General features: G+C 40.5%; 4 protein-coding genes across 9 annotated transcripts; 1 reads left to right on the top strand and 3 right to left on the bottom strand.

The window, feature by feature from the left end:
* Window positions 1-568: 568 nt before the first annotated feature.
* rcor3 (REST corepressor 3) lies at window positions 569-10970 on the bottom strand. 2 transcript variants are annotated; one of them, XM_088933679.1, is made up of 12 exons: window positions 10515-10970; window positions 10343-10399; window positions 9528-9605; window positions 9309-9361; window positions 8604-8765; window positions 7842-7966; window positions 7650-7728; window positions 6634-6852; window positions 5867-5944; window positions 5342-5399; window positions 4734-4801; window positions 569-3613 (listed from the first exon to the last, which is right to left on the bottom strand). In XM_088933679.1, exons 1-12 carry the CDS (start codon window positions 10636-10638, stop codon window positions 3275-3277), a joined length of 1440 nt encoding a protein of 479 aa, XP_088789805.1. In that variant the 5' UTR covers window positions 10639-10970; the 3' UTR covers window positions 569-3274. The 2 variants fall into 2 exon arrangements, with proteins under 2 accessions (XP_088789805.1, XP_088789806.1); XM_088933680.1 differs by having other exon boundaries at window positions 577-3613; window positions 4557-4801; window positions 10515-10759.
* A 6709-nt stretch (window positions 10971-17679) lies between these two features.
* On the top strand, window positions 17680-122478 carry LOC148819925 (voltage-gated delayed rectifier potassium channel KCNH1). Of its 5 annotated transcripts, none has more exons than XM_088933897.1 (13): window positions 17680-17752; window positions 20563-20589; window positions 23483-23606; window positions 26405-26511; window positions 27525-27653; window positions 28492-28625; window positions 31130-31522; window positions 38278-38304; window positions 42215-42644; window positions 62455-62654; window positions 64120-64372; window positions 77811-78007; window positions 117539-122478. In XM_088933897.1, the coding sequence occupies exons 1-13, from the start codon at window positions 17680-17682 to the stop codon at window positions 118388-118390; spliced, it is 2946 nt and encodes a 981-aa protein (XP_088790023.1). In that variant the 3' UTR covers window positions 118391-122478. The 5 variants fall into 5 exon arrangements, with proteins under 5 accessions (XP_088790023.1, XP_088790024.1, XP_088790026.1 ...); XM_088933898.1 differs by having other exon boundaries at window positions 28492-28610; XM_088933900.1 differs by lacking the exon at window positions 38278-38304 and having other exon boundaries at window positions 28492-28610.
* A 4529-nt stretch (window positions 122479-127007) lies between these two features.
* hhat (hedgehog acyltransferase) lies at window positions 127008-218770 on the bottom strand. The gene is made up of 12 exons (XM_088933681.1): window positions 218510-218770; window positions 217581-217733; window positions 211936-212003; window positions 211264-211377; window positions 210527-210721; window positions 207328-207540; window positions 203740-203911; window positions 196359-196509; window positions 180160-180195; window positions 162173-162374; window positions 160825-160969; window positions 127008-127295 (listed from the first exon to the last, which is right to left on the bottom strand). The coding sequence occupies exons 2-12, from the start codon at window positions 217720-217722 to the stop codon at window positions 127210-127212; spliced, it is 1524 nt and encodes a 507-aa protein (XP_088789807.1). The 5' UTR covers window positions 217723-217733; window positions 218510-218770; the 3' UTR covers window positions 127008-127209.
* An 11172-nt stretch (window positions 218771-229942) lies between these two features.
* pex6 (peroxisomal biogenesis factor 6) lies at window positions 229943-246238 on the bottom strand. Its single transcript, XM_088933935.1, has 17 exons — window positions 245020-246238; window positions 244549-244718; window positions 244053-244136; window positions 243548-243659; window positions 242642-242778; window positions 242106-242217; window positions 241208-241416; window positions 239552-239744; window positions 238896-238972; window positions 238374-238506; window positions 237626-237831; window positions 237008-237069; window positions 236708-236816; window positions 235952-236068; window positions 235487-235564; window positions 234237-234376; window positions 229943-231340 (listed from the first exon to the last, which is right to left on the bottom strand). The coding sequence occupies exons 1-17, from the start codon at window positions 246232-246234 to the stop codon at window positions 231204-231206; spliced, it is 3291 nt and encodes a 1096-aa protein (XP_088790061.1). The 5' UTR covers window positions 246235-246238; the 3' UTR covers window positions 229943-231203.
* Window positions 246239-249093: the final 2855 nt, after the last annotated feature.

The following is a 249093-nucleotide window of genomic DNA, read 5'->3' on the forward strand; positions in this document are numbered from 1 at the left end:
GGTGCCGTGGCAGTTAATACTGCCGCCTCCCAGCTTCCGCGTTCCCGGGATTGATTCCGGACTGGAGGAACCCTCTGTGTGGAGTCTGCATGGATCTCGCAGCATATCCATGGGCTTTCCCTAGGAGTCCGGGTTTCTCCCACCTCCCAGAGACAGGCTGGTGACATTAGCTGGCCTCTCTCGACTGTCCCCCCATGAGTGTGAGCAGCCCACACCACACTCCGGTCGGTGTGGACGCTGCAAGGTGTAGTTTCACCCAGTGCTACCAGGAAAGGCTCCAGGGATGGCGTCCGTCCTGCACGGCTTATTCACACACTAGTACTGCCGTTAACACAGAGCATGAACGCCTGTGACCGAACATGCCCAGTCAGTGCTCTCCGTCAGCTCTGCAGTACCATATACTCCCAATACACCTCTTCCCAGCACTGCACAGATCCCGTTCTGCACCTGTCATATTAGATTGCTTTCTTCCGTCAAATTTCAGTCATTTTATGGGGGATTTTTTGTAAAAAGTGCACTTGCTAAAAGGAATACATTAACAAAAAAAAATCAATTAAAAAAACAACAGTGCAAAGACTACTTAGTTTAATGCATTGTTATAACATCTAGCATGTAATGGATGTAACCATCAAATAGCAGTAAACCATGACAGTTTATACATGCACAGACATACATACAATTTAAGTACTTTTTTTAATGCCTTTCACCTTGCAAAGTACATTAACTATAAACAGAGAGTACTTCCACTATATACAAACAGATAACCTATATTGCAGTTACATTTTGAGGTTTTCAAAAATTGTGTGCTGTTTATTCTAAGTACAGTACAGGGACCTTTATTTTAAATTTTAAGTAGCACTTAAAACAGAGTTACAAAGTACGGAAAAGTAATGACATAAAAGATTTTTTTCCCCGCAGTCTCTTTCCCTAAGGACAGAGAGGTAGTTACATAACCACAGTGTAGCAAACTAGCTTAATATTACTATGTTCAAGTCTTGTTAAGATTCCAAGATCTATACTATGAAATGCTACACACCGTAACAATTGAATACAGAAACTGAGCCAGGCCTACCGACTAATCTAAGGTTCAGTAACGGTCCAGAGACAACCGTCTTTGGAGCATGTTAGTTACAGAAAGTAAGAAGCTCATAGCTAAAATACGTGGTAAAGACCAGGAATGTCATTGAGGCCGCTTTATGGTACAGTCCGACAGGTAAATTCAAGCCTGGGACATCAGTTAATCAAAAGCTTTAGTGTCATAAAACCATAAAAGCACTTCAGTCCTGCATTTCAACAACTTTTAAAAGTTATTTTTCATGGAAATACATTTTAAAATGACATTCTCGCTTCACAAAGCCAAAGCTGAAAGGGCAATCTGGATCAAGATTAGGTTCTGTATTCCAACCTGCATGAGAACTGGAAGTCCAAGTACTTCTCTGTTTTTTTTTTTAGAGTAACCTTTGATGGGGTCGACACAATAATTCGATGGTATTGCCACCCGTTCCTCTAACGCTTTCGACAGAAAAAAAAAAAGAACTGGGATAAAAATTAACAGTGGAATTTCAATCAAAAGCAAAAGCAAAAAGTCATTCCAGAAATTAATTTTAAATTAAAAAAATATCAAAAACCTAAAAAAATAACCAAAAGAATGAAAATGCTACTCTCTAATTAACAAAAGGAATGATTTACAAGACATTGATCTGAAAAACAAGCACAATATTTTTAAGATGCATTCTGAAAGAACATTAGTAAAAAAAAGTCCAAAGAGGGTCTTGATTGAAATTGAAGCAGAAACATTAAGGCAAATTAATCAGCAATGGAGTACCAGAAAAACTGCCTACAGCCATGAAGAAACAGTGGCAAACAAGAACAGCTTAATGATCGTGAAAGAAATGTCTGACTGAAGTATTCATCTTACAGTCATTCATGTTCATTTCCATATTTTGTTTTCCTCCAATGCTCATTATTAAAATGTGTTTTTTTTGCACTTGGTAACCTGTGAAGCCTTTTCAGGAATTAAAAATGAACACTTAACCAGATAGTAAGTTACCAACAGCAGCTTTTCACAACAATCTCCCGCCTGCATCATTCCTTTCACACAAACTTGCACGATAGTTAAAAAATGCTTTCCAAGCACTAAGAGCGTAAGGTAGCAGTGATGACTCTGCAAGTTCAAGTGAGCTCCGATCCTTTAGCATGTACTCTATTTTCCATAGCTTACTGAAAGAAAAGGAAAGCATTTGTTCCGATGCCAGCCAAGTTTCAACATTAAAAAGAGGGAAAGACACTAAATGCCATTTAATGAAACAATAAGGTTCAACAAAGAAATATTCTTGTTTACGAAAAGACAACCCACTGAAATACAAACACCTCAAAATGGAATGCAACGCTTTTAAAACATTAGGGTTTTTTTTTCCCTTCTCGGCAATTATTAAAATAAATAAATAATTAGAAAAAAATCTTTCAATATCTGCTCCCAAACGTCAGTCCTCAATTACCCGAGTGTACAGGCAAGGCAGACGCATTCGGTTTCCAGTTTCGAGATCTAGTTGGGCACTGCTCACCTCACTCTATGCTAGAAAAGAGAATTACAACTTTAAAACAAAAAAAAATACTTCTGTGTACTTAAGAGCACTTTTATGGTGATAATTATTCTGCGCATATGCAAAATTAGTCAGGAGTCCATAGCACCAAGTAGAAAAATAAATAACTGCTTATATACACAAGACCAATAACTATTAGTTCTATATTAAAGAAATCAGCATTTTGATACAGTAAATAACTGAGCTATTAAAAAAAAAGAAAATCCAGCACATATCCATTATTTGTTTTACGCTCGTAACGTAAAATACATCTCCCCCAAAACGCTGCCTCTTACTTGATGCAGTACATGTTAATGTCTTATTCCTGCTTTGTAGTGTTTTTATTTTGTTGCTCAAACCAAATGGAGAAAAAACCTTTTTAAAAAAAAAAACGTTTCTGGTAGCTGGTTTCAGCAGAACGGGTTGGTCGATACGTGATGCTTAGATTTTCCAGGAAAATAAAAAAAGGTACTTTACTGATAACATGAAAACACTCCCCCCCCCCCCCGATGACGGGCTTATTTTTGAGACAAAAACTCTTCGGACCGGCAATGCAACATACTGCGGCTCTCACCCTTTTGCAGTTTTGCACACTGTACTCTGCTCCATCAGCATGAACTCTACTCGTAGGAAATGAAAGGGAACGTTTTCAGCAGTGCTGCTCCCGTGAGGGCAGTCGACACCGCGCCAGTTCAGTGAAAGGAGGACGACGGGGTCTCGGCCTGGATCCCGATCAGCGTGGGCAGCTGCTGGCCGCCGACCGCGGGGAGGACCGGCCGCGGGTTGAGGCGGGGAGGCATGGGGCTGGCCGGGCGGATGAGGGGCGGGGGCTGGTTGAGCGCGGGCCTGGGCTGCAGGAAGCGGGCCGGCTGCTGGAGCGGCGGGGGCTGCCGGTGCAGAGCAGGGGTGGCCGGCAGAGACGGCCGCAGCAGAGGCGGCGGCTGGTGCAGGGGGGCCGCGGGGAGCGCCGGGGGCTGGGCGGGCGAGGCCTGGGCGGCGGGGGACGGGCCCGACGCCGGGGCCACCTGGGCCTGCGGGCGAGAGGATTAGTTCCGATTTGCATTTCAGTCACCACACGTCAGAAACTCAAACCTGTCACTTTCCTACACTGATGCGATGCTCGATTAAAAGTTGTTAAAGTTTCACATGCAGTCGGTCGCACACAAACGCACGTTTATCACAGTAACTCCATCAGTACAAAGATCTCATCGACAGCACAAATACTCAATTGAGCACAAAGCAGCAGCACATAGTACTGTGACCGAAATGCAGACTAGACCCTTATGAGTCAAACTCCCATATAAGTACATTTACTTCTATAAATCAATTTCTTGACAGATGTGCACGCTCTTAAATACAGCACTTGCCCAGTATTTTCAATCATGTTCGACTTTCACAAATTTCGTGAAGCAAACTATTGCACAGAAAACAGAGTAAAAAGGCAAGTAGCTTGAACATGCATTTAAACTGCATTTTAATTTTCCACCATTATAATGGCCTTTTGAAAACTAGCGTTTACCTGGTAAATTTGATCAGTTTGGCTAGACTTTTGATTTGTACAGGCGTGCTTCCAATTTGGCTGTTCGGAGATAAGTGTCTAGCTAATCTAACGGTATCCATCCTTCACCAAAGCAGCTCAAGGGACTAACAGACCCCTTAGATGTCACAGGTTTAACAACCTCCCGAGTGCAACATTTGCACATCTGCCCATCCTGCTCCGGTACAACTCCAGATATCGGAAGGGAGTGTGCTAGCGTCCGGAATTGTTAAGAGCATTTTTCTTCCCTGCACAATTTGAGCCAGGAAACCTGGACACTCTCGTCCGTCTGCCATGATGAAAACCGTCAAGGCAGCACGGGGTTTTGTGGGCGTACAGTGCTCATGGGCTTTAGGGGGTGCTGTCAAAGACAAGGGCGTTTCTCGCCTGGGGGGGGGGGCTCGGTTTTGGGAAAGTCAAGTAGAAAGCGCCACCACCTCCTCCTCCTCCTCGTCGGTACTCTTCCCTGACGGAGTGTTGGAACTGTTCTTCCCCTCCTCCCCCGAGGTGGCTGTGTCTCCGTTGGGGGCCCGCGTCCCCTGTTCTGCCTCCCACTCCTGCAGCACCTCCTCCAAGTTAAATCGACGACGGTAGTTCACAAAGAAGTTTTTTACCTGCCCTACGGTCTTATTACCGATAACGTCGGCAATAGCCTGGAAGTCTTTTCCATACTTCCGGACACCTACGGAGAGACAAACGCCACGTTCAGTGTTCCCCCGGCGGGAATTCAGCCATGCTGTGGTACCGGCTTGCACACAAACGGTATGGTAAGGACTGAAAGTAACATTTCAATGAAGAAATACAGTGTTATAATTCTTGGAGTTAATCTAGGAAAAGACACTTGGTTTCCCCCCCCCAAATTCAAGTTTTTAAATTTTTGCTTAACCTGTTAAAAGTATACCGGACTACCTCTAGCAAACATAACATTTTACGAGCGGCAGAATATTTTCCACAGTTGCCCATAACGGTCCTACAACATTAACAAATGATCAAAAGCCTGCACCTGTATCTAATGGTTTTCCTTTAGAATGCAAGAAATTTTAAAGTCCTCACCCAGATTACACCACCTACTGTGCTTAACTAAAAGTATTCTTACTTTTTGTTAAGCTCAGTAAGAAGGTAGTTTATTCTTAAAAACAGCATTTCAGTGACTGTTAGAACCGGTAATAAAAAGTGAATACTTAATAAACTGTATTTAAGAATTAAACAACCGAAAATGTACCTTGAACTGCAAGAAGCTGCTCATCTGTTGTCCAGCGAGCATTTACTTTCTGGGTGCACTACAAGAGAGAGACAGTTGTGAAGTTATATTTTTTTATTTCCCCATGTGCATCCTCAATAGAAGCATTAATTGTCTGTAAGGACAATCTGACATTTTATTAGCTGGGAGTAACATCAATGAGTACTGCTAAAAATATATTTTCCGTTTAATAATATTGTTTTACTTTTCCTAAACTTTTTCTCTTATCTAGGCCATGTCTTACCCTATGTCTTTATTCCAGAGGAAATTCAGTTCTAGCCTCATAAAACACAAGCATGCATGAGAAACTTTTTTTTACCTCATTCACAAGTACTCATCTTGGGGGAAAAAAATGAGCTTAGTACACTTTGACAGATGTGTCTTAAAATATGAAAACAGAAAATTACTTGCATACAAAGCACAAAATTAAAAAACTTCCATAAATTGCACTATATCGGGGTATGTTCACTGCTTTTACAATCGGAAACATCAACCTTTGTTATTTACCTCAGGAAGCCTGCAGTCATCAATACCTGCTTCCAGCTTCTGTTTTAGACCACTGTTAACCTGTTTAGCATTTTGAACCTTAAAGACAGTAAAACCAGACAGCATCCTGAATAAACACGGTAATAGAATTTACAAATACCTGCGCACAAAAAAATCTCACCAGTACAGCTGAAAACAAATCAATGCAACACTGCACATTCACATTTCATACTTGCTTCCAACGTCATTGATAATTTACAGATATACCAAACATTCAGCTATATATACAAGCAGTCTATAACAGCAGTTCCAAACCCTGGTCCTGGCAGTCCAGACGCTTCTAGAAAGAGCTCTTCTCTTTCAGCAGAGGTCCAGGCAACACACCTGCATTATGGGAGGTCTTTGTAGACCTTAGGTTCCGTTGGGTTGATGCCAGTTACAAATCCTATTCACTTCTTATAGCTACAGGAAAACTGAACATTTCCCTCACGTGGAAAACCGAAATCGAAGAGGCTGATTCAGAATCCCGCTGGAGCAAAAGCCAGGAGAGGAAGGGAGGTCCCCCAGGAACAGGGTGGGGAACCGCTGGCCACTGAGACAAAGAGCCCCTTCTATCCCGTCGGGCAAGACTGCTGCTTCAGGCAGTGTGGCCCAGGATCCGCAATGCTGCACGCCATTTTTATCACAGCAGGTCATCAAAACACACACACAGGAGTATTCAAAACGTATGCCCGCCCCCCCCGATCAGACAAGACCAACGTGCACGGCAGAAGATGGAATTGCAATACCTGTCTTTTCAGAGACACCAGCTCCATGTCCAGTTGCCGAAGGATCGTGTTGGCTGCGCTCGGGCTACAGGAAACGGCCACCACATCGTCCTGAGTCAGGTACATGCCTTTGGGCGGGCGGCACTTGGACCTCTGGGAGTGGTGTCGGTGTTGCAGGTTCTGGTGCTCCCGCCGGCCCAACCCAATCTTGCTAGTCTGGGTGGGCGGCTCGGAGTGACTCTGGAGGGGGAATGAAAATTTACAGCTTTATACATCCATGCATCCACTTTCTAACTGCCTCATCCAATTCAGGGGTGCGTGGGAGCCAGAGCCTATCCCAGCAAGCAGCTGGCACAAGGCAGGATACACCCTGGACAGGACGCCAGTCCGTCACAGGGCGGACACAGACACGCTCACACTCGCACCAGTGCCGGTTTTCCCAGAACTCAATGAACCTGCTGTACCAGTATGTCCCCGATCTGTGGGAAGAATCCGGAGCGCCCAGAGGAAACCCACAGGAACACGGGAACGACACGCAAACTGCATGCAGATAGCAGCCCGGCTCTGGAACTGAACCCAGGGCCCCCCTGCTACAAGGCAGCAGAGCTAACCACTGCACCACCAGGCCACCCTGCTCCACCACAGCATAACAAGAGGAAGAGACAAAACCCACACAGCTGGGGGTCATGGTCAGGGCACACGTGAACTATTGGAAGAGAGCCTTTAAACATTATAAACGGTAGCTGTTTACAGGTAGCACTGAAGAACTGCAGAAGTTTCTAAGACATTGTTATACCCTAGGACACCTTCAGAAACAGCATATAGAGTTTAAATCTTAAATCTATGAAGTACTTTAACATTTTGACACAATATAATGCTAACTTATATGTAATTTAGCAAAATACAGCTTCAGGGACAGAGGCAGGTTTTTGTCACTGTGTTTTAATTTTTAAAGCATGTTTCCAAGCTGCCAGTGCCATGTACGTCTGTTTTCCTTGCTCATGAGAAAGTGGTCAGCTGTATAAACAAACAGTTACCTCTTTTTTAGCCTCCTTAGTTGGGTCATAATCGCTGTCATTTCCTTCATTAGGATTGGCTTCTTCCATCTCTTCGTCACTAAGGTCAGAACAGTAAAAGCGTTTCCCGTGTCATTACACCTTAAAATCGCACAAACACAAGGCTCATTCGTGGTAAAAAAACCAACAACAACAACAACGCTCCGACGTCACCTTTCATCTTGATTGTTCCTGTTTGCCAGTTTTCTCGCCTGGCGATCCATCAGGCTGGTCCTGGAACGAGTTTTTTTCCAAGAATAGTAGTACTTTACCAAACTAGAAATGGATTTATCTGGTAGCTAAACGGAAAAAAGAAATTGTGAGAAACCAGAACATTTATTTTCCATAACCTCCTAAAATCTTAGCTCTAGTCTGAAATTTTACCATTTTGCATAAACTTTTGACTGTCTAGTTTGCTGAGGTGTTACCGATTATTGCCATTTTCTAGAGATCGGAAGGTTCAAGTCAGCTAAGATTAAAGAGCCCCATCCACCCATCCACTCATTCATTTTCTAACTGTGTTTCCCAGTACAGGGCTGAGGGGAGCCAGAGTCTATCCCAGCAAGTATCTGGCCCATTAGTCCACACTAGTCCATCGCAGGACATACGCACACCAGGGCCAGTTCTCCCTGATGACAAACAACCTGGGTAGAAACCAAAGTAGCCCCATGAGAAAACAGGGAGAACACACACATGCTCAACACAGATAGTGCCCCAGGAACTGAACCCAGGACCCCAGCGCTGTGAGGCAGCAATGCTAACCGCTGTGCCACCTGAAGCACCCAAAGCTCTTATGTAACCTGCATCACTATAAAATGGGTATTTACTGTATTCTGCACGATAACTATGAGCTACTCAAATACTGAAACCTTTATTACTAAACAAAAAATCCTGACAGTCATGCAGTGAGACAGCAGTGTTGGAAAGAAAATTCACCATTTGCTGAATCCTGTGAAAGCTTTTCCCATGAAAACTGAAGGCTTGTTCAAACAGCACTTTGTCTTCCACAGTCCACTCATCAGGAAAGGGTGTGAAGTTCGGAAGGTCAGCAAGCGACTTCTCAATATTGTGCTTGTGCCAAAATAGCATGCCCAGCGCCTGCAGAAGCAGCAAAATGTGCACACCGAGACTTAATCCTCTGCCAGAGATAAGGTCTTGTCAAATGTTATAGGTATTCCATAAATGCTCTGCCGAACTTCGATACTGAAACCTCAGATCAGTTTTTCTACAAGCAAAGAATCAGCTATATCCACACATACGCATGTATTTTAAGCCATCTACTTTCCTTCTGATCCTCATGAGTTCATGGTCTTGAAACAAGGAGCGCACACTTTCAAGACTAGAAATGGCTCCAGGCAACGATGCTATTCAACCAATTTTGCCTTCTGTTCGTTAATTCAATCATGCCAGGACTGTCCCCCTCATCAACATTGAAGTCAACCTTTCATGTCCATCATTCAACCTCAGCATTCATGTCGAGAACGCGGAGTCCACCCACGGCGACTCAGCATTCAGCACATGACTTGGAAAACTACTCCGGACCCCCACAGCCCTGTGGAGAGCCGTCACCCCCCTCTGTCCGTGCTCCCAAGTCCAGCTGCAGGGCTTGCTTGTCTAAGAAACCCGCCGGGAGAACTGTACCTGCTCGACATTGTAGCCGTGTTTTTCCTTGGCAATGGCAATGTACTCATCCACTGTGGGGGAGAGAGAAAAACAAAACAAGGGGAAAGTTACTTTTTTCAAAGTAAAACCAACGGGATGCCATTTATTTTGGAATGTGCGTCTTTACCTATATCTACGTTAAGACACAAAGAAATATTTCCTTATAAAAATAACCGATATCTGTACTGCACTACTTACATTTCGTATCCGCTATCGCATGGTATGGAGACCAGACCAACATGCCGCCGCTGTCTTTATCACTGTACTTCGTAGCACCTTCAGAAATGTAATCAGCAAACGAGCACATTAGTGTTTTCAGCTACACCCGAGTTACATGACCCCCCCCGCATACTGAAAAGCCTGAAAAGTTTCATGCAACTAACGGCCCTCCATCAGAAAGTGGAAGCGGTGTTCAGCCGCACACTGGTTTGACTAGGTTTACCGCTGACAGCAGCACCAGCGCAAACCGCGGAGTGGGAATTAATGGAACCGGAGGAAATAAATGCTGAATAAAAAAAAAGTGGGTTTTTTTTTATTTATGTTGTCTCGATGTCTTCTTTGATATTGTTTTCAACATCTTTTTAATTTTATTTGGTGGAGAGGGCGGGGCTACAGGAGCTCCAGCAAAACTAATTCGTTACCCAGCAGCAGAACAGCAACTATACGTACGCACACCAACAGTCAACATTCACTCGTTTAGATATCGACCGTACCCAAGAGTATATTAATAACAACGCCACGCAAAACGTGCTTTCACGCTGCCTACAATGTCTCTCGATAGGGAAGCTTACGGACACCAATTGTTTGCACAATATTGTATAAAACGCTAACCGCTCGGATAAACTTGTTCAATAAACGGAGGCCAAATGGCTCAATCACTTTTTGATAATCGATTAGCTATTCCATTTTTTTCCCCTAGGCTTTCAACAGGGGCTTGAACCCCTTAACCGAGGCTATCTCCGCTCTGGTCAGGTACCGTACGGTAGTAAAATTTCACGATATAAATATCCTACCAGGATCGAAATCGGGAATACTCGCTTGATACTCCGTTCCCACTCGCATCCCCACATCTAGGAAGAAGCAATGAACACATATGAGCTACGGTTTTATTGATATGCATACACAATGGTGCTGGAAATGTCAAACGTCTTGCAGGCTGTTAAAGAGCCGTGTTCGAGGCTATACCGTGCTCGTCGTCGCTGGCGCTCTCGTCAGAAAAATGTCCATTCGAGGCGTTAGAGGGGCTTTTCGTCCCGTTTGACCGTCCTTTTCCCATATACTCCGACCCCTTCTCCATCATCCCAGGCATGGCTAAATATGTATTTGCTTTTCCCCCTTGCTAAATTAAAATTATACGGCATGCAACATACTAGCGCAGCCGAGCACAGCGTTTTTTTCCCTTCTTTTAAACAACTCCCCTTTCTTTCTACGCAGCAGCGTCGCTGTGCAAATGTCAGATATTAATCCACCTCGCTATTTATTATTATGACCGCCTATCGGGTTGAAAGGAGGAAAGAGGCCGCGACGTCTGTCGAGTAGCGTGATTTTTATTTTTGCAGCAGCAGCAGCAGCAGCAGCAGCGTGAAAGTGTAATTTCGCCTTCCCGGAGGCCAGCTGTTTTGTCTGTATTTTTTTTTTGCTGGGGGTGTAAACAACAACTGCAACAATAGGAGGCAGACGGACCTACTTCCTGCAGCGGAAGGAATTGCGCTGTGCTTGGCCGCAGTGAAGGCGAGCTGTGGCGTGAGCGTGTGCCGGCCGGAATGGAGCGGGCGAGCGAGCGCTGTGTGCTCTGCTGGAAGGGGTTTCGATTGTTACTGAGTATTCTCTCAAAACAAACACCGTCCCTTTCAACGCGCTATCGTCTCGCCAAAATTCACGTTCTTCTCTAGCAGGGAACCCGCGAACGAGGCAGCTATCTTAGCGCAAGTGTTGTATTTTCGGTATTTATCGCTTTCGAGGTGGAAAACGCCGCTGTCGCTTAGGTCGATCTACAGTAGGTGTGGGAGACGTGCATTCAGCTGTACTGACTTAATAGAATCCGATTTTAGAAAGATCCTTTTTACACTGGGAACCCGACTGTTAAAGTGAACGAGATTGGCTTGCCTTCGGGAGGAAAAAAAAAGCTTTGCAAAAATGATTTCTTCGTAATACAACCGAGCCTATAGCTTCAAAACATGAATGAGCATTTTATGCGCAAGTCGATATTGAAGTATACTGGATACCTCTTTCATATACGTTTCGTTACGTTTTTCAAAGTCATTCATGCATCAGAAATTCAAATCTGCTTTTTTTAATTACCCGATACAGAGTCTTTTAAGCGTCTAAAACTGCTTATATTTAAGAAAAAAACCCCGAGCAACTAAACATACATAAATTGGGGTCATGTTTTCATACAAAAGTGCAATGTCACGCTACAAACAACTTGCAGTGCAGGTCTCAGGACTAGAACTCAACAGGACATCTCAGAGCACTCATCTTGTGCTTGTAACTTTGACTCTCCAGGAAAGCCTCTTTGATAAGCTACATTTAGTAAAGAAATTAATAAACTGATGTGCATTATTATTGAGTTTAAAGTTTGAATCCAACATGATACAATCATGAGGTCAAAGACTTGCTTCAATATGGTTTTAGTTGAGAACCTCTCGTTTTGGCAAATGCTTAAACGTTTTAACAGCAACATGACCAGCTCTGCCGTCAACATGGCAGCCTGATCTCAGAAGTTAGTCAAGCCGGGGTCTGGGCAGTCCAGTACTAGATTGGGAAATCTCCTGGAAAGCCAGGTCACTGCTGTAAGTGATGGTACAAGACCAGCAGTAGGTGGCTCTGTTCTCTGTAGACAGAATTTCCAAACCAGCACCCCAGTATGGTAACCTGGGACACTGTGTTGTAGGAGGCACCATTCTTTTTTGTTGATAATTCCATGTCCTTGTCTATCCAGAAGCTCAGCAGATGTGAGCCTGGTCAGTACCTGGATGGGAGCCCTCCTGGGAAAAACTAAGGCTGCTGCTGGAAGAGGTGTTAGTGGGGCCAGCAGGGGGCGCTCACCCTGCAGTCTGTGTGGGTCCTAATGCCCCAGTATAGTGACGGGGACACTATACTGTAAACAGGCGCCGTCCTTCAGATGAGACGTAAACCCGAGGTCCTGACTCTCTGTGGTCATTAAAAATCCCCAGGCATTTCCTGAAAAGAGTAGGGGTGTTACCCCAGAGTCCTGGCCAACTTTGGCCTCCCAATACTGCACATCTCTGAACTGGCTTCATCACTCTGCTCTCCTCCCCACTGAGAGCTGGTGTGTGGGGAGCGTACTGGTGCACTATGGCTGCAGTTGCATCATCCAGGTGGGGCTGCACACTGCTGGTGGTGGAGGGGATCCCCATTACCTGTAAAGCACTTTGAGTGGAGTGTCCAGAATAGCGCTATATAAGTGTAAGCAATTATTATTAATCAAGATCCCATAGAACAGTTTGTAATTTATTTTCACCTCATTTGCTGTACAGTGTGGCTGTTGCTTGCTGATGGACACTCTGCACTACAATATTATTTCTATCATACTTGCATTATCATAATGCTGGGATTGCTCATTTGTATGTACGAAATATCCCAATCGTTGTTTGTTTTCCAATTGGTCACCATTTCTCATATTCTTTGCTCCTTAAAAATGTTTTTTTTTCTGGTTGGACAACAGATGGCGCTCAAAGACTGATACAGTATTTTCAAACTCCCCCTATGGTAAGCATTAAGATAACATTATTCTTAAATTTCGATGTTCAGTTGTTTGTAGATCAAAATGTTCACATATATTATTAAACAAACGTCTTTTTCAAGTAGGGGTAGAATAAATTTGTAAATTCTAACGTGATGTGGACTCATATAATAATAGTAATAATGTGCATTTGCATGAAATTTTTAATTCCCAAAGGATCTCATCTTTACAAGCCAAGTGGAATTAAGCAAGAACACTAGCCTTAATTCCACGATTCTTTTGATAAGTGACATTCAGCCCTTATTTTTTATTGTAAGCAATATATTTGATTTTGTGTTCATTTTAGCCAGTCAGATCCCCAGTTTCATGTCGCATTCAAATGAAGGAGCCTCCTATAGCAAAATGTTTCCAGTCACCATACTGGGGGCTAAGTTTGGAATCCCTGATCTAGAGGACTGAGCGCCACCTACTGGTCTATCAAAACCACTGACAGCAACAACCTGTTTTTTTCCCCTGGAAGACACCTATCCCAATACTGATCAGGTCCATTGTAAGCTATGTTGTAAGCCATAAAACTAGGAAAACTGTCTGTAAAGAAACCTATAAAAATAGGTCCATCGTTTTGTGTTGCACTTGTTTCGTGAATGGCTGGAGAGACTCGCTAGCTATGTCTGCTGTAAATGATCAATGAAGTTCCAGTCTTCGAGAACTGGTTTGCCGCCTGTGTTGGAGAGCTAAACGATTAATGTGGTGAATGAAGATGAAGTGTGTGGGGATCAGGTCACTTTCCATAATGCAGTGAAGGAAGCTTTGGGTATCAGGTAACTTTCCACAGTGCATTTAAAAAAAGAAAACTGCATACTTGGAACACCTTGTCCATTGAGACTTAAGATATTTGAATTGTATTCTGTTTGTTGATGCATCTGTATTTTTGTATGCATCTGGGTGCGACTGACAGGATAAATCCCCTTGGTTTTAGAGAGTATTCTCTCATCATAACTCAGGATACAGCAGGCTGCACAGCAATATCCCATGTTAACCCAAAATCCAACATCAATCTTTTGAATATGAATAATAATTTAATAATGGAAGGGAGGCACTACCTCATCAGCTCCGATGTAGCAACTAAAATACGGAAATGGTGTGAAAGATCAAAGGGAGGGATTTGTGGCAGAAAAGGAGCAGGATAAGATCATGGATGCAGGCCCACAAATAGTCACCCCACTGTGGGCTCCTCTGTGCATCACTTGGCCCATTACAAACCCTTCTTGTTATTGTCTGCACATCTGTGTATTGACAACTCAGCTATAGGGAATATTTACTCAATGTGCTAAAGAAGGGCTCCTCTACCTTCAGCCTCCAAATCCATTCCACCGCGGTACTTTGATGCAACCAGCATTTTACCTTTTGTACTGATGTTGCTCCTTATTGATTAATGAACTGAGGAGCAGGTATTAGCAAAACTCTGGAGTGGATCAGAAGGACTGCAAGGCATGGTGAACATGAAGAAAGCCATCCGCCCCAAGCTGTCACAGACACAATCAAGGATGTTATCAAGAACTGAGGAAAACCAAAATGAAGGTAAGAGGATGATTGAAAGAGCAACAAATAAAAAAAAGATTTGTTAAGAACAGGAACACAAATAGTATTCTCAAATCTTCCTGCTGATCAGTAGGTCTTATCTTGCTTTCACGATACAATGTCTGTGGCCTGTCTTTGTCAAAGTTCCTTCAACGGCAGTGTGTTCTGTTATTTACTATGATGGAGGCTAGGGTATCAGTAAACCTAACATCAGTGCCTTTAGTTCCAGAATCAAGATTATTTCTGTCACCAAGACCACATTTTAATCCTTTTTCCTATTCATTCAATTGAATTCACTGCTTTTTTCTGCCACAAAGGTGGGTGCTTATCTGTATTACACAACACGTCTCCATTACTGATGCCGAAGGACTCTGCTTTCTGATTGCTCTTGTCACGAGACAACTAAAATAGTATGATTGCCACCTCTTGTGAAATTAGTGTCTGTTCTAAGTGCTTCATTGAGACCAGTGGCGCTGGAGATAAACAGAAATGTCTGGGACCTGTCTTTTCTTCCATTTACTTAATCGATCTGGCTACTGAACAGCACTGTAACGATTAAGGATTCATTGAAAGAAAAGTCATGGAAGGTTTGGAAATTTCTAAATTGTTATTTGTGCAGCAAGATGACACTTACCGGACCAGCAATTGATTTTTGAGAATAAGAATTGGTATGTCTACTGCTTCTGTAGAGTCTGCTTGCCAAAAAATAGGGGAAAATGCATAAAGTGTCCTAGTTATTGTTTTCATTCCAATAACAGAACTTTGTTCATAAAATGCTGAAGCATAATTTAGGATGATACCAGCCTTCTTTAAACTTTGTTCATCATAATTAATGAAGAAAACAGAAGCTGCTATTTGAGCTGACTCATATGTCATCATCAGCTGGGCTGAGAAGGTGACACCGCATGAATAAGGGTGTCTTCAGCATTATGTCTTTGAAGCAATAGCAGAACATAAATCCTCATGCCAAGAAGTTGGCAGCGCTAGATTGATCAATGGCAATCCTTCCCGATGGCATTGATTCCAGCCACAGTGCTGTATAACTGGCCCAATGAGATGACTTGTAGTGGGAAGGAATTAATCAATTGCAGCAACGGGGGTTTTTCTACACAGAAACGTAGAAGTGTCTGCCTATAAAAAAGAAAAGGCTATGATCACTCAAAAATGTTTTTTACTGGAGCAACTCCCTCCCCGCATACATACACAAAATTATTCTGTAAACTAAATTCCATTCCAACATTTCTGAAGGCATCGTTCACTCCATACACCTGCTCATTGATGAAAGCATAATGTAGTGAAGTCCTACAAAGTAGTTGCACAGAACCAGACATCTTACTAGACACTGCGTGAAAAAGGAGATACTGGTTAGCACTCGTCCTTTTACTCTGGGGTTATTGGGGTAATAAGGGGATTAAGATAAGATCAGATCACTTAATTAGCCATATACAATTTCTTGCATTAGGAATTCATCTTTTCACATACCCCAGCTTGCTCTCTATGAGACACAGACAGGGAGAGAAGCTTGGGGTCAGAGCACAGGGTCAGCCATTGGATAGTGCCCCTGGAGCAGTTGGGGTTAAGGGCCTTGCTCAGGGGCTCAACAGAGTAGGATACCTCTGCTGGCTGTGGGATTTGAACCGGCAACCTTCCAGCCACAGGCGCAGATCCTGAGCCACAGAGCCACCACTCCGCCCCTAATTAATTCAGTCTCCCTGCACAAGTTTGTCTCCTGTTCTCATTTTCTTTCAAAGGAAAATTTCCAAAACTGCAAAGCCCAAAATCTGTTATGCCAGAGAAATAAAGCCTGAGCTGAAGCCTTTGTTTTGAACTGGATTCACAAAACCGAGAAGTTAAATCCTGACACTTAAAGAGTTTTCCTCAATTAGAGGACATGGCATCCTGGTCTATCTGAGGGACAAATCTATTTTTTAATTTGTCACGATGGCTTTATGGAGTTAAATTCATAGTTTTGTTAAAGGAAAAGTGTTGTTCACTCATGTTGGTAGTTTACTTAAGACGTAGCACAAGTGTACTTCCAAAGTGTCGTTGCAAGAATCTGTAACACATTAAATTATTAAAATAGTAATAGAATAATCCATCCATCCATTTTCTAACTGTGTTATCCAACTCAGAGCTGTGGGGGATCCAGAGTCTATCCCAGTGAACAACAGGCACAAGGCAGGATACACCCTGGACGGGACGTCAGTCCATCACAGGGAGGAAACCAGAGCATAACAGAACAGTGATGGTTTTAAAAGATATTGTTATGGAAACATTGGGTTAATCTGTGCTATTGCTCAGGCCTGTTTCTGTACTTCCTATTTCCATGCACAAGTGGAGGTACCCAATAAGAACACGCCCATATCAGCTCAGGTCAGATGTTGCCGTTTGTCTCTGTTTCTGAGAAGCACACTAGACCCTTATGGGACCCCTGCATCAGGTGCCCACGAAAGAGGCTCAGCTGGGCTTTGCCCTTGCAGGAACATGGAAGAGAGATCTTTCAGATGGGTCTGCGCTGAAGTGACTTTCCAATTCCCAGTGACCATAACTGTTCACAAATAACGCAAACTCTGTTCCTTACAGTATATCGTTGTTAACGTCTTCCTTTAGATGTATGTACCATTTATGAGCGCATCGGATAAGTTACACAGGAGGAAAAGCTCATGAGTAACCAACATTATAGTCCCAGCGGCTGTGGCACTGTCAAGATTCCAACACGTCAGTTCAGCTGCAGTTCCCTTTTTTGCCAGTAGGTGGAAACAATGCTTTGTGGAATTGGAAACGGGGTCCCAAGCGCTGTTTCAATCTGCAGCCAAGTAACAGACCGGGGATTTAATTTTTTTTTCCCATTCGCTTGCACATTTGCTACCCTCCTTGTTCGGCAGGGGGAGCTGGGTCGAAGCACCAGCGGGCCATCAGGAGGAGAGCCCTGTACCACAAGCTCAGTCGGAGCGGATACCATGAAGACATCGGACTGCAAGTACACTCTGGCGGATAGTACTATACGAGCATCCCAGGGCGCTGAACCGTTTCCACCCGTAGCGGACTGAATGACGAGTCGGGATGGCAGGGGGAAGGAGAGGACTCGTGGCCCCTCAAAACACTTTCCTGGAAAATATAGTCAGAAGGTCTAACGGTAATAACCGCTTTAATAATAATAATATGGAGGATCTAATAGAAAACTGTTTTGCAAATAGTTATTTCAAATAGGGATGAAAGGAAATGTTTGGGGACCTTTGAGCGCAGCTCAGCAGAAGAATGTTCCGCGGCAGACAGTCAGTGCAGAGGGAAGGGTCCGATTCCAGTCAGACCTTGAACTTGAGCGATAGGCTGTGAGCTCTGGGTCCCAGCGAGAAGTGTGTTGGACGCCGGCTACCGTGCTGCTTGTTAGGGGATGAGGCGATTTCCCTTCTCGCTCTCAACACCCAGAACACCGAGAGACCAAGCTCTGAGGGGCAAAGTTCGGGGGAATTAAAGTGCCAAATATTTCTGTCTCGTTTACACATCACACCACTGTACAGGTTTATCATGTGTGGGAGATTTCAAACGTTTTCATGTTAGAAAAGCGCAATGCCAAACACGAACATTTCCATGCCTTTTGGAGAAATCATTTTCTTCACATCGCAGTCAGGAATATTGATTTATGAAGATCCCAAAGCCTGCGCTGGGGACGGTGGATACATTGTATTCCATCAATGTCATTTATAATATATTTTAAAATAGCCTGGTTAGCGTGGAATAAGCTATTCTCCTCCAAAATACTATTTTTTTGTGACAAAGCTTAGGCTTACCCTCGGCTTTTGACTATGAAATTGAAGAATGCATTTTATAAAAAGCTTAATATACAATCAAAGCCAGTTTATTCATCGCTAAGACCTGCGTTCTGGGGGAAAGGGGCTTCTTTATAATGATCAGAATGAGATGAGGTTGATATGCACGTGTCAATGCCCATAATACGGCTGGTGACAAATTTAAAAAAAAATAATAGCGGAAAACAATTATGTATAATTGTGGATTCTTCTGTATTTAGCGATACAGTTGTCGTGGAGGACTCGCAGCAACTTGACTTGACTTAACTTACAGTTTAAAAAAAGAGTAAAACATTCTGTACTTTATGGTATCTTGATACCTTTACAACTTGATAGAAAATTGCAGGAGCGCCGGACAATTCTAGCATCAAATTAGGAGAGAAACACCGGGAAAGAGCTTTGAAGCCGAAAAGGTGCTATAGTCGAGTAATGTGGAAACAGTGCTTTCTGCAAAGGTTAAGCATATGGAGGTTGAAAAGATGCTGAAACCGAGCAGAACTGCAGACAAAGCTGTAAAAATCCGCAGACCTTGAGCGTTCGTGTGGTTCCTTCCCCCGAATGCTTCCAAATAGTCTCGTTTCATTCCTCTACACGAGGATTTGCTCGCTCATGAGCGACGAGAGATTTGAAAAAATATCGTCCAGTTTGATTTACAGTTCACGCCAGCTGGGGGGTTAAAAAAGTAAATTCAGTGTCAGCTCCTCGAGTCCTTTCATCTCCCAAATACGCTTTCACGTCACGTGCAATCCAGGTGAAAATCTTTAGCTATTCAAGTAGGTTTTAATTCGTTAGAGGGGGGGTTTATCGGGTCAGTATTCAGGAAATTGTTCTGATTGTTTTATTTTGTCAAGCAGCTTTAAAATCGTTTTGGGTTGACAGTCTGTTGCCAGTTTGAGCTTTATGAAGGTGAGCCTGGTTTGGCGTTCCCTTTCCTGTCTGCGCTGTGAAAGTTTTATCCTTTCATGTAATAAACTTATATTTGTTTTGGTATACATTCACAGTATTTAACAAAAGGCGTGTGCATATGTATGTTTTCTTTCTTAACGTAAACAAAATTAGCCTTGATTTAAAAACAAAGCTTTCGTATTGTATCTGCATTTGTGCCGAAAACCTGTTTTTGCGTGTCTGTACGGTATTAGATGGCGCTATAGTTATTAATAAGATTGATTTCTTTGAACCACTTAAAGATATCTAAAAGAGGGTTTGATTTGTCACGTTCGCGTATAGACTTGTCACTTATAACCAAAAGACAAGTAACAATATCGTGAAAGAATTTGCGGCTTAGTACAGAGAAGTTTTGCCAACGCGAATTCCTAGACTTTTGGGTGTGTTGTTTAAACATTTTCAACACTGTTGATACAAACAATCTCAACGTTAAACACAACGCTGCTATATGCTGTGCTTGTCAGCTCAGAATGTTATTTATTATTCTTTTTGACCCTTAATGTTTTGTATTTAAACTTCCCCATGAAACTCTTCTAAAACACATGCAACCTAAATAACGTTAGATGTCTGTAACTGGCTACATCGTTGTATCTGAACCTGTAACATAACCAAACCAGAATCACGTGAAAACGTGAGAACGTTTAAAAATTCTTTCATTGAAGACATAATGTCATATGAAATGCCACATAATGCAGTTCATTGCACAATACTCCTGCAATCTTTTATAGCTGTTTTATCGTTAAGGAATTTGAGTCCTGCAGAATGCAGTTAACATGGTAAGTAAATCGCGCTGTTATTCTGCTGTAACAGGCGCTCGAGTCACTGCCCTGCTGCACACTTACAATTTTCTTTCATTGTCCTGCTCAGTTTCTTTGTGCAGATATGCTGTGGGGGATTGTCAGAGTAATCGCTCTGCAGGTACAGACCAATTCAGCTGGAGTGAGCAAGGGACTGCAGCTTTCCAGCTCTGGCTTGCTTTTAGAAGATAATTTTGTGCAGTTACTGGATATCTCTGCCGTGAATAGACACAGTTTGAGTCTGAAACTTGGGGGAATATGTCGTTGTGTATTGCTGTTGCGGACCCCTGTAACGGGATAGCAGTTGAAAGCTGCTGTGTGAAACAGCAGACGGTGTTTTGAATAGTATTGTGTTTCCCTTGCTTTAACATTTTTTTTTCTTTTTAACTTTTCAGTTTGGACGTTGTCACATAGGCAGACAGGTATATAAAAACGTCCTGAACCAGTGTTCTGTTCTGACTAATTCCTTTCTTCAACTCTGTTATTATACCAATGTTCTATACCAATTTCTGTTAATTTACAATCTTTTTTTTCTCTGAAAAAGTGCTCAAATTATTCTTCTGGGGAGTTTGAAACTCTTCTTATTTTTCCTTTCCCATTCTTCTTGCTTTCTCTCTTGAGTACTGTTAAAAAAATAAACAGTAAAAATCCAAACTTGAGATTTCAAATCTTAGTGTATAATGCTATTCACCAGCAAAAGCTAGTATCTTACCCTTGTAAAATAACAAATGTTGGCATGGAACGTTCAGCTACCATACTGTTTGTGCTTGTCTCAGTAGTATTAGTAACTGCTTGTCCACGTTTAGAATTCCCTGTAATCTTGCGTTTTGCTTGTTAGGTAAGTTGTTCTTTGTAATTCCTCAAGTTGCCACCCATTTCCTTTGATTTCATTCATTTAAAATGTATACCGTGGATGTGTCTTAAAGTACTAACATGTCAGTCTTCAGTGCTGTATGTCTAGTTTTCAAGCCATCAGTTTGCCTTTTACTTGACATGTGGTGCCAGTGTGTTTTCAGACTATAGATGACATCAGGCAAGCTTCAGTGGCATTTTGAAGAAAAAAGACACAAAGCATGAATACTGTACATCAGTTTGTGTTTAGGCCATTCTAGTTGTGTTATCTCTAGTGTGAGCAAATGGGGCAAGCTAATAGTTTTTTCACTGGATTTTACACATTTTACTAACTTAATGCAGCATAATATGCATTAAATTAAAAAGGCTTGTTCTGGGAACAAACAAGAACAGTTCCATAGTGTGTAAGAAAATTATTGTGGTATCCGAAAGAGTCTTTGCAATGATGTATCACTGGTGTTCATTTATTTCTTTAACAGCAAGTGCTTACTAAATACATAGTCTGATATCCATAATCTCCTTATGATTTCATTTTCTCCCAGCTTTGACATATCTCCACCTCACAGGAGCCAGTTTCTCACCCATTAACTGTATCTTGAATGCACAGACTGCAATGCCTGTATTTTTTGGCCAATGAAGGGTTTGTAGATCTGGCTATGGGGTTTAAACCAGACTTCCAGATCTGAGGTAGCATGCAAAATACAAAGTAAAGTTTCCTTTCGAGGTGTCTTCCTTCGAGGCTGAATTGTCTCGGAAATCAAAATGATTTACTCACGTGCTGATTGGACTGTGGTCAAAATAACCGGCAATTTGTAACCGTGTAAAAATGCAGTGCCTAGGCTCAGACCCCACTAAGTAAGAATGGTCATTTGGAAGGCTGTTTCAGAATTATTTTTCTGTTTTAGAGAAAATTTAGAGCTACCGACACAGCTGTAAATCATCTCCTTTAACATCATTAGATGTTAGCAGTAAATGAGTTCAGGCAGTTGCAGAAGACGAGGTTCGGCAGAGTTTAAATGTTCAAGTCTTGGCAAGCTTAATGTGAGAATGTTTATGCGGTAGTATTTGCACCTTCTTCCAGTGATGCTACTTGGTACAGCATTGAAGCATATTTGTGAAAGCTCTTTTAAGTACCATATCTTAAACGGCCAAGGCGAGTCACCTGTATTTTTATGTGCAAGTCATTGAGCTGTGCTGTGTGTACAGTAGTCTCCCTGGAGGAAGTCCATTAGCGGTCTGTTGGAGAGTGTGAAGTGACAGCCTGCCCTCTGCAGTCCCAGTGCCCGTCTCTAATTGATATGAGGTAGATTCAGCTGACAGATCAGGAGCACAGCTGTCTTAAGCAGCTTTGGGACTGTAATGGAGAGGACATTACACTGCTTATAAAGGACAAGACAGGGGATTCGTAACTGATTTTCCATTCTTTACAACTTATGCCTTCTTCATAGGGCTACAGAGATTCTTTTATATTACATCTCCTTTGCAGCAGCACCTGTGCAGCTTTCTTATGTTATCACACATAACTAGGAATGTCTACTGTATGACACGCACCAGACGGTTTGTTTTATACAGATAGCTAGTTTTAGAAATATATATGAGTGACATTAATAGCGGCTTTTTGAGGGAATTTTTTAAAAAACTAAAAGAATTACAAACATGTTAAAAGTGATGTACATCACTAAAATTAATTATTAGTACATTATAGAGCTAATAATGCTAGTGTTTTTAGAAAAACTATTTTAATATCCAAATAATAACCTTATGAGGTCCCAGTGATCAGAAGGAACGCAAAAACTATTGCATATAGGTTATGAACACAGGCAGAAACAGTTAATAGAAACAAAGCCTCAGGCGAAAAGGATTGCTTTTTATGAGTCTTAGACATGTCTGTGTCTGTTAGCTGGATCATAAACAATTATTATTTTATTTTGCTTATGCAGAATGCCTCCTGGAGCCTTTCCTGCTCTTCAAAAAAGACTACATTAAAACCATTACAATTTTTTTTCAGCCTAACTAAATATTAGCCCCCTGCCAGGATGACTTGAATAACAAAAATGGTATCACTTATGTCAGTGATATTACTAAACCGCAAGCTTGAAAATCTGTGCCAAAAACAAAAAAGTCACAGGATTGGTCAAATGTGTGAGAAGAACTAGAAACTCCTGCTTCATTTTGAACCACAGCCATTAATGCTGTCTTTTCCATATGTAATCTCAACAATGTGTAATACTTTCCATTAACAAAGTCTACTCACCTGGTGTGTCTTAACATTCAAGAGCTGGCTCTCCAGTAAATATTTTGGGAGTGTTGCTGTCTTTCCTCTACTGCTTTCCATGTTGTAGCTTACATTGCTTAGAAACCATACTGCCATGTGACATTCTACTGTGCCCAACACTAAATTGAGTTTTAATGACACACCTGGTTCCTTGTTGTGTTCTGTTTGTTTTCTTGTCTTTTTAACAGATACCAATTTTGTTCTGGGCAATGCCCAGATTGTGGACTGGCCCATCGTGTACAGCAACGATGGATTCTGCAAGCTCTCAGGCTACCACCGAGCAGAGGTTATGCAAAAGAGCAGCACGTGCAGGTAACCTGCCTTTCTTTACTTCTTAAAGCTTGAAGCCTGGGCCCCAGAGACCTGTTTGATGTGGTAAGATTGGGGTGAATGCTATGGTCAGTGCGTGTACTGAAAGTAAGACACAAGACCCCAAATCTATGTAGGTTACAGCCTTTGTTAAACATTGGATATTTTGTAGAGCACTTGGCATGCAAGCTTTTGTGCTTTTAAAAGTGTTGTACTTTCAGTCTCACCTCAGCTCCTGAAATCACTGAGTTCCTTAGCAGGGCAAGAGAGGCCATCATAGTGGGTCATGATGGACACATCCAGTCTATTGATCACCTGAAACAGACATACCATTGCTAAAAGAAAGTGTTAATATTGGTCCCAGAGAGGTACAGTGGATGAAATTCTCTTTCATCTTTAACTTAAAAACTGAAAATAGAAGTCACACTGGTATTATATGTGCATAAAAAATAGTGTAATGAACTGCAATTCTGTAATCCCTGTTCTATTGTTTCAGTAATTGCCACTGAAACACTGGCCATTCTGTTTGGTACTGTGTTTAACCTAGGACAGAAGTAGTAATGGGATAAGATTGTCAGTCTCTGGGATAAAACTCCCAATGATGAAACTAATTTGGCACACAGTGTGATAAGTATTTATAATTATGTAGTTCTGAGTCATGATCAGTCATTTCAAAAGCATCAAAGCAAAAATGAAACAGTGTTTTCTTACCTAGAAAGAGGCAATATTAAAGTAGATATAACAGTATAAAGGAGATTTATCTTACAGTGCTGTCCTGCGCTCATTTCTTCCTCATCAGTGTGCTTTTTATTTAGAATTACAAGTTCGATTTTTCTGATTCTGAACAGATTTGTAGCCTGTAAAAGCAAGACATTAAGACAATATCAAATGTCAAAATTAGATGGTACACTCTTTGTTTAGAAGGTTTGATTTCTTGTTGTGCTTTTGCAGTTCAAACAATTCTAGAGACCTTTTAAAATTTTGTCTGTGGCCTTCAGTTAAATAAATTTCCTCCTTCAAAATAATTTGTACCTATAGGAAGGGTAGTAGCAACATCTGGAACAAGTGGTGTGAAGAGGGAAAACAGATAGTAATACTGAATTACAGGGTTTTACATTTCACACTTCAACAAGTGTCTTTCCCTAAACCTCTCTCTCGACGTTCTTTAACATGCCTGAAGCTAAAGATGCAGAACAGATACAAATGGGTTAATTGTGGGGTGACGCTTGCTGACAGGTGACTGTAAATAATATACAATTAATAAGACGATCTAGTGAATGTATATAGGGTTACATTGAACACAGCTGAGAATTTGGTTAACAGGAGCTCAGAAAGTTATGTCTTACACAGAGAACCTGTTGCTGCCCTTGATAAATATCCCTTTCATTGCACAACAACAAAACACATTAAATAAAGAGAGATTGAACACCTTGTTGGACAGAACTTTATCGTTGAATATTGGTAAACTGACCAGTTATGTTTGATACTGTGTCCAAGATAGGACAAAAGAATAGTGTGACAGAATTCTGTCTGTCTGGGATGAATCTCACATTTTATTTTTTAGCATGAAGGGAACTCTAAATGCAGACAGGAGAAAATGCAGGGACAAACTCAGGTAGATTTGACCCAAGAAAGGATTATGTAATCAGAAAACATCTTAAGAATGTCTGATTTACTTCATAGTTAGCAGAATGGCTGTATTTGGTAAAGTTAAGTCATTTTCAAATAGTTCTCACCTCTGGTTTTCAACAGCACCCATCCCTTTTCTCTGAATCTGTGCAAAATTCAGATAGGATTACCACTGCTGGCCATAAAAACAAAAACAAATAACAGAACATAAAAAAATGACATGCTGTATCCAAAAGCATCCAATCTGGGTTCCCTTTCATCACTGTGCATAATAAATAGCTTTTAATGGCTGGTAGCTTTTAATCATGTGCATTACTCTCAATGAAAAATCCACTTGACAGGCTGGTAAGGTTAGTGTCTTACAAACGATGCAGACGGGGGCTCACGGATACATCAGTGCTCTCACCGGGAGAGCACTCATTGCTGTCATCTCAGAACTCGATGGGGGTCTGGGGAATCATCTGACTGGCCTTGTGCCGTAAAGTTATATTTGCTGTACATCTGCACTGCCATTTAGTTGGGCTTCTGGGCCTTTTTTACCTCCCCACAGTCTTCTTGGCTATTCACTGTGCAAAAGCAAGCAAGTGAGACACACACAAAAATAAACGACTTAAGAAAATGGTTGGAGTGTTGTGCTTAAGTGTGCTGCACTTGAACAAGTGGGAGGGGAGTTGTGCTTAAGTGTGCTGTAATTGGCTGGACCTGAGCAAGTGGGAGGGGAGTTGTGCTTAAGTGTGCTGTAATTGGCTGGACCTGAGCAAGTGGGAGGGGAGTTGTGCTTAAGTGTGCTGTAATTGGCTGGACCTGAGCAAGTGGGAGGGGAGTTGTGCTTAAGTGTGCTGTAATTGGCTGGACCTGAGCAAGTGGGAGGGGAGTTGTGCTTAAGTGTGCTGTAACTGGCTGGACCTGAGCAGTTTGGAGGAGGGTATGTTTAGGTGTGCTATAATTGGCTGAACCAGAGCAAGCATTGTTGTGTTTAAATGTGTGTCAGTGTCTTGTCTTAATTACTGGGATGATCCAAGATGATTTATATGAGCTGTGTATGTGTTTGCAAACCATCATCAGGTGTTTCATTCCCAGTCTGCACAATATGTTGAAACCCCAGCTGGCTGTGCATGAGACCTGCAGTACAGCCTACATATGGACACCGTTTTGTGTTCGGTGTCTTTCAGCTTCATGTACGGGGAGCTAACGGACAAGGAAACCTGTGAGAAAGTGCGGCAGACCTTTGAGAACTATGAGATGAACTCATTTGAAATACTCATGTACAAGAAGAACCGTAAGTAATGGGTAGGCGTAGCGACTACTATGTTATTATAGATCCAAGGTACTCTTTGTGACAGTGGAGGTGTTAAGGAGTCCTGGATCAACTCTGCTTTGCTTTTGTGTAGTCTTGCTTCCCTAAACATCCCCCTTAATTCAATTGTTGAAGCAGTTTCTCACTCCTTCCCCTGTCTGCTGTGCAGTGGGTTTCCTGGCTCATACTGGCTGCTGTGTGTCACTCAGTAGGGAGCTGCCATTCAGAGGTAGATAAAGTGTATTCCCTCCTATGTGCTAAATGCTTTGGGCCCCACTGACATAAAAAAACATATACAAATGCAAGGACCTATGATGGTAATACATATTCATTACCATTCCTCCTTCATTTCTATCATTTCTCTCATCTGACACCACAGTGGCATGTGCACTATATAAAATTTAGTGCAACCCAGTTATCTCCCTGCCTGACAATCTTAATCATGATTAAGGTGCAAGGGAGATTGAGCGTGCCTAAGACTGGTGACTACACATAACGGGTCTCCATGGTGCAGTCAGTCTCTTCAATTCCTTCTTAATCCTTTGGAGTGCTGGTAACAATTTTAAACTCCCTGCACAAGGTAATAAATATGTTAATAGGAAGTGCCATTACAAAGAGACAATGCCTGATGTCAATAGCATACTATATGATAAACAAGCTAGATGCTCACAATTTCATTATCTTGATGTTGTACCCTTAAAAATCTCCTTTAATCTTTCTGTTGAACTTGAAGTATCCCCACATCTCTGCATAGAACCATATTCCCAGTTCAAACCTGGCTCTTAACTCAAGACTAAAATAATGAATATTCATATCCTCCTGGAGAGTTACTGTGTAGTACCTTCCTCCTGTCTGTTGTGATTTTTTTGTGCTAATATGTCACAAACTGCATTGTCTTATAAACTGATGGGAAATATTAAAAGTCCTTTGGGGCCAATTAGCTTGGTTTTCATCCTCTCCACTCATGGAGTTAACGCCAGTTTTGCTTGTTTCAGGCACTCCTGTGTGGTTCTTCGTCAAAATTGCTCCCATCCGGAATGAACAGGATAAGGTGGTACTCTTCCTGTGTACTTTTAGTGACATCACAGCATTCAAGCAGCCCATCGAAGACGATTCGTCTAAAGGTTGGTTCGGTTATGAGTGTTCCACGCACCGAGGAAGACTGTAATGAATCAGGTGTTTCATTTAGCCACACAGGGAAGGAAATTGTGTGTTATGAGTATAGTACTTTCTGTTTTGATAGGATTGCCACGTTTTGACTTGACTTGCAGTTCAGTTGACCAATTTACAACTGTGTTGGTGAACACTGTAAAAACAGCCTTTTATTCAGATCCCTGGAAAGCTTGTGAGTCCCGATCCCAGGTGCAACACTGCTGTTGTGCACTGTATTGAGGAGGGTGGGCAGGTGGGAGTGCTGTCGAGTCGGTGTCGACTCATGATGACCCTATGGACAGCACCCCCGTCACTATCCAGAGTTTTCATGGCAAGATACGGAAGTAGATTGCCGGGCCTTTCTTCCGCACAGATAGTGCTGGTGTTGTTGCCGTTGTCACGGAAATGTGATCCTCCGCCAACGACACCGCCCCCCCACACTGCTGCTGCCCAGTATGGGTTATTGGAGAACCTTGCACCCGATGTGGGACACGACCCCACTACCCTGAGATTATGAGTCTCGTGCTCTACCAACAGAGCTCGTCGATCGAGGAGAGTACTTCACCCAAATTACTCCAGTAAAATACCCTGGATATAAATGAGTGCAAAGCTACGTCTCTGAATAAAAGTGTCAGCCAGCTCAATAAGCAGCAGTAAAATCGGTCTGTTTATTGCATTGAGTGTGAACTTCCTTACAGCAGATACAGTATACACAACTCACCCAACCATTATTGTAATTGTGAAGGCATATTGTAGTGTATACTGTATTATAATTCCTCTTAGGAGTTAACACACTCTCTCTTCCAAAAGGCTGGGGTAAATTTGCCCGTCTAACAAGAGCTCTCACAAGCAGCCGAGGAGTACTACAGCAGCTGGCACCAACTGTTCACAAAGGAGAAAACGTTCTCAAGCATTCGCGCTTAGCTGAGGTATGTAGGATACGAGTGACTGGTTGTGAATGTTTTTTCCCCACTAGGAGCAAAAATACAGACTTATCTAGCTAGCCATGTAAAAACTTTTCAGATAAGCAACATTTAATAGGAAAATAAATAACTCATCTGTAAGATAGAAGCCGAAGAACAAGATTTCACATCTGAAAAGTTAAGTAGCACCAAACAGTGAAGACTCTCTGCAGACAAATCACCTTTTACAGCAGCGTGCTGTGAGGTGAATACAGCAATTCCTACTGGACAAACATTGAATATCTTGAGAGTAATAAAAGATATATAAAGTAGGGGTAACTAATGATATAGTCGTTTCTTCTCACTCAGGCCTCTGAATTATTAAATGACATGGCTTCACTCAACAGAATATTCTAATAAGGATTTCCTGTTCTCTACCTAAATCACATGTATTTCAGTGGTTCAAGATGGGACGAGGATTATGTTGTTTGCAAATCCCGCTTGCTTCTTTTACTTCTGTATTATTAGAAACATCTTTCTAATCAGAACATTTGTTAAATTAAGTTATTACCCTCAAGTAGAGGACTATAATAGTGAATGCATGAATCTCTGAATTACTACAATTTTGCGGTTTTCTTTGAGAAAATTTGTTTCTGTCTCAGTCATGATATTCTAGTACAATTATCTTCAACGTTATACTTCACATATATTTCAAGCCTAGTTTCTAACATTCACATTCCCCATTCCTAATGAAATACTACACCTAGCATGGCAATGTAGGGTCTCATAAAACTTATCTGTCACATTATTAAGACTTAAAAGACCTAGGCTATGTATTGTAAATTAATGTAATTAATGTAAAACTAGAAACTAATGCTGTCTTGAAAATGAAGGAGAACGCTCACAGTCCTGTGCTTATTGTTGTGGTTTTGAGCTTTATAATTAAAATGACTTCACTATTAAGATAAAACCTACCGTAAAATCATTCCATTATTTATGAGCTCTAAAACTACTTTTCAGTGGACAGGTATGAATTTTTTCTGTAATTTCCATTCTCATAGCAAATCTGCATTTGTTAAGACTCACAGAATTAGAGAGAAATCAGATTATCAGTCAGTTCACTGCATAATTTCACACTGAAGAACAGGTACTTGCATAAAGAGCTTGTTCTAGATATTTTCTTTCAACAAGAAAATCTATTTTTACCCTTTTTTTTCTCAAGTAAAAAATGTCTTTTTTTTAATCTTTTCCAGGGCTAAAGTATATTGTACATCACAGGTTATGACCATACATGTGGCCACAGTGTTTAAATCTGAACCACATGTTTTGCAGTTCTGCCTTTTATAACGTCTTATCAGCTAGAATCCAGTCTATTCATTTAATAGTCGGGAGATAAGGAATGAGTGGTTTTCTGATAATGAATGGATGGTTGTGCGATAACTTGGTTTTGGAGATCAGATGGTCTTGTGCCAGACAATTGGACCAGATCCTAATTGACCTTCTTCAAAGATTATGAAATGACTGGATTTTATGTCAGACATATCAACCAAATAACACAGAAGTGAAGCAATTCCTGAAAAGGGCCTGAAATAGCCTTTTAGAATTGTTAAGCTAGAGGAAGCTTCTCCGTGATATCATTTATCATATTATGATAGTGTTTCTTAAGAATTCATTTGCGGTGCTGCACACATCTCCTCTGATTTACAGACTTTGCTTCTTTTGGAAATGCAAGATCACCAGTATTAATTGACTCATTAACTTTACTCAATTGGGCTGCTGAGGCAGCAAATTGCTGTTTAAATGGGTTGAGAAGGAACTCAACACTTCCCATCCAGCTGCTTGCAAAAGGCCTTCAGTGACTTCTCTCAGCACTTTTACTTCATAGTAATAACCTTTCCATCTTGATTTGTGAGGCCGTCCTTATAGTGGAAAGTTGGAACAAAGGGAAAATAAACTGTTTCTGGTCTCCAACAGTTGTCTTATTCAATGTGCAATAACTCTGATTTATGTGCTTTGCACTTTGCCAAAGAAAACAAACACACAAACATTTACGTTCTGGATAACTGTCGAGGTTCATAAGCGTTTTAGGAACAAGCAAAGTATCCTCAAATCCTCAAATTCTGTAAGTTGCACAGTACAAGAAATAAAAAGTATGAAATCTATCCTTCTAAACTTAAGGATAGCATTGGCTTTGCAATGATTTAACTACATAATTACTAATTCATGGAATGCATTTTTGGCAAGTACTGCATGTAATTAGCTCATTGCGAGGACATCATTAATCAATTTTTCTCTTCTTCTTTTTCCACACCTGGAGATCCTTGAATACAATTGCTTTAATTGTGGAAGCGTGTTTGTTAGCTGTTTTGTGTTGGTGAAGATCTTGTGCAGATCGCAATGTTGCTCCTGGGTTTAATATGCTAAAATACAAAAAAATGCAGGTCATGCAGGCCTTTTTTTATTTTTTAATATTTTTAAAAATCCACAAATTTAAAAAATGGCCTTTGAAGTAGCTGTGCCAAGTTCTTTCTTCTTACCACTTCCAGGTGTTGCAGCTGGGATCTGAGATTCTTCCACAGTACAAGCAGGAGACACCAAAGACCCCCCCTCACATCATTCTACACTACTGCACCTTCAAAACCACCTGGGACTGGGTCATCTTGATCCTGACCTTCTACACTGCCATCATGGTGCCCTATAATGTGTCTTTCAAAACCAAGCAGAACAATGTCACGTGGCTGGTGGTGGACAGCATTGTGGATGTAATCTTCCTGGTGGACATCGTGCTCAACTTCCACACCACCTTTGTCGGGCCTGCGGGGGAGGTGATCTCTGACCCCAAGCTCATCCGCATGAACTATCTGAAGACCTGGTTCGTGATTGACCTCCTCTCCTGCCTGCCTTACGATGTCATCAACGCCTTCGAAAACGTGGACGAGGTGAGTGCCTGCTGCTGGTCGATTACACGCTTAGCGGAGAACCTGACATCCACAAAAGCCCACGGTCTTCCTTGAGGCTTTGTATGGATGTGTTCAAAACCGCCAGCCTGCAGTACATGTAGTGTAACTCCTTTATTACAGTAAGAGTTGCCGGCTTCGATCACAAGATTCAAATACAGTAATAGTTCTCTTCTAGGATTTCCATTCGTTTTCAGTATATTTCAAAGATGGATGAATCATTTGAACATGCTAGAAAATGTCCAAATTGTAAACGGAACTAGGGATTTGATCAAGTCCACCCCCCTATTACTTGTTTTCAACTCTTGAGTTAAGCACTTTCACTTTGTTCTGCATTGGAATTCAATGCCGTTTAAGCCCAGTTATTCTGTTTTATGCCCCTTTTGCCTCTAAATGTTTGGATTTGAATGAGTTAAAATGCAATTGCAATTTTATCTTGTTATTGTTTTTCTGCTTTCAACAACTGTATACAAGGTTTAATTATAGTATAAGCAATACTTTATTTGGTGAGAACATTTAATCAAGAATTAGATTATGCAAATTAAGTTGACATTATCTGTCTGTTAGCATGCATGGATTCCATTAAAAATTGATCGGTGAACCTTATTCTTATATATTCTTGTGCTGTCTCATTTTAAGTGCTTATCTGGAGTTCCCGAATTGTGTAGATTCCACAGACTACTGGTCGAGCAGAAACTCAGTTCTTCTAGACTTGATTTGTATGTCTGCTTCAGTCTCCTAGGTCTTCTTTGTGGGATTGCACTCGTAGTAGGGCACAAAGATGAGTGTGGCACCGATCAAGCTCAGGCAACTGTACTGTAGAGGCAAAAGAATGAGTCTTCTGCAATGCATTTGTATCCTGGGATCTCTGTCTCTCATAATGATAAATTGACCTGTAAACTAAAACAGAGGTTGACACCCAGTTAGATACATTTGAGGACGTTGAGTGAGTATTTAGGTGTAGTGAGTCTTGCCTTAACCTGCTTTGCAGAGGGTCAGCCCCTGGATGCAGGACGAGGAGGCTGGGACCCCCATGCAGAGTGAGGAGTGAACTGAGGGGGAGCTGCTAAAGTAGAGGTGGGGTGGAGGAGGGATACAGGAGACTAGATGTGAAAAGAGAAGGGTTTTCAAGTGTTAAGTATACAGCTTCTAGAATTGGCCTTGGGGGTGATCATGATCTAGAACAGTTGGGGGTAAAAGGTCTGTCACGATCTCTCTTGAACTTCAGTTAAGTTAATTTCCATGAAGATGCTGTTCGTGGTGGTGGTGGTGGGGCGGTGCGGTGGCTCTGTGGCTAAGGATCTGTGCCTGTGTATCCCACGGCCGGCAGAGGAATCCTCCTCTGTTGGGCCCCTGAGCGAGGCCCTTAACCCCGACTGCTCCAGGGGTGCTGTACAATGGCTGACCCTGTGCTCTGGCCCCAAGATTCTCTCCCTGTCTGTGTGTCTCATGGAGAGCAAGCTGGGGTATGCAAAAAGACAAATTCCTAATGCAAGAAATTGTATATGGCCAATAAAGTGATCTTATCTTATCTTCATGGATGCTCTTGAAACCTGATGCCGATTCCTTCACTTTGCAGTAGATACCAGTTGTCTTGAGTGTGATGCATTTGATTTCGCCCCCTGTTCCTCATCAGACAGAACTAGGCCCCACAGAGGCCCACTAGGCTGTTTTCTTGTGCAGAAAAGAAAGCATGGAGAGAGAAACATTCTCCACTGTTTCGCTTGCGATGATGTTTTGTCTGGGTAAAGCAACATCTGGTCTAATTATGGACTAAGGGAGTCGTAGTTCCCTACCAATTAAATGAGCTCTCTGTGGACCCTCACTGCGTTTAAGCGAGAATAGGCCTGGAATTCCCAGCGGCTGCAGCAGCTGTTTCCTTTTCAGATGCCGCTGGACGTTTCCTTTTGAAGCCTCCTTTCGCGTGCTTTTAGTTTCTTTTGTTTTCCTTAATAACACCCATTCTCGTGCTTCCCTCCTGGCGTGACCCCGAACCCCAGCGGGGCACCGAGGTCAGGACTCTAAATGGGTTCTGTGAGACGGAGGTGTGAGTAAGTGGTTTTCTAACACAGCTTGGACACGGCAGCTATGACACAGCGTGAGGTACAGTATGTCTGCTCCAGGGTGAACCGCAGGTCCAGCTCCACTGCTCCTCTTTTTCCAGACAGGTAGATTTGAAACACGCGCTGCTCTGAATCATCGGCCGTTTGAAATAGGAGCGTTAAATGATCACGACGAAAGTCACCGGCTGATTGAGTGCCGGTGGTTTTCTGCTCATCCTAAGGACTGCAGCTGCGAGTGTAAAGTGCTGAAGGAGAAGAAGTATAAGTTGAGTGTGGAGCAGTCTAGCCCAGTGACGGTGTGCACAGTGCAGTTTTCATTTGCCATTAATCCAGACGTGAATGGATTTTAGTCAATATACGTATAAACATTTTTACTCCTGCCTCAACAGTTTTGATTGTTGTTGCTTCATCTCCCTTCTGTGGGAAGTACTTACAGGCTTCAGAGCTTCCTTGTTTGAGTCGGGAGATGCAGAGTATTAATAGAAGCTTAATGAGCGCATTCAGGCACTGCTATTCAAAAAGTGTCTGATTTCATCCTTTTAGACTTTTTAGATGTTTTTTTAGGCATTCATTCTTATGTATTTTTGTTGTTTGAAATGTTATCATCTTCTTCCGTCAACCAGACCGATAAACCCATTAAAGATGGGGCTCACTTTTTTATGGTGTTGGTTATAATCAATTGCATTGTGACTCAGGATCAATTTCAAGCTATTGAGTGGTCCCAAAATATTCTGTAGTTATGGCTGTGCTATTTAGAGCTACTACATCATTTTCATACACAGTACAGTAGATGTAGAAAACCAATATTTATCCTCAATAGTTCCTTTTAATCTATCAGAACATATCCATATCTGTATTGCATTATTCTGATATAAATGAGTTAGAACAAACAGCTACAGTTGTTAACTCTGATTTCATCAGGCAGTGCCAGAGAAGAGTTTGAAGGCATTGTGTAATTGTGCAGAATTTGGCCTGTTTTCTATGCTGCATTTTCCTTTTGCAATTTACCCCAAGTTCACTCACTGCTGAAGTTCCGTGTTGAATCAATTCCTTAGGCCCACAGTAATAAAAAAGTTGTCCCATTGTACCTTGAGTGGAACTGGTTTTCACTTAAAAAGGAAAATTAGCAGCAGTTCCAAACACAACTAGAACCTGATCAGTCTTGTTGTCTCTTTTCCATTCCTTGCACCTTGTAATGTCTTGTAAGGTGAAGGACAAGATTACTAGATTTTTGTTTTGTTTAAATGCAGAATCAACAGTTAATGGTTTTTTCATACCTCTCCAACTTTATTTATTTATTCAAATTGTCTTAACATTACTAGCTTTGCAGCAGCAGAGGAGAGATGAAGATGATGTACATTGCAAAACATGTGCTTGTATCTTGTTTAGTCTATGCCTACGGTGGCAGCAAAGGAGACAGGACATCTAGGCATGGGCAGATTAAAGATGGCCCTGCCAGTTCACAAGCCCCTGTGTAGACACAGGGTCAGTGCTGCCATGGGTGGAGGAAGACCCACTGGCACACTTGTACCCTCCCAGCACTCACAGTGCTCGGCCAGTTCTGTGCTGCCAGTTTTAGCCAGTGGTGCCCAGATTGCAGGACGCTGATGATACGCTGTACAGGGAGGTTTCTGACCAAATTAACTCTTGGAGTATCTTCCCCTTCATGTCTGTCCACAAAGTAGAAACCCTAACATGTTTTCAGAGGTTCCTGGGAGTGTTATTAGTTTGTGGGCATCAGAGTGGAGCAGTGGTTAGGACTCTGGACTGCAGACTGTGGAACTGTTTAAGTTACAAAAATCAGTGATTTTCTGTGCCTCTTGGTTATCACATATTTTTAATGCTGTCTAGTTGTGAGAAATACCACAAGGACAGTGAATGGGGAAGATGACAACTTGCAGTATGCACAGCCTGACCCACACATGCAGTGTAGAAGGCAAAAAAGATCTTATGGGATATTTTGACTCTGCTCAAAGGAATATTTAAATACATGAAATTTAGTGTAGCTTTTTGCTTTAGTGGGGGGAAAAAAAGAAATATAACGAATTGGTAAATAAAGTTAAGGTTTTTTTCCACTGCAGGTCTTTTCTGGAGAAGAGCAGGACAAAAGTCTAAGAAAGCAGACATCCAGTACTGTAGACAGGCTTAACTGTATCAGAAGACCTCCTACAGTACTTCAGATACTTCATGGTTTGGAATAGAAGGAAGGAAATGCCAAAGGGTACTTTTTAGGGAAATGCCATGTGATTTGCTGGCCAGTAAAATGAGTTAGTCACAATAATCTTCCTTATTAGTAGGAGCTCCATCTGTCCCACCATCCCTGGACTATTACCTAATGGTGAATTGCCGCTGGCCAACTTGTAGAGTTGCTCTTTTACTTTTAATTACCAGGGCAAAGGAAAAACAAGGTATTTAAATGGAACCCATTCTTCTGGGAGACAATAGGCAATGTGTTTTTCCACAGTCTGCTGAAAGCAGGACTCCTCGTTTGGGAGGGACACTCAGGCACTTCTTTAATAAAAAGGAGTGACATTTACTTTTCAGCCCCACAGTAAGCTGAGCATGCTCTAGCCATACAGCAAGCCTTTCTGTGTCACTGAGTCAGCCTGGCTGCAAAAAGGAAAAAGCTTACAATATGCAACAGAAATATGCTTTTTATCTTACAGTGCACACAAACCTCTTCTTCTGGGACCAGGTCTTTCTCCAGGCTTGCCAGTACCTATTTAAGTGTAATGAACTCTGACACGCTGGCTCAATGGGGTGTAGCAAGAGAAGGCCCCGTCACCCCCAGAGTGTAAATGAGCTTGGGGGACTTATAGACCAGACCAGAGTCAGACAAATGAAGGTTGTCAGGTGGGGAGTAGAGCGATAATAAGTCCAATAGGCACTGCGGTTCCAAGCCAAGTAGAGCCTTTTAGGTGAGCATGAGCATTTTGAAGTCGACACAAAACCTGAAAGGCAGCCAGTACAAGGACTCCAGGACAGGAGTAATGCAAACTTTTGCACTTGACCTGGTCAGGATTCTGGCTCCCAAATTCTTAACATTTTGAGTTTGTTCAGTGTGAATTTAGATACTCCAAAGAAAAGGGTGTTGCAGTAATCAATTCTAGAAAAGATAAATGTGTTGACCAGATTTTCTGCCGCTGTCAAAGACAACATTGGCCCTAGTCTGGTGATATTTCTGGGATGGAAGAATGATGTTTTTACAATATTCTGGACACGAGAGTCAAATGTTAAGCCAGGATCAAATATAACCACTAGTTTCTTTAATTTTGATTAAAATTCAAACATACTGCTGTCCATAGATAGGGTTACTGGCTTTATGCAGGAGATGGGAGGGGCCAAGAAGCATGACCTCTGTCTTCAAACAATTTGAGTGGAGAAAATTTGAGTCAGTTAGGTTTTTATATCGGAGATGCAATTAGAAAGTGCAGAAACAGCTACTTCAGCAACAGGTGACATCCTCAATTTGCTGGAAAACGGTATTATTTGAGGCAGTGATTTATTTGCATAAATCATTTAAGAGCTCAGGTGAAATGAAAACCAAAAACCCTGTGCCTCTTTGTACCCAAGAGTATCAATGGCTGGTATAAACCATTTCAGAAACACAAGATCCTTGTTTTTTGTATCTAGCATTGATGCATCTGTGTACCAGGTATGGACAATGTCAGCCCAATGCTGGCTAACAGTAAGGCTGTAATTTTGTAACATTGCTCAGTGGTATTTAATTGGCACAATAACAACAGCCCAGTGTTATCAAACACATGCTGTTCAGTGTTGATCCAGCACATACCACCACCTTACAATTCATGAAGGTAAGTTTTACCCACACGAAGGCACATGAAGGACTTGGCTTTGGGTCTTAGCAACTGGTCTTTTGCTAAAAGCAACAGCTTAACACACACCATACAAGTTCCTAACCAGTTCTGTATCTTTGATCACTTGCAACTAAGGAATTATGTCTTTTATATGAAATTTCATTTTTTGTTCTCATTGTATTTGCCTTTTGATATTCATTCTTCATGACAGCACTATATTTGTCAGTGCTGGCTTCTGTGCTTGTTCTGCATTCACAGGTGTCACTAGTTGTTAAGTATTTTACCTCTGAATCCCTCAGAAACTATTTTATTGAAAAGCCTTGCTACCCCTGTGAATCGCAGGGAGCTCAGAAAATCTGTAAGGTCCCTGCTGTGGCATTATGTGTTTAGCGACAACATGCTGGCTTAGTTCTCAAGTATAAAGAGAAAACACATTTACTTCAGAAAGAAAGACACCCACTCACGTTCTGAAAATAGGTTTCTGGTGGACATATTTAAAAAAAACACAGGTGGAGTGCTCCACATTTCTCCGACTACAACCTTAAATTAAGATTTTCAGGGTGAAATATTAACAAAGATATAAATGTCTTGGATTTTTAGTGTGAGAATAATTTCAAAGCTAGATGTTGGAGAACGTTCTTTTTATTATTCCCTTAGCAGCGTCCCTAGATTCTCAATTTCCACCATGTTTCATTCTGTTAGGAACCGCATGGCTTTGAATTTTCATTTCACTGTTTGAGTATTTCCGTCTTCTCTTTTGTTTGACCATCTATACTTTTTGTTTTGTTTTTTCCTTTCGAACTCTGTTCTGGTTGCATGGCTTCTGCTCCTTCTGTTTGTCTGTCGGACTGAGAAGAATTGGAACCACCGAGCTGTCACTCAAGTAGGCTTCACCGTTTTATTTTCCAATCCTATCGATAGCTAGAGACAAGTAGAGTCGGGTGTTTTACGGTAGCTTCCTGCTGGGGAAAATGCCATTTCTGCAAGTGTGCTCTGAAATAGTGTGTAGGAAAAGATTGGAGACATTTAAGTTATTTTGGTAGGTTGCCTTTAGACATTAATACTTCTTTGGAGAGGGTGGAGTCAGGTCACTGCTGTTAATGTGACAGCAATAAAAAGTAGTGCATTACTAGTTTGGAGCCACTGTGCTTTTTGATGCAAAATTACGAAGAGCCCACGAGAGAGTGTGTCTGGTCCTGCCAATATTCAAAAAGGAAAGAGCCTTGTTCTCTGACTTTTATCACTGTAACATGTTAACTGAACACCATACTGCAGTGGCATTTAAAATGTACATTGATACTGTGCATTTGTGTTTTCTTTCGGCAATGAAAGATTACCACCTCGTCAATCTTTTTCTTTGAAAGATTTTAAGCAGCTCAGACAAATTATTGACTAGAAACAGCCAGTCCTTCCCTAAATCTTTCAATCTATAAAGGTAAGTGTTATCCTCTTCCATCTTCTTCCATTATGGGAGAAGTCTTTCTGAATGACTGCATTTCAAGATGATAAACAAGTCTTTGTATTTTCAGAAACTCTTCCTGGAACAGCAGTATCATTACTGTATTCTGCAGTTATGCCAAGAGTTATCAGAATTCAAGCATCCTAGTAAATGCTGTCTCTCTCTCTACAGTCTTCACCTTATTCCTTTCTGCAAAAAGTAGCTGCAAAATTGATGTTAAGACTGAGAGACACAAAGGAGGTGGACTAGGGTTGTCTATCAGGAACTGATGTGGAAACAACCTCTTTAAATGGTTGTTCACAAAAACTGCTGTGAGAGAAGGGAAGCTTTTAAAGATACAATAGATTATTTTTTAAAGGAGACAAGGAATTTCCCTGTAAGACATATCATAACATATATTTATAATTTGTTATTTAAAAAATATTACTTCTAAGACGAAAATAAACCAACAAAATAACATAAATCCAATAAAACATCTTAAAATGGCAACTCCCAAGAAAGACTTCAAAAGATAGTGGTAAGCAGAAGGTGTTAAAGACGAGATAAATTTGTTCTATATGAGAAAGTCTGAGAAATAGAGGTCTAGATTTATACAGCCCACTCATGCAGTCCATACTTAACCCCAGCTCCTTTCTGCACTTGAAAATTCAAAAGACCATGATTACAGTTTGAAGCAGAAATAATTATTCCACATTGATAGTTGGAATTCCAAATGGGATGAGTCTCAAAATGTTTATAGGATATGCTTTTTTTATTTTTATAAAAACTTGGAATCTAGGTGATGTTTATATTGTCCTGAGCTGTAAGGAAAGGTCATTTTTTTTTTTTTTGCTCCATAAATTCACTTTTGTGATTTGTCTGCGGCCAAAGAGTGCAGAAGGAACCTGCATGTCATAAAACGCGTCTCTAAAAGGAAGCTTCGTCCTAAATCATAACTCTAATTCTTCCCTTCAGCTGACGCCAAACCACCTTATCCTGAAACACAGCAGATGTGTTGGCTGCAGGTATGCAGCTACACCTGGAGGGTTTCTTAATTGAGCAAATGCATAATCCCACAGGTCATTCCTCTGCTAATTCCTCCTAAGTGAATGCTTTAGTGAATGTTGCCTAAAACGTTTGACTTTAGCACTGAAGGCTTCTGGCCGCAGCTAGAAGTTCTGGGATTCAGTCTCCCATAGCACTCATCCTTCATCAGTATATCAATAAAAAAAAACTTCAATCTTTATTAATTGTCAGAAAGATGTGGTGCCGCCCTACATAGATTCCCCCAGAATTACACTCGGAGAAGTCTCTCCAAAAACCATTTCTGCTAGGCTAGCACTCATCCATTAGCATTCAAACAGTATAACACAGGCCGAATAACGCAATACACAGAGCTGACATGCCACAAACACTGAAACAGATGATGCAAAAAATATTCCTTTGAAATTGGTAGCACAAGAGCACCAAAAGGTCAGGCTGTCTGGGAGAAGATCCAGCTTGGAACTGACAAGTCCTAGCAGAGCCAACAATATAAAAAAAACACAGAATTCAGACATACTTCCTTATTGTTCATTCCTATTGGATCATTTTCCTATCTGATAATTCTTAGAGTATTAGCAAAATGAATGCATTTTCTCACCTCCTTGCAAGGTTTCAAAAACATTTCCGCCTTTAATGTGCCATTTCACACTGCTATCTGGGCGCTAAGCCTTCTGTTGGAGCGGCACATTTCGGTGCCAGCTCTCCTCAGTGCCATTGTGCTGTGACTGCAGCTATGGGGGTGTCTTGGAAATCTCGGCAGTTCAGGTGACCTACACACACGGCTCTGGTGTCCTGGACGTGGCTGATGAGATTGAAGCAGAGGGGGATTTATCGGGCTTCATGAATGCCATGATGAACTCATTTGGATTTTCCACACTTCAGTCTCGCGTCTCAGTCTTAGTCGAGAGTTAATACCTGCTCTCTTTCTAGACACCGGAGATGGCTGTCACTGCTGCCTGTCTCTGTTAGTCTTAATAGAGCAGCTTTGCTGGTTTCTCAGTAAAACGCAGGGAGTTGAATAGTGAAGGCCCTTACATTGTGTTTGGCTTTAGTGTAGATTTTAATGTTGGTTTTTAGGATCTGCCTTATTTCAACTTCTGCTTTTCAAAGCATAGGTTGTAGGTGTCAAGGAATATATTGCTGCAGAAGCATGCTTCAAGGATAAGTTTGCAGAGTTTGTCAGAGAGGCTAAAGGAGCATTTCAACCTTTTTCACCTTTATTATGTTTTATTATGAATTATTTTCTTTTTTGTATTCCTTAAGGCAAAAGAAATCATGTAGTCACTCTTACAATTGCCTAGTATATTAATATACTAAGCTGAAAAACATTATTAGAAATACATATTTATTTTTAAAATAAGAATACGGTGCAGCTTAATTCCATTTTTTATTGAAAGGAAATTGGAATTCACGCATCCTGCAATCCTATCTACCTCTGTTGTAGATTGAAACTGAAACAATTTTGTGCTTCAGGAAAAAAAAGGTAGAATTCACTAGGAAGAAGGCACTTTCTTCCACAAAAATGGATTTCAGATGCAATCCCAGATAATCACAGTGGATGCGTGTTTCTAGCAAGAACTGCGGAACCTCAGACTAAAAATTCTTTCAGGATATGAATAAAAGAAAAGCAAACATAGGCTGAAGTGGTTTTACTTAAATGTTTTCACTGGCAGGTGAAAAAGTCCTTGGAAGAGAGAGGACAGTGAAAATCGGTGTATGTCCTTTATTGGTATTCACAGTGACCAGGAATGCGAATGCTGTTATTTATGGAGTTGAAAATTTCCTGCAATACTAATGTTCTCCTAACCCTTTTCAGTATTTTGAAAGATAGTGTCAGAATTGTACGGACAGCGTTCGTATTAAGTAACTGGCACTTTCCGTCTGCCACTGTGGGCCCAGATGAAAAAGAAATGCAGATGAAAGAAAGCATTATTTGTAGTGAGATATTGCAAAAATGGGGGGGGGGGGGAATGTTGGAAAACGTTAGAACGTAAAGAGAAGTATTTGACTAACATTCTTTAGTCTGCGCACAACACACAACCTTTCTATTACTCTTAAGGATTGATTTGGCTGATCTGGCCTTAAAACGCAATGAAAGTTGCCTGAATCGAACATGTGTGCTCGGGGAATTGACCTCGAAGGTCCTTGGTGCTAGCGTCCCGAGCGCTTGCAGAATGTTTGTCTGTAGCCATCTTTCGCTCCGGGATGTGCCAAGACCTGAAGCCTAGGAGTCAGCCACAGCTCAGCCTGCCTCCTTCCTGTAGAAAATTAATCGCCGCTCCTGTCTCCTCCCCCACCACTTCCCCCGCAGGGAATCAGCAGCCTGTTCAGCTCTCTGAAGGTGGTCCGGCTGCTCCGCCTGGGCCGGGTGGCTCGGAAGCTGGACCATTACATCGAGTACGGGGCGGCGGTGCTGGTCCTGCTGGTGTGCGTGTTCGGCCTGGCGGCCCACTGGCTGGCCTGCATCTGGTACAGCATCGGGGACTACGAGGTGATCAACGAGGACACCAACTTGGTGCGCAAGGACAGCTGGCTCTACATGCTGGGGGAGACCATTGGGACACCCTACAGGTTCAACGTCACTGGGTCGGGGAAGTGGGAAGGCGGCCCCAGCAAGGACTCGGTCTACATCACCTCCCTGTACTTCACCATGACCAGCCTCACCAGTATCGGATTTGGTAACATTGCCCCCACCACCGACGGGGAGAAGATCTTCGCGGTGGCCATGATGATGATTGGGTGTAAGTAGGCGTCTCCGGGGCCTTCATTCCTGTGTGCTGATGTCGCATTCTCTTGCATACCAATTCGGCGCGTTCGGCTGTAGGACCGAGTCCTCATGCTCCTCTTCTTCTTCCTGGGTCGTGAAACGAGATTGGCTTTTCCACGACGAGGAATGTTCAGCAGAAGTGCGCCACATGAAGAAGAGAGAGCTTCCTGTCTGTGCCCGGTTGTTAGGTGGGGTAAAGGCTTCATTGGGATATGAGGCTTTCCTGTGAATAATGAAAGGAGCTGCCAGCACAAGGCTTTCAGTTTTTTGAAAAGTGGAAAGCCCTGTGCAGTGAAATGGATTGTGGCATTGCAACCTTAATCCACGCAGATACGGCATACCGGCCAGTAGAATGAAAGCAGGATGTCTTTATAAGAGGTCAAGAGTTTAAAAAGTTTTAGCGACCCAAGTGGGCTACAGTAGGTGCTTCGAAACAGTTTTAAGTCGTGAACATTCATTTCATTTGGACAGGAAAACTTGTATTTGGGTTCAGCATTTGTGGGGAAAAAATATGTAGGATAGGAGGGTCTTTATTCTAGTTCAAAACGACATTACTGCACAATCCAGCCATCCATTTTCTTACTGCATTATCCGGTCACAGGGTCACAGGGGAGCCGGGGCCTATCCTGGCAAGCAAAGAGTGCAGTGCAGGACACGACATCCACTAGTGAAATATGTGTTTGCAGTTATTGCTGTCTTTGATCCCAGTACACAGCAATCTGAGTGAGTATGTTGTAGAAGCAGGACGGTGGATAAGATGTGTTGTAAAGAGGTAGAGAGATTGTCACATTATTATAGTGGAATACATGTTCAGGCAACAGTCTTCTGTTTCTCTAGCATCCTCTACATGGTAATGTTGCAGCACGTGGCTGTTGAATATTCTGCTCTTTGACATTGAGAGGTATTAAGCTCTTTAGAGGAGTCCTGGTTTTCTTGGCAGTGATCAGCATTTCTTATTTCTGGTGGTTTTTTTCACCTAGAAAAATGAGACGGTGGATCAGTGTCAGAATCAAAATGATTAATGATCTGACTCATCTTGGAATTGTCCTTAGGTTTTTAGACTGTCACAGTGACCTTTGGCAGTTTCCTGGAGGCCATGAGGGGGCAGAACATTGGATGTTGTTAAGCTGCGAAAATAAGGCTATTCCCTGTGGGCTTAATATTCACCTAGTGTGTCTCATGGTGTTCAGGCTGTGTCTTGCACAAAGAAATCCAGTAGCCTACTATGGAGACAGACCTGAAATAAATGAAAGTACTTTAACGCCTTCAAGAGGAACATCTATGGAAGACTTTCAATGACAAGACCCTGTGGTGAACTGAATTGGATTTTCTGATAACAAGACAGAGGTGTTAGAATGAAATGTTTGCTAATTTGCTAATCGATTTCAGCAGTTATCCATTCTTCAGATCTGCCTGCGTTTTTGATTGTTTTTGACTGTGGGAGGGTGTGGTTTTCTGAAAAGTCCTGTTTTGGATAAAAAAAATAACTTCTAACATTTTCATTACTTTGGTTGAAGGAACCTATAAGAAATCTGCAATGCATGCCTGCTCCTCCTCTTTAACTTCCTAGCCTGTTCTGCGTCTTACAGTGTACAGTACATGCATTTTTCATTATGCTATTGTGAGTCCGTTCTTTACTGTGATGAAGTGCAGGGAAATGTTTTGAGAATTGAAGACCAAATTCACAAGACTGTTCAAAGGTTCCTAAACTTGAAATGGCTTCTTGGTATGTATGCAAAGCAAATTCCTTAATCTAAGATTAATTCAAGAACAGATAAAATCCCTTTTTCCGACTTTACCTATAAAGCTCTTGAAGGTGTAAAAACTCAACTCTTTAGTACAGTTGAACAAACAAAGGTATCCAGGTGTTTCCTATACTGTGAAGTAGGGTGTTTAAAATTAAATTGGAACATCTTACGAACAAACTTAACCGTTAGATAATAACAAGTAACTGAAAATACCAAGGCTGGAGCCTATTTGTCTTTTTAACCAGTGAGTTGTTAAGGATAGAAGAAAGCTCTTGGTTATTACAGAGGGAGTAGTGGTGAGGTCCTGAGTTTGGAGCTAGAATGTGGGTTCCTGGGTGGGGTGCCACTGAGCAAGGTATTTCACTCAGATTACTTTGGTGAAAGGCCGAGCTTTCTTTGGGTCCAAATGTAAATCACTTTTGATAAAAGCATGACTCATACTTGGATAAAAATCACCCCATAAATAAGCATGTTAGGTTGAGGAGGGTAACCTTGACAGCTGCAGCTTGTGCTTTGCTTGTCCATGGTGAATTGACTTGTGAGCTTTTTCCCATGTTAATAAGAAAGCGCGTAGATTTAGTTATTGGAGTAGGGATATCTTCTGGAGCTGCTTTGGGGGGGCTGTACAGCTCAGAACGTACGGTGTCCATGAAATGTGCAGAAGCTGACATAAAAAACGCCCAGCTATACTCTGTTCGTACACTTGCAATCTATTTTTAGTCCATTACTTGCCCATGTAATGGCAGTCCAGCCCATAATGGAATTCTTTTAATTTTTAGCAGCTGAATTTCTGTACTTCGAAGCAAAATGCCAGAGAAACCCATTTTTTTTACAGCACTTAGATTACATGTAGTGTTAAGCCTCTTGTGTGGATGGATAATGTATTTATTGTCTTGTAATAGGAATTACTTATTTTAACCATCTTCTCTTTAATGGAGAATTGCTTTTCAATGTTTAAGTGCTTTTTGGAGGTTTGTGTGTCAATGATAGATGTGGGTGACATACCGTGAAATCAATAAACCCCTGGCTTCTGCGCTTTTCCCCCCAAACATGACTCAACTCTACTTTTGCCCTGGAGGATCCAAGCAATTTATATTCTCTCCCTTTTATTGATAATTCCCCACTGCAACATTGTAATAAATGCAGTCAAGTAACAGGTAGACCTGTGGATGATTGAATTACAGTATTCCACTGGGGGATTCAATTGTTTTTTATATATATATTTGCATTCTCATGTTTTTCTAACTAGAAGTGTGCCTGATTATGAATCAAGCTGTGCGCAAGCCATTTATCCTCTGCACAGGAAGAGTATCAATTTGTTGTGAGACTAGCTAGAAAATTATCTTTGAGCTCTTTAGGTTATTGTATGAAACATTTAAATAAGAAGAAATATTCCTGAAATTGGAGGGTAAATGCTAAATTAATTTAGCTTGCTCAATACAAAGGTCAAGACACCTTTATCCCTTCCGTCTGAGACTGAATCTGCTACAACACGGACTAGATAGCACTGGGCTGTGCTTTATTTGAACTGCTTCTCGTGGGTTCTGGGCAGGTAGAGCTGACTAAAGCTGATTTGCGCAGGACTAGAAATGAAGGTGTCTTCAGCTGTGTCAGAAATGAGAGGGTTCTGTCGCCCCCATTGTTTGTCCACATATGACAATGAGCCAGATTTTAAGCCATACTCTTTAACAGAGAAGACTAAAAGGGGACTCAACACAAGTAAACAAAAGAGAGAAGGCACTTCTTTTCCCAAAGGCTTGTGGGAATATGGAACAAGCTGACCAGCCATGTGGTTGAAGCCGGTACCCTGGCTGCATTCAAGACACGGCTGCTTCTTCAAAGAATGGAGTTACAGTTCGGTTGAGCTTTAGCTGCAGAAATGTTATGGTGATATTTTGAGAGATTCTTTATTTTGTCACTTTGTCTTGGGTTGGAATTAAAGCTAGTGTTCAACTAGTACTGACAGGAAGGTTAGGGTTTAGGTTTGCCTACAGTTTGGGTTAGAAGTACCTTTTAAACATCACCTTTGCTTATAGTTACATTTCATATGGCTTGATTTAAGATGGTATGAGGTGCGTTTTGTGACAGCAGTATGCAGAACTGTGCCCTGCCGTCCTTACATAAATCTCTAACTGTAGTATAAAAATCCAGAATGCATTTTAAGCATAATTCCAAGCAATTAAGCAAAGTTCTGTTCCTCGAATGCCAGTTTCTTGTTCCAATGCCTAATTCTGCTCCATGAGATTGGATAAGATCAGGAGCCCTAGGCAATGAGACTTCCGTATGGAAATTCTTTCCCTGGGGTTACCTTGATGCAGGGTGGCATGGGCTCTGAATTCCAACAGGGTGACTCCAACATCATGGTATCTGAGCAGGAATCTGGCATCTCTGACAGGGCCTGCAGGTTCTACAGGGATGCTGTTCAGAGGGCTCAGAATTCAGTCGGCCTTTTCTCACAGAGACGCTGCCTTTTTCACCTCATGATGCGACGCAGCTTCAATCCAGAGGCTGTGTCACTTCAGGTGAAGAGCTGGCTCGAGACTCCTACCCCCCTCTCTGCAGCAGTGCCTGCGGACATATTCAGAATAACAGTCATGACAATCAACGTCCAGTCTTGTTATCACTTTGGCACCACACTGTGTGATGTGCGTCTTGTCACCAAAGAGGCAGAATGCCTGTCTGCGTTTCTCACATCTGCCAGGAGCATGGGAACGGTGGGCCTGCCCCGGTTTTCTTCTGCTGGGCCCTTTTAAACAATTATATATTTATAAATCCCTTTGCTTCTCATTAGTTTCTCTTCAGGTAACAACAGCACACTGCATTTCACAGCAGGGGGATTGAGATGACAAGAAGTCTTCAAGAGATGGCTTGCGACCCTCATTCACGGATGTGCAGCTGTGAAGCTCAGATTGGCTTGGGGCTCATTGTGTCAGCGCCTTTTGCAAGAGGAAAGCAGTTCCTCTTCCAGTGCGGTGACACCTGTGGGGATGTCTGTGTCACCAGACCTATTGTAGCTTATCACTTTCCATTTAATCCTTTCAGCTCCCAAGATGCTGAGATCAGATCGAAAGATCTTCCATTTGACTTCATCTCTATGTGGGTGTCAAAATCGGATGGTGAGCATCTGTCACTGTTGAAAAGCCTAGGCTTGAACACGGACTCACTTATAGTGCTCATTTGCTTAACAGAGGTGCATCAGTCTGTTTTCTGGTTAGTTGTGCCACATTCTTATGTCCATAGGGGAGCCAAATGAATACATGGCCTGAAAAACTATTCATGCAGTCAGGCTCACAATATACTGTTTATGATCCATAAAGAAACACTTAACAAAACATTTTCAGAGTTAAAACACTTTGCAGAAGTAGCAGATTTCTGTACCTAAACAATGAGCGTCTTTCTTTGCTGTATGTATGTAGGGCTGAATTGCATTTAAAGCCCCTGAGTCATGACTCAGGCCTAGATGTCTTACTACACCTCTGCTTTCTGGTGTCTGTCAAACTTAATTGTTTCTTAATTAAGCTGATAGTTAAGAATAAATTAGATCAGTTTTTGATCTACTGCAGATTTTTGCCTTAAAGGGAGTTTCAAACTAAGGTTCGGGAGGAGGTCAGACTCTAATCTTGCCCACTTGTGCCTTCCTGGGTATAAATATGAATCTGTCTTAACCTTTTTCACATCCCTCACACCCCCCCCCCCCCCCTTGGTCAGGTTGTTGTTCTTCTCACTCAAGCACCTTTCATCAATAAAGCTAATCTTATCTTTCCTTATGTAAATAAATGTCTAACTAAGCCTGTTATTGTTTTGCTTAAGGGTTTAAATAAGCACAATAACTGAGAGTTCAGCTGGAACATCATCAAAGACTGATAAATCTGAGTTTTGATCTGTGGTTTAAAAGAATCTGATTAACAACCACCTTTATTTACCCTGTTATGAGGAAACAGATATTGGTTAATGGGAAGCCAGCACAGTGACGGTGTTTCAGATCCTGATGAAGTTTTTATGTGCACCTTAAAAAAACTCTCAAAGAGTTCTGCAAACTCCCTAGTTTTCACCCAAAACAGACAGCACAGAATTTTAGCTCAGAAGAGTGAGTTGTTTGTTTGTTTGTTTGTTTGTTTGTTTGTTTGTTTGTATGGCATTCTTACAGCTGCACCTTGGAATAGGTTCATTTAGTACTTTTATGACTCTAAATTGTAAGTGACAGATTTGAATCGGAATGTGAAAGGTGCCTACGGCACTTGTGACATGACGCAGTTTCCATCCCACTTCCCACTTGACAGCAACCTGGAGGTGCAGAAATACTACCAGCCCTAGTCATCACAACAGGAAATTCCTGTCAAACCAGAGGACAAAAAATGGAAGACAGCCTCTTAATAGGAGACCTTACATTACAATACATGAACTGGGAGTGGGAATCTGTTCCCATTTCAGCCCATCTGTGTTGCAGTTCTTGTTTGTATTCTGGTGCAGCTATGGTCATTTGTCATGAAAGTTTTAGATTATAGATGATTTATTTGTGACAGTTTTTTAATCACTTGTAGTCCTTAAATCTAAATCTTTTTCAAAACACCAGCAGGTGGATTTGGGAACGCTCCTTGCAGCAGGAGACCTAATATTGCAAGGGACAGTATGAACCCATTGTAGCTATGGCAACCCTACCACTGGGTCCTGAGCAGTTCTTTATTTGGGTTGCCAGACAGAAACCATATCTGGTTTTAATGAGGTGTGGCAGGCTTACCTCTTTCTATTGTTCCTTCTAATGCTGGGAAATGTCATATCTGATAAAACATGAAGAAAAAGCCCTACAATCATGACGATAAATTTGTCCTTTATGAGATTTCTAAGCTATACTGGGTCTTTTGTTTTTGAAATTTCAAACTGCTTTAGCCACTCTGCTTTGAGCACTCTGTCCCACCAGTTTTGCCCTGAAAAAAAAAAAAGATCATGTGACCATGAAGAGGTCCTTGCTGCTGTATGAAATTGGGAGGATGGTCACTAGGTCCTTGCAGCTGCATTAAGTTGGGGGTGGGGGGAAATCAGATTTCTATGGTCTCTGGGGAAATAAGGAAAGGAGAAGCTGTGACTGTATTTTGTGCCAGCATGGCCCTGTTTGTGTAGCAGTTTAAAAGACCTGCCGAGTTTGTAATCCCCTCTGAGGTGACACACACGGAGAGAGGCTGCCATCACGCACAGTTGTTGGTTCAAATGGATAAGAGACACTTGCCAAGGTCATTATGAAATGTTAGCTTACAAGGCAGATACTTACACTGCATTGAACACGGTGTGCTGGCAATTCTGGAATTTTTACTTATGGAATATGAATTCGGATCATGTAGCTAAAAATTGTCTGAATTAAAGGAACAGTTTAAAATTAAAAGACCAGCTGACAGACCAGTTAATAGTCACTCATCAGTCATCACCTTGCCCAGTTTTTGGGATAGGCCTACACTCCTATACTGCATGCTTTGAATGCTGTGAATCCTATGCAAGCAATATATTCCATATCTCTCCCTCTCTCACAGACAGGTCAAGTACTTAGGTAGTGGAAGAACCTACCTACTGTATATTTACCATTAAAATAGTCACTCCAGAAGTCTCACTGGAGAGGCAAAGTACTCAAAACTCTTCCTGAAAATAGTTTAGTTTTGGACTGCTGATGTGTCATGTGGTACTTTGTTCCACATAATAAAATTCAATTTTATTCATGAATGTCTTGCCAAGCAGGTAATAGAACACTTACCTTCAGCTGAAGGGTGAGATTCAAGCTAACAAAAGTTGATACATTTGATAAATGTTTCCAGACAAAATTTGACAGATGAGGTATAGAAAATGTTTATAAAATCTTGCAGTTTTTAAAAAGCTTTTCATACTTTGTTGGGATTTAAAAATGTTGGTGTTTAATTCATGTAAAATGATGCAGTGTTCTACTCTGGAAACGAATGAATTAATTAAAATATCTAGACTTCAGGTGTAGGCAACTGATCAATAATGTATAAATGCAAATAGATCTGAGGATAGATAGAAGTAATTCATTTCTTACTTTGATAAATTCTGTTATCCTGTTAAGGGCAAAAAAATATTGGTTTAAAATAAGCAAAGAAAAGTCTTGGGTCTCTGTGTGGATTGGCATATAGCATTTGGTTAAAAAATGTCATGGTAAGATTAAAAAAAACACATGCAGTTTTTAATGATGAGTTGTGGATACTTCCTTTCCCTCATTCACACACTCTAATTAGGAATTCAAGAGACATTTGAAAAGCACATTCAAAGCATTTTGGTCTCAACTTGTGCCACCTGGATCTGACTTCAAGCATGTTAGAATAACAGCTCTATGTTGTCAGAACGTCTGAACATTAAAACCTCTCAAATCTCTGAGGTTTTTTCAGGTATTATCAGTTGTTTCCGTCTAATGGGACATCCCCTGATTTCTTTACTGCTGATAACTGGAGAGGAAGAGAATTAAAAGGTAAATTATGCACATAATTTGTGCATTTGACAGTACAGTTCTGCTTTCCTGGGAGAGAATGAGCTTGAACAGCACTGCACAACTGGGTGAAAGACTTGACATTTAGGAATAATGTAGCTGCTAAGCTTGTTAAAGCTACATTTCACTTGCTGGAAACTTTTTTACTTGGAGCTGCAACAAATTCATCACCTGCTTGTAAGTTAAATGAGTTTTGATAGGAGATATTTGAGGATGGGAAAGACATTTATAGGCTATACAGCCAATAAAGAGTGATGCAGAAAATTTACTACCATTGTTTGTCAAGTAAAAAATAGATTTTGAAATCGAGAAATGAAGAAAATGGATACACACTCTCAAGAGAAAGATACCTTAACCAACATAAATGTTGTATTAGTATTAGATAAATAGTGCTGTTTTACTTACAATAAGAGTGGGCCGAGCTGGACATGATGGCAACAAGTTTGGTTTGAAGATCAAGAGAAGATACATGAAGGTTCTTCACAACTGGTTCAACATTCACAATAAGTTCTTTGATATTCATTCCTCAGCCTAAGTAAACAATCTCTGATTGAAAGGAGATCTGTCAGTACAGTTTAGAAAATCTAATTCCCCTTGCTAAAAGACAAACATCTCAGAATAATTGCTTGGTCTCACTGTTTGCAAAGAGTATAATGGTTCTCGCTTTCAATTATTTCCTGCATGTGTCTCATTTGATGGAACCTTTAAGCAGTGTTCTTCATTATAAATAATAATCGCAAAACCATTTCAAATCACTACCCCAGAGTAATTAGTCATTTTATGTAAGACATTATGTGTCATTTGTTTCCACTTTGTCTTCAAAATGCAAAGCTGATTAGGTACTGTATAGGGTTTCAATGTGTGGACCTTGAAGACCACAGTGTCTCACTTCAGGCTATTTCGAGTAGATGTATGATTTTTATATTACCCATATTTGATTTTTGACCTGTTTTAAACCAAGGACATTTTAAATGTGTCCGTCAAGTAAAAAGGTTTGCAGTCCACAGGGAATAATGGAGCTTAACACTTCTGAATGAGGAAGATGTTGATTCAATTTGTAGACATCAGAATTTGAATGGGCCTTTTTATTAATCTACCATTTTAACTCCTTTTAGATTAGCGTGTACTTTCTCAGCACGCTGACGGAAAGAAACCGTTTTCGAATGTTTTGTAATGATTTGTGTATCTCAGCCTGTCCCTCACTCTCATGACTCTCAGGAGTCTGTTTGATAACATTGCCCCCTGAGGCGCCAAATAATAACTCTGCAAATACTGTAACACCCAAATTTGTGGTGGGTTTCACCTGATTTAATACATAAACATGATGCAGACAGTAGTTTGCAAAGCGCTCTTTTGGAAGTCACTAATGGAATTGCTCGGAGATCTTTTAATAATGCCTCATTATTTTCAGCAGTCTGAAATGTCAGAGTTCAGTTTTCAAGAAACACTGTAAAAAATGTGATTGATGGGGAAATCATGCACATCTACTGAAATGTCTCCGGAATCTAAAAATGAAACTTTCTTAGCATCTTTTTATTTTTTTACTTTTGAATTGATTAGTTGCCCTTTCTCCTCTGGCAGTTATGGTTTATTTTCCAAGGTGTTGCATTTTTAAGGATTCAGTATAGTTTTCCATGAGATATAATTTAATATCCCATCTAATGATGATGTTTTCCCTCGGCTGCTGTCTTCTGTGGAAGTTTTCAGGCAATCTGTGGATTTTAAGGGACTGAAACAGAAGACTTTTCAAATCCCATCTAATAGGACCCATCAGAGCCCTGGGGAACATGAATGCTTTTACTTCAGAATGCAAATTAAAATAGCTGTGAGGCGTGAAGTGCTTTTTTTCCCGCATAACTAGGGAAACAAATCCTCATGGATTTCTTCAAATATCCTGTAGAAATCTTTCAGGAATCCCATGGGCTGGATCATGCAGCACTTTCTCAGGCAAAATAAAGTCAGCAGTGTTATCGCCTTGTAGCCTGATCTTAAGAGCTAAGCAAGGTTGGGCCTGGCTTCTCTAAGGAAGACCAGGTTGTTGATCCAAGTGTTATAGGTGGGACTCTTCTCTCTGGACCTGAATGTCCACTCTCATGTCCCAGTATGGTCACTGGGACCACTGTGTGGTAGGAGGTGCCAAGCTCCAGGCTGCTTAGTTGTTAAAGATTCCATGACACTCTTCACTTCTTAAAAGAGCAGAGGTGTGCTCACTCTGCTGATCTGGCCTTCCTAAAGTTCTCACTTTATTAAATTGGTGAAGCTCTTTCTCACTTCTCATCGCTGAATCGGTGTTGCAGCCATTCTGCACTAACATTTGCCAAATGGGCGCTAAACTTCAGTGGTGGCTCTCTGAGATTCTTTTGGATGCAACGTACTGTATGATGACCATACAAGGAATAGTTGTTTATTATTATTAATGAATTCCCAATGAAGGTGGCATGGTGGCTCAGTGGTTAGCTGTCTGCATGGATTTTGTATGTTTTGCCCATGTTCATGTCCGGGTGCTCCAGTTTCTTCACACAGTCCAAAGACATGCTGGTAGTTTTATTGGCTTCTGGGAAAATTGGTCCTGGTGTGAGTGTGAGCATGTTTGGGTCACGGACTGGTGTTCTGTCCAGGGTGTGCCTGAGTTTGTTGTTTGCAGGGATAGTCTCCGGCAGTCCCTAAATCCAGAATTGGATAAAATGGTTAGAAAAAGCAATGGATTCCCCCAGAAGTCCCAAATTTAAGCAGCATAAGGTAACATTTCAATCTTAGATTCTTGTGTTCTCTGCTGAGCACATGGTCCTTACCTCTCTTCGTCATCTGTTAACTGATGAGATTTCTGCTACATTATATAAATTCATGGGATAACCAATTTAAATGTGAGCTTTACTTATCCATTACTGGTAAATCAATCTGATAATGACCCTGTGAATGAAGCAGTTAATGTAAATACATTAATAATTAAATTACCATATTCGTCAAGAGTAAGTAATGCGTACAGAGGGAAGTGGGCAAGGATATTATGAAAAGCAATGAAGTGTACCTAGATTTTTAATTGGGTCTAATCAGTCTAATTATTGTTAAAGCTATTTCTTTATTAGATGAAAAGCCCCCCTGAGAGGCGGATTACTTTGGCAGCTGCTGGTCTTTCTCCCCCCTTCGAAAGGATGTTTGCTGGCTCTTCCCTTGAATTTTCACATACACTGCAGAGTACAGATTTCCTCTTCTGCTACAGTCTTGATTGGCTTCCTCACTTTCCTCTGCCGGCATTTTGGGACAAAGTAAGAAACAGTTCAATGGAGCAGACAGAGCTGAGCAGTCATGGAGCTAAAAGCCTGCTTTTGTTTTTGTGTATTCTTGTGGATGAAGCCTGGAGAGTACAACAGGTCCTTGGATCGGGTTATTGATGTTAAGCTGACTGAAGTTCGAAGCTATGTTGAAAAATTCAGTAAAGTGCACATATGTAAGACTTGCTACATCCTGAGCAAGAGCAGTTATATCCTTCAGATTGCAACTGAATCCTCATTCATTTCTGTTTTTGAGGCTTAAAGTTAATTACTTTAAAGCAGGAGTTGACGGTCCTGTTTTTTTAAAATCAGCAACACCTGAAGAGCTGGGAGAAACTAAATGGTTATGTTGGTCCTGTTAAGGTACTAACCAGCTGGTTTAGCTCGTTAAGAACTGAGTTGAAATGAAAGCCCACAGACACACTGCCCCTCCAGGACCAGAATTAGACTCTCCTGCTTAAAACAGTATTTGGCTCCAGGTAAGAAAATGTTACCGATTTCGATTTGCCAGAATTTTGAATTGAAATTATTCCTTGGTTGAGAGAAATTTTCTCAAATGAGAAAAGCATGTATGCGGTTTCACTAGGCTTCCAGTAAAATGTATCACAGCAGTTTTATTTTGCTTAACAGGTAACTTTCACAGCTGTTCTAATAGGCGGATATGAACATGAAGGAGATGAAGTCATTTGCACCACAAAGGTTCAGCACGAAGGAGGATACGGCTTTATGGTGTTGTGGCAAATCGGCCCCAAACCCAGTTCGGCAGAGAGGAAGGTGCCAGAAAACAGGCAGGAGGCAGGCCTGACGAAGGCAGATTGTTTATTACCCTGTTAGTTACGGAGGTGTGCTATCCACCAGGGAGAGCTAGAGGGCAAGAGAGAGACTGCAGAGAGAGAATTACTTTCATTTGCTTTGGCAACACTGATTGTACCCATCGGTCATGCTAATAAAGCACCTTGAATTGAATTGAATTGAAAGAGGGAGCTCGGTTTCCCATAGCTTGCAATGTAGTGCAGAGAGGGCAAGCTTTATGGGCACCCCTCCTTTTTATAGGGTACAGTGGGGGACAGGAAGCTGTGATGCAAAAGGTCATGGGGCAACGGCACAGTCAAAGTGGAGCTCTGGGGGGAGCACAGCTCTACAGTATTTTATGGGCAATGGTGACTGAGATGAGACAAATTGCTTTAAGATGGTATAAATAAGGTTTAAGCACCTGCTGGCCTTTGGTGCTCTTGTATAGTAATTTGGGATTTAAAAGGAAATATGTGATTCCTATTGCATAAGAGTTTGATTAATTTGGATTTTTATGAGCTTCAGGCTCTTACATTCGTAAACACTGGGTGCTGGACATTTCATCTTTCTTTATTATTTTCAGTAATGGAGTCTTGATCTGTTTCTTATCCGTTGTTATAAATGGTGTGCTTTATGCATTGCTGCTTTGTGCACTTGCTTTATCATGCATTCTTGCTTCATTTTAAAGGCTGTGCTCTTGTGATCTAATTTCCTCTGGTCTGCTGGCTTGTCTGTTTCAGTAAAGCCCATAAATTTGCTTGTTGATTATCCAGTGTCACTGGTTTGTGCTCTGACAGAGCCCAATTTAAACAGTATTTACTGAATGGCACCTAATGTGTTGTAAGGAAAGGTCTAACAAAACAAAATGTTAAAAGACTCTTAGTGTGAACTGGCAGTACATCGGTGATGCAGACTAGAAACTTACAATCCTTTGCAATGGTCACCATTTTAAAAAAAAAGCTCCCCTCTGTAGGACAAATTTGAAGATAGATTTCTATAAGTCATGGCTACAGCATTGGAAGGTTTGCCCTTGTGTCTGTTGTATTGGGTCCCATCCACATGTTGAGGAAAAAATCCTTTAGCAAAAGTATTTCTTTTAATCCAAATGGCTTGATAAAGCAGGCAGTCTGTATGGACACTAGATGGAATCCTTACAGTCCAGAAGGATTTGATCTTCTGTTCAGAAAATAATTGTGCAGTTTGAGCTACTGTGCTGCATCTTTGATAAATCTTCCATATGGTGGTCATGACAGGTCCTAATTCATACTTTCCCCATCCCAGTTAGTATTTTCTGCCCATAGGGATCCATTCATTTCACAGGATAGCCTATTTTGTGTCTTAGATGCAGCTCCCAGTCCATTGAAACCTTTTTATTTATGGCTCTATATTGAATGAATATCTGTGGCCGCTAAAACCCATTTCTTTTAAGAGAAAAAAAAACTTATTTATTATAGCTGTCCTGAGTTTTTTAAATCCAAGATGGCCTTTTTTATGGAACAAATTATTATAAAACAGTGTAAAAAGGTGCTAAAGGTTACTTAAGGTTACTTAAAACATTTAGCTATATTCAAATAAAATAGTTCTAATCTTTAGATTTTACAGAAGACCGTTTATGGTGACTATAACTGATATACAGTAAACTCTCACTGACGGCTACCCTCTGTGGTAGATTTAAATGTGTAAAAAAGAAATGAAAAACACAATGGTGTCATCTTTAAACTGCAGTTTCTTGAGAACTGGACAGTTGAAATGCCATTTTCTTGCATTTTCCAAGTCAAACAAAAAAGCCTCTGTAAAGCAGAGGGAAAAGAAACAAACAATTGTCTAGGCTCTTCGATCCACATAGAAAAATAAAAAATCAAGTCAATTAAATTTTCACTGCAACCATGTAAAGAGCGCATAAAGGTATGTAAACAGCACACTGTGACCTTCACTATTCTCAAGCCCTTCTAGACTGTCAATGCAAAATGGATTGTATTCAGGGAAAGTCTGTTTTAGATCACTTTACCTCAGTCCTGCTTATTTTTAGAATTGGAAAGCTTGAAATCTTCAATGCATTAATCCTTGGGTGTAAATGGATAAGTATTGTATACTATAAAGTGTGCCGAGTACAGTAACAGTAACTGATACAGAGCTGTATACAGTATATGGTCTTAGGTTTTTTTCTGCCAGAAGACTGGAAAAAAAAATACAATAAGAAAGCAATGCTTTGCTTGCTAAAGTCTCTCCAACCCTGAGCAGACTGGGAGATAACTCCTATCTGTGTGCACGGCATTTTTGCCTTATGACTTTGTCTTATATGAAGAGAGAAGTGCAAAAAAACAACTGGAAGTTCTCTGAGAAGTAATACTGTCCATAACAGAACCTCAGTCATCTCTGAATCCTACCAAAAAACAGAAGGGGCAACAAGGGATTGTGTCTCCTGAACAGACAGGCCATTAATCATTATACAGAAGAAAGATAAATTAACCTCAAATGTCCTCTTTCATTGCTGAGTACATAAATGTCCAGCCTGATAAACTTTCAGAATTGGAAACCTCATAATGTAATACAGCCAGAGATGTCCCTTGTGTGCCCTTTAGAAATGGGGCCTGTTTAAACACTGGCTGTAATAAAAATAAACAAGCTGTTTTCTGAAACCCTCTGTGAGCTGCTGATGAAGATTCAGAGCATACAAAGAAGAGATACTTATCAGACCACCTTCATGACCACAGTGACAACCTCGGTTACAGCTCACAAAATTACACTTTCATTTTGTTTGGGGTGGAGGTTGTAGTAATCAGCAAGTACTACCAATTAACTTCTATCAGTTTGTCTTATCTACACAAACTGGTGGCAGCATTCCTATAGCAACCTCAGTGTATTTTAGAAAATAATGTACCAGTGAAAAGAGGAGGTTTGGTAGCTTTGAAAATATCTCTGCTTTGTCTTCTCTGGCTCTTCTGAAAATTGAGGCGAATACTTAAAAATAGTTACTACTTTTACTTTTTTATGATAAATATATATGCTTCCTAACTTCTAGGAATATTTCTGTTTCAGCGTCCATTAAGATCTCTGGGAGCAGTAGTACTGCACGAATGAAATGGAGAATGCAGAAGTATTTATACATTAATATTTTCCTTATAATCTAATACTCTATATTTTCACACTTGGTTTGGTTTCAAAGGTAGCAATTTATACATTATTCCAAAGCCATCAGCTAACAACCTTTTAAAACCTACTCATTTGCTCTCCATATAGTAATTGCCTAGATTTTGATTGCTGTACAGTATAATTAATTTATTGCAACGGTAATTTTGACATTATTTCATCATCAGCTCTAGCATTTCGCTGGGCCTGGATGGAGTGATATAACCTCATGGCAATCTGTTGACTGTTTGTTGTTGTTGTTGTTGTTGTTGTGTGTGTGTGTGTGTGTGTGTGTGTGTGTGTGTGTGACTCGACCCCATGTTTGAGCCAGTGTCTCAGACACAACTCTGAGTGACGAGACGTCCCAAAAGTGTATGGTTCCTTTATCATCACAAAGCCATCACACTAAGTAACAAACCTAACAAAGTCTTTTTGGAAAAAACTTTTTACGTAATTATCCACAGTAGGGTTCATGGTTCAGTAGGGTTTATTGTTAAAAAATATCGCCAGGGCTGATTTTATGAGGGAAGAATTATACCTTGCAATTGACTTGCTTGTAAAAACAAGTCCATAATATTGCACAGTCAACGTGTTTAAATCATGAAATGCCGTGGTAATGGAACTCAAGGGTCCTTGGGAAGAGTATACTAGCTTGTTAATGCTGACGTCTTTAGCTGTACCACCAGTTTAAAGAGGTAATGATATATTTGTGATGATTTCATTCTCAGTGCCACGGTGATGTAGGAAAACACATCTGAAATAATTAGAAACGCTGCATTGTTTAAAAGGGACTTTACTCAGAAAAAATAAAGGCTTATAGGATGACAAATTTTGTAAAGATAAATAGCTAAAAATCATTGGGATGACAGTGAGGTTTGTTTTTTGGCTTGTTGAGTCGGTATTAGCTACTGTACATGGCTGGAAGCAACCAGTCTTTTTTTAAAAGTTGGGCAACAAAAATGCACCCCGGTTTTGCCTAAAACAAGCAGAATCTAAACAGAAGCCTAAAGGCGCTTTATCTAGGTTGACATTACAGTTGATTCCGTCGGACACCTACTGCCTGAATTGATTTTCATCAAATGGGAAACCCTTTCAATCCTGGTATTGTCAACCACTTTCTGTAGAGCTTGGCCTACATCCACTAATGCCAGGCCTTAGTTTTCCTGATGACATTTAATTTGTTAGACGATCCTGTGTAAACAACTCTCCCTACACTGCTTTGTTCACATTGCGTTTTTATTTAAACTCTCTCACGCAAATGACTTGGGAAGCCGAGTGCCCCTGAAACGCATAGCCCTGCATCGTTTCTGTATTTTCTGTGAGGTAAGCCACTGTGAGCAGGGTGTCAAGAGCTCGGCTTGCTTGTAACTCACCTGGAAGGGCAGGTTTGACAGCAGCAGTGTGTTGGGTGTTTTCTGCTAGTATTTTCTACAGAACATCACTTGTGGCAAGCAGAGATTAGCCTGACTTAAAGGATGTGGACTGGGTTCAGTCTTGTACAGTATGTAACCCTTCATTACATCCAGTAGGTTACAGATGAGAAGAATACCCTTCAGCCCATGAATGTCTCTTTCAGTTCAAGCAGATAAACTGATCTCAGAAATTCATCCAACCATATTACTGTGTTAGTCAGACACCACTTACTTACTGTATAGTGTGTTTTAAAAAAGGAGACTGTTTCTTTTTACATAACAAAAAGAGTATTTGCATTCGAAATATAATGACTTGGTCTTAAGATGAAGGATTCGCTTACGTTTTTGTGTAGTAAGCGGTTTTGTGTATTTTTTTTATTCAGAAAGTAGAAATTTAAGTGTTTTTTGTGATGAGGACTTAATGGGTTTAACATTTTTGTGTGGCAAATGTTTAGGGAGCATGATTAAGGATTATTTCCAAAAAGCACCACTGTTATGTTTAATGTCTGCTTTCTGGCATCAAAGAATTTTCTTTTTTAATTAAAATAACTTTGATAATCATTTAATTTTCTTGTCTTTGTCAAAATATGAATATTGTGCTGCACAAATTGAAGCCACGCTTCTAACCAAATTCTTGAAATAATTCAAAATATAGCATCTTGTATTGCACAGTGGAAGTGCTTTGAAACTGTTATTGGAGGATAACAATATTTCAGTAATTAAATACTCATTTATCATCTCACATGTGCAAGACTGTATTTACTACATTTATTTTTTAATCTTACATTTTTATATGTCTGTCCATAGCAGTGCACATATAAATGAGGATTATCTGACCTACAGCATCAGACTCGAAGCAGTATGCACATTGAACACTACATCAACTTTAGGTAAAAGCATAAGCTCACCATTGTGTGAGGTATTGAAAATTACCACAGGGTTGCTAATAGCCTGTATACTGCATGACAGGATAATCAAGGAGGCTGACATTTGCTTGTCAGGCTGAATAACGTTAGAAACTACAAGTCTTCCTGCTTAGAAACTGGGGCCTGTAGGATTACAGTGCCCTGTTATTGGTGCTGATTAGTTTTGATTTTTGGGACACTGGCCTAGTGGTGCCCTTGAATCAATAAGGACTAGTGTTCATCAGCTGGAAAAAACCTGATGAGTCATTTGGCCACCTGGTGTTTTGTCTGCTCTGTGCGTCTTGAAATGGTTCTCCAGCTGCTGCTCATGGTCACACTAAAGAGGTCATGAGGAATAAGGACACCCAAGAATAAGATTGTGTTTGAGGATGTTCACTGAGTATTTAGGTATAATGACTCTTGATTTAACCTGCTTAGCTGAGGGACAGCCACCCTGGCTGAAGGATGAGGAGGCTGGGACCCATATGCAGATATAGGAGGGGCTCAGCTCCACAACCAGCTGCCCTGTTAGAGATGAGGTGGAGAAGGGATGCACAAGATCAAAAGTAAAGAGAGATGTTCTTGGATGAAATGTGTAGCTTTGATAAATGACATTGGGAATGGTTATAAAGCTCCCAAGCTTCAGTGAAGATCAGGTCAGGTAAACTCACCTTATCCGTGCACGACCTGGGCTCCAGATGTTACGGGTTTGAAAGTGAGCTTTGTTTTTAGGTAGGTGGAGCTCAGCTTATAGTGCACTGTCGACTTCTGTGACTTTTCAAGTTCTGGGCCTCTGATCTTCTCCCTTTAGTGCTTTATCTCAGCCATGGGGCCATGAGCTCTGGGTTTGCTTGCAGGAAAGATCAGACTATTTTGATTGCAGCACCAATTCATCATCCCAAAGGCAGTGTTTGTGCAACCTAGACCTGCACCAGAAAATACTATCCTCTTGTGAAACATAGAGCAGGAGAACAATGGGTAAGCATCGGATTTCATTGCTGAATGGAGTGCATTTTGTGTGCAGTGGAGAAATTACTTAAGTTAAATTACTGTGCTAATCACAAACACTGGATATTCACAGAAATTATGCACTTTTTGAGTTGGTGGAGCTGGAATTGCTTTAGACTGAAGATTCACTTGGACTGCAGGGTCAGTCAAGGATAAAATGACGCCTTACATTGGAAAATAATGAAACCGTGCGTATCGGTATAGGAAACCAAATATGTGATGGCACGATTCTGCATGAAATTGCAGGAATGTGAGGGGAAAAAATGCTGACTGAATAGCTTCTCATGGGGGATTTTCCTGTATATTTCTTTGTTTTGCGTTTCCTCTGTTGTATTTTCTGGGGAGAATCTGGTATTTTCCCTTTTTATGATTTTTCATGACCAGGCTAGATGAGGAATAGAAAAGGCAGGAGCAACATTCCAGCTGGCTGTTCCACTTGAAAGGCTCAGGAAAGCCATGGTATTACTGTTGATAGTGCAGTCGCGACTGCTGTCTCAGTCTGCTTATCAGGGTAATGCACTTCAGCTTTACATTAAAGGAGTCACATATGCTATGCACATTTTCTGTTTCATTTCTGCTTTGAGTATACTGTATTGGTTGTGCCATATTCTATCTGTTCCTGACGAGACGTCTACAAGTTGTGCTTCCTTGGTCTTCAGTCAAGCATCTGCATGTGTCTTTATAGTAAAAAATAGAAAGTACATCTTAAAATTAAAGAGAGGAAATGGTAGGGAAAGGATTTTATTTGTGTGCGATCTTAAACATTGGCTAAGAAGGCATGGCGTCACATTTATTTGCTTCCCTCTTATACTTTTACACTTGATATTTATTGTGGTGTGCCGAGTGCAGATTTCCAGATGGCTAATACCAAAAACTGAAAGAAGCTGCCCAAAATACAAGAAAAGAACGCACTTACCTGTTGTTAAGGTGCAGAGACATCCTCTCTATCCCTATAAACTAGTTTTCTCGATGTGACGGAGGGGGGACTGCCTGCACCACAAAAGCAGTCGTCATCAAATGCTTTGTCTTTGCAGCTCTCCTGTATGCAACGATTTTCGGCAACGTGACGACGATCTTCCAGCAGATGTATGCCAACACCAACAGGTACCACGAGATGCTCAACAGTGTTCGCGACTTCCTGAAGCTCTACCAGGTTCCCAAAGGCCTAAGTGAGAGGGTCATGGATTACATTGTGTCCACGTGGTCCATGTCCAGAGGCATAGATACTGAAAAGGTACTTCAGACTGGACGCCCGGTATTCATAAGCTTGCATGCTGACTATTGTGTGAACTTCTGCATGGTTGCCACTTTTAAGCTAAAGGTGGCACTAAAGTAAGCATTTTCTTAAATGCTCCAAGAAAAACAAAGAAACTTGGTTGACTACCGTGAATTACACCTAAAATAATCAGGCTACAGATCTAACAAAATACATTTAATAATTAGTTGTATATTGTTTGGTGGTGCTTGTAGAAATCATTTTATTAAAAGTATTTATTTGGCTTTTGGTAATGTGTAGTTTAATATATCTGTCTGTTGAAGATGTTTCAGCTGTATTAAATGCTGTGCTTAAGGCTGTCAAAATCCATTTTTTACAGTAGCAGTATACCAGTATTCCGTGCTGTACTGCCTTCTATGCATTTTATATTTTATGGTCGGGATCTTCAAAATGTGCTCTAGCCTGATACAACCCTTTTATAAAGGTTATAACACCACATGGATGTGGCAGAAAAATGCACAAAACTGGGATATATAATTATTATATATTGTAGAGCACTCACAATTCTCTGAGGAGAAGCACATTATGTAACTGTTCCCCACGTGTAGGGTGGAAATATCTGAGATAGTGTGTGAAAAAATACTGAAGTCTATACCACAGAATGCAGAACAAAGTCTGATGACCAAGGATGCATATGTAAGACTTTCTTGTTGACATAAATCTGAACCCCAACACTACTACTGGTGGTGAAAGAAGTACAGTACCTTACATGAATATATCTGCTTAATAGAAGCTGTCTGTCCAGTCTTTTAGGCAGAACACCTACAGTATTGATTTTTTTTTTTCCAGCAACCAATTTCAGAATACAGCGCCATGAAGCTTTCAGGTCCTTCTATTGTGGTAGCAGGGTACAGTTCAATGTATACTGGATTATATAATATTTAATCTAAGTGTTATGTCCACTTGGATCAATGCATTGACAATGGATTCTATGCAGAAGGCACAGTGGACATTGATTTTAGAAAATGTAAATGTACCACCTCTAATACATTTCCATTTCAGTCAAAAATACAGTATATTTCAGGGATAAATGTAAGTCAAAATCTTTGCTTTTCATCTGAAGATCATTTTGTAGGGCAATATTGAAGATTCTGTGCACTGCCTTCTTCATTTACAAAGTCATAAGCAAGCACACATATTTGCTTTTGGGATGTATTTTTGGAAATGCTTCAAAATAATTAAAAAAAGATTAAAGCCTTTTGGAAATTTGCAAAATCAACGTCATCATGCTACCTACTGTATCCTGCTTTACCTTGAGCAAATTCTTCTGGCTTTGTGAAATGAAACCCCAAGCCTCTTGCCCGTAGAATGAAGTGCATCGAATCAGGGATAGAGCATAATGGAAGAGCTTCTGAAAAGGTGACATGTTCTTAAATCTTGCAGCAGTGGGACACACATGGCCCTTTTTCTGGTTCCATCCTAGGTATTACAGATCTGCCCGAAGGATATGAGAGCTGATATATGTGTACACCTCAACCGCAAAGTCTTCAAGGAGCACCCTGCCTTCAGACTGGCCAGCGATGGTTGCTTACGTGCTCTGGCAATGGAGTTCCAGACTATCCATTGTGCCCCTGGGGATCTCATTTACCATGCAGGCGAAAGTGTGGACAGTCTCTGCTTTGTGGTTTCGGGCTCTTTGGAAGTAATACAGGACGATGAAGTAGTGGCCATTTTGGGTAAGTTGGGGCACGTCTGCCCAAAGACAGCTTTGAAATGCACTCTTATTTAATAAATGTTGCATATTTATTAGCCACTGACCATTTAAATTAAAAAATGTGAAATAACAATGAGTAATTGGGCATTGAAAGTTGTTGCTGTACACATATTAATCTTAATTCATTTTTTAATGAATTATCTTGGATTATCTTGCTACGTGCTGTAAGGCTCTGTATGAAAATCATCATGAGTGCAACCCTGAGTTTTGTCAGAAAAAGGGCAGTTTCAATAAGCATGGTCGCTTGACTAGTTTGAGTAAGAGCAAAGTACAGATAAATTAAAGTGAAAAGGAGACGCACTGTAACTGTATTTCCATAAAACACTTCAGCAGTCTTCAGACAAGCACATAAGCTTGATTATCCAATTGGCCCTACTTTGCATTTGTTGCCATTACTGTATTTTTCACTGAAACATCTTAAAGTGGTGGTTTGCACTACCAGTGGCTTGATAAAAGCAACTGTATGTATAAGATGTGACTCTGCTGCAGCTTAAGAATTATAAATACCTTCTGATGTTTTTTGCTCTGTGTGTATTCATTTCTGATTTTTTAAAATGCCTGATTTTTGCAGACTTTTTGAATCCATATAGTCACTGTGGACTCTATTGTGCACCATGCCCTCTACATTAACCTTATGTTAACCAGTCTTCCTGCTGCTCTTTGTGGTGTGAATGGAATTTGTATGTACTCCTCCATAGAACACTAAATAGCCCATCGTCATTTCTAGATAGCTCAGATGGAAGAGTTAACTAGGCTTCGAGTTGTGAGGAGTGGTAAGGAAGAGTGAGTTTCTCTGACACAAAACTCCTGGCTGAAAGGAAGCAGGCTAAGAGCTTCTGGATTCTGCTGTTTTCATGAGCCTCAAAAATGTGCTGCTTAGAAACTTACAGCAAAACATCTGTTCCTATTACCACTTTTCATTACGCGTCCTATATTATCCTATAACCAAGCTAATGTGTTTATGGAGAACGTGTGTTGTTTATCAATACAGAAAATTAAACGAGAATTCTTGTAGATTCACACAGCGGACCATGAACACAATGTTTTCTTGTGTTAAATTAATGACAATGGAAATTCAGAGAAAAAAAACTTCTGCCTTACTCAGCTGCAAACACTACATTTAAGATGCATGTAACACTGAGTACCCTGTCTCTTTCTTTATTGTCATTTGCTTCTATAATGATACCTTTTTATGGTTCTGGCATTTATATCTTAAATATTAAAACACTCTTTAATGTTTGACTTTCAAGCAAAAATGTTTTCACAGTTGTCCCTAGCTTAAACGATTTACATAATCATTTCATTCAAATTATTGTTTCTTTTCTTTTTATTCCACAAGATACAGTATACAGTAGGAGTTGAAAAAACTGCTTTTATGTAGATTGTTCACTCAGGAGTTCCAATCTTCATACCTTTCCCTAAAAATGAAATCGTTTCTATGTCTGTAATAGTAACTATGAAACTTAATACTATGTTAAAAGTATGTTTTTTACTGTTACTGTATGACAAGCAACATTTGACTATAGCAAATGCATCCATTTGCTAGAAAAGAGGATGAGAGGCTTAATTGCAGAATCCCCCAACCATCTCTTTAGTCTTTTATTCTGTTCTAAAGGTTTTTGGCATTTTAATGCCATCATCTTCAGCTGTGACCTACTGTGTATGCGAAGTGGTGGCCTTTCTGATTCTGGCTGAGTAACTGAGCGAGTATGGTATTTGAAATGAATGCAACTGGAGATTTTGTTTACAGTTTTTCTGACTATGTTCAAGAAAAAACTATGTACTTTACTCTGCCTAAGAAATCCCATTTACAAATACTGTAATGGACATGCAAAATCTACTGTCCAGTATCACAGCTGATACAACTGCCCTTGGCAATAGTTACGTATCCTTCGTTGCAGGAGCAGTTTGTATGGTTTGCATTCTTATTGCCCTGCAGTAATGTATATTCCGTTTGAGCTTCTTTTTCCAGCTCAGTGCACAGAGAGATACAGCTTTTAATTCCTTATCTCAGCAAAAGGAAATGGATAACAGGAGCCGGGCAATTTAGAACTTGCTTATGTCTGAAGGCTGGGAAGCCAGGGCTTGGCATGCAGATTTATAGAGCTTGTGCTCTTCACCTGAATTCATTTGGCCACAATGCCTGGTTTTGTTATGCCCTCCTTAAGAATAAAAAAAATAAACCCCAGTGGCTCAGACAAATAACCTTTTTCCAATTGCTTACCTAAACACAAGAGGAAAATGAGATCCTGTTTGTTTTCACTTAATAATCCTGTTGGGAATGATTTTCAGAGCCTTTTCGGTTCATCGGGTATTGTGCCTGGAGATTCTTGATCATCAGCTCATACAGCACGTTTCAAAAGAACAGCTTGTGATTTGAGGAGCGAGTTTGCGTCTTCGTTAATGAAAGCAAGAGCCTCCCAGCTGTGCTTTAGAAACAAAACCGCAAATGATCCTGTCCAGGGCTTTGTTTTTCAATTGTATCACATAACCGCATTGTGACCAACGAGGTGTTTGTGATATCCGGTAGTATTTTCTTGAGTCGCGTTTTAATTCTCAGCTGGGATTTGGCATTGTATTATGAAGTTATTTCTGGTCCTCAAATGTCTGAATTCTACTCTGAGTTCTAGTGCCACTGCACATGGTTTCCCCGCTTTTAATATACAAGAATTTGTGAGGACGATATAACATATTCGTTGCCAGATTCAGTAGTGAAGAAAAAGAAAAATGCCAAGGCCATTTGTTAAATTCTCGGAGCCTGAGCACCAGTCGAGGAACACTATTTTCAAATCTAGAGAAAGATGTTTAAGGCAGAAATTAAAACAGAGCCACAGCAGGGCACGAACTGGTGCAGAGAAACGATCGCTGAAAACGAAAATCCTGTATTGGCATGAAAACAAGTGTTTCTGGATCATTAGGAACTCAAAAATGGGAATTTTGTAAGTGGAGTTTTTTCAAGTGACATTTTTGTATTTACAATTTGCCCTTTCATAATGATTCAGATTAGTTCTCTCATTTAGAATGAGCATAGTGCATGTGCTAGTTTTACTTAAAAATAGTAAAAATTAAGCTCTTTGGGATGTCAGTTTCTCTTTACCATTTCAGAAATAGTCAGTCTGTACTGGCTAGTTTGTAGTAAACCTAAAGCATATTCTGCAACTTTCTTTTTTCAACTAGATTTTCAACAATTATTTTCATAGTGGTACATTATAAAAGTACCCATGTCATATTTGTGTAGAACGCGTGCTGGCAGGAACGCTTTAAGATGTAATTTAGAAAATATTATTAACCTACTACAAACATGCTGTTTGCAGAAAACGCATTGTTTTTTTTTTAAATATGGGTTCTTGATTAGACCGGCTTGTCTAAAATGGTTTATTTTCTTCAAACTAGGAGCACCCCTAAACACTACTGCTGTGAAATACGTCATGAGAGTGCTTTACCATAAGTTCATTCTGGCAAAAAAAAATAGAGCTCCTATCTGCTTACCGTTCAAAAGTGAACTGAAATATCTGTGGGTGAGTGCAGCGTGTGTGTCTGTGTGTATGTATGAGCGTGTGTGAGCATGCATGAGAACGAGCGTGTGTGTCTGTGTGTATGTGAGCATGCATGAGAACGAGCGTGTGTGTCTGTGGGTACAGTATGTAAGCATGCATGAGAACGAGCGTGTGTGCAGCGTGTGTGTCTGTGTGTGAGCATGCATGAGAACGAGTGCAGCGTGTGTGTGATCAAGCATGAGAACGAGCGTGTGTGTCTGTGTGTATGCAAGCATGCATAAGAACGAGCGTGTGTGTCTGTGTGTGAGCATGTATGAGAACGAGTGCAGCGTGTGTGTGATCAAGCAAGAGAACGAGCGTGTGTGAGTGCAGTGTGTGTGCTACAGAATTCCATATCATCGTCTCGTATATTTGGGAACTGGATGCTCTGACACCCCTGAACCTCACCCCCTCCAGCAGCGCCATCTGTGCTCCAGCTCTTCCAGCGCTGCGGTCGCCACGAGGAAAGCGCGATCGCAAAAAAAAAAACTGTCACGAAAACAATTGGACTGGAGCAAACGTTCGCACAGAGAAAAGGACACAGACGCCGTAACCAAGTGTCAGAGCTGTCAGCCAGCTCTCCTAAATCCACATGCCGTTCCACATTCGCCCCGCCGCCAGGCGCGCCGAGCTAAAATAATTGTCCTCTGCTGAAACGCGTGATCTGGCTTTTGGGGGACCAAGCACTTCAGCTCATAACTACGCCAGTTCATCCTAAAACTAGGAGCCCTGTTTTTGCATCTATTACTGGTAGAACTACTTAGTGGACTGCTGAGAAAAAAAACTTTTTGTTTACTATAAATGTTTAGCACAATGCAAGGTAGTTTGGACTTCTTTAAAGGGCTCATTTTTTCTTTCTATTGTATTTTTCTAAAGACTTCATACCTCATGGCGTCGGGGTGTCACCATGAGGTATGGCGTAGTGGTTAGCATTCCCGCAGTCGGTGACCGTATTTGTGGGCTCTGTCCAGGTGGAGTGTGTATCTCCTCCCCATGTTTGCATATGGGTTTCCTCCAGGTGCTCCGCGTTCCTATCACTGTCCAAAGACATGCTGGTGGGGGAATGGGTTACCAGGAAAATGGGCTCTGGTGTGAGTACGTGTGTATCGGTGTCTGCCCAGCTATGGACTGGTGTCCAGTTCAGGGTGTACCCTGCATTGCACCCGTTGCTTGCCAGAATAGGCTTTGGCTCCCTTGACAGCCATTTACTGGATAAGGCAGTTAGAGAATGGATGGATGGAAGGTAAAGATACATTTAATCTTTGCTTGAAAAGCGCATCATAAAAGGTTAGGGATATTTAAGTTTTGCTACAATTTCACAGAAGGATGTACTATGCATGTGAATAGCTATGTTGTGTCATAAGTGCTAATTACCATGGCAAACCTTAATATCTTAATGTCTTGTACAATCTTATTTGCTAGTTTAAATAGAACAATATTTAGCATGAAAAAGCACACTTAATTTTAAAATATTTAAAATGCACACAATTTACAAAGAACCAATATTTTAAAAATAATGTGCTTTTGATGATAAAAAGTTTATTTTTTAACATTCTGATTTCCCTTTCCCCTGTGTGCCTTATCGGCACGTGTAGCCCATGGAAATGAACTAACATGCGTGTGGTGTAGCTGTACTCTGTTGTGCTGGTAGTACAGTATGACTGTGATCATGAATAGTGACTTCACCCTTAAGTAATGTGCACAGCTAAGCATTTGGGTAATATTTTGTGTTTATATGAGATTTAGATTTGTATTTTTTTCTGAATTATTTTCTGGTTTGTGTCCCTTTTTCAAAGTGCAATTCTCCATTTTAGTAGCTGATGCTATTAAGAATAAAGAAAATAACTTTATTTTCATGAAATTATGATGTTTTCTTTGCTTCAGTAACACTTTTTTACCATATTTAACCTCTCAGCCCACTCAGTCTAACCTGCCTCCTGCATAATGTTTTATTATAATTTATATTCTTCACCTGGGACTGACCCAATGCACCGGTCCCTTAAAGTGAATTGTGCTGTCAGATGAAAAATGGGTCATGCCTGTTCTTTTCTGCAGATCTGCTTCAGTAGTTATACAGAGGCTTGCTACTACAGATTTGAACTTTATGCTACGAGGAAAGGAGAAATTCATTACCAGTAAATGACCCATGACTGTATTGACTTGGTCCTGAATGTAGATGTGAAAGCCTCTTTTGAAAACTTAAAGGGTCCTGTCAGTGCTTTCAATTAAAGACTGGCATCTGTATTATGCATCTAGTTTTTCAAGGTCTGTGTGTGCATTCTTTTGACTTAAAATTGTATTTGTGAACTCCCACTCTCCCAACAGAAGAAATTAAGAACAAACAGGAAATGCGTTTTAAATATTTTAAACATTTCTTGAAGATGCATCTCATTGTTAATTCTGCTGCATTGTAATGTTGTTCTTGGAACAACATGGTGCCCTGTGGAAGATTACTGTATCTATCCTTCTGATTTATTTTTTTTTAAAATAAGAAATTACTTAATGGCCCTTTAACTCTAAAATCCAATACTACTCGAAAAAACCTGAGCCCATGAAGCTGAATTGCATTATTGCCACAGTAGAGGCAGAAATAGTGCATGTATGTTATCAAACTGTGAACCGAAGTTTACTGTTTATCACTAATTATGACATTACTTGGGCAGTGCCCAACAACGTCAGCTGTTTGTGAGTGAAACTGGATATCTTTTCTATGGGGCGGTGCGATGGCTCTGTGGCTAAGGATCTGCACCTGTGGCTGGACGGTTGCAAGTTCGAATCCTGCGGCCGGCAGAGGAATCCTACTCCTTTGGGCCCCTGAGCAAGGCCCTTAACCCCAACTGCTCCAGGGGGGATGTACAAATGGTTGACCCTGCGCTCTGACCCCAAGCTTCTCTCTCTGTCTGTGTATTTGTGACAGCAGCCATATCACTCAGCAACTCACAACTCACAACTGGCAACTGGCAGCTAAGCAGGTGTGAGTCTGGTCAGTACCTGGATGGGAGACCTTCTGGGAAAAACTAAGGTTGCTGCTGGAAGAGGTGTTAGTGGGGCCAGCAGGGGGCGCTCACCCTGCGGCCCATGTGGCTCCTAATACCCAAGTATAGTGATCCCCATCAATGAATTGGCTTCATTACTATCCTCTCCTCCCCACCGATAGCTGTTGTGTGGTGAGCGTTCTGGTCCACTATGGCTGCCGTCGCAGTGTCCAGAGAAGTGCTATATAAGTGTAAGCAATTATTATTAATTATAATCTGTGTGTCTCATGGAGAGCAAGTTGGGGTATGTGAAAAGACAAATTCCTTATACAAAAAATTGTATATGGCCAATAAAGTGATCTTATCTTATACTGCTAGATTATTTCATGAATGGAACATTTGATTAGGTGGCCTCTTGTAACATGACACATTCAATATTGTACTGTGAAGTTACAAAAAAGACTCTAGGACACTGGGGTACAGTGTCGAACTTTGAAATCAAACTTGATTCTGATAACAGTGATCACAGATGTAAGATATTAACAGTTACTGTGGGAACAGTAACAATCAGCTGGACAAATTTAAGCACATGCTAAGAACCTCTTGAACGGTTAGTGTTTTGGCTGGGTGACGATTTTCAATGATGAGCTGGAAGTCCTCTTGTGTGCCTCCATGTGCGAGACAATCAGATTTATTTTTGAGGTTAAGCGGTGTTTCTTGTCTGAGGTCTGCCTTGACTAACAATCCAGGAAAGTGTGCTTATTTTGACTTAAAGCACGCACAATATGTGTTATAAAGTGTGATAGAAATAAAAAAACCATGTGGTCTCTTGTTTAATTAGGCTCTTTAAGTATATAATGAACTGCTTCAGAGAGGAAATCTCCTTCCCCAGAGCTTACCTGTTTGTCTTGTCTATCAGAAAACCACCATGAATTGAACCACACCTTGTTCAGCATAAGTTCAGATTGAGCCTTTCCCCTTGCACACTTACTGTTGCTGTTACCAGAAGTCTCAGAGTATTACTTCTTTAAATGCTTTTATAGTCAACTGACCTCCTAGTGCTGAAAGAGAGCATGTGTGTAAGAGGTCTTGATATTTGCTAGTGTCTGTGGGACCGTTTAGTAATAAATATACTTCAGTATGAAAAATGAGAGATGTGCAAGTGGAAACATTAAATGATCAACACCACAGACTACTTTTCTGAAACGCGTCTGTTGCTTTGTGATCCAGACACCTAACAAACTATACAGTTCCTTGTACAGTATGTTGAATAAAAAAGGGATATCATTAACCTTTAAGAAAATGTCTATAAAAGTTTAAGCACCCTTTTAAACTGTGTGCCTTATAGGTTTTACTGCTGGAGTTACACAAATGTTTGTATTAATTCAGGCAAGCACACTTATTAATGTTACTGCAGTCAGCACCCCACAGAATTATTTGGAAACAGCATTCTGGAAAGTGTTTAACACACCCAGATGAACACAGGTTGCTTGTCAACAAATAAACTTAAGTTTGCAGCAGGGAACTGGCATGCAGACCACTGACATGTGGAAAACGTTTATTCCCCACAGATAATGCCAATGTGCAGAAATTCATTAGTATGTTTATATTGGTTTCTATATTTTAAAGATAATAGATGATGGCTTACATAAACAAGTGAAATCATAAATGTATCAAATTTCAAGGGTTTACACTGCCCTTGAACCTGGGTTTTGTTGGATTTCTACCACATTATTCTTACTTTTCTTCTTTGCATCCCATTTCTTAGCAAATGGTGCTATCAGTTGTCACCCGAATTTGCCTTTCAGATTCTGCCGTTTCGTGGATTTGTGTGGTAAGACGCAAATAGATCCACAGTCATTACACTAATGGTGCTGCTCTGCATATTGAGACTTTATTCAATCTGCGGAAGGACATTCAATCTCCTGTAAGGAGCCGGTCTAGTTAACTGTTCTGCAGTGAAAGACTGCCTGGCATCATGTGCTGTGATTGATCATTTCACTGTTGTATATATCTCGAAGGTCCTTGAACCTGCTCACAAATTTCACTGACAAGTGCAGATATCACAGATTACTGCATGCCCTGTCACACAATTACAGAGACTATACTCTTATTTGATCGGTATGGATGCTGTGAATATGCTGGCTTTTATAATGGTGTTTTGAGCTGGGCAAAATACAGTACAACCACTGGCCTACTTGTAAAACCATTTACAAATGTGTAGCTAGGAAGTAGATTCGAGCTTTGTCAGATTTTAGAGATGAAATTCTGGGATTTTGAAGTTCAGGGAAAAGGGAGAGGCTGTTTTGTCATGCACAAAGGAGACATATAGAGAGCTTGTGATCCACTGTCTTCAGGTAGGAGGGTAATAGATTTTGGTCCTGTTCTGCTCGCATAAAAGCCAGGAGTTATCAGTGCACTGTCAGCTTAGTGTTCATGGGTGGCTGCACACCTCACTTGCTCAATGCCAAAAAAGCCTGGAGAAGGCCATATGATCTACAGTCATAAATGCTTGTTACATACTTACACGCTACATGTGAAAGCAGGTTAAAATTAGTTTCAAAGGAGGAAGATGCTATTAGAGATTATGTATACTCTATTTTTCTAGTGCAGAACATAAATACTAAAAAATAATCCCTCTTGGATGTAAGTGTGTATTTTTCAGTTGTGTTTTTCCTCAATGCTTAACATTAGAACCTGTTGTAATCCACTTATCTATTTTGTAAAACATTTTAAATGTGTTGTTGTTTGCACCCCTCATATGTCTTTAGTCTTCCATGAAAGCTTTGGATTAAAGCTGTATAAGTAAATTTTTAATAGTCTAATAATGACCATTTTATTAATCCAGCTAAGGATGAATAATATCAGTAGAATGTTCATAAAGCGTGCTAAGTAGTGTGTTCATATCAGCCTAGCCCCTAGCGTTTTCACTAATGATATCCATCACTCTGAGAAAGCATTCTAAACTTTGTAATCAGCTTCAGTTGATAGTTAATTGCCAATTAATAGAATATCTATTAAACTTTTATGTAATCAGCATAATCTAAAACATGACCATTTAATATTTTGCCTTTTACTTAATAAGATATTTGTTGTTTTCAAGGTTTTACACGAGGGTGTGGGAGTTCTTCTGTCTCTTATATCGCAGTGTGTACGTGTTCACTCTTTTGTGATGGGGCTACTCCTGGTCGCTGCTGTGCAGTTAAAAAGGCTTTAATGAAGGTGCTGTTGTGTGCTAGTGACTGCCTGCACCTCGAAGCCGCCCACATAGAAGTAACATGAGTTCTTCTTGATAATGTCAAATGTCATTGATTGGCTGGCTGCTGTCTATAGCCCTGAAAGGAATATGGACTGTCTGGGGGAAATGCTAACCGTAACCTCATTTGCTGCAATTCCCCTTTTGCTTCTGTTTAACTGCATGGGGGAGGCAGCACATACGAAAACCCAATTGTCTACTCGGAGCGCTGTTATATCTGTTCTCAATTGGACATTTAAAACAATTGGGCAGCATGGTGTTACGGTGGTTAGCATTGCTGCCTCGGAGTCCTGGGATCACTTCCTGAGCAAAATACATTGGCGGAATAAGGAATATTTAAAGAATGCTTCAAAATATGTGCAGACATTTTGTTTATTCTGGAAGCATTTATCTGTTAAATAACCTGTAAAATTGGTTAAATAACCTGTAAAATTGAACATGAAATTTCTGCTGAGACATAATCAGAACTGCGTGATTCTGTTCTGATTTCATTTGTAATGCCCTGAAGCAATTTCAGATAATCTTTTGATAGATCAGTCCAAGAGGAACTCTCTTAATTTCAAGACTTGTCTATTATATCCAAAATGCATTTTAGCACATTAACGACAATTAACATTAACAATAAAGATATGCAAAAAGATATGTTTTTCTGATGGATCTCTCTCATCCTAACATTAATCCCACATCAGCAGGGTCCGCTTGCCAGCACGCCCGTCTCCATTTGGTGGTTTGAACCAAATCTTTGAGCTGAATTTGCCATTAAATGCAACCGAGAATTTAATGTTGCCGGTTGGAGAATACTCCAACATGTCGCTCCACCTGCCGTCAGAGTAGGGGGGGGGAGAACAAAGTAATGCAGCCAATTCCTAGAGGGGGATTATTAGGAGGCATAGGAAATTTGGCCAGGACGCCGGGGTTACACCCCTACTCTTTTTGAGAGACACCCTGGGATTTTTAATGACCACAGAGAGTCAGGACCTCGGTTTTACATCTCATCCGAAAGATGGCACTTGTTTACAGTATAGTGTCCCCATCACTGTACTGGGGCATTAGGACCCACATGGACCACAGGGTGAGCGCCCCCTGCTGGCCTCACTTACACCTCTTCCAGTAGCAACCTTAGTTTTTCCCAGGAGGTCTCCCATCCAGGTACTGACCAGGCTCACACCCGCTTAGCTTCAGTGGGCTGCCAATTGTAAGTTGCAGGGTGACATGGCTGCTGGCTATGTTTTTCTGATGGATATTAATGCCTAATTAGTGGATTGTTTTTATAAAGCATTTAGTGAATGAACGGAATTCCTATATTATAAAGACATTGAAGATTATAAAAATGCTTCAGCCTGTGGATGTCTAGGCACATTCTATATGTATTAAAATAACAATACGAAATATTGGGCCTCAAGACTGGCTCAACCAGTCAAGGGGCTTGCCTAAGTGCAGGTTGGGCTCTGTGATCACAGGGTTGAGCCTGGGGCATGTGACTTGCCGACTGTGTCTAAGTTGGATCAGCACTGCCAAGGGTAGGAAGGAAATACTCTGCAAGAGCTCATCTCGGCTCTCTCGACACAGTGCCCCCTCTGGCCCCCCAGGCACTTGGAGGCATGCGGTGCTCAGGGTCAGGAACAAAGGGTGGACATTACAAGAATGATCAGCGTTTGTGAAACAAAAATGACATTTTTCACTTTGGGTATGATATTTGCCTTGGCCGCCTTTGCCTGTACGGGCGCAAAAATGCTACCTTTGCCATTTTTAAGATGTTTTCTTTGTCTAATGCCATCCCCAGCTCGTCAACCCATTGCTTTTCTAAATGTGAGACCTTTGGAGTGCCTGAGTAAGCAGTAGAGTTGTAATGTCATTTCTAATGCCTTGCGGCATCATTACATTGACAGTGCACCAATATACATAATGCTGTTTATTTTCCATTATTTTGCAAGGTTATTAAAATTCCAGTGGAGTCTTTTTTTTCCTCCCAATTATAGTCAAAGCATTGTTTGAGACTAGAGCTGAATACTATGTAAATATGGAGAGGGAAAGTTCAGTGAATGTGTCCTTTGGGGAAACTGATGCAACCTATTCGGCAGATTCAGTTATACAGTAACTGACGTTTGGGCCTTGAAATCTCTGTGTCCCTGCAGTACTAGAATCCTTGAAGATTTTTGTCATTTACATATTTAATCACACAGCCCAAATTTTACCTTTAGTCAGTTGGTTGAGATGGTAATATTTTAATAACCACAGAACCTCATACAGTGTGTATTCCTCTTTTACCTTCCTATTCAAAGAGACAAAAGTCTCCATTTTACCGAGTTACCTTTCAATTGGAACCTTTTCTCCAGACCCACCAAACACCTCCCTGCTGACCTCCTGATCACCACGGCCTTTTTGTGCACAGTTGTCTGAACCGTCTGCAGCCACCATCCACACCGAGCTATTTTGGCTGCAACAGAAGCTGCTGCATCAGAGGCAAATGCATACCCATGAGCATGCATGTACAGTATATGGCCCCTCTAGCCATGTCACGATCACCCAAAGAACATCAGGCATACCCGGCAATCTTATTTATTGCATATGTTGTACAAATGGCCCTGCCATTTACGCTGTCGAAACAGGAAAAAGACTGACCCTTTCAATGAACTCGTCAGAGCAGTGAGGATCAAAGATCCTTCCCAGCCTGTAATCCCCCCATGTTCTCCTCTTCCAACCATGATTGCATTGACTGCAATCCATCTGCACCCTTTCATAGGGCTTCAAAGACTCCTACACCGGAAGCCAAAATTATCTTTAAACTTGGTTCACGCATTCCTATAGGACTCGACAATTGACTGAGTGACTCCCCTTTTGAAGATTGCTGCCTTCCACACTTCCCCTGAAACTTGTCATCCAGGTTTTCATCTCTTTAGTCACCTTTATAACTCTCCAGACCCACTTTCATGTCCTGTCTTCCCTACTGCCCCCGTTTACCTCAGATTTCTGTTCTTTAACTTTCCCCCTGCACACCTGAAAAACAGCCATAATTATTCTCTGCCGTTTACCATGGAATTAGCCTCTTGGCATGCTGAAATAGCTGCCCACTCTAACCTCATAAAATCGAACAAGATTTAGGTGTTTTATTCTCTTATTCATTAAAATTAAATGCAGCTCTGTACAGTTTTATTCAGTTGTAATACTTTCCTAGTGGTCAAACTGAATAAGATTTAACATGTATATCAGTAAAGTACTTGATTGAAACAGGAGCTCGTCTGACATATGTGTGACTACCGAAAGCCTGAGTTTTGCAAGTTCTGCAATGACAAGACTTGAAAATGTTCAGTAGGCTAAAATGTTGGCTTTGCAATCGATGAAGTTTTGCAACGAAGTAATAGTGTTTTAGATTTCCATGTTTGTTTAGGGAAATAATTTGAGCAGTTGTTTTCGAAATCCCAACTGTACCTTTCAGCACTACTGGCCCTGTCTCGAGGAGACCATGAAGGGCCCTTCATTGAATCTAAGCTTACGGTTCTTCCTGCACTGTAACGGGTTAGGATTTCAGTACTACACAGTGATGTTTCTGAGAGCGTAGGCCAGGACTTGAGAGAAATGATGGCACATTAACAGCCAAAACAGACTAACCTAAGAGTGTTCTTCTCTCTGCAGGGAAAGGCGACGTATTCGGAGATGTTTTCTGGAAGGAAGTTACTTTGGCTCAGGCCTGCGCAAATGTCCGAGCCCTGACCTACTGTGACCTCCACGTCATTAAACGAGACGCCTTACAGAAAGTCCTGGAGTTCTACACCGCTTTTTCCAACCACTTCTCCAGGAACCTGCTACTGACGTACAATCTGAGAAAGAGGGTAGGACTGCCTCCTCTATAGGAGATGATGGGGCTTTACATGTCATAAGATGTGCTGGATGTATTGCTGGGAAGCCTGGAAGCAAAAAAGCAATTTGACAATGTCTACTACAATAAGGCACACTGGGCAGCAGGCTGGTTCAGCGGTCTGATGCTCCTTCACTCCCAGGCTGCAGAATCCGGGAGAGTGACGAGTAATTAAATTTCAGGCTCTTTAATAAGTTTCTCCAATCTTCCGTTTTTCATTTATTAGTGACGCTGGCTGAGCCGCAGAGCGCTGACTTTTCCTCAGGGGGCTCAGGTGGCTGTATCATTAGCGCAGTTGCTGCTTGATGTGGTGCTCAGCTCTTCGATTGGGGGGGAATCATCGCTTGAGCTCTTGAAAGGGGCATTGCGTGGTGCAGAGGCGATGACACACAGGACAGCGACATGCGCTTGCTTCACAGATGACACAGTGTGCCACTTAGCCTGGAATTAGAGGTTGTTTTGCTTAGTATGAAAGCGGTTAGCAGTAGGCAGTAGCACTAGGGCCCCGAGTTGAATTCTGGCCCTGGGGATCTCTCTGCATGGGGTGTGTATCTTCTCCTCATGTTTGTGTGGATTTCCCCTGGGTACTCTGGTTTCCTCTCACAGTCCAATGTCCAGAGATATATTGGTAGGTCAAGTAGCTCCTGGAAAAAATTGCCCTAGAGAGAGAGTGTGCGTGCGTGCGTTCGCCCTGTGATGGACTGGCATCCCCTCCAAGGAGAATCCTGCCTGGCACCTTTTGCTTGCCTGGACAGGCTCCAGCTCCCCAGTGAATCTGTATTGGATTAAGTGATAAAAAAAAACAGGTGTAAAACTTTCCTAAACGCTTTTCCAGATGTAGGTATGGTTTACAAATGTCATCAGAGCTTCTTGTCTTTGGAATTAAAAACTTGGTGTTGAGCCTTCACTAGTTGAAGGATCAGTGACTTTTCTCTCCCTTAATAAGCTTTTGTAGCTACAGTATTTGGATGTATTTCAAATCTTTTTTTTTCCTCTTAAGCCAGCATCCACATTTACTGTGCAGTGTGATTTGGGTTTCATGTAACCATAAGTTATCAACTTTTCAAAGACCCAAAATGAAAAAAGTAAGAAGATATAAAGAGCAGAAATAAAAAGAAAATTGTATATGAACTTCAGTGAGTAGAGGCGGATTCTCTTGAGCTTAATGCATTGCAGCAGTGCTTCTGTAATCAATCTATAACCCTATATTTGTTTTTGAAGGGAAAGATTTGAATTTGTGTAGGTAATTTTAAATTGATGAAACCTTAGCTTCAATGTGATGCTCGTTCCATCAGGAAAACAGCAGAGGTGATGCTGCAGTTTTAGACCAATTTACCCAGGTTATTCTAAAGACTTTCTCCACAGACTTGACCATCTGGATGACACACAATCTCATTCAGACACATGATATTCATTTGCCAGAAGGAAAAAGTACAATATGTCCGAGATGCTTTGAGAGACCACTTTAGCATGGGTTTCTTCCAGTGGGGCTATCAACTGTGTGTTAGCTGCGTGTGTGATAATGTGTGGGATTATGGCTGCAAGCCTGTTAATCAGAATCTCCCCTAAAAGGGGCTATGTGAATTGGCTCATCTCCCAGTGCTTCACTTACCTCGCTTTTCATTTTTATATGCAGTATATTTGAAGAATTGGTGGTTTTATGCTGCTGTTTTGCAAAGGCAGTACAAGGTCGCAGCTCAGTTGTGCTTGCTGCTGCGTGATTGTATGCTTCTGTCCAATCGCTCTGATTGGCAGTCTTGGCTGGGTGTTAACTGTTTCGCTGTCGGGCTCAGAAATTGAATTTAGACCAAAAACACCTTCTTCGCCTGGTACTTCAGTGAGCAACGTTTGAATAATTAAGCAAGCCAGATTCTTCCTCTCCAAAATGATGATGCCCTGTGGCGAAGATTGCAGCCACCTGGCTAAACGACACGCACAGGGTTAATTTAGATGCATGATGAAAGATTCAACACAGTGTCTTACATTTCCTGTTATCCAGCCCCTCGTAATGCATCGTCTATATAAATGATTTATTGCTTCTGCCTGATGGCATTTTTATCCCAGGTCTCCAGTGGTTATGATCTCTACGAGAGCTGCCCGCTTTGTTGGCGGTAGTTGGGATGATGGTGTGATTACAGCCACTATAACTTAATACTAAGTGTCACAAGTCTATATTAAAGCACTGCCACAGATTGAAGGATATGCACATATCTTCTAATAAGAAAGGGAGGGAAATAACAGTACCACACGCTGCTTTTACACAGAAGTCTAGGAACGGTTCTAACTAAAAATCAGTGTAAAACTCTGTAGCAAATCTGTGTGTCTATGCCACCCTGTGGATTGTGGATCACGGAGAGTAAGGCTTTTGAAGAAATCGTCACATTAATTTGTTGAATGTGCTTTTTGCTGTAAATGCATTTGACTTTTCCTCACAGACTGGGGGAGGTGTGTAGTGTTCTCAGGCCATGTATAGGGATAATCCAGTATGTTTGCACTTCCTGTGCAGGAACTCAGACAGCATTCCGGCTACATTGAGATGAGAAGGATAAAAGTGCCACCTAAGCAGTACTGTAAAAAACAGTTTTTTCATATCATGCAATCATTGCACTTGTACAACAGCACTGCCCCTGTGCACTCATGTGCCACTTTGATTTATATTCCATTCTGAATTGTTTTAACTTGATTTCCCCTAGGGTCTTTCTGCAAAGCCAAGTTTACATTCTTTTCCTTCTTTGCTTGATAGCTACAGTACATGTATTCAATTGTATATACTGTAAATGTATACTGTATTTCCTTGCATAGAAAAGCTAAACATACATGAGTATAGTATTAGGTGATGGGAGATGATGAGCAGATGGTGGGATATATTCAAGTTTACTATCAAATAAATCAAAATCTTGTATAAATAAATATAAATCTTGTGATGGAGCATGTTGACAAGAACAGAAATAAGTCTTTCTTTTCTGTGCCAAGGGAAAAACGGCGTTTGAGAACTCATTAGAAAATATGTGATTTCTGACTGTTTTTAATGGAAATATCTACTATACCTACAGAGAAAAACACTATTTTGATGTTCATAATGGAGTATGTGCCGTATGCTAATTTGAATAAAAAGCACACAAGCACAGCTGATGAAGTGCTTTATGTTAATTGCAATCTAGTCCTTTCTCCGAGATTGTCTCTTTGTCTTAAAATCACCAAGTTAGCGAAGCCTCAGTTTCTGGCCTTGCCAAAATACTGGCTCATCAAATTAAGTGTGTGTGGGACTCTAGAATGACACTTACTGCATGGTTTTTAAAAAAAATTAGGCAAGTTACATCATTGCAGATGGGCCAATAGTCACACAAAGGTTTTTTACAGCATTTTAGGTGCTATTTCTCTTTCTCTCCTTATATTCTTCCTAGCGAATTTGACCAGAGTTTCCTCTGTGTTGCTCTTGAGTACATTATGTCAGTAAAGGAATGCAAATCAGTTACCTGAGTTGCAAGATTTCACTTGACAAACACCTGCAGGTGCTTTCAGACATAGCAGCAGGTAATATTACAAGCGCCTCTTCTCTTATTTGCAGACACTCACCAGTGGCATCAAACAGATGCCCAGACCAGATGCTCAGTGGGTTGCAGCAAGCTTGTGCTCCATTATGATTCAGATTAACGAAACAAGGTAGCAGTTTTGCAGAAGCTCTTCAAAGAGCAATTAAAATCACCCTTCTTAGTTATTGTAGTTGCAGAACTGCTATATTATTTTCTTTCAAAAATTAAAAAAAACTATACTTCATACTCAACAGATCAGCATGAAGACACTGTATGTACAGTAGCTGAATCTAAAAGAGAGAGAGGCATTCTAATATTGTGGTTTATCTGCAATGTGAACTTTGTTTTGTAAAATCTTCTGAAGTGTGAAACATAAAAGAAGGTTAAAATATGTTTTTGGCTATGGCATAATTATTTTTCATTTTCTATAATTGTACCGATGTATGCCTACAAGTTTATTTCTTTTTACTTGGAGAAAGGTACGGGTCTAATTTCAGTCTAACATTTTACGTAGTAAAGAAACGAAGCTATTGCTTCTTAATATTTGAATTTGAATTAATCTGAGTGAAGAGATTGTTCTTGATGGAAGTGTCTCTGAGATTAATCCTTGACAGATAATTGTCAGAAACAATGAGCAGGTTTTGCTGGCATTGAAATGATCTTTAAGACACAGTAATATTGCTGCAGGACAGCGCAGGTCTTCACACTATGCGATAAACTTGTGACAGTTCCTAGAGAGACAGTGTCCTCTGGCTTTTGATCCAGACACACTTTGTTACTTAATTAGTCTAATTAGCCAACGAACTGGATTAATTCAGTACTTCCTCCCAGGCTCAAGAAGTAGATAGTTAGTTTGTGTGGTTTTAAGACCATCTTTAAGCCATCAGCTATAAAAAAAACATTAAAATAATCTTAATTAAGAAAATAATTGGATTAATGAAATAGTCCAAAGAGAATGAAAACCAGTGATAGTCGGGTTTCCAAGCATGAAGTTTGACACCCCTGGTCTCAAACTTCCTTATTCATTTGCACGTGGCTTAGACTATAAGAGATGCATGTCCATTTACAGGTGGTGGAATATCTTCCTATCGCATTAAAATATCTGTGCTGAAAAGAGATAAGAGTAATTTAAGGCACAGGATATCAGTCTGAATTAGCTGTTGGATGGTCAGGTTAGAAGCACTAATGGAGTTAAACCTGGAGGAAGCTTTCACTATCACAAAACCTCGTAATTTGTTTTTGGACTTTTAATAAAATCTATTTCTTGTTCTAGCATGGATTCACAGTGCATCATCAGGGAATGCTCACACAGTCATCAGATATGTACAGCACAGTCGAGGAGATGCGGAACTGTTCAATATTTAAACACCGGAGAATCTCAACATGCTCCTTCTCTAACGTCAGTCTGCCGTTTCACCATGGTTGATAGGCTACCACATCAAGTGCTCCCAAAGACATCTCGCAGCCAGTAGAAGGGCTTGTGTCAACTAAAAATAGCAAAAGACAAAAACGCACTCAGAAAAGCTTGCCAGTTTCCACTCAAAGCCAATGCCAAGCCAGCAATCTTAATGTAGTTACTGTCATTCCCAGGTGGAATATGGAGACAAAGCAAGTGAGGTGCCAGGTGACTTGACAGTTTTCCTCCTCAGTAAAATGTCACTGGGGTTTTCTGCCAGATTGGATTCTGTATTGGACGGGTTTATCTTTAGAGTGGTTGAAATTTCGGAAGCTGCCCTCGAGCACTGCATGGCACCCTTACATGTACAACCACATTTTGACATTTTGGAATAAATTAAGCAACAGATGTTTTTTTTTCCACGAGTTGAGAATAGAAAACCACTAGACCAATCCAACCTTATCAGTGAAAACCAACTGAAGGTTTGTGTTACAGTGTAACAGTGAGAGGATGCACTGGAGTCTTGAGATCATTCTTACGGCTGTGCAAGGCCTGTCTATAATGTGTTTTGAGATGCTTTTCTGAAAGTCCGCATGTAAAGGGTTAAAGTAAAGAAAACATAAGAAATAAGAGGTTGTGTAGGGGCACTGTTTTAACACAAGCATATAGGGAACCAATTGTTTTAGTCAAGAGTTCCAAAAAAAAAGATTTAACTCTCCTTTCCCTTGGTTAGTGCTTTAGACTAGTAGACAATTAATTCAAGTTGTAGAGGTGGGGCTCTAGCATGTCTAGATTGATAGAATACAGTATCGGCTGCGTCAGCATGCGTAGGGTGCAAACGAACAAGCAATAAGTAAGGAACAAGTAATAGGTTTATTCCCTGGTGGAAATATGGAATGGAAATAAACCTAATACTTGTTCCGAATACAGTATCAGTTTATGTTATAGTGCCCTTTACCACAAGTTCATACATAGTGGCTTGTAGAAATATCCATTTGGCCATCCATCCATGTTCTAAAACTGTCTTATCCAGTGCGGGATCGCAGGGGTTACAGAGCCTAACTGGGCAAGCAGTGGGTGCAAGGCAGGATACACCCTGGGCAGGATGCCATTGAAGGGCACACACAGACATACGCACAGTCAGGGATCATTTTTACAGAAGACGTGTAACCTAGCGGCGTGTCTTTGGATGTGGGAGGAAACCAGAGCACACAGAGGGAAACCCACGCAAATATGGGGAGAACACACAAACTCCACACAGACAGCACCCCAGGAATTCAACTCGGGGTCCCAGGGCTGCAAGGCCTTGTAGAAACATATACAGTACTTAAGGTAATTACAGGTATAGCAAGCCAGTGGGCACAGAGGAGAGAAAAACACAAACTCCTAAAGGGAGAAAATAAATTTCTGGAGATCTAAAGCAGTGAGTTTTGGAAGTCTAATATGAACATCCGGTTCTGGATTGTAGTTTAGTTCTTAGTTAGGTATCTGTGGAGCCAGAGCTCACGGGGTAATTCATCTGGTCTGTTATCTAAGTATGTCATTGATGATCTGGCAAACGCTGTCAGTCACCATAAGGTTTGGCAGTCTAACGTCACAGGTCACCTGGACATACTTTTCACCGCCAGTGTCATCCATGAGGCTGAGCAAGTGTGTTAGAGCAACTCGGAGTGAAATTAAACTGGGGCTGAAAGATGAATGTGGTATAAACTTGATTAACCGTCTAAAAAGCATAAAAAGGCTTGACAGAATAAAATACAATGACATATATTTGCAAAGATTGTTTCAGAAAGGTAAGGAAGGTTATATGATATATTTCAAAACTGAGCTTGAAGAAAATAAGCTGTACAGGCATTTTCCCTGCTGATCTGCAACCTGTTCATCAGCTTTCTAAGCTGCTTCATGACTTAGTCCCCTGAGCGTGCTTTGTAGCAGCTGCTTAACAGCACAGTCAGGCATATTAGAAAGGTGAGAAGCTAAATCTGTATGACAAAATATTGACTGACAAATATTCTTAACTTCCTTTAAAGTCCACGTTTCTGACAGTAAGCAAAATAGGAGTTTCATGAATTAATCTGCACTCAGATTACAATTTTTTTTTATTCCTTTCCTGTTTTTTTAAAAAAATCTTTTGTGTAGTCTTGCTTTACACATAAGGCAAACAATTCAGACAATTTGGCAGACAGCTTTCCCCAAGAGTGAATGCTAAACAGGGCTCCTGGGGATGGGGCCTGTGTGAAGGTGTATTAGTCCTGTTAAATGGTCTCTTGAGTGATGTCTTGAGAGTCCTGTTTCAGAGATGAAAAGAATAAACATTAAAAGGTCATGCTTTGCATCGACCATTCATACAAACTCCATCAGAAATAACAAGTGGGACAATGTTCTTTTTAAGACTTATCATTTTGGAACACATGACAGCTGTATTAAGTGGTATTATAGTTACAAACAGTCTCACCAGTCTTAAAACGTAGTCACAACTTGGTTTATTAGTCAGTAATGTAGTTTCCTATACTCTGTCTATGCTTTAGTTAGGGTCACCAAAATGATGCCCAGTTCTGTTGACTAGCTGAGAAATTACACCCCACTGTTACAAAGGGAATCGTGTCTCTAGAGTTTATATTGTTGTATTTTGCCGAGGTGAAGCGCTCTGGACCGATACAGGATCAACGATTCAACCAGGCTTTGGCCAGTCCAATGGACAATTTGTAGAGCTTTGTTGGTGTCACCTGACCCTCTGCATTGAATGTTGTTAAGTGTGCACCTGTATGGATTTTGTATTTTGCTGACTGAATGCCTTAACAGGGATTCTTAAACTCAGCTTATCCACCCATTTTCACACTGCTAAGGAGAGGAGAGGGTCACTCTGTCTTCTTTGCTTACATTAACGATCAAATAATTTGTCACTCGGTTTCTCACATTCATTTTGCCCTTGTTTGGAAAAATAGTAAGATAAATTATTCAGTCTTCATGGTTTACCACAATATAGAAATACATTTTCTAATTTACTTTGAAAAGTATTGTCACTCAGCATCACTAATACACATTAACAAGCAGCAATCACATTACTGTGTATTGGCTTTATTAAATTATAAAAGTACACCAATATTAGTTAATGTATTCAAACAGTATATAGATTACCAGTTTACAACCTACACTGTACTTCATTCCATTGTGTACTTCCTTTAGTATAAATATTAATTAAAATATCTTATACATTTCATTTACCTTATTGTAAACAGGGAATAAAAATGTAATATACTTTAAAATACAGTAAATCATGTCCAGAAAAATCCTGGGTTCTAGTATTATTGGTATATTGGCGGTAATTGTCTCTTCCTATGAAAATATTGTTAGAATATTTCAAGTTCTTCAATTGCCACTTTTATTTTTTATGCCTTCAAAGCTGGGATGTTGTTTGAACTGGCTTTGTGTCTTGAATGGTGTTTAGGTATTTGATAAAAGCTGGGAAGTGTTGTAGTATTTTTTGCTTTATGGCTCAAATGGTACTTCCCATTAGTTACTGTTCAGATCAATCTGAAGTCACTGTGAAGCAATTGTATACATGATCCTGCTCAATCACATGTTAAGTGGGCATACCTCCACTTTTTAATGCAAGGAGTGGCCACTATTAATTCATTAAAAGTTATTTTTTTCTGGAGCCAACTGAGCTAATTGCTCTGCTCAGGGGTACGGTAGCAGTAACGCACTTGGGTACGAACCCACAACCTCCCAGATTTAAGCCACAGCTCTGACGTCTCCTCCATACCGCTGCTTGATCACTGTTTTCAGTCATGGCAAGAGGAGTTGTCTTGTTTTGATTAATGGTCAGCGTCATCTTAAGATGTCACATTAGGCGGGTAAACTGATCTACAGAATAAGGGGTTAATTACATTCCACTAAGTCAGCAGATCAGACTGAAAACCAGTGACCATTGCAGAGGCCCTGTCTTTCTCAAGGTTAATGCTTGCTGTTATTCCACAAAGCCTCTGTAAGCTTATTTACAGTAAACCAGCTCACTGCATGATAAGTTCTTCATTAATCTTAGTAAATATCTGACTTGAGTAGTCCTTTTAATCTGCTTGGCTGCTACTTAGTCTTCATCTGTGTGTGACTTTTATTTCTTCCAGTCGCTGTTTGTTTATTTTTATCTGGTCACTGAAATGCATCACAGGTAAGTGTTAAAGGCAGTTCTAATTACAGAGGGTCTGTGTGATATTTATAGCCCCTTGGAATATGGCTTGTCTCAGCCTCAGATGAGTGCTTACACCAGCTTAGCTCAGCTATCCCTTTTCAAGCAGCATTTAAAAAGCACACTCATGCGAGTAAGCTTATAGAAAGCTCTAGACTTGTTTTCAAGATGGGCATCCTAGTTACAGAGCATTAAGGAATTTTGGGTCGTCCCTTTGATGTGAGGGATTTTGCTTTTATGGAATCTGTATTGATTCATTGGCCTTCAACACATTTGGAGGCTAAGGACAGTTATGATGAAATGAAACAAGAGAAGCAACATTATTGTGTAGTGTGTTCCTTGTGTTTTTGATGTTTATCAATAAGTCAATCAATCAGAAATAAGAGGTTGTTTTTACTGGGAATAGGTGAGGAGGTGAAAGTGTGGTCAAAAAATCAAGAAATAAGAAAAGACCCAATATGCACTGCTTATCAAGAGGACAACTATTTTCTTGTGAAATGAGAATGTAATATTTACAGTATGCTGTAGTTATCCTACTTACCAGACTTTAGCCTCACTGAGCTGGACAGCATGTGGCATCTAGGACTCAGAGACTAGTGAAGAGGCACATGCTTGTCCAGGCTGTATACGAGAGGAAGAGACTCCCACAAGACAGAAAGTGCAACCTGGTGCAAAGCGGAGGTACTTGTATTACTTCCAGTGGTGACCACACTGGCTATTCCTGAATCCTGCGACTTTCACAGTCGTCAAATGTTAATCAGCATCGCAAATTCACCTCTAGGACATAAATTCAATAAAATGTCAAAGCACCTGCAACAAAACAGTATATTTTCCTGATTATAACTTGTTGAATTTGCTGTGGTTGTAACTAATACAGTATGTTTGTTTCCAATTATGTACCTCATGCTACATTGTTCACTAATCCCCCAAGAAGCAAACTGATTTTTTTCTCATTTGAAAATGTACAGAAACGAGATCTAGATCACTCCTTGACATCTTCTAGATCTCTCCTTGACAGTGATTTGTTAGGGAGGTGGGGATGGATGGTTTTTGGCTCACACTAGTCGATCTTGTGCAGTATAAATGCCATTTATTTTACAGTTGGCTGGAAGCTGGACATCTGTACCACTTTGACTTGATGCTTTGAAAGTGTCCTTTAAAAGAACCTCTAGGGCTTTTCTTGTCATTTCAGTTTCAGTTTCAGTCCGGTTTCTGACAGTAATGTGGTTCTGTAGAACCACGAGGTCCAATTAACCTTTCAGAATTGAAGACGGGGGTGGTGGTGGTGGGGGGGTTGATTTGTTGCATACAAGACTAATGATTAACTCAACGATGGGTTCCCATCGATGGGATCGTTTGTTGCAAACGGATGTATTAAAGTGTCTGAGTTTACAATCTCCTCCTTCCTTCGGAGGAAGTGTGTGGCATGAGAAGGCCAGGGAAAGGAAGGTGACCATTTTCTGTAGAACAATGATCTTTAGGATTTACGCAGTTGCAGGACATGAAAGAGAGGAGCATTCCCTCGTCTTGTGTGACAAGAAGGGAGACGCCTCAGTGCAGTGTTTGAGCTAGGGAAGAGACTGCCGCCTGTGCTGTGTTAAATTAAAGCACGTAAAATTTTTCAGGCGTCACGAAAGTGACTGGTTTGAAAAATGTTCTGTTTCACTCTTCGCGTGACAGGCGCAGTTACCCAAGGAGCTGTGTCCCTGTCAGCGAGGGAAGTCTCAGGCAGGAGAAACATTCTCCCAGGCGTGAGAGACTGATTGGAGTTTCTGCTAATATAATTGCACAGAGTGGGCTATTAATCTTGTTCTCTAGCCCCGCACTGCAGGGAGAGGGGGGCTAATGTTGGCTTTATGAGAAGGGCAGTTGGCGAGCATTTGTATGTTTCAAGTTTTTCTCTGTCTCTATATGCAGTGAATTGTCATAAATAACTCATGCTTGTTTATGAGGTGGCTGCCCACTCCTGATATAATATATTTACACTGAGCCATGCAATGTGATTTTCCTGCATCAGGAGCTAGAGCTGGTTCCTGTTATGTTTCCCATTGATGTCCCATGCCATTGGAAATTAGGCAGGGTGAAACTCTGAGCTGTGGAAAAGCTTTTTATTAATGTACATTTAATTGCTGTTGTTTTTTTTTTTGTCTGTATGCGTTGGCTAAATTAGATTTTATCTCTGTGCAGCTGTTTGGGATATTGTAGTGTAAAAAGGATGTACAAAACTACATTTGACTTTGAACATATTGTGACGTTTTCAGGGGTTGTCGGATCACAACCAACCGGGACCTCAACGTTGTAAAAGAAAAGCCAATAAAGTTATTTGGCCTCAAGTCTTTTACAAAACAGTATCCAGAAACACACTCGACCCCCCACTTTTAGGAAGAATAATATATGCAAATAGAATCCTTAACATGAACTCCAAAACTCTTTTTTTTTCTTGTCCTTTTTAGAGTCCAAAATAAGTCATCACCAAAACCCAGACTAATAACTCTCTGGTCCTTCTCAGACAAAAGACCCTCAGTTGTGTTTGCCACAGCCTTTTAAGCCATCAAGCAGGCAGCGAATCCCTCACAGCTGAGACTGTTTAGACAGGAAGTGAGCAGGCCATTTCCCCAAGGCATCTTGGGATGTGTACTTCTCCATGTCCTCTACACAGAGGAAACTACACATTTTTAAAGAGAAAGGGTCAAAGAGGATAGAGGCTTCTCAAAACTTAAGACCCAAAGTACACTCCCTCTCTATCTTGTCCCACAATTTATCACAATATTTAAAGGGAACCAAGGAATCTATGCTTTATTAGATTGCTTACCACTAGATATGAACCATATCGTATAAAAATCCTTTTCATTTTGGACAGAATACTGCACCTCTGTCAAGGGGGAAGCTTGATATATTGGGCAGCTGTAGTGTAACGATTGCTTCTTGCACCTTAATGGGAGAACCTGTAGAGTATGGAGGGGCTAAGGCCAGCAGTTTCATGGCAACTGGCACCTGTATAAGACTTGAATCCTGTTGATCACATTAGAGAGTGTTCAGGACCTCGCTGGCATCACAGCATGGCTTATTACAGGGCAGCACCTTCACCATTCGGACCTGGGTGACCTGTGGCAGCCATTCAGCAGCCCTGTCTTACAGCAGATCAGGTGGGGGAGAGAGAAAATGCTTCAATCGAATTTGTTGAGTTAGGGGGGGAACTATAGGGAAGCCAGATTGTAAAAAACCCATGGTAGAATTTAGTCAGACCACTGGGTTTAACATCCCTGCTTTTATTAACGTGCAAAGGGATGTTTTTATAAACAGGTAATCAGGACTTCAGTTTAATGTCTCATCTGAAGGACAGCACCTCCTACAGGGTGGTGTCTTCTACCACCATACTTGGGTTCTGAGTTCAAGAAGGAGTCCTGTGGGAACAGCAGCAGACTATTTTTTAGAGGTCTCACATCCTGGTACTAACCAGGCTTATAATTTGAAACGATCCTTGTCAAAAAATCTGACATATTTTTAGCTCTTTCGTTTTTGAGTTGTATTTTCCTTTCAGATTGACCATTCTCGAGTTCACCCTCCATGCTCTGGTCATGTGCTGATCTTGTAGAATGTTGCTTTAACAAGAAAAGTGCTCAACCAGTGTTGAAAGCTGTCTAGGATTGCAGCACTTGTGCATTTTTTTTTCTGCATGCAGAATGTAATGCAGGAGTCAGTGGAATTTCAGTTTCCTGATAATTGATATTATACCCCGTTTCCTTCTGTCCCACTCCATTGATCCAGGGAATGTTCTTGACTCAGGCGTGGGAAACCAAGAGCAAGCTATTATTTTCACTTGCATTGAAACAGCAGCACGAAGAGCTGAAAAACATTGACGGATACATTTTCAGACTCATAGTAATTTGTGATATGACAGAAGAATAAAAACATGGCAAGAAGGACAGCAATCAAATATTGTGTTGCTTTTAAATAACACTACCTCATATTGTAGTGATGTCCTAAGAAAAGGTTTGTGAACCACCAATATAATTATGGTAATTACAATTTCTTACCATGATATCCTTGTACAATCAAAACCGGCATTTTCTTAAATAATAAAAGGGCTTATATCTAGCACAGTGCTGTATGAAATTGAAAAAAATTCAAAGAATTAAGAATCGTATATTTGAAATAAGTGAATCCCTAGTTTGCTCAACAAAATTAAGGAGGTAATTGGAATCAGTTTGCTAAATAACTGGGAATCAAGTAAGCAAGGACTCAGTTTGGCAGCTCTGTCCTATCTAAAGATCAGAAACTTTATGGGTTTGGTCTTCACCATACAAGTTAGTAGAATTATGTCGTGCCATATTCAAAAGAAATTCCAAAGGACATCACAAAAAGAGTAGGTAATGCTCATCGGTCTGCAGAGGATTAAGAAACTATTATGACACATCCATCCACTTTCAGACATTTTTAGATAGTCTACAAGTGGAAAATATTCACAAGGTCATCCACCCAAAAGCTCCCCAAGAACAACTCAGAAAATGAATCAGGAAGTCACAAAGATCCCCCCTGATCAACATCTGTGGATCTCCAACCCTCTCTTGCTGTGACTAATGTCAGTATTCATGTCTTGACCATCAGGAAAATCTGAATGGAAGCAGTTTTCTTGGGATGAATGCCAGGAAGAAACCATGGCTGTCTGGAAAGAAAATTGCTGCCTTTCTCAAGTTTAAAGTTCAAGAATATGGAAAGAATGTTTTCTGGACAGACCCATCAAAATTGGAATTTTCCGCCCTCAATGAGAAATGCTTTGTTTGGCAAAAACCAAACACTGTTTTGGAGCCTTTGAAATGCACATATTCCACACACAGCTGAGCACATTTGTTTTTTTCTCTTTATCTCTGCCAGAGCTTTAAAAAAGAAGAGCAATAGGCTGTGCTAGAATCAGAGATACTTCATTGGAAGACTTCAACACAGCAGAGATGCTTGCATGAATATTCATTGCTTGTTTCTGTAAACATTTTCATGAGGTGTTTCCAAGAGCCTGTCTACAGAGCACACACAAGACAAAGAGATTTTGGCGACAAAAGTGTGGTATTCCTTCAGGGAAAACCAGCTAAACCAATGAACAAAGGAACCAAGCCTCTCCAAATTTGGCATTTGTTTCAATATTCACAATTCTATACATTTTAAAGAAGGCAAAATGAACATTTTTAAAAATGTCTTTGTCAGATTAATTAATGTTTCTAAAGCCTGCGATACAAAAATAACCAGCAAGCTCTGGAAGTCAGTTCAGATAAACACCGGCTGTGGTCAGTTAACTGCACCTGAACCATCACCGATGGCTTTTTCTTCATGTACAGTATGTATTCTTATAGACCTTTCTTTATTTAAATGCTCCGACTCTCCCATTCCACGATAAAGCCAAACTCGGAAAAACCTTATTTTAAAAAACACGCCTGAAAAGCTTGAAATGATTTTCGATCCATGTGGCCCCCGGGGGCAACTCAGAGACGTGAGGCAGAATGAGGTGGGGAGAGTCAGTCCTCCCAGTCCTCCCAGTGCTCCAAGTGCAAAACACAATCTGTCAACCGGTCTGCAGAATTGACTCTTTTTTTCTTTTTCTCCTTCATTGATTTTCTTTTTTTTCCTTTTGGCATTGTAAGGCAGGTAAAGATGACAGGAAGACAATCTTGGCTTGCACTTTTTCTGACAGGTCAAATAAGCGAGTGTAATGTGGAATGTAGAATCTTTTGCTCCTAGCGGGAAATAAAAAAAAACACCGATAGAATGTCTATGTTGTAACCAGACGTCTCGTAAGAATCAAAAACTCAAACTGAATACTGTTTGTACAAAGACAATACAGTAATGTTTAATTGCATACACTCCTGCTACAAATGTGGCTGCCAAATGAAATATTTCACATTATTTGCTATGATGGCTTGATGTTTCTGTGTTTGTGTAGAATATAAGTTGTATTCTTTGCCTAATAATAAATAGCAAATCAATTAATATAATTTACGTTTTTTCTTTACACTATATATTTGCTGTTTTAGAACATATTTGAGATCACTTTCATTCCTGATTACCAAAATTATTAAATTTCCAAAAGCCATCAGCGTTTTCTTACATCATTCATGGAACTTTATCAATTATTTTTGTCAGTTCTTTTACAAAAGGATATAATAAACCACTTGTCATGCACTTATCTGTGTTCTAGCTGGCTGGATAGAGCAGTGATCAGGAGTGTTGTGGGTTCACGAGTTGAGAGTTGGTGTGCTAGAGTACAGATTGATAGACTCCACCCAGATGTATAAATGTGTATGAGCATATGAATTAAATGTCCCATTGAGGGGGAAGTCACATGCTTTCTAGTCTAATTAGAGATACAAATGCAAGGATGAACTCTGGCCTGATCAACCTCTAGATTCTACTAACAGTGTTTTATTACTAATTGGTGCAGATACCTTTATAATCTTGAGCAAACTTGAGCAGGAGACTCTAATCTCAGGGTAGTGGGTTCGTGTCCCACATCGGGCGCCAGGTCCTCCATGTTGGAGGTCGGGCACAAGGCTAACTACCCTGTTCCGTAAAAAACTAATGTCACGGGAACAGCAACAGGATATTACTGCCCCTACATGCCGGAAGGCATAATGGGCAAACATCCATCGAATCTGGTTTGCCTGTGGTAACTCCTGTCTTTACATTCACAAAATTGTCCTGTATTTTTTAAAAATGTATTGACGTGTGAAATTTGAATTGAATTCAAAGGTAAAATGTCGAGTGTTGTTTGAATATAAGAAGTTGGTGGTGTTATCTGCTTGGGATCTTATATATTGACGTTTGTAGAAGTGACAGTTCATTCTGTCATGTACTCCGAACCATTCTTGAGAGCGAGTTGGCTTTGACATTCTGGTTTAATTCTGTAGATGGGGAAAGAAACTAAGGCAGGAATTCATATGTAATCCATGTATTGAGCTTAGGCGCTCAGCCCTTATAGTGACCTGGGAGGTACCAGGTGCTACATCAGAGCACACTCACAGAAAGCATTGAGCAGTTGCAGAAAGAGAGACCGCAATGCTGAAGGGAGTGCATTCCATGAAGCAGCATTGTAGAGGTGTTAATTTGCATCAGATATGTCCTTTGAGAAAGAAACTCAGTCCTCATAAAGGACATTTGAAAAAGGTTTAAAGAGTGGTGTCTCTCATCAGTGCAATACAGTACTTGGAGCTGTTGTAGAGGTAGCAGTGGATATATCGCACCATGTCCATATCCACAGCCCCTCAGAGTCTGCAGCATCTACAGTATAAGGGTCTTAAGTCACAGATTTCAATCTCTCAAATGATCCCAGGAGCTGTAGATTGATCCGAGCTGTCTAATTTTGAGTGGTGACATCACAGACCTGGAGACGAAGAGGCTCACCGGAGCTGGAATCAGCCACTGGACAGGATCTGATCAATTAAAGTAAGGTCTAGTTGAAGAGACCTGAGAAATAGAATTTATGGTGGTTAACAAGTATCAAAGGCTTTAAAATTTGATTGTAGTTTTGCTGAGCACAGGATATTTATTTGCTTCTCGTTAACTCGTTTGGCATGAATTGGTTTGATTCCCGGCTTTTCTTCCAATGTGATTACATTACTCTTTCTGATATAATAGAGAGAATGGCATATGGGAATATACTTTTTTTTAAATGGAATGCTCTCCTCTCATTTGTATTGCTTAGAATTTGTATATCCTTAGAAGCAATGTTTTCTTAAAGGAAAGAGAGAAAATTGATCAGATCTGGGAAAATGCAATCAAACTGCACTATGGTCTTTATGCTTATAGCTGTGTACTTCGCAGCAGTCCTTTCTTGCCTGACTCTGGGTTTATTCTTCCTTAATGAGTTTCTTGCCTCTAGTCTGTGCAGTGCTTGAATCTCATTAGCATGTAGATTGCTAGGGGCTCACTTATTGATTAGATTGGCTCGTGGGTCTCAGCAGTAAGAGTAAAACACAGCTGTCAACATGCTGAACATAAATGAATGCCTTCTTTATGGACAAAGTGCTTTCAGTCCATTAGTAAACATTTTAATCTGTACATAACACAAAGATGAAGTTAGACCACCTCAGAGGTGAACAGCCCCAATCCTGGAGGACCACTGTCCTACAGATATTGTAGGTCTCTTTAACTTCTTTCTTGCTTACAGCCTTGAAACACTGCTTAGTCGGCTCACTTTGGCAAATTAACAGATTCAATTAAGTAAACAGAACTTGGGTGAAATGGCAACAGATCCTTTAGGCCTTGAAGAACTGTATTGCTTACTAATGGACCCGCTGGATCATACTCAGGACTTTCCAAGACATATCTTCTCTGCTGCTCCAGTCTGCTCATTGAAGACACCTCTTCTATTCATGTTCTGAATTCTGAGACACTAATAAATACTGCCTGCTAGAATGTACTCTTAATGATGTTTAGTATGGAAGAAACCAGAAGGTGCTCAGTCCCCCAGGCCTGATGTTGTAGTAAACCCAAGTTGCTGAGGTTGAACACTAAAATAGAGAGACCGCGAAGATGATGACGAGACGTAGAGGCATTGTGTCTAGACAGTAAAACTAAAGTGAAAGCTCCAATTTCTTCATTATATTTAAAGCTAGACCGATTAAAGTTAGAGGAAAATGAGCAAAAGCAGGTGTAGACAGCTTGAAGTTGAGCAGCAAGTTTGTTTGACTTCAACAGACGGGAGTAACCCTAAAGTGAAATCTGAGGCTGCTACTATGTAGTCTCCAGGAAGGAGCAGGTGAAGGGTCAGTGAAGGTATTCTTTCTTAGTATTGCAAGAAGCAATGGCATAGTGATGCTAAGATGGTGCAGAACTTTAAATTTCAATCTATTTGACTATATAGCAGGGCATATGACCCAACAGATTCTTAGACTTCTGTGGATTTTACAATCTGAGATTGGGACTTTGGGAATGTTGCTGTCAAGCTGAAATGAGGCCCTTAGTATGCAAACCTACATGGAAAAGTTTAGAATTGTGAAGAGAGAACTTTGTTCCTCTGGAGCTATTCATAGCCATTCAAGACACAATCAGTATCAAAGTGACAAGCTGTCCAGTGTCTTAAGAGCTCTTGACAATTTTCCTCTGATTTTCCATCACGTCTAATATGAAAGTGGCTGTAGCTGCTCTAACAGAAGCTTTACAGTTCGCAGCAAAAGCAAGCATGCATGCTTCCTTCCTGTTTCATTCTTTCATTGAAGTGAACAAGGTGTGATTGTGTTACGGCAGCCTCCATGCGACTGGAAGGGGAAATGTTGATTGATGTGAGGGGTGTCCTAACTGGTTTAAAAGGAGCTGTACTGTCGCAGAAAAGAGGCTGATGCTTGGGGTAGGTGCAGCCTTTGAAGATCAAGCCGGGTCTTGGGTCGAAGGATCTCTTCCTGATTAGGAATAATGGCCATCTGGGTGCAAAGCAGCATCGCATGGACCTTCACTCAGAGGAGGAAGTAGCAAGGTATGAACAGAACAGAACAGAAGAGAAGCTGCCCTGCTCTTCGATGATGCAATTTGGCAAGACACCACTGCTTGGGGAGTCCCTCTCGTTCAGTTAAGCTGTCAGCTATTTGGTACTCTCCTCATCTCTCTAAGTTTCATTTTTGGGGTTCAGGTCATTCCCGAATATTTTCTTTCTTTACAAATCTTGCATAACTAATGGTAAGAGCCCTTTGCCTTGGGGTTAGAACTGTGAATTGAAGCTTTCTAAAACCTTTTGTGGAAAGAACATGGGTTTTACTCCATCCATCCATCCATTTTAGGGTCATGGGGGAGCTAGTGTCTATCCCGGCGAGCAACAGGACACACCTTGGATGGGACACCAGTCCATCATAGGGCACACTAAGACACACACACACTCACACCAGGGCAAATATTCCCAGAAGCCAATTCACTGACCTGTATGTTTGTGGACTGTGGGAAGAATCTGGAGCACCCGGACCATGGGGAGAGCATGCAAACTCCAAACAAACTCCATGCAGAAAGCACCCCAGGTCCAGAATTGAGCACGGGGCCTCAGAACTGCAAGGCAGATGTGCTAACCTATGCACCATTGTACTATCCTGGGTTTAATTCCCCCATACTGTATATAAATAGCCCATTGAAATGCAAAAAATGTCTGCAATGTTTTTTTCAATAAATCTAAGAGGAAACCGTTTCCTTTTCACAGAGGTTCTTGAGTGCAGTAAACTGATAAGTCACTTCAGATTTTCATCTTAAAAGAAAAAATCTGCATATGATAGCATCCATGGCAGCTTTTAATTTGTTCAAGTACTACTTCAGTGGCTTAGTAGAGAAAGCTGTGAAATCCTGCTCATCTTACATTTATATGTACAGTATTTGTGCCTTATTGGTTTGAAAATGAACTAAAGATAGTACTTTCACATTCATTATTTCATTAAATTAAATAAATGGATTTAGCCATTGATACTGTTATATTAACGATTTACCACAATGCTGCTAAAAAAAAGAAAGAAAGATACAGTAAGGTCCAACTTTTTGGAATACACTGCCTAAGAAATACTGCATGTCTACGTTAAGTTGGATTAAAGAACTGTAGCTAGAGAACAAGGATGGTTTACTTGTTTCAATAAGGGGATTGTAAAGATGACCAAAACGTCATATAGTATTATAAGCAATGCACACAGATTAGTATTCATACAAAGACAATATCCAAAGTGATCACTACATTGACAGAGGAAGAACATTTGAGAACAGAAAGGGCATTGGTCTTATTTAAATGGAACAGGATTTACGATATGAGAATGCTTTGGAGATTACTGTAGATTGGAAGGTGCTACTCTGAAAAGATCATGTTAATCTTTGTACTGTATCTCTTTTTTTATTGCGAATGAAATGCAGGAAAATAATCAAGGACTAACACGAAAAGTAACTATTCAGAAATACCCAAATTGTCTTTTCAAGACTGATCCTTCATTTTCCCATGATGTCTTCTGGTGAATATCCTTGAGATAAATTAAAAGTGGGCTTTGTATCTAGCTTATGGAAATTACTAGATGCAATTTGAAGTAATTTCACACCTAAAGAATACAATTTATGGAAATAGTCAATTTCAGAAAGTTGGATGACAGTGCTGCTGTGTTTTGTGTCCTGTGCTCTATTGCTGGAGCAGAAAACTGCTGTAACTCTCCAACTGGTAGGTATGAAATATCCAGCTATATTATATACAGCTCCTAGTATCTTGTTGCCAATAACCTAAGCCACAGAGGCAACTCATTTTATTATTTAAACGTTTTTCATTAAAAAAAGCTGATAAACAGCATGTATCGTTTTCTGTAGTAGTTAGCAAGAAGGCTTCTGTATTCAGGGTTTGAAGGCGATATGGTTTCATTCGAGTGCAGTGCTTTGGGTTTTGGTCTCGCTGATGGAGAGGAAGCTGGCACAGAATGCACACTTGAGGCAAAAATGGCTTGAAAGCGTTGCTCATGGGACCCTGAATTTTTTAAAACGCTGATCGCTTTCCAGTTTGCTGCCGCAGGTCAGGCGTTCCTGGGGACTTGGCTGTCTGCTCACCTGTCAGCCGGAGTGAGATGGAGACCCAGTGGATGGTAAATTCTTTGGAGTTACTGAACAAGTTGTACTGTATTGAATCAGCACTGTGGGCTGCACCTTTGAGCTCAGAAGAGCCATTTGTCAAGCTAGGATCTTAGGAATACTGTCCCCAGCCTTTGAACAGTCAGTGTAAGTGGTTTTATCACTATATTCCTTTTGTCACCTTTTCTTTGCAAAACAGAATTACTTTCTTTAACATTCTCTGTGTGGGAAGGCACAGTGTAGTGGGTGAGCCCCTATACTCCTGACTGACAGGTTGTGGGTTCGAGTCCCCTCTGCAGACACAGCTGTTGCTTGAGTTAGTTACTGTACCTCAGTACAGTATTATAAGTGGGGACCAGTATGGCTGGGAAGTGATCCCTGCAGTGGCCTGGTGTCTCTTCCAGAACTTTACACTCAGGAAACCAGGATGAGCTCTAGTTCTGATGGTGTCTGATTGTTTCCCTCCCTCATTCAGCCACTGAGCAGACAAGAAATTACAGTTCCTTCGATATGCAGGAACCCTGGTTTTTCGCTTGTCTCTGCCAGCTCTGTATGCTCGATTCCCCAAAGCACTTGCCTGAGTTAGGATTCCTTGGACAGCACTTTAAAATACACAGTGAGCTGTTATATCTTGGCTGTGGTAAATACAGCAAAACAACTACCAGTTCTTTGTGGTTTAAGTCAAAGCCTCTATAAAAATAAATATCAATGCAAAAATAGTTTCCAAATTTTCCAAAGAGTCTTTTTTTTAAAGAAACAGTCCTCAGCTATTTTCTATTATATAGAATTATTTAGTAGTTTAATCTTACCATCTTGCCATCTCCCCTTGTTACTCCTGGTTACACTTTGTGTAGGAACTCTGTACAGGTGCAGACATCTGACAACATGACAATATTGTTCACAATCTTATGTAACTGGAATGATGTGGGCCTCCTTTAATTGTGATAATTCAGCCAAGCAAAAATGCACATTTGAAAATTCTAGTCAGCTGTCTGATTTTTGCACACAGTCCTGTTTTGCAGCACAGACTACGACTGAGTCATATTATATATAGTACACTTTATTCTACCAAGGGTTGTCTGTGCCTTTGTTCCCCACAACCACGTGTGATGTTATCAGATTTGTTGTAAGTATAGGCACACGTTGCTGACTCAATTTCGCTGGCAAGCGGCAATGCTATACCTATTCAAATCAGCTGAAAAACGAGACGGAGGATAACATTGAGTTTCACTGGGAAAGATGAATACCATCTTAAAGGTCTTTTCTTTTTGTTAGCATTTTACCAGCTCGAGTTGTTTTCAAAATCCTGGCCAAGGTGCCCGTCTGGATCAGGGGGCTCAGTCTGAAGTCAGAGCGGACACCTTCACTGTCTGAGCCAGTGAAAAGCTCCTGAGATCTTTTCACCCACGTGACTGATATTTTTTAATAGTGCTTCAGAACGGCATGACAGCACTCACCGTTCATATACTGCACCTGCTCTCGTCCTTCAGAATGAATGCAAGATCATTGCCTTGCTTGGTTCGGTTTGCGAAAGAGGGGTTTTGATGAAAGGCTGATTTTGCTGGGCAAGTTAACTCTTTAACTGTCACACATGGAGCTAGATATGAGAGAACGGAGAATTACAGATTCCAATCTCTGACACAAACTGTATGGAAAAAATTGTACGATTCATGATACACATGAATTTTGGGGTTAAACATTTTTTAGACTGTTGTATGGTGCTCCATTCTTTGCAGATGTACTGTATATGAAATTAATGTAAAGTATATAATAAGCAATCAGTAATGCTGAAACTGTAATTGTAAACTGTAATGTGATTTCTTATGCTTGACTCAGTATTTACATAACTTCTCTACTTACAGAGTTAGGCCTCTCTTGCTGTGATGCAAAAAAAACCAAGAACCGTAGCCTGCATTTTCTGAGTGCATCTGTAGCTGTTTTATTGTATACTGACTTGTGGGCAGTGGATTGGTTTTATAGGTTTTTAAGGCAGTCTGTCCATTTTCACTAAGCACAGCAATCGGCCACATCCTGTTATTGCTCCCATTTCATGGTCTTGGCCTGCAAGATGGATGTCTGCTTTCAGCTCTCTCCAGTCTGGGGTGAATTGTCATCGCCCCTCTGCTGCAGGCTGCCTTCACATTTGATCTCTAATTCTGACTGCAGGAGGTGTATGTGTGAATCGCCACGCTGGCTTTTGGGCAGATGCGGCTTCTGTGTTGGTCACTGCCTGGTGTTTTGGCCAAGATCAGGTGTTGGTCACAGTTGGAGAGAGGTTTTGTTTTAGCCTCTGTCAGCTCTGTCCCTCCTTCCATAAGGTTTTGCTTGCCTGTTTTTTTTCTTGCTTCGATTACAAAGCTCATTTTAAACTTCACTAATTAAATAGAGACAAGCTAGCAAGTTACTTATAGTAAAAGGCCTCCACCTGGAGAAACACCAAAAAGATTCCACTGAGAAATCAGAGTGGGACCACAGCGGGCCCAGCCCAGACTGTACTGTCCTCCAGTGGTCATGGGGATCTCTAAGCATCACTAGCAATTTCAGAAAAGAACAGGATTTTGCCTCTATTCTGAAAGGCATTTGTGTGTAAAATTTAAGCATTGCACCTGTGCTGAAGTTAACTTTTTACTTACTTACAGTACTTACTTACAGGCGAGACAACACTCGTTAGGAAGAGGCATCATTAACTAAAGATATGCACCAACTTTAAATTTTCCATACCGTAACTGCAAAATAATAAAACTTCAGATGTACTTTCCTCATATAGTGTACTTATATTTTATGACTTTGAAATGCTACTGTGCCATTGTATTGAGCAACTGTTTTTGATTTAGCAGGTTTCAGTTGGCATGTAGACTACTCTAGGTTTTAGGGCAGCTTTGAGCTCCTGTCACGTATCAGAAGGTCTCTGTGATTGTGGATGTAGCAGAAGGGACTCCCTGACAGTTGTTGCTGTCGGAGTTGGTTGCTATGCTGGTCAGGATCTTTAAAAACGTAGTAGCCTCTGGTGGGATATAGTGTTAACTGTGTGGCAGCTGTTTCTCTCCGTTAGCAAGCAGCAAATTTCTGTTGTCTATGCGCTGGATGGGAATGTGAAAGAAAATGACCAGCTTGGAGGGAGAGCTGATGTGAACCACATTGCAAATCACAGAAAGCTACTCTGACCTTTGTTCCATTAAAGATATGCTAGAGCTTCAAGATTGTTGGTAAAAATTAACCAAAGTAATGTTTTTAACAACAAGAAGAAGCTTAATTTGGCTTGCATATTTGGGGATAGCTGGTTTCCTCACTAAGATGAAAGGTCAGCTGTGTCAGCATAGTTCTCAGTTTCACGCTGAGCACATGGACACAGAATGATAAGGATGTGTGTCAGATTTGACATTTATTACATAACGATAATACTGGCGCATAAGAAATTTGTTAATCTAATCAACATCATTCATCTGTGCTGCGACTTAACAGTTTGCTCTCCGCAGTCCTGTGTGGCTCATCGCTTGACTCTCAGCAGCCTCTTATTCTGATTATGTCGGCTGTTTAATATTTATGTGCCTGGAAATCTTCACGCAGCCCAGAGTTACATTATGCAGTGTCTGTGGCTTTGTGTGGGTTGGAGGGATTAAAGGTGACCTCTTTCCTTGAAAATCTCCGCTCTAACATCTCATCTCAATCGCCCTGAGAAAGTGAAAACTTTTCTGGCTTTTAATCCTGCAAAAATAAAATAATTGATTCTTTGTGGACAGGATCATGTGGGATGGAGTGGGATTTCGAATAGGGTATTTGGAACTGTGGCCATGTGAATGTGATTTAAGTAGCTTGATTAAATTCTAATGAATGCATATACAGTAGTGTAGAGAGTATTCGGTGTGACTTGCCTAGGTGAGGGAATGGCAGCCTAAATGTGAGGAATGAGCCAGGGAGCTGCTGCAAGGGTGTAGATGGGGTGGTGGGAGGAATGAAAGAGAGTCCTGGGTGCGAGAGTTATATATGTAGGAGAGTGGAAGCAGATGAGATTAGGATCTAACTTTCCTCCTGAACCTCTTTTATAAACTCCATTTCTATAAACTCCAGGATACAGTCACACAAGAGTGAAGCACAGTTCTGCATTTTCCAGTTTGTTTATTCTTTTGCATCTTAGTTGTTTTCCTTTGATTCTTTGTAAGACTTATCAGGAACCTGATATACAGTAGAGTACAGCTGGTTTGGTACTCATCTGCCTTTTTTAAATAAAGGTTGCAAATCACCTTTATGCTTTAAAAAAGTAACAGTCACAAGATATTGGGCTTATTTTCCAAATTACAATTCTTTTTATATTGTATATGGTAACACTTTGTAACTTTACTGAGGACACCTGCTGTGATCAATGTAATTCACTTCTTAATAATTAATGTGCATGCACAGATTATGTTCTACTAATTAAAAAACAAATTCAATGTGGAAATATAAAATTAGTCAAATTAATTTCTCTCTGGGAGAGTGGTTTAAGTCATGCCTAGCATACAGAAGTAATTTGTCATAATAAAAATAAATGTTGAGTTGTCATCAATAAAGAGTAATTGAAGCCTAAATGACCCCTAACATTTTAACTGGGGAAGAATGTCTTTTTGACAATCCATTCTTATTAACGGGCCCTTTGAGATCCTTCTGTTTCAGTACAACAGATCCTCTTAGACTATTTACCATCCCACCCGACTTTATTTCAGTGTCGTCACACCTAAAAAGATCCAAGAGAATTTAGTGTCAGCAGTATGAGAATTTCTGTTACTTTATAAACTGTGCCACCTGTGTCCATTGTGCCAAAGTCCATTACACACTTGGATTTTCCTTTCCTGCATTACAGATAATCAATCACAAATCTCTCATCTGTGCTGAACTCCTTTTTTTCTGCTTGATGTACAGAATTGTGTATTTTATTGAAATAAGACCTTTATCCCACACGTCAAAACATAGGCTCTTCTGTTGTTTCCACATCAGAGCTTTAGGTATAGTATTTCTAAATAATTGGGTGTTCTGTTCCAACTGCCTTCTATTTGAAATAAATTCTGGATGTCTTAAAATAGAAAATACTGAAACAGGGCCTATGTCCAACTGATAGATTGCACGGTTGCAAATGACCTTACATGCTTTCAAAGGCCACAATTCTTCCATTATTGGAGCCAGCCAAAAGTGCTCAGTAAAAGTCACCCTTTCCTTAAGGTGTCTGTTATTGGTTCAATAATTTCGCCATCCATTCTATTTATATTATTAAAGGATTGTTTTTTTATGGCCTGCATCTTTATGTCTTTCTCCTGTGGGAATGGTGCGAGATTCTTGGCTTTAATCAGACTGTCATTGTAAGCGATGCTCCTTTGAAAGCCCTCCCCCTAGCCCTAGAAAATAAATCTCTGCACTTATCTAATGCGACTTTTAATCAACCACAGAGGCTATATAAAGGGTACTGTAAATTAGTTGAGATTACTTTGAATTGGACCACAGCATAGATTTACACCTCACTCGCATCTTTGTCCATTAACGGAGAAAAGCATTTCTTGTTTTCTGTATTGGCCTTCTGGGGAATTTTAAATAATCACGGCCATTCATTATAGCTTAGATTCCAGAACAACTCTGGTTTGTGCCATCATGGTGTTAAAATGAAGATACGCCAAAATTGCATGAGCATGTGGAAATTTGGAATTGTCATTTGGAGTGAACATACCGCTGCATTTTCAAAAGCATCCATCTCTATCCTTGTTCATTTGTACTGTATAAACAGTTGTGTGCTCCTGAAAACGTTAACTTGACCATGCATGTTTATGGACAACACAAAATTGCTGTGGGATGAAAAAAAATACAATCCCTGCAGGAAAACTTGAATGGGCTTAGTTAAACATAAGCTGTGGTATATTAATGCTGTGGAGCTCCACTTAGCATGCTTGAGTACAATGTTTCACTATTGTAACCGCTGAGGCTGTCTGTGACGTCTGCTTGTGCAAATGTGCATGGCATGGGAAATTCTCTAATTTAACATAAACATGTATTTTTAATGGATCGATCCATTAAAAATACATCACATTAGTTGACGATCGTATGGTACGTGCTTGCATTTGAAGTGGCCTAGCTTTGTGAAAATTAAGTGCTAGAGAGAGCACAAGAAAGTCTTATGCTAGAAAATTAAATCTTCATCCTGTATATCTTGCATTTTTATAACAAAACTTCTGTTTCTCTGAGAAACAACCTCATTTTTAAACAACCTCCTTGCTTAATCTGAATTGAAATACACTGACATGAGGTATTTTAGGGAATACAGTAAATGTAACCTTTTACAGTTGTAGCGAGGTCATGAAGTGCAGTACAGGCTATTTTTGTAAGAATTGGAAAACACATTACATAACATTTCGGGATGCATTGTTTGAGGCCTTAAAATATGTGACTTGAAACTGAACAGATGTCTTAAGCGTTGTGTAATATAAAGAGACTCACTAAAAGCCTGGCTTCAGTTCATATGAAGAGGCCATGAGATGAATCCTTTGCGTGACCAGTTTCTCTGTCATTTGGGATATGACTGCTGAACCGAAAGGCAGCTAGAGCACCGTATGAGACGTTCATTTTCTACAGCTGAAGGTTGACAGCATCTAGTTCTGCCTGCAATGTGGAAAGACCTCACAGTGAACAGGGTAAAGAAATGGGCTCTTGAAAATTGGTGCCCGCTGATAAGTCATTGCTATTAGACCACTGTGCTTTATTTTTTCCTAGATCTGACTTCGAGGTCCAACTGGCAATATGCTCAACAATTTTTCTGTAATTCGAAATTTACTCCACTTTTTCCCCATAATATAGCTAGTTATGAATCCCTTACAATGTGAGAAATCAAAAGAATATTGTTTTCTTTTTATAATTATGCTGTACATTGCATCTTCATACTTCTATAATTACTGACAGAAATTTCTGCTCTGGAGTAAAAAGCTTTAAAATTCCTGTTAGTCCTGAAGCTCGGCCTTAAAGAATATCCAGTGTTAACTCTTTCACTGGCCTTGGATGGAGACAAAGTCAACCATCAGCTTGGGATTTATAGCCCTGGTAACCTTAATTTCAACTCTGAAACAGACCCAGTTGAAATCCCCTTGGACCTAATTCAGTTTGACCTATTGTTTCGAATGAACAGCAAAAGGTCTCACAGGGGCTGGTAATGATTCTCATCAATAGTAAATAACAAACATACACATAATACTCATGTGCCTCAAATTCAGCAGATCTAATAAAATCAAATAAAAACTGTAAAAAGCATGATAGTTAAAATACTTGATGGATGTAATTACATTTATTTAATAACTGAATCAATACCTTTTTCCTTGCTAATCAATATTTTTAATGTATCTTTCCTTCTGAATAGGATTATAAATTAAAAGCCCATCTTATAGTATTCTTAATGTAATGCAACCTAATTAACATTTGAATTAAATATTGTGTGGTATCCAAGCATTTACCAATCAGGCTTTTTAAAAGGGTTCAATAGAAGGAATTTGTTATTTCACATCCTTTTCCCATTATGTGTATCCTTGATTATTGCAAAATCCTACAGTTCTTCTTTAAGATTTTATTTTCATTGTAGAGAAAGTATATTTTTATGCCATAATAGGGTAGCACATTGGAACAAAAAGTGAATTATTCAATGCATTTTTTTGGTGTTTTATGTTTAGCAGTTGGAATATACAGTACTTAGTGTAATAACAGGTAAGTGTCACTCAATTTGCAGACAAATTTATCAAGATCAGTGAGACTATACTGAGACTAAACTATATAAATATATAGTTTTTTGTATGAAAAGGCGGCAATAATGTTTTCAAAGCTTTTACCGCTTATGTAATACAGTGTTTGAAGGAGAAACTGCATTCTCACTCCAGGAGCTGCAGATATTAACTGGCATTACAGTTTCCTGGGAAAGGATGTTATTTAATGCTTTGATTAAATATTAAAGGACCTAGGAAACAGCTTGATCTACTACTTTGAAAATCCACCTTCTATTTTTGTTAGTTTGTCAGATTGAGAAAAATGATAAAACATCACAGTTCTTTGCATTCTGCATGCCCGTGCTGTATTCATGTTTGTGAGGAGCTTTTTATGCTGGAATATTAAGTTGGAATTTAAAATTTCTTATTTTAAGACTTCAGATGATGTGTTGTAGGAGATACCTTTCTGCTTCATGAAGTACTTGGAGAAAATGACGGTTCAGTGCTCATTATGTTCCTTCTCCAAAACGAACTGGCTTTATTTTTAGTCACTTTAAAGCTTTTATTTATAGCCAATAGATCAAATACCAATTCAAAAACGCACTCATGCCTATTGTACTGGAGGCTTGTTTGAATAAATCATTACACCTCTGTTATATTTTAATCATTTTCACACATTCCAGCAGAGGCAGCACGGCTTAATATTTCAGCAAAAAAAGTTCATTTTAGCTGCTGCTGACGTATTGTGTATGTGATGGATCCTGATGGCAACAGAAGGCTTTCTAAAACAAAAGCGAGTTATATAAATGGCTTCCTGCTTTTGATGGACAGAAACTAAATTCTGTGTGTTTGTCTTTTGGAGTTCATTGAATGTCATGCACAGTCTCATGCTTTTCCATTGGTCTCTTCTTGCAATTGTGTTTTATTGATTTCCTATCTTTAGTAGTTTCACACGGCAAAAAAATACATATACTTTTGGCACCATGAAAATGATAATAAACAGAGTCTTCTGGCACTTAGAATAAGAGACTTTTAGTTGAAGTGGGGGTAATTCTGCACTACCTACATCATGGTAATAACTAAAGAATCAATGGTTCTCGTGAGACCTGCAGTGAAAAAGAAGAGTTCTGTAATTATTTGTTGCCTTGGAGCACATAGATGTAAGGTCCACATAATTATGAAGCAGTTAGGAATGATGTGGTGTTCCAAATCAGGTGATGACAGCCAAGTCTTCCTGCTGGTGTAGGTTGGATTGTAATTAACTTGATTTTAAGTAATTAACTTAAAATGAAATGTTTAGGAAAGGTAACATCTTCTTAGAGTTCTGCACATAATTACAGAGTGATGGTGTTTATTATTATACATGTACCCAACAATATACCAATATGTATGTATTTCATAAGGCAATATATACTGTACTGTATATACAATACACCCCCTCCACCCTACCCATTCACAAATTCTGATTAGTTGCCATTCTGTGCTTGAAATTTGTCTTTCAAGGTTTACTGCATTTTTTTGACATGGTTAAATAAAGATGAGTCCGATGAGTCCGAAAACAAAGGATTGTATTGCATTACAGCAGGGTAACGGTCAAGTAACTGTGTCATCTTCTTGGCCCAATTTATAGATCCATTTTCACCATGTTATCTGCATGGAGGGCAGCTCAGCTCAGATATGTCAGACCTTCTGAACAGATTAAGAGAACCAGGTGTGATGAGCAATCATAAGCTCTATGTGTTTACTGACCTTAAAACCTGCTGATATTCAGGGAGGGGTGATGATCCCATTTCCAGCAGGTAAAGCCTTGGCTTTCAGCACACCAGAGAAGAGGGAACACAGCACTGTGGTTTACTTTGTTTATTTGCAGTGTTTTATTTTGGACTATATCTCCACCAGCAGGTTTTCCGTCAGTTATGCATGACTGCTTCAGAAATGTCATGCTTATGTTCTCCATCCATACTTTGCAATGTCAATGTTATCTGCTCTCCCATGGCTCTTTGAAGATAATACATTACTTTGCATTTTTAAGATCATTAACATACACTGAACTTATTTGATTGTTTCTTCTTTTTCAGATATGGCCTTATAAAGTCAGATGGTTACAATGTGGAGATTTAACCTCCTGCAGACAGGACAATGAATAGCACTGCTTGAATGTGCCGTTCTTCTTTACACTATAAACAACTAAAAATTGCTGAACAGTTTGTCCAGAGCCTTTCATCTGCATTATGAAATGCAGGAATATAAAAGAAATCAGTGGTTAGCATTGCTGCCTTGCAGTACTGGGGACCTGGGTCAATTGCTGATGTGCTATCTGCATTAAGTTTGTACTGTATGTTCTCCCTGTGTTCATGTGGGTTTCCTCTGGGTGCTCCTGTTTCTTTTCCTGCCCTGAGATGGATAAGCGTCATATCCAGGGTTTTATCCTGCAGTTGCTTGCTGGGATAGGATCTGACTCCCCAGCAACCCTGTATTAACTGTACTGATAAAACAGTTAGGAGATGGATGGTTGAAATAAATTGGATACAGTAGATCAGTGAAAGCTGCAGTATTGTTCTTGACTTATTGATAGGATGTTTGGCTTATTCTTCTTATTCCAGCACACCCCAGCGTGTGTTCAATTGCAATTGTTTATGTATGCAAATATAATTGGAGATTCTGTCAGGCCTGACTCACAGTGGTACATACCCACTATGGGAACTGGAGAAATGCAATTAACCACCATAGTGAAAATATAAAAAACATTAGAAAACTTAGAAATGTTTGCGTCTGTTTGGACGGTTGTGTTCTTGCTGTCCTTTATGACAGCCCCAGAGAGGACAGCTACAGAGAGGGCATTCCTCTGTCAGCATACTTCAGCACTTCAGTAAATCGGCAAATAAGCAGTCTGGGAGACATCCTACGAGGACAGTGCTGAACACTACAGTCGCAGAGATGTTTTAGATGTGAAACAAACATAATGAAAGGCTGGTGCATTTCTCTATCTCCTTATTACCCAACTGGAGATTGAAAAAAAACATCTAAAAACAACCCGAAAGCACTTTTTTGTCGGCTTTGGCACAGAAAGGTTTTTCGTGCACATCCATTGCTGTCGAATTAAGTAGATTTCATTTATTACAGTTTAATTTGTGCAGCACGCTGTCTGCCAGTGTCTCCCACATTGGAAGATTACTGACCATCTGTATCGGGGACCCAGACAGTGGTGTCAAGATCCACCAGCATGTGAGCAAGTGCCAAAGTGCTTTCACAGGAAGTGAAGCTGCCATGCTAGGAGGCACCTTGTGTTTTTAGTTCTTCGGAAATGTGTGCCAACAATAGAAATGGTGGATCATAAGAGAAATACCCAAAGCAGTCTTTACTCATCAGGGCGTTCTGTTGCTGTCCTGTCCTCCAAAGAACAATTTGGGAAAGGAAAGTTAGAAGGGAGTTTGATGAACGTGCGAGTGAAGTTCCAACAGCTAACTAACAGGCTTTAAAAAGTGGTTTAGACAACAATGAGATCTTTTAGACATTGCCTTTTGTTTTGGAAGACATAATGTCTTGGAGTTGTTTTTTCTTTATTTTGTTCATGACAAAAAACACCACAAAAGAGTTCAGAAGTCAGGCAGCTCATGTTTCTGTCACATACAGCATGACCAAATTTATCGCACCTCATTAGTAGTGCAGAAGTATAAAAATGAACACAGTCAGGATGGCAGCACCCTAGCCAGTAAGGAAAAGGTACCCGCCATTTTAGAAAATAGTTTTTGCCTCTGTCTGGGTGGTGTCATACTGTAACCTTTGTTCAAAGTGTAACCACAGTTCAAACATTGATGTTGCGTCACCTGATTTCTTTTGGATGAATCACTCTTCAGATCATCAGAGCACACTATGGAAAAAAGTGCTTTGTGTTCGTCATTCTTACAACTGGAATCTATTGAAAAAGCGATCAAAAACTGCAATCGAGTGGTTCAAGTTCAGCAGCCAAGTCAGAAGGTTGCAGGGGGTGGCAGAGGTTGATTAAAAGAATAATGAAATGTAAGTTATACGCACCTTGTACTCTCTGAGCTCTCATTAACAGAGGCCCTTCATTATCAGGCTGATGTGGTCATTGGGTGGGAGACACATTTTAACGACACATAAGAATGCCTAAAAGTGCAATACACTGGCATGTTTTCTTTGTGCTGTTGTGATGGATTTGAGAACACCTAAAGCTTTATAGCAATTATTACTATATTCATACTTACAGCATTTCATAAATTACATTGATTTAGCTGAAGAAAGACACTAAAGTCACCTGATCTATAAATATATAGTCCTATAATTTGTGACTGATGCACAGAAAAGATGCCTTGATCTGAGGTCACAATATCTTCACAACTGCTGTGTTAATGTAATATTCCAAGAAATGGAAAACAAAAAAATGCAGCACACTGAGAGAAAAATCAGGCTGTCCAGTTCTGGTGCTGGAGGACTAGTACAGTATGTCTGCAGGTCTTCAAGATCTCTTCGAAGCAGCAGCAGTGCCTGAAGAACCACGAGAAGCTGTTGAATTGGTCTGGTTAAACCAGTAAGCAGCTGGTGTGGCTTTTAAAGAGCTGAAACAAAGTTTAAAATTAAACCTGTAGACACACTGGCTATCCAGAGCGAGACATGTACACACTCTTGGCCTACTATAGATAAATGCCCATTTTTGAATGTCAGAATAATCCAGTTTGTTTCCATCATACTGTTTGGAGCCCCAGCCATTTAATCAGCTTATTAACCTGTGGCTGTATAGAAACCTTTATTTGAGCTGCTGTATACATTTTACAGCAATTAGGATGTTCAGGGGGCTATAGGGTTTTCTGTTTTCTGTTCCTCTCGCATCAGTTCCAATGTGTCACAGATATTTTGTGATCAGTATGTACTGTACAGTAGCTATGTGCCGTTTTTTGACTGGTTATTTTTAAAAGAAATCAGAAATGTAAAGAGCTCGTAATGCAGTCAGTGCAATCTCTAGCTATAGAAGGTATGAGCAGAAGGAAAACCACTCTATTGACATAAAGTTTGTGCTATAACAGAAGATTTCTCAGTGTAACAAAGAAAACAATTGCATTGCTTAGCTTTCTTCACGGCCACAAAGCAACACCCTGATGGGATTGAATCAATGAGAAATTTCAGTCTGGTGCTAATCGATCAGACTGTATTAAAGGAGAGGTCTTTGGGAATGGTAGTCATGTTCTATGGTTGTGGTGTGAGTGAGCAGCCAGGTGAGACTGAGAGGATCACAGTATGTCAGCCAAGGACTAAGAGCATAGGAACATAAGAAGAACTACAAATGAGAGGTCATTGGACTCGTTTAGCTCATTGAGTTGTTAGTAACTAATTGATCTGAGAGCAAGTGCAGCTCTTTCTCTCACAGCTCCTTGTATAAAGAGGTGCCTCCTGTTTTTGGATTAAATGGACTTCCACAGGTGACCTCTGGTTTGAGCCTTTCAACCTGTCAGTGAAAGGATCGTGCTCAGCTGGCCGCCCTGAAGCATTGCATTTAGAAGCTTGAAGCTTCTTTTCAACTTTCTAGTGCTGCTTTAATCATTGGCAACAGATTGATACAATTTGTGTCATATATCCCCTGTTGATAGCTGAGAGAACAGTGCGACATGGGGAAAAAAAGCTTCAACAACAGATCCTGGGGGAGCTGTTCAGGGCTCCTGAGAGACACTTTTTGTTCTGGAACAATAAAATGAACACTCCAGGACATTTTCTCAGCTTCTTTATCTCTCTCTGTGCTTTTGCATTTTCTAGTGTAACAGCTGGTACTTTAAGTGGGATAAGCTATTTATAGCATTTGAACGGCGTGTTTTTTGTCTTCAAAAAGTGATTGTGAAGCAGGTTTTCTTTGCAGACTTTGACATTTTTACATGATTTTCTTTAGATTAGGGAGCAGTACCTTGTTTGGGATAATATATTCAAACCACAGTGAAATAAACATCTGGAATTCAGTTTCAGAGTGAATGCAACGCACATTTCTTCCAACAAGTCTGAAAGTAATAAACTTGCTGGATACCAGATTAACCTCATGTGGCATGACACATGCAAAAATCTTTTCTGCTGAGGTTTCATTTCTTCCTGCAAAACTAGAGACTCAGTTGCTCACTTTAGTTAAGGTCCTAGGAAGTTTTATCCATTTAGTATCTGTGTTGACTACAAGATTAAAAACATGCAGAAGGGCCAACAGGCTATCAATAACCTGTTGAAATCTGTAATAAAGCTAATGTTAGTACGCATTGCTATGCTATTTTAATAGACCTTGAGAGAATTTAAGAGTTTTATTTTTACCTAATGCATGAAGTTAATAGATCTTAATAACTTACAATGAGTTGCCCTAAACCTCATGATTTTCTCATGCTATTATTCTTAGTTATTCTGTGTAAACTTGTATATTTAGTACTGTGTCTATGTATCTAGACTTAGGGTTAAAAGAAACACATCCCTGTGAACTGTGGAAAAGGTGCAGATTAAATTGCCCTGCTTTAAAAGGCAAGGCAAGCAACCACAAACCGATATTTCTCTCCTAATAGACTTTGTTTTTATAGATGTTTAAATGGTGCTTGTCGAACCACACCGATGGGCTCTATAACCCCACAAACAGCTGTCGAATGGTCATGGCAATTTCATTTGCACATTAACACAATCTGTGTTTTTATTTATATCTCCCTACAGTATGTGTGGGTGCATTGCTAAAGAATACTGCTAACTCCAAGTTAACCTGGTAATTAGGAAAAGGCATGTGATGCATGTGACCCGTCCTGCAGTTAGAAATGTTGGGTTTTTCCTGGGCCTGCTTTCCCTGGGAGGGACAATATGAAGACCCCTTCTCGAACTGTTTGCTATGGAGAAGGAGTACTCTCTTGGCCTGCTGTCTATCTTGCATTACTTCGGAAATCCCAAATGCTCCCATAATGTTCCTTAAGGACATCAGAAAGCTCACCTGTGAGAGATTCAGCCCATCTTGCATTCTTTCATTCCCAGGAGAAGAACTGGCCTAGCTTGTGAAGGACCTTTTACCCAGTGCAGTTTTGAAGATATTTGGCAAAAAAATACCACAGAAACCATTCATGTGAAAACACTGTAACCAATGAAAAACTCTTAGCCTCATTTCCTTCGCAAGGAATACAAGTGCCTTGTCATTCTTTTCTTGGAATGCCAATCCATTGATGATGCCGCAAAGCACTGGGTTTGAGAGTATGGGATTGGGAAGGACTGGGAAGGCAATGTGCTAGTTTTATACACTCAGAAAAAAAGGTTGGACCATTTCTGAGATGCAAGGAGACATTGCACTGATAATCATCAGCCATCCTTGGAGTAGACAGCAGTAGTGGTCTGTGCTTGGTGTGTATGAGTAAGCAAGGAGTTGTCCAGTACTATATAAACCTTAGCGTGTTTCCTTGAACACGTTTCCAAAGTGTGTAAGAAGCAAAAATTAATTAATCAATTAGATAAATAGTAGCACTTAGACTCCTTTCTGTTTGCTTTATTTCCAGGACTATATACTGTAGACCTTAGTTCTACTTTCAAATGGCAGTATTGTTATTGTCATCCTATAATTGATACCCATCTAACACCATGAAATTTGAAAACATTGCGAATTGCAAATGTAGAATGAGCCGATTACCATTGTTGTTCAGCTAATCCCTCCACTGAAAACTCCCACTTTTAACACAATTAGCAAAGAGACAGGAAGTACATAATCTCCATGTCTGATCAGGTGTGGTTACCTTGTGTAAAGGATTAAAATAAAGTTTATACAGCATTTAGGATTCTATTAAATTAAAAAAAAAAATTGTAAGAGTACACTCTTATTAGCAGCCAGTATCGTAATTGGACCAAATCTTCTAATATACTAAATTGCTTTCAGAGGGATGTGGGTTTGTAAAACCCATATTATTTAGTATTAATGATTTTCCATGCCACAAGGGTGTCTGCTATCCTTTTCTATTCCCAGTGCAGGATCTTATATTAATTTTTAGAGATGAGGCACTCTCTGAAAGATTTACATTGTGTTGTCCGTATAACATTTTTCCCCAAAACAGTGCATTGCAAACAATAATCGTCTTAGTGAATGAATCCCAGAATGCCAGCTAACATTAACTGACAGCTGAGGCAGGGGTACTGCTGCTTTTCTTCTCTGAGGGCAAGTGGAACAGACAGACGGCAGACAGGAGAGCGCTGAGCCAGCGGTCTTCTGGCCTGGGAGCCTGGTGTGTTGATGGTGAGACCGGGCACAGGCGTGTTACTGGAATACTGTTAGTGACCTCCATAGCCCTTCCCTTCCTGCCGCAACGCAGTAAACAAATCCCAGGAATGCAACTGGGAGTATGGAAGAAGCTACCCAGCCATGTTGAGGACATGAGTGGATGTGCATTTAAGACTGAGCATAGGAAGCACTTCTTCACCCAAAGGGTTGAGGGAGTAAGCTATCCAGCCATGACGCTGAAGCCGAAACCCTGGTTTCTCTCAGGACACAGCCGGAAGAGATCCTGAGATCAATTACCTACTAACTAAAAACAGAACTGGAAGGGCTGAATGGCCTCTTCTCCTTTGTAAGTGTTCTCAACGGTATGTTTTTTGGAAGAGAGGACATAAACCCTTCAGATTCAGAATCAACAGGCTTCTACTAAAAATAAAGTCAAGCCAGGAAAAGAACTGACCTGCTGCTAAAATGTCTTAAGTGAATGTCACAGTGCAAAGAACGCTGAGTGCAGACATTCTACAGGTGGCCAATCAATAACCAGAATGGAAAAATGGTAGGTTTCTGCTATAAGCCTAAGTACAGGTACTGTACATGGGGAAAGTCAACTCTAAACCTTTTCTAAGAGTTTGCACCTTAAAGATCAGCCCTAGAGTCCAGACGCTGAAGGCACCCTTGGAAATGACGTTAATTGAGGACTTAGGGAGGGATGGTTTCTTTGCATGAAGAGTGGACTAGGTGTGCTGTTGGTATAAATTCATTGGCATCCTTCTGGGAAGGTGTTTGATCAGCTTTGGATCAGCAATATTGCAGCAATAAATGCACCATCCTATTCAAAAGTATTTTTATATACTGGAAAGTACATATATACAGTAGTGTACTGGCTAGATGGGTGAAGTGAATAAGTCACTAACACTGGCAATTGCTTAATTTCAGCTGTTGGTATTCTGTGGACTTAATTTTGCCCTGGCTGCTACAGTAGTTGTGGTTGAAGTAATGCCACATGAGGATGGATAACTGGTGTGCAGCAGCCTTGCTGGATGTACACGAATCAACAGGGGTAGGAAAGCTATAAAGGGAGCCTAAGGTGCAGTATATAAAAGGCAACTGAAAAGTAAATTGCTGTTGCAGTTGTGACAGGCCATGTGAATCTGTTACTATTTCAGAAGAAACTTATGATAAGGCCCGTGTGTGTCACTTTTAAAAAAAATAACTATATACCTCCTATATATATTGACATTGGTATTCTGATATAGAGTTCCTTGTTTCATAGTCTCAAGGGAGAAGAGTTTCTGTTCAGTTTTTATTATAAGCAGCAACTGTGTTTGTTGATATATTTCAGGTTTTAAATTAATTTCAAATTAATTTACATCACCTCACCCTTTTAATTGTACCTTAATAAAAAAACGAATAGTCTGTAATGACTTGCACTTGATACAGCGAGGGGGAGTTTATAAAGTAAAAAGCTTTCATGGAGAAATGTATATATTTTAAATGCACCATTCCAATAATGATCACTTCTGTGCTTGTGGGGTGACAGAAGGATCACGTAGTTTGTCTTTCTCTTTAATTCACCTGCCCTACTGCAGACCCACGATGATCTGTAACAGGCAGAGGGGGCTTTGACGCAAGAGAGTAATTAATACGACGTTTGTGATTAAAGTGGTTTTCTTTCAATGGCGCATTTTAAGAGGTAAGAGGCTAAAAACAGGGCAGCAGACACCGACCAGCTGAGATATATTTAGAAGCCAATCATGGAGGATGGGTACATGTGCATTGCTGAGTAAAGCACTTAAATTGCCTTCAGAGATCCACAGATAATTCTATTCAGCTCTAAGAACATGAAGTTATTTACCATCTACTCTCATTCTGGTCTGATGGGTTCAGCAAGAGGTCTGATTATGGCTGATACTGCAGTTCTGTTTTCAAGCCTTTTCAGGTCTGACCAAATGGATTGATGGTAGCATCACAAACAGCTTTGACAAATCTAATCCTATATAATGTGTATGGCATCAACCTTCGTATTAACACTGGACTGAAAAGATGTGAACGCCTTTACTCGTGATTTCTGTGTTTGGATGAATGCACAGTACAGTATGTCCAATCTAAAAAGATTCAGTTCCTTGAGTCAGTGCAAGTGTGACATTCCCTTCTGACCAGAAATGGGTCTGGCTGCTCCCTTTTTACACTGCCTCTGGTTCCTTATAACCTGGAGACTTAAACTGATCACAGTGTTCCAGCTGAGGTCTAGCTAAGGCACTCTGCAGTTTTAACATGGTTTTACGTGATTTCAATTCTGTGTTCCCGGTAAGAAATCCAAGCATTTGTATTGCTGTCTTCAATTCTTATGAAGCTTTTAACTTTTTTTTTTAATTAGAGCTACTGTACCTTATTTTTCAGGAGTGCAGTCAACATTCATTTCTGGTGTTTTTGGTTGATTTTTCAAATGCTTTCCACTCCATCCTAAAAAAACAGATTTTTTTTCTACCCAACATAATGTCACATTATTATTTCTGTTGTAGATCTACCCAATTTTAGGTGCAGTTATTGGAGGTGTGAAAGTATTAGGAAATCTATCTCAATATTTTATCATGACAACATGCAAATAATGCAGCAGATAACATTTTTTTATGGGTTGTTCTGAAATCTATTTTAAGAAGAGTTGTGTTAGCTGAAGGATGTGAATGTAACATTGGGCATCCTGGAAGGAACAGAGCTTGTTGAACTTAACATTAATTTTAATCATTTTTACAGGACACTTACCAAAAAATGTCAAATAGCAAACAATGTGGAAGAGCCTCACTTTGAGACATATCTAATTCTTCTGTGGTTTGTCAGTTGTTTGTATTTGCAATGGCTTTTTAACCAGACGTTCCTACACTTTTCGAAATGGTGTTTCTTTATCGTTCCCTATAGATTGTGTTCCGGAAGATCAGCGATGTGAAGAGAGAGGAGGAGGAGCGGCTGAGGAGGAAGAACGAAGCCCCGCTGAACCTCCCGCCGGACCACCCAGTCCGCCGGCTGTTCCAGAGGTTCCGGCAGCAGAAGGAGGCCCGGCTGGCCGCCGAGAGGTTCAAGGATCCGGACGAGCTGGACGTGGAGAAGGGCACCATCTGCGTGGAGCCGTCACCCCAGGACGTCGTCGCCACCACCAGCATCGTCACGGTGACCGAGAGCCCGGCCACGCCGGTCCCCTCCGTCTCGGCCGGCGCCTCCACCTCTGGCGCGTCGGACCGGGCGAAGCTGCAGGCCCCGGCGGTCTCCAGCTACGCGGGCAGCAAGTCGGCGGAGACCACGAAAGGCAAGGGCTGGAACAAGTTCAAAGACTCGGTCGGAAAGGCAGACAACTGGAACAAAGTGTCCAAGGCCGAATCCATGGAGACTCTGCCGGAAAGAACTAAATCTCACGAGGAGACATCTCTGAAGAAGACCGACTCCTGCGACAGCGGCATCACAAAAAGTGACCTGCGTCTGGATAACGTCGGAGAAGTCAGAAGCCCCCAGGACAGGAGCCCTGTCCAGGCAGAGGTCAAACATACCTTTTATCCAATCCCTGAACACACCATCCAGGCCTCCATCTTGGAGCTGAAGCATGAACTGAAAGAGGACATCAAAGCCCTCAACGGCCGAATGGCTGCCCTGGAAAGCCAGCTTGCCGAAATGCTCAGAATACTCAAATCTCGGAAATCGCGCACTTCGCCTCAGCACCTTTTCGAAATCTCCAGGCCGGTGTCTCCTGAATCGGACAAAGAGGACATGTTTTCATAAGTTTTTGGGGGAATGGAAATGTGAGTTTTGTCCTGGAAGAGGCGCATGGACGGTGAGGAAAACCACACAGGGAGCATAACCCATTGTTTCTGCGAATGCAGGAAATTGTAAGAATGTATCAGAAAGGTAAGACATGAAATAAATGTATCTGTCACTAGAGTGATTTAAGTATGGGGCTGCTCCTGGTTCTGTACAGTAGTTGTACCTTCAGACTGCTTTTTCGCACCTGGGATTACACTGGATTACAGCTCTTCTGTGTTTCTGCTCAGTTTCCTGTGTACGATAGCTGTATATCTGAGTTCTAACGGGTCTTTTTTTGTAGAGTTTAACACGGACAGAGCAGAATTCTATTTTTATTTAACAAAGCAACCTCTAGGCAGTTTCTATTATTGACCAATTTTAGAGTCTTTTTGAACAATAAATTGTCTGTTTGCATTTTTTGTTATCTTGATTTTCTTAATGTAAATCTGTTCTGGTTTTCTTCTAGTTTCATTTTGACCAGACAGAATCCCTCCCTCCTTCTTTTGTTCTTTTAATTGAACTTCATAGTCATAAGCAAGTTCTCAGGATCTTCATCCTGTTACAGACATCATCCCTTGTCTGCAGATCATCAAAGTGTTGGGAGTTATCTCTGATCTCTGTAAAATCACTGGCTTGCTGCATGTGGTGTGTTTCTGTAGGAACCTCCTTGTATTCTCTCAAAGATGTCATGTGTTAAGTGCAGCTATAGGCGTGCTGCTTGTTTATCATGGATCTCTAGTTTTTCCGTTGTCCTAGTCTTGCTGAAACCAAGCAGGTCTGCTATGGTTTACATAGGGCAATGCTGAAAAATAAATGTAATCAAAGAAACAAAATGCATTTTTTGCACTATAGCGTTCTTAGACCTGATTTTTATACTGTCCCTGAGCTGTTTTCTCTGCAGTTTGCTGGGAATGTTCTCCTTGGAATCATATGCCCAAATGTGAGTTGCCAAGGAATTTCGACAGCTCTTCAGGGAACTAATGGCAAACTGGTACATTTTGCAAATGGGTCTTCCAGAACTTCACTAGATGGCCTCTATCGTGCTATCTCAAAGCACGGGCTGCTCTAATGCCATATGGGCCTTTTAATGGTTAAGTCTTTCCCTGTGGCCTTGACTTGCATTGGTCCATAATGAGTCATTCAGATTTACTTACCGCACAGTAGTATCTACTCAGAATGTAGATGAACACATTTTGTGTGCTGACCTTGAATCTACAGACAATACAAACAGCTGGAATTTCTAAGTACAAAAACGGTACTGTTCCTTATTCTCGTCAGATTGGAATGATTTTATATTCCCTCTCATTCCTTTTCCTCTGTGATGAGATATCTTTAGGAGTTACATACAGTAAATCCATGTCTACAACCTGCAGTGAATGGCGTTTAAAATATGATTTAACAAAGCAGCTCTCCAGAGGTGTCCAGTCTGTCTGCTGTGGATCAGTCCCCCATATTAAGAGTGCATCAGGATTCCAGCAGACAGAAAACACAAGTTCAGTTTTGGAGTAGTATACCAGTCTCATAAGTTGTAGGTGCAAATTCGTATCTGGATAGGGTTGATAGATTAGTTGCTCACACCTGAAGAAGGCTCCACGGCCAAAACATTGTTTTCATTCTTTACTTTTCAGCATGGAATAAACCCATTTCTTGTAATGTTTAGATAATTGCATTGATCCAACCTATTATATATAGCACTTTATGAACTCCTTTATAACAATTAGGGCACTTCATTTAGCCAAAACAATTACACTATTTTTCAAAGTTTAAACTGATTTCTTTGAGCTCATTCAGTTTGACATCATTTACCCTCTGGCAAAGGTTAAGCTTTAGCTTTGTGTATCCTTTGCTTACTGCAGACATTCAAGATAAAGGCTTACACGTGTCTATTTAGGTTAATATCATTTTAAAATTTCCAAGAAACTGATACAAAACTTGCAGTTTTCTTGGTGCTGATATAGTCCCAAGGTGTATCTGTGGTGTTAGTGCATACAGTATCTATCTAATTTGTTTAATTGTGGAACTTCTTTAACTTTCTGTGCTTTCTTCATGTTTTGTGACCGAAAGCGTATTCAAAATTTCATGTACTGTACATGGAAACGTAATAGAGATCTTATTACCTGTAATTAATCCTTACACCCTCTAAGCCAAAAGGTTAATAATATAGTCTGCAATTCCTCTATGTTCCTATTCTGTGGTGTAGTCAAAACCAAAAAGAATGACATTCTTACACACTAACAAAGAGAAGACCTGCTATTGGCATTTTGAAATGTTATTTATTGCTTTGCTTATTTATGTTTATCGCAAACATGAGCAGATTATGAGACTCACCTGGCCTTCTGGCATATTTTTCACAGAGCCCTTTGGAGTTCACAACAAGTCAGTTTTGCCATTTGAAGCTCCAACTTCAAAGACCTGCTTATTCAGCTCTTCCCCATCAAATGTTGCACGCAGTGTTTTGTCCAGACACCTGCTGATTTGGCTGAGCTTTTCCATTCTGTTTGCTTTGCTTAAAGGGCAAGAACTGTGTCTCACTATCTGCTGGGCTGCTGGATAGGACAGTTGATGTTTTAAATCAGAAACGGAGATTAAAATTGCAAAATGGTGCACATCTGTATTCTTTACGACATATGAATGTTTGGTCATATCAACACCATTATAAATTTAATAGGGTGGGTGTGGATTTGGGGAAGTGTTGTCGTGTATTTTTTGTATCTATTGCAAATAACATGCTTTGTTTGTTTGTTTGTTTGAAGAAGATAAAATTGGACCTATTCATTAGTATGGCTTTAATAATTGTACTTACACTGTCTTTAAATAAGGCTAATTGTCTAGATTTGTATTAGACAATTGTTGGTCTTTATGAAGAATATCGGTCACCAATAGCTTTTGAAAACATTTTTCTTGAGTGTGTCTGTGACATGATGTAGAATTGTCCAATAATAGTTGGGCTGTCAAAACAGTTTCTGAGATACAGATCTCTGTGTTGCTGACAGCCTCACTGTACAACACAGCTGAAACGTGCTCCTGACCTATAATTGAACTTCAAAATTTAAACTTTCTTGGACAGACACAATACTCTTGGTGGTTATAAATATTGCTTAGTATTATCTGTTGTGTGGAAACTGAAACAATTTTTGGGAAAAGAAGAAGGGTTCATTTCTTTAGTAGAAGCTCAAAAGAAAGTAAAAGAAAGACAGGTGCATATTTTATATGGTAATAAAATGAATGATGACTTTTGGGGAGTCCATCGGGGTTAGAATTACCCAAAAACTACCTTTCCACCTATGCAGAAAATTGAATAAGTACTTTTTTTAGTTTTGTTTAATAGAGCCTTTGCCCAACTAAAATGTATGAATTGACTGTAGCTTATGTGCTCTTCCAACAAATGAAAACAAATGTTTTGGGATTGGACTGTTCTGTTGCAGTCGTATCTTTATACTCATTGTATTATGAATTCCCACACATTTAGTGGTATTCTTTAATGAAGGAAAGATCATTTTTCTTCATGACACTTATTGTGGTTTGGTTGGTATTCTATGTACCTAATACCATTTACTTTCCCTGAGGGAGAGTCCCATCTTATTCCTTATAGTATTTTTGTATTGTTAATTCCTGCCATACATCGTGCAGAATGAAAGACACCAACAAGAAACTTGATCAAACTGCATCTATTCATCCTGCGAGAGAATTGTACTGCTGCTCGTCTGCTTTGGCATTTAGCTTTGTGTAAAATCTATTACCATCCCTTTCCTCTGTCAGACACCAAAAATACTTGAGTTTTCTGTTGCATTTCTTCAATACATATGTGTGCGCATGGAGAATGAAGAAAAACAATTAGAAACTATTTTTGTGGTCAGCCATTCAAGCTGCCAGGTAGCACTGTATGTAGTTTTGGAATGTTGTTTAAAAAAAAGAACATTAAAAAGATACAAAAATAAGACCACAATGTGATTTATGCACATGTTATTGTATTCATATATTTCCTGTAACAAAACTTTTAAGCACAAATAAGAGTATTTGTAAAGTTACGTACAATTTTATTTATAATAATAAAATATTTTATACATGATTCATTTTTGTCCTGTATTGGAGAGGTATTTGTTATTTTTATTTTGTCATAGACCATTTGACCAAAATGCATTTTAAACAGTTTTGTCAGAAGGTAACTCTAATGTAACTGTTCATTTAGCAGCAACATTCCTTACATTCAATGCAGAATGAGTCAATCTGAATCCTTTAAAAGCCATTACGTGCAAATAAGAGATGCATCCTACACTTGTCACACCCACATTGCTTTTATTAGAAAACACTGAAGATCTGAAACCCCCAAGTTTTGATTACTAGAGCCGTTTCATTTGTGATATAGAAAACTACTGTATATACAGTACATGGAAAACTCCATGCAAGGTATAACAACTTAAATATTCCACATAGCCAGCCACATGCTGTATGATATAGACTTTCCATATTTTGCAATGTTAAAAGTGTGAAACCAGGGATTTAACAAAATCCCTAAATATATGTGCAAATACTTGAGATCCAAAGTTTAATATTTAGTGCTTTTTGCAAAATCCTTGGTCTGAGACCCCGTCTTTAACATACAGTACATACATCAGACCACCACCACTAGTCTGCATAATAAATATTCTAAGTGGTGGAAGCCTTAGTGTTTTGGAGTTTACAACATATGGGAGGCATGCAATTGTAATCATTCCTGATGTCACTTCCTCCGTTTAAAAACCTATAAATCATATTCGCAAGCCCTGTATCTCTGCGTTCTGTTACAATTTTGTTTCCCTCCACTTCCTAATTTCAACCTCTGCAGCATGGGGGGTGAGGCCAAATTTACTAAGACTGAAACACTCAATAAACATCTGTAAGAAACACCTCATTCTTGGGTGGTGTTATTCCTTGTGAACTGTGATTTTGGAGGTTCAGACCACACTGCAAAAAGACTCAAGATCCCCCCCCTCCAGACACCCACTTAACACACTCACCTGAAGCCTGAGGATAACCCACTCCTGCTGTAGATTCTTCTCTCGACAGCTCACCTCATGACTCAAGGCCTGGTTGGTTTGTGCTGGTTGGCAGCCAGTCAGAAGGCAGAAGTGGACCGTAGTGTTGGCCCTGAAAAACACCTGCAGTTGTGGCGAATTCAAAAAGCTACTGAAAACAAAGGGGATGGGAGGCTGTAAAGCTACTGTTCCTTCTAGTAACAGGATCTCCTATCGTGTTTAAATGAATACATGCAGGTAATTATGGTGGAGTCCTCCTGGGGCTACTCTGCGTGGCAGTGAGAACTCATAATGTAGAAAATGTTTGTTAATTACGGATGTGGTGATCAATGACAAGCAGCGCTTCGCCCTACTGTATGTGTACCGTAGGAAATTACTATGGTAAGTGTGTTTTAAAATGTATGGTGTTTATGTGTCTTATACATTTCATTTATGAGTCTACAGTATAATATGCCACAAACATCTTAGAAAGAATCCAACCTTAGCTAAGTTGCTTTCAATTTTCAAGAGTAATCCTACAACTCTCTTGACTCTTTAAATGAACTGCATTAGAGAACTATACATCTTCAACACAAAGGTGGCAATATAATATAGAACAGGAAGATTTAACCCACAGACAAGTGGTTTGAAAGAAACCCACTCAAGGAATCATGCAATACATGCAGAAGTATGGACAAGGCACGTGCTCCAGGAATTGTCAACACTTTAAAGCCCTTTAAAACCTACACACACCACTTACAAGGGGAAAGACTTGTCACTATCACGTGAAATGCAAAACAAGAATTGCCACATCCTCTGTCATTTTGGGTGCATTAACTAGTTTCAGTAACAGGCTAATCACTGTTATTGTAAAATCCATTTTCTGAATTTCAGGTGTTTTCTGTAAATTTTAAGTAGGCTAAATGCATACTAAGACTGCAGTTCATTTGCTCAACATGCAAAGTGATACTAATGAAGAAATTTGCTTATAACAGAAGAGATTTAAATCCACTGCAATTGCAAAAATGCAGCTTGTATGTCACCAGTTATACATACCCAACGCCTGATTCATAATTGTGCTCATCTGTTGACTTCATGTCTCGACTGCAAAAGATGAATCTCCATTCATATTATATTCACAAATACTGTAAAGTCAGAGGTCATGCAATATTAGCATGCATGATGTGATAAACAGCAGATGATCAGCATTTTATATTACAAAAAAAAAGTTATCTCCATCAGTGCATACCTTCTCAATGGTCACTACTTACCACAAACACACAATAAGACAAATAAAAACATTGCAGTGAAACACAGTCTGAACTATTCTGATTCCTACACTGTAATTGCAACACTTTATCATTTTCAATTTAAAATGAGCACACAGACATATGTATACAGCTTACAGTATATACTGTAATATTCCCACTTCAGCTCTATCTAAATTTACCTTAGTCTTCGTACTGCAAGTCTGGAGTATGAAGCTTCAGATAGTAACTTAAAGGGTTCAAGCTTACAGTATATAACCCAGTTTTATGATCAGTTCACCTGTAATTGCTTTATACTTGGATTGTGAGGAGGCACAGATGCCTAAAGTGGGATGCTAGTCTATTACAAAGCATTTATTCAGCAATAATGTATATGAAGGGGGTAATTCAGAGATGCCCATTAACTTTGACAGCATGCTTTTGGACAACAGGAAGAAACTGGGACCCAGAGAAAACTCACATAGCCACAAGGACAGCATGCAAACTCAACACCGATGGAGCCTGATTTAAACCCAGAGGCTGTCTTGCTACTGTGCCAGCACACGTCCCTCATCTGTTCGTTAACCGCAGAAATTATGGATAGAAATTACGTAGAAAATTACGTTTTGCAAGCATGCGGAAGATCATGATACAAAACCAAAGAATAACTTTTATTAGAAATATCCCTACAGGCACTTCCAGGAATGTGCTAATCCATCCAACTTCTTGGGTGTTTCGTTTGTTTAAATGACATTTAAAAGTAACTATATTTCATATCCTTACCAATCTCATTTTGCAGAAGCAGTGGTGTATTTTAATTTGAACCCTTCTTTAAATCTAAACTGCACAGTTGAATAGTACTTCATTACTCCCTACAGTACATGCTCTTCACATTCACTGTAATTAATTTCAAAGGGACAGCAGATAATACATTCATTACCAGCAGAGTTACACAGTTGGTAGCTGCAAGTCACTGGGGAATAAACAAGACAATGTTAAGATGACACCAGCACCAACTTTCCTGATTGTAATGTTCAGGAATTTTCTCTTTTCCTGCTGTAATCTCAGTGTAATCTCAATGAACCTGAAAACTCATCAGTGTAGAGGCTGGGGTACCCCTGAGAATCTTCCTTCTTCAGTTGACAAGTGTCTCGAAAATGTGTGTAACCCACAAGTCAAGTTTAAAACGATGTATTTTAAATAACGCGAAAAGAAACACTAACATTATTGTACCTGTACAGACAATTTGGTAAATACTCTACAAAGCAAAGCGGACATGAACGTTTATTGGGAAATGCTTCTGAACACATGTGGATAGTTTAAATAGAATCCAATGGCTGTCCAGCTCTGGGCAGTGCTACACAATACAAAGCTAGTAAGACCTTATCCAGGGGTAAATTAATCAACACTGACGCCTGGAATGGTTTTACATATGTTGCCTACATCATAATCATAAACCCACACTGTTTATACACCATTATTTAATTTAATCTATTACAATCTAGAAAGCATCTGCTGTATAATAATTGATGAACAACATTAGAAATCATAATATTACATCTGTCAAGTGTTATTTTTGCATAAATTATTAAGGTACAAATTGTCAATAAGAGGCTAATTGAGTTAAAGCGATTTAAACGGTCATGCAGCAGAGAGAAAAACATCTTTTCTCTCAGTGTTTAGCAGCTTGAATAAGTAAGTTTGCTTTGAGCCATAGTGATTAAAGGGGATTTTTCTTTGACCTGCTCTGTAATCTGATTAGTGCACACAGCTGCTCTTATCCTTTTAGAATTATGAAACAGATATGCGAGCCGAGTGAGAACCTGCAAAGCACTTAGGTAAGTCAGTCTGTAGCCATCCTGCAGTACACAGGTGTAAATAATTCCGAAATGACACAAAACAAATCACCACATGCAGAATGCAATAACAGCAGGCTCCACAAAAATAATATCTGGACCAAACTGAAATTAAAAACATGGATTTTTCCCACTCCTTCTCCCTGCTTGTTTTTGCAGCATTTGGTATCAGATCCATTAGTACTGTCATACATCACTCCATCAGAAAGGTCGGTACTGTCTCACTCTGTTCCCCAAATGGAGAGCAGCTCTAGAAGGCCAGGTGTTGGCAGACAGTGCTCACCTGTCAGAGTGGTCACCTGTCCCAGAGGGTCTTTCTCATGTTCTGTCATCTCTACTTGTCTCACTTGACACCTGGGATCTTTCTCTTAACCTTCTTTCTCACTAAAGCCTGTTCTGGACATCTGACCTGGGGCATAAGGTTACAAAGAAGAAGATTGTGACTGAAATGTATGTCCATGGATGTTTGCGTTTTCAAATAATTCAATTACTCTTTTTACTGCTTATTGTAACTTTTCTTTTATTTCTTTTCACTTTCAGTCATATCAAATTAACTGTGCAGTGCATAAAACATGAATATGTACAAAATCTGCAAAGTGGATAACCACTATTGGTATTCGGTATTGTTTGCTGACTTTGTTGATAAAAAAAAACAATTTTGTATTAAAACACAAAAGTGACAGACATATTTGCGGCTCATGTTACTGATGTGTCTTGTCCCACTCCATTCCTATCTGGGTGAAGCAATACAGAAACCCCAGGACTGGAATGGCTACATTAGGCCAACCTGCAGAGAAAGAAAAATAATACACATTTTAGGGATTACAAGCTGATACTTGCTGATACTCTGCTTATAATAGATATTACAAGAAACTTGTACTGCAAACATTCGGTAAAAAAAATATTACTTCATGGCATGCACCACATAATTAATGCCTCAACTAGACTAGATGCTGCATTAAAAATGAAACACAATGCCTTTTTGTTGTGAGACTTGCAGTGTGCTCTCTTAGCTGTCTTTCTTCATTTCCAGCTCATTTTGTATCTTTTGTAATTTTGTGAAATAATGCATTTATACAAAAACAACAGGAACAGAAACACCCACTTGACTGAAAACCCTTTTCTGAGTTACTGCTGGCTCAGCTCTTTCCTGAAACAAGGAGAGACCGAGTAACGTGATAACCTGATCAGGGGCCTTTTGCTTCAGACTATTTGTGGCTGTTTATGTAATAAAGAATGCAGTGCATTCCAGATATCTGTTGCAGAAGGATTTTAGAAAATACAGTGGTATGAATGCTGCAGATCTGAAGATCTATGCCTCTGATGGTGTTAAAGAGGTTCAAAATTTAATCTGAGTGAAAAAATGCCCTCAACATACTGTATTTAACTGTCTTAGCACTCAGAATTTAGCACATCCACTGTTAACTGATGCAAGGGCCTGAACTGTATCTGGCAATGGAACCACAATACTCTCAGATCAATTGCATGATGGCTTATAAATAAGCCTGATTGCTGATTACACGTAAGCCTATTTTCTCTCCTTCACTCCCTCAGTGTTACTGCCGTGATTGCAAAAAAAATAACATTCCTTAAGTGGAATAACATTATGCTGAATAAAGCTAAGGTAAGGAGCCTTACATGAATAGATGGGATCATTAAAAAGCAGGAATACTCTTTTCTATGCAGAAACCTGCTGTATGATCTGTTATCAATACCTGTCAGCTGGCATGCTGTAAATTGATTTCTGAAGATTTTTAATGCTGTGATTACCTGTCAGGGCCTAATTCTTTGAAATGTAATTACTAGTGAAGATGCAACCTGGTATTTTTCAAAGATTAAGATGTCAATATATTAGCAAAACAAAAACTGCTGATGAGAGGGGAAAGGCAGCAGTGAGACTGACAGCTCTAGTAAACCCTACAGACCATCAGGTGCATGAAGTGATTACACCATCTCTGATGCAAATTAAATCCCACCGTCTCAGTACAACACTGACAAGAGGGCCAGGCGCTCATCATCTTAGTTCATTTTGCCAAGAAAGGATGGAGATAAGAGATTTAAACCCTAATATTAATTAGATGATATCAAAGTTGTCTCAACAGTAGGTGGGAGAAGTGCCCTGATTGAAAGCAGGGAAAAGGAAAAGGATATCCATTGACATGGGTGGCAAAACAACTTTGCTTAGATATTTGACATTATAATGTCACCTTTGGGGTGCAGTGGACTGGAAGTGCCATTAGAAACTATTTAATATGTCAAATTGTGAAATGTTCATGTACTGGGGCCTCACTGAAGTAGTGGTGAGAGAAGTATTCCCGGCAGTGTTATGCAACATATTTCATCAAACAGATCAAACGTTCCTTGGGAAGTTTCACACGGAACCCCTTTTCTCGGTTTGCCACTACCTGAGTAAACGTTTTTCTCAGTAAAGTACCAGCAACAGAACAAGGTGACAAAAAAGAGAATGTTATTTTGTAGCTGCAGTTCTATACTCAATATACAAATCAGTACTTGTTCTGGGTAAAGATAATATCTTATATACAGTAGACTCCTGTTTTATGCTATATGTTTTTATGCAAATTTGGACAGTATATATGTGGTCAGCAATGAAAAAAATGAATGAAAAATCCAATAATATGGGAAAGTTCACAGATTCAACCCTGGTGCAGCAGGAATGTGAGCTATGCTTTGGAAACTAAGTTACAGAGCCTATAGCACTCTGCTGCTTTCTTTACTGTGTGGCATCACCCACTAATGCGCCTCGCAAACTGAAAATGCATACAAAGGGGAAAGGCAAGTCAAGAAAAGTGCCTGATTTGGAGTTAAAAATCCAAATTTTGAACAAGTTAAGGGGTGGGATGACAGTGACCACTTGGAGTGTAAGTATGGTGAGAATGAATTTTCGATTAGTGCAATTACAGACAGAGAGAAGGCTGTTTTGTGAGAGTTGTGTATCTGCTGCAGGAAAGACTGGAAACCTGATGAGCCATGTGCATAATAAGGTCCTAGGAAAAGCCAAAAGGTCTCTATGCTTGTAGATTGGGGAGGTGATTCAGAAGCATGTTCCCAGGGGATGGGCATACGATTCGTGAAAAAGTGCTTAGCCTCTGCGAACATTATTCAAAATGCGAACCATGTACAGTACTAGTGCTGTTTAAAGCCAGTGCTGGCTGGCTTAATAGTTACAGTCTGTGGTACTGTATAATTTGAAAAATGTGAAAATAACAGGTCAATCAACATCAGCAAGTGAAGAAGCAGGGCATGGATTTCTGGAATGATTGAAAAAACTGAAGAAAAAGGAAACAGAACTGAACAAGTGTTCAATGCAAACGAAACAGGGCTATTTGCTTAAAAATGCACATACATTTTGAAACATGAACACCTGGCCCCCATTTTCAAGGCATGGATGTGTAACGATTGCATCACGTTGCTGTTTTGGGGTAATGCTGACAGACATACAGTATGATCAAGCCTGCCTTGTTATATTGCGCGGCTAATCCACACGGATTGGAGGGAAAAAACTAAAACGTTTTGCCAGTCGACAAGAAAGCTTGGATGACTGAACTAATTTCAGAGTACAATCCATCAATGGACCACTCATCGGGCACTCAGAGATGGCATATTTACACCCATATCAAGAAAGGTACAATGAGTTGAAACGTAAAGAAGGACAGTTCTTCACATCGACTTCTCGAGACACTGAGTCACCACTCCCACCACTACCCCACCGCAAGCCCACACACCTTGACTACGAGCCCTGCCACCACCCAGCTGCCTCTGCCACTCATACACCTCCACCCAGCTGCTGGCCTCCGTCACTCATACGCCTTCACCCAGCTGCTGGCCTCCACCACTCATACGCCTTCACCCAACTGCTGGCCTCCACCACTCATACGCCTTCACCCAACTGCTGGCCTCCACCACTCATACGCCTTCACCCAACTGCTGGCCTCCACCACTCATACGCCTTCACCCAGCTGCTGGCCTCCACCACTCATACGCCTTCACCCAACTGCTGGCCTCCGCCACTCATACGCCTTCACCCAACTGCTGGCCTCCACCACTCATACGCCTTCACCCAACTGCTGGCCTCCACCACTCATACACCTTCACCCAACTGCCTCCACCACTCATACACCTTCACCCAACTGCTGGCCTCCACCACTCATACACCTTCACCCAGCTGCTGGCCTCCACCACTCATACACCTTCACCCAACTGCCACCACCACTCATACGCCTTCACCCAACTGCTGGCCTCCACCACTCATACGCCTTCACCCAACTGCTGGCCTCCGCCACTCATACACCTTCACCCAACTGCCACCACCACTCATACACCTTCACCCAACTGCCACCACCACTCATACGCCTTCACCCAGCTGCTGGCCTCCACCACTCATACACCTTCACCCAACTGCTGGCCTCCACCACTCATACGCCTTCACCCAACTGCTGGCCTCCACCACTCATACGCCTCCACCCAACTGCTGGCCTCCGCCACTCAAACGCCTTCACCCAACTGCTGGCCTCCACCACTCATACACCTTCACCCAACTGCTGGCCTCCACCACTCATACACCTTCACCCAGCTGCTGGCCTCCACCACTCATACGCCTTCACCCAGCTGCTGGCCTCCACCACTCATACACCTTCACCCAACTGCTGGCCTCCACCACTCATACACCTTCACCCAACTGCTGGCCTCCACCACTCATACGCCTTCACCCAACTGCTGGCCTCCACCACTCATACGCCTTCACCCAACTGCTGGCCTCCACCACTCAGACACCTTCACCCAACTGCTGGCCTCCACCACTCATACCCCTTCACCCAGCTGCTGGCCTCCACCACTCATACACCTTCACCCAACTGCTGGCCTCCACCACTCATACACCTTCACCCAACTGCTGGCCTCCACCACTCATACACCTTCACCCAACTGCTGGCCTCCACCACTCATACACCTTCACCCAACTGCCACCACCACTCATACACCTTCACCCAACTGCTGGCCTCCACCACTCATACACCTTCACCCAACTGCTGGCCTCCACCACTCATACACCTTCACCCAACTGCCACCACCACTCATACACCTTCACCCAACTGCCACCACCACTCATACACCTTCACCCAACTGCTGGCCTCCACCACTCATACACCTTCAACCAACTGCCACCACCACTCATACACCTTCACCCAACTGCTGGCCTCCACCAATCATACGCCTTCAGCCAACTGCCACCACCACTCATACGCCTTCACCCAGCTGCTGGCCTCCACCACTCATACACCTTCACCCAACTGCTGGCCTCCACCACTCATACGCCTTCACCCAACTGCTGGCCTCCGCCACTCATACGCCTTCACCCAACTGCTGGCCTCCACCACTCATACACCTTCACCCAACTGCTGGCCTCCACCACTCATACACCTTCACCCAACTGCTGGCCTCCACCACTCATACACCTTCACCCAACTGCTGGCCTCCGCCACTCATACGCCTTCACCCAACTGCTGGCCTCCACCACTCATACACCTTCACCCAACTGCTGGCCTCCGCCACTCATACGCCTTCACCCAACTGCTGGCCTCCACCACTCATACGTCTTCACCCAACTGCTGGCCTCCACCACTCATACGCCTTCACCCAGCTGCTGGCCTCCACCACTCATACACCTTCACCCAACTGCTGGCCTCCACCACTCATACACCTTCACCCAACTGCTGGCCTCCACCACTCATACACCTTCACCCAGCTGCTGGCCTCCGCCACTCATACGCCTTCACCCAACTGCTGGCCTCCGTCACTCATACGCCTTCACCCAACTGCTGGCCTCCGCCATCTCCCAGCGCCTCCAACCCCGAAGACCCCTCTCCAGCTATCGCAGTGGAGAGCAGCTCTGAACAGAGGTAAAGGTTCGAGTGTGTGGCCCTTTTTATCTCCATCATCATCGTCATCAGCTGCACATTCCTTTCATCATCACTGGGAGATTATGGTGAGTGTTCCCTGCATTTTATTATTATTAAATTTTATTTGATCTATTTTGTATACTGTACAGTACTGTATTTGCTGTATTACTGTTTCCACTATACCTTAAACCATATACTAATAAACTTACGAGGGGAGGGGAATAGGGGGTCTAAGGGGGGTTTTCTGATTATATGCGATTTTGGGTGTACACACTATGTCAGGAACCTAAATACCATGTAAAACATGAGTCTACTGTCTTACATAAATCTCCTGAAATGCCTTGGCACAACAAAAATAAATGACAGAATGCGCAGCAAGACGAATCATGAAAAAACACAAATAAATGTGGTGCTGGATGGTGTAGAACAATGACTTAACAGCTGAATTTGCCAATATCGGCAGAGGCAGCCAGTGACTACTACAGCTAAAAGGCATAGGAAACAGTAAGAAGTAGTGTTCAACCTGTATCACTGATTTATCTGTTCAGACCATAGCAGTGCCAGATTCCTGCTGACATGAAATCTAATATGTTCTCATTGCTGTTTTTCAGCACCCTGGACAGCTCTCTATATAAAGGCATTGTATCATCACAGGCTGACAGCCCTTTATGCTGGGAGCCATCCAAGCTTCTATTAAAAATCTGTATTCTGTGTTCATGCAGAACCGCACTAGGCACTCCCAAACTATTCAGGACCTGCAAATGTTTGGCTGAAACCTGCTGAAGCATTGTGCTGATGGCCTGAACAATCCCCAAGGTGAGACTTTGCTATGGGCTATGAATACGCTCCTGTTTAAAGAGAGTAGAACAGAAAGGTAAAGGCGGCAAACACAGCACAGACAGGCTTCAATAAAGTCTTTGTCTCATGCTGTCTACTCAGTCAAATGCAGAGCACACAGCGCACATATTTTGTATTAATAAACTGTGGTGTAGGAGTATATGTATTACAGTTTTGTGTGATTTTAAAATGAAATTAATGACTGATTCATATTTACAGAGCATTTAAAATCAACCAAGCAGATCCACCGCACACATAATGCTCTCTGCATTGTATACGCCTTGGTAATAAGACTTTTCTCCCCCATTTCTTGTACTATTTTGAAAAGTAATAAAATATTTGATCATAAAACATACATATGCATGTGTTGATGTTGCACACAGAACATAACACACAGAACATACTACAAATCCCTTCTTAATTTATTACATGAATTACATTAATGGCTGTTATGGCCATTCTCACTTGCATAATATTCTTATAATATATTCTTTCTGATATTCATGATTTCAGTTTGGGCTGCTTTGGGCTAAATCTAAATAATAAGGCTTTTCTTTTGGTGCTGAACAAGAGAAAAATAGTGTGTGAATGTACAGTACTGTGCATAAATAGTGTTTACATTTTGTACAGGTAGCAAAACAAACCACAATGTAATACGAAAAGGATTTTTTAACTTTAATCCTTCATTTTCAGAAAGGTGCTTGTCCTGGGAAGGGTCAAAGACACTAGTAGCCGAAAGCAGACATTTCAAGACTGGACTAAGTGATCATGCTCACAGAGTCTATGGGACTCAATTCTATTGCAGGGGGGTGGAGGGAGTGACAATTTGGAATACAAACATCAACACAGAAAGCTCCCTGGCTCAGAGTTGAATTCAGGACCCTAGAGCTACAAGGTAGCAGCGCTAAACCACTATGCCACCATTCATAAGAACATACAGTAAGAAAGGTTACAAATGAGAGGCCATTCAGCCCATTCCAACCCATTGGATAGTAAATAGCTAATTGATCCAAGGATGTCACTCATGACATATGTAAGGGTATCAGCTTTAACAACATGGCTGGGTAGCTTGTCTGGGTTCCACACTCCCACAGTTCTATAGGTAAAGAAGTCTCCTGCTCTTGTTTTTACATTTTATATGCACTTCCACAGTGCATTCAACTTCCACACTTAATCATTTCCATGAAGCACTTTATCACTTCTACAAAATTCAGTAAAAGGAATATTTTATGAGCACGGCTTGTCTGGGAATATTTTATGAGCACGGCCGAAAACGTTCAAAGATGTTGATAGACTAGAACTGTACTGATTTTGCTCAGTGGTACTGGGATGTATGCAAATGAACGTGGGCTCTCCTTTGTAAACCACACACACTGTAAAACAGCTGGAAACCCCAGAAAAAAAACTCTTCATGTGTGTCTGAAACAAAGAGCAGTATTTCATTTCTTCACCTGGACTGAAAATCACAACTGTGAGCAAGCCCAGCTGGAGGGAAAAAAAATCCTTGACTTATTTTACGATTCTGAAGGGGTTTAAAAGCAATTACAATAGTCTCCAGTAAAAAGCACTTTTGGGAGGTCTGTTCCAATGAATGATCCATTTACACTGTAGACTCCCTGGAGAACCGCAAAATGTTCATTTACAAGTTCATGAGATTCTTCAACAGCCACTGGTGATTTTAGGAAGAGCCACTGTCTCCATGACTTGTATAATGTGACAATAAACAGCAGGAGTTAAAGAGAGGAAAACAGGGAAGAGAAACAATTCCAATGTAATGCACAGCAGTGTCTGTCATTAGTAGAGCTGTGTTCAATTGTAAGGCTTATAGATGATGGATTGAGACATGTGCAATTCTCCAATATGCTGGCAATGTTCAGAAGGGAGGCGAGATGACGTCCCTCTTCAGAGGTTAAAAGACAGGTGGCAGAAATGCAGTGACACACTTGATGTCTTTCACACTGAGGAAAGATGAGCGGCCAACAAGTCTGGAAACTTCTCATTAATAAACAGTGATAAAGAAGAGTAATTGTGAAAATATACAGTGAGGTGGGAGCTGTTCTCTTTTCTTTTCTCTGTATGAGTAATTTTAGTCTCAGCAGTTCACAGTTAAACAACACTGAACTTGAAGGAGCCCCTGATGAGTAGAATTAAGCTGTTTATATTGATGATTATTTAGAATTTCGAGATAATGTGGACAATCCAAAAAAAGACCAACATTTTGTGATGTCATATTGTAGTTCAAGGTTCAGAATGTAAATCAAGGGATGTTATGTTAAAATTGTTGAATTGTACAATCATTGTCACCACATGACAAAAAAGATATAGCCTCTCTTGAACAGGTCAAGAGAATTGGGTCCGGACAAACTATTATATTTATGTCCTACGCTAACTGAAAGAACTGAATTTTAAATTGGTATGGAAAAAACGTCTTCAGAATCAACAGTGTAACATCAGTCACAGCACACAAGTGGGGAAAAAAAGAGGAACTTATTTACACTAAGATCTGTGAGAACACAGATCAAGCTACTCAACAACGGCCATGTTGTTGAAGCTGACAATTAGCCATTAACAATCAAATGAGGAATATTCCCTGAATGCCATCATGATAACAATTTCTTCTGGCCCATTGACATGATTCATTTGTACTGTAGCAATCTGAAAGCCTTGAGGTAATTTCAAGTAAACTGAAAAGAGTGAAAGGTTGGAGCATTGGTTAACATTGCTGCCTGGCAATGTTGGGGCCCTCAGTTCAATTCCTGGGGTGCTATTACACGTGGCTTGTTTGTTCTCCCCATGCTCATATGAGATTGCCTCTGGGTGCTCCCATTTTCTCCCACAGTCCAAAGACGTGCTGTTAGGTTAATTGGCTTCTGGGAAAACTGGTCCTGGTGTGTGTGCGTGAGTGTGTGCATGTGTGTGCATGTACGTGTGTGTGTGTGCGCGCGCATGCGTGTGCGTGTGCGTGTTTATGCATGTCCTGCAATGGACTGATGTCCTGTCCAGTGTGTAACCTGCCTTGCCAATGACCGAGTTTTATATAAAGCAGTTAGAAAATAGATTAATGGAAGGATAAACTGATAAGATAATGCCAACATCATGCATTGGACTGCTTGTGTGCAACAAAAAACAGTATGTGAAATGATCCTGTTATAATTATGCATCGCTCCAGAGTTCTCAAAACTCTGGAGCGAACACATATTGCACACCATCCAGCTTTTCTGGTACTGCAGTTTTCAGATTTCGATCATCCACCTCCAGGCCACCTTTTTTTCCACTTGCTGACAAAGCATAACCTGCTTCTATTACATCTGCCATAAATTGTGAACAGCCACTGGGGAACCATCAAGTCAAATCGATACACATTATTGATGATTGCACACCTTAAAATGTGCAGATGTCATCCAAAATTAATGGGCAAAAATCTTGAGAGATACTGTAGTTTAAAAAATAGAGATAAAGACCATAACTAGGCTCAGATCAGACAAGTTTTATTTTTCTTCAAAAAGATTAGAAACAGTAAATAGTGACTGAATTGTGTATCTTTGCATGCCTGAAGGTAAAAATGTAGTATTCTTCATGCACAGAATAGATCAGTCAAGGTAGAGTCCTACAGAAAATACATTCAGGATACTCAATAATATTCAAAGTACATAGATTCTTCTGAACTGTAATATCCACAAACCATGAGCAAAAATCATTTGGTTATCAAATTCTTACGGAAGTCGGTCTTGTTTATCTCAACTGAATGATTCTAACCAAGAAAATGCTTGAAAAAAGCAAGCCATCCAAAATATTTGTGCTTTGTGATTTCTGCATATACGGTGCCCTCCAAAAGTATTGGGACATTCAGCATTCTGAAGGCCACCTTTTATTTTTAGTATATATTTTGCAAACACACAGGCATTTTTCAAACACATGTTGTGTTCAGTCCCCCAAAATGTAGGTGACCACAAGTATTGGGTCACTCAACGTCAAGCAAATTAAAGAGGTGAAAAGGTCAGTATTTGTTACAGATCCCTTGCTTGCAGTAACTGCATCAAGGTTCCATCCCGTTGACGTCACCAGACTCTGGTTTCTTCACTTGAGATGCTTTGCCAGGCTTTAACTGCAGCCTCTTTAAGTTGTTGCTTGCTGGCCGGGCTTTCTGCCTCCAGGCTACTTTTGAGCAAATGAAATGCATGCTCAATTGGATTCAGATCTGGTGATGGCCAGTTTGTAATGCTACACTTTTTCTGTCTGATAAACTCCTGTGTTAAGTGTGCAGTATGTTTCGGGTTATTGTCCTGCTGCATAATGAACTGCAGACCAATAAGTCTGGTGCCAGTTTTTCTTATATTTGCAGAAAAGATCCGTTTGTGTATCTCTGAATTCTACTGCTGCCATCTTCAGTTAAGACAATAATAAAGACCATTGAGCCTGTTCCAGAAGCAGCCACAGATGCCCAAGCCATGATACTCCCTCCACCATGTTTGACTAAGAAGTGGTATTCTTGGGGTCATTGGCTGTTCCTATTTTTCTCCACACCTTAGCCTTTCTATTACTTTGATAGCTGTTTATTTTAGTTTCATCTGTCCATAAAGCTTTGTCCCAGAACTACTGTGGCTCATCTCTGTAGTTTTTGCAAATTCCAATCGAGCTCTTCTGTTCTTGCTGTCGAGGGGCTCACACCTCGCAGTACAGCCTCTGAATTTTTCTTGGTGAAGTCTTCTGCGGATTGTGGTACTCAAGATTTGCACCCCCACGCTCTGGGGATTATGTTTGATTTTACTAACAGACATTTAGGGTTTTCTCTTTACACTTAGAACCAGTTGTCTGTCATCCACTACATTTGTCTTTAAGGGATGCCCTGTTCTCTGCCCGTTCTTGACTCCTCCAGTTGTTTCCTTTCCTTTTTCTTAAGAACATTCCAGATTGTCAACAGTTTCTCTGTCAAAACGTCCTTCTTTTCTGTCACAGTGAGTTCTTTGGTCTTCATGTCGGTTTTTGCTGACTAATCCATGAGAAAGACTTCAGAAGCAGTTTCAAAGCCCAGAACCATGCCTAGACTTCCACAGCTCTCAAATGTGTGTGAAATGTTTGCAACGTGTAACCCCTTGGCAAATAGAAACACCCGTAAACCCATTTGTCCCAATACTTGTGCTCATCTAAAATATGTGTGTGTGTGTGTGTGTGTGTGTGTGTGTGTGTGGGGGGGGGGGGGGGGGGGGTGGTGGAAAAAAGCGCTATTGTTGCATAACAGTAAAACATTTACAGGTATATATAAAAATACAAATAGTCAAAAGGGGATATTCTTTGCTTTTGTCTCATATTCATTTTGTGCTTTGAAATCCAATGTCCTGAGCATACAGCTATAATGAGCTAATTTGAACTCTTGTCCCAATACGTTTGGAGGGAACTGTACTTAGCACATCACCTTTTTCAATTGCCTGTTCATATTTTGCAGTGCATGGACCATTGCATTTAAAATAAACAAATGTATTATTTAAGCCTAGAAATTCAGTTCATTTAACTGTTACGCAAAACATCTTTATTCTGATAAGCCTGTGAAGGAGAAATTTGCTGCCTTCTGCTTTCAGCCATCCAGTCCTTAATTCAATAAGGGCCTTAATCCAATAAAGGCCTATATGGCTTTCAATGTATCAGGGCTTATTTCAATATGTGCCGTTGTACATTAAAATCTAGCTTGCGTGCCTAAAAGCGCCGTCATTTCGAGGTGAAGACTGCAATCAGACATTCTGCTGAGAAGGCAGCTTTTTATGAAGGAGACATTTGAACCAGCGATGGGTGGTGCTGAGACAAGAAAAGCTGGTTCTGAAAACAGTAATAGTATACAGTATATGAGCCTACTACTTCCTCCCTGAGAATGAAATCACTCGAAGTTCTTGTGTAGTCCATGCAGGTGAAGGTCCGTTTCAGGGTGTCTAACCCATTCAGAATGCTTTACGGGTTACCTTGAAGTCAGATCGGTTTGTAAGGACCCGAAAAACTTTCAGCATTTTTGCAAGGCAATGGGTTCGATTTCGTCACAAAGGGCCAGCTGAGGTCCCTGAGAGCTACAGGGTATTTTCATTTCAAATGATCTCTGAACCACTTAATTGAACAAATAGCCCGCTTCACTGCTCAAAACAAAATTGCTCCAAATCCTAGGAAGTTGATGAATTTAGTGTATCCCGTCAAACCTGCTGCACAGTGGCTACTCAGGCAATACTGCTCCAGGGCTTGTGCACTCTTGACACCCCCAGACTCGGCTCTTTCAAGAGCAGATTTGGTCATATCTTTTACTAAAGGATCATTCGTCTAGCTGAGTCAAGCCTTGTGACCGAGTCTACACTTCGATTTAAAAGATTTATTCTGCCCTGCAAGGTGGTTTGCCACACATTTTATACACGGGGTGCAAATATTTCTTTGCACCTGAAAATCAGACCTAATGGATAACGCACAAAATCATGAAACCATGAACAATGTCTGTAAAGAATGAAAAATGATTTTTTTATGAGTTATAAATGAGGTGTATACACCATACATCGAGCAGCTCCACAGGGAGAACCCGACAGACATGTACTATATAACCTCTATTGAAGAGGAAAGCCTAAGGGAAAATTAATATTGCACCACCTGCTTTGTGTAGTGCGTTCACCCCATCTTAACCTATTAGGGACTGCTAGAACACCATCAGTGGCAATAACTGCTGCAGTTTTCCTCCACTAATAAAAACTCTTCCCCCAGGACAGAAGTAATCTGTTTTTATTCTGGCTGGCCTGGGCTGAGAAAGAGCTGAATACACCCTATCATCCATCTGTAACATCTATTTGTTTGCAGTGGTAATTCAGCATTCTGAGTATGTTCTAGAGTCTCTCACCCCTTGTGTGAGTGCGGTCATGAAAAAGACTATTTACTGATACAGGGTGGATCCTGGTAAAGCACACACACATACAGTGAGCACAGAAATACAAGGGCAGACCTGGATATTAGAAACAGCTTATTTTATATCTTGGGCTCATATCTTCATCAATTATTGATCTAACCAGTGAGTTAAGTTTAGATTGGATGCTTCCTGTTCTAAAGGCAATATGTTTAACTTTTAAAATGATGCAGGGATTTCTAGTTTTACATTATTAATATGGATGCGTTTTTTTAAGTTTGGGTAGTGCCAGTAAAACTAAAATAGCAGGACTATAAAATACGCAGCTGTACAACATCATGGTGCTGGACAAATTCAAATCAGGCAACTGTGTAAGTACTGCATCAGAGCTACAATCTGTGGGTATGATCTTACACCAAGAAATCCATTACATAACAACTATCCGGAGCTCTGATGTGCTGTAGTGGTGAAAAAGTTTCCTTTAAAGATCAGTTCATGATTTATTACTTGTATAGAAGAAGCTCTGGAGCTTTCATTGTCCCAAGGGAAGATGCTCACCTATCATTATCAGTATGTATATTGAAAATCAATGAGTACAAGCAAATTGTATTTTGGTTTCTTTCAGGGTTGAAAGCTGTCTAGTCTACATGGCTCAGCCACAGTGCATAAAAGAGGCCACAGCTCTGAAATACAAAATGTAAATAATTAACTTTGTCAGCTCATTCATTTTTTACATCACATTACGAATGTTGGAAAGTGTATCATTTTAGATGGATTACACTTAAAGGACTGTAAATCTTAGATCAATGGTTACTAATCTTTGGTCATTAATCTGGGGTTACTTTATACATGAACATTTTGCGATTTGAAAGAGTTCAACTGTGATAGTGTTGGAATACAAGGATCGTCAAACAAAACAAGAACGTAAGAAAAGTTTCAAATAAAAGGGGGCCATTTGGCTCACTGAGCTCGTTTGGTAGTTAGGAGTTAATTGACCCAAGGATCTCATGCAGCTGTTTCTTGAAAAAAAGCCAGGGTATGCGCTTTGACAACATGGCCAGGTAGCTTGCTCCATTCTCCCACCTCTCTTTGGGTAAAGAACTGAATCCTTTTCTTGATTTTAAATGCTCGTCTGTGCCGTTTCCACTTGTGCCGTCTTGGCTTTAACCATTCTTATGTTCTTGAATAGTACATGATACAGTACCTTCAATTCTAAGGCGTTAAAAAGAAACACTGTGAGTCTTAACGTCCTTCTACACAAGAAATGTGAATTAAAATCTTTTTAACACAACATAAAAAATACGTCTATGTATTGACAAAAATAAAAATTTCACCCAGGACTGTAAATGACGGGCACTTATAATACATTGAAATCTGATTGATTCTTTTTTAAACTAGAGTGCTTGAGAGCCACAGAATGATTAAGCTTTCACTCCAGAAAAGGCTTGATTTGATCAATTATGGCTGACATGATCTTCAGGGAAATTTCGACTACACCCAGAAAATCTAAAGGACAGTTTCCTCATGATAAGGTGATGAGGACCACTCCTCTAAACCATATAAAATATTCTAATCATGTTATTATATAAACTCTAGTAGTTGAAACAAAGGTTTTCTTGGCATTCTCTGAGATTCTCTTTTCAAGATCTAATACAAAGAAGTACTTTCTGTCACCCATAGTCTGATTCAAAAATTATATTTAATGCTATTATGTTGAATCTGTTTTTATGGCCTAGAGCCTTTCTCAATAAATGCAGACAGTGTGATTTTCTAGCCTGTTGATAGAAACAGACTAGGAGTTAATTGTCTCCACTGATGCTCCACTGGTATTTCTAGATCACACCAAAGAGGATTTTCTGTGACATCCTTTGATGATTAATGCAAAGATCTTATTAGGCTATGTGATGTAATCCTGCCCATGTATTTCAGCAATAATCCTGCATTCTCCTGCTCCAGTGAATAACTTTAAAGAATTCTGTTTGAACGTGGGGAAGTGCATGTATTTTTCATGACTTTAACCCTTACTGTACAGTATGTGCATATTATCATAAATTCTCTCAAAAAATAACGTTCTCAAAAATTCAGAAATTAAACCTGACCCGGGTCTGTCTCAGGGGCTGTCTGTGGTGCTACCACCTGCCACTGGAGATCCGGGTTTAATCCTGGGCTGTCCGTATGGAGTTTGCATGTTCACTCTGTGGCTTTCTGCTGGGGACTCTAGTTTGCTCTCAACTTCCAAAGACATGCTGGGTCGGTTAATTGGTATCTTGAAACGGGCCCTGTGTGCTTGTGTGCATCCCACCCAGACAGCCCCCTGTCTTAAACACCACACTTCCAGGACATGCTCAGGGCTCTATGACCCTCTCCAGCACTTACCAGTTTTCCGATAATGGATAGAAAGAAGTTTTTAAAGCATGTTTAAAGTTCATCTGCTGAAAATGTTAAACTCCACCATTCATGTGTGCTTTACAAACGAATTCAACAAATAGATTTTTCTTTCCATGTCACTGGCATTTTGAATCCAATATTAAATAATATTAAGCATTCTTTAAAATATCACTTGTGTTTTGTTGAGGTTTTTCAGCCAGTTCTCCTGGCACATTTAAAACTGTCCCACGCTATCATCTGCCTACATGGGCAAAGTTAAATATATTTAATATCTCATAGAGATGCCCATCTTCTCACACCACCACCACTAAAAAATACAATAGGAAATATCATCATTTTCACGATCAGAGTTAATTTAATCACAGTAAGCTATTAAGCTGTATGAACTCATGGTGAGTGGGAGCAATCTGCAGCCTACAGGCACTCATGTCGGTGTCTCATGCTTCTGCCTTTAGCTGAAACACTGACAGAAACAGAGTTAACACTGCGACACAAGAGCTCTTCATTGCCCGAACCAGCTGAAGGGGGAGTGAGCGCAGATGCCCAGAGCTTATTAGCTAGAAGGCATCTGTTCTTAAAGTCTGATAGAGTAGATCAGCTTTGCAGACATGTGCTTAGGAAGACCACCTGGGAATTGTGTTTCCCGGGCGGCCACAACTCGAAAAGGGTTACCATTCCATGTGATGCGGCAAAATGCACTGAGTCGAGCTAAACACCAAACACGTTGTCTCATTATTGCTTTTTCTTTGTGATGGCAATGTCTCAGTGTGCTGTAACAACAACAACAACAACAACAACAATACAGTAATTTATTTATAAATGCTGTCTATCCTATAAAATGTCCCACCACATAAACACCATGCAGTCTCTTCCATTTCCCATTCAGAAACAGAATTTTGCCTCTCAAATTCTCCTTCCCTAATTGCTTTGGGACTCAGAGGTGATTGCTGTCTTTCCTGCGTGTCTACAATGATGCTTTGTGCAGAGTCGGACTCTGCTTCAGGCATGCTCCTGGGTAATAGAGGTCACTCTGAGGAAAATGTCAACACTTCAGACTCCAAATGGGCCCAGAAATCAAATTAGATTAATCGGTTTTCTTAAAACAACAGCACCATTAGTGCTCTGGAGAGCCACATGTAATTACGCCTAAATATCCATAATAAAACATTTTTTAACAATGTTGACAATATATGCTGTGATTCAAACAGGCCACGATAAATGTTTTTTTTTTAGCAAAATACATTAACTGAATGGGTAGAAATTGCTGGAAGGGCTGGAATCTATGCATTGTGATGCTTTATGAGATGTTTAGCACACATTTATAGAGGATTTATTCAGAATGCTAGCTTTCTGTCCTGCACTGCCTGCTTGAGTGAAAGAACTCCCTATAAACACTGACTGGCTTAGCACAGCAATACAACAGTCTGCTCAAGGACAACAAACTTCAGCTCTGAAAAATGGGTTTGGAGTAGGAGTGTCAATCGCATTTCATCATTAGTCCAATTAGAAGCTACTGTATTTATCTAGGTAAGTATGCTTTAAGTGCTTTCCTTTATTACTGATATGGAACTTTAAAATAAGACTAATTTTTTGTTTAAATTCTTTGGCTGGCATACTTAAAATCCCTCAAGAATTACACAAATCCCAGGAATACTCACAATGGAAAATGAGTGAGCAAGTGTGTGTCCTTATAAAACACGCTAAAGAGGCACATACCCCATCCTAGGTGTCCAGTCCAGTTTCACTGTAGCAATATGAGACAGCGGAATGGACATTATTCTTCTGACACAACGATGACAATGACAATGACTGCCAGTGAAGTCAGAAGTCACAGATAACATGCGCTGATAAAACAAATAATGAAGCCATGAACTAAAATCTGTGTTAATAACATTAGATTTTACATTACCTTGATTGCGAGCTTGTACCCTTAATCGATTACTCTGCATTCGGAATTCACAGTACAATTTGACATTGTATTGTTAAAATCATTTGGTTGGAAAAGCAGTTTCTTGCATAAAACAAACCAGAGGAGGCTTTATCAAATAGACTTTTTCAGATCTATTAATGGATAATTTTGTGTGATGCACATAGTATCTACTTATGTAGTATCTCTATAATTAGAGGAACGTTATAAGCTGAGAAAGAACAGGATCTATTATTAACACTCTGCAAGGCTGATTCAACACAGTGACACGTTTTTTGGTCTCCAGGTTGTGCTGTATGTTTGACCAGGTAGAGTGTTTGATTCAGCTATAAATACAATTTCTCAAGTAGAACGTCCCTTAAAATATGTCAAAACTAGTATGGTTTTTTAATTAGGTATAACAAATAATTTTGTTATTATTTTCAAAGGTTATTACTCCATATAGTAGTAATGAACAATTCCTAAACAGGGATACTACCTCAGGCTACCTAACACTCATCTCACAGATCTCTATTCTGTATTATTAATATATCAAGAAATAGTACAGGTTAAAGAAATTGTATGAATCATGTATAATGAATATTCCATGGCACCATTAATCAGGATAATGGGATATTCCTGGACAGATTTTTAGAAATGTTCACTTAATGAAGCATAATGCAATTTTAAATAATATTTATCTCCTTCTCTTCAGCTGGTATGAATATAATTTTAGGATGTGCAGGCAAACTACATATTTAGAGGCCGAGCACGTTAATCTTTTTACTTCAAAAATCAAACAAAATTATCCGAGTTAAAGGAAGTATTTTATAACATTTTGCCACAGCAATAACAGTCTCTTGACAGATGCAAAAGGAGCTTGGAAAAATATATTTGTCGTGTTCAAAATAAAACGGGTTTAATTTGACAGCTGGACTGGGAACTTTGTCAGACAGTTAAAGTCAGGAAAACAGGAAAATGACAAGTGGGAGTGGGAATCTTGGGACTTGCACTAACTTCTACACGTACAGTACCAACAACATGATTTGTTCTGAAAGACGCTCTCTGCCATGAGGCGGAACAGTCTTCTTCACTTCTCCATCCCATGCTGGACACTGTCGGTAATTTTAGTATATAGACCCTTTCCTGAATTTCACTAGAATTGAATTCTTATTTCAATAAAAGAAAAAAAGTGCAATGCCTTTCTACTCCGTGTACAAAAGCGCTTGGCTGACTTTGTACTAGGAGGAACAACACTGCTTTTTCACTTGCTTTGTTAAGTGCCGTGGGGCAACCTTGTTGTGAAATGCGCTATATAAAAATGAATTGAATTGAACTGAATTACAGGTTAGACACCGACAGTATTAATTGCCTCACAGGACACTAGATATCGGATATTTTAGGATCATTATTTAAATTTCATCAACAGCACAAAGACCGACAGACACGAGCAGAACCGAGAATTTCTGCATTCTGGACGCAAACCAGGAGACACTCCTTTACACAGAGAGCGAGAGAATAAACTCCTTGAACAGGGGGCTGCAGATGAATCTATTAAATGCCTTTAATGGATCTTTTGATTGGATTCCTGCAGTAGATCTGTAGGTTACAGTACTTCTATCAGCCAGATGAGCCAAATAGCCATGTAACTTTCTTGGGATCTAATGACAAACATTTGATTCAAAGGGAGCGGATTTTAAGTACTTAGGAGGGCTAATTTAATAAAATGCAGACAGCATTTACAGACATAATACAGACAGCAAAGCCTATAACACAGGTCACCAAAGTTCCACGATAAAAGTAATGCAAAAGCACAGTTTTCTAGACGAGATTTGTTTGTTTAAAAATAAGAACTTCAGGGCCTGCAATACCTGGGTGTTACTGAGGGGGAATCAGTAATGTGGCTCAAAACCGAATGGTTTTTTTTACAAGGAACCATTGTCTTAACGGCCTGTGGAATAAAATGCATTCGTAAATTAAGCAGAAAATATGAAAGAGTGAACTTTTCCTTAACTACACCATTGTTATCAGTATTCATACAATGGCGATTATTAGGATGTGATTTAAACAACACAAAATTTAGATTATATTTGGAAGCTTCTAATTGCGGGGTTAAAGCAGTTTAGCAGGGAATAATGAATAACAAGCATACACTCTTGTGGTCTGGGGGTATTTGACTACCCCCTGCACATCGAAGCAGGTATTAGATGAAAGATGTGAACCAGTAAAAGAAGAATGTGTTTACTGTAGATAGCTAATGCAGCTTATTAAGACTGTTGCCTGAATTTTGGGGTGTATTCATTATTCAGAACATTAGCATTCCCAATTTGTTGAGCAGTAGGAAAAAAGCTAATTAGTAGGAGAATTTTGAGGCACCAAATTAATGGTATCACTAAATAAAATTGAGGACTTGATACATTAGGCTCCTCCAAGATATCTGTATGAAGCACAACAGCAAAAATATTAAAGGCTGAATCCCCGTATTTGTCAATTTTTTTAGTAATTTGTTTCTCCAGGATTTAACTTTATTACAATGTTTATTCATAGCATGCATTAGCACATAACTAAGGCAATCAACCTTGAAACATAATTGTAAACTTAATCAATGTAATTTACATTGTTATTAATGCTTGGTGCGATGTTCTCATTCCTCTTCAGTACCAAAGGAAGAATATTTTTATCTGAAAATAAGGTTTGAGGTTTGTTTTTATTAATACTGTAGCTACGCATATATAGAAAATGAAGGTGATTTTAAACTGTGGAATTTGCACAAGCACAAACAACACACTCGGGCAGACGGACATGTGATGTCAGTCTACTGTATGAATCGCAACCCAAAACATTCGCCTCTTCTTTCCTGGATACCAACACTACCCAAGTCCTTACGTCTCTGTATTTTTTTGATGCTATTGTTTCTTGAAGAAAATCCATTAAAACAGCTCCTTGTTACATTCAATTGTATTCTATTCCAGAGTGCTTACAATTTCTACAAGATTTGCACATCACTTTTCATTCCAGGAGGATCCCAAGACTCTTAACTTATAATAGGACACCCACTTTTTCCACCACTGAAGTGGATGGTCAGCAGTTTCCGGTGAAGGGCAGCCTCCACCTGGGATGACCAGTCATTATGGGCCAGTTCTCAGTACACTGTAGATATGGGGGCGAAACCAGTCTGCCTCACCAACTGAATTAAGCTTTAGGGCAACTATATTGTATAAGCTCAGAGTGGAATTTAGCCACCTGAGTAAACACCTCTACTCTTACAAATAGTACACCATAACCTTTTATGGCCACATATTCTGGAATCTGTTTAAAATGTCTTAGCTGAAGGAAGGTACTTCATACATCAAAGTGACTGCAGTCAGCACACTGGGGCAGATACTACTAAGGCAGCGACTTGATTACCCTTAAGGATTCCCCACCCCAGTACTGACCCAGGCTTCTTCAGCTTTTGAGATCCACCCAGACCAGCCACACGGTGGTAATACTACGTGTAATGACAAAGCTCCAAAGACAAATACAGTTTTCATTGTTTTCCACAAAGTGCTGAATAATAACATGCTGCTGCCTTACTCTGACATGTACAGTGACCACAATTTCAAAGAAGTCCCCAAATATGGTGGGTTAATCTCAGGAGGTCCTAATCAGTCATTTCATGAAACTAATCCTTACTGCACTGCCCCAAAGCCATGCAATTTCATTAAAGTAAGTAAAGGAGGGGTTCAAAGCAGACACACTGAATCAGATTAATGATATGTTATTCAGCTATTAAATATATACACATTAATCAAACTCTATAAATCTTTCACAGTTTTAAAAATCATATATGAACCACCCAGTCATTTATTATCATGAGCATTAGCTACCGCAGCACGGATGTCTTTCGCCAAGGTCAGCGAAGATCTAAGGTTTTTGAAGCCAGCAGCTACCATCTATCAAATTGATTATCTGTGTTCTGATTTGCATATGAGAGACTTTCACTAAGACTGAATCGAACATCTGGGCGCTCGAATAGCTTATAGGGATCATGACAGAATGGCACATTTCCACCTAAAACCACACGACAGAACAGCACAGCAGCATATTAGAGTTACAAGTAGGACTACCAAGTCTCTGATTAGTCAAGATGTTGACTGTAAGCAGACAATGGCATGAGCTAGTAAGGGGATCTCAGTACAGTGGGATAATCCCCTTCAAACAGAGAGGAGACCATTTATCCCACTTTGGAGAGCTACACAGAGGCCTGCTATATACCTAGATATGTGCTGTATTCCACAGTACAGTCACAGCTTTACTGATATTTAAATCTCTGCCAAAAATGTTCAATACCCCAAAACATTCAAAACTCAGGCAATACTCCAAAAAGATGGGGACGTGTAGTTTTAAGATTTATCGTAGAAAAATGCTGGCGGTCAAAACAATGCTTGGTTAGAATGTAACATACTTCATACAGTTACATACCACATGCAAGTTATTTATTCATGTACAGTATGGAAGCCTGCATTGGGTTAAACTACTATTGAAAGTGTTACTCCTTCACTACATCTGTGCAAGTCTGTGACAGTGCAAAAAAGTTACTTTGTGCAGCGTGAGGTTGTCACTGGTTTAGGGACAGTTTCCTGTTCTCTCTTTCTGCTTTTCACAAGCTCATTATTGCACAACATTAAAGAATACCGTCCAGTATATACTGAACTCATTTTGAAGTTGCATGCCAGAACTATGTTTCCCAAACCAAGCTGGTACCTCTTCTCCCCTACTCCTCCATGTGGCAAACACGTTAACCTCTTATTATTCTGCAGCATTTCCATTTAATGAAAATGCAATCGGATGGAAATCAATGGAAATAACCCAGCAGGTCACGACTATCAGATCTCTGGATGTACTGATGTGGGAGACAGTCTTTCAGGCAGATTCCCATTCTTAATTAGAAGAAATGCCCAAGAGCAGGATGTGTTGGATCATGGTCATATTTATATAAAAATGTAGCTTTGATGCTAAATTTTAAATAAAAAATTATACCATTTGGAAATAAATAGGCCTTTTCTTCCCCCAGAAGAATCTGCTTTGATTGTGACCCTTGTGGTTCGTGATATATGCTGAATACAATTCTAGAATTATACACTAAATTATATCCGAAGAAATAAAAATAATGAGTATGGACCAAAAATTGTAATACTGTGAAATTGAAAATAATACAGAAGCCATGATATCATAATAAATAATACTTTTGCCGTGATATCAACATGATTATGAGATGCAATGGAAGATCTACTGTATAAATCATCTTCTTCAATCCTCTGTTACTATGATCAGCATTTATCATGTTCATCTTTTCAGCTGCAGCTTTCTCTAATGCTAGTTTCGGCAACATCCTGGATTTATGTGAAATACCAGTAAGTTTAATTACCTCAATGTAGCAATATATTAAAAAAGTTACAAAACAAGGTATTATAATTAGGTGCTTTCTAATATATTTACGGCAGTTATACAGTAATATTACATCATTATATCACAACATATTCAAATTAATTCTATTTTATTACTAATAAGCTGTGTGTCTTAATTTATGCCAAGCACTGATCTTGGGGAAATTATTTAGATTTTTGCCACTCTTTGAATTATTCATGCTGTGAGGAGAAGGGTATTGAGAGAAGCAGAAAATAATATCCAACAAAAACACCAGCATTACACGAAAATCATCTCCATAGTGAACCAGTGAACCAAAACGTATTATTATCAGAGATGCAGAAATCTCAAGGTTTCTTTATAAACCTTGAAACTGATGCAAATTTAATTTTCCAAAACAAACTGGAACCAAAAGTTAATTCATTTTGAACTAAACATGATCATGACTCAAATAAAAATTATGTCTGCCAAACCGATTTCAGTGTGGGCATTATCGATGCCATATCTGAAATGCACACTCCACTTTCAGGCATGCTCTTGTATTGCAGTGATAGAAATCAACTTGACAATCCGTCAAACTTCATGCATTCCTGGCTGTATAGTTACATTGAAACAGGCCGAAAAATGCCATTATCTTCTTCTGACTTTGAACACTGTCATACGCAAATAATCAACCTGACACTTCAAACCTCTGATTAAGAAAAGAAAATGACCAAAGCCTAGCAGAAAAACCCTGTTCTGATGTCAGTTTTTTTTAGAATAAGGTTAGGAAATTCAAGGTCATTTTTGACAGATGTCACAGAATGAACAGTACAGTATGTATTGTTCTAGTTAGACATTTGAGTTTTTACTAGGTGTATCTATGGGAACGCTATGCTTCTGAAATCATGATTCCTTTCTATATCTGCAGCTCCCTTTTCCCATTTTGCCATGAAAGAGCAACTCATCTCCCTAAAATGAAATTAACAGTATTAAATCATTCATCATGAGAAGACCTCGGCATATTCAACTAGCATCATGCAAAAGGGAGTTCTTCATATGCTGTTGACTGAGACAAAGAGAGGGCCTCATTTTATCTTCCCTCGTTAGCAGGTAATAATGATAATTGCTAACACTTTTCTGCACACTCCACTCAAAGCACTTTACAGATAATGGGGACTCCCCTCCACCACCACCAATGTGCAGCCCCACCTGGATGATGCGACAGCAGCCATAGTACTCCAGAACACTCACCACATATCAGCTATCAGTGGGAAGGAGAGCAGAGCGATGAAGCCAGTTCAGAGATGGGGATTATTAGGAGGTGATCGGTAAACGCCAATGGGAAATCTGGCCAGGACGCCGGGGTTACACCCCAACTCTTTTCGAGAAAGACCCTGGGATTTTTAATGACCACAGAGAGTCAGGACCTCAGTTTTTATGTCTCATCCGAAGGACGGCGCCTGTTTACAGTAGTGTCCCTGTCACTATACTGGGGCATTAGGACCCACATGGACCGCAGGGTGAGTACCCCCTGCTGGTCTCACTAACACCTCTTCCAGCAGCAACCTTAGTTTTTCCCCAGGAGGTCTCCCATCCAGGTACTGACCAGGCTCACATCTGCTGAGCTTCAGTGGGCTGCCAGCTGTGAGTTGCAGAGTGATACGGCTGCTGGTACAGTATATAGGTCTCATAACTGGATTGTTTGCTGGGGGGTTGTTACCTTTCACATCTTTCCATAAACACAGCCATTAGCTTTACTCACAGCTGTAATGCAAAGTGTCATGTTGGCACATTGTGTGTCTCATCAAATGTGAGAGCCCCATGGGATGAGACTGACAGACAACCAAGACTCCTAAAATGTCACATAGAATATACAAAATGCTAAATTTTATTTCCTCTCAAATTAACCTGGAAATCTCTGGAAAAGTACTCCACCAGTTAAACCATGCAACCTGCAGGCGAGCACACGGAATCAAACAGAGTACGAATAATGAGATTTACGTTTACACCGCTAACGGGTTGATTCATGTTGTGTAGGACGATGATTCAGCCCTCAAAGACATTAGAAATAAAGAACAAGAGGTTCGTTTTCATCTTTGCATTTTCTATCCTCATCAGGTAATTGAAAGTGGAAATTTCCCATGTGTGACACGTGACACCGTCATGGATTTTCATTTCAAGTCCAAGTGCTTTATAGACCTGAAAAAACACTCATCAAATTTCTCAAACTAAAATAGTAATACAGGCCCTTAAGTACTCTGCTTATTCTAACTCAAATATCACAGGACTGAAAGTACAGAATTACAAGAAGCATGTACTACACTATAATAATTAAATATTAAATATTTATAATGATTATATTATTATATCCTTGTTATTGTTTCCCCCCTTATAGGTAGCACAGCAAGAGAATCTGCACATAAACTCCGCCTGAGGATAAGGGAGATTACATGCCCAGAGAACCGCCCCGATCTCACTCCCTAGTCACCCTCCAGTGGTCTACTTCCCCGTTTTCACCACTGTTGCAGTGAAAAATCCCGTTTGATCGGTCTCGTTCTTTCCCTTTTTCCTTCTCACTGGTGAGCCCACACAGAAACAAAGGTGTAGACTTCTAATAGACCGAACGGGTCTTTACCACACCCCTCTCCTCCTGTACAATTGTCTAATGGTTGCAACAAATGCTTCTCTTGCCCTGAGATCTGCCCAGTGTGACTGCAAGGGTCTTCTCCGACAAGCTCTGACTCTTTCCTAAATACTTTTATAGGCAGCTGGCGTCCTCAGGTGCAGCCAATTCCCAATTGTGTGGGAATTAAGGGCCTCTACTAAGTGCAGGGTGTTACTGGAACGTGAATGTGTGAGTGTATTTGTAGTTGATCAAGAATATTCCAAGTGTATTCTAAAGAAGATGATCAAGGATATTCAAGGCAGGTATTTGTTGATGCATGTTTGTTGGCAACTTGCGATTCATGCGTTGTACCAAACAACACATAAAGTAGCATATTGTTCTTGGAAGTAATAGAGAATGCCCGAGTGTCAGGTTGGCCATAATACCAAATCCAACTGCCCTGAAGCACCACAATGCAATGACTCCTTAACTAAGCGTGTTATACAGTTTACGTCTTCGACTCACCCATTCTAAACTGAATAATAAATGATAGTGTTTGAAATGAACATTTAACTGTGGAGTATTTCAGCAGCACTGTAAAATCAGTGTGTGGAAAAAGCATTTGTGCTCAATGGCCACGGTTTTGGTTCAGTTCAGAGTGAATATCTGCAGGTGCCGCTGGCTGGAGGAATAAGCAATTCAAGTGCGAAAGTGTTTTCTGTTAATCCAGCAGATTTTTCTAGGCCACTCTGTGGAGCTCAAAGTTTAAAGACCACAGTGGTCATGCTATTCTGATAGGAAACAAAATTGTTCCATACATAATTAATGAGTCATTAAAAACTATTCAACATGTAAGTCCAAGTGAAAATATACCACAGAAAACTCATAGTTCTGTACATGTATAAACATTAAAAAAATACAATTACTTTGGTATTTGTTATTGTTGAGTTTTAATATATTGTTTTTCTGATTCAGCTTAAGAACTCTCCCCTGTACTGCTTTTTGATATCTTTTTCAAAGTTTTCATTTGCCTCTGAAATATACTGAATCGGGTTTGAAACAGAAATTGAGTCAGGTTAGAGGTAAGTTCATTAGAAAATAAAACTCTCACCTCCCAGTCACAAATTAACGTTTTAAAATAAGAAGAGATGGGAGGCCTCTTAGGGATTACAGCCGACAGCTACAGTAGGACCTTGATCTGTCACTTAAATGAGGTGCAGCGAAAAACTACATCAGCACTGAAGCATTGAGAAGCCCAAGAGTGTCTGTGCGTGTTCCCTAAGACAGTTTCGGAAAATTTTCAAAAGGCATGATATAGATCAGACTTTAAGTATATATGTAATGGATTATTTAGCGCACTTCGGGATTTTCATACATTTCCTCAAATACATAATCATATAAAATAACTAAATATAATAGCTGCAATATACTGTATGTATCTAAACCAACGAGCTGGTAATTACACTAAATAACCAATTAAATAACCAATTTGCGGAAAACTGATTGACCAGTTGGAGGATTTATAAATGAGGATTATTTATAGACTAACCAAATAAACCACTGGCTTGAATACGTATGAATATGCATACACATATACATGTATACTTACATACATGATGGAATCCATAAAATATGATGCCATATGAAACAAACCTGACATCAGCTATTTGGCTTCCTTATATTTACCCCTGCGAGCTGCTGACAGATGATGAGCTGCCTTTTCTTGTAAGTAAGGTTCAGGGTAAAATGAGATGCAGGTTTTTTTCTAAGTAGCTCTAATGAAATTCTTGATTGATTATTGTGCTGCTTTTAGTCAACACATGCCACACGCTTAATGAAATGCAGGCTGGCGATTCCAACAGATGATAATTATTTTAACAAACAAAACAACTCAGGACACAGGACTGTAACTCAAAGAGACACAGCCGGCTGGCCTTCAAACACAACTTCTTTGTGTGCATTTGACACCTGCTCAATTTTAGTTATCTAATATTGCTCCACTGAAAGCTGTTAAACCTTTGCTTTCCCGTATTTCTGGCTAGCTATCCACACTTGAGCAGCTGTCATGGTTTCATAGTGCTAAAGGATTCACATCCCAACGCATTATCAATCTAATATGCACTTCTAGATAAATGCAAATACAGTACGTCGGTCTTGAGAGTTACAATTAATGAACTGCATCTGTACTTAGCGATGTCAGCAGTACACTTCCCTTTGCTTTTGATCTGGCCTGCACTGTCAAGGAGCTAGTGGAGTGACTGCAAATGGCTCCGACTCTGACAACGCGGGACAGAGTAGAAGAATCACACAGTGTTCTCCAAATGCTACAGCAATGTGCTTCATTTTAGATCTTAGAACAGGGACATTTGCATGTAAATGCCTTCAGAAGTCCCAAATGGGACTTCAAAAGAAAGGTCATCTGGAGATGGGCATGCAACCTTTTCCATAGTGAAGCCATTTCGTTTTTAAATCCAGCTGGCAGACATGCGTAAGAAAGCAGCCAAAAAGTACATTAAGAAAAATGCCCAGTGCTGTCCAGTAAGGGATTCGATTTTGAAGAATGATCAAATCTATTTATTGTTCTCAAAGGTTCGCTTCAATGCGAACACAACATCTGTAGGAACTATCAATTCCACTTAATAGAAAAACAATTTATTGAACCTGTAAGCTGTCTTCCCCGTGATATGCAAAGTGCAAGTGTCACCTTCAGTGACATCCGGCAGTTTGCACTGCAGAAACTAACACTAATCTTGTTTCCACTACGCAGACAGTTATTAAACAAAGCAGGTGTGATACAGTGCAATTTTTAGCAGTTTGTGTATGATAATCAATCATATTTACCATAAATTAAAATCTCAGAATTTCAATAATTAATAGATCTTTGACTACATTAACAGATGTGAAGATGCAATCGGAGAATAAACAAATGATGCACTAATTAAACCAAAAATGGGTTGCTGCTAAAACTCTCAGAAAGGTTTTAATACGTTTGCTACAAACTCAGGTTTCATGGAGAGAGAACAGAGAATGAAAAAGAGAGGACAAAAAGAGCTTTAGAGCTTCCAGCATGGAGAAAAATACTCACTGCTGTTGATGGAACACAGGCACAAGAACAATCTTATTTTCAGAAAGTAAAATACAGACTGGAGACTGAACTAGAGAAAACCATTACACACCACACAGCCCTGGTGTATACTGTACCACACTAAGCCTAATCCTTCCTAGTACCTGCTCACATAGGTTAATGCATTAGTCACCCTGAATGATCAAACACACTTTGCTTAATAACAAGCAGGAATGTAAAGACACTTCATGGCATCTCAGAATAAGGGCACTTATTAAGCTATCAAAAGCCGATGATAAATTATTACATCTCTGAGTACAAAAAATTCCACCTCATGACATGTTATTAATGACAATCATTGACAGCTTCTATTATGAAGTGTAACTCAAGAAAGGTGAATTAGACATCAAGTACAGGTATATAACTTACTTTCCTGAAAAACACACCTTTTACATTAGGACTGGGTGGATAACAAAGAAAATAGAACTACACTTCTGCTGCTCTGGTTAAACCCTTCATCAATGCATGGTATCTTAGAAACAGAGATGTTCATTTTTTTACTGTCCTTTTCCCCAGGCTATGCACTAATAATATATTAGCTTGATACAGTATCTTATTTTTTTCAACAGACAGATTATCAAAAACATATACAATTAAAAAAGACAGATCACTGGGTATCATTTCATCGGTATTGCTGTTGACCTTCCCATGTTACTGACAGTGAAGAGTGTTTGAAAAGAAGAAACAGGCAAATTAGATGTTATTCTTGGGACTTTGCTAAAAAAGGATCCACTGTGAGATTTAGCTGAGCGTATAAGAATAGAATATACAGAGTGAGTTTGTCTTTAATGTCTGATATGCTTCCTGTAATATTTGTTCTGTTCAGAGCAATTCTGGTTTGCTTCAGCTTATGTTGTCATTTTCATTTCATGTCTCACATAATTAGTTAACAGAACACTCCAAACAGGTATAACAACATTGTAACAGAAAGCACACTTAAGGGTTATTCATAAAAATAGACAGTATGGCCATTTGTCTCCATTAAAACACTGAGATTGCTTTTACCTCTCTCAAAAAGCCACCGACAGGAAAAATAAAGTGACGATTATGTTGAACAGGCACATTAAGAGAGACAAATATCCACGTCTGACTACAAAGGTGACGGTAAAGCAAATATGACAGAAAGGGAAAGGACTGTGAAGTTCTCCTCTCAAGAACGTGTTATTCTAAGAGAAAAGCTAGTGGAAAACACAAAGTAAGCTTTCCAAAGCACCAGTAAAAGAGAAAAAAAAACCTTTGGCATGGAAAATGAGACAGCTGGCTAACTTGTGCACTGTAAACACATAATCACTTATTTCCTTTACTGTATGTCCTGCGTTAGTAAAAAAAATCACCAGCACCTGTCAGCACAGTAACACAGTGGTCCACACTGATCACGATCACTCCATCAGAGGAGCTTTTCAAGGACTCTACACTATGTGCACAATTGATGTGTTGTTCTGAAAAATTGAATCGGCCTAGTTGTTAGTGTAAATTTATGTTGTGCAAAAAAAAAAGTATTTTTCTTAATATTCTATATTACAGTTACAACATAAGAGGATGCCAATCAGGCCATCTAAATCTTTGGATTTCATCTAGCTGTTTCTTGACAGAGTCCCAAATATTGACATGATAGCTGGGTGGCCTGTTCCGGAGTCCCTTGACCATTCGGCAAAAAAGTGCAGAAATATTGCCAGGAAAATTTGGAAAACGAAGCCAAAACACAGTTTTTTAAACAATTTCCTGCAAAATTAGAAAACAAAGGAACTGCTAAGAGTTGCACAAACACACCTGGCTCTTCTGTATCTGGAAGCCTTTCCACACCATATGAGACACACATACCTGGAGGTGAACAAGGGTGACTGGGCCTGAGTCCCCCACACACTTGGGGGACCCTCTAGAAACTAAAATATTAACCAGACAACAAAATGGCAAACAGACTACACCATACTAGCAATGTGCGAGGAGAGGAAATCTCAGGCTGTGTTCTCAATTTAGAATTACAGGCATCATTCCAAAACTGATCAATAAAATGGAAAAGGGGGGAAATGTACCTGTAATAGAAAAATCAATAGCAGCTGGATTGACTGCAGTGGCAAACTGAAATATAAAATCTTATACAAACATTGGCAGCAGTGTTTTCCTAGAATGTAACCCCACACTTCACTGTAGTCATCTAGGAAATGCAGGGCAATTTCGCAAACACTGGGGCTGCACAATTCTTTGGTTTCTGTATTCTTTGCTTTTTGTTTCTGACCACAATTTCAGGTTGCTTTGAGTCTTCAGCAGAACCCTATGCCTTGTTTTCTGATCAAAAACAGAAGATTTTGTTTGCTCATTTCAGAGTTCAAAGATTGGTGCTGATAAAATAACTGAATGACTCAAGAGATCCCCCTTCCTCCTGACAACAACCTTACCTTTCTCCATCAAGTCCATCTTCAGAATATTATATAACATTTACTGTAAATCATCACTGATAAACGAAATGATTGTGTCAGATGTGATACATCAGTCACCATGTGGTATAATTTGTGCCAGTAAAAGCTATCTGCCATCATTATTTTTTTCTGAATCGCTTTCAGTGCACACAAATGAAGGTAAAGGGAATTTCGATAGTACTGCCTTCCATCATGGTGATGCAACAGGCATTAGCTGGTTAACCCTATTTGTGAATCAGAAAAAAAACGATAACAGCCTTTACCACCATGCAGAAACAAAAGGTAGACTTTGTGACTGACCCCCATAATGGTGTATACAGTACCTTACTTGCTTGCATTAATGATTGCTTCCTGCATCTGAACCTATTTTTGTAAGTTAAAAAACTGCAAGCCTGCAAATACCAATATGCATCCTTCTGCTCACAAACACAAACATTCTTAAAGTCCAATCAAGAAGTGCATTTCAAACCTAGTCCGATTAACCTGTAAGGCTCAGAAACTAGAGTAAGCATGCCCAGAGACAGTACAGTATACTGCTCCTGCACTACACGTGGATTACAGTGCTACAGTGCTTGATTCACTGAACTACTACGGGCTAGGTAGCCAAGATGAAAATGAAAGCCCGAACCCGAGATCCGCTTTCATTCAGATTTGTTCACAGAAGCACACAAGAAGCTTAAGAAGAGGAGCTACCGCATTATTATACGGAGTCTGCTTTACTGCAAAGCTCTTGAGAGCAGAGGCCGGCGGAGCGTGTGGCACTGGGTGAAGACTGTGAGAATGGAGGCTTCTGAGGGTGAGGCAGGGCAACAAGGAGACTGGGGGGTGGAATGGGCAATGGGGGCTGTGGGCTGGGGAGCCAGTTTAATTGATTCACATGGAGCTCCCCCTTCCCTGTCTGTTTCTGTGTGATAAAATATTAAATCCATGCTTCTGTCATGAAGATACGACCGTGCCGAACAGGATTACATCTTCAGGCAGCGAAATGCTGCAGGGAGGCCTGGGGAGAGTGAGGAGCTACACAGAACAAGCAGGGCAGAACAGCTTCTGTCGAGAGACACTGCTTACCCTATCACTGCACATCAGCGACACTTGTTGTTACACGGCTACCATTTGAAGCAGGAAGACAACGTAAACAGTGAAAGCATCAAACCATGCACTGCATTTTTTACAATTGTTTGACAAAAATAAGCAACGTGTTCCCAGAATGAAACATCTGTAATCTCAGCGCTGAAGTTTTTTTTTAAAGAAATAGGTTTAAGTAGGAGTCCCTCATTTGTCTGTGACCAGCAAAAAAAAAAGAAAGGAAATTACATTCAAGTATTTTGCTACCTTTCTGAGGTTGTGGGTTAGTAAAGCTAGAAAAAACATGAAAATGAGAGGAACGACCCCAGTTCCACTCAACTTTGTATCAAACGTCCTCAATGTCGCACAGCAATGTCATGTGTAAGAGAAGCCTCTGAAAAGGCTAAAAATCCCCTAAAGCCCCTACTGTCACACATGGAAAAACAAAAGCTTGAATTGATTTGTATTTGACAGCACTGGTGGTGGAGGGTTCAGCTAATAGCCGCTGGGCCCACACGAAATTAAAACCTTTGTAAGAAATATGAAATTGTTGTAATGAGCCACATTTAAACAAAAATATTGACAATCCAGTTAGCCACCCCTTCATTGAACATCTACCAGACTAAACAAATTGAAAAGAGATTGGGATATCTACAGCACCTACACCTGCAATCATACAATGTGTACATGCGTCACAAGACAGAGAAAAAGTCACAATATAATCCCTGAATCCTTCACTGCCTGAATCAGATACAATCCTGAGGTGCACTGATGAAATCAAGATCATGACAGGGACTGAGTTCAATTCCGATACCGAGATTCTTTTTGCCTTGGGGAAAGTAAATTTACTGTAGGTGCTCTGCTCACCAGAAAGCAGTTACTTTGCTGATAACCTTTAGTTTTGCCAATAGACTTATAACCAGCAACTGTACCTGCTTTCAAAAAGTCAGCTTTGGAAAAAAGGAATGTTGTCCTTTAGCTTGAAAGGTCCCATTAAAAACAGATCAGTTGCAATTAGCTGACACAGTCGGAAGGTGAAAATGACTTTGTTTTTACCATCAGATTAACAATTACTACACGTTACCATATACACTCAAAGCTTTTTTGACCAACTTAAAACCAGACTGTGAGTGATTTAGGTTTCTTTTCTTATCTTGGCACTTTTTCAATTAGTTACAAAGTACAGTATGAACTCTAACATCTTTGCCAAAGTAGACACTGTGAAGTATGGCTTACAGCTGCTTAAAGCAGATCAGTAATTGAGCACAGAAGCTTAACACGTTACAAAAAGAATTAAAAAAAATGTCAATTACAGTCATTTAGGAAAAGATTAAGGGTTATGCTGGTTTACTGTATTTTAGAGAAAGAAACAGATAAGATGAGGCAAGAGACAATCCTGTCGAGCACTTCTGCAAATTGGGAAATAAGAATGCCTCTGGAGCACAATCACTATAAATGATTGAAGATGAACTTATAAATTCATAATTGTGATTTAGGACACAGCGGTATATCACTTAGCTGTGTGGCTATCAATTGAATGTTTAAGGGCATATTAGTTTAACACGAGTAACAGGAATACCATCATTTGCAATGACTTCCAGTCTCATTATAGAGTACTGCACGTGTTTCAGTATCTCTCAGAGGACCCCACCTGTAACCAATAAAGCCACCTGTCTCATCTGACCTTCCTCAGGTGAGCTGGCTCAAAAGGCTGAAGCATTGCAGAAGCAACAGAGAGTTAAGCACTTTGTATCAGGAGCAAAAAAACAAGACGTCTGCTTGAAAGCTTCAAACCAAACAACATACCTCGGACAAAAATCCTGAGCCAGAGTATCTTCCCCACATGACTTCCTCCAAGGAAAACGAGGTTGGACAGTATGAGCATGGCTGTGCAGAAAGCTGACAGGACCGCTTGACCTCTTCGCATCATCGCTGCCGACAAGCACTGCTCCTAGCGAGGGGAAACGAAAACGGGCTGTGATCTTTGTCACAATGGGTTTCATGGCTGAGGCTGCAGGCTTTTCACACCGGGCTCCGGCATAAAAATGGATGTGAGAAATCCAATCTTGGATCACGCGCTCGGTTTTTGACAAACAAATCCTGTTAACTCAGGAAAGGTATTGATACATGAAAAAATTGATCTCTTTTTTTTTTCCTGGAGCAAAGATAACGAGACTAACCATTTCCTCATAGGAACGAAATCAGAAAACTCGAGTTGTGGAATTCTTATGTACGGAGAATGCTGCCATTAAAATACACTCTTTTATTGATCCCAACTCTCATTAAATGTGGGACTGGCTTCCTTAAATTGGATTAAATAGTCTAATCTTCATAGCATCAAGCTTTTCAACATACTGTAATGAGCCTTCTGCATTGAACAAGCTTGCTGTGCCATAGAGAGATTTCCTTTGTGGTTTTGTAGAAATACTGTACATTTGAATTTAATTTCAAATCTCGAGCTTGTGGCTCTAGAGTCTTTCAGGCGCTGCATCACAAGTCTTAACAGGCAACCAGCAATGAAAACTGGTGTAGACATGTAAAAGCCTATGGAATATAAAATGAATCACCCAGGCTGTGACAGGTATAGGCTTGCTATTCCAACTGCAACTGGTTCTCAGCCAAAATTGGATAAATTATTCATTAAAAACCAAATGGTCACTCCAAAAGGATTGGTTTCTAGTGAATCTCCACACAATTATTAATGGTTACATGGCTCTTCTGTCAGGTTGACAAAGCTTTAAAAAGTGAAATAACATATAGAAAACTCAAAGGTAAAGACAGAAAACAAGGGTATTAATATAACAAACAAAATGAGAGGCAAAAGTCTAACAACTTCACTAAAACATGGCAGTTCAATAATTTTACAGTGCAATAATTTTACAGTAGTGTTTTCTTCAGAAATATTAGAGTCTCCAAATGTTTGAAATACCATCCTTGTGTACTGTAGGTAATGTATGTCTATGTGCTTAAATTTTTTAGATTTTTTTAAATTAATAACGCTTAACAAATTTAGTTTTGCTTACATGCAGCCATCAATAATGATAATATACTGTTCAGAATAAAAATGTGATGATTGCATCAACATAGTCAGTGTATCTGATAAGCTTTTTCAAACACAAGGTACAAAAAAGCAAAAATACGTGCTCAAACTTACAAAAAATGTATACACAGGGGGCAAGGACAGGAATGCCTTCACTCCGTTTTCCGCTATGACTCCCATCCAGTTTAAGAGGGCCCAGATCACCAGGTAGTCATGGCCACCATGCCAGTAGCAAACAAACCCGAAGACCAGGGCGGTGGACACTGTCTTCTGCACAACACCGTTGTGTGACCCTCCCAGGGGGACATAGATGTACCTGGAAGAACGAGGAAAGAAGGAACAGGAGGACATCCTCCGGGTGAGCCAGTGAGAGCAGCTCCCTGCTGGAGTGGTTTAATCAGCCGTGCCGTCTCCGAATACGAGCCGGAGACGGGAGGAGGGATCGGAAAGGATGTCTTCTGGGTGTGGACCAGAAGTGTGGCCCCAGGCATGGATCAAAATCCCACTTCCCAGAGAGTGGCAGAATTTACTTAAGCTGTAAACTTATAACTGTTTTCATTGGCCTAATGGGATGTGCGTGGTGTATTTTTCTAGATACAGTAGAGTCGCGATTATCCGACCTTCGCTTATCCGACATTCCATTTTATCCGACATAGCCAATCACCAGTGTTCAGTATTTACTGTACACCGTGTGCGCGCCTGCATATTTTGCCCAATCCGATGCTGCTCTGCCTCTCCCTCTGTCATGTGCTTCGGTTGCTGATTTTACACGCGCGATGATTTTTTTTTCCTCCTGTATTTTCGAAGCGGCACTAGCTCATGTTGAGCAAGAAGAGGAGGCAGCTGCTACTGATGTCATGTTACTGGGACGCTGGCGAGACCTCGCCGCAAGGAAGAGAAGCACATCTGGGGAACAGATTCCGATCACTCGTTTTTCTAAATAACAATAATTAATAAACCAGGTTTCATACTTATACTGCGCTTCCATTAATCTATGATTTGTCTTCTTTGTTTCCGCATTATCTGACATTGTCAATTATCCGACACTATCAGCCCCGTTTAGGTCGGATAATCGTGACTCTGCTGGGCTTGAAAATGTAGAGTTGATTTCAAGCTTTTAGAGGCCCTTTACGGTGGGAAATCTGACCCAGAGGCATTCCGTCATTATTCCACAGATGGCAGCTTTGCACCATGGGCTCCTCAGCCAATAACCACAGAAGTGGCTGTTTTTCCCAGTTGATTAAACAATTCGACTAAACCAAATGTTATCAATCACGTGAAGTCAATGCAGAAACTGTGTGTGGAAGAGAGCTAGTGCAATTGACTGATCTGAGCTTCATCATGCCCCCGAACACAATGTATTTTTTAATGAACCTGAACAAATTGTGAACTATTCCAAACCACATGTTGTAGGGTGCAATATTCCCCTGGGGAGTGTCAAAATCATGATACCTGTATGTATTGTAATGTAATTCATATATTATGATACATTGGAATATCATAAAAAGTGTAGAGTTTCAGATTTTACAAAACAATTCCACGGATAACACAACTTAACAACCCAGTTAGTCTGGAGCTAGTTTCAAAACTAGAAACGTTTACATTTTTACTTTCGCTAAAAGCCGTTTTTAGTCATCGCTTTAACTGCAAAACAGAAGGAACCACAAGTGTTTGTTGTGAAAAATGACATGTTGGAAAACAATTTTTCAGAGCTGCAGTTATCTTTAGCATCCATAACATTGACAGCCTCTTACTGCCTGTGCAGCCCAAGTTTGAGGATTACAAAATGACATGAGAATGAGGACTTTGCCAATATCCCTATCTAAAGCAAACTCAAGGGTTGGGTACTTAAGAATCAAAGTTCTGGAGTTTTGTAAATGCATTTGCACAGTGGTGTTTCTTAGTTAATAGTGCTTCTACTGTATATGTTTTATAAATGAGGGAACTTACAGAACAGTTTTGGGTATGTACTATAACAGTATGTATGTAATTTAATATACCATTGTCAATAAAGTCTGTCAACGCAGTGTAGGAACAAGTAATAGGTTTATTTCATGCTGAAAAAAAAAGAAAACAACGTTTCAGCTGTGGAGCCTTCTTCAGGTGACACCTGAAGAAGGTTCCACGGCCGAAACATTGCGTTTTCTTTTTTCTTCTCTTTTCAGCATGGAATAAACCTATTACTTGTTCCTTTGCAGCATACGCATGCTGACGCAGCTCCCCACCTGAACCACCATAGTGTAGGATCACTTAACCCCTTGAAAAATCTACTTGTTCCTTATGCATTTATCAGCTTGATTTTCTTTACTGTGGATTTACAGTATAACTTGATTTATAATGATATTGTACCACTCTGTGACTGCTGCCTTTGGTCTAAATTTACATATTTTCACAGTCTTAACACAAGTGTGCTCATTTATTGTTTACAAGCTCTTAAAATCCTGCAGTTCAAGTGCTTCTCTAGGCTCCACTAATTCAACATATTTAACAATGAACCACATTGCCTTTCATCTTCGCAGGCCCACATTTCTCCACAGATCAAACCTGTAGTAATAGCCATGTCCTTTTGAAATATGGTTTTAAGAACTGATCATGAAGGGAACAACAAAAGGATTCCGCAGAAAACAAAGCTGCTGAACACCGTGTGTTTTGCATACCAAAATGGGCAAAGACCCAAGAACAAATGAAAGGATGTCATTTAGCCCATCGAGTTTGGTTTTTCAGTAGCTAGTTGATATTGATTCAACAATGTCCTCCAGCCACATTTCAAAACACATTAAGGCAGGTATCAGCTTTGACAACATGGGCAGCTTGTTTCAGAGCTCCCCCCCCCACAACCTTTGCATAGGGAAGTGTCTCCTTTTCTCAGTGTTAATTGCACATCCACACAATGTCTGGTTTGTTACAGCATTAATTCTGAAGAAGTCCAACGGGTTGACTTTATCAGAGCCTTTGAGGATTTTGAATACCTGAATCATGTTCCCCTTAATATGTTGTACTACAAAACGTTCAATTCTAGCCTTTCAATATAGGACATTAACCTGAACCCAGGAATTCAAATGCAAATTGTATATACTATTCTGAATGAGGATATATATGCAAAATAACTATATCTATACATTATGTATTTTTTGCTGAAAATGCTCTACATACAGGCAAAAACTGCCTAGTGCACAGTGATCAACATTTAACAAGTATTAAAATCTGCCTTTCTCACTGCATTTAGCCAGTCTGCAAGACAAGATCAAAACATGCATTAATAAAGGCACATGCACAGAGAGCAGACTGAGGCTTATGGTCCAGACATCACCGTTAATCTGGGGTCATGTCATTAGTACATACAGTATGAGAGAAGTGTTCCAAGTGGAAGTGCACCAACTGCTCAAGAGCGTCTGGGATCGTTTTTAATCAGCCAGTGTTGGGGAAAAGAAAGCCTCTGGTGTTTCCCCAGGGCTGAAGGTTATCCCAATCTCCGTACAGTCCAAGGTTAATATCCTGCCTTCTCGGGTCTGTCATCAGGGTTATCCAAGCGAGCTGAGGCTTCCTGGTTCTGTCATCTTGGCTCTAGTGGCCCGGATTCCTCATATCACACACCGGATCCGCTTGGTGTCAGATCCCAGTGTCGGGATCCAAGCAGGGAGAAAATAGTAAGATGAGAAAGTGTGTTGCAGTAACTGGATGGAAGATCACACACTTAAGCTGAATCAAATTATATAGCACCTGCCAATTATCAGCAGCTTTATTAGTTTGGAGGGGAAGGAAAACGAAACCTGCAGCCAGTGCTAGCTCTCCAGTCAGGCTCTGTTGTGCCCGTAGCATGTCAAGTGATGAGAGGCTCCAACCCCCAAGCATGCTGGGAAGAGCAGGGAACAGGTACTCGCTCCCCTCACAGGGTACAGAGACTGTAGCCATAAAAGATGAGATGACAATCAACTGGCGCAATTAAAAGAAAATTCAAAACCTGGAGAATGAAAAATCAGCAATTTGAGCTTCTAAAAAAGCCAATTGAATTAGATGGCAAAGAAACCAAAGTTACAGAAAGAGAAAAGAGAAAAAATAACCTTAAAATATGTACAAAGAATGAACCTGCCTTAGTAATTTTCTCAGTGTCAGCAAAGGATTGTCATTTCCTTTCATACCAGCCTCCCCTATGATATCGCTATGGACTCACTTTCTGCAATGATTGACTCGAAATACTAAAAGCAAGGAAAGAAATCCCTCTGGCTTTCCTCTAAATCATATGCTTGGGGATGTAAGTTAATTCAGGCACAGCTGACTTGTTCTGGTTTGCTTGCTTTTTCTTAAATGCGATTTGATTCTGTCATTCAGCTTTCTTCTCCTTTTTCTATCATAAATCTAGCGCCTTCTTCTGACAGAAATCTCCCATGCTTGAGGCTTGCCATTTCAGGGCTGATGGAGCACAAATCATTTTTTAACGAAGGCAGTCATTTCTGAAGGCTTTTTTTTCCCCATTTTGTCTATTGAAGAACAAAGAGCAGATCTGTGTCAGTGAAGTCATGCCCTGCCCTTTAGGGTGTAAGGGTGCACAGAGCTGTTAGTCATTTATCTTCCACAGTTTAAAAACCCTGGAGATACAGCAACAGTGTCATGGACAGTAATTTACACCAATTTTGATACCAATACTGGCTTTATTTGTATTTTTTTAAAACTTTTGCGCAGTGTCTTGAAAAATCTGTTATAAGAGGGTTTACATTAAGATATTCATACAGAAAACAATAAAAAGCATTTTCATTTTTTTGCCTTTAATTCACACAGTTTTTCAGAGAGCTAGTTGATGTCTGGGCACATGTCCTGCCTAATTATTCATAATCGCAAGGACACTCAATAATGCATGTACTAAGGCTTCTCTTCTGCCATCCTCAATACCGGATACAGGCATGCAGTACATGAGGACGCAGTCACTTGGGGTTTTTCCACTCGGGTATTTACTTAAGCCTGTGAGCCCAGAAAGTTCACCTATCAAGTATTTCAAGTCTTGCATATATTTTAGTGTATTTATTGCTGTCTAATCTATAACACAAATATTAGACAATAAAAACCTTCCCAGCCTAACCTGTGGTCTTGCACACTGAAACAGCTCATAACAACTGCAACTGAGTTGTTGCCTCTGCTTAGAATCTTGTCTTCTCATGCTCACCAGCCATTCCAGCAAATATTTTTTCTAACAAAACATTCGTGAAGCTACTTATTTTACAGATCCTAAAATGACCAAAACATCCGAGTCTAATACAGAATAAAACACAACCTCAAGATAAAGACAAGTAGAGATCCTCATCCATTGCAGCTTCACCATACAGGATGCTTTTAAATGAATATTTCAAGAATCAGGTAGTCATAACACGTCTAGCAATTGAAACTCACAAATACAAAGCCATAAAATCTCAGACTGGTTTCCTGGTCAAACAGTTTTCACCATCGTTTGGATGTGATCTCCACAAAAGACAAACCTTAAATTATGTACAGTACAACCTAAAACAATGCATTCTCACCTTTGCCCATCCTGTATACAAACTCACACATGGTGTTTGAAATATCCAGTACGCACTGTAGCTGTAAAAAACTGTGAGCGAAGCACCATGGTACTTCTGTTTTTAAACAGTTCTCAGAACTTTTCCATCCACCTTTAGAGCTCCAAGCCTCACTTCCCCACAGCCTGTCTTACCAACATTTGGGAATGGAAATGAAAAGAAAATTTAAACACAGTACATCTCTATGAATGCACTTTGTTAGACAGAAAGGTGTCAGGGAAACAAAACCAAGAGGAAAAAAAAGATGAAGGTTAATACCCACTATCCCTTTACCTTTAAGCATCTAAAACACTTCTGGTGTGACCCAAGGCTACACAAAGAACATAAACTATATTTGTGAAAGGCTGACTATCTCTGACAAGCAGAGAAAGAATCTGCCATTCTTGGCAGATACTGAACTCCTAGGGAAGCTGTTTCTTCTACAGGGATTACTCACTCTGGAATGAATTATTGACACTGAATTTGAGTTGAACCTTCCACTAAGAAACCGATTTTAAAGAAAAGCATTATTAATTGTTTAACAAAGTAAGAACAGCAGAAGCAGTTACAGTACATTTCCACAATCTCCTGAACACAGACATACAGTACAAGGGAATTCATTCACAGTTCTGCCACATTAAAATGAGCAGTCTGGACACAACTCCAAAAAAAACTGAGTACAGGACTGTGTAGCAACTTCAATTTAACCATCCCACATAGCCTTATGCAGATACTCATGCATCAGAGATCACACGTTCACTGTGGGCTCTGAAGGAGGGAGAACCTACTAATTCCACTGTTATTTCATTATTTTGGAGAAGAATGGGACTGGTAGAGAGCTATTTGTATGTAAAGGAAATGTATTTTTAATAGCATGAAGTTGTTTTTGGTACATTAACACCCAACACTAGAAATGATAAAAGTGTTGGCAGATTTGACATTTTCAGCTATTGGAGTTATCTATGTGCAGAAAAAAAGCAAACACATTGTGTACTGCAAGGATTTTTCCCTATTTATAGGTGAGTTTGCTTGACATATTTCTGTTTTTAGCTATAAAGAGGTCTGGTCGATCATTACCATACAGGGACAACTGCTAACAAAAGAACAGTGCCAATGCTTACGGACCAAATTCATAACCTCTGCAGTAATATTGAGATTATGACTCAAGCAGGATGATTAAGCGACACTAAGCGATCAGTCCTTGTTAGAGTTGGGTTGTGGCTGCTGAGAATCCATCTGAATTTTAAATTGGTATTTTGCCTCCTGGTAAGTGCAGTTTAACTGATTTATATACAGTATATCAATTAAACCCACATTCACCCTCAAAAGATGATACGATACACAATTTCTGACAGCAGTTAGACCCCTAATAGCAAAAACAGGGAATGTTTTAATCCCACATTCATCACAATAATAATGAGAAGACATCTTTACTTTAGTTATATACTCACAACCATTTTTAAAGTGTAGGATGTGAATGATGTGTTTCTTTGTAACCTGGGAGCTTTTGAATCTACTAAAATTACAAAGTAATGGTATGTTTAATCCTACCAACCACATGACAGCATGTAAGGCAATTAAAAACAAACCTGGATTGAAACTAGAGACTTGAGATTAAAACCAGAGAGAAGGATTTAGCCCTGTAATACCACTGCACAGCCTGAATACTTTCTCATACGCTTAAGATGCTCAGAGCATCATTAGTAGCCAAGGCTGCAATAAAATGCATGCTGATTAACCTTTCACTTGCAAGCAGAGTCGCCTTATTGTGAAAATCTGCACACCTGAGAACACTTCATACTGCAAGCCATGAGTAAGAGGCCTGGGGGCCAGCTTTAATGAGCCTGCTCAACACACTCATTACCTTCTGAAGCGACTCAAGGTCTGCGATATGTTAAATAACTCAAACATAAATAAACAACAAAAAAACTAGAGTGGAGGATAATATTTTTATACCTACAGAAACACATTTTAAAACATTCTACATTTTAAAAAGCATTATTACAGGGCAATCTGATCTCTCCATTGTTGCTGTCCTCCTCTCTAAAGGCCACTGCCAGCTGATACACACACAGCATCATTTTCAAGCATCCTGCAAACTGCAGGGATATGTAAGCGCCTGCCATCATACATTACCACACTACTACAAGTTTTATATATTACAGTACATTTCATTTCACCAGTAGTGTTGAGCAACTGAATCAGACTTAAGAAAAAACAAAAACAAAGCTGATATTGTGAAAATTAACAGACCAGATAGCTTGTAAACTAAGAGACATTTACAAAGAAATAACTCAATAAACAATTAAAATGACTTCATGAAATTTTAGAGTATCCCCCAACCATCTAAAGATAAAGTTCTTTCTTCACCTGGCAAGACAAAATATTTTCTATCAGATCTACCTCGTAGACAAGCCCCCCAAAAAGACAAAGAAGTCTTAAAACCTGGAGTAGCTTGGAACATGTCAAGCAAGCCTTCCTGCTGACTGTGTTAAGGAAGTGGATAAGTTTGACTGAGTCCAGTACTACTGTTCTACTACTAACACTGTGTCCTTATAGCTGTAATGGACTGTGCTCTTGATAGTGCTCAAGAATAAAGGATGTAGGACCAAGTATTGCTGTCTTACCTAGGGGCTTCTGGACAATTGGAAAAACAAAAGCACAAGTTAATTATTACTTAACAATTTTTCCTCTCCTTGGAACAACATCCTTCTAATAATGACGCATTATAGCATATCCAAATTTTAGCACTAAACGATACTTAGTGATATCGCAATGATGCAAAATCTAACATGAAGAGGGCCATGTGAAATCTTACAGAATTATTCCCTTTTAAAAAGGACCTGTGTCAATAGACACAGCCAGGAAATGCAACAGTTCAAGCACCTGTTTTCCCAGCTGCTCGTTCAGGGAACACATACAGGTTACAGGCTACGTATTTTTCATTTAAACACAGTCTTTACACTGTGCCCACCTGCACAGATTAAAATAAGAATTTCACTAAATATGAATACTTAAATCCCAAGGCTTTGGAGGTCTACTGCCAAGTGATGAACAGCTACAACTAAAAATTCTCTCTCTTACGTTATGTATTAATTACAGCGTCATTTACCAGAATGACACTCCCTGATGCATGGATTAGGTTGCATTTAATACAGTAAGTGTTAATTTGTGCTTCAGAAAAACAGCTGCATTTTATACTATGTATTTATCCAGCTATACAAAGAAAAATCCCATGGCTGATCATTGCTGTTATTACATGTGTACATTTATAAACCCCAACTGCTGTATTCCAACAATTCATACAGTTATCTGCAGGGTAAATATGCACATCAAAGAAAGCTGCTATACATGTGTTAATAATGACTGTTGTTTCAATGGGGAAAAACCCTCCCATCAGTATTAATCAGGCCTCCACAGCTCTCGTCTCCCTCTGTTCTCTTCAGCTCACCAAAGCTCCTCTTCTGTTTAAGAGTATCATGAATAAACAGTCGCATACTAACAAGGCACTAATGAGGTAAACAAAAGAACTAATTAGCTGTGTCAGGGCCACGGATCAATACATTCAGATCATTTCCCAGGTTTCGACAGCCCCCTCCCATGCTGAAATGAGCAAACATGTGCCCACATGAGTGTCAGGAATGCGACACAGCACCCCAAGCAAAAAGGAAGCAGCCCAATCCCATGTTGGCCTACAGGGCCTGATGCAGACTGTGACTATTTCCTCTGTGGATCAGGCGGTCATGGGTTTTTAAACCTGCAGATGCCGTGATGCCCCATTTCACCAAAGCACAAGGGGGTTATGACTCATTTAACTTAATAAACATACACAGTACGTGAAGGCAGTCCATAATAAGAAATGGAACCAGTAGCATGAACCCACATTATATTAGCAGCTGAGAGCAGTGTTACCACGTTCTAGTCTGATCTGGTCAGAAGCCAAGCAAGGGATGGGAAACCTGTAAAGGAAACCCAAAGCCAATACCGTGAAGATTAACAAAAAAGATAACTTGTAAATTCAGAGACCTTACAGAGCATGAGCCAGCTCTTTCAAGCTCTTTGTGGTGGTTGATGTATGTTGTGCTAGTGGACGAGTTGGTAGTGTACTTCTCTGTGGACAAAAATGTCCAAAAATGAATGCCCCAGTATGGAGACTGGGGGCATTGCTGCTGAAGGTGCCATCCTTCAGATGAGTTGTTAAACTGAGGTCATGACTGCTTCATTATCCCATGGCACTGGCAGTAGGAGTCGTAAACCCAGCCAACCTGACCTTGACTCCTTAATTTAACTGCTGTGGCAATTTTTTTTATTTCTCCATCTGTCAGTCTAATTGGGGGTGCGTAATAGCTGTAGCACATCACCTAGCTATACAAGGGCACGAATTACTATGAAAAACATGATATACAATACAACAAAGGGACTATTGCAGCAGGATCTCCTAATATCACTTCCACCTCAGCTCTCTCCAGGCGTGAGGTGCTGAACTGGCCGATAAGTATTACTTGTTAGGCCAGGCCAAAGACAGAAAGAAATAAAGTTTAGGAATGACTTCAGTTATTCTTGCTGTGCAACCTTATAAAGTATATGGGCTAAAGAACAGATTTCAATAATATAGAAGTATTTCAAGAACATGTGCAGAATACCTCTGAAAAGCAAAATAAAAAGACTTCAACCACTTCAGCTACATCAGGAAAAAGAAGAGCCTTTCTTCTATGTAGCAGAGGAAAAGGACAGCTAAACTAGCTGAGGGGAAAATATTGCTAATAGCAAATGAAGATTACACTTAATACCATACTGTACACATGATAAGAAAAGAGAGGAAAATCATAACAAAAGATGACTGTTTGAAGACCCATGCACACAGCAGATTGAGAACACACAAGATAAACCATTTTAAAACCTTATCAGAATGTGCTAACTGGTTGGCTGAATGTGCTTAATATAAATATAGTTTGTATCATAAATTCACAACCTGCTTAAAATCCTGTTTTTTCTATTGCAGTGTTCACTGCAGCTGGTCCATATTGTAACTTCCCTTTTTCTGCATTTTTAGGATGATCTACATCATAATGCCTAAAGTTCTCAAGAAACCACTTTATAAAATTGTATGTGGGGGTTAACTTGTTCAAGATAACATCATTTTGGGCAACAAAAGCATGTGAACCCAGGAGAGGGCAGAAGGAAAGAAGAAGAAAAGTTTGCAAGTTTGTAGCTTTTACATTTCTCTGCATCTATTGCTCTATTCAACCAAGAGGAACCAACAACAGGTGGTCTTTCAAGGCATTTGCATTCACCATGTCTTTGGTTTTCATGGGAACTAAGAACAAGTAAGCAAATGCACAGACAGTAGGCAGTAGCCCACAGCCTGTGGTCCTGACCTACAGAGCTTCCCTGCAGGAAGAGTTAGGCCCAGATCCTACATCTCACTGAGAAGGCCAGCCTGGACGAGCATCTTACATCCTGGCCTAACCACTTTCTGCAGGACCCACTTCAGGGACCCCGTACCCACATCTGGAGCAGTACAAGACTTAAATTATCCTATTCCCTCTAACGCTGGTCAGCAGTGAAATAAAATGTGCTCAAGTCCCCATTGTAAGCCAGTCCATACCCTGACTTCTTTCAAGACAGGGCTAGATTAACTCCTTGGATCAATAAGCTTCTAGAACCCAAGTGAGCTGCATGAATAGTCCCCCTCTTTTTTGTACATGTACTTATGAAATGCTGGAGATGAATCAAAAAGATATGAGATCATGGTAGTTTGGAGCTGACACATAGATCAACCCAATGACAGTAGATCAAACTCTATACAAACTTTTTTACTCACAGCTTTCATCACAGTGATTTCACCAAAGAAGAGATATTGCAGGCATAATTCAGTTGCCCAAGCACAGACTCGCATTTCACAAAACATAAGCTCAATGTACAGTGAATTGTAAATTACTCTTTAAAATGTCTTCCACCACTCACAAGCCCACTCTGGATTTTTGTGTGTGTTTAGGAAGCATTCTTGGTGAAATTTGCATTTTATTCCCCCACTTGCAATAATTTTTATGCCCATGGCAACAACTTGTAGTATATACAGTATGCCCCCACACATGTCCAGGAATAAAAAAATAAAAACAGAAATAAGACACTTTTAAGATTAACTCAAAATATCATCAAAAATATTTTCTTCACTTGAATCAGGCTTACAGTGAGCGTAGTGCAACAGAAGAGCGATATCAGACAGGTGGATTTATAAGGAAAGGGTCCAACCACCGATTGTTATGGAACAGGCAATTTAGGAGAGCCTATCAACATGCCAACATGTCTTTTAAGAGAAGACCCACATAGGCAGAAGGTGAGCATGCACGCTTCACGTACTGTATGAGGCGGCTTAATCAAGAACTAAATCCAGGATCCGAGAGCTATGGAGCAGCATTGTTAACTGTGCCACTTATGGTTTAACACATACAGTATTGTTAAAAAGTGAAAATATTACAAAACACCAACACGCAGAAGATTTGTTGTATGGACCAATAGCTAAAGGGTGGTTATTCACTAAGAGTGATGAAGCCTTTCTTCATGATGACATTAAATACGATTTCTGAGTACTTTTCTTTAACGGAACATGAATTGATGAAATGTGAAACATAAACAATGTCACAGACGTAAATCTATTAAACATGAAGAGGAAATACACATTTTGTTTCTCCAGAATTCACTTAACCTAGATTTAGGTCACCTGTCTTTCACTATGCAACTCCTTGCTATTATGTAAGCCAACATGATGGAAGACAAACTCTTAAACTAATTGGAAATGCTTCACGCAATTACCCACCAAACGGAAGGCAGCGCAGGGATAAATATAGATGTTGTTCAAGTTCTAAGAACACCTAAGAACAACAAACGTACACCTATGTTTCTGATATGAAATGCACTGAACAGCAGCTAAAAATACAGTCACTGCATTTCAGAACAGAAGAGTAGTCTGAAACAATCCTCATTTACATCACAAACAAGCACTATCATTTATTAATGCCATTACCAGAAGGATGCTGAAATGTAGTATGTATTGTTGAATTTATATTGGTGAACATACAGTATAGTTCATTTACACTTCAAACAAATTGTGATGCTGCAGAAATAAAAGTCCTGAGTTCCAATGGCCCTCCTTTTTTCTGAATTCAGCGATGTGCAGAAACAATTACTGAATACAAAAGGGATGAAAATCAGGACAGACCCAGCAAAAAAAACAAAAAAGAGCATTACACAGGGTTACATGCGTTTAGCCCGCTAAATTGCATAAAGTGCAACAAATAAATCTTGTTTGAAAGAGCTGACATCACACTAAGTCAAAGGCAGAAGGAATGGACGTCTTTTACAGCAGCACTATCAGGTGACCGAGTGTAATTAAAGATTTCTGCCAATATCATCAGAAGCAGCTTCAGAGCTCTACGCTAAACTATGCTCTGCAAGAACCAACTCTCATAAATCCAGCAATACCTTTCTGGATATCACTTGCTGCCTGTGTAAATAGAACGAGCTATCAATCTGCACAAACCCTGGTTACATACAACTGAAACTGCGCACCAGCAAAGCACAATAAGCTCCAATGACTTACAATCGTCTCCTGACATGATTTATACACCAGGCAAATTCAGGCTACCAGCCAAAACGGAGGAGTTTGCTAATGTCTGTGAAAGGCTTTAAGCTTGTGTTTTTGATAGTGAAGTTTTATGATCTCCCTTTTAAAATAAACATTATCATAATTACTGGCAGTGGATATTTTGGTGAAGAGAGAAGCACTTTCATATTCAAAGTTATAGTGAATGAATGCATAATCCCTGCTGTTTCTGGGTGTTGTTAGTTAAAGGAGGCTATAAATAAAGAACACCTTCAGGGCAACTCTATTGTTTATCTTGCACTGATAAGGCAGATTGACAGTGCTCTAGGTCAACCAGGAAAACAATGCAGAGCATAAAACCATATCACTTTTTTACTAGCAAAAACAAATACAAAAATTGAATGCCTGAGGACTAGGGAGTATGAGCCAAGGAACTGAACCAGTTGCAAGCTCTAGAATGGCAGGATTGTTTGGCAAGGCTGCAATGAGCTGTATAAACCATAGAGCACACAGGTTTCCAGTAGGTGGCGATCTCCTCCTAGTACTCAGCACAACATTGTCTACAATGTGAACACACACAGGCATACACATTATAAAGAAGACACAAATTCCTTCTTTATGATAATGTCTGTTCCTAATAAACTGATAAACATACTGGTTTAAAAATTAGATAAAGGTGCTTTCATTTTTTACAGGACTGTCCTGCAAGTTACAATCTATGTACAGAAACCTTTAAGTCTGACACACTCTGGTAAGAGAAGCCATAATGAATGTGCTTTATGTCAGAATGTATTTCTTGAAGATTTCGGGCTACAGTATATAGGACACACCTGAATCACACCTTCTGTCACCATATGGTGACATATGGCCCCTTACTGGACCATCAGACGAGCTCTGTGCTTCTCAAGTCGGTTGTTTTAGCAGAGTTTTCCAGGCAGGACAGCCATGAGACCAAAAGTGTTTTGTGGTTTCTTTGTATTTTGTTGGATTAACTGAATAGGTAGCTGGTTACAATACATTCACACATTGCGAGGCTTTGTACTCTGGAGAAAAAAATCAACTTTGCATTTTTTGAACACTATTGTAAAGATCTGAAGGTAGAAATCTAGGAAAGTGATGAGAGAGGCATGAACGAAGAGAAAGGATTGTTTCTAAAGGAAGAAGACATGAGAGAATGTTTTTGGAGAGGAAAAACATAGGCAGCATTTTTTCTGATATGTTTGTCTGAAAACTCTTCTTCCACATTTCTGCTCACACTCAACTACTGTATATTAACAATTGCAAACACATCTTCAGTGCACTGAAACCCCTCTCCCCCAAGCTGTTGCAGATTGAAGTGAAGTAAAAGAAATGTGAAATGGCACATTGATGGAACAGTACTTTTTTAAAGTGTGATTTTGGATGTTTAAACAAGATGCAGCAGTTGTGTGCAAGCAGACCACCAGCACGGTGTTTTTTTCCTGATCGATGTCATATTGAAGCAAAGGCCATAAATTCTTTGACCTACACAAGGTGCCATAAAGTACTACCACTTCTGCTCTGCAGGAGAGCTGGAAAACAGCTCTGAGAGCAACACATGACTAGTCCTTCTCACAGGTAAGGAAGATTTCTCATTTCTGACAATTATTTTGTTTTGGATAAAAGCATCTGCCAAATCACTTATATCCATTTAGACAGATGACTATTTTACTGGAACAATTCAGGTGAAATTTAAGCCCCACAGCCCTTATTTGGCTCCAGAATAAAAAAAAAAAACTTAAGCATCCCACCTGGGATTTAAACTTTAACCCCTCAAGTTACGAGTCCAGAACCCTGACCACTTCTTCAAAAAAAGGAATTATATTGGACTGACATCCACACATTTTGAGTAAATGCTTTATTTTTAGAGGGTCACAGTGAGCGAGAGCCTATCCCAGCACACCTTGAGTGAAGGAGGTACAACACTCTGGACAGGACACACAGGAACATCACAGGTAACACACACACGTGAATGGGGTGGGAGGGGGATTTAGAGATGAAAATGAAACTGTACAGTTCCAGATTTTGGAGGAAAACTCATGTTGAGAACTTCCACAAGGATGGCACCCCAAGGAAAACCCAACACGAGACCCAAGAGCTGGGAGGCAGCGGTGACAACTGATAAGTATCACGTCACCCTCTTAAAGTTAAAGGAATTCATTCTCCACTACACCTTCATACTGGTATTCCACTCCTCTACGTCTTTACAAATATGTCCATCAGGCACGTTCATAAATTTGCATTCAGCTTATAAAAGTTTGAATGGGATTTGTAACTGATATCAAAACTTTATCAATTTGGGAGTTTCATAACTGGTGGCATTTAGGTGTGCTGTCTGAAATGTAATCAACTGAATCATCAACCAAACAGCTAGTGAGAACTGTTCAGTAAGAAGTAACAGCAAGCAAGTTGAGGGGAGACTGCATAAAGTTTTGTGAGATGGAGTTGTTGGAAAACATCACACTTGAAGTTGGGTATTTTGACACTCAGAATTGATGGAATATATAAAAGTCTAAACATGCAAGCAGATCAATTAACCCATAAATTAACACTGTAGATTCAGAGCTTTATTGGAAGAAAAACCAGCTGAGACTGTGCTCCTCCAGGACTAGAGCTTGGACCTACTGCCATAGAAACACCAATAAATTAAGTGGTCGACCCATTTTTTCTGTTCTGATATCAACTATTACTGATGTAAGGAAACGTTTTTTTCATTTTGATCATGGATTACAGAAAGCAACGTTCTATTAATTACACCGATACCGTGTTAAAGGCTTTTTACAGTTCATATCAATTGTCTATTTTCCAAGAAGATATTTCCAGTTACCATAGTCTTGTTTAAACCTCTCACATCTCCAGAGCTGGAGGGCAAACCCGACATGCTCTGAGGAAAGCACTTCTTGGCTTGTCAATGCCAGATACAGCTGCGCAGATATGAAGATCTGACATCGGAACATTACAGATCAACACACGCGGCCATAAAGCTGTCAGCTTTCATTCACAGCTCTACTTCGATGCAAAGACTCGGAAGAGATTGGTCCTAATTAGAGAGAAGAACGAAGAGGGGCTATGATCCCGAGACGGAGATGATGCAGTGCAGGGGCACACAAACTGTCACAAACATCTGCAACTTTTTCAACATTTCTCATACCTTCACCCTTGGCTTCCAAAGATAATTAGACAGAAGTCATCATCTCCTTTACTAACTTTGAACCAAAGTAACCTCACGACATCAGCAAGAAGACCTCTGAAAGCTTGTTTAAAGATTCTGGCTGCATGCCTTCTAATATTACATTTTAATATAACAATAAAAGAACTCTCAGTGTGCTTAAAACCACGTACAGATTAATGGAAAACTAAAGCAAATTAAAGTTTATTATTGGGCTTTCTGAAGCTGTTCGTCAATTTGAATAATGCACATAACCTGTTTCCCTGTGCCAGGGTTTTTCTATGCTGATATTTTTATAAAAGTTGATTGGGGAAAAGGTTATATTAGATGTTAATATTAATTTAATTAAAAAAAGTATAATTAATTTTAAATATAATTAAAATAGTATAAAACAGTATAATTATTTCTAAATAATATCATTTAAAAATATATACATTTTCCATACATTAATATCTAGTTCAAAATTAATTGTGAACAACTATTTGTTGAGTTTCTGAGATGATGAACTTCACTGTGTTAAAGAAAGGCTTCTATGTACTGCACCTTCCTCTAAATCTCATAGAGAGGTCACCTCAACAATGGAATAAACTGGTCATCCACCCTCTTTGTCTTAATGTTTCTGAAGTTTACTAAGCACTGTGTTCTCCTGGACCTTAGGAATCACACAAAACCCATCGATACTTAAGCTGCTGCCAGATCAGTCAAACATATTTCTGTCTGAAGTTCATCTGATGTTAAATAAATCTCGAAAGATCAAAGCCTGTTTTGCTGTACAGGTGCAGTAGGAGCATTTCAAAATCACCATGGAGACCAAACTAAAGCCTGAACAACTAAATGGCCAGGGTGTCATGAACTACATACAGCAACAAACATGTTTTGAAGATTTTAACTATGCTTTTAAGATATTTCTCATAGCCACCCTGCCATCTTTTCATTTCTCCAAAACATGAAGAGTATTTCATTTGCATGTTTATGCCAAGCCAAAGAAAACAAGAGGAAATCAACTCGTGCTGTAACAAGCAGTCATCTCTCTGAGGTGAAGTGCTTCTATTCTCTTTTAGTCTTCAGAAGCTAGAGCTGAAAACAAACAACATCTAAATTACAAAAAAGTGCTTTTTTTTTTTTGCTTTGTCACAGACAACTCATCAGAGTAGTAGACAGATCAGGATTTTCTCAGAAATTCAGAATAGTGACAGACAGCTGACTCATTTCTCAAATTGAACTGGTTTCTGCTCCTTTAAAGCTTCCTGTAAAAAATAACAAGAGAAATGCAAGCCACTGCGGTCCTTACAAAAGTCAGTATTCCTGGCATGCAGTTTGAGTATGAGAATGAAAACAGGAGGTAATGATCTCATCAAGAACAGGAGAAAAGTTACAAACAAGAGGAGAGAATCCAGTCCATCTAGCCCATTTGATAGGTTGAGACTCCAATGATCTCATCCTGCTTTTTCTGAAATGAAGCCAAGGTGACAGCTTCAACACCTTGGCTGGGTAGTTAGTTCCACACTCCCACCACCCTTTGGGTAAAGAGGTTATTCCTATTCCCAGTTTTAAATACATGTCCACATCACTCATGTCCTCTGGTTCGTGTTTCACAGTTGGTTCTGACTTATTCATAATCCTGACAAAGTCAGCCCGGAGGGATATTTGTACAGTATCGGGGTTATCAAGAATACAAATCTACAGCCTACAGTGCTGCAATCTGGGAAGCTAGAATCTGTACTGAAAACCGCTACTGTGCCCTGCACAAAAGAAGGGGCCGATAAGGAATGTGACTCACCTGACAAGCCAACGGTACAGTCCCACATCAAAGTGCCTGAAAAAGAAATGCCAAAATTGTGGATAATGATTCAATCATTCATGCAACACATAGCAGAGATTCTTTTTTAAAAAAATCAAAAATGTTACCTGAATTTTGCATTTCATTATTTGCTTTTCCCGTTAGTGGTGAACACTGAAAAATGCTGCTCAAAATTTGTTGAAAAACCCATTAGGTTTTACTGGGACAAATATCACCAAGGTTTCCATGAAAATAACTTGATTTCTGTGAGTATGTTTTGCTTTTAAATAAAAAAAAAAGAATTTCCCATTCAATTTCTCTTTTGCTCCTTACTTTAGAACTGCTGGTCAGCACCTGTTTTGTAATGCTAATGTGACCACTCTGAATGGTTATTTCCAGTCCTGAAGACATGCCTGCACTCCAGCTCGGTAGTAACTGCTGCCTAAAAACAAACTTTCTCTGCCAAGATGGTTGTGGAATTTTTATAATGCAGTGTACTTCGATCTCTTGGTTAACAAGAACACCAAGCTATAAGACTCATTCTGCATTTTGCATTTTTTTCTTTTTAGTTTGCTAGTTTTTAACCTCCATATCTCCCCCACACACACTCACACTGACAACTGCAGTGAATTAGCGTGAGGCCCATTTTCTCCCCATTCTGAAATATAATAATTACAGGAGAGGTCTTAGCTCCCATCTACTTGTATTTTTCTCTTCAAAAGTGAACTCGGCAAATTCAGCTGCTTCAAAATTAACAGCTGCAAGAAACTATTTTAATTAGTCTCAAGGCAATTCGGATCCTGATTTGAGCCCTCCTCCCCATTATTGAAAAAGGAGAGCAACCCTTTGCAGTCTTACTGTGTTAATGTGGTTGCCAAGCATTTGGTACTGAAGTGAGACTGTTATAAAACCAGTCCCACACTTTTTAAATCATATCTTACTATACATCTGACCTGTTTGCGATTTCCTTTATTTTTCACTAGCGATACAACATAACAGTAATGCTTTGTTGCATTCCATCAATTATACAATCACTTAATGAGTGAGTCAAAGTAGTCCTTCTTTGCACTGTGAAGCACCCTTCTGTGAAAATACAATAATTAAAATTTATTATAAGCATCAATATCTGACTCAAAGCTTCCACTAGTACTTTCTACTACTAACTTAGACTCTTATTAACACAGCTTAGTTTGGGTGAGAACAATCCAAGCTTGAAATTGATTAATCATTAAATCACATTGATCGCAATACAGGATCACAGTAACTTTCAACACCTTGGTCACTTTGTTGAATTAAAGTACTTTGATCAAAGTCACATACAAAATGTGTCAAGGCAACACAGTGCATTGTAGCAATTAATCCATGTCGTTTGCCAATCAAATGCAATTGGTTCCTTTCTACACTTCTATAAAGTTAAAAAGTTAAAGGATTCCTTTTATACTACAAAAAAACAGCTATATAAGTATTAACCTATATAGCTGTATTAAGAAGTATTAAGTTTTGTGCTAATAAGTATTCACTTATTGTATGTTACTTTGATCAATGTTCTGGAGACAACTGTCACAGGTTTGTGCTTAAGCACAAAGAACACAAAAGTGAGTGAAATGAGCAGGACAGTGCAAAATGTCAAAGAGTTTTGAACATCAGTTTATAAATTTCACCTTTGCTTGTGCTTTGATCCTTTAAAAAAAACTGTGGCTCAAACCCATCATCTTTCAGCGTCCCTAAGTTGGAATTGTCTTAGATGAGCAAGTTGCTCTTTAACAGCGTTGCTTTTATCTCCATTTGGACTCACCTTCAGAGACCCAGGGCGATCGCTACCCAACACATTGTCTTATTTCAGGCACTTCTTCCAAAGTGTGCCGCAAAAATCGACCTCCGTGCATCTGCACGCGAATTTTACAGCTCAAATTTATTTTTCATTTCACTTTGCCACAACTGTACGTGGCTTGCATCATGCTGACCTTACTCTTCTGTGCATTCAGCTCAACTGCACTGGGCTCTGCAGCAAACCTCTGTACAGGCCATGGGGCTTAAAGCAGAGATGCAACGCTATTTTTATATTTCACTGTTGGAAAGAATCAATACTGATGAGTGCCTTTCAAACCACAATAAGAGTAAAATGTACACAGTAACATGTAAAACTTCCAATTCACATCTCAAAATAGATTAAATTTCCAGGTATGAGCAGCACATATTCTGCGATCCAGAACGAGGCAACAAAAATGTTGATGAGGTGAAGCATGACATTGTAAACAAGCAGGCTTGTGAATACAATTCATTTTATTCCAATAGAAATATCGCCCCTTGACTTTGAGATTTTTTAGATTTGAGTTTTGCCGACACATACTACTTGTCAACTCTGCATGCAGGTCACGCTGGAACATTGCTGCAGTGAAAGGTCTGCTGCTTAAACTGTATTCATTCGCCCCTTCATCACATTACATGAGCCATTACAGTGACTAGTGCGCAGGAAGGGCCGGGCCACATCGCAAATCGAGGGATCTCTCCCATGGCGAGACCAGGGGTTTGCGACAACATGGCCACTTACGGTACTTTTGGTACCATTCAGAAATGGTCATTTTTTCTACACTGGCAATGAATTTATTTTGGTACCGAGATTGAGTAACCGGCCGGAGAAATAGGGACTGCAGTTCCACTTCAAATGTCGACCAACTGACAGACGTCTCCCACTGTCATCCCCCAGGCTCCCAGTGACAGGGGCCAAAACTAAGGCTCACTCAGCCAGCTGTGGCCACACAAAGCCCTCGGTGGATTTTGGGTGCTTTTTCAACCTCCCTGAGGTCTGTGCTGTCAATCAGAAATTGAATCTGTGGCAGATTTCCCAGCTACCCGTTCTCTTTCATATAATGAGCCAATTGGGAAAGTCTTTCATCTTGCTGAAATTAAAGTTCCCGTCTTTGTTTTTTTCTTCAAAGAACACCTCATTCGCAGCTGCATCTTTGCCATCAGGCTTAAAACTTGTTCACCAGCAAGTGACCAGATCTGGGCTCAATTGCTGCTGCCCCAGTTGTGAGAAATATAGAGGAGTAGAGGGGGAAAGCTGAACTTTGGTTTGAACATCTCCTTGCCTGAACATTAAAAAACAAAAACAGTCCAGGCATGGAAATTGTTTTTTTCAAGGGAAATACTAATTCTTGTGGGGTGGTAGGGAGGGGTCTTGCTTTCTACCCTTGCAAAAATTCCCCTTGTACATTCTTGTCCATCAATGGCATTAGACGTGGTGGCAAGGTAAATTTCATGCAGGCCTCACAGTGCATCACGAAGGACATTTTGCAGACCAGTGTCCTTATAAATGCTGTACAGTAATTTTTGCACCTCAGCTGACAGATCCCTCTGTGTGATGATCGCTCACCCTATTCTCCCATCTGCTGCAGGAGAGCTACTTATTACTGAATGGGCTCGATGGGCCAAATTACCTCTCATTTGTAAACTTTCTTATGTTCTTATATTGGTTGTTTGGGTTCCAGGTTATGTAACTAATAGCAGGTAATAATAGCTCGCTCCTAACACTACTAAGACAATTGGATGGTTTCCAACAGAGTAAGAAAATCCAGGTTTGGTTTAGTTTGGTCTTTCTTAGGTTGTGAAAAAAACAGTTGTAGCCTTCAGACTAAACATATCTAGTATGTCTTTCCCAGCCGCCACTGTGACACCAGTGATGGAGAAAAGGGGGTTGTCCCATGGAGCAGTGGTTGGAGCAGACACTTAGCCAAATTTCAACCTGCCTGGTTGCATTTATTGTGCACTTGAAAGTCACACTAAGTGAAAATCTTGATATGCACGGAACACCTATTATTGAGTAATATTGTATTTTTAAATGGTTAATGACAATTTTTTCTAAGAATGTTCATTTATAATAATTATGCTTTAGGTCAGTCTGAAACAGTACAAAGCACTTTGCCAATATATTTCGCCAGAAGGGGGTAAAGGCAACTGATCATGGATTTAATTGCCAGGCAGCTGTGAGCTCTTACTGTATGGAAGCCAAGCTCAGTCGCCTTTTGTAGCCACACATTGAACATGCAGTACTTGAGTGAATGAAAGACAAATACAGCCTTGTTCTGCACTGATCCCTTTCTTTGGTTGCCCAGTATTCACCCTGAATACATAATTAATGTTAAATTATGCATAAAATCACAAAGCAAGATCCCAGTTAATTAACATCAAATTGATTGTTTCATCTAGTGCAGGTGATTATTGCTGCACCACTGTTAATTATTAATAACCCAAAGACCTGCAGTATGCAGAGAGCTGGACTATTTGAAAAGTACATTCCTTATTCTCTTCTTTAAAAAAATCTCAGCTCAAAAGAAACTTGTTCTTTTGTGATGATACCAAGTTGCAAAACCCAGCAAGGCATTGTTCTTGATGGAAGTGCAGTCTTGCAAAGTACCCTCAAATATACTGTATATGGTACTGACTGGGACGATGGTGCAAGTGCACTTTCATAGAGCTAAAGAAGCTGAAAAGTAGGCAACTGTAAAACACAGCAGATATCATTTACATGATCAGTGTCTATCGTTCCATAAAAACAGGATCCAGGCAAATAATTCAACGGAATCTGTTTCTTTAAGTCATGAGCAGCTTAGTGTAAAATGGTAAATTGGTCTCATCACTTTAACCCGTTCCCTCAGATCTTCAGATGCTGATGACTGTCGAATCTAGAAAAGTACCAGGGATGGCAAACTGGGGAGCTGGGGATCTGCGGCACAGATTCACTTTTTTATTTAGACAAGATGTGGCGTCACTGTTAACACCAGTAGAGCAAATTATACCTTTTGCCTTCATTAACATTTGCAGTTCCAATCACTACCTTTTATTTTTAACCCCAGGATCTTTTTTAACGAACAGTGGTATGAACCAAAATTCCACTAATGTTAAAACAAAGATTTTTATTCACATATGTATCAAGTGATGCCACAATGGGCTGCGACCTCGAAGGGTGTTACCTTTCCCAAGGACTCTTAGACTTTTTCAAAGCTTTCCCCCTACCTAATTTGGCACACCAGACATGTAGCTATGCACCCACATAAATAGAGCTCTGAACCAGGAAGGATTGGAGACAATCAGGAGAAGTTGGAGTCTGAATGACACCAGACCCCCCCCCCACATCAGCCTCTGCCTACAGAACCAGCCTTCAGCTGAAGATCCCAGCTATACCAACTACAAACCCTACTTTCAGACTGAAGGGCGGCTGTGCTGTTTTCTTAGCAGCCACTTTAACACAGCATAAGCTTAGTTTTTTTTTTCAAAAATACAAGCCACGGAGCCGCAGACCTTAATCTTCCAGCTGCTTTACAAGCCTCCGGGCAGCTACCTTAAAACAGCACAGGCTGTTTAGTTTTCAAATGCATCCATGGTATTCATAACAAGCTGGCCATGCTGTTACTGCATCAGCCACATTCAGTACTTACAGTGCAGGCTGCTGGCTCACTGACACAGCCACAGGGATACAGACTGCGGTACCACAATTACCTACACATGCCTCTGCTATTCTCTTGGCTGCCTCAGACAGGACATCATCTACCCCTGATGCTGTGTAGAGACTTGTGTGTGGGGTGCTTCTTTGATCGGGATCCCGCCGATAATCTACACTCCTGTTGTGAGCTGCCAAACAAGGCATCACAATCACACTTGTCTAGAACTCCACCATTGTAAAGAAAACAAAATTTCACCTGTATACCACACTTCTGAAGTGGCCAACTCTTATTCAACTGTAATTCACAGCATCGCCCCACGCCTACAGTATTTAAACCCTGCAAAGCAAACATGGTTATCTCTGCTTCGCTTCAAACCACAGAACATTGTATCTGTTTCAAAGAGTACCTCATTAATTCTATACGTTAAACCAAGAGAGCATCAGTCCAGGAGAAAATATCCCCTTAGCTCTAGTCACTCACCCAAGCCAAAATTAAAATCTTTCGCTAAAAAGGAAAATGTAAAGAACTTTGTTGCTAACAAATGTTTTGACCGCTTTATTAATTTGAGTAAACAATTAATAAAATTCAAATAATCTGGCACTGAAATGGCTTGTATTAGTACTAATCTGTCATCTGTTCTGTTCGTAGCAACGCATATATGTATCTGGGATAAACTGATAGACTTCAAATTCCAGTTGGTGTGCTAAGGTTCAGGTTTTGTGAGCAGTAAAACACTTAGTATGGATTTTGTTGGCTGTGTTTATGGTTAATACCAGTATTGTCCAGAAGATTATGTCTTTTATATATGCCAGCTGGCGCTTAGAATGACAAGATAGATAAATAAAGAACAAACTCTCCATTCTAGATAATCCCAGCCATTAATAGAAGTATGTGTGGCATGAGGAGACATTGCCTGAAACACCTTCCCACTAACTGGAAGAGTTACGTAACAGTTTCTCTCTTTAGAATGATAATTTAATTGCTACAGATTTTACCTTGAGGCATCTTATTATTGTAGCACAGAATATTAATACACTGTGGACTAGAAACACAAAAGTAAAAAAAGAAAATGAATTAGCAAATATTAAAAAAGCAGCATGCATTTTTATCCTAAAAATGGCCTGTCACTGATTTATGCTGATATCTTTTCTTTGCTCGGGCCATTACTTATTAATGCAGAAGTCTGTGTGAAATCTGACTGCGCAAGATGTGCTATACTTGTTTATTTCATTTATTATATCCCCTGTTCCAAAAATGCGTACAGTTTTTTACTGTTGAGGGTCCTACTAATGATTTCAGCTAAAACTATTTCTGAGAAGAACCCTCAATGATACTTTTGGGGACACAAGGAGGAGAGGAATACAAGTGTTAATACTTCGAAGCTCAGCTGACAGTGTCTCACCACTCCTGTTTTCCCTTTAGAAACCATAAAACTTCACAACCAGTATTAAAAAGTCTCAGGAAAAGTTCCCTTTCCTGACTTCCTGATTATTGAACTCCCTGATCTAAACAATACAGTTACTACTGGTTTCTAAACCTAGTAAGGTACTGAAACGATTCAGGGGGTGTCGAGGCATGCCCACATAAACCAGATCTATTGTCAATAACACTATAGTGTTAAAAGACAGGCAAATTCTCACTCTGTTATTAAAATCTAACTGGCTGGTAACTGTCAAATTACAATAGATGTTTGGTTAGGCAACATGAATGTCATTTCAGCAAAACATCCAGGTTAATTATCAGTTCAAGATAAATTTTACACCAAGCCTTTGTTATAGTGACAGCTGGACTGTAATAGCTTGGAATATGTAAATTACAAGTTAACAGCAATACATTTTTAAAGTTCATTGTGCCAGTACAGCACAGCATGTACTACAAGAAATGTGAGGCCACAAAAAATTATGATAATAGTAATTTGGAATCAGATTATTTTAATTGCTCCAAGGTAATTTAATTCAATTTTCCTTTCCAGTACTTTATGAGGAAAACTTTAAATAAGAATGACATTTGGAAGTAGTCATGTAATAAAAGAATAAAGAGCAACCTATGAGCAACATACAGTATTTACATACAGTAGTTGCTGAATGTCAGTTAGTGCAGGATAAAATTCCAGAGCAGTCCTGTAACTTCTCCAAAGATATCACTTCTATTTCTGACTTTGCTACTGGTTCACCATAGTGCAGGAATCAGTGCATGTAAACACATTTTCATTAATAGCAATGTTTCAACCAAAGTGTCACTGAAAGGGCTCTGGACATCTCAGGTCCTCAAGACATTGAACAAGAAGTTTGTCTTCCCAGCTAACCACCTAAACCACAGTGTAGAGTGGCGGTCAGTGTCTTGGACACATAACTGGAAGGTTTTGGTTCATATCCCAGGTCAGACACTGTTGTTGTACACCTGAGGAAGGTACTTCACCTGAAGTGTACCAGTAAAATCTGTTTAGTTACAAATGTAAGTCTCTTTCGGTAAAAGCAAATAAATTACGCATAATCAGATATCAGAGGAAGCCATCACTCCAAGGGTTTCCTGAACAGGCATACTGATCTCCGAGCGGTTAAAAAGTAAGGCATTACTGAATGCGCTAGGTAGCTTAATGAACACAACTTTGGAAGCAGACCTGAGGCAGCAAGTGGATTGGCTCAATAAACTGTTTGAATGTCGATAGCTTTTGTGACCTGTGACAGGCAGTCAATATAGTAAGGCTGCTCATTTAATTTCCTACTCTTTTCTTCCTCGTTTGTGCCTAGAAACAGGTCTCTTTTTTCAGTCTTCAGCTCTTGCTGGAGTGCCACGTGGCACCCCTGTGGTCCAGTGAGGTCACTTCTCTCCTGATCATCTATACAAGTGTGAAATTATTCTGCATGGAGGAGATTTCAGGAAGGCTGAACTAAGAAAGCCAGAATCAGAATTGTAACTGCATTTAGGAGGCTAAACACCCCTTTCAAGCAGAGCATATTTAATGACATTAAATGATTTAATGAGGTTTAACACATCATTCAGCAACTCCCACAACACAATGTCACTTGCCTTTTGTTTAAAAATACTGGTCCAGGTAGATGAGTGCCTTCTCTTTACTAGGTGCCACCAGGCCCATCAAAAGACATTTCTGCAGCAACCATGTTCCTTCGCGTTTGCTCACGTCCAGTTCAAGTCTTGGTCAGGCTGAGCTTGACGTACGTGTAACTTATGAGACATTAAGAAATCGAGACCAAAATTGTCAGTTATCATGTTAAAAAGCTGGTATCAGGCCTAGAGGCTTTGTGTTCTAGTCACTATGGAAAATTCTGCCTCCTAGGTTTCCTTTGAGCATAGGCTCTTGGTGTGCCACAGGCTCACAGTGATACTTATCTTTCTAGAGCTCTGCCCTACAGGTCAAGCCAAAGGGGTCTTTTCTAACCAACTCTGCTGCAGTGTATGTTCATGCACAGGTCACCCCCCTAGTCACTATTAAGTTGCTTAGGATAAAAGTGTCTAATGAAAGGATAAATTAAAGAAAGTAAAAACACATGCCATAACGTGCATAATCATTAGCACAATTATGCAGTTAAACTGAGCAATGAGAACTATTTATATTTATCGACACTTATATAGCACCTTTAAAAGTAGCATCTCAAAAAGATGAAAATCTGATAGGAAGCCATTGCAAGGACTCCAAGACAGGCGTAATGTGATCGTTTGTGGTCAGGTTTCTGGATGCCAAATTCTGAACATATTGGAGTTTATTCAGCGTGGATTTAGATACCACAGCGAGTAGGGAATTGAGTAATCGGCTCTAGAAAAGACAAATGTGTTGACCAGCTCTTCTGCAACAGCCAAGGACACACACTGTAGGATGTCGTCTGGTGATATTCCTGAGATGAGTTTATAATATTCTGCACATGAGGGTCAAGAGTCAAGCCAGGATTGACCATCGCCTTAAATTTCTCAGTTTTATTTGGAATTCAAGCACAGTGCTGTCCATAGATAGGGTTACTGCACTGGCTTTATGTAGGTGATGGGAGGTTGCCTTTTAAGCCAAGGAATATACTAAAAGCTTGTCAGCCCTCAGCACTCCTTGGACATCGGGTTCCTTAATACTTAATGAAAATACAATTGGTGGTATTCTGCTCTGACACATGAGTCAAAGCAGGTTTTGATAAAAGCTGCAGCATACTAGTCTTGCAGTTTTTTGCATCTGCTAAAGCTGGAGTGCCCTTTTACAATCATCTTGAAACCTGCTTACTGATAATTCTTTAATTTATATAGCACCTTTAAAAGCAATCATCTGAAAGTGCATCTTTACAACAGAAACAGTTAATTACAACAGAATCCTCATCAGATTTGCAGTAAACTAAGAGACCATTGAAATGCATCAAGCTTCCCTTCTATCTCTGCCTTTTTCCTTGAGGCATTTACTGGAGGGAATTTTCCACAGATGTAAGGTTTATCTCTAATTACTGTAGCTGACTGAACAGATTCTTAAAAACAAAAGTGAATATGATTTAATTTCGGGACATATTGAAGAGCAAAACAAAAAGCTTGGTCAGCGAAAAGGCTACATGAAAACATGCTGCAAATACAGTATGTTTCCTGATATTTAATACTTTAAAGTGCATCTTTACATACTGAACATACTGAAGAAATTAAGCACTGGCATACTTCAAATAAAATTTACTCTTACAATATTTTTAAACGCATTTATACAGTACCAAACTGTTCATTCAGTGTGATTTCCAAATGTTTCTTGTTGTTCTTATAGCACACAGTATGTTTTTCAAGTCAGAATTAGTTATTAAAGCTGACTGAGGGGAAAGCAATTAAACCTCATTCTGAAGCACGTAGAAGCCTTTGCTAGTCTTGCAATTCTTAAACGTCTTTGTTTCCCTGACACCTTCATTACAGCCTAGTCTGTTTCTGTTAGAAACACAAAAACATCTCATAAGCAATCAACGTGAGTCAGAAAGGAGCTGAGCGCTGGAGATATGAAATACGCTTATTTAAAAGTAAAACTCTGAAAAAAACACTCTACAAAAGGAAGGAAAAGAGCTGCTTATGTTCACTGAGGTACTTCTGTTTTAAGTATTACCAGTGTCCTTCAACCCAGCCCTATACTCCGTTTCTCACATTGTTCATAGAGCTACCTGCTGCATACCCTGGAGGGTTATGTAACATTCTCCTATTGTTCCAGTCTGCTCTGCTGCATTACGTCATGATGATGTGCCTGGTGATTTACTGTGGACATACCTTCCATAGCTGATGACATATTTCTATTCTTTTTAAAAGCCAGTGCTGTTAATACAAAGGTGCTGCCCTGCTACCGAGGTAAAGAACGATCCAAAATGCACAAAGATGCCCCCTTTCAGGATAGGAATTTTACACAAAGGGAAGTTTCCTTTCACTTTTTAACTTCGTCAAGACAGAGAGTCTGATTCTGGTCAGCACTGTTGTTGAAAGGGAAATAAAAGATTTACCTTAACATAAGCATCAATTACTCTATTATGGATAGGTGGGAAAACTGGTATTTGGACGCTGTTAGCAATATAGATACAGTATGTACAGAGCAATTCAAGGCTAGAATTTCCCATCTGTTATTAAATCACATGGTTTCTGCATCAATGTCTTATTATGATAAACCAAACAGACACGCACATGGTTCTAGATGTTTCTTACTGTCCACCACATTCCTGTCTTTCTCTGTTCCCCTCTTACTCTGCAGTATGTTTGAACTTGCAGACATTTATCACACTGCTTTCTTCCATAGAGGCCAATTCCAGTCTTGTGTCTATATCATGAAACAGGAGCTTTGCAGTACTATTGCCAATATTTTCAATATGGTCAAGTACACTGATATTTGATGCTCTATATAGTACTGGATATTTATATGAAGTGCTATAAGACTCACTATATACAGTAAAATATTACTGTACTACAGTACATAATACGTTTTACTTTTATACAATTGCACAGTCCTACTCTAAACATTAAATCAGGGAAAATCAGAATTGCAACTTTGTGTGTACCTGATCTAGAAAAAACGCATTCTGAATATAAACAATGCATGACAATACAAACTATTATGAGACATCAGTATTCTGTTAAGGATAGTTTGAATTTTATGATAATTTAGAAGTCTTTAAAGTGTGGTCATGCTCTTTTCAATAAAATAAATGTTTAGTGAGCTGAGTGAATACTACCCTTATTTGCCATTCAAGTGAATGGAAAACATTCATAGGTTCCAATGACATGCAGAATTAGTGAATGTTGGACTTGGAAAAACCCGTTCCATGCATCCTGCCAAAATCTCAGATGTTCTTCAGATTACTGACTTTAGGCTTTAATCCTCCAAAACCGTCTAAACTAAAACTGAACATGATAAAAACTGAGCACCAAGCTTATTCCTTTTATAACAGACACTGAGGCATGACACCTGATTAATCTTATAGCATTTAATTTTCTTATCAAATAAGAAAAACAAGTTATATGTGATTTTTCAGTCAATCGGATAAGAGCCCAGTATTTGTTATCTTTTAACACTGTGTAGTAACAGCACAGTCAAAACTGCTTAGACTGTGACAGCTACAAAGGTATATTCTGGAGTTTTCTCTCAACTCATCAAATCCAGTGCAATATTTTAATGCTGTGACCCTTTCGAAGCTCAATAAATGTACCCTACTGAACGAGTTGTGTTAAGCTTTGTCTGTCACTGTTCATTTTTCCTTTTTTATTTCTCATAAGAAAAAGATAACATGAATATTTTCAAAATGGTCAAGTTCTCCCCTCATTGATGAGGTGTTTCTGTGTTCAGTTCAATGGATTTACAGGTGATGGCCCATGCACCAGAAATACTTCAAAATTTTGGTCACTCAATCTTAACATCTTGCAGTATCTCAAAGTGACGAGAGTTTCACTAAAATCACCACTGGGATTTTTTCTACTTTGTAACATGCTGTGGTCATTTTCAGTGCTCCTTGCAGAGTCTTTAAGAGCTCTAGAGAACGCCTGTCTTGCAACTTAAAAACAAGTCTTGCAACAGCAACTTAAAAACGTTAAGATTTAAAGAGCAAGTAGTGAAATTTCAAAAAACATATATAAAATATTTGTAAAACCCATCCATTATTAGCAAGTTACCTATCCTGGTGTGCCTATGCCGACACGATTACACTGAATAATCTAGAATACAATGTATAAGAAATCAAAGCAATGGAATAGGAATTGGCCATGATGCTAAGCCTGAAAACAAAACACATGACAAAAAACAAATTAAGTTTTGACAGTTAAAAAAAATAAATAAATCCACTACCACATAATAAACATAAAGCACAATGGAACTTTTGAAGACACATTTGAAATGATATCTTGAAAAAAGACCTAAAAAGAGTGTCCAAAATCCTCTCAGAGCAAACACGAAGAGACATGCCGCTTCAGATATCAAAGAGGAGGGACAAAGTGCTTACAATGGGAGGAAAGCCAACACGTTCAATAAAGAACAGGAAACGGCACGCGACAGCAGTGACATGCCACACACCAGGCTGCCAAGAGGAGATGGTTATCTATGCCCATATCCTTGCTAGCAGCATTCTCCCCCTTGAATAGTGATGCATCATCTCTCTCCCTTCATCCCATTCCCTGTCTGCCTTCTACCATGTCATCCAAATGAGCTAAATGAGCCGGAATACCTCCACTGCTTCGAAACCATTTCTTGAGATCAGATGTCCGACAGCACACTCGCATTCAACACCAGAGAGAAACAGTCGGCCTGTATTAGAATATTCAACCTACTAAACTGCAAAAGAAATGGATTTTTTAGCAAAAATTAAAACGAAGATTAATATAGTTCAGATTAGAAGAAATGCAGTGTCTTTGACAGCATAGAGGGATCTGCGTTTAGGACCAGCCTCCATTTAACAAAAGGTTAAATGAGATCCTTGGATCAATAAGCAACTGGTAACCTGCCGGATCTAATTACTCTCATTAGTAGATTTTTTATGTATTGCTGTGAGAGGGGCAGGGGTTTGGTACAGTACCTCCATGACAAAGGGCTACGATTGCGTTTGCCAAGGGACAGGCGCTGAAGCTGGGACATGCTCAGCCAGTGCTGCACTGCCTGCAACCTGTGACCATGTGCTTCGACATTTTGTGTTTTGTACCCAACAATGCCGGTCTGCTTTACTCATTTCACTTCCTTTCTTTATCTCATAATGTTTACTATAAGAAACCTCTTGCAAGTAAAGTTACTGTACAAACAAAGAAAACTTCTCTTCAGGACCCTGTTCCTCTGCCAGTGAGCCTCTTGCAGGTGATTACTGTGTTACCTGCTCGCCTACATGTATGTGCACAAAAGTCATTCCTGGAAGTTTCTGAAGAGGGACGTATACTGTCAAAGTTCCAGTAATGTTTCTTCCAGTGAACCACAGACCTTTCTCCATGGAAGCTGGGATCTAGAATGGGAGCAAAAGCTATAGTATAGTAACAGGGCTCCTAAAAAAAGAGGTTGGCAGACTTTGAGATGTCCAGTGTGAAATGTGCCGAGTTTTGATTGAAGCCTACTATATAAGAACCTGGTGTAGCAAGAAAGAAAAGGAATGATACGAGGTCACGGCATCACACATTTAGAAAAAAGGAACGTGACAACTGTAAACTGTGCAGATGTGAGCACTTGAGACACATTATTAATTAAGAAGACCAATTTCCTGGAAGCCATTACTTAGGACTGAGGGCAGGTTTCCAGAGCTCTGCGTTATGTCAGATGGGTTATGATGTCAGATTTGGTACTGTATGTCAGGTGTTTTTCACTCAGATGAGAAGGCTATGTGGCCCTTTTGGAGGTGAATTAACTATGGAGAAGACAAGCAAGGACAAGCATCAGGAACAGATGCAGACTGCTGTAAAATGGAGTGTTAAGCACACAAACGCAAGCACCAAAACTAACAATTAAACCCATGTATTTATATTCATGCATCATTTCCTATTTCTACAGTTCCTACCAAGTTAATTTACAACTACACATTCTAGGGCAATTGCTTGGATACCAGGTGTTAAGAGTAATGCAGGTCGATTAAGCTGGATATCAGCAAGACTCAATCTCAATGCACTGAGTGGTCAGGGAAACATTAACTAAACCATATTTTACAACCAAATACACAAACAGGTGTGAACAGCATTCTCAAAACTCTAACTGCTTAGATTAGAAATGACTCACGCCCTCAACAAGAAACATAAAATCACTATTGTTTTTCAAAACACTATGATTGCTGCAGGGTTTTTTTTTCCGGTCATGAATCATTTTGCGCAAAACAAAATATACTGTGTGTATAACATGGTTATAAAATCTATAAAGGCTTATGTATGTATTTTAACATTTACTATACATGTATAGAATGTGGACGTTTACTTTAATCAACTTTTTATCGTGCTGCACACATATGCAAACTACACCTCATAAAACGAAGGGCGTCAAATTGTTTTTTTTCAGCCTGATCTTTCAGTTACATATCTGGTCTAATTCTTAAATCAACTGCATGAGCGTAATGGCTGCACATACAGTAACTGTGCTTTCAATGAAGTGAACGTTTTGAGTTGTCAGCTGTAAAAGAAAACTTCCTATATGTGTATAAGAACATAATGATTCTTTTTTATTTGACAGCTCTGGTTGGAACAAAAACCCGAAAACACTGGTCCCTTGGAATGGGGTTCGACACCCCTGCCCTGAACTATTTTGCAGTGTATTGTAATCATAAAACTTGGGTTACTGTGCCCCCTGCAGGACACATTCAGTATTGCCCTTGCTGCATTCTGCTGGACGGGTGCCTGTTGAAATGTCAGTGACACACACCCCCTGCTTGTAAGGGCAGCTGTACTGGAGGATGTCATGCTGGGAAACTATTTGTAGTGGAACACCACCCTTCATCTACAAATCCACTATATCAGTAATTGATCTTCAAAATCTTATATTACGCATATTAATGAAAAATGAATCAGGTGCAGAAGATGAAATTTCATAGACCCATGATTTTTAAATATCCGATATTGTGGTTAGCATTCTAACCACACTGAATATTATTTTCAATTCAGCATACTTTTAGGGTGTTTAAAAATAGAAAATCGTGAAAAAATTTTAACTTTTCGTTTCCAGCATTACCACTAGTTTATATAGTGCGTCGTTTTTTTAAATGAGTTTTCATTACAATTTTAGAATGAACAGTCCTAGAATCAGATTCGCCAGTTCATTAAAAAGCAGTTTTATGTACAAACATGTTAATTGTAATGTTCTCAAAAGCCTCAATTATTCATTCATGCATCAAGCTTAAATTGTGTCTATCAAATGGATGGACAGTATTATCCTAGAAAAGAGCAATTAAGATTCAAGATTTCTTTATTTGCCATATACAACAAGCGGATTGGAATGCTTACTAGATCAGCTGCACCCAGTAACATTAGAGAAAAAAAAGGCAAACAGACATGGACAATAAATTTAGACAATAGATGTTAGAATCCAGCAAACAGGACATAGTGCAAACAGTGCAGTACCTTAAAGTGCAGGTGCTAATATGTGCAGGTGCTAATTTGAGCCGTTTATGATGTGGACCGCTTGGGAGAAGTTACTGTTTTTGAATCTATTTGTCAGTGTTCTGATACTGCGATACCTCCTACCAGAACCCAGGGGTGAAAACAGATCATGGCCAAATGATATCCTTCTTATCCAATGAAGATAAAAAGTTTTGGGTTTGTGTAACTCCCCTGTAAATAAAGGAAGAGAAGGGAAGACTGCCTCACCTCCACATCCCAGTGAAGCTGTACATGGTGCTGACACACCGAGGCAGCTTCGGGGACTCAATGCCATCCAGCCGAACAACGAGCGAAGGAACCCCAAACAGCACCAGATACTTGACATAGAAGAACAGCACCTGGGCCAAGGCAAGGCCACCTGGAACGAGCAAGCATTTCAATCTTTAATCAACAGCCTAGAGTGCGACCCCAGCAACCATATCACCCTGCAGCTCACAGCTGGCGGCCCACTGGAGCTCAGCAGGTGTGAGCCTGGCCAGTACCTGGATGGGAGACCTCCTGGGGAAAACTAAGGTTGCTGCTGGAAGAGGTGTTGGTGGGGCCAATGGAGGGCGCTCACCCTGCGGTCCGTGTGGGTCCTAATGCCCCAGTATAGTGACGGGGACACTGTACTATAAAAAGGTCCCGTCCTTCGGATGAGACGGAAAACCGAGGTCCTGACTCTCTGTGGTCATTAAAAATCCCAGGGCGTTTCTTGAAAAGAGAAGGGGTGTAACCCCGGTGTCCTGGCCAAATTTCCCCCTGGCCTTTACCTCCTAATAATCCTCATCTCTGAACTCTATTCTCCTTTCCACTGTGTGTGGTGAGCATACTGGTGTGATGAGGTGCACAATGGCTGCTGTCGCATCATCCAGGTGGGGCTGCACATTGGTGGTGATAGAGGGGATCCCCATTACATGTAAAGTGCTTTGAGTGGATTGTCTAGAAAAATGCTACATAAGTGTAAGGAATTATTATTAAATATTATACCATTAAGGTAGAATGTCAGCACCTGTATTCAATATTTTATGAACCTAGTATTGGGTTTGGAAATGATCATCTGTGATTAGCAAGGATCCACTTGTTTCTCAAACAAGCTATAACAGCATCTATCTAAAAGTTTTCAAGCCATCACAGGAAACTATGGAGGAATGTCTGCTTTCCCAAGTGAAACAAACCAGGCCAAGTTTCAAGACAGCAGCTGTGTGGCTGAGTTATAATAACAGAAGGCAAGGTTAGAAAAACAATGGAGCCTGAACCAATCATCTGGGAATTTAAATGTAAAGAGGTTTTGATTCTGACAAGAGTGGGGATCTCAAGACAGGCCTGATTTGTTTAGAAAAATTATATTATCATGAGAATAAAAATGTTTGTTGTTTAGGAATATGTTGCCTATACAGAATGTGACATCCACCCTTTATGGCCTGTAATTATTGTTTTTGTTAAAGTGCCTATACAGTATGGGGTAGGAATGCCTTGTCTGATAGAAAAATTGCAAAAATAATTCTTCTTGTACAACAATATTTACAGTCAGCAGGACGTAGAACTTCAGGGAGGTCTCTGCACCTATTTTGAATATTCTGATGTTATTACAGTAGGTCATCAAATGATTGTTTTATGCAATGTTTGCATATATGGTTTTATTAGATACAAAAAATTCTGTTTTAAACATTTTTTTAAGGGCAGTGAGAGAGATATGTTATTCCTGTGCAGTGACACTCAGAAAAGCAGTTCTTGTTTTATTCACAGGAAGGGAAACATTGCGATGAGTGCACCCGGAATGTGGCCGAGATTTTTAGTTGTACACCATTCACATCAGGCTCTCTGGGAGCTCAGCATCCACCGAGTGTCAGTTGTAGAGTCTCATGTTTTTGGACTTAACTCTGCTGTCCCACAAGGCCACAATCCCACATTCATAGACTTTTTCTACCGGCAGGACATAAGAGGTGAAATAAAGCTTTTGTTTTGTCAGAGACCCAATGCAATAAGGACAGCTTAATAGGTTAAACTGTGTAATGTAATTCCTCGAAGTCTATATCAACCGCTAAAGACTAAAGCCTTTGAGAATCACAAATCAGTTAACCACCCTACTATGTGAGCATAGTTTACCTGTTTTCAGATAAAGGTCAGCATTGCGATTTTGAATGAATAAGCGTTCTTTCCACGCCATTTGTCTAAAAATAAACTATTTAGCAAGAGAAAAAAATACAGTTTTGTCTAAGGAGTGACTATTATCTTTACAATATCCCACACAACTGGCGATTCTGAATTAAGAGGGAATAAATGAAAATAGTCCAAAACATTTGACTAGATGGCCATGATTTGGTAACAACCACCATCATTTAAAAACATAAGCATCACACACATTTTCCGAGCACCACATTAGCTCATTCCATCAACAGTTTTAATCTCATTTTTATGCGGGACCCAAATTAATATATGATTTAATGGGGTTGAAAAGCGAGTCAGTGAGATTCTCATTTAAAAGGGGAGACGAGCTCTGGGATGAATCAAGCGCTGGTTGAACAGTTCATGAAACACGATATGTGGAAAGATATATTGCAGACATCCCATCCCTCACCCATGTGGGACTTGCTGTGTGATGAAACAATATATATGTATCTGGACTTAAGTGTTCTCTAACGGGATTTAATTTCCATTTAGATGGTTTTTAGGCTGCAAGGACACACATAAATCATACTGCAATAATGCATATTTTTCCCAAAACTAAAATATGGGGGCTTCCATCTCATCGGCATAAGGGGTGAAAAAAGAAGCCCATTCCTAGTTTTTTTCCCCTAGCTGCTGTTTAAAAGTGCTGCGCAAAAAGCAATGAGATGACCATCAATTTTAATTACTCCTATGACCGGGAAGTGGTCTGCATTATTGCACTTGAAATATCACCCATTGTACAAATGTCATAACTGAGCATTTACCATGCATAATAAATGAAACAATTTGTTAAAATGAATAATGAATTACGCTTCAAACCAAAATTTGTTGGGTTTATGGGATTAATAAAAAACGTCACAGAATCCAAGCACAAAATGTCGTCCTGCTCTTTCCACAACTGAGATTTAAAAGCTTCACTGCAGTTTTTGTAAAAGGTGTTGCTCTTCATTCATGCCTCAGTAACAGCCTTAAGGTAAACAAGAGAACTCCATAAAAACTGTACAACGAATTTCATGTATTTCTTGGATTTTAAGTAACATGGCTGCTGTTTTTCCTTTACTGTTTCCAGCCAGGCAGGTCTTTAAACTTGCAGTTTTGCAGTTGAAAACAGTCAGCCAGCTGCTGCTGTTGTTGGCTAAAAGGCTGCCAGGCTGGCAGGAAGCCTCTGCTGTGGATGCAGGTGGCATCACATGGGCAGCTGGCACAGTCCTGCACCAGGCTTGCATGTTGAACGTGAGGACAGGGGACCCAAAACTGAACAGTTGAAAACACTTGAAACCTATTAGATCACCCTCACCAGTGTAGAAACTCACTGAGACACAGAAAAGGCAGGAGGCTTCAGGACCCTGTTACGTCTTCTGCAGTTCTCTTATGCCACACTGTAACAGTTCTCTCCATTGGTTCCCTGGCTAATGGCTGAACGCGTCCATTTCAAAACACCCTTCCTTGCCTGCGGCTGCCTTAACCGCACGGCCCCCCGTCTACCTCCAGTGCCTCATCTCTCTCTATTCCCCCTACTGGCAGCTGTGCTCCTTCTCCTCCTCCTCCACCAGACTGCCTGCTCCTCCCCTCCAGCCTCCTCCAGGGCCTGTTCGTTCTCATCCCCAGTCCTGCAGGACTGGAACAATGAAATCCGAACAGCTCAGACCCTGACCACTTTTCAGCACCTTCTCAAGACCCATCCGTCTAGACAGCTAAAAGACCTAAACAGATGCGATCTCTCTCACGCCGGTGTGAACTTTAGCCACCAACTGATGCAACACTCTGCTCAGTGCCGGTCTTTTTTTACTTTAATCAATGATTCCGAACTACATGTTTACCGCTCAATAGACATTGTTTTCACTCTGACACTGCACTCCTAACATGCGTCTTTCTCACTGCTGTTTTCTTGTCATTTCTATTATTACGTTTTTATTGCATTGGAAAGATTTATTTGGGATTTAGTGACTGTATTATTGCATACTTTTATGGCACCCTGGGGATTTTAAGCAATAATAATAATGATGTTTCACATTGATTCGGCTATGCTCTCTGGGTCACCTTCAGTGTCTCTTCCTAGATGTGTGCGAAGCTTTTTCACAACCTGAGCCAGAGCAATAGAGTTGTTAATGGATTCAGCATATGGCTAGGAGGAGCTCAGGCTGGATGGAAGGAAATTAGAGGCTGAAATGAAGATCCTGAATTAAACATTCAGGCAGAAGAAAAGAAAGGCTGGCAGCTGAGAGAGCCTGCACCACTACAGACAAGGACTATTAATGCATCATTATTACACATTTACACCCCTGTGTTAAAATCTTCATCTCAGACACAATGAGGAGTTACGATACTGCATCTTATAGTACACAAGCATAAACACTTCATTCAAAGTCTCCAGTAGCGTTTGCTACTATTATGACAGCATGATTACGAGTCTTACTAATGCAGCCTGTTCTGGATAACATGTCATTTAGCAAACCCAATCATAATCCTCAAAACATGATGGCAACAGCTGTAGTTCAACCACACATGAGCAGCCAATATGAAGTGTTGTGTTAGCTAATCCATCACATTCTCTAATCAGATCTAACTGTCTCGTTGTTCAAGGTTCATCACCATAACCAACATCAGTTTCTCTCTACACATCAATAAAGCTAAAAGATGACAAAATATTTCTTTAGGTTTAACTGTCAGCGTAAAACAAAATGGCTACAGTTTCAGGAGAAAATCCCGATAGTATTCAGTTTCTGAGGAAAGAAGGAGAACCTGAAGAGTCGAGAATACAAAATGTCTCAGACTTTATGTGATTCGGTTAATGTAAAATTACATCTGTGCTTGCCACACTTGTGGGAATGCTGAAACATAAGTTTAATGTTTGTCATCCTGTCCTCTTCTAGTATAAAATGTTTCAAGTTATATTTCACAATTCTAGCAATGACGTCTAGCTATAAAAACAAATGGTCTCAGCACTGTTAAAAGAATCCCAGGACACTGACTATATCAGCGCTGCTTATATTTACTTTATTCTAAGCTGACCAATTTTAGATTTGTACTTGTCACCTGTTAGTTTTATCACCTGTGGTAATATCTAATATCTAAAGCAACAGTGCAATGCACAATTGTTTATTGGCTATAGAATCGATGTGCTTTGACAGTAGTTTCAGACCTAAAAGGCAGCTGTATCGTGAAAAAAGCACCCACAGTCACCAGCGACAGAGCCACACAGGGAAGAGTTACGGCTCATTGCAGAGTATAAACTCTGTCGGAATCATAATACTGTGAGCGCGATTAAAATTCACAGCGTTTCTTGAAGATAAAAGCCGACGCATAAAGAAAGGAGCTAAAACAGATTTTCCATTCCGACTCAGAATCGGTCATCAGTCCAGGAATTCTCACACAAGGAATCTGTTGTTCCATTTGCAGCCAAATGTGCACCAATGTATTGTTCCATAAACTGTGGACAACTGCTTAATGCTTCCCGATTTCCCATTGAAAGAACTTGGATAATGAGGTACTGTGCACACTCTTCCAACCAGACAACACCCGAATCAGTAATTAAGCTCCCGGACAAAGGCACGATTTCAATCTTTTAATAAGGTGTTTTGGGTAAGCAACACCTGGAGATCTTGATGGGCACAGAGCCCTGTGGATTTTGTTCAGCGCTGAGCTTTCAATTTCCTTGTTTAGTCTCAGACTTTAATTAATTGAACAAATTAAATATTTCTTTCCACGTACTGTATGACATCTTGAAACATAAAAACCAGCGAGAATGTTTAACACGTGACCAATTGAGCAAATGACTAAACGAAATAAAGAACTGAGAGCTTAAGCCCAGTGTGAAAACCAAAATAGACTGTGCCTCCACCTAGGGACTACAACTTTACAATTTTCAATTTTCCACCCCTGCAAATTTCAGGCAAAGAAAGACAGGAATAAACTTACTATGACAGTTTGGTGCAGAATGAACAAATAATTAAACTTATCAAAACTTTCAGCTCCTACAGAAATAGTACTGATTTTGCAGTAGAGGTCTCCTCTCAGAATGCAGGACTGGTCTGACAACTTGGGCACACTGGGATGGAACACAGGCTCTGCTTCTTGCCACTTATGAAGGTGATGGACTACAGCCAGGGCGAGCACAGTGAAACTCAACAGGGAGTTCAGGCTCAGAGACTCTTGTCACTGCTCAGTAAAAGGTGCATCAACCTTCTGACGGACACAATCGGACACTGGTGTTTGCGCTCTGGACCACAAAAGTAGCAGGCAGCCTGACTAATAGCCACTACAGAGATGATATAATTCAGCCTTCCTCTGTCTTGGACTTCTGCAGGAGCTGCAGCAGAGAGCTGGGAGAAAAAGCACTGCACACCTCCAACTACTGTTCAGAAAAGAAAAGTGGTTCTATTTTTCCTCTTGTCTTGTCTGATATTGCAGACTTGCTATTCTTGGAGGATGAGCGTAACTCGTTTCTATCTTGTCTAAGATGTAAAGCAACAACAACATGATGCACATTGCTCTAGATCTGATATCCAATCTCCAGACCTCTTACAATTCACAACAGGACCCAGCAGCGCTTACTATAAATCAGCTAGAAGTCCAATTTTGTATTCAGTAGCTTAAGTATTCTTCTGTGTTAAGATCTGTCTCTTTGTTTGGCAATCACAGCCCCATAAATCAAGCCTAATGTATATACATAACTCTGCATTTACAACAATTATATGCAATGCTAAACTTTGCATTTTAAGTTAGCACTTACAATAACAGACTGCTCAGTATTACGTTTAACATTGGCTATGAGTTTGGGATAAATAACTTTTTCTTATTGTTTGCTTGTTAAACATGAGCTTCTTTTTATTCTAAATGCAGCCATACACAGACTCACCTCATAAACCTAACGTTGACTTTCACAGTAGGCACAGATGTGAAAACAAATAGTAAATTACTTAGTTAACATTTCTACTGTGCCCCACAGAAATCTCTCAAGGGGCTTCACACCACAAGGAAGTCATTGTAGAGCAAGAAGGTCTTGAGTCCCTTCTCTAGCAAAGACAGCGGTAAATGTTTTTACTGTATATCAGGAGGGAAGGTCAAGCACAGGCTTGAAGGGAACATAAAAGCACATAGAACATACAGTAAGCCATCTTTAGACCTACAGTCTGCAACAGACTGGCATCCTGTCCAAGGTGTATCCCAGGATAGGCCCCCACTCCCACATGACCATGACTTGGTTTTGAATTTAGATGACCAATTCAGTCGAGCCGAGTTTCATTTAGAAAACTACGTTTGAGCTTAGTTTCAGTTCAGAAAACGGATGGACAGACGACAGGTCAACTTACTGCTTATGAAAAATGCAATGAACTAGTTCTACTGCATATAATCAACTCATGATCTAGAGTAGTTCATTCAAACAGTACATGCAGTGAAAGGAGGAAATATTACTCTGGTCTTGATATATACTCACCTAAAGCCCAGGATGGCATGATCTTCAAGTAGGTCTCATTGCTTTGCACAGCGTGCATGTACATGAAGCAAACCATAGCCTCTGCTAGAATCCACCAGGCGACTAGCCGAGCGAGGCTCACAAGCACAGCCCAGGTGTCCAGTCTGACAACTCTTGAATGTGGCTTCTGCATCTGTAAGTGAAACATTAAGGAGGTTGGCCATCGTTGCGTTGCTGTGCTTGATTTCTGAAAAAAATGAAGTTGGCTACTAAAGGGCAAAAGATTGTTCTTCTGCTGCATACTGAGTTTACACAGAGTAATGCACAGTAAATTACAGACAGTACATATCTCACTCCAAGTAAAGACTCAGTGCTAAACACGATCAATGCCAGCCCCTGGGCGCTGAATGCGCCAATTACCTAGAATGTCCATTTTTTTTTTGTTGTACCCAAATTGGATTAGCCATTGGTGCCTTTTTCACATCTTGGCTCTCGGCAGTGGACCATGTGACCGCACACGGGGAGGATAAGGAATTGTAGGCAGATTCCTCTGACTTGCCCACCACTTGTCTTTTAAAAGTCTATTTGACTTCAGAATATTCAGAGCAACTGGAGGAGAGGCATGCCCCTCACCGACAGCACTGAATGCCTGTAAGACCCCTAAGAGGCCATAGGGGGCGCTGTGTCACTGGGAGCCGAGAGCATCCTGGCTGACTAATCACACCCTAGCCATGGCGGCGCTCAGTCAATAGTGCTCTGTTGCTTGGGGCATTCCTGTCACAGTGGGCTAGTGACGTGACTCAGGCTCCAACCCAGCGCTATAGAGCTCCAGCTGCATTCAAGAATTTGCATCTATCAGTAGACAGTTGGGAGTCACCTTAAGATTTTTTTTGAGCTATGATGACTTCAATACAAGCAACAGTTTATAACTTTAATTCTGTACATATTGTTGTTGCACTGTTAGTATTTATGATTGTACTTTACCTACAGATTCAATTTCCCATTACAGAACTACAACAGTCTACAGTAAACATTTTCTCATACACTAAACCTGACCGAGTCATGCCCTTTGGAAAATATAGATTTTGAAACTTCATTATTGCTTCAGCCATCGTAGAGCAAAACGAATGCTAAGTCATCTGAAAAAAAAAAAGTAAATACACTGCACAAAAAATCCCCCGCTGAATTAAAAGCATAATTCACATTTTAAAAAAAATTCTTCTGGTTTGCTAGTGTTTTGCAGCATAAGCACGTCTTGTTTTTAGCCATGTCAGTATGAATTACCTCCACTTAGCAACAAAATCTTAGATTTTCAGGTCACAGCCATCTCAACAATGCTCACTTAAACCTGCTTGAAATAGTTTTTTTTATTTGTTTGGGTGTTCTAATATGAAAGCATGTTTGCTTACTCTGGCTTACTTACTGTTGTTTTTTTGTAAATTCTACAAGGAGCCCATGCAGTATACATAGTGACTATACATTATGTTAATAAAATTATACAGTATAATATTAATTACACAGTGATAGCTGGCAGCCAAATCACTCTGCAGCTCTCAACTGGCTACCCACTGAAGCTCAGCAGGTGTGAGCCTGGTCAGTACCTGGATGGGAGACCTCCTGGGAAAGCTATGGTTGCTGCTGGAAGTGGTGTTAGTGGGACCAGTGGGGGGGCGCCCTCCCTGCAGTCCGTGTGGGTCCTAATGCTCCGGAATAGTGGTGGGGACACTATACTATAGTCGGCGCTGTCTTTCAGATGAGACGTTAAACCGAGGTCCTGACTCTCAGCAGTCATTAAAGATCCCCTTTACCATGGCCTCTAAATTGTCCCCATGTATGATGGGCTTGCAGTTGCCCTGCGATGGACTGGCGCCCTGTCCAGGGTGTACCCTGCTTTGCGCTCATCGCTTGCCGGGTAGGCTCCGGCTTCCCGCGCCACCGTATGGTATCAAGTGGTTTGGTAAATGACATGACATTATACAGTGACTATACATTAATCACATTATAGCATAAACATAAATGAAACCTCAGGTCCTCTGTACAGTTATGCTCAGAATATATCACAAAAACCAAGTGAAGCTGTTTGTCTTAGGATTTGGAAAGCATCAAATAAACTCTTATTATGGATTTCAATAATATAAAATAAGGAAAAGCCTTCCTGTGAACTACTGAGTCAGCATGTCTCATTTCATACTGTGAAAGGGAAACATCATAACTTATTTGAGTCTCAATTGCCCATAAACCTCAAAGAATTGTTTGTTTTTTCTAAACACAAACACATCAATGTTGAAATGGAAACGACAGCTTCAATATTCGGTTTACTGGGACACATTGAAGCTAACAAACCAGCGGTCTCATGTGCGACATGGGAAAACGTCCATCAGCGGCTGTTCTTCTCATCTGACTCGGCATGTCGGAGCTGCTCTGCACTTGATCTCTTATCTGTCCCTACAGGCTGTGAGGCACCGTCTGCTCAACATGTCATGTACTGTAGTTTCAAGACAGAATTAATGACGAATCTGTTGCATTTGTACTGCATCTCGGCCTGCCTGGTGGTGCAGGGGTTAGCAACGCTGCCTCGCAGTGCGCTTGGTTAAATTCCAGGGATTATCCTGCCTTGTACCAGGACAGGCTCCAACACAGATCCAAAACAAAAAAAATTCCATTTAATATGAAGCAAGGTATTCCTAGAGCTCTGTAAATCTTAGACTTGGGCCTTTATGCTTTCACAGCTTGAATACAAAACAGACCTTGATACTGAAGTTGTAACAGATGCAGGATAAAATGCCATTTCGTATTGCTTCTTGTGAGAAATGCAGTATATAAACTCCAAAACATGGATACTGCCTCTATGTGTACCGTATATCTTGATAATGAGAATTCTCATCTTAATCACAGAACAAACACAATGAACAAGTTGCCTATAACATAAACTGGAGAGGGGATAAAATGCATTTACAGTAGTGCAAGGATTCACTGTCTTGTGATTTGGCAATTATTTTTGTCTAAGACTTTTGCAAATAATAAGTTGAGGGCTTTGGATTATTTTTTCAGGTGAGCTTTCTAAACAGTAATCTAACACTAATCTGTATTAGTTTTATTATTTTGGAGTACATGTACAAAATTATCTGCGCAACAGTTAATTAAGTAACTGTTGCCCACATTTGAAACACTGCTATATAAACCCAACTACAGACAACACACATTGGAGGGAACGTGAATAATTTCATGAACCCATTTTAGCCATATGAAAGGGACTATAACGCATTAGTAGAAATTAAATCAATCCAGAAACCCACTCAGCCACATATAAAAATGAAGGCAGCATTAGCAGTATTAAGAAAGTCCTATTGCTTCCATTAGCTCAGATAAATGTGTCTGTGGGAAAAACGATATTGCTTAAAAACAAAATTCACCTTTTACTGTTCAAATAAATTAATTCTTTTCTCTCATGTGAACCTCACTCTGTTTAATTTAGCCTTGCACATTAGGGAAAAACACACATAATCCTTGTCAAGCCTAACAACTTCACTCTAACAAAGACAAGCCCCAGTCCCCTTCAGAAAAGCATCCCCCTTTTCTTGTCTGTTGTAATGAAAAAAGATCTATCACCTGTCGAGTGAACTCTCCAAAATTCATGATGGGTCCGTTGGTAAACAAGGGGTGGTAGAAGACATAGGCGGACAGCCAGAAGAAGGAGTCCAGGCTGTTCTCCTCTGAGTCCTGCCAGCAGTAGTCCAGGCTGAAGCTGATGTAACGCAGACAGGAGATAGCCAGGCTAAAGACCAGCAGGTAGTACTCATTCTCTGTCCTATACCAGCTCCTCTGGGAATGGAAGAAAACAGAAGGGACTGTTAATAGTGCTTTTTGGACCTTTGAACCAGCCATGGCCGATTCAAACATTGCATTACCTATCAGTGGACCAAAACTCTATCATTGCACTCTGTTACTTTTCCTACTCTTTGAAACAGGGAAACCACGCACAATGTGTTCTTGTTTCTTTTTGTCTGGCTGTGGCCTTCTATAACAGGGCTATCCTGTCCTGGTCTGGGGAGGACTACGTGTGTCACCAGGTTTTCATTCCTATCTAGCCTTTATTGAGCTAAATCAGATGGTTACACGCCGACCTGAACCAATTTAATAGCTTTTCAGGCCTACAGATTTAAAGAAACCTAAAAAACCCACTTGCCCTCCAGGACCGAGAGTGGATAGCCCTTCTGCAGAAATCTTGCATTGTGTTAACTTGCCAGCAGCCATGTCACTCTGCAACTCACAACTGGCAACCAACTGAAGCTCAGCAGGTATGAGCCAGGTCAGTACCTCCTGGGAAAAACCAAGGTTGCTGCTGGAAGAGGTGTTAGTGGGGCCAGCAGAGGGTGCTCACCCTGCGGTCTGTGTGGGTCCTAATGCCCAAGTATAGTGACGGGGAAGCTTATACTGTTAAAAGGTCCCGTCCTTCAGATAAGACGTAAAACTGAGGTCCTGACTCGCTGTGGTCATTAAAAATCCCAGGGTGTTTCTCCCAAAAGTGTAGGGGTGTAACCCCGGCATAATCCCCTTCTATGAACCAGCTTCATCACTCTGCTCTCCTCCCCACTGAGAGCTGGTGTGTGGGGAGCACACTGGTGCACTATGGCTGCCGTCACATCATCCAGGTGGGGCTGCAGACTGGTGGTGGAGGGGAGTCCCCATTACCTATAAAGGACTTTGAGTGGAGTGTCCAGAAAAGCGCTATATACTGTAAGTGTAAGGGATGATGATGATTATTATTATTAATTCTTAGTGATACAAAGGTGAACTAAGCTCTGAAGGCAGCACCAAGCACTTTTGGTCTTTCCCATCTTTCCTAAAAGCCAGAAGAAAATAATACTGCAACAGTAGCTTCCAGTTGCAACTTACTGAACATTTAAACAATCTGGCACCTGCATAGCAGAACAAATGCATGAGCAGAATATCACTGACACTGCTCTGGTCAATGGTATGATTTTATGTTTCTGAAGATACATTACCCAGTACTAGTGTGAGGCCTCGGATTCCCAGAGCACATTAAAAACGAAAGCATGAATCTTATCTTGGCTCAAGGGGAGAGGGGAGGCACATTGAGGGATTTTTGAAAATTACTGTATATTTGAGGAAACATTTGTTAATACAACATGCAGGCCTGTATCTACTTTGAGTTTCAATTAATGTTTTTAAACAGTGCTCTCTGGAATGAACTGGTAACCATGATGCTAATATCCTGACCACATCACTCTAGCAAATTAGTCCTTTGCAAGCTGTGACCATAATTGCATTAATCAATCAATGCATACGCAAAATTTCTCCATGGTATTGACAAGGCATTGCTTCATACTGCTGGCATATGCAACACAGCGCAATTTGAACAGATCAGAACTAATTACGACGGGGTTGTTTTACTTTCAGAAGCCCTTTGCAGCTCTTCCACAGGCGACTACAGATTTGTAATTAAATCGCTGAGTACCGCCTGGCACACAGATGGAGTAGAGAAGAGTAAAAACAACAGAAAACAAATTGCTGACTTTGTCGATGAAGCTGTAATAGACAGGGAATCAGCAGTTAGAGGGGGCATTAGGTACTTAGTGGAACAAACATTAATATTTATTATAAACAATTCCTTTCAATAGTAACACATTTGAGATCAGTCTGAGTAATAGGATAATTGCCATGTAATGCAGTCAGCCTGATTAGAGACAGAATGAGTTCTGCAGGGGTGTTGGTGAAGTATAAGAGTATACATGCCAACAGAGATAAGAGAGCAGACCACCAACGCCACAGACTTGGGATTTTCAAAAGGAACTTGATTTTACTTCTGTACCACTCTGCATTTTCAACTTCTCTCACAGGCACAAATTAAGAAAATGGAGGCTGCAAATGTGATTTTAGATCAAAGAAATCTCTCCAATCAATTTGGTTGCTTTTTTTGTTGAATGATGAGCAGACAAGGACAGCTCACCTCCAAGGAAACATTTTATCTCAAGTTTAATCTTGTTTAATAATGCTGGCAGGGAGGGAAACACACACTAGTGGCTAGGCCAAGGTTAAGCAGTGAGAAGTCTTGATCAGTTACCACACATTGCTCTGTTGGATTCCACACCGCCCACCAGAGAGTGTCTGTTCAATTAAAACGTCGGTTTTCTGGTGATTAAGGAAATGTTTGCTTCCATAATTTTAATAGTACAAGAAAATGTTTAAGCACGGAAGCAATCTGTCCATCAAGAGCAACAGATTTCTGTAAAATTATGAGTCAGAACATGAAACAGTAATTTTTATGGTTAAAGTACAGTAGTTTCTTTAACCACAGAAAATATACAAAATTAGTTTAAAAAAGACTGGTTTCCACTTATAATGCATACAGCAAATATAGTCATATAACATAAAACGTGTTTAGTTTCATAAAGGGCTGTTTCTGTTGTTATTGTCTCAGATAATTAAATGACAATTTTTGCAAAGTTATTTTTTGGTTTATCCAATACTGTCAATCTGTGTTGGAGCTGACAATAGAAATTAAAAGGCAGATTCCAGAGTCCTTCCCAATGTGCATGGTGCTAGAGTCTGGAAACGGTTCTGCTCTGCATTTTCCAAAAAGCCACCTTGGCAGCCCAGTAGCTGTGGGCAGCTTTCTGACAGCTTGAATTTCCACCTGTCAGATAATTTGGGAGCAGAGGTGAAGAGGGAAAACAAACAATGATTCCATAAAGGCGACGTAAACAGGGAAAGAAACAAAAGTGATAAAAGCGACGCTCGCAGGCAAAGGGGACGCCACCGCTGGCACTGAGGGGGATCTTTGTACCTGCATGTCCTCCAGGGAGCCGAAGAGCAAGGTCGAGAGCAGCAGCAGGGAGCACAGCCAGCAGAGACAGGGCCTCTTCAGTAGGGCCACACCGAACGACACAGACATGTGCAGCCCAACCATGGCCAGACCTCTCCCGCCCAGGAGACACCAAGCGGCCAGCAGGCCATAGAGCGTGAGCACAGCCGCCCTGCCCTGGGGAGACGCGGCCCGTATGAGTCACCAGCATCGACGCTTTGGGGAACCCACTATCAGGTCCCCGTCACACACAGTCATGGCCCTGCCTTTCCTCTCCCCGAAGCTGGAAAGACTGGAAGAGAAGACTAGCCTATGTGAAGCGCTAATTCTTAATGATCCACACCTGCAATTTGTTTAATAATACTACTGTTCATGTTCCATCAAGAAAATACATAATTACCTTTTATTTTCTGCCCTCAATGTAAGAATACATATTGTGCACACAGGGTAATAGAGATTTAAAGAATAGTTTATAACTGGACTAAATAAAAAAGGTCCACAAAAGTTCTTGGTTTTTTAAAAAATAAACTTAAGACGGATTAAATCCATGTCAACACTTTTTCAGTCTTGACACCATTTATCTTACTATTCCTGACCATGGGTATATGTAAAGGTGTAATATAAAAAATGTGCAAGTGCAAAATCCACTAATCTCTGCATTTCTGAGAGGCATATGTTAAAATGACAAGAAGAGGCACAGTTCGAATAGGGCATCTTACCTTGGGAGCAAAGAAACCAGCCAGCTTGGAGACAAGCACGTGACCCAGAAGAGACCAAATTAATGATTTCCTAGCCCATTCATTCCAGAAACTCCATTCAAAGTCTGTTGGGTCCTGACAAAACCAGCCAACATGGAAATGAGTTATGGAATGGTTATCTTGGGTAGCAATTTGCAGCCTTGGTCAAAACAACATAATCCAAGAGAACACATCCAGTAGGGCGCACCATTGCAGAGCCGTTAGTGAACGTTAACAGGAATAAATCCACATTGCTCCTTTAAGCCCAACTTCATTTCATATGAAAGCAAGAATGAGATACAATGGGTTAAAACCCTTTGTCAGTGAGCCAAGAAATAAACCAGAGGGAAATCATATTGGACACAACATCAGACTGTACCCTCTAGATTAAAGCAGACTGGCATCTGCAAAAATAAATAGCAATTTCATTTCCAGCTCTATTGCTAAGGCATCTTTCAAAAGCACAAAATTAAATAATACCTTAAGAGGCTAGAAGCGAAGCAAATGAACAAATAAAACACCATCTCCCCCTTTTTCGTCAACTGAACAAAATATCTTGAAGAAAGTCAAAGAGCTATGACACTTTAATAGCCTTGTGCACTTTTTATATTTTTACCAACAGATAAGATCTAATGCATATTTATTACACATTACCTTCTTGAATCCCCAAATCAGAAATCCTTTTTCAAATTCAAATTCCCTCATCAGACCTTCTTCGTATTCTGTCAAAGGGGAAATATGATAGAAATTGACAAAAAACCTCCTTTCAGGTTTCTTAGCATTGCAAAACGAGAAACATTCCATGCAGGGGGCTGGCCTTGTTCCTGCAAGTGCTGGACAGCAACACTTTCTGGCAGTGACAGCAAGTGAAGAACTGGGTTAGATCCAAGGATTTTCAAACCAGTGCCCTAGTATGGTGACCAGGAAAACTGCCCTATGGGAGGCGCCATCCTTCAGATGAGACATCAAACAGGTCCTGTGTACTCCCTCATTAAAAACCCTGTGACACTGTTTGTAAGGTGGGTGTGAAACTCAGCACTCCTAGCTCAATTCAACGGTTAGCTTGTATTGATTCAATTCAAGATGCTTTATTGGCATGAACAATGAGTAAAATCAGTGTTGCCAAAGCAAAACAAATACAATTAATATAACACAAAAATCAACAGACATTTACAATAAAGACACAATCATAAGATATTTACATATAAACATATGGAGCATTACTGGGAGACAGGCTCACTGTTCCTCAGGCTGTGACAGTAGATCACATACTGGGCTGCCAGTTCAACTGAGTTCCCTCCTCCCTCTCCCAGCAGGATTGGGAGTTGTTGTGATTCGCGCAGGTTTTGGAATTCTGGGATTAGATTTGTAAATTTAGGGAAGAATGTTTGTCTAATCCCAGAGTATCTGTCACAGTGCAGTAGGAAGTGCACCTCTGTCTCTATTTTTTCCCCGCTGGCGGTGGGAGGACAGCCTGTCCTCTCTGGGCAGCCAGGTCTGCCTGTATCGCCCAGTTTCTGGCTGTGGTCACTGAGCCTGTACTTCATTAAACTTCTTTGTTGTTTTATCTGAGCCCCCTAAAGTTCTCCTAATTCAATTCCTCACGTCCCCTGCTAATCTGTTGTGCATGGGGCTGCTGGTGCAGAATGGCCGGTGTGGGTCACCCAGGTGGGTGCTACATTTCAGTTGGGGGGCATGAGTTAATTCTCAGATGACCCTTAGGAATAAACAAAAAACAGTTTGCTTACATGCCAAGTAAAAACCATTATCATAGGATGGAACGGTGGCTCTGTGGCTAAGGATCTGCCCCCGTGGCTGGAAGATTGCCGGTTCAAACCCTGAGCGAGGCCCTTAACCCCGGCTGCTCCAGGGGCACTGTACAATGGCTGTCCCTGTGCTCTGACCCCAAGCTTCTCTCCCTGTCTGTGTGTCTCATGGAGAGCAAGCTGGGGTATGCAAAAAAGACGAATTCCTAATGCAAGAAATTTTATATGGCTAATAAGGTGATCCCATCTTATCATCATATTCTAATTATGCTATGCTAATTTCCTTATCAAAACATATATAGTGTATATATATATTGTTTTATAGCTGAAAAAATTTTGCCACACAAAATAATCATTGCAATATTCTGAGATTTAAACCAGGGAACAGCTCAATGCAAGCTGATAGGCAGTCAGTAAGACGTTGCTGGTTTGTGCTTTATTTTAAAATGCTTCTCTGTCGCAGAGCAAAGCAAATCATCATCGTCTCTGTTTGTTATGAAATGCAGTGCTTGGCATTGGCATTCTACTGTGACTGGGAATCCCCACAGCACCTCCCTGCCCTGCGCCGGTCCCCGGCCCTCCTCCTGCGCCTGTCTCCTCTCTGCAGTGCAGTGTCAGCTCCTTTCCCCCCCACCCGTTCTTTTCCTGAGGCGACCACCTCATCACCCAAGCAGAAGGCATCCCTGTCTGCTGCAGTCGCAATCTAGAAACGTACAGTAATGCACCACCGCCTCCGTGAGTTTCTCATCCCAAGACGCTACAGCAGCGCAGTCTGCGGCTACGGAGATGTGGTACCACAGCTCCCCCTAGTGAGAAACCTGGCGACACTGCATTATTCCAATTCAAGCAATTCAAGCAGCTGGCATTACCTATAAATAATGGAAATTGGACTCCATTCGCTGTGGCAGGGAAGCAGGTGATCATGCCACCAAACTGTTTCATTACTTAACGATGCATTTCCTTGATCAGGACTGAAGTTGAAATAGGCAGAATGGATATGCTTATCTTCATCAAGCGTACAAGTCTACAAAATCGACTGAAAGGAAAGGGATTTTGTACACCTCTTTGAAAGCCAGGATTTTCCTCTCACTGAAGGGTGCTGAGAATTCCATGTGAATTAAGAATGAAGAATTATTCTTGGGTCAATTTATTTTCTCCTCGGCTCAATTAAAAAGAGTTTCAGTCCCACAATATAATTTCAACCAGCATGCATCTCCTACTGCACATCACACACCTTGACACAGTATCACGAGCCACACATACTGCAGCTCCTGAATCCTAACGTATAGAGGCGCTGTATGATGACTTCAGTGTCTCGCCATACTCTCGGCACGCTCAAATACCCGTTTATATTTATCTCTGCAAAACAAATAAAGTCAGCTATGTTCAGTGGGGTGGTAAGAGGAGCTCCGTAAATGAAAATTCTAATTTACTTTACCAGACAAGCAGGAAAGCCAAAAATGAACGGAAAAGGAAAAACAGGAAGTTTCAGGGCCTAGCAAAACCTTCCAGAGATTTTACAGGTCCCACACAAGAGAGACAGTAGGAGGTACCTGTCCATATATAAATGCTGGGCAGACAAAAGCCTCTCTCAAGGGCTTTTTTTCCAGGCAGAAATGACTCATGTAGCTCAAAGGCTTTTACATGGCACACGTTCAGCCACAGTATACGTTCCATTTAGTTCATGGAGGATTTTCTTTAAGGAATCTTCTGGGCTACAGCCCCACAACTGTGCCCTTAATTTGCGCATGTCTGCTTTGCATATCAATTATTCATCTCCAAATGGTCGCAAGGGAAGGTCTGCCTTTCCAGCTGTCCCTTCCAATGTCCTAGATATCTTGCCTTGCCACACCTGAAAATTACAAAAATGAAATGCGTGTTCTCCATACACTTCAGGTCGTCCCATTAAGATTTCGAACACGTTGCCGAGATTATTTCATTGATTTAATGCTAGTCAGACAAACAGAGGCCTGGAATTCATTCACTACACATGCACATAAATGTCCAGAGGATGAAACATTAAACCCTACTGGAAACAAAGATAAAGAAAGATCTATCTCACTGTCGATTTTAATAGGACTTGGGCTGTCATAATTGTCTAGTCTCATAGCGGATATAATACTATGAGTGATGTTATAATACGTCTTAAACAAATTTAGCTCTCATCATTTTCTCCCTACCATACCTGTGAATGTCTATTGAAAACAATGATCAATTTCTTTGGAATCAGCAATGTATATTATAAAACATAACCTCCTGGTGTAAATTCCCAGGTTTAGAACTATTCAGTGCCACAGTGCCAGTCTCTGAAGAACAGAAGAGGGTGCTGGCCCTCTTAATTTCTTAATTGAATGAGTCATTTGCTTACTATCAGCCACTGAACAACAGTGGAAAGCTCATAGACAAGAATGTCAATCAACTGGAGATTCAGAGTTTTTCAGTTAAATATTCCCCTACCCAGTAAATAACTGAACCTATCAAGAGCTGGAGGTGTAAATAAAACAAAAATAATCTGTTTCTTTCCATTACTTTTATATATTCTGGGGAAATTGTAGAGAATCCATAAAGGATTTGGATCAGAAAAGCTGCATGAATCAGATTTGCATTGTAACATAATTTTAGATTGCCTGAAGTCTTTATCAGCTCAGGTCTCTCTGCTGGCTAATTGTTAACTGGAACCCTTTTCTAACTGCAGCTTTTTAACAGCATTTTTAATGTTTGATGTTGATGCTGGGGGAAGGCAAGGGATTAGAGAACTGGACACATTCATAGGCATTAGGAGCCTTTAACTGGCCTCGTTTTCACTTCCACTCCACGCAAGGACAAGCTCCAATTATTCCTGATGCAAAGTACGTCCAACTTTTCCAATTCAGTCTATTCCATGTAAGACCATAACCCTGATGTTTATGTGAGGCTCTGTCTAGATCTACTTTTTTTCCTGGTTCTGTAAGAAGGGCATTATCTGCATTTTCTCATTGTTAGTCTCAGTGTTTGATACACACTCAACAACGTTCCAGCCGGTGTGTTTTGCCTCCTTTCACTTCTAGATTCTCGTTTGGAGGCACCTCATTCCTAACGCACTACTGCAGTAAACACAGTAGGTTCTTTTTTGTTTTCTCTCTGTATTTGTCTTTTGAGTGTGTGGGACAAAAGGGCTGCCTCGCAGGTGGCGCCTTTCTGGCCTAAACGATCATTTTCAGTCTTGGAAGTAGCACTTGTTGGAATATACAGTAACGATGCAGTACAGTCAGCTAGATCCCGCTACTTCTCCCCCATCACTGAGAACAGCCGTAACAACCCTACAGTACACACCTTTTCTCCAGCATCCACAGATTGCTTAAGCCAAACTGCCCCAGCACATCACCTGCCTCCGCCCAACTCTGCAACACATTCCTAGACTTCTTTAGCACCAAGATCGACAACATCCAGCTCATATTCCCCCCCCAACACACGTCACCTCCACACCTCCTCCCTGCTGGCGTGGTTTACTGGCTCCCTTCTCTCAAGCTTCTCTAGTTGACTCTGCATCCCTCAGTAAACTGGTTTTGCATTTGAAATCCACTACTTGCCCATTAAATTCAATCCCCACTGCTTGATTTCAATCCTGCTTCACTACTCTGTGCTCTGTTGTCCTCAACGTAATAAATGAGATCTTGAGCACTGGTGTGGTACCAACATCCTTCAGAACTGCTGCAGTTAGCTGTGTCCCAAAAAACATATATGGCTCTGGACAACCTAAACCAAAACCTAAATTTTTGCTCTATATCCAACCTAATTTTGGAATGCACTGTTACAATTCAGTTAAATAACCATCTCATTACAAATGATGTTTTAGGACCCCTCTAATCTGGTTCCCAACAACTTCACAGCATAGAAAACTGCCCTGTTTAAATTCACCAATGATCTTCTTGTGGCTTCTGATTCTGGTTCTCTTTCTATCCTTATTCTTCTTGATCTCAGTGCTGTTTCTGACACTGTTAAACCACAATATCTTACTTTCTCATCTTGAGACTGTGTCTGGAGTTTCTGACACTGCTCTTGAACGGTTCAAGTCTTACCTCACTGATTGCTGTCACTTTGTTTCTCTTGGTGGTTTCAGTTCTGAAATTGGACTCGTTTGTGTCTGTGGTCTGTGGTTCCTCAGGGCTCCATACTGGGCCCCCTACTTTTCAGCATTTATATGTTCCCACTTGGTCAGCTATTAACATCAAATGGTCTAAATGATCATTTCTATGCAGATGATGTTCAAATCTACATTCATTCATTCATTCTTTATTTTTGACAACATGTACATCTTATTGCAAAGGCAGCCTGCCCAGCGTAACTGTGAAGTTTAATGCAAGGCCTTTAACTAGATCTGGGGAAAGGATGCACAGTAGAAGGACAGCAGTGATTTCAGATTGCTCTTTTACTCTTTCCATATTTAAATGGATGCCCAATTTCTGTCTTAAATTAATTTCCTGTTGGTCAAGATTACAGATTTCAAATAAAATGGAGTGAAAATAACATAGAAATATAAGCACAAAATCTTACCTTTGGAAAATCTGTGAAGTTCCTTAAAGGAGTATAAATGAGAGCCAAAGGAAAGCAGCCAGTAAATGCATATCTCCCAGGATGGCAAAGATGCCACTTCTGGAGTGCATCCCTGGGATCTGTCTTTAACCTGGACACACATTCTTGGATTTCCTGCAACGAAGATGGCAGCAATGATGATAATAATAAAGAAGTGCTTTTAAACAGACTCTCATCACCACACAATAGCACATGAATAATACACAACAAAACAAATAATAATACTGCCAACTGAGTTAAGTGAAATGGAGACTAAAATTAAACTATACATTCTAAGCTTCAGTGCAAAGTATATTTTAAGAGGAGAGTTATGAAAGCCTGGACAGCTGCCGTTTCAAACAGGTGTGAAACATTAATGAGAAAATGCACGCGAGAGGTTGTCTTGCCCGCTGTGTGGAAAACCAGTAGACAGTGGGGGGTCTCCCCCCAGGACTAGCAATGCCGTGGTAGTCTACTCAAATTCAGGAACCAAAATGCCAAAACGCATTTCTTCACATAACATCACAGGTGACGCACCGGACAGCCGTGCTTTCGTTTTCGTACCTCAATCCTGCATACACCCATGCACACTGTACTTCTCTCACTCCTCTCTGTAAAAACGATTCAGCGAAATGCATTTGTTTCGGGTGCTCTGTCTGAAGGAGGGGACGAGGGCGAGAGCGCCAGTCTCTGCCATCAAGGAGGACTTGAAAAGATTAATACCGCGTACACAGATTTTATAAATCTCTGCTATTCACTGCAACTAGGTGTTCTTTGGACAAGTCGTAAAGCTGAATACAGAAGCCACCACTTATTTAATGGGATATAACACATTCTGCTTGCATTACTCGCAAAACGAATATATTTAGTTCGCAAAAGCTACAACTTCGGGCGCTCCTACTTCTACTCACAAGGACGGCGAATCGTCTTTCTCCAGATTTTTAAAAGCAGGGCTACATCTTTACTCTTCAAGGATACTTTGTAAATAAGCCTTTCACTGCCCCCCCCCCTCCTCCCTCTTTCTCCTTCAGCCTGCTTCAGCGCACTTCTAATTGGCGAGATGAGCGGCGCTGGATTTTTATGCCGGGTCTGATTGGACGCGAGCTGTGTCAGTTCGACGAGCCGCTCTTTTGCAAAGAGAGCTTCGGCCATTGACGCCCGACACAGAGAGGACCGAACCTTGCGCGTCTGGAAGCTCAGAGCACCAGCGTGCGACGTCAAACATGCAGTAATGTCTTAAAGACACAGTGGTGCTTGGAGCCGCTGGGCTCTTTGCGCCCCTGTGAGGTCAATTACAATACACAGCAAAACGAGAAAAAAAATATTGATTTGTTAACGGTAATGAGATCCAGTTTATTAACATTTCCTATTATTTAGTAGTAGACGGTCTGATCTAGACGGTAGCAGCGATCTGGAGTCTAACCAGAGCACACAAATGAGCATGCAAAGGCAGAAACACCCGTTAATCCAGGTGGAATTTCTTGTGAAGGTGGGGAGAAAACCAACACAGAGGCCAGCCTAGTCCGGAACCAGCCTGGTACCCAAGAGCTGTGAGACCAGCCGCGCTAATTGAAAGGCATCGTTCCGCTTGCGAGCCTTTTAAATACTTAAAAGTCTGAAACAATACTCGGAAATATTAGTCTACACATACTGAACTTTTGCTTCGAAAAGCACTTCTTATATACAGTAGGTCCGCGTACATTACTGCATCTGTGTCTGAGTGAATACTGACTTGCAGTTTCCAAAAATCAGACATCTGTAACAGCTTGAACCAGGGAATGTGCGATATTAAACGCCAGTGTCAGTGTCAATTTCAAATCACGCTTTTCCGCTTGCCATTTTGTGAAGATCTTTAGTCGTGTACAGGTAACATTACTGCAGCGATGGTTTTGTGCCATGTTTGGAAATCACTTTATCACACTCAAAAAATAAAGATGAGACTCCAGATTATTTGGGGGTTCTGCTTACTTCAGCTCACATCTGTAATTTAAAATGAGAGAGCCGGCGATTTAAAATTTCTACTCTAATATGTATGTAATCACATCTCCCATTGATAGCCGTTTTCTTGTTCTGGGGCTGTGTGAGACTTTAGCGTGATGTAAATTGTCTGTTTCAGTTACCCCTTATTTGCTGTAACTAAAACATTTTGTTGTCTGTAAGGCCCATAAATTAGGGTTTTCCAATAAAGCTGCTTTAAAAAGCTAGTATTTCAAGGGTCAGTGTCTAGCAAATAGCAGCTCAATGTGCTGTAGCACAGCTCCCACAAGAATATTATTTGGTTATACTGTAACACCTTTTTTCTTGTCGTTCTATCAAGGCACTTTAGAAAGTGTTATACTGTTATTTTTTGCCATGTTGGTTCGTCAGAGATACCCTACTGTAAATATACTGAAAATGTCCCCACATTACAGCTTGACAGTAAAGTTCTCATTAAAAAGATGTTTCTAAGGGGCGTTAGTTGAATATTCCCAAAGTAATCAATGAACAAAAGAAACAGAATCTCATAAGTCAGTGTGTAACAGGTACAGTTACTGCACCCTTGCATATATATCAAATGTATCCTGTATGGCGAGGTTTGAAAGTTCAGCCAAGATAAAAAAGAAATAAAATCCTCCCTAAAAAACAAAGGATAGGTAAGAGAGCTGATAAAGGATTTGTGACAGTAATTAGCTAAAAATAAAGCTTTGCATGTACTGTACAGCACTCAGTTGTGTATAAACACTGAGAGCTGAAGTCAGCACTCTGACTGTTCCAGCAATTAGATCCTGCAATTGTTCTCTCTCCCCCCAGTGAATCGCATTGTTTGAGATAAGCAGATACAAGCCCTCCTGGTTTTGTCTTTTGGAGACAATGGTGTTGCATAATGGGATGCTGTGTTGCTGTCCTGAGCACCAATCAGGTGAGGCCGTTGGGGTCGTGTGATCTGCAGGGCGGTTGCACCCAGTGCCCCCTGCTGGTTCACCCCTGCAGGTGTAGGAAGAACGCCTCCATGAAGGGATACAGGCAACCCCGAACCCTTCGAAGAAACTCCTGTTCTCCAGACTGAAAGCATGCCACTTCTCAATGCACAGGTATGCCGGAGTGGTTTGGAGGCATTGTGCAGAGTGCCTACCATGCACAGTTCATTTGTCACAATGCAACAGTTTCTATTACCTGCTTTGGCTTGATGGGCCTTGTAGTGTACATTCCCCATGTCATTTTTACATTGCATGCACTCAGCACAGTGCTCACTAAAGTGCAGATTCACAGTTTACTCTGGCTGATCACTGAATAGCAGATGGACCCTGAGAGCCATACATTATTTACTATATTTACCATATAGGTAAATATATGTATATATGTGGCCACAGGTCCCATGTTCCTTCAGAGTGACTCCACCTGCACAGGGCAATGTTTGCTCATGGCTAACAATGTTTAGCTTGAAACCTTAAAAACGTTTGACCAGATCATTTCTCAGCAACAAAATGTGAACAGCTTTTCCACCAAAGCTAGTTTTCCCATTATTTTTCCAGTTATTTGCTCCCATCCCCAGAGGTCTACTTTTTTCAAGTTATTTATATATATCCCAAAGCAATTTGTTTCTGGCACATGGAAAAACAAGTTGGCTGGGCTTTAAAGAAGCTCTTAAGAGCTCCATACCCATTAAGCTGTTCTACTGAGTGGTCACCTCCGGTGACACACATTGTATATCAGTGTTGGGAACCTTTAAGTCCTTTTAAAGACAATTACAGTTAACAATTTGAAGGATTATTATTGACTGGTGAGCCAGCTCCATTCCATTCCAGCACTCTGCAACAAGCCAGACTTCCCGAGTGCTCAGTACTGTGGATGGGTATTCCTACAGGCCTGAGCTCCTTGGCTCTTGACTAATACACGCAGTTGTAGTTTCGCTCAGCAAACGCTGTCCTTTTGGTCTTGATGATCGTAAAGGGTTCAGTCTTAACCCCCGTCTTGAAAAAAAACACTGATCTCACTCATCTCTCCATTGGCATTGATCCTTGGCAATCAAAGACACGAAAAATGTCCCATCACATCACTTTCGATAGCCACTTATGGGCTGTAGTCTATCCCAAGTAGTATTGGGCGCAAGGCAGGATACACCCTGGATGGGATGCCAGTCTACCATCGGATGTCTAAAGGGTACAGCCATATCACTCTGCAACTCACAACTGGCAACCCACTGAAGCTAAGCAGGTGTGAGCCTGGTCAATACCTGGATGGGAGACCTCCTGGGAAAAAACTAAGGTTGCTGCTGGAAGAGGTGTTAGTGGGGCCAGCAGGGGGCGCTCACCCTGCGGTCCATGTGGGTCCTAATGCCCCAGTATAGTGATGGGGACACTATACTGTAAACAGGCGCCGTCCTTCGGATGAGACGTAAAACTGAGGTCCTGACTCTCTGTGGTCATTAAAAATCCCAAGGTGTTTCTCAAAAAGATGTAGGGGTGTAACCCTGGCGTCCTGGCCAAATTTCCCATTGGCCCTTACCAATCATGGCCTCCTAATAATCCCCATCTATGAATTGGCTTCATTACTCTGCTCTCCTCCCCACCGATAGCTGATGTGTGGTGAGCGTTCTGGCGCACTATGGCTGCCGTCGCATCATCCAGGTGGATGCAGCACATTGGTGGTGGTGGAGGGGAGTCCCCATTACCTGTAAAGAGCTTTGAGTGGAGTGTCCAGAAAAGCACTATATAAATGTAAGCAATTATTATTATTATTACATCCATGTAACTGAGAATGTGAATGCTTCATTGCCATGGCTGTAATCAGAAGATGCTGTCAGGGAGCACAGTATGACCTCACAGTTTCCACAGAAAGAATCTGTCACGTTCGTAAACCCCTCCTCTTAAGGACGCTGCAGCCCTTCCTTGTTTTCCACTCATCCCCCGCACCTGCTCCCTGTTCCAGCCTTCTTTTCAGGTCTCCTTAAAAGCCAGGCGCTCACTCTATTCCGGGCTCTGCATTGGCTTCCGTACCAGGCGAGTCCGGGACCTGGAAGCGCCTGGTCCCGTTAAGGTTTTAGTCCCTGTCCCCGTCCCCGACCCGGTTCCTGTTTTTAACCCCGTTTGTCTAGGATGGACAGCCCTGCTTTGGACTTTTGTCTCCTTTTGGATTCTCCCTTGGACTCAGTTCTGGACTGTTTGCCTCGGCCACACCTTCCCCGAACACCAGCGCACCATGGACACGCCCCCTGTTTCATTCCCGACTCCTGCATGCTTTTTTCCCCGTGTTTTCCTCACTCATCCCCAGATTGTGTCATCTGCATAGGGTCCGGAAAGAACGCTTTTGTGACAGAATTCAATGCCTGAATTTAAGACATCCACGAACAAGACAAGTCGATGGCTGTTCCACTCCACCAGCCCCTTCTTCTTTATGGCACTTTCAAAGAGCCAATCAAGCTCAAACACAGTGGCTGATTTTATCACCAAGTGGGGAAGAAACTGCTAAGAGTGTCAAACTTTCTATCCTGCAAAAGATCTAAAACTCAAGCTCTTACTCTGAGCAACATCAACCTGCTATGAAATTTATGAGAACTTTTTTAGTGTACTTGGACCTGCATTTGCCATGAGTTGAGCTTCTATCTGTGTTGGTAACTTGCAGTTTGAAACTGATAGAAGAGAGAACTAGTTTAATACGGAAGTTTCCTCGCCTGGGTTTGGTGTGGTTGTCTTTACAATGAAAATGCCCTACTGTATAATACGGCCTTCACAACACGTGAAAGAAATGTGAGTGAAATTCTCAGACCCATTCTAAAGATTTCACAGGCTTTGGGCAGTTTTAAGCCATATGGATCCTCCATTTTTAATAAAAGCACACCCTCAGAACTTGAACCTTGTCAAGAGCTACTCAAACGTGCATGTGTTTGATTCGCCTGTGTTTGTGCTCTGCAGTGGGCGTGAAACATCAGCTTTGTTTACAAATGGGACGTTTGGATCTCGCGGCAGCAAAGGTTTGGATACCCATTAAAAACCATAACCGACAGCACCAATCCATCATCACCTCAGCTTAACATGATGTTCCTGATATAGAATATCTGATTAACCAACACCTGGCAAAATCGAAGAGGCAATAACCAGCCATGTATTCCATTCAAAACACGACAAGCACAGTATAGTTTTTTTATGTTCCCTTTTGGCTGTGGCATAAATATCTGTTCTACAAATAACTGAAATATTTAAAGGGACAGTCTTCTCTGGGTGGAGATATTTGGATGGTAGCTCGTTTTGTCCCGCCCTGTTTCCAACATAGGTGATAAACAGAGGGAAAAAAGGTTCTTCTGTGTTTTGTTGTTAGTAATGTGTCAGATGTCATGGCAACCGAGCAGCTCCCCTCCCCTGATTGGCCAGGATGCTAGGATGGTACGTCCACGTTGCAGAGAGAACTGCTGAGTGGACCCTCCCTTTTAAACCCCTCAGAGTTCATGGCCTCCCATTATTTAGCAGATTTGTTTTTGCATCCTGGCTGAACCTTCTAGCGTGAGAGCAGAAACTCCATTTGGATCTTATATGTACCTTTGCAAGGACGCCAGGGGTATAACCTAACAAATGTGTGGGGTCAACTGGTGAGTGCCATTCCTCAGTTTCATGTTCTTCCAAACGGTGGGGGTTCAGATTTGTAAATCTTTACTGGTTTGGTGATGGGCAGGTGTTGTGGTGTTGTGCAGAGAGTTGTTAGTTGGTGGGAGGCAAAAAAGTATTCTAATTAAAGTGTGCAAAGTAGAATATGTACTGTACAATGTCAAGCTAAGTGAACTCATCCAGGACACTTACAAAAATCTCAGTGTTAGACTTGAGATTTTTTTGCTAAATGCATATATTTTTCCTACATAAGTAGTCGTGTGCGCTTGTTGACAGAGAAATGTAAAGAGACTTCGCATACAGTATTTACAATTGAAATATGTAAATATGTCACCAGTAAAGTATCAGTAGTGTTCCCTATATAACAAGAGACACGATGCTGTTATGACAGTAAAAGATGAATTTGCAAAATGTTAGGCAATTAATGTATTGATGAGGACGGTTGAATTTTGAGATTCCTAAGATAGAAAAATGGAGGAAAATATTATATATATTGACTGGTGTTTACTGGTGGACAGGAGGGTTTTTTTTTTTAAATACACATAAAATGGGTTTCCTAGCATAACCAGATCATATTTTAAACCTGGTGTTACAGGAAAACATAACACCTTTGGAAAGTGTGCAATCTTACTGCTAACCACAGCAGAGCTGACCAGGGAGAGGAATGACGAGATTACCTGCTTACAGCTCAAGACTGGAGTGATTGGTCAGGAGTAACAGGTCAAAGGTTAGAAAGAGGTCAAGGGCTCATGCAGACTCAAATTACAATGTTTCAAAATTAATAGGATCTGGCAGCAACTTAATAAGTGAATTAAGTTTAAATAATATTTGAAAACTTAGAATATTTACAAGATGAATGAGGAATATGGTATTAACACACCTGATAGTTTCATGTACTGTGTATTAAAGTGTAAAAAAAGCCACCTACGTTTTTTATCAAGAAAACTCTGTTTTTTTTATTAAGTCTAGTTCTTGAAGTGCAGTTCATGTTCCATTGAGAAACCCTTTGTATAAAATGAATATAGTGGGTTTTGCTTTGTAAAATTACTCCTTTCACCTGGGGTACAGACAGAGACATCCGAAACTACTGGGGAAGAGTAGCTATAACAGCTATACCTCAGTTCTCCACAAGAGGTCGTCATATTTCTGAAGCTGTACAAAAAGCAGAGAGCTCTCTGCGCAAACCATACCACAGACTCAGATCAGGGACAGGTTTTGCTGTTTCACAATGAACAGGTCACTAAAGAAGACAAGAGCTCCAGGTCATCTGTGACCTAATTCTCTTTCTTCCTTGACTCTGAAAACCCAGATTCACCTAATAAAACTGAAAACCCCACAAGAAGAGAACTTGTGACCCAAAGTGCCCCATGTGCTCCTGGATGGAGCACCCCAGTAAAAGGCCAGAACTGAACAATAGTGTGTTCAGTATATTAACATGGACATCCCCAACACAATGGCTTCAGCAAGGCCCTCACGGATCTAAACATTGCTAGATTTCTCTCTGGCCAGTTGCACTGTGCTCAAACAGCAAAAGTCAAACAATTGAAGGTTTTATATTTTCCAACGTACTCAGCATTCATAATTCCGAGGGCTGAGGGCAATGGACGTATATAAAAAAACAAAGCCAAACACCAGCTCTCCCAGTCCTATAGCTGAAAACTGAAATGCTGTAATCTAAAGGTATCACCATTTAGGAACCTATTCTGTTGGTGTTGCTGGTGGAATTATTGCTCCATTATTAGCAGAAGAGAGCAATGTTGAACAATGTGAGGCCCTCAAAACAAATCTTGCTAGTTAAGAATGGGTTTTAAAAAGAGATCAAGGAATGAGTCTGAAAAAGGTTTGACAGATGTGAAGGAAAGAGAAGACAAACTGAATCCATTTAACAAGTAGGTTTTCCAAATGTGAACTGGCCCTGTCTAATCTTCCAGGGATCTGCGCAGTAGTCATGACATCTGACACTTGACCAACAAAACAAGAGCTTCTCCGTTTATTATACATATTTCAGCCAGGCTGGGACTTCATATTTAATACTAGTGAAACAATTAATAGATATAAACAATTGTAACCAACATAAGAAAATTTGAGAATCCAGAAACAGTTGCCTGCAAAGTATGTTTGAAAATCCTTCCCTGAGAACTACGATTAGTTTATCTGAAAATACCTTTATGTCTCTCAACTACAGTGGGCCTGGGTTTAAGCACACAACTCAGCCAAGAGCATAGCCTTTACACCTAGATGCTGTGACTTAGATTCCCATTTGAATTGCCCTATTTTCCATGATCACATACTTGTAGGCCAGTTAGAGAGTGTTCCCAGTAAAGGGTTTGAATGAGTGCTGAAAGATGGATAACATTCACAATGGTTGCAATGTTCTGGAGATTGCTTTATCGAATTCCAGAAAGGTAGAACAGTCAGAACAAAACAGACACAAAGAGCAACAATCCCTTCAGCTGCTTAAAGAAAATGATATTGGATGGATGTCATTGACTTTAGCAACAAGACTCCAAAGGACTGGGTCGACAGAAGTGTAAATTAAACAAGACAGGGAATGAGCGATGGCACCATATCAGGTCTTGATAAGATGTGTTACCTGTATAGATTCCGGTGTACTCTAAACCTGAGCAAAAGTAAAGTGATGATAAATATGTACTGCAAAAACAATTATCCTGTTATCAGTAAAGTGTAAGAATAAACAGATGGGCAGTGTAAAAGTTTCCCTTTTCTGAGAAAGGATTTGTTTGATTAAGGTGACTGTCCAAATAACAAGAATATCTAATGGGATGTACTTTACAGAAGGTGACAGCAATATGATATTCATGGGACGTAATTTTTGCAATCAAAAAATATCACAGGGGTGACATGGTGCAACAGAGGTCAGCATTGCTCCCTCACTGCACTGGGGCCCTGGGTTCAATTCCAGACCTGAGGTGCTGTCTAAGTGGAGTTTGTGTGTTCTCTCCATGTTCGTGTGTTTTTTCTCTGGTTTCCTCCCAGAGTCCAAAAACATACATGTAAGTGAACTGGCTTGTGGGAAAATTGGCCAAGGTATGAGTGTGGGTACATACTGTATGTCTGCCCTGCTTGTGCGTTTCCTTGCTGGGATAGGCTCCCGTCCCCCCCACGACCCTGAAGCGGAAGAAGAGGTTAAAAAACAGATGAATGGGAAATACAACATTATTTTTTTATTAAGCAGTTTTTCAGTTAAAATGGCCATGTGTTGTTTGTGTGTGTAATTAGGAGCATGTGATGAGATTAAGCACTATATATGTAAACAGAAGAAGTAAAGAAGTAATTATGATGATCTGGATTATCTAATGGCAACAATTAATGAAGATTAAATCATTAGGAGAAATGCTTGCTTTTTGTCACTGTTCACCTGGAAGCTTGGCATTAAGAGGTACTGCAGATGTTTCTGAAGAGTTGCAGATCTGAATGCCTGGCTGTAATTTTTTAAAACACTCTCTCTTTCTGGGGGGAGTATTGGAGGTTTTCCTTAACAAGGCCTTTGCAGAGAGATGATGGTATTATTTTTGAATTATGAAGCAAAAAGTGAGCAAATGACTAGTAAACACAATAGGGACCACCATACCTAACTTTTTTGTACAGGATGTCATCACAAAAATGCAGTGTGGATTATTTTATATTCTATGAGGTGGACATACTGTAGCAGTTAGTAAAAGATTTTAATATAATGCATTTCGATACGTGTAGGAGTGTCATACAATAGCAAAATACCGACAAATAAACCTTCTATTTGTTTCCTTCAGAATCTTGCTTATGATCTTAGGACACCGATCTCAGGCTGCCCAGGTTCGGTTCTGGCTGTTTAATTGAGAGATTAGACCTTTTTTAATTGTCCACTCCTGAAATCTCTGACATTACCAGAACTGAAAAACAATTCATGAAGTTCTAATTAGCAGAAGATTAGTTCAATCAGTGGGCCCTTTGCGTAATCAAGAGCCCAGCTGGAACAAGCACGTAAAGCAATCACAGGGACCCCGCCGTGGTCCACTGATCACTCACACAGGGGAGAGTGCCAGGGTGCATCAGCAGTCAGTCACCTCTTGGGTTCTTCTCGCCCGGCAGGTTTCCCAAGGGGACGCTACTGAGAAGCTGGCTCACCAAGTCCCGGCCCAGGCTCCTGCTGCTGATTGCAGGGTTGAAGCGGCCTCAGGTCACCCTCATGAGGAGGAAAAGGATGAAGCGCACAAAAGTAGCAAAGGCCACGTAAGCGGTAAATAGCGGTTATTGTACATGCCAGGCTGAGCAAACCTCTGGACTGGACACTGGATTGCCCCCTTACTGTAAATACTCTCCAGGAATACCAAGGCTACCTTCTCCTTCCAGCATTTCACTTATTAACCTGTTGATATGCAACTGGGGCAGCGCGATGGCACAGTGGCTGTACCACTGGGGCCCTGGGCTCCATTCCAGACCTGGAGCACTATCTGTGGGGAGTTTGTATGTTCTGGGAAAATGTGCCCTACGATGGACTGTTGTCCCACCCAGGGTGTACCCTGCCTTGTGCCCGTTGCTTGCCGGGATAGACTCTGGCTCCCCCATGACCCTGGATTGGATGAAGAGGTTAGAAAGGGGATGGATGGATGTTCAAATAAAGACTAGACTAGACCACATATGTAGGTTCTGTATTATACTAATCAAGTTGTCTGCTTTGTTCTCCATTACTAGCAGATCCAGCTTTGTTATGTGTATTCCATAGTCTGTATCATTGGTGACAGTATCCTTTGGTTCCATGGGTTCCTTACAAAATTGCAAAATCCACCACATGTCAAAATCACTGGTTCAGTCCAGTAGTGGGTTTTAAAATGCTTTGTTGACAGTCATCTGCAAACTCTGAAGATGCTCCTTTGTCATTTCATGCACAGCTCAGCAAATATGATTAATCAAGAGACGGATATACCTACATTATAATATCTGTTGTACATATAGTTTATTAACAAAGCACATTTAAGTCATGCTGAATATGACCTTTAAAACTTAATCACTGAAAAAGCCAATTGAATGAAAGTGTAAAATTTCATATTTCAGCTGAACAACATTGTTAACTGGTGGGTCCTTCAGCAGGCTCTGAACTTTTCAAATCACCACTGTATGGACAAACACAGGACTCCATAATCCACAACTATACTTTTAACTAACACAAGGAAGGTCACAAATGAGTTCCAAATCGCTCATGTTCTGACAAGATTTCAACTTGTACCGTTAGTCCGAAGCACTCTTATTTTAAGAGGCTGCTTGTGCCTGACATGGCTCTCACCCGCTGCAGAGCTGGTGCAAACCTTTGACCCTTGGGCCATGTGTCTTCAGCAGTGGAGCCTGATGTCAGGCAGCGTGAAGCCTCATGGGCACTGCCCAGCGTGGGTTTCAGCTTGCCTCCAAGATCGTTTCAGATCTTGTGCACCGTAAAAACAAATTCTAGTAGGCGAACAATTGGAAGGAACATGCGCCAAAAAAAAACTTTTTTTTAGTTGCTCTGATGCTTCCGTTTTGAAAAGCGTTTTCTCATTCCTGTCTTTCAGAGTGTCCATCCGACTGCCGCATTTCCCTTGAGTTTACGGCACTGAGGGGAGCAGGAACTGGGATAGAAATGGAAGACCAAGCCGCCACGGAGGCACTAAGTTTTCAAACTCATCAAAAACAACGAACTAAAAAAAAACAGCGGGGAAATTCCATGTTTCAGGAACAGAAATCAGACAGAAATTTATACAACTAGGTTATCGACACAGTGATTTGTACGCCATCTCTTAAATATACATTTATTATGGTTCATTATATTACATGAGTGTGATTGTAAATTATTTACATTTAGTTCTATCATTTTAATCATACAAAAGGAATTTCCCTGTAATCTCTGGTAATCTTTTCCGGTACTGGAATGTATGTTTCCACTGTCCTACGACGCTGTGTTTTCAAGACAGAATGAGTGTGAACGGTGAACAGTCCCACCCAGCTCTGTACGAGGTACTATCGTATTGGCTCCTCTCAGACTACTGCAGACTAGTACTGTGCCAGTGGCCGGATCTCTGTTGCCCATGCAGAAACCTTAATTTGATTTCTGCACTTCCTGGCACACCTGCTATGCAGCTTTTTGCTGCCTTCATCTTTCATCTTCCAGCTGAGTTTAATGACACTGGGGGGGACAAAAGTCATACAAAGGCCAAGTGGCTTTAGAAAAGTAGTGGATTGCACACAGACTGGCATCTTTGTATTTATTTTGATTTTACTACTTTATTTCTGAGCGGTTGATCCTGCTTTTAGTCAATAGTTGCTCATCTGAGGTGCCAAAACGTTTCTTCTATATTAAAGAGCCACTGTTTTAGCTTAAAAGCAAACTGAATGTTGCCTCTCTCGAGGTAAGCATTCTGTCTGGAGATCTCCATGTCAAAGAAGAAAAAACTTTCAAGGTGAAAGGCATTAAAGACAGTGTCAAAAACAAGACCTAATTATATTAAGCCATTAGCGTGTTAGAGGCGTATCCAATTTGAATCTTTATCTGCTATTAATGTTATGATCTGTTTTTATACTTCTGGTGAAAATGTTATTACAGATATAGGTTTTTTTTCATTTATTGTAACTCCACATTGTTTAATCTTAAAAAGAAAATGCACTTGCACCAAGGCTACAGTAATCAGCAGTGAATATCAAAGCCCAACTTTTTTTTTCCTCTATGAAGTAAACAAAGTGCAGTTTTGTTGTATTCTATGCGTGTGAATTTTTTTTGCTTGTAATGCGCATTATATTTTAAAAGAGAAAACAGAAGTGACTGACAGTGACTAATGGAAACTAGTTTGTTTTTTCCCATTCCATTAATACGGAAACCTTAAAAAAAGATGGAAGAGGGAGAAAAAACATATTGAGAGTCTTGTGGTCTAGAAGAGTAAGCTTTGGTAGACAGCCTGCCTTCTGCGAATATAGTGCATAAGAAAGGATGTAGATTTGGCCAGAGGTATGCCATCTTTTAAAAGGGACATTTTTTTAAAAACCTGGACCGACGTGGGTGGTGTTATTTTGCTGTGAATTTCTGTTGGATGAGCTTGTATTTCAGCAGCTCTTGATCAGATACAGATGGCTGTAGGTTCTGCAGGGCGTGGCGAAAGTCCTCCAGTGTCAGTAGGAGATCTGAATTTTCAGTGTCCAGACCTGAGACAAGATGGAAGAAAGAACACGTAACAGTAATGATTAGTAGCTCGCATTCTCCAACATTTTTTAAAATTGATTTACTTATTTCAAGGGGCACAGACAACACTTCGAATTGACAAGGCAATGGCTGCTTTCCCAGAAATTGTACCTGTGCCGTTACTAGGAATAGCTGAGGTTCCAGAGTTTTATCCCCCAAGTCCTTTTCTCATCCTGTAACATTTTCCCACACAAGCTCGTGTGCACTCGGCGACATTTCACCAGCAGTAACATTAGGAAGTGACACAAGTCACATTCCTGGAAGTGTGCTGCCCAATCAGTGCTATAGATCTTCAAGTAAGAAACTTACAAGTGGACTATCATGTCTTTGCTTCATAAAAGAAACTGGCACTGCATTTTCTAAAGATATCTGCAGTGTAAAAGTTCAAACAGCAAGATGTAATGCAGGTATAGAATAAACACGTATAATGACTCTTCCCCCATGAAAACAGTTTTCAGAAAATATCTGGAGTTAGAAAAAAACATAGTATTATAGATAAAATCTGTCCTTTAAATGCTTTACTTGAATTGGTAGCTTTGTCTAGGAAAACGTCCTTAATTTATTTTTAACAGAATGTATTTTTTATTTTAATAGAACTCTCAGCTTGGAAGATATCTGAACTTGCAAAAATGTAGGCTACAGAGACATCAGAGCAGAGTATACAAGGCAGATGTAGTATTTCAATGCCATTCACACTTTTTGGACTTTCCAAAGACATCTGTAGCTTAAGCCAAACAAGAACAGAAAAGGTATTTGAAAACCATTTTTCGAAATCAAGGTGGCCTGAGAGGAGTTTCTCTACAATTTGATTGTAAAGATAGTGAAAATGGGTAAGGTGTGCGTGAACTCTTGAAAGGGTTCCAGAATGCTGCACTTTTTAGACTGATGGAGAATCTGCTTTGTGCTCACCTCAAGTCTGCACCTAGATGGATAATGTACCTACAGTAACTACTTCCTTATGCAATCATGCATCAGGAGCTGAATTAAAAAAAAACACACAACACAAAGCAAGGAGATGCCCTACAAAGTGATCGCAATTCTATGAAAATGATATTTTTAAATGCACAGTATAGTCCCTGGCCAAATATATTAGTAATACCCCCACCCCCTCCATCAAAGTATGTGTTGGGCCTCTGTAAGTAGAAACAACAGCTTGAAGGAGATGGGGCCTGTATTTTAAAAGAGTTTGAGACCAATCCCTTCCCATGATGAGGATAATGGCGTGTTGATCTGAGAATTTGTTCAGGTTTTGATAACGAATCAGATCTGTAGAAGGCAGTTCCAGCCAGTGTGACAAGTGTAGCTCTCCCCGGATTTGATCCCGGTCACTAAAGGGCTCTGAGCATGCTCCGTGCCAAAACTTTAGGCAGCGGATAGCTCCGTCACACCAAAAGAAATAAAAATTAAAATGAGAAAAATAGGCTTGTTATAGGTCCTTGAAACAGGGATCTGAAAATGCGAGATCTAGTCTAAAGGAACACTGAAGAGGAAGGAGCAATATTTGACAACGCAGTTAGGTGTGGAGTTTCTGGTAGGAAAATGATAGAAATACAGTGAATGTCTGAATGCGTTTTAGTAAGTGTGCAGGTGGGATTGTTGAAGGAGAGTTAAATAAAGGCTACTGATAAAATAATAGGGTGCTCTGAGCAGAGCATTTGGCTTGTTTTAGCAAGGTGTAAGGATAGATGTTTTAAAAAGGAAAACACGTAGTTTTTACCAGAGACACAAAAAAATTAAATCTTCTAGGTGAAAACAAAAGAGGTGGTTTACATATTGATTTTGGAAAGATGGTTAAATAACAGAGAGCAAAGAGATGGAGGAACATGACAGAGCAATAGAGGTGTAAAACAGAGGGGTGAGGTAACTGATAAGACTCTATGGTAGAACATGCTTTTTAATGCTTCACAAGAAATGTTTTCAATTTATTTAAATGTAACATTGTATGACACAATTTTAAATAAAAATGACAGGAATTCAAAATGCCATATATATATCATCTATCACCCTGTTTAAAAATGCATTGAATGTAAATGTCATTTCTAACTGTATGTGACCCTCAAATATGAGAATGAAGAGGCAAAACATTCTCTTCTTAGTGCTTTGATTCAATGCAATATATGTCTATTAATTATAGCGATTTCCATGGGCCAAATCAAGCAGCTCTGTTGCTCTGGTAGAAGCAAAATGAGGTATTCAATTTTGAAAATCTTTAAAAAAAAAACAAAATGGAAAAAACAAAGGATGGACCTCACAATGATCTGGGACCAATGCCAATGTTTTTTAACCATTGCTGTCATTCCATAACAGGTGCTCTTGCTGAAGTGTACAGCGTTTAGTGACAACTTTAAGCAGGGAGCTCTCTGAAACCCTTTAAATCCCCATCTCCAGGGCTACTAGATTTATATGGCTTTGGATGCCCAGTCCGTGATGATCATGTTGGACGGCAGAAATGTTTTGACATTTCTTGGATGGGAATTTGCCCGGTGCTTGCTTTAACAAACACTACTCTACACTGCAATCAGTCTTTAAAGTGATGTGAACACTTTATCTTAATAAAACTATTTGGGGATCTCTTATTATTAAAGATGGGGATTCTTTTCTGACCTGAAAAGCCTTTAACACTAAAATAAATTGCAGACTTGGAAAACACACTCATAAAACATTTTCATCACATTTACTGTAATTTTTTTTTTAATATGCAATGATCATCAGAATGCTTACATAAAACATGCCAGACTGCAGTTTCAATGCTTCTTTTCAGTTTTGTCATAGATTGAGAGGCTGGTTTTCTTTTACCATGAAGCACACGTGAATGTGCTTCCCGAACGGGGCCCCTATGCTTGTTGTCAAGGTACAAACCTTCCTCGATCCTACTGATCTTCCGCTTGATGGCCGATGTCATGGCATCGGAGCATAGTGCGTACAAGTCGGCTCCCGTGAGCTGAGGAGGGCATCGCTCGGCGATATCCAGGAGGCTGACATTTGGATCCAGCTTGAACCTGCAAAGAATCAGAAGTGAAATCAGGGGGGGGAAAGCGAGCGAGCAGAGACTTTTCTGGGATCCAGATGCTGACCGATGCACTGAGGAGTCTCAAACAGGCTCTGGTATGAACTGTGCCCCCCAGCAACCACCTCCTCTGAATGAAACACAGAAGCAGTGTCCTAGAGCTGCAGCCTGAACTACACCGTGTATCCTATGGTGTCCACCATAGGATACACGATACAGAAGATAAGCCGCCCTGACAATGGTAAATAGAGGGATGAGACCTCCACTTTCAAGAGGAAGGGGACCGCTGAGGTCATACAGTACCTGCAGTAAAGCTTAAAGGGTTGAAGTGATTGAGGCAAACTGAGAAGGAAAGATGAAGAAAATAAAATGATGATAAAATAGTGTTTAAAGGGTAATTTTACTACAGACTTACAGTATGTTTATGAAATATAAAAAAAATATAGAATAAGTTCAACTTTCCTGCATTATGAGACTTTTAAATTGCATTTTTAAGAGACTATAAGCTTTATCAACTTTAAAACTGTAATGACTTGAAATCTGGAAACTCTTCGGTTTTAATTTGATTAATTTGTTAACAACTACAGGAGCAGTAAGAAAGTGGAAACACAGGGTTGTGTGCATTGTGTGGTGAGAAGGGACCAAAGGAAGGACCTCTGCCCAGTGCTTTTCAATATCTGTGGACATTAAAACTGTGTTTTTTCAGTGGTGTTTGCTCAAAACATAGTATTTATACAAGAACGTGTGTGGAGAACTGAAATGGATGAAACTGCTGTCCAGAGGGAGTATTACCTGTGTCTCCCAAACAAACAAAACATTTTACAGTACAACCTGAAAACCATTACATAAACTGTACAACAGAAATGGATACATTATATGTTAACAGCACGTTTTGAAAAGAAGTTTTGAAAGACTGAAGGACTAAAATTAATTTACAGCATAGCTTTTCCATGATACAGTAGCAATGAACTAGCTTCAGCGAGACAGCTGAAGAAAATATTTGGTCCTACATGGTAATTGCACTTTTCTGCAGGCCTAAAACAGGGATGAAGAGAGTCTACGTACGATATCAGATATTTCTGAATTGCTGACTGACACTTACTTTCTGAGGATGGCCTTAAGGACTTGTAGCTGAGACTCTTTATCTTCGTTAATTCCTACATATACCAGTTTATCAAACCTGACAGAAGACAAAAACAAACGCACATTAAAACAGCACCAAAAATAATCATGTTTTGGCCCTGAAAAGTGTGGTAAACTGAACCAAATATTTAAACATTATACCCTGACTAGTTATTGCATTTAACTTTTATAAAACGAAGCTCTTAAACAAGGCTGGTTTAACTAGAAATGAGTGGTTTTATACACACAGACTGATGTCCAGCAGCACTCCCATCATGAAACATTCTTGCCAAGAGAAATGCATTTTGTTTTTGGTCTGTCCTCTGTGTAAAGCACTGCAGCTGACTGCGTGTTTCATGCTCAGTAAAGCATGAAGTGGAAACACTAAAAAAGGCAAACTGTCCAAAACTAAAGGGTTGCATTAAGTGAAATCTGAGGGTCATACCTGCCAGGCCGGAGCAGAGATGGGTCAAGCAGGTCAGGTCGGTTAGTTGCTCCAATTACAAACACGTCTCCCGAGGAGTGTAGCCCATCCAACTCTGCTAAAAGCTGAGACACCACCCTAGACAACAGAGAAAGAGCAAGTATGAAGACACAGAGAAATGCTGAGGAAGAAGCCAATTCCAACTGTACTGTGCCACGTTTGCGACTTGACTCTGGAAGGAGCATGGTCTGAGGTTGTAAGTCAAACTGATCAAACTGTTGCTACACAGGACTTGAGAAAGTTTTGAAATGTAAAAGTGTTAATATTTCAAGTTTCTCCTTTGGGATCTTTCTCATTTAGAAGTGAAAACAGGATTCACCTCTTCATGCAAAGGACTGCAGGAACACAGAGCAAATTTCCCAGCCAAGCTGTTAAAGCCCATTTCCTGACTTCTTTCAAGAAACAGCTGGACAAGATATTCATGTTAGATATCTGCTAACAACCAAAAAGGCTCAATGAGCTCCTCTCTTTTGTAACCTTTGTAATGTTCTTTCTTACGTTTTTTTTTCAAACTAGCACAACAGGACTTTGCAGGCGGGCTTTTGATTGTTAGACTGCTTGTTCTGAAACAGCAGTCTTTGCATTTCACAGTTTCCTGATCCTCCCTGTAACTGTATTGTTACACATACAGTAGGTTACACCCTTCACCACCCTGCAGTTCTGAGGGTCTTCCAGAAAGTGTAACTGGGCTATGGAATACTGAAAGGCCACACCTACCGGTCCATGACCCCTCCCGAGTCCCCACTCCGGCCTCTGTTAGGAGCCAACGAGTCCAGCTCGTCAAAAAACACCACACAGGGAGCTGCAGCCCGGGCTTTTGAAAAGACTGGAGGAGGAAACCAACGGGAGCCAAGTCAAAAAACAACGCTGACAAAACAAACCGCTTGTGAGACACAAAAGTCTAAATCATCCAATAACAAAACATGAATGGCTCACAACCAATGCTGATTTTTAACGATGCTTCATGGAGGAGGCTCCACTACACAACACTGGGGAAAAACGTCTTGAGGTACATACCCTCCCGAACATTTTCCTCACTTTGGCCCACATACATGTTGATCAGCTCCGGCCCCTTCACGCTACCCGGAAAAAAAAAAGATTAAACAATTATTGCATTTATTGGAGATGATAGTTCTGATTGATAAATGAACTAATTAATTAGCTAATGAACTCCACAGCTTTTAAAGAATCATAGCGCTTTCAGACAGAAAGAACACACAGAAAAAAAATGTCCAATAAATAAATTATGGTGGCTGGAATCATGACATTTTCAACCAACTTGTTAGAGCTTGGCAAAAAAGTTGCAACTCAAAAGCATGTTTTCTACGGTGCCACATGATACAGATGAAAGCAGATGTTGGAGATGTCATTGCTGCTGGAGGGTTCAATCCCTAGGACAGCTCTGACAGTTCGAATGAGCCGAATGTGCCCACTTTACGTCCTGAAGATCTACCTTTCTCATTTTTGTACAAACAGGCAGGGATTCCAGCATGTTGCTTCCAAGCATCCAAAAATGAACACTCTAACTACATTATTCTGATTTTACATTTAAACTTTAACATGATTGCCCTCGCTTAAAAAAAGGGAGGCCTTTGTGGTGGAGACGTTGGTGCTCAAGGCAGGACTTGTCCGTACCTAAGAAAGGTCAAGGAGCACTCAGTCGCCACAGCTTTGGCGAGCAGCGTCTTCCCAGTGCCAGGAGGCCCATACAGCAGCACACCCGAGCGTCTCAGGCCCAGGGAGACCAGCTCGGGGTGCTCCAGCGGCAGCTGGATGGTGTCCAGTATCTCCCTCTTCACCTGCTGTAGGCCGCCTATATCCTGCCACTTCACTGAGGGAATCTAGGGCACAGAGACCAGACAGCCTGGTGAGTCTCACTCAGCCAAGAGTTCACAGAAACACCTAACAGCAGTGTTGACCGCAAACAGAGCACAGAAAGATAGAGCTGCAAGGTATTTCTGGCTACTGGTATTAAATTGTAAAATTAAATTGTATTAAATTAATTGAAGGTAATAAATGGAAGAGGTCAGGCCACAGATAACAGGGAATATCTGTTTCAACAGCTAACAAGGATGTTTAACACATGCATTTTCAAGTGGTCAGCTTCAAATGTGTAAGTCCTATTTGTCAAGCACGCAACGACATATACTGTAAGATTATGTACTCACTTTGTTTAGTTTAGTTTAGTTGCAGCACACTTTGCAGCAACTCTTAAATAGTCACCTTTTACAAACCAAACAGTCTTGTCTTAGAACACAAGAACAGTTATAGATGAGAGCCTCCTAGTCCCATCTAGCTCATGTAGGGGTTTGTAGTCAGTTGCCCTAGTAGTTTCTCCTTGCGTCCCTTGGTTCGTGTGTCTGCATGGATGTCAGGAGCCTACCTTGGGTGCTCCGACGGCACGAGAGTGAGCCTTCTGTAGCTCATCCAGAGCGCTGGCAAAGTCCTCAGCCAGGATACACACTCCAGAGGCACGCAGATCCTCCTCTTCATGCAGACTAATCCCGCCTGGGAAACTACAGATCAGTCAAAAATATAACCTTTCTGCTGCTGCAAGAAGCAAGAAATCAGGAGCTCCAGCTGTGACCAGAGGCTCATGCTCTTGGTGGGAATTAACAAACACTTATTATGCAACACTCTGAAGTCAGTGTCTACTAGGGCAAAACCTCTATTTCCTCAGACGTGGCACATAAGGTTGTTGCTATTAAAGGTATTATTAATGGGTGACAAAAACGGAGCACGCAATGGAGAATGTCTTATGTTATAAAAAGGGAGGAGCGCGGGTTTAGTTGAAAGGTAACATGAGCGAAGCATCTGCAAAGCTTGATCTGTTCACGCTTATTATTCATTACCTGATTAATATTCATTAATACAATATCAATGTACCAAGGACCCAAGATCTTACCAGGTCTTTAAGATCCTTCTGTAGGCTGATTTGCCAGCACAACCAAGTAGTGTGCACAGATCACCCAGAAGAAAGCCCTGAAAAAGTTGAAATACGAAATGCTAAAAAGAACTGCAAAAACTTTGACTCCATCTCAGAAAACTTCACTTACTGAAAAAAACATTACTGTAAAACTACTTATAATGTTTTTATAAGTATGCTTTTATTTTTTATTCCTCCCATCCATGCAAAATAAAACAACTGCATTTCACTTGTCTACTGTATATTTCAGTTCACAAAGAGATGTAGAAATGAATGAGTACATCTCACTACAAATCTGGGCTACTGTTCCATGCCTAAAGACAAGCTTTCACATGTATAAAAGATGCACGTGGCTCAGAAAACAGATGTTCTGCGCTTGCATGGGAAAGTGTTGACCAACCAGATTGTACTCACAGCAGCATACAGAAGAGATTTAATCTGTATTACTCCAGATTGTTACAGTTTCACTGTTGTAAGAAACATATCCATTAACATATGGAATTGTTATTGCTAATCGTAAGCAATAAAACAACAATATCCCATGTAAAAATGTTTATTCTAGCGCATTATTCAAACACGTTTCTCCTAAAGGAGTCTCAGTCCTACAGGGAACCAGCTGCTGCCTGTTTCCTTACCGCTGTCTGTTTAGCAATCTTGCCCAGGTTAACATCTTTCCCCAGAGGCTGTCCTGCGGACAGACTGGTCAGCATAGCCTTCCTCTGTTCTTCTGTAGGGCTTTCCACTGCCACCTGGTGGACAAATGCCATCATCACATCAAGGGACAGCTCCCGTGGGCTGCGAACTGTGCCGATGACCACAATGTTGCCACTGTTCAACATATTTAAAAGAACAGAGGTTGGTGAAAGGTACAAAAAGCAACAAATAATAAATACATTCTGTAAATAAATCATTTAAATTTTCTATTTAAATGAATACACATGCATTTTTATTAGAGTCAATAATTCAAAGGCGCTCCAACCCAAGCAATGCTAAAATTCTTATTTCACAGTGAAATCAAGTCCACTGCCAACAGGTCCTCATTTGATTCACTGTCTTTCTCTGCTTTCAGGGCTGAAATATGTGAAAACATGAAGGTAACCCACATCACACGTGAACAAAGTCTCACTGCACTCTGAAAAAAATCTAGAGAAACTAAACATTAAGACTGTCATTTAAAGGGGAACCGCAGACCCAATTTCTCAGACCAAATATAAAATCTTGGTAACGAAATAAATTCATTGAAAGTCCAGAAAAAAAAATTACAAATTTCAAATTAAGCACAAAATCATGAACTTTGTGAAAGTACTCTAAGTCATCAGTTGAGAGTTCCCACAAATTGTGACGTGATGTGGTCCTTCCTGCTCACTAGTCACTGTAATGACTAATGTAATGTGATGTACGAGTGAATAAGTACAGGTTATTCAGCAGACATTTCACCACAGAAATGTTTCAACGTGATCTGCGCGTAGGGTTAACAAGAAAGTAATATTTGTCGGCAAAACTGTCTCGAAGTCAAGAACAATATTTCTATTGGATTAAAAGAGATGTATTCATAAATCTGCCTCTTTACAATGTAATAGGGCTGCAACACATCACCAGACATTTTCTCGTCTCGTTTCTTATCTCGTTCTGAATGGCAGAATATGGCTCTGCTCATACCTGGAAATTTAGTCTATCTTGTGATGTAAATTGGAGGTTTTACAAGTTACTGTGTACATTTGACTTTTACTGTGGCTTGAAACGCACTCATCAATGCTGATTCTTTCTAACCCCGAAACATAAAAACAGCATTGCATTCCCTCTTAAAACTTCAGGAAATATTAATTAAACTAATTTTTACTTTTCATCCTACAGCACTTGAGATCTGAGGTGGGTAGTCATTACCCACCAGAAGCCTCATTACACAGCAGGTGAGGTACAGGAGTTATGCACAGTGCTGGGGCATCTCTGAGGAGCAAGTACTCAGGACCTTTGGTTTATCATCTGAAGGACAGGACATCCTATAGCACAGTGTCCTCAGAGTCACCATACTGGAGCTCGGGTTAGACATTCTCTTCCAGGGAGAAGAGCACCCTCTGCAGGTCCACCAACACCAGTTCAGCCAGCACTCGGGCTTTCCTTCCACATCTCACATCCCAGAACTGGCCAGACTCAGCCCTTCCTGGCTCCTGCCTGCTGATGAACGCAGGCTAAGGTTTTGCCTCTGCAACAGTAAACCAAGTGAGACGCGCGCCGTGCGGCCGCCCGTACTTCCTGACACCCTGGGCACGCCGAGCTGCTCGTGTGGTCACCTGGCGGGGGCGGCGAGGCCAGCGATGAGACGCCGGAGGGCGCAGGCAGCCCTGGCGTCCTCCGCGGAGCCCTCGCGCTGCTTGCCCACCCACTGCACGTTCCTCAGCAGGAGGGCACAGGGCTGGTGCAGCTCCGCCCGGGAGAACGCCGCCTGCAGCTTGGCCTTGCAGGCAGCGGCCGTCTCCCCGCAGAGGCCCACGCAGTCCACCTGCGAGACAGCTCCCGGTTAAGCCCCACAAAAGCCAAACATCATGGCCAAACACTCACTAGGTACCCTCTGAACCTCTTCCAGACATGGCCCTGCAATTTATGAAGGAGACTGGTAGAAGGTGCGTGACCTTCTACTGTAATAATAATAAACTTTATTTATACAGTGCCTTTAAAGGTGGCTTCACAAAGCGCTTTACAGGACGGCAACAACAAATGAAAAAACAAAATACACAAGATTTACACAATGAAAAACGCACAATGAGAGGAGATAGTAGATGGGGGTACTGAATATGGTAGGAGCAAAGGGGAAAAACAGAACCAGGCCCTTCTAAAGAAGAAGGTTTTGAGTCTACTAGGCAATTTTCTAAAACTTTTCAGTTACCTTAAGCCGATATTTGGTTCTGTTAACCACACAAGTTAAAATAGCCTTGAACAAACATATAAAAATAAAAAGATGGGTGAGATCAGTGGTGCACAATGCTCTGAAGCCAACTGAAACATTGTGCATTACCGACACGCTACTCTATCTACCCAGTAAAACTGTATCATAAAGTCTTATAACACCAGTTGGGAGTTCAGATTTGGTTTTCTTTGTAAATCCTGCTTTTTTTTTTTTGCAAGGTAAGTTATTGCCAAACATTTCCCCCCATTTTATTACGGTCCCAGTCCTCATGCTTCGGGACATACCTTGAGGAAGTGTAGGTTCAGTCTGGCGCACGCTGCTCTGACAGCGGTGACCTTCCCGCTGCCACACGGACCGTGCACTAGGAGCGTGCAAGCACCCCCCAGCACTGCGGCGCTGGAAGGAAAATCACCACGCAAAACTCAGGGAACAGTCCGGAAGGAAGCAACACCAATGAACCGCAACAAAAAAGAGCAACTCGAACAAAAGCATCTGTACGTGTGAATAGTTTTCCACTCAATAGCAACATTTTTGTATAGTTAGTACAGTATTCTACTATACGTGGCCTTATTTAAGAGACAAGTAATGGTTATAAAACACTTGCATTAGTCTTTAGCTGGTACGGATCAGCACAGAATCATTTTCCAATACATAACCCACCAAGACTTGCTCGACAGTTTGTTTTACAGTGGCGTAAAACCAGATACTCTTTCCGTGCTGCTTCAACTGAGAAAGCTGTGTGACAGAATTCCTAAGAATCCTAAGACACTGGTCGCAGCACACACATCCTTCTCGTTTAGCTGCAGACAGTCATACACACCCTTCGGTGACATGAGGCTGGATGGTGCTGACAACTTGCTCCACGGTGTGCGAGAGCCCTGGGGGACACAGGCTGGTCCAGAATGAAGGCCCATCACCCCCAGGGGAACAGGGAACGAAACTGTTTATATTTCCTGCCTGAGGGGCGACAAAATCACGACAGCCGGAATACTTAAAGGCAAAAGCAGAGGTGAAACAAAACTTGCAAATAAACCCTGGTGCGTAGACTTTTTTGATCCACTGCATTTTAGAATCAAAATCCTATGGGGAAAATAAAATAGATCACTTTCACTAATTATTTCAGATTTGCAGTTCTAACTTGTGCCTTTGCTTTTCTAAAGGGCAATGGACATTTAGTTCCACATTTTCCCCAAGACATCTGTGATTTCAATTAAAACTTGTTGTGCCCACTAATAAAAATCAGTTTCCAAACTCACATAGCTGAAGTGCTGGACCACTAAGACTGCATCACTAATGCTTCCAGTGCCCTTTAAGGAACTAGAAGTCCACTGTGCTGTGTTAATGTGTAGATGTTGTACAGTATCTGTACTAATGATTCAGGTATTGATGGATGGGTGACTCCAAATGTTAACGAACAAAGATTCAGAATGTTTTTTTCATTTTTCTTTCACAAATGGGAAAATATGCCTTAGATTCCAAATTTATCTCAAATAACCTTTATTGATCCTTACACAAAACTGCATGTAGGTCTGAAAGGCAATATGGGATGTGATATTTAAGCTGAATTTTTCCAACAAAAAGGGTATTGATGTATGGATATTTTTCCATGAAAAAACACACAGAAAATGATTTCTGGGACATTAGCTATTGTACTACCATTGCATTCCTATACAATGCCTATTTACATTCAACATATACAGTATATCCAAAGACAATTCTCTCTTACCAAGTACAAAGATGTGTGTTCTGTATCTGCCAGATAACCAAGAGGGCTCATCTCTCCATTCTCTGTAGTAGTGCCACACACCTTCTTCACCCTGAAATACAATACTGGCCAACTGCGAGATAACAAGACAACATAAAACAATTAGACAAAAAATAGGTATGAACAAATAGGATATTAGTTACAAGCATAACCAGATTTCTAGTGGGCATTTACCATGACAACTTTGCAAGACATTGTCACAGTGCCTTTCTGTGCTAATACCATGAATTTGCTTTACCTGGTCACTGTTACATGTAATTTAATTATGCTTTACTGTATCTCTCTGTTTTTCACCATGATTTCACTAAGCATGGACACACCTAGCATTTTCCAAGTCGTATACCACAGTAAACTTTTAGAATCAAGATGTTTAATATTGTGGAGACAAAGATAATTATTCTTCACAGAATAATTGTTCTTTAATATACAGCTGATTTTGCTTAAAGCTTCTGGGCTGAGAGATTACCTTGTAAATCCTTCAGTGTGACTCTCTAGGAATGCTGCATGTCCTTCAGTAGGAATGCTCAAAACATCCCCTAACTGTACCAGCCTGAAATGACAAAATATCAGCTGGAGTGAAATTTGAGCAAGTTTTAAATGCAGTATGTACTGTATATAATATGCTGAAAATGGAAGAAAGAAATTACAACGTTTCGGCCGTGGAGCCTTCTTCAGGTGCTCACACCTGAAGAAGGCACCACGGCCGAAACGTTGTGTTTTTTTTTCTTCTCTTTTCAGCATGGAATAAACCTATTACTTGTTCCTTTGCAGCCTACACATGCTGACGCAGCTCCCCACCTGTACATGTAGATAATATGTAGTATATATGTGATACAATAATGATGACTCCTACTGTACATGGGACAAACCCTTCCTTGACACCAGTCACATTAAGGTTGTTCCTGCAGTTTTAAAATGGAATGGGCCTATGACTATTCATATCTTTGAGACACTTGACTAACCTGGGTGTCCTAAAGTGTGCATAGAGAACACTATCAAAACTGCCTTTGGAGCTGTAGTCAGGTGAAATGATGGCATCAATGTGCAGTTCTCTGGCAAAGGGTAAAGATGCTGTGGAGGACCTGCTGTCTTTCAGCTGTCTCTCTTGTTGGGAAACCTGCTCATAGCATCTCTGCAGAAAAACAGGAGAAAAAGACTCACTTCAAATTATGGCACTTCTTACCACTCGCAGGGACTAGTTCAACCAGTCCCTTCTGTTCACTGAACTAGAGGTATTCTCCAATATGTACACTCTAGCTCATAAAGTATTGCCAACATGGAGAAGCACAATTTCTCCCGTACTTGAAGAGTGTGATCGAATAGTTTACGTTAGAAATGACTTGATCAATTTATTGTTTTAAAAAAATGTTCCATCTACATCCTTCTCAACTGGGTAGCGGGATACCATACAAGACACAGACCTCAGCACTCACCTTTATCTTGACAACTCTGCTGGCGATGGGCATTGGGGCCCCACTGGATAAGTTAAACCACAGAGAGGGCGAGACGAAGCCCATGTTTTCGTGAAACTCCAGGTCCTGAGATCTGGTGAACTCAGCAACAACAACTGCAGCGAGGTGCCCACCTCTGTGTGTCACGGCGTCTTTATTGCAGGCATGGTCCTCGGGTTTCTCAGGACAGTCACTCCTAACCGAAACCCTCATTTTGTCCGAAGAGAGGCTTAACGTGGACACGACGACCCATTCGTGGTTGAACAGACCCAGTTTAAGGAGTGAGTGTTTGCTCACAAAAATAGAAGCATCCACGTCGGTCCCCAAATCTGCCTCATCTTTTATTTTAATCCTCCCTTGCTTCAGCAGACTGGACACATCCATCACTCTGACGTCGAATCTGCATTCCAATGCTTGCAGAAAATCAGAGAAGTCTGACTTAATGACTTTCTTCTTTTCTAACAGCGAACGCCCACCAGAGAAACTATTAGCGTAGTGTGCAAAATCAGAAGCATACAGGGATGTTAAAAGTCTAGTCGTCGACGCCTGGCTTGAGCCCTCTAAAGTGCCGTGATTCTGCGCCAAGTCTCTGCAGTCTGTGACCACCACAGTCGTGTTAACTGTTATGACTCCCTGCGTAACAGGTGTACACTCCAAGACAACCAGGTCTAAAAAATACTGATTAACCTGGGCGATATCGTCGCCAAAAAGTGGGTGGTAAGGCACTAACAACACGTCACCCTGCCTCGCCAAAACGTTTTGTTTCTGACAGGAGGCGAGTATGAGAAGTCCATTCAAGAACTTATCGGAATTTGCCCATTTAAAGCTCTGTCTGCTTTTTGCGCCAACCACAATTTTACCCAGGCCTATTGGAGACGCCAAACGCACCGTCACTTTTGCACCAGGCTGAAACCCGTAATGCCGAAAAAACAGTCTGCTTGTGTAAAGTTTTAGCAGTGTATCGCTGTTCACTAAGGTAGCAAACTCCGGAATGTCTTCCTCTGTCGTGACATGGGCACACAGAAACATGTCAGCTCTCGGAGGAGACTGCCGCCTCCGCACACAAAGCAGCACACATGGTAATTCATTTCTACCTGGAAATATCTGATTGAACTGTGATTTTGCAAGCAGGACGTGCAATTGATTATAATGAGACGGAAACGTCTCCAAGCAAAACAACTCTGCCTGCGCTGCCATATTGTCGAATGCAGCACGAACTGATGAGATCAGGAAATCAAGCAGAGAGGCGAGCTGTCGAACCTTTTGTCTTTCTTCGCTTCAACCACCAGAGGGCATCACACAACAAAATATAGTATTTCAAAGTCGTTTCTTACGGATTGCGGCGAAAACTACAAATATTTAGGGACTCAATTATGGTGGACTGAAAAATCAATCACTTTGGACGATTTTACAGTACTTTTAATAAATTTAGCTGTATTGTTGCGCACAGTAAATAGTATATGCATAGAATATCAGTGCTCTTTAATCGATATTCGTGTTTTAACTTCAACATTTGTGTTTCACCTGATAGAATGTTAGTCATATTTCTTGAAATATGAAAAAAAACACGACAGACAAATGATAATAAAATTAAACGTGATAACTCATTAAAAAAGAATAACCTGTTATTGGACGATACTATAAGAATAGAAATTGTAGCATAGAATTACACGACATCTTTTTTTAATAAATGCAATTGTATTGTATATCTACAGCAAGCTTAATGAAAATGCATCCCTACGCTAACATGTACACAAAAGATGTTTTAATATTGATGTACAATTGAATATATTTTGTTCTCCAAATGTTTTCTAGGCATGAAGGCATGAATGTTATGTTCCCAATCCAAACGAAATAATACAACTAATAAAAAGTAAATAAAAAGAGCTCCCTCTGTATATCCTTACACAATTTCCTCTTTATATCGATGTTATAATTTCACACTGTGTCTTGGTTTACACCTTTTTAAATTTCTGTTACCCGGAACGTCCGTGTTTTAATAATAATACTCATAATTGCTTACACTTACATGGCTCTTTTCTGGACACTCCACTCAAAGCGCTTTACAGGTAAAGGGGACTCCCCTCCACCACCACCAATGTGCAGCCCCACCTGGATGATGTGACGGCAGCCATAGTGCGCCAGAACGCTCCCCACACACCAGCTCTCAGCGGGGAGGAGAGCAGAGCGATGAAGCCAGTTCAGAGATGGGGATTATTAGGAGGCCATGATTGGTAAGGGCCAATGGGAAATTTGGCCAGGACGCCGGGGTTACACCCCTACTCTTTTCGAGAAACACCCTGGGATTTTTAATGACCACAGAGAGTCAGGACCTCGGTTTTACATCTCATCTGAAGGACGGCGCCTGTTTACAGTATAGTGTCCCCGTCACTATACTGGGGCATTAGGACCCACATGGACCGCAGGGTGAGCACCCCCTGCTGGCCCCACTAACACCTCTTCCAGCAGCAGCCTTTGTTTTCCCCAGGAGGGCTCCCATCCAGGTACTGACCAGGCTCACACCTGTTCGAAGGCAGCGTGTCCATTGTAGAGCGGAATAACAATATTATTATTATTATTATTATTATTATTATTATTATTATTATTTATCAAAATGTTTGGCAATGTGTTGTCAATTATTATTGCTTTGCTTTGGCAGCACCAATTCATCGGTCATGCCATGCAAGCTCTTTGAATCTGGATCACTGTCAGGAGGCTTTTGGATTGAGTTCTGCAGCCCTACACTGCACTGGCACAACGCGAGTGGGTTTACAGTCCGTTCTGTAGCATCGTACTTGACTTGGGAACCGCCGGGAACAGGCTTGGAGCCTGAGGTAAGGAGTCTTAATCGGGAGGGTTGCGCTCCTGTCCCGGAACTGAACATGAAAGAGGAATTCTTGGGAACTGGCCTCACTGGGATGCTTTTCCCACGCGTGGCCCGTGGAGAGCAGACACCAGCTGCAGTGCATCCTCTGCGAGCAACAAGTGTTATTCAACCGGCATTTCCCCATCCATCCTCTCAGCCTCCTCTTTCAAGCCCTCTCTTCTTTTTTTAATATTATTTTCAGAGCTCAAATCCCACAACACCCGCTGACATTTATTCTTAACACAAAACCCTTCCTTCCGACCGAAGACAATGGCAGCCCCGCATATAGACTTGCATCTGGGAAGCGCTGATGAACAAACAGCCCTTTGTCTTTTGCGATCGTCGTGGGGGCCGGGATGGTGGAAATTATATACAGTACAATGCATTCTAGGAGGAAAAACATCCTTATGTTCAACATAGACCTCTTTTAGATAGAAGTATGCAACCATTCTTCTAAAACGTGAATTGTTTCTATTTTGACTTCAGTGCAATCCGCAAGATTTCTCCTGCAGGTTTTCCTGAGACAAGCGTTGGTGCCTTTAAGCAACTGGCTTGTTACCTTTATTTGTATGACTCAGTTCCTAAGAAGAGACAACGTACAATTGTGCACGAAATATGAATTTGATAAGAGTCGTTGGATTTGCTTATTCTTTATTCGCATTTGAAATGAATTTAAACATAGGCTATACACACAAAGCATGTATCAGAGATGTTAAAATCTACAAACCGGACTTTTGTTTTCCATAGACGTTGTGCAGAAATGCATTCCGAAGAGTTTAAATATGATAAACCTTATTATTTTTTCACAGAAGTATATCTTCTACCACCTAAACGACACCCCAAAACACAACCTGCTAAAATATTACAGGTCTGCTCAGAAGGTTCTGGGAGTGTGGGACAAGGTCCCCAGTCATTGTGAAGTCGATACTTTATTTCAATTAACAGCTGGGATACTCGAATCAATTAGCTACTAACGATAAAAAACATAACTATTCTCATGTTTTTTTTAACATATTGCGAAAAAAAGATGACTTCCTCTTAAATTCTGCTCTCTGTTTTACATGCTTATTTAATATATATTATTTATATGCAGTGCTCTAGACATCGCAACTTTTTGCAATGGTAAATACGGTATTTCTTGTATGTTTTCAATCCCGATTAAAAGTGTGAAACGATGAGCCTTCAGTCTG

The sequence above is a fragment of the Atractosteus spatula genome, chromosome 15, assembly GCF_055471065.1.
Source record: "Atractosteus spatula isolate fAtrSpa1 chromosome 15, fAtrSpa1.hap1, whole genome shotgun sequence".
Taxonomy (NCBI): Eukaryota; Metazoa; Chordata; class Actinopteri; order Semionotiformes; family Lepisosteidae; genus Atractosteus; species Atractosteus spatula.

Excerpts from the sequence above, each read along its gene's own strand:
- rcor3 (XM_088933680.1), bottom strand. The coding sequence starts at position 10,638 with ATGCCTGGGATGATGGAGAAGGGGTCGGAGTATATGGGAAAAGGACGG. Across the intron at positions 8,766-9,308 it reads ACGGCTACAATGTCGAGCAG|GCGCTGGGCATGCTATTTTG; the intron begins GTACAGTTCTCC and ends CTGCTTCTGCAG. Across the intron at positions 6,853-7,649 it reads CTAAGGAGGCTAAAAAAGAG|AGTCACTCCGAGCCGCCCAC; the intron begins GTAACTGTTTGT and ends TTCCCCCTCCAG.
- LOC148819925 (XM_088933897.1), top strand. The coding sequence starts at position 17,680 with ATGGCAGGGGGAAGGAGAGGACTCGTGGCCCCTCAAAACACTTTCCTG. Across the intron at positions 26,512-27,524 it reads ACTCATGTACAAGAAGAACC|GCACTCCTGTGTGGTTCTTC; the intron begins GTAAGTAATGGG and ends TGCTTGTTTCAG. Across the intron at positions 28,626-31,129 it reads CTGAGGTATGTAGGATACGA|GTGTTGCAGCTGGGATCTGA; the intron begins GTGACTGGTTGT and ends TACCACTTCCAG.
- hhat (XM_088933681.1), bottom strand. The coding sequence starts at position 217,722 with ATGTGTGTCCAGGTTAAAGACAGATCCCAGGGATGCACTCCAGAAGTG. Across the intron at positions 180,196-196,358 it reads AGCTTCACTGGGATGTGGAG|GCACTTTGATGTGGGACTGT; the intron begins GTGAGGCAGTCT and ends TTTCTTTTTCAG. Across the intron at positions 127,296-160,824 it reads GCTCAGGATTTTTGTCCGAG|GTTGGCCTAATGTAGCCATT; the intron begins GTATGTTGTTTG and ends CTTTCTCTGCAG.
- pex6 (XM_088933935.1), bottom strand. The coding sequence starts at position 246,234 with ATGGCAGCGCAGGCAGAGTTGTTTTGCTTGGAGACGTTTCCGTCTCAT. Across the intron at positions 236,069-236,707 it reads TCGGGAGGGGTCATGGACCG|GGTGGTGTCTCAGCTTTTAG; the intron begins GTAGGTGTGGCC and ends TCTGTTGTCTAG. Across the intron at positions 235,565-235,951 it reads TCTCTGCTCCGGCCTGGCAG|GTTTGATAAACTGGTATATG; the intron begins GTATGACCCTCA and ends GTCTTCTGTCAG.